The sequence below is a fragment of the Colias philodice genome, chromosome 15 (genome assembly GCF_061535455.1).
Source record: "Colias philodice isolate Cphi_HAF_F1 chromosome 15, ilColPhil1 Martin Lab GWU primary, whole genome shotgun sequence".
Lineage (NCBI taxonomy): Eukaryota > Metazoa > Arthropoda > Insecta > Lepidoptera > Pieridae > Colias > Colias philodice.
Window position 1 is genome coordinate 11,452,673 of NC_143100.1, and position 288,358 is coordinate 11,741,030.

General features: G+C 32.5%; 4 protein-coding genes across 4 annotated transcripts in view; 2 read left to right on the forward strand and 2 right to left on the reverse strand.

The window, feature by feature from the left end:
* Positions 1–50,318: 50,318 nt before the first annotated feature.
* Positions 50,319–55,567, reverse strand: LOC149482520 (uncharacterized). Its single transcript, XM_089704222.1, has one exon. The coding sequence runs from the start codon at positions 54,950–54,952 to the stop codon at positions 53,435–53,437; it is 1,518 nt and encodes a 505-aa protein (XP_089560348.1). The 5' UTR covers positions 54,953–55,567; the 3' UTR covers positions 50,319–53,434.
* Positions 55,568–79,221: 23,654 nt separating this feature from the next.
* On the forward strand, positions 79,222–215,222 carry LOC149482521 (protein O-mannosyl-transferase TMTC1-like). Its single transcript, XM_089704326.1, has 15 exons — positions 79,222–79,403; positions 136,023–136,363; positions 196,246–196,423; positions 197,213–197,286; positions 198,283–198,420; positions 201,034–201,210; positions 202,873–203,062; positions 205,499–205,620; positions 206,216–206,377; positions 207,406–207,519; positions 210,021–210,164; positions 211,477–211,676; positions 212,546–212,705; positions 214,290–214,410; positions 214,750–215,222. The coding sequence occupies exons 2-15, from the start codon at positions 136,032–136,034 to the stop codon at positions 215,044–215,046; spliced, it is 2,409 nt and encodes an 802-aa protein (XP_089560452.1). The 5' UTR covers positions 79,222–79,403; positions 136,023–136,031; the 3' UTR covers positions 215,047–215,222.
* A 56,744-nt stretch (positions 215,223–271,966) lies between these two features.
* On the forward strand, positions 271,967–275,825 carry LOC149482522 (solute carrier family 22 member 3-like). Its single transcript, XM_089703827.1, has 3 exons — positions 271,967–272,319; positions 274,499–274,906; positions 275,081–275,825. The coding sequence occupies exons 1-3, from the start codon at positions 271,967–271,969 to the stop codon at positions 275,823–275,825; spliced, it is 1,506 nt and encodes a 501-aa protein (XP_089559953.1).
* An 11,748-nt stretch (positions 275,826–287,573) lies between these two features.
* LOC149482523 (hepatocyte nuclear factor 3-beta-like) overlaps positions 287,574–288,358 on the reverse strand; it is a 5,680-nt gene continuing 4,895 nt past the window's right edge. Inside the window, exons 3-4 of the mRNA XM_089703710.1 lie at positions 287,999–288,074; positions 287,574–287,638 (exon numbers count right to left, since the gene is read on the reverse strand). Of these exons, the coding sequence (XP_089559836.1) occupies positions 287,574–287,638; positions 287,999–288,074 (141 nt within the window). The remainder of the gene's footprint in view (positions 287,639–287,998; positions 288,075–288,358) is intronic.

The window sequence follows — 288,358 nt, forward strand, 5'->3', positions numbered from 1 at the left end:
ACTCTTGGGCTTATTTAAAATTTGGTGATAATTTTTGTAACTTAAAAATTAAATCAAGTATTAAACTATCACAGAATGAATTTCAATGATATATAAGTTAATTATTAATACCTATGTTTTGATGGAATGTGTTTATGCCATATAGCCTTCACATAGTTTTAGTTGAGTTTAAGTTCGTATCTTTAAATAAAAATTCATTCATCAATCACTACGCAACGAGTTTTGGAGCAGTTTTATCAATATACTAGCGGTCCGCCCCGGCTTTGCCCGTGGTACATATTTTCGTTTTCTCTACATAAAAACCATCCTCGTACTTCAAGGAATATAATAAAAAAAGAATTATCGAAATCGGTTCAGCCGTTCTCGAGTTATGCGCTTACCAACACATTTTGCGATTCATTTTTATATATAAGAAGAAGAAGATAGAGTGATTCAAGAGAAAGGTTTTAATACATAATTTGCCAAGTTTTAGACAAAGTGGGACGGACGGTGGGCTAGTTTTGATAAGATGAAGATTGGTAACTGTTACGAACGAAACGAAACTACATAATAACTCTTAAAAATTATTTCATTATTACTTTATTTTTAGGTTGTTTTTATTCGCTTCATTTATTTCTAGAACGTTCTAGAAGTATTGGTAACTATGAAATAGTGTGAATTCCGCCTTGCTACGAACTTACCTCATAACACCATCATTGCTATTGTAACAACATCAGAGCATTGCGATATTTCATAACTTTTCTTTATTGGATTTTATTATTTTCTCTCAATAACCACGAGATTTTATCTTCAGACAAATTAGCTACGTAAAAATAAATTCACCATTTTAGTATTAATTTCTTTGAAGCTGTTTAACGTTCGTTCGGTGTGTAATATTTTCAATGCGATTTAAATATCACGTTTCCTTTTTGATGTTTCGTACAGTATTATATGAGAGGATTAATATTTTCAGGTATCTTTAGAAAGTAAAAGAAATGTGTATGTTTGTGTGGGTATAAAGTATACAGTATATAATGTGGCTCAGTTGTCACTCGTCCATTCAAATATGAAAGCAGCTCAAGAGATTTTAGAAAATACACGCGCTAATTATGCGTGTTTCTTCCGCTCTCAATCTAAAAATACGACAAAATAATTAAACATACAAAAACACCAATTATGCTCTGTATAACACAGAAACTAGCTGTGCTCCGCGGTTTTACCCGCGTGGCTCCCGTCCTGTTGCAGGTCTTAGCGTTATATATATATAGCCTTCCTCGATGAATGGGCTATCTAACACCGAAATAATTTTTCAAATCGGACCAGTCGTTCCTGAGATTAGCTCGTTCAAAGAAACAAACAAACTCTTCAGCTTTATAATATTATAGTATAGATTAACATCTATATAACATGGGTGTAGACAATGAGCAAACAAACACATTAATATAAAAGCATACACGCATTTCTAATTTCACCATAAACTCGCAACAAATATTGTTTACAAAGCGGCAATAGCGCAACGCGTGAAACGGCTTAAAGGTATAATAATTACACATTTAAATAAACAAGCCGAATTTCAACTCAGAGCTGGCTCTGATAAGGCACGAAGCACTTGAGTTCGGCACAACACTGCACTTACCTGCTACGGAACTACGAAGATAGGATACGGTATTATTTTATATTAGTTTTTCGTCTGCAGCTTCGCCCGCGTAGTACCCGCATAGTTTTCGTTACCATGGGATGTCATTTATAAAACCTATCCTATATCCTTTCTCAGGTTACAAACTATCTTCGTATCAAATTTCATTGAAATCTGTTCAGTGATTTAGGCATGAAAAAGAGGTATAGAGATAGACTGACAGACAAGAGTTACTTTCACAATTTTAGTAGGGATTTTTGAATAATTTTTTGAAACTTTTCAAAGCTATTCAGCCCATATTCGGTAGGTTTAATTAAGACGAAATATGAGGGTCTCATTTGGTATAAAGTCTAAAGTGACAGGCATGGATAACTTTTTGTTAACGTATGTAATTAAAAACAGAATTGTAATAATTATGTTCAAGATACTTTAGATAATGAAATATTCTCTTTCTCTACTCTTAAGTAATTAAATAATAATCATCATTTGACTATTGTCAGATTTGTGGGTAATAAATAATTTTTATATTATTTTTTCGATGTTAATAAAAGCACAATAAAAGTTTTATCACAATAAATGTTAATAAAAACCTTCAATCACATCGAATTCTACGTTATCTGCATATTAACATTTTTGTAATCATCACTCCAAAACCTTTTTTTTTACTTAATATATCACCTCCATAGATTATAGCTTCTGTGCATGTTATGAAGATGCGACCAAGAGGCATGTCCTAACAAAGGTGCTTCAGTCACTCGCCGACCAATTTGCTTCGCTACGGGGATCATTAATTATTTGTATGTTCGATGGAAACCCCTTATCACTGTAAATAAAGGTATTTTTTGCGCTATTTTAGGGCGAGTTTCTAAATAATATGTTAAGTAGTTATTTTTGGTTTACTCAGTAGGTATTTTAAAACATTAACGTAATTAAAATTTTATTACTTACAAATAAATTTAGTTTGTTTTTTATTCGCTTTCTCACATATTAAGTAGTGCTCCTTAACATGTCCAGCTATATTTCAAGTTTATTTTGCTAAAGTAATTTGTGTATGTCGTAATATAAAATGCATCAATACTTCCTACACAAAAAAAAATGTGTGCGTGTACTAGTGTACACATGTAAGAAGTGAAACTTCTTTATGACCTTATTTTTCAAAAAATAATTTACTATATGCAACTTTACAGAAATACGTCGAATCACGCGTGGTAGGGATAAGAAAAAGATGGCACGTAACGGAAAAATGTCACGCGTAACGAAAAAATGTTACACTAAATTTTTTTCCGACCCCGATAAGGAAGTTTCACTTCAACAAATGAATTAAATATTTAGAACAAATTTCCTCAAGTGTTTGAATCCAAATACAATTTATACAAAGTAATTATCACTGAAATGGAAACATTGATGACAAACAAATCAGCAGACATCTAGTTAAATCTTAATATCTAGATATTTCGACTAGCTAATCTAAAATCTAGATTTGAATTCAAAGCGCTTCATTGCATAGCGATTGTATCAAAATCTATTTGTATGCAAATTCTCTTATTTCGTACATGAGTGATTTTTTTAAACAACACTACATTCTTATTGTTCTGTAAGGGTATTTTAATTAACAGATGTAAAGTTCGGAAAATAGGGATCTGCGTTTTTCTTAAAATGTAAATTTTATAGGATTTGACTAAAGGCAACTGAAATTTGTCTGTAGAAATTTGTCTGAATATTCTATTTTTAATCTATACATATAATAAAATCGTAGGAAAGTCAAAACTGTACATTGAATATTTTTTTAAAAGAATACATAATCCATGATCTATAATCGATATAGAAGCCAAAAATATAGTTTTTAGAATTTTTGTCTGTTTGTCTGTTTGTCTGTTTGTCTGTTTGTCTGTTTGTCTGTATGTTTGTCCGAGCTAATCTCGAAAAGTACTGCATAGATTGACTTCAAATTTTGCATGAATATTACTAACAGGTCGTGTGAGGTTTTTTTAAACATATTATCATGCTATCACCTCCGGGGGAGGAGCTGTGAACCTTTACTTTTCTTACGTATTCCGTGTACTACGACAGCGTACAATCTAAAGACTCATGTTTAAATGTTGTTTTTGAGTAAGCCATGCTATTATCTAGCTTTACACTATAAAAACTACGTCATTTACGTAATTTGGGCAGAGAAACTGTTTAATGAATCTTAGTACTATAAAGACAAATTTGATTCAGCGCCATCTATGAGATTTCGTAAAAATCAAATCAATTTACATGTTAACACTACTGAACACAATGTTAAAAATTAATAATTTAAATATAATTATGTTATTTATTTATTTAACTCTTTAACCCATAATAAATCTTCCCTTCCCTATAAGGTGCGCTTATATAATTCGTGTGAATATACTACATTTTTAAAAGTGAGGGTAGATGTATATTATTTTAAGTCAAACTAGACACCATTACAGTTAATCTAATATTGATTGTGTTCATTGGTTACATTTTTAAAAATCTTCGTGTTTTAATAATTCGATCACGAGGCGGGACTCTAATACAAAAAGGTTAGTTCGTTGATAATTATTATTCCTTCATCATTTACATGTTGTTAGTAAAAATATACTTTGACTGTTAATACTTTTGTTCAGTATTTATCTGTATGATTATTGCTTGGTAATTAATATATTTTCATTTTTAGGTATACGACCTAATTATAAACATAAGTGTGATGTGAAACTAGCTGGATTTATTTTTACACACTCACAGTCTTATATTTTGTGTTAATGTTAAAATAGTATTAACCCATTGACCACCGTAAGCCCCGATCGGGGCGCGACACAATAGATTTTCTATTGTGTCTGTGATTCCGAGGACTGATGGATTAATAGTGTAAATCATAATATTTTTTCAAAGAAATTTTTTCATTATTTCCTTTTTTCTGATGGTGTTGCCATCGAATTAAACCGCGCTATCGTTTCGTTCACAAAAAGTCATGTTATTAGGACCGAATATGTAGCCGCCTCAACTTACGGAAACGAGAGTAACCTGCGTTGTCTGTTAGTTATTATATACTTAGTCGAATTTAACGTTACATGGAAATTGGAATCTAAATATATGTATACCTACTTATATTAAATCTGTAGAGGTCAATTCTGCACATGAAATATATTTCCTAAATAACTATCACGAGGTGATTAGAGATCGACATCGACGTCAAAAATGTTTGTCCGTCTGTCTGTCTGTATAACCGTTATAGAAACAAAAACTACTCGACGGTTTTAAACGAAACTTGGTACAATTATTTTTCATATTCGTGAGCAGAGCAGCAACTCCATTTTTAAGCTTTCGTCGCGTGTGCGTTCTTAATGCGTGTATCTTAATGGCTACACAGAAATCAAGTATGAAAGAAATGTTCTCCATATTATATAAAAAATATCTCCCGACATCATAAATGTCTATCTTTTATGGTTGAGCTTAGGAGTTCAAAGCTTTCTGATTATATTTGTCTACTAGCTGTCCCCGCGACTTCGTTCGCGTGGAATAGTGACTATGGGACCTATGACCATGGGCTCAGGGTGGGGCAACAATAAAAAATCATTTTTATTTTCATGCTCCCACTCCCGCGCCCACTCGCACTCCCACGCCATATGCCACGTTCAGTCCCAATCCCACGCCCACGCCCACTCCCCTTCACAATTAGTACCTACCAGATCAAAGCCAGGGTAAGCGCCCCACCCAGCCCCACCGTGGCTACGCCCATGCTGAATTACGACTTAACATACAATTATTGAGTAAATACGTACAACCATACTGTACTGTTGTACTACCATAAATAATTAAAAGAATTGTTATTAAAATTTCTTACTAAACTGAGCTAAAAAACTTACGTACCAAATTATTAAAGAAAATCAAGAAATGAAATGCCTAACCCATACCAAATAGTTACTACATATTGTAATTAAAAATTATGATTAGTATATAATATCGAAAATCAAAAAAGAAATGCCTAACTAATTCTACGTAAAATTTCTTTTAAATTATGTCATATTATTTTTTAGGAACCAGGGGGGAGAGGAGCAAATTCTATTTCCTTCCTTTCTTAAACGGATGTTTTTAATAATCTATGGTGTAGCCAGTAGCCACTGATCAGCTTAATCGATACTCAGTTTTTATCAAATCCAGAAACAAATCCAAATTAGATCTTTCCTGTCTCACGCACGTAACTAAAGGCTGAAGAGAGAGAGAGCACGTAACTAAACCGTTTAGACGAAGAAAAGTGTATAGAAAAAGGAATAAATAATTTCATAAACTTCCCGACGATCTTTAAAAATAAATTATAACTTTCATTTTTTTCATTCCCACTTTTACCCCTATGTAGGTATAATAAGTGGATGAACCAATTTTGATACACTTTATCTAAGAACCAGCGTCGGAAAATATTCTGCCTAACAAAAAAAACCGCATCTAATTCGGTTTACCTGTTAGCCAGCTACGGTGCCATAGACAGACACACACACACACACAGAAATACATAGCGGTCAAACACATAACACCAGTCTTTTTGCGTCGGGGGTTAAAAATATAATACGACATAATTTAAAGGACATTTTATGTGGAAAATTATTTACCTATACACCAGGGTAGATAATTTTTGAAACAAAAAAAAATCGCAGTAGGATGAAACCCATTAGAAAAGGATATGATAAAAATGTAAGGAAAAATAAATTACGGTCAATCGGAGTTCGGGAAGTGGGAGGGGGGGAGCTTTTAAGAGAAAAAAATGGTTTCTCTCGATTTCTCGATAATAATAACACCTGCTAATTTTTTTCTACATATTTTAATTGTACAGACATCACTTTTCCACAATTTTATTATATGTATTGATGATGATGATTGAGATTATAACACTCTTAGTCCGTTTTAATTTTTATTCACCCGCATCAGTGCCACCTAAAAAATCTTTATATATCGAAATTCGAGCAAAGTTAAGAAAATGAGAAATAAGAGTTCTCAAGGATCGTTAGAGATAAGAGGCTTACTATTGACCGAAAACAACATGTGTTATGCCGAACCTGAAACCGCTTCACAACGAGAATTGCGGCTCACAGCTGACCGCGAACGGCATGTACTATCCTGTGAGACCGAAACCTTCACTGAGGGTATATATAACGTCTCACAGCTGATCGCAAATGGCATATTGTACTATCCCGTGAGACCGAAACCCTCACTGAGAGGGAATTACGTCTCACAGCTGATCACGATCGTCATATTTTATCTCGAGAATTCTGAAACTTTTACTCAATATGAAGACCGTTTGACAAATAATAGGGTGCACCATAATATTATTCGATCTCTCGAAGATGAACATGAGCATAAGCAATGACTAGAGTAGGGACGCGAATATTACCATTATTTGAGACAAGAACGATTAATAAGTTTGTTTAATGAAAGATTAAGAATTGAAACTATTGGTCTCTTTAAACGGACGAATAGCGAGAGGCCCGTCTTATTGCAGACAAATTTCGACATAGTCTTAATGACTTAGAGGTAAACATAGAAGATCAATCTACAAATTGTTGGTGTGGTCCGACAAAATAATATAAAAGTGGGTTTGCTTATAACCTCACAATTGATTACAGATCATCTTCTGTATAGGCGATATTAACGTAGTATGTTCTTTTTGTAATGCTTTAAAGTGGAGTAAGGAGTCGGCTTTCGTTTGAAGATACGCCGGAACCTTTGAAATCACTACTTTTAAGTTTTAGAGGGACATGTGCAATCTAAACAGTTCTTAGACAATATTAGCTCTTATAGTATTGCGTTTTAAATGATCCTTTGGTGCTCAACAATTATCAGATGCTCCTTTCATTCTTACTTTTAAGATACAAGGTCAAGTTTATCATTTGATAGGATCCCTTTTGCCTGAAGGCCAACCTAAGTTTCTTTAAATATATTTTGTATTCGACTACGACGAATAATCGAATACAAGAAATCAATATTTCTCGAATTTAAAACTGAACTCATTTCACAATTTTAGAACATTTTAATTCATCAGGTTAATCCGTATATATGCGTTTTAAATCGACATTAGAAGCTTTTCCTCAAGATGGTGATATTAATATAAAATTGGTATAAATGCCGATAGACGGAAGTCTATCAGCACTCAGGAATTCCCTGAGCGTGTTATAACGCCCAGGCCGCAGTATTACAATTTTTCCTACAGTAGGGCGACGAATGTATTTTCGCATAGCAACGGAGGGGAACTCGTGGGGGGTAAAGTGACGCGGGCCACGTACCACAAACATGTTTAGTTTGTGGTACCGAGCGCGAAAGAAAGTCATCGTGTTTTTAGTAAAGTTACTATGTAAACTAACGTAATTTATTACTTAGGTACATATTCTATAATGGTACTCTCAAACTGTTAATCTACATTTAATTTAGATTATTATTTTAATTACTAAGAAATGTAGAATTTAAATCACATTCATTCATGTTTTCCTCAGATATTCGATGTCTATGATTTTCGATGATTTTAAGATTTTCTTATCAGAGTATTCAATTTTAATGTAGTTAAATTTTATAAGAGACAATTAAGAACATTCAAAAATAAAGTGTCACGTATTTTTTTTAAACGACGAATGACGAAAAACGACCGAATCGCGGACGAAGTCGCGGGCAACAGCTAGTTTTATATATATGAATTTTGATGAATTTTATTTCATTATATAAATTTGTCTTATCTTTAATCATTATATAAAAATATCGATGTTAAAAACAAAACGGGGGGTCTATTCTCTTAACATAATTATTATTATATTTAAAAATTTGTTAGAACATATTTCTTTTTTAAAAACATACCTTTCAGCCAAATCTGTTCAGCATGTTTTGAATGAAAGAGCAATAGACATCTTCATGATTTATCATATTTTGAAAAAGCATAACGTGTGTCACTATAAAAATTTATTATTAGATTTGAACGCAGATATTATACAAATTGGCCTTTTTCAATCACAAAGCATGTTATTGACAGGAAATTGGAAACGTCATAAATAAATGAACATCGACACATGAAAATAATATTTATTTTGAAAATTTATTATGTGTAACAGATTTTGAGTTGTTTGATTTATAAAAAACAATGTCGAATGCAAGTATTGTAGACGCTTGGGGGTTTAAAAATAAAACGCTACAAATTGAGAAAGTAAGATTTACTTTTGCATTATAACGCACAAACCTATATACAAAATATGTTCTGGAAAATCTAATTTTAAAGAAATTGCTCATAGCTCGATTACGACGGAAAAGGATAATCAATTTAACAAATAAAAACATTTACATTTAAGTATAATAACATCTCTTTCAAAACATATAAGATGACAAGTTTAAAAAACACAAGATTATCAACAAAAACATAAAACTGTTGCCTATATTCTGGCATTCTAAAAAAATACCAACCATAAAATCAACTAAACGATATCCCCAGATTGACACATATTCAATGTTCATCACACAGTGCGCTCACGTAAGGAAAAATGAAAAAAGATCATAATAGTTAGCGGTGCGGACCGTCATTAATCATTGTCGAGAGTCTCAGTTGCAGCGTCTGCCCGTCAACCCTTTTTTCTCGACCCAACTTAATTAATTCGTTTCAAAAACACGTACCTATTTAACGCAATTCATCTTACCTCGTGAGGACGTTTTAATTAGTTTAAACCTGCTTTGTGCTTGATAATGAAGAAATTAATTGGAGCATAAGTTTAAAAGAGGTTTTTCCCCGTGTTTAGGGATTTATGTTGGGATAAATAGATTGAGGATAGAATGACCGGTGAATGAGGCATTTTGAATGTATTTGATGCTCTGTTCAATAACAACTGACGAGGAGGAGGACTAGCGTAATTGATATTAGAGATTTAAGCAGGAAATTTTTCGAAAATATGTTTTTATGCAATAGGCGTGGATGCGGCGCCTAGATTTTTAAATGTTTCAATACAATTCACATTTGAATTATTTATTTATAATTATGAACTGTATTATATATGTTAAACATCTCTGTACTTAAAAAGGATATTTCCTATAAACATGGTACAAGCTTCGAACCGTTAAAAACATATTAACTTGAAATCTCCGTTTATCTAGAGATCGCATCAATTCCCCATAAAACGTAACATTATTTAAATATATGCAACCGGTAAGCGGTTATCCGAATACGTATCTAATTCTGTCAGTAAAATAAGTTTGGCAAAATTCAATATTCCCAAAACAATATCGTAACACCTGCGGGCTGATTTCCATCCTACCCTCGCTGTGCCTGTATAAATTTCCAATTTAGAAACCTTACAATGGACCCTTGTTTGACATAAATAGTAGCTTATAGTTACGGTCCATGTGAGCTCGAAGAGTCAGCTTTTTCGCAAGCCTAGTGAGATGGCTGATAGTGGAATTCATTTTTTGTATTATTTTTGGGCTTATTATAAGTCTTTACTTTTTATTCCTTATATTTTGGGACTAAAAGGGAAAGACCAATGTTCTATATCTCTCTATTTAAGTAATTATCTTTATAAAAAGTTATACCTAGTGCTATTTGCGATTGCTATTTTAACTTTACTTTTAAATTAAGTTTTATAATAACTATGTCTCGGTTCTAAGGATGTATCATTATAGATATCAATGCAATAAATTTTTCATTCATACTACAATGTAAAGAATTAAAAAAAAAACTCAATTCACATTGGCGCAGAATCGAATATTCCATCATCATTCATACAGCAAACAAAACTAAATATTTACCACTACCACATAATTTCATAGAACCGTAAACAATTATTCTAACTCGGTATAGTTTTTTGAAGTTGCCTAAAGAAAAGTTTCCACTCGCGCCGAGCTTGCGGTCGACCATTGGAACTTTGGAATATTCTGGAATTCCACTGTTCTATGCTTTCACGTCCGCTGTGGTTTGCGTTAAAGTTAAATAAGTGAACAATTCCAACGGGACCCTATGTGTAGGCTGGTTATACACGAGCGGCGTTTTGATCGCGACATTTTTTATTCTTTGAGTGAATTTCCAAATATGTAATTTAATCATCATGAGCATTTCTACAGTGCACTTCATCACACAATAAACAGTCATATAATACAGGCTAAAGTAATTTTTCAGTTTGTACTTTCAGAAATCCTTACTTATTGTGTCGTTGATACATTGTAATTTATGTGAATTATTCATGAATGTGTGCTATAATATGACATAACAATTCTGACAGTTGCTACCGCTGTATACATCTATTGTTGGTGAAAACATTAAAATAATTCCATTGTAAATGCATTGTATTTTTGTATAATTTTGAATTTAAATTATTTTTATGCTATTTTCTTTTTGTGAAATATAAAGGATAAATTCGTATTCGAAAATGGTAAGTCACGCTGCTGCTGGATGTTTGCTATGTGTGGACCCAGCTATTGAAATTCAAAACACAAACTTAAACTTAAAACAAATAGTGAATATAAACAAATAATGAATAATAATTCATAAGTCAATAAAATATGGTATGTAGGATAGGTTTAAATCAATCAAATTACACGCCTTGTATGTGAACCGCCTTATTTACAAATTGTGTATATTTGTGTAATTGTTAACTTAAATACGAGAAATGCAGATATTTAGCAACAGATGCAATGTATTCAGTTATTTAGTTTATCATCGTTTTCCTTTGAGATATAAAACTTTAGACAAATCATATTGAGTTACTTAGGTAGTGTTTTGAGCAAACATCTATGTTCATCACAAAAATATTTGCCCTGGGTGGGAATTGAACCCATGACTTGGAAGGCAGGGTCAGTCAAATTAAAAATATTAAAAAAAAAATTAAAACTAGTGAAGTAGTTTCAGAACTTATAGACACTAACAAACAAAATATATTTCTTCTTTATAACGTTAATAAAGAAATAGATATTTAAAACACTTCATTTAATAGTTCCGTTTTATTATTCTTCGTTAATTTAGAAGCAATTTCCTAGTGTAAACTTGTTACCTAACGTCTACTCAAGAGAGCCTCATTAAATCAATGGTATATATTTTATAACTTCAGCTTGTTTCATTTAACTATCTGTAACAGTCCCTTAATTAAATATATTGTGATATTAAACATATTTAATTAACGTACAAAATTAGCTTCTATAATCATTTGTAAAATCTAGGTATTGTTATTAAAAATGAGGATTATACAGTTATAAAGTGTTTCTAAAAAGTCTATGCCTAGATCAGTTTAAATTTATTTAACACTAGCGGTTCGCCCCGGCTTCGCCCGTGGTACATATTTCTATGATAAAATGTAGCCTATGTCCTTTCTTGGGTATCAAAATATCTCCATACCAAATTTCATCAAAATTGGTTCAGTAGTTTAGGCGTGATTGAGTAACAGACAGACAGACAGAGTTACTTTCGCATTTATAATATTAAGTATGGATAGCATATAGGAGAAACGGTATAAGACACATCCATCGAAACAAAAAAAGGAGCGGGTGTTCCGAGCACACGTGTCAGAAGTGAAACTTCTTTGGCAAGTTTCAAATATACCAAAATCGTCGCCTTACTCTATAACGTGACGGTATTTCCATGACGCGCCCTTTTATTAAATTTTACTGTCAAAGAGCTTAAAGAAGCTTCAAAATAAAGGATAACCAGATAGTGTTTTACTCCATCATTATAATTAATTGATTAATTTGACCAGTCAGACATTCATTTATTAAATTAAGCACTTCATTAATTAACCAATCCATTAATACATCCGAACATTTAACCGAACCATTTCCATTGTTTATACCAATCAATAAAGAAACACTAAAACTATCTTAAGCATCAAAAGAGAAAAAACAATATCTAACTCATTTACATATTAATGGTTGCAATGTAAAGGGTTGTATGTAAATTGTGTATAAATTGGAGCAACAGTTCGCCCAAAATTGGTTGCGTAGAAGTTAGATTATCACGGGCTAGTTAACCAGGATCAGCTGATCCCGGCTTGTCAACAACAACAAATGATAAATCAACTTCGAGGAAACAATACGGCGAATTTAGTTGCCCTGTGAGATCGTGAGCCAGTGCAAGTTTGGAGATAATTGTTTCATCTGTGTGTTTAGTAATGAACGGTGAAACCGTGAAAAGTATTTTTGGTTATGGACTGAGATTAATTTTATTCACTCGTTGACTGATTATTACGTAGTATCTACATACCACAAGACAGAAAAAAGATGAATCAAAATAACTTTACAAGGAGTAAGATAAAAGATTACTATCTTACCAGGAAAATGCACTATCTTATCGCAACATATCGTGAAGTAGGTAGAGTAAAAATTAAAACTTCGTCAATATTTATTTTACTAAACATAAAAGGTAACAGAAGTTTGAAATGAAATGACAGTTTGCTATCACAAATTTATTAATCAAACAAAACAAAAATACAGTTTACAAATTAATATTACTACTGCTACGACTAGACTTGACTTCACATAATCTCTAGATTCATCTAAGATTGTATGTTTCAAACACTTCTAAATAAACTCTTCCACTTCAGAACCCTAATTAAAGCTAGCTTTATGACCTACTAGCTGTGCTCCGCGGTTTCACCCGTCTAAGTGTGATTATATATAGCTATAGCCTTCCTCGATAAATGGACTATCTAACACCGAAAGAATTTTTCAAATCGGACCAGTAGTTCCTGAGATTAGCGCGTTCAAACAAACAAACACTTCAGCTTGATAATATTAGTATAGATTATAGCTCCCACTGTATCCCACCCTTATTCGCCATGAATTAATCAAATAGCGGAGTTATCACGCAGCTTGATTGATGCGCGGCTCCTTCGGACATTTTCACTGGTGATTGCTATTGTGATATTTCATTTAAATAGCCCACTTTGGTGTATCTAATTTGATTAATATCTGGATCAGTGCAGTGTTTATTAAGGAAGCTTGGGAAGGACATTATAACTATACCACATACTATACATATATTTAACCGACTTCAATTATATAATTTTGAAAAATTCTTTCGGTGTTAGATAGCCCATTTATCGAGGAAGGCTATAGGCTATATATATCATCACGCTAAGCCCAACAGGAGCGGAGCCACGCGTGTGAAACCGCGGGGCGCGGCTAGTAAAATATAACTTTGGCGTATAATTGGATAGATAATTTTATAGATGTCCATTCGCAGATTTGGCTAAGAGTCAGATTAAAACTTATAAATTTTTATCTCTATCATAAAAATAAATAAGTGTTATTTTTTTTGCATATATAAACACCACATTACCATAATTATTTAAAATTGTAAATCAAGTTAAAAATTTTCCTCAAAAAATAAGCGACATTTTGGCACGATTTTGCGAAAACTCTATCCCGGAGTTGTCAAAATGACACTTGCAATTTGCATGTTTATTGTTCCGCCATCTTTTTTATCCTCGTAAATTTTATTCCTTCTCTTATTATTTAATGTCTTAAAGTAAAATAAATTAAATTATTAGTTCAGATAATATTATGGTTAATAAAAATGAATTTAGCGTCGAACTTTCATTATTTTTACTTCTTCTTTATACTAGAATCAATTAACTATTATGTTTAAAAAAATGTGTGCGTGTACTAGTGTACACACGTAAGAAGTGAAACTTCTTTATGACCTTATTTTTCAAAAAATAATTTACTATATGCAACTTTACAGAAATACGTCGAATCACGCGTGGTAGGGATAAGAAAAAGATGGCGCGTAACGGAAAAATGTCACGCGTAACGAAAAAATGTTACACTAAATTTGTTTCCAACCCCGATAAAGAAGTTTCACTTCAAAAAAATAAAGCGTAAATAAATAAATACTATTCTGTTTGATTTAATGCATTCATATTATTCAACATAGCTTGCCTTTTCAATCGGATACTCGTAAGAGAATCAAAAGGTATCACGACATTTTTCGCAGACGTCATAAATCCAAAATCACGTGGTAAGCTCACCAATGTTCTAGTAACTTCCATGGAAGCATTTAGTTATGTTACATAGGGCATTCATCACATCCTACCACGCCTCTTCCGTGTCAGACGATGATGTAGTAATACGATGACAATATTTTTCTATTGCATCTGTATTTTGACGTCATAGAATATATTCCTCCATGCCGTAAAGAAAAAAAAATGACGTGAACTAAGGTCATTGAGTTTTAATTTTGATCGAGAATTGCGATTTACCAAAGAAGAAATAAGTAGGTATTTTAAAGAAGTATAATTTTCTAATGAAAAATTGAATAGTTTCATTATGAATATAATTAATAGATGAATACATTTGTAGATTTAGTTTATTAAAAGCTTGTTAATTCAATTAAACTACATTCAGCTTAATTTTATATCTTTTAACTTATGCAAGTAAACACTATCGCAGTTTTTTATGTTCAACTAATAAAAATGTTTATTAACACGTAAGATTGCCAAAAACGTTAAAACACCTTCACAATTACTTCCTTTATTGGCATAAAAACTGTCTAGTGTAAAGCCAAAAGGGCAAGTTGAAACAAACAAAACAAACGGGTCATTGTTAGCCGTTTAAAATTTGACGAAGCAAAATAAAGTCTGTAACGAGAGCAATTATGAAATGCGTTTCATTTTCAAGTACGTTTTGTAACAAAGCCTCTTGTCGTTGATATTTTCCGCCATGAATGTAGCACACTGGAAGTGCTTTGTTTTAATTTGTGGAATTAATTAAAAACATAAAGTAAAAGTTATTGAATCTTTGGTAGAGGTACTTATGTTATTTTTATACAGTACTACATTTCCGCTCGCGGTTTCGTCGGCGTTTTCAAAGGAAAACCCGCATAGTTCCCGTTCCCGTGAGATTTCGGGGATAAAACCTATGATAATCCAAGTTACCCTCTATATGTGTGCTAAACTTCATTGAAATCGGTTCAGTAGAATTTGCGTGAAAGAGTAACAAAAACACACACACACATCCTCACAAACTTTCGCATTTATAATATTAGTAGGATTGTATACAACTATACAAACCGCTCGACAGAAGCCCTGTTTAACTGGTATAAAAGAAATATAGTTTATTATAGTACTCGGTAAAGATGTAGCTTTCTGATGGTAAAAGTATTTTTTAAATTGGTAGAGCAGATTTGAGTTAAATCGTAAACAACTTAATCTTTCCTGTCTTCTTCTTTCAGATTTTAAGCTGATATTATTATTATTATTTTATTTTAAGCTTTAACAAATAAAATCTGCTATTATTTAACATCATATAATTTAAGAAAGAAAGATAGAAAATACATTGATTTATTAATTTGAATGTATAAATAAAAAATATTAGAGTTCGTTTTTCTAAATTGTTTTTGTCAGCTTGGGACTAAATACTATTGTGTAAACAAACAGACCTCTCCAATACATAGGATCGTGTACGTGACAGAGAGCAAGTTATAATTTTGTATATCTATATTGTTTTAAGCGCTATACGAAAATAAATGTTTGGAAACTGAATAGACCAATATAGTTAGATAATATTAAAAAAATATATACTTATACAAACGAATTCAAAATTCATATTTTAATAATATACCATAAGGGAACATAAAATAATTACCTAATTATTTTAAATGTACCAACAGTAAAGCCGTCCAGGGTCCATAACTCAATGGAATGTGTTTATTTTTCATCATTTGATGTCATTCAGCCGGAAACATTAAAGTGCCTTTTGTGTAAAATGAGATTTTTAATTGGAATTAAATGATTTTTAAACGAGTCACGTTAAATGAAATAGTACTCGTATTGCTGGCATCTAGTGGGCAAGTGTTTCTGTTTTTATTTGTGATATATATTATCTATGACCATTTGTTGTCTATGCTATACTTTATAGAACAACAACGCCTTTGAGCACAGGTAACCAATTTTTTTTTTGCTTTTCATGGCAAGAAGATGTGACTATTTGCCAGTGTCAAGGAAGTAGGTAACCAATTAAATTACTACCAACATGAAAATTCTATTTTTAAACTGTTTTTTTCTTCGTGGCCAGTAACTTTTTTCTTTTGTATTAAATGGTGATGTTAAAAATAAGCGCATTCGCTCAGTTTGAATTTGGAACGTGTGCATTTTTTTAAAATTTTTCAATGTTACTAGCCAGCCTGTAATCTTGAGAACTTTAAAAATAAAATAATATATAATAAATGAATAGGTTAGTTTTCAATACGATTATATTACACACGTACATAGATGTATCTGGGACATCGATCACGCGGCAATGTACCGTGTCTAACGGATAGCACGGACACAAATGTGGCTCTATATCAGACTATCCGATCGGCATGATAATATAGTTTAAATTGATGCCTTTGCTCCTAACACTATGTTATTTATTTAATTTTGTCTGGCTTTATTGAGACTTTTCTTTTATATTTGGACTCTCTTTTAGATAAAAAAGAGAAAAGGGAGAGTTGAATCTATTGAATTTAGCCATCCTGAAGAATTAACGTTTTACCGCGTATAAAATCTTGAAGGATTATTATGATTAGGGAGAGTATCTTGCTATAATAAACTTGCATTATGCATAAGCCTCGGTTGGAAATTTATAATAAATTGTCTGTATAAATGTATTTTTTAAATTTTATAAAATATATACCTACATTTAGTATAAATAAATTAGTTCTATACCTTTGAATTTAATTAAGCTGTTTACGTTATTTTCATTAAAAATAAATAAGCTTACAAATCGAAAAAAATAATGTCAAAAACGAAAGGAAAACATTAAATTCCTGTGACGCCTCCAATAAAGGACCTTTCGCGCCATTTGCATCCAATTTGCATAAAATGTGATAACAATTTACAAATTGAACTTCGAATTTTAACAGAATTTGAATTTAAAATAAGATAACAGTAACAAAATCATCATAATTCATTGAGAATTAAACGAAGTTAATCAAAATTTTGCGACAAACAGTTTCAGGGAAAATAAGACTGCTACTATAACTTCGGAATTCAAATATTTTTGCATTTAAAAATGGCGGTGTAAAATTCAGTTTAACGTCGTCGGCTGAACAATTATTTTCTGTTATTTTTCAAGAACGATTGTACTTAAGCCTACAATCTAGATATTTATAACAACTTCTCTTTAATATTTTTATATAAACATTTCATTTATTTCATAGTTCATTTTTCTGTTTTCGATTTTATTAAACTGTTTCTAGTCCAAAATTTGGGCGAGGATATTCTCAGTTTCTTGAATGAAATACCGACAGTATAAAATATAGAAAACCTTATTTTGCTACTAAACTTTTGAAGCATATTTAAAGTACCGAATCAATCTCTTTGCATGTGTTTTTATATATAGAATCTTTCAATGTATCTTGCAAGAAGTAACATTATATCTCTAACTTCGATACATATCTTAGTGAATTAAGTATACCTTTGGGATCAGGAACGACAGCGCAATTGGACCTCCAATTTATGCCCCTTGCCCTAATGACACCGTCTGGGAATATAAATATTAAATATATCAGTAATATTGGTATGTTTCAAGGGAATAGGTCAATAGGTTAATAGGTTTCAATAGGTCTTGTGTATAATCTCATGTGAAAATGGAATTAGAGTATACTAGATTTCCGCCCGCGGCTTCGCCCGCCTTTGTAAAGGAAAACCCGCATAGTTCCCGTTCCCGTGGGATTTCCGGGATAAAAACTATCCTATGTGTTAATCCAAGATACCCTCTATATGTGTGCTAAATTTCATTGTAATCGGTTCAGTAGTATTTACGTGAAAGAGTAACAAACATCCATACATCCATACATCCTTACAAACTTTCGCCTTTATAATAGATATTAGATATATTAGATTCTATTACCAAAGATAATATTATAATACTATACTATTACTATTACACTAATTATATTATAATATCTATGTTGATTTATCTAATATTGTATTTTAGAGTATATACCTGCCTTGAATAAAACGTTCTAACAGGTGTAAGTTAGCAACTTCTTAGTTGTTGCTATGCTAGCATTAATTACTGCTAGACTATTTTTATTGTATGTCTGTGTCATTTTAGTTTTTGAGCAGATGATATATTCATAACGTTGCCACGGTTAAAATTCTAAAAAATCGCTACTGGTTATTCATATGAAACAGAATGTAAATTGCCCATATATTTTCTCTAACATCTACATAGTGCTCTAAACCCTCCTTTTTACAAAAAATAAACGTTGTTTCTATTTTTCATCAAGAAAAACGAACCCACACACCCGATTCCCACAATTATTATTAACCACAGTACCACAGTATCGTGTCGACGTGCTTATCGCGTGTGTACCTAACTAACTACACCCTTGAGATTCAGCTCAATTCGACGCATTCATGGATGCATCAAATTTGTTCCCTAATCACTCTCTTTGGGGAAATGTAATGTATATCGTTTTAATTACCGGCTTATGACGAGTGGTTATTAATAAAGTACTAATTGAATGTTTTGTTTGTTGTAAGTTAGTGGAAATAAAAGAAATCTTTTCAGCTACCATTTTAAAAAATAACTTTATCAGAAAACAACATAAGAAAATATGACATGAATATTTTAAACACAAATATATTATGTATATATGTATTATATAATTTGTGGAACTACTTTTTTGCCTGACGTGACTTGTTTCATTATCTTTATGTATAAACTAGCTGCTCCCCGCGGTTTCACCCCCGTGGCTCCGCTCCTGTTGGTCGTAGCGAAGCCTGATGATATATAGCCTATAACCTTCCTCGATAAATGAGCTTTCTAACACTGAAAGAATTTTTTAAATCGGACCAGTAGTTCCCGAGATTAGAACGTTCAAACAAACAAACAAACTCTTCAGCTTTATAATATTAGTATAGATGAAGGTATAAATTGTCGTATAAATACTTTCTAGTAACAATCCAAAACTCGAATACAGTCTCAATTACAGCAGTATTTCCAGAGCTTGATCTGATATATTGGATTAATAAAACACATAAATCTATACATATAATAAAATCGTAGGAAAGTCAAAACTGTACATTGAATATTTTTTTAAAAGAATACATAATCCATGATCTATAATCGATATAGAAGCCAAAAATATAGTTTTTAGAATTTTTGTCTGTTTGTCTGTTTGTCTGTTTGTCTGTTTGTCTGTATGTTTGACCGAGCTAATCTCGAAAAGTACTGCATAGATTTACTTCAAATTTTGCATGAATATTCCTAAGAGGTCGGGTGAGGATAGTTTAAACATATTATCATGATATCACCTTCGGGGGAGGAGCTGTGAGCCTTTATTTTTCTTACATATTCCGTGTACTACGACAGCGTACAATCTAAAGACTCATATGTTTAAATGTTGGTTTCGAGTAAGCCATGCTATTATCTAGCTTTACAAAATAAAAACTATGTCATTTACGTAATTTGGGCAGAGAAACAGTTAAATGAATCTTAGCAGTATAAAGACAAATTTGAAACAGCGCCATCTATGAAGTGTTAGAAAAATCAAACACACGTTAACTATTGGAAATTAATAATCAAATGACGCATATATAATATGTTGTTTGACAATATCTAGATGGACACTATAAAAATTATGCCATTTAAGTAACTTGGGAAGAGAAACATAGTTTAAAGAATGTAAGTTGTATAATGTTAATTTTGTAACAGCGCCATCTATGAGATTTCGTAAAAATCAAATCAATTTAGATGTTAACACAGTTGGAAATTAATTAATAATTTAAATATAATTATGTTATTTATTTAACTCTTTAGCCCATATCTTCCCTTCCCTATAAGGTATATTTCGTGTAAATAATAAATATACTTACTACATTTTTTAAAGTGAGGGTAGATGTTTATTATTTTAAGTAAAACTAGACACCATTATCTACAGTTAATCTAATATTGATTGCGTTCATTAGTTACAATTTTAAAAATCTTCGTATTTTATAAATATACTAGCTTACCGCCCGCGGGTTCGTCCGCTTTGTCTAAAACCTAATAAATTATATACTAAAACCTTCCTCTTGAACCTTCCTCTATCTATTAAAAAAACCGCATCAAAATCCGTTGCGAAGTTTTAAAGATTTAAGCATACAAAGGGACATAGGGACAGAGAAAGCGACTTTTTTATACTATGTAGTGATATTTATAAAGCAATTGAATGCCATAAAACCAAAAATATCAAATGCAATCTTCGTGTTTTGTGAATTTTCACCATCATGCGTTCCCACAAAAAGTAAGTTGTTACTTATAAATAGGTATTTATTTTTTATAATGATAGCAATTCATGTTTTTTGTTGGTAGGTATTATATTACACTTTTAGAATGAAATAATAAAATGATGAATTCTTTTATTATTTTGAGGTGCATTGGGAACAGTAGTTTTTGATAAAATTTTATTTGTAAGTAGCTTTTTTTATAGATTTACAGTTAACTTTTGATTTTGTTATTTACTGATTCAATGCTCATAAAATTATATCGCCTTTGGAAGACGATTTCTGCTGATATTTTTACAACACCACTTGAAAATTGATGATTTGATGGTAAAGATAGTAGCAGCGAGGATTAAGTGGAAATTAGTAATCATCCGCTTCGTCAATTTTTGACTGAAGTTAATGTCCAACGTCCAATGGTTCAATCATTGGAAGTATCTCGGGAAATTTTGGAGGATATTTTTCAGGAAGGAGAGGAGGGGCAGCCAACCACATATCAAACGACTACGTTTTAGTACCGAAAAAAATGTTATTCCAAATGAAACGTAAATTTTGCACAAACAACTGTACAAGTAATGTTTTTATTTTGACTTTGCGGTTATCTGATTATAATATTTATCGTTATGGCTATTGAGGTACCGACCGTACTGGGATCAGAGTACATGATACAGTTCATCATCCAGGATTGCTAAGAGCATTTTAACACTGAAAAAGATGTTTTCTTTGAATCGTAGTTGCTTCATTTATTTATTTTTAATCATTTTACATAATATGTTTTATATTTTATAAATATAATATCATTTTCATTATTTAAGTAGATAAAATAAATTATGTAACGGTTTTATAAGAAAACACAGTATATTTATTAGGCGACGGTGATTTCTTCCAGGCAAAAGATATTCATCAGCTCAATAAAATTGAATAGTATGTTGTTAGTTATTCTTTAGATTCACAATTGTAATGAGCATTTCCGCAAGCAAGTTGTATCGTAGTTTAGATATATCATAGTTTTGACATATTAAAGTTCCAACAAAACCCTCAAATTTTTGAGCAGGGTTGATCAAGATAATTTGAAAAATGTGCCGTGTTAAGTATTATAGAAAAGGTTAGTTCGTTGGTAATTATTATTTCTTCTTCATTTACATGTTGTTAGTAAAAATAAACTTTGACTAACAGTCAAAGTATATTTTAACTAATACTACTTAATATCTATTATACCTACTTATGTTCAGTATTTATCTGTATTATTCATCATCATCAGCCCATATACGTTCCCACTGCTGGGACACGGGCCTCCTATGAGGGTACAGGCCATAATCCACCACGCTGGCCAAGTGCGTGTTGGCGGATGACACATGTCATCGAACTGTTTTAATTCTTCGACATGTCGGTTTCCTCACGATGTTTTCCTTCACCGTTCGAGCAGTGGTGATGTTACAACATGCGCAGATAAATTGAAAAATCAATTTATTTCCTGCGCGCTCGCCTGGTCTCGAACCCCGGACTTATCGATTCGAAGTCCGAGGTCTCACCACTGAGCCACCACTGCTTATCTGTATTATTATTGCTTGGTAATTAATATATTTTCATGTCGTATACCTAATTATAAACATAAGTTTGATGTGTAATTAGCTGGATTTATTTTTACACACTCACAGACTTATATTTCATGTTAAAAGAGTGTTAATAGTGTAAAGCGCGTCACACACGGTGAAGATACTATAATATTTTATCTTAAGATACTGTTATATTTTATATCACAGTATCTTAACGCATCCGGTATCAGCGTTCGGACCATCATTTTTCTTTTTGTCATTGCGTACTAAGACCCCTGTAGAACCGCCATCCTTTTACAAATGACGCGAAATTTTGTGGGTAATAAAATATAACAGTATCTTAAGATAAAATATTATAGTATCTTCACCGTGTGTGATGCGCTTAAATCATGATATTTTTTCACAATTAATAATAATCCTTTTTTCTAATGGTGTTGGCATTAAATTAAACCGCGCTGTCGTTTCGTTCACAAAAAGTGATGTTATGAGGAGCATATTCGGTCCTCATATCATAAAAAATCTGTGCGAAAACAATAAACACGTGTGAGGCCCTCACGGCAGATCGGGGCGGTCTGACGCGAAGTGGGGACAGCGTTGTCACTGTATCGCTCTTGCCACGCTGTTCAACAGACTTATTCGATAGTTCAGTTTTGTGTTAAGACCGCTGTGACAACCAACCCGTGAGACAACCAAACCCGGTCTCCCCTACTATCCCGTGAGACCGAAACCTTCACTGAGAGGGTATGACGTCTCACAGCTGATCGCAAACGGCATATTGTACTATCCCGTGAGACCGAAACCCTCACTGAGAGGGAATTACGTCTCACTACTGATCACGACAGTCATATTTTATCTCGAGAATCTGAAACTTTACTCAATATGAAGACCGTTTGACAAATAATAGGGTGCATCATAATATTATTCGATCTCTTGAAGATGAACAATTATATGAGACAAGAACGATTAATAAGTTTGTTTAATGAAAGATTAAGAATTGAAACTATTCGGTCTCTGGAAACGGACGAATAGCGAGAGGCCCGTCTTACTGCAGACAGATTTCGTCATAGTCTTAATGACTTGAGGTAAACAATCTACGAATTCGGTGGTGTGGTCTGACAAATATAAAAGTGGGTTTGCTTATAACCTCACAATTGATTACAGATCATCTTCTGTAAAGGCGTAGTATGTTCTTTTTGTAATGCTTTAAAGTGTAGTAAGGAGTCGGCTTTCATTTGAAGATACACCGGAACCTTTGAAATCACTACTTTTAGAGGAACATACTGTGCAGTGTGCAATGTAAACTGTTATTAGACAATATTCGCTCTTATAGTAGCGCGTTTCAAATGATCCTTTGGTGCTCAATAATTATCAGAAGGTCCGTTCATGCTTACTTTTAAGATACAAGGTCAATTTTACCATTTGATAGGATCCCTTTTGCCTGTAGGCCAACCTAAGTTTGTTTAAATAGGTATATTTTGTATTCGACTACAACGAATAGTGGAATACAAGAAATCAATATTTCTCAAATTTAAAACTGAACTCATTTCACAATTTTAGAACAGGTTAATTCGTATGTAGGCAGTTTTAAATCGACATTAGAAGCTTTTCCTCAAGATGGTGATATCGGCACTCAGGAACTCCCTGGACGTGTTATAACGCCCAGGCCACAGTATTGCAAATTTTTCCTAAAATAGAGCAACGAATGTATTTTCGCATAGCAACGGAGGGGAACTCGCAGGGGGTCAAGTGACGCGTCACGCGGGCCACTTACCACAAACATGCTTAGTTTGTGGTACCGAGCGCGAAAGATAGTCATCGAGTTTTTAGTAAAGTTACTATGTTAACTAACGTAATTTAATACTTAATAATGGTGTGCTCAAACTGTTAATCTACATTTAATTTAGATTATTATATTTTGATACTAAGTAATGTAGAATTTAAATCACATTCATTCATGTTTTCTTCAGATTTTAAGATTTTCTTATCAGAGTGTTCAATTTTAATGTAAGTAGTTAAATTTTATAAGAGACAATAATTAAGAACATTCAAAAATAAAGTGTCACGTATTTTTTTTAAACGACGAATGACGAAAAACGACCTAATCGCGGACGAAGTCGCGGGCAACAGCTAGTAATACATAAAAACAAGCTTTTAGGAACCCACCTAGGGTTCAAGATGAATCTAGGGAGCCGTAACTCAATTAGATTGTGACGTTATACAATATTATTTTTTTGATTCTTACTGATTTTGTCCCTAATGGATTTAAAATAAGTCCTCTATTTGTGGGGTAGATACAATATATCTGTAAAATATGGTTATAACCATAATAATACTTTTTATAATTTATCTTTTGAATATAATTATTGTGAGTTGGTGTGTTAAATAAATGGTTCTAGCACATGAGTAGAAAACTCATGTGGTTCTAGTTTCTTCCCTTACAATTTTTTTAAATTATTTCTACCTAGGTCAATGATTGATTTGTTTTACAGACAAGTGATTAACCCGCTGTTTTGTCAGATCGGGAATTTGTTTTGTTTCCCAATGGGAATTGAACCCAGGACCCTTCGGTTCTATGATCACGAGCTAATTGCACAAAGGAGGCAAACAGTATCTGAATTATGCTTTTTAAATATTGTTCTATTATATTATCATCTATTGTATCAGAAGCTTATTACCAACTGCGAGATTCACAAAATTTAATTCACAACACTTGTGTATCCATGTAAGAGTGTTTTTAATTAAGAATACTCTGTGTTTCGTGAGTTAAAATTCTTATAGGAAACTAATTAAACGTTTGAACAGTATAAGGAGAAAAAAACACATCCTTTTAATTTCATAAAGCGTCGATAGTGTTCAATAAAAGAATAAACAAACAGATTATAGCTTGTATTGGGAAAAATAAATTTACAGATATCATAACAATCTTATTAATTAGATTTTAATCAATCTTACTTGATGGGAACTCAAACGCTAAAAAATTTCACATGGCGAAATTTTGTGTAGGTACTTATTTTACGAAGCGATGTTATACTATGTTTCCTTCATCAAGATATGCATAAAAGCAAAATGTTAAGTGTCTACTACCGATTAAATATGTATAAGAATATACATTAAAATTAGACACCAACAGTAGTTTCTTTACAGAAGATATATCCAGCCGTAACTCTCGTAATAGTTCTACCCAGGGTTTAACTCCTTGTAATTAAGGAATACAATAGGTTATATGAGGGAAAAATGCAATTCAGAGGAAAATGCACCAATACGCTCAGTTTAAATAGCGTTAAATCTAAAATGCAAATGATACGCCCGCCGCGCTGCTCAATGCCCCTTTGTAAGTAACAAGAGTGCTACGTTGATGTTTATCTACTAGATAGCGTATTCTATAGATTAATAAATTACTGGATAGTGTTGTAATACAGTCAATTGATTAATACAAATATGAATGGCTGCTTTTTTGGTCTTTCACTTTAATCAAATAGTATCAAAAATCCATCCACATTTTATGGGACACAAAAATACGTAAAAAAATTACTATCAAAGTAGGTAGCAGACAGAACAGAATAGGGCGGCAGTGTTTTAATCTATCAATATTCAGGAATAAAAACATCTTCCAAACTACATGACGATAGATTTCATAAACATTTAAGAATTACATATTATATCGTATGTATGTGTATCTCTAAAACAGTCCTCTAAGAAAATTCAAAAGTAGGTGGAGTATCTACAAGCTAAAAATAGAGACTATTTCGATAAACTAACATGAGTACAAACATTCGATGTAGGTTGAAAAACATTATTTATTTCGTAGGTAATTATTGTTTAAAAATAATAAATATTTATTTTCAATTAGTGTTTTTTTTAGGTTAAGTATTAACGAAGAGAAAAAATAAATCAAAAATAGGTACAGTTTAATCTACATTTTCTAGGATATACATTTTTTTATAGAAAAAGTATAATATAACCACTTATCGTCTATACCAAACATCCCCAAAATTATTGCATTTAAAATCGTTATATTAAAAGCAGTCCACATGTGAAAAACGATAAGTAGGTACATCAAATTCCACATTCACCTTTTCAAGATCTCCAACTAATGTAATTTCAGTATTTATTCAATGCCTCTAATCTTACGTAACATCAGCGTCTTATTCAGTAACTTTAAATCTCTTGCAGATATTTTCTTCGTGCACGCGCCGCGCTAGAACTAATCTTCTAATGCATCTATATTTACTATGGATCGATTTCCGGAACATATATATGAGATCTGGATGTATATTCTTAGGAGATTCAGAATCATCTTGGAAATCTATAATATCATTCTGAAGAGTTTGTTTGATTGAACACGATTTCTTAGAAACTGATGGTACTATTTGCCTCAATGTGATAAGTTGCTTATCGAAGAAAATGACTCCGAAAGTACCATAGATGGATAAAAGTTAATAAATTAAGTATGTAAGCCTGTGAACGTTTTTTTTTCTCTTTCTGATTCAAATGGATTATTATTTGTGAAATTCCATACACAGATAAACATGTAAAGTCTGTCAACTTTGTATTCTTAGTTCCACGCGAGCATTGCTATAAGCAAAATTATTTTCTTTTTTCCAAAGCTTCGCATATTTAACATTTATAGAAATTGAAGATCAAAAGGAAAAATCATAAAATTGCATTTTGCAAATCAATTACATTTACCTCTAGATATGATAAAAACTCATTTTATGCAAGTTTAAGAATTTAACTAAAGAAAAATTTTCCGAAGGTTTCGATGCTCATTCACTGAGCAGGAATTTTAATATGAAAAGCATTTTAAAGTTGAAATAACTTTGATAGAAATGTTATGCTATGCTTTAATCAAGTCTCGAGTGGTAGGATGCATTTCATACCTGTTACACTTTATCGATTTAACTTTGTGGTAAGGAGATAAGTCTTTTCTGATCACCAAACAAACAATTTCATATGGCAAATCTTAATTTTGTAGAAAATCGGTATAAAGGTATAACTGACTTCGTAGTCGTTGTAATTAATTTTGTTTTTTTTTTAAAGAAAATATTCGTCCTTCCAGATAGAAAAATCTGTTAAAATTGGAAGTTCCTTGTGGATATAAATTAAAAATTAACTCTGTTTCCCATTACTCCTATCAATGTTACACCAACATAAACGTCTAAAGATTATACACTCCACGGATTTCCATACACCCTTGCCTCAAGATATGTTTCGAGGATTAATCATCTTCTCTTATTTAATATTTACTCAGCTACATTTGATAGTAATTTCAAGTCGAGATGTGTTTGCACAGTGGAATTATTTTATGCCTGATTACCTCTTTTGGGTAAGTAAATATGTTTGGAAAAGTATGATGGCAATTATATTTCCAAGAGTTCAGTAGGAGGCAAAACCAGTTATTTTGTTTTCCAATTAGAGTTCTTTACCATAAAATATGAAAACGGTACTTATATTGAACCTCTAGGTATTATCTATAGGTTTTTTTTCTTTGACCTTACAAGAGTAGAGTGAACGGGTACCTACTAGGGAAGCGCGTAGCATCTTAGGACACATGTTAGCTTTACATCAGGCGAGATTGTGGTCAAGCGCTTCCCTATCTACAATAAAAAAATCCTATTATAATGCAATTTTGATGACGCTTTGACATAAATGATATGAACAAATCCTGTTACCTTTTTTCTAATTATTATACAAAAACTGTCTGACCGGAGTTCGGTCGTTCGTGTTCGATAAATGTAGAAAACAGTTTTTCTTCCCAATAAGTTAAGATTGTCTTCTTCATCCAGTTTGTTTGAATCCTCGGCGCGTCTGGCTTTTTCTGAGTCGAACTTGAACGACTTTTTCTGTTTTTATATGATTCCTGATTATGTCGGATTTGGTACTTAGATTTCAAATACGTTATCCCTATAATGTCTTATGTGCGTTGTGCGAAAAATAAAGAATAGGATATTTTGTAAAATAATACATTTATAATTACCTAAATGTCCTGGAATCAAAAATTAAGAGGCTGTATATACAAAAATAGGTCAATGATGCCAAAAGTGTTAACATATCGACCCGTAATATATTTGTCTTTTTTAACAAACTTACTTAGCGAAAATGTGGATGCAAAGTTAGTCAATGTAAATAAAATATATTCTCTTTCTAAAATCACCAAAGATACATAACTGCATTACAAATAAATGTATAGAACAGACCGTTAATACCTAAGGTTTTCCATTAAGAGTCTGGTACATGTTCGAACTGTTTCGTTTTATCGTCGCAGCTAATTCTGTTTTTACAGCAAACGTCTAATCTCTAGAGCCTTTCCTTGTTCCGATCGATTCTTTAATGACCCACCGTATATCTTCGACTGTTTCAATTGTTAAGTTTTAAATTGTGTTTCCCTGTCCTAACCTCATGAGGCTGTTAATTGGATTACCTAATGAAGTGTGTCGAAGGCGATATTTTTTCTTTTGTCGTTATTTTTCAAACCCTTGGAGGTTTGTTTGGGTATTAAACATTGTATTTACTTTCTCGGGTGGTTCAAGTCTGTTTTTTGCGGACACCATGAACATTTTTGATTTATATTATTTTTTGTTAGGAATGTGACCAACAATTATTTTTCAATAAGACGAATGCAAACACGGTTTCTTGTACTTTAATTTGCTGGTGACATTTTCCATATAAATTACTTATGTATAATGATGAATATCAAAGAAAGGCCTAATCCATATTATATAAAACGCATATTATGATGTCATTTTACGGTTCTGTTTAACCACTGCTTAACCCTATTTTCTACATAAGTTATTGAAATTTTATAATTATTGGTAACGCGTGTTTAATGAAATAAACACTTTAATTAATTTATAGTCGGCACCCTATTTATTGATATCATTCTTTGAATAAAGCCTATTTGTAATTTTGGTTTAATTAATTATAAAATTCTTGGAAACAGTGTATCGAACACGTGATTAAAATTAATTAGTCAGGCAATTAATTTATATTGAACTATCGTACCTGTTTTTGAAATATCCAATCGAAAATACTATATTTCGTTTAAAAAGGATATAGAACTACTTTTACATAGTTGTTCATTGCACACAATGATATTATATATACAGACAAATTGCACAGCAATTAATTGTCAATGAAATATCAATCTATATTATTACTAAACTTAATATATTAGAAGTCTATGTGCTATAGGACACATGACCAAGTAATGATACATTTCATTTAGGTATGTACCTATTGAAAAACCTTCTTAGCTTAAAACGATCCTAATGAATTTGGTTTATCGTGATACAATCAATACAATATCTTACTAGATTAATTTATTCAACAAGTCACTCGAAAGAAAATGAAGTTACATTTGCATTTTAGTTATTGTGTCATCATCATTCAAATCGCATGCAAGGCACGCCGCGGGGCGAGCGAGTTATACAACAATAACAGAGACGGATAGCTCGAGGTACCAGGATATCATACGACAGTAGCAAGTTTAACAATTCACGGGTGATCCTACAGGCCTTTGTTCCCTGCTTGGTGTTTGCATTCAATTAGACAACGTTTGTGCTGTTGCATACTTATGTCTGCCTGGTACCGTACACTGTGCAGTCATAGGGTAATTGGTATTTGGTTGATGTTTAAAGGGAGTATTAATTGGCTCATTTAAAGCTGGTCTAGCTCATTATGAAGGTCAATATGCGATCAAATTTCGTGAAATGGATCACGTAGTTTAGAATTTATAGTTCGTGTTCACTTATTTGAAATGATGGATATATTTGAACTGCAATTTGTATTCGTTTATTATGGTGGTGTGGTGAGGAATATAATTAAACTTAGCAATTTAAGTCTGCCTATTTTTATTCGTTCAAATAAAGATATGTTAAAACAGTTCTTTTGCATCATTATTATAATATATGTTAAATTAAAATGTAAAATTAACATGAATTTTTTCTATACACAAAAACATAAAAGAAGTAGTATGCTAATAACAATGATTATAATATAGTCCTCCGGTACTAATTTTGGCCAATGCGGTCAACAGTGACTAATCTAGTGCTCAGAAGATATATAGTGCACTAGTTTACACAAACCTAAGTCTACACAACATCCATCAAAGTCTATTACAACGGAAAACCGCAAACAATGTCAAAATGTAAATTTAAAAGAAACACGAGCCTTTCAGCAACTTAATTAGACTCCACTTTTAATAAACAATCTGAAATTAATCGGTTATATCTATACTAATAAAATAAAGCTGAAGATTTTCTTTGAAGGCGCAAATCTCAGGAATTACTGGACCGATTTCAAAAATTCTTATACCCATTGCTTGTTACGTGATCTCTGAGTACTATATGTACCACGGCCACGGGTGAAGCCGGGGCAAACACAATATTATATAAAAAATTGTACGCAAACTATCACATAATTTCACCGCAAAAACAAACATCACAAAATCACGGCGGAAGAGAGTATTCGTCGATAGAAAATTTACATTTTTTTCATGTAAAGTGACGAAGATTCGCAATCAGCGAGCTGTCGGCTGACGCGAGACTTTCATTTCCCGCCATCAAATTGTTTGACACGAAACACTGGTTTGAAGACGCTTAATAAATATTTACGTTGTGTCAACCGTCAACTTCTTGTGTTTAGTAAACAGCCTCTAAAGATATCGTGACATGATGTTCCGTAACATTTTAACTAGGGAGAGAGTTTATTTTACGCACTTACTAATAAACATATCGATGTTTTCTTTTGAGGCTATCAACTTTAATTACATTGATACGTCTTTTTAAGTTTATGTTCGCTTTATTTTTATAGTAAAACATGAACAACAAGTAGATACAACAACTAACACCTAGAAAAGTAAAATATTCTGTAACTTTTCTATATCTTAGTGTACCACATTCAAACACTTCTTATTTACTCGCTTTTCTTCTAAACTTCTGAGTTTTCCATAGTTTGATTCTCTTAAAGTGCACAAAGTTCTCTACAAGTAGAAGGCACATCAAAACACAAACTTCTCAGTGTGCGTCCATAAATTTTGAAATTTGCCCATATGCAAGAAAATAAACATTAAAATTGTATCACAAGAGTAAATGTTATTATTGCAAGATGCAATAAAACAGGCCATTTTCATGACGAATGGCGCAGGGTTGCCAGCATAACTTGCAAACGTCAGCCGCTGATGAAAAACGTTTGGCCAGGGCTGCCAAGTCGGTGTGATTTATTTATTTTATTACATATCGCCTCATTACGGTAAGTGGTGGAGACACTTACCTTTGATATTTACAAGAAACGATATCTGAAAAAATATCGACTAGACGTGAATCGGCAATAATGTCACAGCAAAACAAAAATGGTTGTTTGTTCTCTATGCTAATGTTAAATGTGCTACACCAAGAAGGATAGCTATTTATTTATTTGGTCAGTCTATGCCTACCGCTTGCTGAATTTAACAAAATAGAATGGCCTTACAGGAAATAAAATATTTCTACGGCGACTGAGTATAGTTTTATACTTCACTTTCTTTCCTTCTATACATTGTATGCCTATATTATTGCTACTAAAATGCTACTAGACGCCCATTGAGTTACTAGAGAGGGCATCGTTACTACACTATTTGTAACATGAGTTAGAGCCAAGCGTCTCAAACATCGCTTATGTGGCTTATATCAATGACTAACTAGCCGCCCCACTCGCTCTCCTCACCGCCGCGATTGTCGCACAGATTTTGTTCGTGGCGTCCTCTCTATACGTTATTACTAAAGAATACCATAATAATTAACAGTTATAAGAATAACATTAGGAGAAAAGAGCAAACATCTTTATAATCAAACTATTCCCGATATCGACATAATCATACTAAAAGCACTTAATGTAATTTTAAGCGATGTTCGCACCCATAAAGTTGACGGTTATTTTATGAAGGCCACATCTCGGTTACTGAGACATTACCGAAGACTTAATAAAGTGAATTTTGTTTACATCGGCATTATGATGTGAACCTTATATTGGTTTTTGTACGATAAAAAATTTCCATTAATTTCGAATGTGGTAAGGGCGAATATTAAAAGAGATTTATAAACTTGTCTGCAGAATTGGACGTGCTTTAAGATGAAGGTAATTCTAGATTTTCATTCCTTTTAGCAATCGATCCCGTTTTAGAAACATGGTCAAAGAGCAAGATTTTTCTGGGAGCAAATACTTATAAAATTATAATCTCTTAACTCATAGGACTTAACTAATACGTAATATTATCTGCTTTAAAATTGTTATGAGTTGCAAGATTTCACCAAAACATACTTACATACATTGTAACGGTTCAACTTATTTTCCAAGCAACACATTATAATATGGAAGTAAATAATATCACTTTATATCCAAAGATAACGTAATACTTACTATACCTGAACCTATACGTAGATTAAACTAGCTGTGCTCCGCGGTTTTACCCGTATTGCTCCGCTCTTTCCGTTGGTCTTAGCGTGATGATATAATGTAGCCTATACTCTATTATAGCCTTCCTCGATAAATGGGCTATCTAACACCGAAATCATTTTTCAAATCGGACCAGAAGTTCCTGAGATTAGCGCGTTAACAAACAAACAAACTCTTCAGCTTCATAATATTAAGTATAGATAAGTTTATTATCCAGACATAAAAGCACTATGTTTGTCACTTAATATTTCGCACTAACATCCTCTTACTTTCCTAAGCACTTCGCTAATCGAATTTTATAATTAATTAACCTAGACAAGACTTTACTTAGGTCGTCTGCTTTTAGCCTAGCGCTGTTTATTATAATATAGTAAAATTATAACATTATAATTTTAAATGAAGTCGATTAATAAACAAGTCAGAGCAGTGGTGGCTCAGTGGTGAGGACCTCGGACTTCAAATCGATAGGTCGGGGCTTCGAAACCGGGCGAGCTTGATTTTTCAATTTATCTGAGCACGTAGTTAACAGCACCACTGCTCGAACAGTGAAGGAAAACATCGTGAGGAAACTGATATGTCGAAGAATCAAAAAGTTCGACGACATGTGACATCTCCAATCCGCACTTGGCCAGCGTGGTGGATTATGGCCTGTGGGAACATCCTACATATGGGCTGATGATGATGATGATTAATAAACATAAAACCATTATGATTATCCACTTTAAAAATTAATTATTAATTTAAAAATGTATAGGTATAACCACAAAGTTTGTAAAATGGTCATTCCACATTTTTATTTTTTATATTTATATATTTATATACTCTTTATTGCACACACAAAGTTTGACAACAACATTTTACAAACTTTGTGGCATTATAAACAACAATCATGAATCTACTCATTTATACATAAACTAAAACAACAATACATTAAAACAAAAGAAAGTACAACTTTTATTCGCCAATCAAACGCCCACACCGCACATAAAACGATATAAAGTTTGATTGATGACATTATTTCGGACGAAGATAAATGTATGCGAATCGAATTAAAAATCTAAAACAATACAATTATAATTGGGGTTATTCATCAATCCCTGGACTACAATTTGTCACGCATGCTGACAGACCGACGGACGATTTTCGTGATTTATTAAATGTCGATGACGTATTGCATCCTACGACGTCATTATTCTAGAAAGATCGATGCTATTAATTTGCAGCGGGAACTGTTTACATTATCGATCTGCCTTTGATACCACGTCGTCTGACGTTGATACATTTTAGTAGTAATGTTGAAATTATTCTGATATGTTGCAGTTTAATCCTTATCCTACTAATATTATAAATGCGAAAGTTTGTGAGGATGTGTGTGTATGTATGTGTGTTTGTTACTCTTTCACGCAAATACTACGGAACCGATTACAATGAAATTTAGCACACATATAGAGGGTAACTTGGATTAACACATAGGATAGGTTTTATCCCGGAAATCCCACGGGAACGGGAACTATGCAAGTTTAATCATAACTGCATCTTGTCTAGATTACTTATACTCAATGTCACATTAAACTTGCAGATCTCCCATTTACTACAATACATAATTAGTAACGTTAGCTATCTAATAGTTATTATTCTGTTGTATCGTGTTATTTTTTTTTTTTAAATATGTACTTATCAATCCAACAGGGCTCATTCACTGTAATGAAAGGGACGATCAGACAAAGTTTCTTCGTTGATTTCTTTTTACACGTCTATATTACTTCCATACACTTTAAAGTACAGCAAGTATATTCCTGATGATACCCATAAAATAACACAAAGTAAAACCACTTTAATATAATACACTGTATACGGTAAGATCGCCTCAAGATCCCTAAACACTTCATGACCAGGCAAACTTCTGACGGAGCATATCATAATAGTTTTCAATATAAGAGAAGTTGGTAAGCTTCCGCTGGGAATATTTCCTCACTGGAACAACATTAAGTTCTCATTACCTGCCGCAAGTTTAAAGAAAGGTTTTGATAAAAAATAAGGGCAGGCGCGAAGAGGTAGCGCGGTTTCGGGGTTCAGTATACTTTAAGTTTTTTTAGTTTTAAATCAAGTGTAGGTACAATACTTCCTTTCTAGTAATATAAATTCGAAAGTTTGTACTTATTAATTAATTTGAATCAAATGAGTATGTAGTAAGTTCGCGTAAATGAAAATGAAAATGGATGGCGTGGGCATGCGCGTGGGCGTGAGCCAGGGCGTGGACGTGGGCGTGCGCGTGGGCGTGAGCGTGAGCGTGAGCGTGGGAATGGGAATGGGCATGGGAATGTGTATGGGCATTGGCATGGGCATGGACATGGGCATGGGCATGGGCATGGGCATGGGCATGGGCATGGGCATGGGCATGGGCATGGGCATGGGCATGGGCATGGGCATGGGCATGGGCATGGGCATGGGCATGGGCATGGGCATGGGCATGGGCATGGGCATGGGCATGGGCATTTGAAATCATGTTTTTTATTATTATTGTTCGGCAAATGGAAAGGAATGAAATCCATAATATACACATGTTTGAAATAATGATATTAAACATTAACTAATCATTATTTATAATCCAATGACAAATAACCTAGCCTCAATATGTTAATTGTTTTAGAGAATTCCAGATAAAACAATACTGATTAAAGGCAATCCAACTCCGAAGTAACGTAAACTGAAATTATTCAATGCAACCTGAAACTGAAACTATTTGATCAATTAAACTAACCCGCAAGTAACAAAACGATCTCTCTTAATCACTCCAATCTAAACTGCGGAACTCTAAAACATAATTTAAACTCGTGTTCGCAGTTCAGTCTTATTAAAAGAAAATTAGAAGTAATGCTTTGTACTTAAGCTTGGAGGCGTATGACCATTTTAGCGCTACGTACATTATATTATACGCTCTTTATACATTTTAACTGTAAGTGGGTTTAATAGGTACTTAGTTTTTACGTGTTGTTCAGCGTTATATATTTTTAATTGCGGAACAATATTTAGAAATCGAGAAGTACAAATATAGAGTATATGAAAAAAATGCAATTAAAAATATATTCTTAACAACTTAACTGTCCAATGAGTCACATATGACTCATGGTGAACTTTTGGAATACGTTCGTGAGTCACAGGTGACTCTTTTTTTCAAGAATCTTTGGGGTATATTTTTGTTATGAACGTGGAGTGATATTCTAAATATAATTACGTGAACGTGTGGCGAAAACCCTAATCTTCAAGAAATTGAAATAAATTTTCGCAAAAGTTTTATACATTATCTGTGGTAGGTACTAAGGTAGGTAGGTGTGTGTATCCTATTTGTTCGAAATAAAACATAAAATACAGTGAAAAGGAAAACGTTTTATTATGAAAAATATGTTTGTAAGTATTATTAGGAGAACCAATCAACACATAATATTATGTTTTTCGTTGTAGCAATATAAACAAAATGCTTTTTTACATGTTTTGCACTCTGTGTGCACTTGTTTAGCTTTTCGAGCCAACTGCCCTTGAATTTTTAATTTTTCATAGCAACCGGTACATCTCTTTCGAACTAACTTATAGTTTGTAGTATTACACGGAATTTCTTGAAGACTATGGCCAGGGGATGAACTAGAAACTGGAGATCTGGGAGTCAGAGAAAGCGAAAGTCTTTGAGGCACGTTATTTTCTGTAGTTCTCGCTGCTGGCCCTAGAAAATGTCGAACTAAATGTTCTTGTACTTGCAAAACAGACAATTTAGGACATCCTGATGCCAAATCATTGTAAATGCACCTAGCATTTATTACAGAAACTTGAAATAAAATATCAACAGCGATTTTTTTGTACCAAGTTAGGCTTTTGCGTAAAAGAGAGTGAAAGGATGCTAGTTGGTCCGAAATATCTATACCTTTTGCTTCATTATAGTCTATTATAACGTCGGGTTCATCAAATTCGGTTCGTCGGGTCATCAATCAAGTTTTATTGTCTATACTTGATGTGTACACATATGACTCATTGAACTTGGAAAAAAAAATCTTTTATCCCACGCTCATGCTCATATATGAGGCATAAATATAAATTGAATAAAATAAATAAAAACAATAACTATTTTTATAAAATATAATTTATTAAGACAATGTGAATGTTTTTTACCCTAATAGAAAAAAAAAACTGATGGACGTGGGGTAGTGTTATTTTGTATTGTATGGGGACAGTTAAGTTGTTAAGCCGCCATTTTGAATTTAGTGCGACAAATATACACGCATGTACATAATAATAACAATCTCATTTATCAAATTATGAAAAGTAGAAATCATAACTCTGCGTTCGGCTTCGCTATACTTCAGAATCGATATCCTGCTAGTATATTTGCATATTTTTATTCATGTAGGTACTTTCAAACGTGATGTGGTGTGATTCGTCAAATAAAATGTGTATTATTTGACGAAAATATTTATTTATTTTATTTATTTACTCTTTATTGTACAACAGTCTTATAAAATAAAAGTACAACAAAACCATTCAAAATGTACAAATGGCGGCCTTATGGCTCTAAGCCATCTCTGCCAGGCATTTTACAGGTTTTTCTAGTTTTGGTATTATCTGTTATTAACTATATAAGTCCATACTAGATTGTGTGCAAAATACTTACGAATAACATTTGTTACATACATAAAAGCTTGTATTTTCAGCTCTCTCTTACGACTCATGAATCCTAAGACTCTCTACACCGGCTATGTACTGTTTGTTGCCATAATAACCAAGCAATAGATATTTGTCGTAAACCTTTCGGTTCTTCAAGATGCCAAATTCACAGATTGAAGACTCGATCTTGAAAAAGCTATTGATCTTATTTAAAGATTACCGATCCCCATCCGGGAGTTGTTTTGTACTTTTAACTAGTTACATAGAAAATCACATTAAACTGATCACTTCGTAAGCAGTCTACCAAACCATAACCTACACAAAATTGGCAATCAAGTACAGTATAAGTGTATCAATTTGGCAAACGCACGACAAATGAGCTGCCGGTGTTGCGTTGCTGAGTTATTGACCGATCGGCTCGATTTGCGTTAAAATATTTACAGCTATTACACTGGACGATGATAGACGGTGACGAATCGGGAAGCACGCGCATTGTGGGTATTATCGTTTGAAAGGTAATTCAATGCTTTATATGTATACTTCTAGCTTATCCTGGTTCGCATGAATTAAGATAAGATATATAGATAGTCTAAGAGACAAGAAAGATACAATAATTGATGTGGCTGCCTATTGGCAAAATAATTTTCAAATTCAGTTTAGAATATTCAGCGACCTCACATTTTCACATACGTTAAATCGATTACCTAGTTTCAATTTATCTGAATTGTAGTAAGAAACAAGAAGATTATAAGATGGAACGAGCTCTAACACGTTTAATGTACGATTGCCGAGTTTTTAAATCTCTATACTAATATTATAAAGCTGAAGAGTTTGTTTTTTTGTCTGAACGCGCTAATCTCAAGAACTACTGGTTCGATTTGAAAAATTCTTTCAGTGTTAGATAGCTCATTTATCGGGAAAGGCTATTATATAATATCATCACGCTAAGACTGACATGAACAGAGCAATGCGGGTAAAACCGCAGGGCACAGGTAGTAATTAATAAAATAATAAAAGAAAGAAGAGTGTGCAAAAATACCCCATCATGATCACATAGTGTTATAGTTAGACTTAGAAACTGAATAAAAGCCTGCTTTAAAAAGAATAGTCTCCTGTGAAGGCGGAAGCATTTCACATCTGTTACATTCATCGATTTTTACGGGCTAGTAGGCGGTCAGCCGTAAATCAAAACTGTACCTGGGTTCGAATCCTGAACACCTCGAATGCTACATTGTAAGAAGAGCTTAATTTGCGTGATTCCTTTAGTTCTTCTTTACGATTTAGAGAATTTTTACTGGACTTATGTAATAATTGGACATGCAGCTTTTCTTCTTGAGTATCTAGTAGATTATTTTCTATCAAGCTTCAAGTACTAAGATTTGTCGAATCTTTGTCTTTTAATTACATTTATGAAATATCGAGGCAACAAAAAAAAATATTACATAATGCATATTCATTACTTCAAGATTATGTTATTATGCAGTATTAATAAGAATGATAATTTCAATTAAACAAAAGGTTAATTTGAAACCCTTCCAGCTCGCTAATATTTTATAGGATTTGTTACAAGACTTAGTCATTTTTACAGAATGAAAGCACACCGCTGTGTTTTTAAACAACAAAAAGACAACTCGAATCTCTTGATTCTTTAACAATTCGAAAATTGTTTTTAGAGTGCATTCTATGCGCTTTGCTTTTAAACTTGTTACAGAAACAATCTTTAACTTGTTAGGAAAGGAGGTTGATTCATGCCTTTTGAAATGTAGGTACATTTTATTTAAAGATTTTGTATATTTTAGTACGTGGTGAACATTGGCTTATTTATTATGAAATGGACCTGGAAAGACCAATATTTTTTAAGTGTTGTGTTTTATTTCTATACTAATATTATAAAGCTGAAGAGTTTGTTTGTTTATTTGAACGCGCTAATCTCGGGAACTACTGGTCCGATTTGAAATATTCTTTCGGTGCTATATATCATCTCGCTAAGACCAACAGGAGCGGAGCACTGCGGGTAAAACCGCGGAGCACAGCTAGTATTAAATACTTAATAAAATAATTCTGTATATTTTATCCTTTTAAGGCCTGATTTTTCAATCCTCCGTTAAAACTTACTCTTCCAATAAAGCTTTACACGATATTATTAAAATGTCACCCTGTAAACTGCGGATAATTACAATACATTTTTGAAATGGTAGTTTAATACGTTATTCGACGAATAAGTTTAATGCATTTTACTCTATAGGTACCTACATAGGTAATTTAGGAAACTGTTATATCAAATAGTTTTTTAAGTACAAATGAAGATTTATATATTATATACTCTAAGGCAAACTTAGAGATAAATTAAAAAGAATATTAAGGAAGATTTGCTTTGTCATCACGAACAAACACATATATTTATACATAATTATATGTATCTCCAACACTAAGTATTCGTATAATTAGGGCAAACATAGTTCACATGATTATTACTACTTAAGATCACAGGCTGAACACAATACATATTGGAGTGTGATTAATTTGAATTATTTAGTGCATTCTAGCCATGAATTAGTAACACACGAGCGATGTTGGCATTAATTAATTTAACGCATTACCTAATTTTGATTTGCTAATTATTGTTTATTGATACTTCAGACTTAATCTCAAGGAAATCGAAAATTAGGGGAAGTGTTTTCGTGGAAGAAAGAAATTCTATTTTTATTTTTATATGGAACTAGCTATCCGCCCGCGATTTCGCCCGCTTTGTCTAAAACCTAATGAATTATATATTAAAACCTTTTTCTTGAATCACTCTATCTATTTAAAAAAACCACTTCAAAATCCGTAGCGTAGTTTTAAAGATTTAAGCATACAGAGCGACATAGGGACAGATAAAACGACTTTGTACTATGTTGTGATGTGAAATCTAATATTTGACAATAGTTATTTACAAGCATACATTGCTTATTGTATATTGAATTGAAATCAAAATTATATTCCCTTAGAATACCTGACTTTGCTTAGACGTAGGTATTTACAACGTTGATTGTACATAATATAAAATCTCGAAATATATAACACTCTCAAAACCAAACACAACATAACAAATAGCATCAACACACACATACATAATACCGCAAAACTAGCACCGCTTAAGGGGAACAAGAAAATGCCATCAAAAATCAAATGTAAGAGCATTTTGAATAAAATATAAAGGTCCGGGAGCGCAGAGATAACATTTTATGCGGTACACGAATCATGCTCACCTACAGTATTGTGTTATGTATATTTCATGATGCTGTCAGGCCTTTCAAATAGTAATAAGAAGGTTACTTCTATGCCTACTAGATAATGTATAGAAATATATTGTTATGTTATGGTGACGTCAGAAATCACAGTAAGAAACTAAATTTTAAATGTAAGACTTAGGAAAAATAATTGGTGATGGATCAGAGGCCAAGGCAGTATTCTACGTCTAAAGATTTGATTACAATTTTTAAATATTTAATAGCTCAAAAGTGCTTTTTCCTTTCTTCTTAGAATATAGAACAATCTGTACAAGTTTTTTTTGTTTTCGATTAGTATAACTGTAAGCGCATACAATAATCGAAAACATCTGCTTACGTAAAAAAATTATACTTATATGGGTAGCGATTAGAAAAGATTTCCTTTGTCACCCTGGGCAAATATTAAAAATCATCAGTAGAACATTCTCGACTAGCAGACTTTTTCTGCGAATCCGACTTTTTCTACTAGTCTATCTATATATTTTTATCAAGCACCCTGTATATCTAGGTAGAATAGGTACCACAGAATATAAAGCCTCGTCTACACGCGCAGTCCGTAACAGCCTGAGATGTCGTTAGGAAGACGATCCGATTCTTTATTCAGAGAAATTGTTATCCCTACGTGACTGCAGCATTCCTAATTTGGGATGTTTATTGGTTTGCTTGTAAATGTGGATGTAAGCAGTTATGATATTAATATTTCGATGGAATATGTAGTAGAAATAGGTGAGTTTGTGAGGTGTTTGAATTATTCTTTAGTTTAATCTTGCGATGTAGTCCGGTACATTTTTTTATTTCAATCTAATAGCTTAGTGGATCCTGGATGATGTTATTCCAATAAAGTTAATGAAATCGCTAGAGTTTGTAATAACTATCAAAGCAATTTTTTAAACATAAAATTTCGAATTTTGTTAAAAATATATTTAAATAATTATGTACAGATGTTGCTTCTTAACGAAAATATATCTCAAATTATGATCCTTTCAAAATCGGTCCTGTACTATTTCCTGAGGTTCGTTTCCATAAAAACAAATTCTTCAGCTTTATAATATTAGTATACATATATACTTTTAACAAAGGTTCCAAACAATCAAACCATCATACATACAACGCAGCTAATTCACAAAGAGCACAATATAAAACTCAGAATCTCGCCACAGCACGAAGCTTTCACAAGTCGATTAAAATGGCGACGCGTATCCATTGTTCATTACCATTGTATCAAAGTGTTGGAAGCAGTACAAAGTTTCCGTTTCATTAAAAAAACTTTCCCATCGCTTTTTGTGCGAATAAAAAGGTACGTAATTTCGCCCGCACAATTCTTTATGGAACACCCTGTAGGTTCTTTGTTGATCATGTACTTGAATCCAGTTAGGACTACTAGGAAATGTGCAAATGGACGTTTGGTACTTTGAATTAGCTTAGTGGGAAATTTTATTGTTTTTTAATTTGTGTAATAAAATAATTTTAAATTTTTTAGGGTTTCCTTATTAAGTATGCTTAGACATTTTTAAGCTGAGATTTTTATTAGCAAATATCTAAGGATAGATAACTCGATACTATGGCGTTATTTTGTATCTACAAATCGGAAAAAGGAAGATAAAAAAAAACCTAATAAACATGTTACTTACCGATTAAATACCACAAAATAAAAACCTCAATAAAACAGTATTAAAACAACTATAAGTAACTTCGAGTTAAATTAATTTAATATAATTTCATAAACCGAGAATTAGCCGGGTTTCATAAAGCGATCCATAGTTTAAAAAGAAATTCGTATTAATTATGGTAGTCGATGACTTACATCTCTGCGACCCTCTAAAGGCAATCGTTTTTTGATGAGTAATGCTCGCCAGTGAAAAGGGGAATTCTATTAATTTTTTTGGCCCTAATGGCTGTATTTCGCTCAGTAACTGTGACTCTAAATCTGTAAAATGGGAAGAAAAATATAATTGAGTGTAATTAATTTGGGAAAAATAACGTAGAATAGTCTTGTGTTTATTTTTCAACTAACAAGTAAATTTCTTATCATCTTCATCAATGACAATATTATTTTTTGAAGTGATACTTCTTTAGGCGCATTGAGAGTAAAATTTCAAGGTCGCGTCATGGCAATATTGTCATCTCATAGAGTAAGGCGACTATGTTGGTATCTTTGAATCTTGCCAAAGAAGTTTCCCTTCTGACATGTATGCTCGGCAAGAGTTATGCGGTATTTTACAGTTTATTTTTTTAAAGATTTTCTATTTTTCCAAGGAGTACCTACGTCATAGTTTACTACTTAAAAAAAACCCGTTCACTAAAAATAGTTGGTGGTAAACGAAAACAACAACAGAAATAATATAATCCACGGACACGACCCTACAATATGTAAACCCGCTCAAAATATTATGTTAGGACATAATCTAATAACAAAATATTGTATCGTAAACATAATACCACGGATTACTAAATAGTTACTGAGTACGTTGTATCTTTTATAAGCTCAAACCTAAGAGTAATTTTTAGGAAAATAAGTCTTCTATTTACTTTTTTATACTGCTATAGCAATATGTTTACCTTTCAACATTGAAAAGAAAACAGAGTTTACTATGATTGTATTAAATAGCATGAAAAGGACAAAAATATCTTTATTTAAGTTTGCACTACTACAAAGGTTATAAAAAATAATTGAGGTATAAGTAGTGCAAACTGTCTTTCAGAAGTCAATAGTTCGTAAAATTCATGGTAACTTCTCCAGACCTGACATCTTTTTTAATCATATTTTAAACCTATACAATGAGCCAAAACGCAAAACCTACACGCTCCTATTAATTCCTAATTCTTAAAGAAACATGTCATGTTTACATCTTCTTCGTACAAGATAATTACATTAACAAAAGTACAGTCTGAAAACAAAAAAACGCGTACACCGAATCGCTCTCCACCGCTTGTAACATAAGTACCAAAATTCCGTAACATAATTTTGGTTGTTTACAAAACTTTTAGGAGCGTGTTTCAATGTGCCTTCGAGCGTCCACTTTGACCCGAAATGCAATTAAAAGTTACCCCAAATACTTAGCGTATGAGTGGATATGAAAGTTGGTGAACTTCTATTTATTTCAGATAGGTTCGGAGAGCGCTATAATCTTGTTATGATACGTCTTTTCCTTCTTACTTTATCTAATCTAATATCTGCGTGGACGTTATACGCATTTTCTTTTGCTTTTTTATTGTATTGGTTCTTGTAATTGTAATTCTTAGAAATCTATACTAATATTATAAAAGCTGAAGAGTTTGTTTGTACGCGCTAATCTCGGGTACTGGTCCGATTTGAAAAATTCTTTCAATGTTAGATAGCCCATTCATTTCTATTTCAAGGTTATAGGCTATATATCATCTCTCTAAGACCAACTGGAGCGGAGCACTGCGGGTAAAACCGCGGAGCACAGCTAGTTATTGAACAAATTTGATAGCATTTGGAAGTCTCCTTTAAGAGTTATTTTATAAATGTTTTACATTTCTAAGCTATTAGCACTTTTCCTGTCGATAACAATCAGTGTTGCTCCGTTTAAATTGATGATAATAATTTCCTATCGTAAGAAGTTTAATGGACTCTGAGATATTTATGTAGCTTACAATGATGAGGTGACTTAACTTTACAGATATTCTTCTATTTTTGTTCCCATTAAATTATCCATAAGTTCCTTAAATGTTCAAAAAGTAGCTAGGTATAATGTAGAAGCGCAATATACAAGCAGTTATATCGCAAGGATACGAACGCCAGGGCTCCATCACCGGCGAGCGCACCTGTCGAGATATATCACTGTGGTTTGTAGAAGGGAGTGTGCACAAGAGTGGAAATTGACGCATTTTAAACTCGATTTTTTTAACTAATAGACCGATGTTTCAGTGTGGTCGTAACCGTGCAATTAATCAGGATTAAAATCAGTTCAAAAGTCTTCTATGACATTATTTATTCCTATTACTTTACATATAGTTTTCGCCTAAAATCACACACAAGAAAATAACGGTTGCTTTTCGCATACCAGATGTGGTATTAAAAAATATTTCACACTTTTGTATAAATGTTTTTAAAGTGAAACTTTTATTACATCGTCTCAAACTTTTTGGTCTGTGTAGCGCATGTCGCGTGTATCGCGGCTGCCGAGTACATGCGCTACACAAAGCAGTGTTCGGAACCGTTCGAACAGTTTCACTTTTACCGTGGTTTCATAAAACCACACAACATTTTTTTCTCATCTATGTTTTAAAGTGAAACTTTTATTACATCGTCTCAAACTTTTTGGTCTGTGTAGCGCATGTCGCGTGTATCGCGGCTGCCGAGTAGGTATACCTACTCGGCAGCCGACCGTCACGCGACATGCGCTACACAAAGCAGTGTTCGGAACCGTTCGAACAGTTTCACTTTTACCGTGGTTTCATAAAACCACACAACATTTTTTTACATTGTATCATAGGCCAAAGCAAAATATTTGTAACTAAACTTATTTCTTAATACATAATTTACTTAGATATTGTGTACCCAGCTGAACCCTACATTTCTACAGAGATATTTACCGTTCATTTGTTAGCTGGCCGCTTGTACTTCGTTATGACTAAAATGTGGTTATGATTCCCGTTGTTGAGTTTCTTAACTCTTTGGTGAGGTTAATATTAGGTATATTAACCTCACCAAAGAGTTAAGAAACGTACGTAACTATGGATACGTAACTACGTAAGTATGGATAAGTCAAGAGACACTTTGAATTGGTGGTAATTTCAAAAATTCCCTAGGAACCAATGCCATTATTTATTTATTATTTATTTATTTATTTATTTCTGATTCCTTACAGCTATTCTTACAATAATTACATAATAATTGAACAATACGCCAATAAAAAGGAATTCCATTAATAGAATTATTATAATAAACATGTGACAAAGAAAATTGAGTAAGAAAGTAGGAGGAAAAGATATACGTTAAAATAATAAACAAAATACTATTGTGATGAGTGTAGGTGTAGGTATGGTGTGTAGTCTGTTGTGAGTGAGTGTGTGAATGAGAGTATGTATGTATGTACTTTGAGTAACTAAAAATTAAGTACTGAAACCTATTTATATTATATAATAGTTATTATGAATTATTGGAAAAAGTGATTTCTTTTTTAAAATTTGAGCGAGATGTCTTAAATATGTCCACATTAGAAAATTTCTTATTATATATATCTGGCAAACGAAAAAGAGCTGAGTGTTGCAGATGCTTGGTTGATGCATGCGGTACTCTGAATAAGTGTGTGTGTCTAGTGCGGAGCGATGGCGCCTGAATAGATATATTGCTGAGAATATTCGGGCAGTCCAACTTATTGTTTACAATGTCATAAAAGAGCATCATATCAATAATATCCCTTCGCTGTTCTAAGGTATTTAATTTGTGGAGTGCACAAGATTCGAGATAGTCAGCTGGATTAGCCTGACATAAAAAATTTAACTTTTTTACAAAGATTTTTTGAATTTTTTCTAGCCGTTCAATATGACAACGATAGATTGGACGCCAAATAGAACTCGCAAATTCGAGCACACTTCGTACATACGCGAAATACAGTACCTTTAAACATAGAATGTCATTAAATGCATCACTAGTGCGAAGTATGAATCCTAGATTTTTATAAGCTTTTTGCATGACATACTCGACATGATCATTATGTGACAGTTTTGTGTCGTGGATAACACCCAAGTCCCTAATTTGATTTGTTCTTTGAAACATTTCATCATTTAATCTATTTTTTTTTTTTTTTTATAAGTAAAAAGTTATAGATAGGTTACCGACATAATATTCGATCTTTAAAAACGGCACACTTACGCACACACGTTCAGATGTTTTTACATCTAAGATGGCGTTTCAACTATCCTATTACTTGCAACAGCTAAAATTATTTAATTAAAATTGTTTTTTGATTGAATTTCAGTTTGAGTTAGAAATATTTTTTTAAAGTAATATTTCCAACTTATAGAAATGAAGCTTTTTTTTTATTGGTAATAGGGAAGCGCTTGACCACAATCTCGCCTGATGTTAAGCTGAGATGTGGTCTAAGATGGAACGCGCTTTCCTAGAAGGTACCTGTTCACTCTACGCTTGAAGACCCCCATATTATACTCCTCAGGGAACACAGATTCAGGAAGCATGTTCGTAAAAATTAAGACGTTTTAGCATAAACAAACGCTTGAAAGAATAAAAATACAAGATTGTTTTCTTTATTTAAAACTGTATTGAAAGTTCTTTCAGAAGAGTGAGCTAGCTAATGAATAGTTGTTTCTTCGCCTTACTTAAAAGGTTATTGATAAAAAGTAAAAAAGTTTAAACCATCTCGCCTAGAACAAAGCGGTAAGTTTCTAGAAAAATCTTCGGCTTATTATTTATGGTTTATGTTTAAGATTACTTACGAATGTTACGTTTCGATTTTAATGTTTTTGAATTTCCTTTGTATAATTTAATTGCAGTTTGCAATATTCGTAATTAAATGAGATATACTAATTATTATGGTACTAATGGTTCTTGGGGAAGGCGTAAGTATATAAATTGTTAAGTTTTTGATAATATTGTGGGCGAAGCGAAAACCTTTCAAATAAAGACGCTTAAAAAGTTCAACTTGTCACACATTTCAGCGAGCAACTCCGCGGGGCACACTAGTCAATATAAACAAAGAGACATGCGATCGTCAGACTGTCTTCAAGGAGAGGCTTCAGGTAAAACTTATTGTAGACCGATTCCTTTGGGCATTGAAGTCAAAATGTGAATATCAAAACTGCATTTCCTTATATAAGGATAGATGTATTCTGTTTTTGAGTGTTGAATAATTAAATGGGTTGAACAATATCTGTTTGACAAACCCAAGATTTAAATCACATAAATACACTACTAGGTTGTCTATTAACGCATCTTACTCACTTAGTTAAAGAAACATCTGAAAAACAAATATTCCATTGAAAAGTTACATTTGGGGTTGCATTTTTTAGAGGACGCAATTTTATTTTTTTGATGTGTAGGGGGGTTCAGTGTGAAGCTATCACCAAGTTTGTAGGGTCGCCACCCTTGTCCCACGGCCGCCATCTTGAAAATAGCGGTTGATATGGTTTTTACGATATATCTCTTTAACTATTTATTTGATAAAAAAAATTGTTAACATAGTTTGTTGCAAATTAAATTCTCTACAACTTTGGTCCAGTAACTTTTTGTTGTAGAACTATAAATAAAAAAGTTATAAGCGAAAATGTTCAGAAATTAGAGATATTTATATTTTTCAATAAAAATTTTTTTTATCATTTTACGAAGAAATGATATCAGACCATTATTGTAGATTGTTTTTTAAGGAACAACTTTTATGTACAACATTTTTTCATTAAGTAAATAGCTAAGATTTTACAGCGCTCTGAAGTGAGTACTATTTTTCAGTACTCTTAACTATACAGTATACATATATTATGTGTGTACTAATAATAATTTGTCATCAGTAATTGTTTTTAATATTTTTAATAATTAATAATTAATTTTGCAATATTATTAATAATTAATTATTGACTGAACGGACTTGAACGTAAAAAAAACGCGCTTTTTTTTACGTCGAAAAGCAGGGCTGAAATGTTCTGCAGTGTGCTTCCATTGTTCTGGAGTCTGGGAAAAGAGCCAATAGCCATTATATGTATAGTTAGGAGTACTGAAAAATAGTACTCACTTCAGAGCGCTGTAAAACCTTAGCTATTGACGTAATGAAAAAATGTTGTTTATAAAAGTTGTTCCTCGAAAAACAATCTACAAAAATGGTCTGATATCATTTCTTCGTAAAATGATAAAAAAAAGTTTTATTGAAAAATATAAAAAGCTCTAATTTCTGAACGTTTTCGCTTATAACTTTTTTATTTATAGTTCTACGACAAAAAGTTACTGGACAAAAGTTGTAGAAAATTTAATTTGCAACAAATAATGCTAACAATTTTTTTATCAGATACTTAAATAGTTAAAGAGATATATCGTAAAAACCATTTCAACAGCTATTTTCAAGATGGCGGCCGTGGTACAAGGGTGGCAACCCCACAAACTTGGTTTTAGCTACTCACTGACCCCCCTACACATCAAAAACATAAAATTGCGTCCTCTAAAAAATGCAAGGTTAGGCCTAAAAAATGTAACATTTCAATGGAGTAAAAGTATTTTTATACAGAATTCAATAATAGGTACTTAGGTATGTCAAAAACATCGAATGCAGGTGTGATGTATTAATACTTGTTTCTCTGAAGCATTTTTTTTAACATCTTATTACAGACCGAGCCAATTTGCTTATCCTACCTATATTAGTTTGTAATAAACATATCTCTGTTATCATATAAATACCTACTGACTATATGATTGCAATATGAAGATGGAATTCTATTTCGTAGAATTGTTGAAATTTACTGTCCACTTCTACTTTATCAAACATCACCGTTATGTTCCAAACTTCTCAATTCCCTTGATAAAGAACGTTCACTATTCCATTTAAACCTGCCCAAACAAATTATCAACAAATTTCATTTTCCCGAAACCTCGAAGGACCAAAACAAAAATCTGATTATTACTGCCCACATGCAAAGGGATTATAATATAAGATAATTATTGTATTATAATAAAAATCGTATCAAAGATAAAAAAAGTGGAAGTAGTTAATTAGGTAGGTACCTATGTGTCTGAACTATAAAGTGCAGTTCAATCAAGAGGTAACAATACAAAGTATAAAATACATAAGATAATATAACTACCGTAATAAGATCTTTATTATTAGTAAATATTTGATTGATAGCTTTTTAAAAGCTTCACGCGTGGTAGATAGCCTATATCACTTCTCTAGCTACCTATTTTCTGCCACAAAAATCATACAAACAATAACACACACTTTCGCAATTATTTAATAGTAAAATTATTCTAGGTAATTTATTTATTACTGTACATAAACCATTTATAGAGAAGAGGGGTTGCATTGGTACCTCAATTAATAACAAACATTACCCAAACAGCCGCTCTATCAAACACGTATTCAATCTTCCATGCCAAAGGCTATTTTAAAATAGCTAGAATCTTCCAAAACACTTGATCTTTGAGTTGGTAAATTCGTTTATGGCTTGACTAGCAGCAAACAACTCCAGGGACGTTTCGTACGTGACGAACAAATAAAAACTACTCTTCAACTTTGATAGCGCGAAATTGTTTTAAGTTCGCTAAAGGTGGGTGTACATTGTCTATTAGTTGGTGAATTAGTTACAAAGCCGGTCGGAAATAGGTTAGTATCTGTGTTTTAAATACGAGGAGTCAAGTTCTGATCTTCTTTACCCCTAATAATGAGTGATGTGCTAAATAATTAAAGAATCAGTTAATTTGAACCTTATTAATATTTTTAGTCGCACATATTACTACTTAATATTAAAAACATTCGTAAAATTTACAAATAAATACGACCTCACAGGTAAACAATAAAAAAATCGCTTTTACCAGTTTTTGACATACTATTAAGCAATAAATAAATATTATAGTACATTTAAATCAGTTTTATATGTAATATGACGTACAATATACGTCATACAAATATAAACTCAAACTCAAACTCAAACATTTATTTATTCAATTAGACTTCTTATAGAAGCACTTTTGAAACGTCATTACATATTTTAAAATTTACCACCGATTCGGAAAGCAGTATCTACGGAGAAGAACCGGCAAGAAACTCCATAGTTGCTCTTTTAAATCATGTCAGTTTTACAATTTTACAAAATACATATGTAACAACATATAAGTATTGTAATAACATGCCAAAGAACTGTCCTGTGGTTTTTACGCGACAACCCTCCATGGGTTTTTATCGTCCATATATTCCTGAATACTGTAGTACGCTCTCTGAACTAGTACATTTTTTATATAAGTTTTAAATTTAGAACTACTAAACTCTTTAATATTATGAGGAATTCTATTGTAAAAGCGTATACCTTGACCCATAAATGAATTTTTAACTTTAGCTAATCGGAAAAATGGCATTTCAATTCTATTTCTGTTCCTTGTGCCATAACAGTGTCTATCTCCTACTCTTGTGTGTAAGTCGGCGTTTTTGTGTACATGCAAAATATTATTAAATATATACTGTGATGGTACAGTAAGGATACCAGTATTCTTAAAGAGATCTCTTAGTGAGTCCCGAGCACGTAAATTATATATAGAACGAATGGCTCTTTTCTGTAAGATAAATATAGTTTCTATATCTGCTGCCCTGCCCCATAGTAGAATTCCATAGGACATAATACTATGAAAGTAGCTGAAATAAACCAATCTAGCTGTATCTTCATCGGTGAGATGCCTTACCTTTCGGACTGCATATGCTGCTGAACTGAGCTTACCTGCAGCGGTGTTGACATGGGCTCCCCACTGTAGTTTCTCGTCCAATGTTAACCCAAGAAATACAGTCGATTCTGTAGGGTGTAATACCTCCCCGTTCAAGGTAATATTTCTGCTTAACTTTTTAACGTTTGGTAGTAAAAATTCAACACAAGTTGTTTTTTTGGCATTTAATAATAAATTATTAGCAGTAAACCAGTCGGATATGTGTAAAAGAGCACTGTTCACTTCGTCAACATTTGGGTCATGCCTATCCACATTAAATATTAATGAGGTATCATCTGCAAACAGAACTATTTCACACCTATCCTGTAAATAATAAGGTAGATCATTGATATATACCAAGAACAAGAAGGGTCCTAAAATAGATCCCTGTGGAACACCAATGTTAATTGACGCACCGCTAGAACGTTCTCCATTAACAACTACAGTTTGTATCCTATCATGCAGGTATGAGGCTATGAGGTTCTGAGCTTGTCCTTTAATCCCATAGTGATTAAGTTTACGCAATAAGGTACAATGTTCAACGCAGTCAAATGCCTTGGAGAGGTCACAAAATATCCCCAAAGCATTTTTTGAGTTTTCCCATGCCTTATATATATGTGTTAGTAGTGCAACTCCAGCATCTGTGGTTGAGCGCCCCTTTGTGAAACCAAACTGTTTGGTGTGCAGCAAATTATTAGATGCAAAGTGACTAGTCAATTGGTTTAATATTAACTTTTCGAATACCTTACTTAATGTTGGTAAAATCGAGATAGGTCTATAGTTGTTACAGTCTTCTTGATCGCCTTTCTTAAATAGAGGTATAACTTTACTAAGCTTTAATAAATTAGGAAATGTACCATAGTCACAACACTTATTAAATATAAAAGCTAAATTGTTCGCAATATTTTCTATTATATTATTAACTAAATTTACGGACATTCCCCAAAGATCACAAGTATTTTTTAAATTTAGTGTCTTAAAGGCTGTAACAATATCATTAGCAGTTACGTGTCGCAATTCAAATAATGTGCTGCACCCCGCAACATGGTCCCTCAAAAAGGTCTCTGCAAGTGCTGAAGACGAATTTAAATTATTAGTAATGCTAGCAGGGACACTACTAAAGAAATCTTCAAATGCAAGCGCAACATCAGCATTTTTGTCAATAACCATGCCATTATTAACAAGTTTTATGGTATTACTTGATTTGCTTTTACCCATTTCACCATTAATAATAGACCAAACTGTTTTAACTTTATTATCGGAGTCGCGTATTTTATCTCTGATATACAAACGCTTCGCAGTAAAACAAACAATTTTAAAAGTTTTTGAGTAATTTCTAACATAACTAAGAAAAGATGGGTCTTTATTATATTGCTTCATACCATATAACTCATAAAGAACGATCCTACACCTATGTATGCTAGGTGTCGCCCATTTACTAAATGGTAAATCCTTGGTAATATTTAAAGATTTAACTTTAAATATTTTTTCAAATTCATTATGCACTAAATTAAAAAGATTTTTAAACATTTCACAAGGATTATTATGACAGGATTGATCATTCAGTACGGGCAGGCTTTTATTAATATTATCTCTAAATTTATTAATGCCTTTTTTAGTTATAGGCCTAACATTAATTCTTTTAAATTCAGGTAAACAATCCCATTCAAAAACTACTTTCTGGCCACAGTGATCCGAAGTGAGTGTATTGAGAATATTTTTCTCTAAACAGTTGCAGTCGCAGTATATATTATCAATACAGGTTGCAGAAGTAGGTGTAATTCGTGTGGGTTCATTAAAAAGTTTATACAGATTAAATGACTGAAACAAATTAACAATTCGTGTTGCCGTTTGTGTTTGTAAAAGTATATCAATATTAAAATCACCACATACTATAACTTTTTTTTTACTCCTACTTAAACGCTTTAATATTTCTTCCATGACTGTCTCAAACATATTATAGTCACTGGAAGGGGGTCTATAAACGCAAACAATAATATAACGCTCCAGCTCCACACAGGACAGTTCAATGGTCCGTTCTACAGAAAGGCTAACAATGTCAGTTCGTTCCTTGCATTTTAAACTATTGTGTACAAAAATAAGAGAACCTCCATGAATAGCGTTTGTTCTAAAGTATATACTTTTTAATTTATAATTATCAATATTTATTAACAACTGACATTGTTTAAGCCAATGTTCTGTTACACAAAATATTTTAATTCTATTATGATTTAAAAATAATTCTATTTCTAATAATTTGCTAGCCAAGCCTTGAATATTTTGATGCACAATAGAAAAAGACTGCTTAGCTGTTGTCTTATAAACTAGTTTAAATCTAGCTTAGGGCTAGATTGTCTGTCAACACTTAAACTAGGTTGATGTATATAATTACTACTACATAAAATTATAGTAGATCCAGGGTCTGATACTAAACATGTACCAGACTGGTTAATAATTTTATATGCTATTAACATAGCAAGTTCTCTCTTATATCTAAATGGCAGATACACTGTATTCTTTGTCAAACAAAAAGATTTAATACAAGAATTTATGTCAAAATATATAAATGCATCACTATGATGATTTGTTAAATTATATAATTTCAAGTTAATATTATAGATAAATTTATATTGATTTTGTGTCAAACCAGGCAAATATGGTAATGTACACAACATAAATTTGCATTTTGTCTCACTACTAATTTTTAACATTTTTTGAAATCCTATATCTATGTCATGTTTTTTTAATTTAAAACTATCTCCATATAATATAATAACAATACTATTTTCATTAAAAGTAAAACTATCTAATGAATTCATGATATATGTAAATGAACTATTAGGAGTACAAAAATTAGTTACTTTATGCCCCAAATTGTTAAGCAAAGCGCCAAATCCCTGACCAATATTGTCTGACAACACAATAATTTCCTGCGTGGAAAGATGTTTCGTTTTAGTAGATGGAATTGTTGCCGTTGATTGAATACTATGTATATCAGTGCAGTCAATTAGCTTAAGGGGCGACTGTTGCTTATTGTCACTTATTGAACACTTACATACATAGTTATTGGTTAGAGATTCGAAACGATCCATATTTTCATTGCTTAACTTAATTAGGTAATCTGCCTCTTTTATGTGTTCATTAATTTGTAACTGGGCAGCAGAATATTTTTGGTTGAGGTCAAGTAATGTATCATTTAATGAGTCTATTTTCTCCTTCAGTTCAGTAGTTTCCACTTCATATATCATTTTATAATGTTCTAAGTCCCTATGATATCTATCTAACTCTTTCACAAGACTGTTATTTTTATTTTGTAATTGTACTACATTTTTCCATGAAAATCTATTTCTAATAATTGATTTTGTACGTTTTATAAACTTACTTAATCTAAGATATTTTTTCAATTTGTTGTGTGAATTGAACTTAATGTTTCTACTGTTTTCAAAACCACTTAACTGTCCACATTCAAGCAGTTCATCAAAAAGACTGTTGGATGAATTGCATAGCCGCTTGGAGTTATCCTCCTGAACCTCCATTAAACTGCATTCCAGTTCAGCGATACGACTGAGAGCCTTCTCGTGGTCATTGGAACACTGTTGGAAGCTGTCGACAAGGTCTTGAAGGGCTGTGCATTTGTTTTGGCTGTCCATATATTGAGTGTGGAGTTCAGCTAGCTCGGCCTTCAGACTAGTATTCTTGTTTATTATTTGCTGGATTTCTACCTCATGTTCCTCTCTCTCCAGCAAGAGTTGTTCACACAGGGATTGAGAAGCCTTTAAATCCTGTAGTGTGGCCTTTAGTTTGTTTTCCATATCTTTGGCCACTGCCTTGCGGGTCAGCATGTTGTAATTTTAGTTGCTGAAACAGGTGAAATAGATGTTAAAAATTGTATATAATAATATGATACAATTAAAACAATTTTGCTTGTGTTAGATAGGCTTAATATGGTTTAATTATAAGAAAAGAGTAGATAGTGAATGGATAAGATATAGGTTTTGTATTAGAACTGAAGTATATTTTGTCTGGAGCTATTAGTTTTTGTCCTCTAAATTGCTTCCAACTTGTCAAGCAAAGTGAGACGATAACTATGCGCTCATGTATTTATTGTGACGTTACTCATAAAATATGAGCAGTGTTATTAGTTTAAACTTTAAATGAATGTGAATGTTGTGTGTATCTATAAATAAGATATATTAAAACTAGTACTCCCCTGGTTTTATCCAAGAAGAAATTCGAATTTGAATTTCCGTTGCCGTTGACATCCACGTTATACAAAACGCAGCTTCAGTCACGTAATTATACGTATTTCACATTAAATAACACTTGTACGTTGATAAGATAGTTAACTATTACTAATTTATACTGTTTTTACAAGTAATTATTGAATTTAATATGATTTTTGAATTTAAAACTAAGGAGCTGATATTCACTCAGCTGTTGACATCTGTCATTTATAATATTATAAACCCACGTTTGTACCTTAAAATAACATTACAGAACTTCGCATATAATTTATCTTGGAGCCATCTAACAGAGCTATTGTTACCACAATATTGATGGTGTATTTTGGGCAATTAATCGACTTCGGTTGACCACAAGTCCCCTTGTAGGCAACCTCTGTCTCTACACAAACTATAATCTATTACTGATTTCCACTTGGCCTTTATTATAGGCTGAATTGAATATATTGTGACTAGGTACACTTTTATCTGTTTGCATACTGATAGATTAAAATAACTTGCCTGTTTGCTTATTAACCGAAATTATATCACATTCCCAAGTTTTGTAAATATTTCCATGTCTACTAAATTTAATTAAAGTCTAATAAGACGTATAATGTGCTAATTAATAATATATAACCATAATATGAAAGAAGTAATTTTTACTACTTCATTTGCGTTTATTTCAAAAATTGTAAAAACTTTTGATACCTTACCTATGTAAAGTTTCTGATGTGGTAATTAATGATTTATGGCAAATAACGCATTGAATATTTGTAAAAAATCACTTCATGGATTGCCGAACAGTGTAAGTCATAGACTTTTTATCAATGTCGATGTATAAAATAATAAAAAAAAATCATCTCATCAGTTCCCGCCTTTACACGTAGTCCGCGAAGCAGTTCAAACCAGTGCAGGGTTTATTTCATTTATTGTTTCTAACTCGAAACAGCTGTCTTGAACCTATTACCTACAGTCTCTAGACTACATCACTATTAGTGGAATGGTTTCATTACTTTATATAAAATGAGAGGAAAATAAAGGTATTTACATTTGGTTGTATACTTCAAGAAGTTTAAGACAATGTAGCTTTTTTGGGAGAAGGAAGAAAGAAAAAACATTGCAAATATACAGACTAAATAATAGTACTAAAGTCATCAATTACATAATTATTTCCATTTACATAATATATACTTACCTATCCAGAAGGTTCCGAATTTATTCCGATCTTATTTTTCGTAAGTATATAAATGTAAGCCTAAACTTTTTAAACACAAGACTGGTAACTAGGAATACTCTATCATAGTCAAACTTACATAGTAACACAAAACGTAGAATTATTGTAAACTAGATTTCTGCCCGCGGCTTCGCCCGCGCAGTCAAGGAAAAACCCGCATTGTTCCCGTTCCTGTGGGATTTCCGGGATTGCGTCATTTTCCGGGATAAAAAGTAGCCTATGTCCTTTCTCGGGTATCAAAATATCTACATACCAAATTTCATGAAAATTGGTTCAGTAGTTTAGGCGTGATTGAGTAACAGACAGACAGAGTTACTTTCGCATTTATAATATTAGTATGGATACATAATATAAGAACAAAATAAAACTAGTCACGTGCACACAATAGCGTTTCTCACCTGCCATACAAGTAAATCCAATTTGTAGGACGTGAACGCTTTCTAATGTATCAATATTATTTTGATATGTTTTATACATAAGACTATATGATTATTTCAATACTGTGTATATTATATTGTGTTTGATAAGGCCCTCTTTATCTCTTAATTTTATGTAAATAAGAATTAATTGGATCAACAACCATGGGGTTAGTATTATATATATTATAGAACTTTCTTATATGAAAAATATGAATATCGGTGTCCACTTAAGGGCAATGGGGCAGATGTAAATCTTTTTAACTGGTTAATCATCTTTTATTTGCTAATAGGTGATCATCCTCCTTTACGAGACGAGACTCTCTTTTCTTAGCCTTCACCGGGGACTTAATGTCGTGAATTTTGCCTAGGCTCTATGCTTAAGTATTTTTAAAATACATAACGCATATACCATAAGGGAAATTATCTCTTTATATTCGTGGTATCTTTATATTAAACCTGACTCGTAACCTTTATTTACTAACTAGATTTCCGCCCGCGGCTTCGCCCGCGTTTGCAAAGGAAAACCCGCATAGTTCCCGTTCCCGTGGGATTTCCGGGATAAAACTATCCTATGTGTTAATCCAAGTTACCCTCTATATGTGTGCTAAATTTCATTGTAATCGGTTCAGTAGTTTTTACGTGAAAGAGTAACAAACATCCATACATCCATACATCCTTACAAAGTTTCGCCTTTATAATATATATTAGATTTTTAAAACCAATTATTGCGGACAGTATAATGTAAACGTTGCATGTTTTACGTATAAAAAATATCTCTGCTCCAGCTCTGTTTATTTCAACATTCAAATCAAAAAGCAATCGACATCTTCACCGCAGAAATCCCCGTGGCATTCGAAGTAAATTCCCAAAAAATTGTTTTCGCCACCTGCCTCAATTGAAATGTGATCGAAAAAATCGCGACTTCGCTTGAAATAGTGTCTTTATGCGCCACCGCTCGGAAAAATCCTTTATGGGAAACCGAATATCCAAGCATTTAGTCTGTAAACGACGTTACGAAATCAATTTTAAATTGTATTAGCTTAATTTTTTTGACGATCGTATTGTTTTTAAAGCAAATACATAAGAGTGAAGAATTTGGAATTTAAAATGTAATTCGTAGCTACATTTGTTTAAACATCGTTAAGGCAAATATCCAATTATCTAGTTAATATTATTGAATTAAGATATGAATGTATACAAACACAATAATTCGAGATCAAGTGAAATATTTACATTTTACATTTTTTTTATCAAAATTCTATGTATATATTTACCTAAATCCTCTATTAACCATACAGCTTTTTCATCACAAACAGTTGGCATGTAAACGGACATTATTCTAGGCATGCGCCTAAGTGCTAGGTCTTTGTCTAGCGGCTCACATTAACTGAGATTTCATCGTTACAACTTCTAAGCCGAGATAAGTTAAATTGGATACGCGATCATCTTTATGCTCGCCTGGTACTTTATGTGACTTCGCAACGTTTTCTTATTTTTGGCAGCGTTTTTACGAAATAATTTTTAGTTATTTATTTTTTTCTTAACTATTTTACCTATACGATGACATGTGAAGTTAAAAATTAATTAAAAGACAAGACAATTTGGTAACAAATCAATAATCGAACGACGATTTTAAATAAAAAAAAGATAACTAATTGCCAATCACATAACTTGGTAAGTTCTATTGAAACACAAATAGGCACAGCTCCTCTACTATAGTTACTAGCTATTTACTATATTGTAGAGACTTTCATTTAGTGAAAATCTTCTCTACCTAACCTCCCTAATTCTGAACACCCAAATCTGTTTATGATCATACTTCCTTACATAAGACACTTTTCGCCCACGTCATGCAACCACGTAATATATGAAGGCAATTGACGAACTCTATCTAACTTGAGCTTGATTAGAGGCGTGAGAGGACTGCGCTAATTGTACTCATTAGGTTAGGGCCAAAATATTTGGTAGTTCTAGCAAAGAAAATGATAAATTACGTTATGTTATGTAATACATTGGAATGACCGAAACAGGTAAGAAGTAATATTGTGCCAAAAAAATCACTGTTGAAAATGCCAATAAAATTAGAGGGTCTTACCAATACTATTATCTCCTGTGTATATTATGTCCCCCCCTTCCCCTAATGTTATAGTTATGTGAAATGTGACATAATTTTTCGTAAAGATAAATCATGAAAAATAGAGCACCATCAATTCTCTCTAATTATCTTACGGATATTCGCAGAACTGAAAAATCCGACCGTTTAAATGACGAGCTCCGTAATCATGATTGATCACAGTTTTTCAAACCCAGCTAGAAAAACTTACGCAAACTTGCCAACAAAAGCAATTAATAATATCAATTGCTAACTTTGTAAACATATCGGACATTAAAAAACCATTCCTTAGGTTTCCTATTATCTTTATAGCGGAAACTTTAACTATCATGTGAGTTACCGCATATTGCTACTAACGACCACTAGCAACTTAAACAGACTCGGTTCTAATAGGCACTATATTTTTCACGTAAATTGAAAATCGATGGAAGTAATAATATCATTAGTTAAACATTTTATTGCTGCTCTTTAGTCTTATCTGTGGAGTGCACGATTTGTCGTGCATTAGAGAATAGTTGTCTGTGGCTGTGCATGTTTGTGAATCTGTGGTGACAATTGGGCGGGAATTACGTCACTAAAATGTCAATAGGTACCTTAGCTCCACGTTCTATGAAATCTTCTTCTTATATATAAAAATGAATCGCAAAATGTGTTGGTAAGCGCATAACTCGAGAACGGCTGAACCGATTTCGATAATTCTTTTTTATTATATTTCTTGAAGTACGAGGATGGTTTTTACGTAGAGAAAACGTAAATATGTACCACGGGCGAAGCCGGGGCGGACTGCTAGTTATGTATAAAAGTTTTTGAAAAGCAGTTCCATCAAAAACTATCAATGTATGATAGCAATGTAAAGATATTATCCAGTTTGAACTCTATTCTCACTTATTTCATACTAGCTTACCGCCCGCGGCTTCGCCCGCTTTGTCTAAAACCTAATAAATTATATACTAAAACCTTCCTCTTGAATCATTTTATCTATTAAAAAAACCGCATCAAAATCCGTTGCGTAGTTTTAAAGATTTAAGCATACAAAGGGACATAGGGACAAAGAAAGCGACTTTGTTTTATACTATGTAGTGATGACACATGAAATAAGGAAAATAATATTTTTACAAACAAGTTTTAATATTCAACTTCTTATTAACACTGCATTTTATAAGCCGAATTGTGTCACAACATTCGAAAAACAAGACTATGACTCCATTACGCATAAATAAATAATTACAAATCATTAACATTTTTATGCCATTGATTATGCAAAAACCGGGAAATAAAAACAGAGCATCGGAATTTCTGTATAAAAAAAATATTGTTACAAATCAGAGCTCATCCCGTTATTCATATTTTCTCAATAAACCAAATAAATTTATGCGAAAATGATACGGTCTGACTTTTACGACTATTGCAAAATATGTTTCAATAAATAATAAACATGAAAAATAGGGAGACACGCCAATTAACCGCGACGTTAGTCAGAGTTTTTTCTGAGACAGATAGACACAAGAATCCGATATTTCTATGTAAGTAATTTATATTTTAATGAACTAGTTTCAGTTACATGTGGATATTCTTTGTTATTCCAGGAAATTCTCAGTTAGAAATGGTTAGAAGATACTTTTACGTATGCTTTATTTATAAATTAACGCATGAATAAGTTTGGGTCTGTATTTTTCATGTGGAAATATGAATGTCAGAATATTATGAAAACTCTTTCATTACTTCTCATCACCTTACTACTATCAGATAGCTTTTTATTGTATGGGTAAAATACTGATTCAAATCCGTATAATATACAAAAAGTAGGTTATTAGTTAGTATATTATTTTGGCAATTGTGAAAATATTGTTGAGGAAGTTTGGATTCGTCTAACTGTCTATAAATAAATACCGTCGTTCAGCATACAAGAAACAGTCATAAAGTTTCACTTGATGTTAGCGTTAAGAAAATCTTAGAAATAAGATAAAAAAGTGATTTAATACGTGAAAAGATGAGCATCACCTACAAGTTTTCCCTTACCTACACGCGCGTGCAAAATTATTTACCTACTACGTATATATAATATCTACCATCAATGTCGGATTATGAAAATCAGGGTTATAGCGGTGACCCGGGGACGTTACTCGAATTATAAAGAGATGCGGAGACGTTGGGCAACCTTCCAGAATGTTCGATTTACGACCTGCCTCCACATATCTATGTGAGGTTATGTTTACTTTGTTGGATTTTTTTTTAAATTTTGAGTCATAAAACATGGGTGTTGACGCTTGGCTGGTTATTCCTGTTTGATAATTTTGTTAAAATGAAGTTTTTTTTGCTGTTTATTTCAGCTAAAACTACTAGCTAAATTATAGTTATGCCATGCAAACGCCCCGAAAGAAGCAAAACTTGAGCGACATAATTAATTTTCATACATTTTAAATTACACACACACGCCTGGAGTAGCACTGCATGCGCTTCTCATGCAAAACCATCATCCGTTCAAAATATATCACATTTAATTACATGCATAAACGCTCCAAAATCCATAGTCTCCACATTCAGATAAAACTTTTGATTGATCAAATTACTTTCAAATTCAGCAGTTTCGTCACCGAACACAGCTTTAATTAAATAACTTCGAAAGTCAAACAGCGTGAGTCGACGTGAAAAACGATTTACTGAGCGCACTGCTTATCGACTGTAGCCGTGGAAGCTAAATCTAGGTTTTACTATGTTATATGGATTTTGTTTTAGATTTGTTTTTAATATGTTATTTTTATAATAAACATGTTTTTGAACAATGCTGCTCTTTGATTTTTGCATGAGAAATCCTACTTATATAAGGGATACGTAGTATTATCCTATCCTACTAATACTATAAATGCGAAAGTTTGTGAAGATGTGTGTGTGTGTTTATTACTCTTTCACGTAAATACTACTTAACAATGAAATTTAGCACACATATAGAGGGTAACTTGGATTAACAAATAGGAAAGGTTTTATCCCGGAAATCCCACGGGAACGGGAACTATGCGGGTTTTTCTTGTCGCGGGCGGAAAGCTAGTAGATCATATTTTTAGGTATCTGTTATCTCTAAAATTTACTTTACAAAATTTGTTCCCATATTTGTATACATACATATAGAGTAGCAACAAAATAAACAACAACATAATACTGTATTGCAATTAAGTATCTCCCAGAGTTCGCTGGAACACAAATAAAATTCAAGACATTTCTCACTTGAAATACAGTCTCACTTCGAAGTGCACTTTGCGGCCGGCTGTTAAAATAACCGACTCTAAGCCAATAAAGCACACACTTTCAAGAATACTAAGTGTATCGTATACGTTTTCAATATTATACAAGTGTTTACTGGCTTTCCCCCGCGACTTTGCTCGAGTGCTTTCTGAAAGTTGCCCAAAAGTCTTCATATAGAGCACTCCTCTATTTTACCAGATTATGAGTTTATATTATTTTTACCCGACTATAATAGAAGGAGGATTTTGTTTTTTAATATACACACACACACACATACATACACATATGCGTGTGTGTGTATATATTTCTTTTACCGGTATATTTACCGATGGACGGATTTTCAATTATAAGTGGTCGTTGTAATCATCAGAATTGTGGGAATGACAATAAATAGGCTATATAAATCAGCAGTCGGGAATTTTAAAGCAATAATTCATATTATTTTACCTTTTAATCGTAAAAACTGAGACATAAATTAATCACAACCGCTTATTTAATCGTAAAATGTAAAATATCTTTCTTATCTAAAAGTGAGTTATCATTAGCAACGCTACATTCATTCTGCAACGTTACTGCAGAATTTAAATATACCATATTCACAGCAATCCTAGCACGTGTCCCGTTACAGAATAAACAGATTTTACAAACATCGTATTTCTGAACGCGAATAAGTTTAATTTTATGAAGAGTCAAGTGAAGTTGCAAGTGCTTTGAATAAACAATTGTTTATTCTGTTTGTTCGACTGTTTCTTTGCTTTTAGTTTGTAAATGTGTTTTGTATTAAAATAACTGTGTTCAAAATTATAAAAGAAATCTTAAGGTTAGCATGTATGTCATAAATAGCAACTAAATGCAATTTATAAATAGGTATATTTTAAAAAGGGGAAAATATTATAAAATCCCGCTTCGTGATGAACCGTTTTAATTATAGTTTACAATTATTGCATTTAATATTTTATATTTTTTTAAATACTTAAAATAAGTATATCAGAGACTATTGAAAATACTTCAATTGACAAAACTATGATAAAATTAGAGTTGAAATAAGAGGATGAATAATGAATATAAACGATATTGATATGGAAAAAAAATTATTTAAAATAATGGATAGTTAATTGATGCAAGAGCTAACAAACATTATTTTTTAGGGTTTCGTAAGTATTTTTTAGGGTTCACACCGAAATGGTTAAACTGCAAAAAAAGTCTGTCTTTCTGTCCAAACCGTGTCCAAATTGTACCTATATTGCGATCAAAGCTTTAAATAAAAAATGTAATTATTTAACTTTTTATACTACTTACATATTTATATTTCTTTTAAATAGTGTAGGCGGTTTCTAGGGAGACTTTATCAAAATATACTATTTAATTTTTATGGTCTAGACTAGAGAGGATTTAAATGTAATATTTTCAACGTTTGAATAAGTTCAGAAGCATCTGTCGCTTAAAAAATGAACGATAAATAATTATTAAACTGTCTGAGTATCTTTTGGACTGTTCGTTTTATTTTTGAGATGAAAGTTACGGAGAAACATGAAAACTATTATATACAGTATATTTATTATTATTACTATATTTGGTGAAATGTTGTTATTTTAAATAAATAATTTGAACCAGGTGTCTTATTAGTTTATCATCTTAAACCAATCACAATCTTATTACATGATAACTAGAAAGCATGGCTGCAAGATCCACGAAAACACGAGTTTAAAAGTTACATAACACAGTAACATCTAAGCAACCTTAATCCAAAACTAGCAGTAACATCAACAAACCGAACTTAACCAATATTTACTTAAACGTGGTTTAAGAAATTGGCCCACTAATTCTACGCTGTAACACACTTTGAATAGCAACTAATTTAAAACTGCGTTTGTTAACGGGAGTTTAGTTGTGTTTATCTTGGTTGTAGATCATTCTTATTATAATAACGTTTTACTTTCGTTGTTAAAACAATAGAATGTGGAAAACCTGATGTTTGCTTCAAAGACCGAATGTGAAAATTCCGTAACGAAAAAACCTAACCCCCCACTCCAACCGGCGCGGCACATTGATGCGATGCTATGCAATAGCTTTACCGCGGCAGTCCTCGAGTGCCACACATATTTTTTTCTCTTTAAAATTTTCAATTGTTTGATTAATTAATGTAAAAAATATGTTCGATTTAGTTAAATACGTTAACAGTACGTCCTAGGTAAAAAAATCTTTGTGCCACACGTATTTTTATTACAAAATCGATGTTATTTTCTTAGAAATAGAAAATAAACAGCTATTAATATTAAGAAGGGTGGAAGACTATGGCCTTATAAAAACTTTTAATAAAGCATTAAGTTATTCATTGGCGAACTCTCATTAAAGGTCCTAAACAAAATAAAAACCTCATTAAGAATATCAAAAAGGATCTCTGGATACGAAATTTTATTTTGGGATTATTCTTCAAAATATATTTAAAGTTGTTTTAGGAAATCTCTTTAAACAATGTTAATGTAATGTTTATCAAAATAGGTTTGCGATAGAGATGTGAATAATTCAAATTAACGAAACGTTTCCTATAAACATCAATTAAAATAGAAGTTTATGTTTCTTAGCAATAACCTGCATCCATACTAATATTAAAAATGCGAAAGTAACTCTGTCTGTCTGTCTGTTACTCAATCACGCCTAAACTACTGAACCAATTTGCATGAAATTTGGTATGGAGATATTTTGATACCCGAGAAAGGACATAGGCTACTTTTTATCCCGGGAAAATGATGCAATCCCGGAAATCCTACGGGAACGGGAACTATGCGGGTTTATCTTTGACTGCGCGGGCGAAGCCGCGGGAGGAAACCTAGTACTATATATTTAAGATTTATAGAATTTCGAATTACATAATATGATATTGGATAAAAGTTTGAAAAAGCGTGTTTTTGGTTTTAGGTTTACTAGTCACAGAAGTAACTAACTAACCAAAATAACTATAACTGAATAGAAATAAATAATTACATTTTTAAATAACCGTAAAATACATTAGTTTTATTCATTCCATTCTACGAAGGCTATCAGACGAAACAAACTCCGCAGTCAGAAAATGATACAAGGGAAGCCATATATTTAAAATTTGGAAACTTTGTTAACAACAGTAATGTTACAATAGTACAGGAGTGGGTAATAATAATAAATTCGCTTTTATTCCTGTCTTTACTGAGATTGCGCGCTTCCATAGCGAAAGTTTTAAAATAGATAATCAAATAGCAGAGGAACTTTCATGACTCTGAAGGCCCGTGTACTTGTGTATTGGATGTACGAAATGTGGATGTGATTTTGTATATGTTTGTAATGAGGTTGTATGTAGGTGTTTGTATAGAATAAATGTGTGTTAAATACTTGAAGTTGTGTACAGAGTTGGTTACATGAAAGCTGTGGCATTTTTAAAAGAATTAATAAAGAGCTTGCTCGGGTAACAACAATATTTTAACATTGACTTTACCGCATTTCAAGTTATTGCATCTTTTGCCATTACATAACATTTTATATTCTTCCAAAAGACCCATATAAGATTATGAACTTTATTATTTTAGCTATATAAAGAAAAAACTTTCAATGAACAATATTAACTACATAATATTTACCTTCTCCAAATTTCTCGATCCACGCAAGCTGACATCTTGTTGAATTCACTTTGAATCTTTAAATAAATTGCCGAGGCATTTGAAATGTTCTAGTACATTCATTAGGTATGAACTTTTTATTTGTCCTCGAAATGTAAGTGCATTCGTTTTGGAAAATGCAATGTTGTTCCAAGTTTTAATTTTATGCACAGTTAATAATTTGTATTTTATGTTTGTATGCGTGAAGTTTGTTATAACATATTTTTATGATATAAGGAAGTATTTATGGACAAGTGGTGATTCGCTCTTTCGATGATTGCCTAACTTTTATTATTACATAGATAATAGACATGAACTCTGGACCTCTCAGTGCAACGCCATTCACAACTCACCATTGTACCTACGCAATCGTTTATCACGAGGTCAAGATAAAAGAACCCAATCTGGACAATCAATCCTTAATTTAACGAGCAATAAATAGGGAACTTATTGAGCTAGTAATAAATATAATAAATATTGTTTAACAGTCTGTAGGGATAACACCGAGCAATCTAATCATCATAAAAACGCAATAAAGCACACCATTCTATTATTTTGCTAAAATGTTATCTAAATTGATGTTCTCGTAAAGCGGATCGTGTTTAATAGTTTATGTTGTGAAAGATTTTCGAGTTGTTTCGTATATCTTCTTAATAAATAAACAGAAAAATACTAGGATTAGTAACTTGAATTCCTGCACCATGTTTTAGTTTCTTCTATAGGTAGAAATAATAATAAAAAAGAAAGAAGAAAAGAAGTTGTAAGGTTCTTTATCTTAATGCTGAAAGCGGTGGAGATGAAAAAATAAAATGACTCGGACTGGCAGGACACAGAAGGCTGATCACCTACTTTCTAAAGAAAACCGATCAGTGAAACATATGTATGCACAATACATCTACTCCTTACCCCACTAGGGGTCATGGGACTTCACTTTTTGAAGTGAAAACTTCTTTACCGGCGTTGAGCACTTTTTCTGTAATGGGTATAAAATCTTAAACTCGCGTCAGGACACGTGACCTGATCGAAAAAGCGTAAGACGTAATATCAAACATGCTCAACGTTAATAATCAAGTTTTCACTTCTGCCGGCACTCCCGGAGTGCAACCCGTCTTTTTTTTTAAATATGTATACGGATTTTGGTTCGGCCGGGAGTGAAAAAGCGCGGCACAGATAGCAATTGATAAAATTAATGAATAATGTTGATAAGTTCTGTAATTTTATTATCATTTTTCTTTTCATCTGAATTCGCTTCTACTTTCATAATAACTCTATATTTTTTCAACTCAATAGAGTTAGTGAATAGAGCGAAATGGAAATTAAAGCCACGATCAAAAACTCAGATTTACTATCATTGAACCTTAAAAATGGGATAAAAAGCTTGACCTCCAATATTTTTTCTTTTACAATCACAATTATCATTACCCTTGACTTCAAAAAACGATATTATTATAAAGAGATTCTGTGAAACGAATCACTTGCGTACAAAATCGACCGAACACAAAAACCAAAATAAATTCACCCATTGAAGTAATGTTAACTGAATAAAACTACAGCAACAGAATTAATATAAAATAAGGTCAATAGGCAAGGCAACAATGGAACAAAATCGCAATTGACCGGCTTTTTATTTCGGCTCATAAAATAAAATGAACTTTAAAATATTAAAAGGTAGTCAGGACGAGAGTACTTTGGGTGTGATTGTCTTTTATACGATGCGATATTTGTAACGTATTACAATATGTATTTCTCGTGTTTTTAATCATTTTTAATAAGGTTGGTTTATAATTCAATCGATACATATCACGTACAAGCCATCAATTTTTATTTAAGTTACAAGGTATTTCATTAAGTATCAAATTCGGTCGGAGTAAATTTTGTAGGTTTTATTTGAATGCGGTATACAAGTATAACAGTATATTTTATTTTCCATTTAGTAATCGCAAATAAAAAAGGTACTTTTAATTTTAAGTAATCAGTCGCCCAAAGGTTTAAGTAATTCCACAAAATAATTTTAAGTTTATTGATTACAATACAACGTAAAAATTATCGTTTTGAAATATCGCATAGTCGTGTCGTACGATCTAAAAAAACAGGGTCGCTGCGTCGGGATTCCCGGTAAATTATATGAATCGTACGGGACCCGGGTAATGATTGTTGATACACCCGGTTTTATTTGCCGGGCTATCCGCTATCCGGTATAAATATGGCCGGTGATAAGACACGCTCGAAACGTTAATTGTTTGTGGTGTGATGCCTGAGGGCAGATAGCACTCACTTTAAATATTTGTAGTTATGATTTTAAGTTTTATGGGTTAAGATTGGAATGACGTTTGTTTTATTGAGCTGTTCTGCTTTGCGAAATTAGGTATAATTATGCCCACCTATATAGTTATCTAATAAGAAGCTTTTTTCTGCTTTCTTAGACTTATTTGCTTTTTAATGAAGTTGTACATTTTTACTATGTATGTATTTTTAGCATTTTGATCATAGGAGAGGATTTGTTATTTCATTAAAGCTAGGTTATTAGGTATTATGGAATTCCTTTAGCATACAGGACTAGGTAAATTTGAGTAAGATGAAATCTAATTTCTAATATGTAAAATTCAAACAGTTTGTTTACGCTGTGGTTTGCAATTCGTGAACACGATGCACCGTATATTAAACTCTCTTTATTGTAATTTTGCTACAAAACGGAAGATAATTTTGAGGAACACTTTCTTGTTTGTTTGATCTCAATCGATTGCTGTGGTTTCATTAAATTTTAATACAAACACAACATTTAAAAAACAATTCCTGTGTATTTATTGGTAGGTAAATTTTTATATTTATCTGCTCTTTGTTTATCAATACTTCACTCCGAGCAAGAAAACATCGAGAGGAAACCAACATGTCAAAGTAAGAAAATTCTAAGACATGAGACACATTATATTATAGTTTTATGCTACCTATATGAAAATGTTCAGGACGTGGCAACAAATAAGAATTGATACTGATGATTATGATAAGCCATCACAACAAATGGATATTTTATATATACATAACTGTAAACATATTTATCAACCTGTGAAATTTCGTAACTTTACTTTGAAGTCACTAACAACATATTATGAAACGACAAACGACAATACACAATACGCTGTCTAAAAACAATGATAACAAGCTAGAAAATTCCCCCCGTTCACTCTTAAAGCGCTTTGCTGAGCTGGTGTTAGTCTAACGAGTGCTTATTTTAAACATCTAACAAGCGGGCAGGTGTGGGCAAACATTTGTTCAGAACTAGCCCCAGCGCTGTAAGCGCTTTACATTTTTGTTGGCACTTTTGCTCGCGTTAGTCGCTTTTGTTGGGATAATGAATATTCTTATGGTTCTGTTTGTTTTGATAGGAACTGTTAGTGCTAAACCTGTACATTTATGGTAAAGTGAGTCCACTATCAAGATTAGAAATTGATATAGGTATTTAATTTACGATTAATAGAGCATACAAATAATCAATTAAATAAGAAAGATACATTATCGATGAACCCAAATTTTTATTATCGTAGAGAGTTACACTGTTTTTAATGCCATTTGCGTTCAAAAACTTCATTCCTAAGATTCCACAGGCAATTAAAAGAATCTAATAAAGAGTAACGCAATAATCAAATGGCTATTAACATGAAAATGAGTTTAGTATGGCAGAGGCTGTACAATTTATCTCGTTGTGGCGCCGCGGTCGACATCTATTTTCATAATTGACACATGGCCAGCCTGTGTTTAGTATTTAGCGATGCGAAATGTATTGGGCATTTAGTCGCTTATTGTTAGGTAAAAGATTACATTGTTAAGGGGAATAATTAGGGATTCTTTCAAGCCCAAGTTTGATAAAAGTTGGTGTGTTGAGTAATACACCAATCGAGTTTTAGGAAAAATATATTTTCCTTTAATTTTTATGTTATAGGAAATCTATCGTCGTATTTTTTTTGTGAATAGGGAAGCGCTTGACCATAATCTCGCCTGTTGTTAAGATGAGATGTGGACTAAGTTGGTACGCGCTTCCCTAGAAGGTTTACTCTACGCTTGAATTTTTAGTAGATACTAGCGGTCCGCCCCGGCTTCGCCCGTGGTACATGTTTACGTTTTCTCTACATAAGAACCATCCTCGTACTTCAAGGAATATAATAAAAAAAGAATTATCGAAATCGGTTCAGCCGTTCTCGAGTTATGCGCTTACCAACACATTTTGCGATTCATTTTTATATATAAGATTATGACAATTTACATCACCTTGATGAAAATTAGCTATTGCATATAGAAAACTCGTATCATTATACTGTAACAAACGTTTTAGTAATTTTATTCTAATTTAGTAGCTAACGTCGCTATATATAGTTCAGAAACGCAAAATTTAGACCGCCAAAAGGCACTTAGGAAAGACATTACCAATGCAACGTTGCAATGTATCTTTGTGACCCTTTCGGGACCAAAAGACGTCTACAATTTAAATATTCCTTTCTCATTACACCTTATCCCGAAATTCTGCACGGCATGCACCAATAAAGCATCTGGAATGCCTCCCACGACTCATCTTATCGAGCCAGGATTTACCGTCTGTTCGCGCTACCACATAACTATAGTCTTATCTTCAGATGGTTCAATGACCTATGAATTACTAGCATGTAAGTTTTCTTATCGTATACAGGAGGGTTCTATGGTGTAAAGGTTAGAGTTGACGTTTCTTGAAGGTTAGGATCTCCCAATTTGTTGGAGGAATTTATTGATTACGTAGTAGATTATGTTCTGATACGATTTGAATGGTATTAAAGTTTTGTTGGACGTATAAAATTATATGTAATATTAATTATTAAGTCAATCAATTCCTCACGTATAGGGAAATGGTTACAAAAAGTTAATAATATTCTAACCTAAATCATCCATACTAATATTATAAATGCGAAAGTAACTCTGTCTGTCTGTCCGTTACTCAATCACGCCTTAACTACTAAACCAATTTGCATGAAATTTGGTATAGAGATATTTTGATACCCGAGAAAGGACATAGGATAGGTTTTATCCCGGAAATCCTACGGGAACGGGTTTTTATTTGAAAACGCGGGCGAAGCCGCGGGCGGAAAGCTAGTTAACTATAATATAAGGTTATAACCTTGACATTCCCAATCCAGAAACTAGTAGGTATGGCCGGTTAGTTTCATATAATTACATAATTAGCAGATTATCAGTTAATAGTTCAAGTAATTTAATCTCCTTTTAACTTCGCTTGGAATGAGACAATTTCCTACAATTTATCGCGTGTTCATTTCGTCCCGGATTAATTCCAACTATTGACACGTTCGAGATAAAAGAGATTATGGGACCTCTATTTTCTTTTGCTAATTGAATTTTTATCTGAATTTTATTTAATGCCACTTTACTTTGATTCCAGATCTTTTTTGTTATAACTCGATGAATGGCGTGGATACATTTTACGTTTTATATATTGGACGGATATTAATTTATTTTTGTCTTGATTTTTATATAGATAACTATCCACCCGCAGCTTCGCCCGCTTTGTCTAATATCTAATAAATTATATACTAAAACCTTCCTCTTGAATCACTCTATCTATTAAAAAACCGCATCAAAATCCGTTGCGTAGTTTTAAAGATTTAAGCATAGGTACATAAGGAGAGAGAAAGCGACTTTGTTTTATACAATGTAGTATATAGTAAGAGATATATTGTATGAGTAATGATTGACATCACGACATTTCGTTTTCTTGATACAAACTTACAACTAACAATAAGAATTTATTCACCCGTTTAGTAGCCCGTTTGGTAGCTTTCTGCTGGAAAAATACTTTACCTAGATGTAGTTATGATTTTTGTCGAATGAAAAACAAGTAAACCAACTATTTGTTCTTTAATCGTTTTGCAGGGCCTTATAAGTATCGAATAACTTATAAGCGAGTAAAGTCACGGTAATCAATTTGTACGCAAGTTTAACGTTTTAGGGTTCCGCATCTGCACCAAAGGTTTATTTCTAAAGTTGGGGAATTGAATCCATCTTCGTCTCAACCCTTGCCCGTTGTTACTGCTTTATTCATGTTTGTAACTGGAGTTTTAAGTGTCTGTTCTATTAAAATTTCTTGATCTAGTTTGCTAAAATGTATGTAATAATATTGAAATATTTAGTTAATATTTCGCTTACATTACTTATTTGATTTTCCACTATCCATGTAGGTATTGTAATCACTTTAGCTGGCTTTATAAATATAGTCTTAAGTTTAAATTTGAGGGCAAATAAACATTTCTAATATAACGATTTATGCGATCGCACATTTTTGAGTCTGTTTTCAGTTAAAGTATAGGCTAGATGCATGTTTCGATGATAGCTTAATTAAGCGGTCAAGAAAAATGTCCTTAGGTAATTGAGCATCTCAGTTTTAAACTTACATTAAGTTCAAAAATTTTAAAACTCCAAAATCTTCAACATAATAATGCAAATGCAATATTAGTTCACTTCTGTACACATAATTCAGTTTTTAACAATGTCTACAACTTAATTTTTTTCAATAGAGGTGCGCTAAATCAAACCGCGCAGACTTCACTAGTATAAAGCTACTCCTCCAGACAAAAAGTAGTCAAAACCAGTAAACAAAGCCAATTTCTCGGCCAAAGTAAGCCCACAGAACCATCATCACGTGCTAAATTCATCGACAATTTTACGGGGCCGATTACAGCGCTCTATCAACTTTCCACTCCATAAAGTTCCCGAGGGAGCCATTGATTGTCGCGCTGATTCAGTCGGATTTGCATTTTATAATTAAAGAATTAGATCCGCCCTTAAGGAGCTACGCGACTGGTTTATTTGACAAGTTCCACGTTTAATGCCCACGATTGTTTGGATGGCATTCTCTCTGTCATGAATTAATGCTAGTTTAACGGCCACTTGAGTTATGATACTGTCGGGCGATACACTGAATTTTAATGCTAGCGATTTGATGGACGGAATTGAGGAAAATGATGGGATACACAGAAGAATATTTATTGACTTCTTACGTCTTATAGATCTTCAAATAAGTTGAACCAGCTTCAGGTATACCTAATCTAGCTTTTGATAAATGAGAGTTTATGATATATATTATGTATGAAGTTAAAGTAAAATTAATCGAGAGTATAGAGCAATAAATAAAAACTATAAAATATAACAAAACATACAAGTGAATGACGAATGTACTTTATCATTTTACTAGATGCAAATACAATAAGACGAAATATATTTACTATTTATGTAAGTTCTCAAATAGGTACTTCAAAAAAACAACACCAATTCACAACATTTTCGTTCAGCTTTCAAACTTTCATAGGATCGTTTATAAACCTGGAAAGTGCGGTTTATTTACTAACACAATTTACACGGGAACTAACAACAGATTCCAAACATTACATCAACTTTAAGCGCCGTATGAAATGTCATATGAAATATTAAAGCGGAGGCAGGAACGCCCTCAACGGTCCCGGAGGGAGCGGACCATTCGTATGCACTTAGTTTTGAATAATATATCTTTATTCTCGTCTGGCGAATGAAATTTTTTGGGAGAAGCCATTGTGCGCCGCGTCTGTGATTTCATTTTGTTATGTCAATGGTTTCACCAATTACGGTGTTTTAGAGATCATTTTGTCTGGGTTTTTGTAAGCTAATATTTTGTTATGAGTTTGAATGAGAAATTGTAAATGTATTTATGAAAGAAAAAAAAATGTTGATACCATCATAATATAAGCATCCGTACGATGTTCAGAATCTATGCCAGGTGTTAAGGACTTCAATCTTTTTCCAGGTTCATAAATTTTTTACTTCAATCATAAACGACTAAGTTGGCATGGTTATCTGGATGTCTATGTAATAATGTATCCACTATGGAAAAAAAAACTGAACGGTTCGCGATGAAATTTAGCACAGCATATTATTTTCAAGCTTCATTTGTATCTTTTTGACTTTTGAGGATACCATGTAATTGACACGGACCTTACTTTTAGCCATTTGATTAAATTCCTAAATTGAAGTCCCATGTCCTCTAGTGGGGTAAGGGGCAGATGCATTATACATCATGCATCTGTTTCACTGATCAATTTTCTTTAGGGACAAGTAGGTGATCAGCCTTCTGTGTCCTGCCAGACTGAGACTGTTTTTTCTTCGTCTCTACCGGGAATCGAACCCAGGACCCCTCGGTGTTACGCTCACGCGCCGACCACTGTACCAAGGAGGCAGTCGACTAAATTCCTAGCACTGTCTTAAACATAAAGCATCTAGGCAATAAAATATCACGCAAGAGTTGACATGACAGGTTAACAGTTTAAGACGGAACAATACAGTATATAGCCGCTTATGATGTGCGTAAATCAGTTAAATTGCTCCATAACGCATAGCTCGGAGTAATTATGAGCTTGATTACATTATTGTTTGAAATAAACCAAGTATTCTTATAGTTATGTACCTAAGTAGATAGTCTGCTTTCGACCGCGGTTTACAAAAAATGATAAAAATGTTAGTAAGATAATTATTTAGTAATAAAATTGCACTAGGTACAATTTTTAATATAAACTGTGTTTATACTTTGTGTGTGTGTGAATACTTTTTGCTTTCATGTTAAATATATTATACATATTACAATCAACACGTTTCATTTGTAACTATGTAAAACTGTTGAACTGTAAAGCCTTTTTGCTATGCATAAACTTTTACACGTGATTATGTTTATCCAATGTTTTATTAAACAACGAATACTGATTGCCCTTCCAATTGAAAATAATTGGAATTCCTATGGATAGACAAGCTGTGCCCCGTGGCTTTACCCGCCTTGTTCCGCTGCTATGGACCTTAGCGTGATGATATTATAGCCTACAGCCATCCTCGATAAATGAGCAATCTAACACTGTAAAAAAATTTCAAATCGAATTCGTAGATCCTGAGATTAGCGCGTTTCACCAGACAAACCTTTTTTTAAAATGTTTTTTTTTCTTTCTTTCAAACTTTTCAGTTTTGTAATATTAGTGTAGATACGAGACCATTTCTGATAAACGATAGCTGTGTATTAATAGTAGAAAGTTACGTTTACTGTCCAAACACTATATAGAAAAGTTTAAGAAGTCAAGTACCCCTCGGGATGTGCATAAAATAAAAGAATTTAATTAAAATGGCCAAATACTAGCTGGAATGCAGAGCTACTAAATACTTAATCCTATTAATATTATAAAGGCGAAAGTTTGTAAGGATGTATGGATGTATGGATGTATGGATGTTTGTTACTCTTTCACGTAAAAACTACTGAACCGATTACAATGAAATTTAGCACACATATAGAGGGTAACTTGGATTAACACATAGGATAGGTTTTAACACGTAGGAACGGGAACTATGCGGGTTTTCCTTTGAAAACGCGGGCGAAGCCGCGGGCGGAAATCTAGTACTTAATATGTTTGGAATATCATCCGTTGGGGTGAGCGGGTTAGGCTGTTTTGCACGAGCGTATATTACTATTATATTGTAGTGCATTAACTATATATATTTATTCTGTATATATATTGCACCTTTTTTAGTATGAATATATATTAAAACGATATTATAAATGGATTTTGATTTTTGAAGTAAAAGTTTGGCATTCTATATTTATTTATTTATTTACATATTATAAAGATGAATAATCTTAGTGTTTCTTAAGGATTGTGTGTATTCCTCTTAGAATTCAAAAGAAAACATAATATAATATTATGTATTATGTAAATGTAACGTAGCTGCCTGTAGCTGTCTGTAGCTGTTGCTACGAAACTGAATTCTACACAACTACGACAAATTTATGGCTCTATTTTGTCTGTTTCTTCACTACATAGTATAAAACAAAGTCGCTTTCCCTGTCCCTATGTCCCTATGTCCCTTTGTACGCTTAAATCTTTGAAACTACGCAACGGATTTTGATGCGGTTTTTTTTAATAGATAGAGTGATTCAAGAGGAAGGTTTATATGTATAATAACATCCATTAAATAGTGGAGAAGTACTGTTATTTTTGAGGTTTCTAATGTGATGTCGTAAATAATTACATTTTTTCCGCTTACATTGCAAACGCAGGCTGAACCCTACGAGTTTTATCAAAATAATGTACTTAGTATTGTACACATTGAAAAGGTCAACAGAAAAGTCCGCGATGGTATATGTCTATCTCTTATGGATAACCCACAATAACTTTTTTTTGTCATTTACTTTTTACGACAAATAATGGCTCATTTTCGATGCGATTTTAACCAATACAGCATTAATCCTTAACAAATTAAATACCTTGAATACATCTATCATTTAATATAGATCTATATGGCCCTTTACACCGTATGATTTAAGTGAATATTTTCGAAGATATTACAGATTTAAAAATTGCGGGACGTAGCGTTTGCGGTGATACCGGCCGCCCGGCTATCTATACCCGTGCGAAGCCGGAGCGGGCCGCTATGTTTTTATCATAGAGATGTTTTTATATACAACGTTCACAGTTTTTCTGTAGTGTATTTAGTATCAGCATTGCACCCGTGCGAAGCCGGGGCGGGTCGCTAGTTCTTAATATTTTATGTTCCAAGTAACTAAGATGATAGAATTGATCTTTTGACGAAATACTAATGTTTTCGGTTTGTAAAAGTATGATTTTTTCATAATATCACTAAAAAGCAGATTGCGAACTCTAAGCAGAAAACGCTAGCGCATACCCACCCTTACTTTCCAAGCGATATCGCAACAGATCAACACAACGTTAGGGTAAAAATGTAGGGGTGTGAAGATGAATATCATTAGATTTATTGTGTGCGAAATATTCGAAATTTGTACCTTTGGAGATAAGGGCTCAAGATCTGGGGTGTTGGATGAACCGGGCCCTTTGTGCTCAACTTTATGACGCTGTTACTGAGCTTAAATAAATCTTTTTTATTCATATTATGGTCCTATTTATGGTAAACGCATTTGGTAAATAAATGAAGGTTTCATGTATAGAAAGTTTATTTAAGGGTTCCCATTTGAAGCTTGTTTGGCTTTTTATTAATATTTAATTCGTAATGTATAGAAGAAACATTTTGTGAAGGTGTTTAGATGTTACTGAAATATTAGAGGTATATCAATACAAGGTAAATTTCGTAATTTATTTTTTTAATTTACGTTTAGAACCAAAAAGAATGGAGATGTAAACTAGTCAAAAGTGATAAAATGCGAGAAGATACTATTTTTGCATATTTTACTTGAAATATTATTTGCAAGTCTTATATTAATGTTACATCTTGATATTAGTCTCTCTAGATTTAAAAAATACTAGATGATACATTCATGATAATAATTTGAATGCACTTGAACACTTGAACTCAAAAATGGATATGATAGCATTAATTTTTTTCTGGAAAATGTGGTTTTTAACAGGTGAGTATTAAAACCGAACGTGGCAGTTCAAGTTAGTTCACACCATATTCTAAATCGTGTGTCAATTTTATCACATGTTTTAAGGCTATCTTTTTTATGCGCTACTACAGAGATAGGTATCTACTACTAATGCTTTAAGAGTTTAATAAATATAACATATATTATTTACTATATTTATTTATATACTAGCGGTCCGCCCCGGCTTCGCCCGTGGTACATATTTACGTTTTCTCTACATAAGAACCATCCTCGTACTTCAAGGAATATAATAAAAAAAGAATTATCGAAATCGGTTCAGCCGTTCTCAAGTTATGCGCTTACCAACACATTTTGCGATTCATTTTTATATATAAGATTTCTAATTCTATGGTAATAAATATAAAATAGAAGTCAAATAGTATGTATTATAAATATAATATACGAGGGGCTCTATCATTTATTTTTTGCCGTTTACCCCAGGTAAATTATAAATAACTAGCTTCCGCCCGCGGGTTCGCCCACTTTGTCTGAATCACTCTATCCATTAAAAAAACCGCATCAAAATCTGTTATGTAGTTTTAAAGATTAAAGCATACATAGGGATATAGGGACATAGGGACAGAGAAAGCGACTTTGTTTTATACTATGTAGTGATAATAAAAATCCATGTGTAAGATCAACCATAATAAAATACTCCTCATTAAAATGAATGTAGAGGAAAAATAGAGAGCATCAGGTATATTCAAAAGGAAAATATAAATATAGGAACACAATATCAGTAAGCACACTTCAATAAGAAATAATTTAATAAAGGTTTAACTGCGAAAAACTGAACATAAAATGAAAGAAATTGAGGGAATTTTTTCATCGAATTCAGAGTTACTTAGTTTTTTCTCGCACTTGATTTAGTCTATCGATGAACTTGACCCGGATTTGCCTACTTTTCGAAACGCCTAGAAATCTCGACTGAAGAAATGCTTAAAGTTTGAATTGCTGTTTGAAAAAATAGCGTGAAGAGTGAAGTAAGTTTGCTGAACGTCTAAGAATATTATTTCCTTCAACTTTCCTTGTTTAAAACTAGCTAGGGTGATATTTTTTGTAAGTATAGTAACCTATTCATTTATATCATCACTCACATTAGCGAAAACAGAACATAAAAAAAAAGATGCAATATTTTTAAAAAGATCGTTTTACTTATATTATTTCAGATCATATTATAATATTTTCGGTGTTTGACGTCCGTGAAATAGTTATTTAACTACGCACTTATAATAAACTACGTGTCTATAGTTTTATTTACAGTTTTCGGTATTGAGAAGGCTTAATGATAGATTAAATTAGATATTCTATCTTTTGATAATCAAATAAGTTGTTTTTTTTTAAAAGAGAGTTTAGTAATCTCAAGTTAAATAAACATATAATTACACTAAAATAAATCGACGTGCTTATAAAAGTTTATAAAAAATCGCCACCAAAACAAAGTTGCACTGAAGACTCTACAAAAGCGAATACCATCCATACGTTAAAACGCTAAATTTACTCTGTATTATAAAGCGCGCAGCCAAAAGCTTAATAAAGCGATAAAAAGATAATCTAGCGGCTAATTCGCTTAACACAAACAAGTGAGTTTGAGGACATGTTCAAACTTTCTTACAAATAATAACCGATTTGCGAGCTACATAACTCACTCTTAAACGGTTGCATTACGGCCTATAATGGCGTGGCGGTGTGGTAAGTAAAATTTGTTGGTTCCGAGATGTTAAATTCTGGTTGCATCGCGCATGCGCCGTGGGTATTGCAGCTTGGCACTTCTGACCATGTGGATCTTTTATCAGTCGATAGGCAACCGCGATAGGGGATGGTCTTGCCGCCGGGTCGCCGCCGACCGTCGTAATCATAATATGACGAATGAACTGTCAAAATTGTGCTCTATAAAAAAGTTTAATTAAAGCAGTCTCAAATTGTACAAATTGTTGTAAATATAAATTGTGATATTAATTGAAGGGGTCTTTATGTGATTTTCGTGTCGCAGAGGTAAGTTAATAATTTTATTTAAGAGGAAAACGCGCGGCGAGGCTTTAGAATGCGTAGGGAAATTTGAAATCGTCAACATTGTATTGGAAAGAAAATTGTACAATTTTTTAATTATATATTAATATTGAGATGATTCAGAGATTTTAATTCATAGAAAAGAGAACTATTTATTTTCATGTCCTCATCTTTATCATATTAACAAGATCCTTGTACGAAAACGACGAAGAAAAAGAAGATAATATTCAAAATATCACATTCAATTTAAGAAAACTTTTTACGACAACATACATTCATAGTATACAAATATAATATCGTGTGTGTTACGTAATTCTAATATAATATGAATTCAATATAATATAGGTTAATAATATCTGAAGATTAACCATTGACAATATATAATCAATATTAACTATCAAACTAATTACTATAGCGTATACAATAATTTGTCTGTGTTCAATATCTGAGGGGTATAAGCTTATAAATGGGTCACATGTCGTAAAATAACTGTTGAAATCTCACTGAAAGTTTATTTTAGATATGTTCTATTTAATTACTTAACTGTAGCTCTCTCGCTAGAGCTCAAGGTCCCTTAGAAATAGTGTGAAAATTATTACTTGTAGTTACAATTTGGAAGCGAAGATTTTGATACTAAAATTGAAGTAAATAATATAAATAAATTAATGTCATATGTTACTTGTAGCTAATATTTTTAAGTTGGTTTTGGTACTAAAATTGACGTAAATATAGAATATAAATTTCAGTTCAGGTAATATCTTATGAATATAGTGTTAAAATAGTTAGCAATACAGGTTAGTTTTAAGGAGCGATACACAAATAGTAAAATTTAACGCACGACATGCTTAAACTAGATCCAAAGTTTTATTGTATAATATTAAGTCACAAAACTAATTTATTCTTATCACAAACTAAGGTTATTATAAATTGCTTAAGTTAACGTCATCACGTTATAATTCCATCGAAGTCTAAGTTAGCAATAAGTTGGTAGACTCGTTAAGTGAAAGTCGAAATAAAGTCGGATAATTTGGAACAATATTAAACTGTAACGTAATCATTAATTTTTTTGTTTAAATACTGTAACAGTACATTTAAATATATATAATGAGATTATTGAAATGTTTTCTCTGTTATAGCAAGTATTTTGCTCTATTTATCATCATCATCAGCCCATATACGTTCCCACTGCTGGGACTCGGGTCTCCTATGAGGGTATTATCACGTATTATGCTCTATTGCTCTATATTATGATCACGTATTGCAATGAAGTAAATACTCTCTGTAATCATCAAAATCTTGATTCAAAATGTTTCTCGATTCTTAATATATAATAATCTTGATAGAATTTTTATTAATATTTTCGATCTAATCGTGATACTTAGAAAAAAATATGCCATGCGGTGTTACTAAAAGCGTGCTAATGATAAACTTGTTTTAAGTGAAGTGCATATAGTTTTAGGGAAGTAGTTAGATTGATATAATTCCTTAATAATATTTTAGTTTGTTATTAATACGGTATTCACAGAATAGCAGAGTATGTATGTATGAGTCGAAGCACAACGAGTTCACGTTTAGAGATATTGGCTCTACAAGTGGCGATTGGCCTTTGTGATTAAATAATTTTAAAATCAATAGATTTCAAATAGAAATCACATTTAAAAAATGCGTACAGAGTTTCAGAGAAACATAACAATTAAAATATGTACAGGGCAGGATAGAGTACAAAGTAAATATTTTTTTATTATGAAATTGATACGTTTATATGTTGTTTCATGGAAAACAAATATCATCAAAAGCTTAACAATATTTTTGAGAACAATTCGTGGAAATATGATAGTATAATTTAATATAGCTAACACATACTCCATCTATGAAAGTGACGTTAAAATAATTATGTTATGTCCAAACAAAATTGCTTTAAACTAGTTTAAAGCGCTAAAAACTTAATAAATTACGCTTAAAATTAGCGACTATCTCAGTGAAAACATCTCTTCTCAAGATCTCATATAAGTCGCAGCGCTATAACGACTTTATTTCCGCGGATCAAACGATGCACCGCGTTAAGTTTTCTTTGACACTTCTATTTCCGTTCAAGCGACTTTGGTCTTTAGTGCACGGAAAAATACGACTTAGTGAGTTAGAAGAGTTCTTTAACTGGACCGAAAATTTTAGAATTGGACAAGACAGTTCTTGAGGGGTTTTGTAGAAGTAACTTTGTGGAAAAATTAAAAATGAAATATAGTAGTGTAATAGTTTATACAGGTATTGATATTTTTTTAAGCTTGTTGCATTAAATGTATTGAATAAAATGTATTATTTGTATTTGTATTTTTAAAACTAAGTAATATAAGTATTAGATTACTTTATTCATTATAATGTTCATTATTATTGATTCAAAATACTCATTGCCTGTTAAATTATAACAAATTTTAAAGTTATCCTACCACCGTGGGTAGGAGAAATAGGCTTGCAATAACAATTAATTATTGAATAGCAGTTAAAATATTAAAAATAATCCTATTATACAGGAAATTCATCAGGTGGTGTTACCCAGTCAGCTAATAAACAGATAATTTTAAATTATTATGAAGTCTCCAAAATGTACAATTTATTATTTAAATACGCACACATGTTAATTATACCTATTGATCATAAAATATAATATAATATAAGATATTCGAAGCTTAATAATAAAGGAAATATGTCTATGGAGTAATAAAATAGGTCAATCGAATGAGGCATGGAAAATAAGTGATTTGTCAATATGAAATCGTTTCCTTTGTTCCAAAGTAAGCTTATTTAAGGAGGAATATATTGTTTTTGTATCATTGTTTATTTGTAGTATGAAAACTTCCATTTTGAACATACTTAAATCAGTAGAAATTTACATTACATAATACATTATTATATAAATATAAACATTTTCGTGAATTACATGGATGCCGTATTAACACGACCGATGCACGGCGGCACGGCTTGTATATTATTTTATAGATACATACAGATAAAATAACGTTGGACACACTTAACATATTTTTGATATCCTACTACTATTTTAAATGCGATAGTTTGTGAGGATGAATGTTTGTAACTCTTCCAGGAATAAAGAACTGGATGGATTTGAATGAAACTTTAAAGTAATATAGATTACTAGCGGCCCGCCCCGGCTTCGCCCGTGGTACATATGAAAAATAGATGTTGGCCGATTCTCAGACTTACCCGATATGCACAGAAAATTTCATGAGAATCGGTCCACCCGTTTCGGAGGAGTATGCAGACTAACATTGTGACACGAGAATTTTATATATAAGATACATCAGAATAATACATGAGCTGTTGATATACTTTAGTCTGGGTGAAACCGTGTGACAAAGCTAGTTAACCATGTGGGTCAACAAAGGTTTGTTGGTAAGGTTGCGTTTCGCAAACACTCGTTTTAAGCTAGGTCAGTGTGAAATAGAAATGTTTAAATATTAACAAGGTCTTTGTAAATGTAATCCTGTCTGGTATTTAGGTAAATAAATAATTTGCTTTAAAGTAGTGTGCGAATATGTACATATATGTGTTAAATATAATTATGTGTTATAGTAAATTATTTATTAATGTTTGTAATCAACTTTCGTTTCAACAATGTAATTTTATAATAGTTATCATAATAGCGCTCCTGTTGGTCTTAGCGCGATGATATAATAGCCTATAGCCTCCTTCGATGAATGGGCTATCTAACACCGAAAGAATTTTTCAAATCGGACCAGTAGTTCCTGAGATTAGCGCAAATAACAAAAAAAAACTCTTCAGCTTTATAATATTAAGTAAAGAATAAGTAAATATTATCGAAACAAATTTACTATCAACAGTAATAATATAACTTCCAAAGTATAAGTCACATTGAACAGTATTCATGTTATCCATACTAATATTATAAATGCGAAAGTAACTCTGTCTGTCTGTCTCTTACTCAATCACGCCTTAACTACTGAACCAATTTGCATGAAATTTGGTATAGAGATATTTTGATACCCGAGAAAGGACAAAGGATAGGTTTTATCCCGGAAATCCTAAGGGAACAGATTTTTCTTTGAAAACGCGGGCGAAGCCGCGGGCGGAAAGTTAGTTTAAAATATGCGTTAAAAAGTACCGTCGTATCATCATCAAGTAGTATCAACAGTGTCTAATGTTAGATTATCCACGGCGCAATCACACCCACGCTTCTCCAACAAAAACCCACCAAACGACGTCAATCGAAATCCAAAGTGTACCGCATTAAAATCGGAATCCCTCCATAAATAAATAGTTAATTAAAGGAAACCGTGGCCTCGATCGAACGCCGGGATTACGGGGCGCCTTAAGCTCTGGATGCGCTAAACGCTCTCAAATACCTTTTCTTTCAACCAGCTTAGCCTCTAATGTTTGGATTTATTTATTAGCTGTGGAGTGTGGACGCTTTGACAGCTGTGAATGCGGAAAAATATAATAACAATTCTGTTTTATGAAGATTTGGTGTAGGGCAAGGGCACGATAATTTCGTATGGTGGCCACACTGTCTCAAATAGACAACATTTTTTATCTATACTAATATTATAAAGAGGAAAGGTTTGTATGTATAGTTTTCACGCATAAACTACTGGACCGATTTTGATGAAATTTGGCACAGATAATCTTTAGACCATGAGAAAGAACATAGGCTACCTTTTATTGCGAAATATGTACCACGGGCGAAGCCGGGGTGAACCGCTAGTGGCATATAAAGCACCTGGTGTGTCGCTTAATGTTAGGTAATCACCACCACCCATGAACTTTTACAAAGAAAATGCTATTATAACAATGACTCAAAGACATATAATAAAATCTCTATAATATAAACTATCACATCGCACAAAACGTATGTATTAACACCGAAGACTCTTGTCTAAGTTTCATAAACTTATCCAGAATCAACTCCATCCCGTAGAATATTAATTAAATTCTCACATACTTTAAAACATCAGAACACGATATATATTCCGGGAACATCTCATCAAGTTGTACATCTTAATATACGTTAACATAATATTTAACATTGAGTTACATGTACTACGTACTAGAGAGGACATCGCTACTACACTATTTGTAACACGAGTGAGAGTCAATCGTCTCAAACTCAATTTTTTTTGTTACCTTGATTGGTTTTAATTGATAAGTTTATTCGTATTTTTTAATAAGATAAACAATATTTATTTGTTATATTGATTGGTTTTAATTTATAAGTAACTAGCGGTCCGCCCCGGCTTCGCCCGTGGTACATATTTATGTTTTCTCTGCATAAGAACCATCCTGGTACTTCAAGGAATATAATAAAAAAAGAATTATCGAAATCGGTCCACCCGTTCTCGAGTTATGCGCTTACCAACACATTTTGCGATTCATTTTTATATTATAGAAGATAAGAGGCAGAATATCTACAAAGTGTATTACTCACTAGATTTTGTTCGTGGTGCCCTCTCTAGTAATAATACCTCAATGATATTTAACGCTTTGAATTCATATCAACTCCGACATGTAATACGATTGCCTAGTTTCGGAGTTATTAAATTTGAATATTGTACAAAACGTATGCGAGTGTTTCTGTTCATGTAATCAGCTTACTTCGGCTGTTGGATGGGTGTTGCGATGTTACGCAATTATTTGTGGAGCTATTTTAGAATTGACTTTTAGTGTGACTCTTTTGTGAATATGCATTTGCTATTTTAATTAATGTACTTCTTTTTTAATAGAGTAAGAGTATCTTCGTGTTCCTCATGTATATGTCGCAGGTTTTTCATAAAATTACTTTCAAAAAACCTGCGACATATACATGAGGAACCATATATTGTTCCATATATTTTTTTACATCTATATTAGTCTTATAGAAAAGGTAGTCATATTTTACTTAGCTCGATACCCAGGGGACAAAACCCAGAACGCTCATGAGAAATGTATGTGTATTTCAGTCATTCTTTTTATTTTACAGAATGTCACTATTAATACACTCTAAATTATAAAAATAAATCATTTATTGAGTACCAATACAGTGACATAAAATAATACAAACTCGACGATCGCCTCAACTAGGTATAAACCTGTGCTAGAGACGACCGACGCCTTCCACATTAGACTTAGCCATAGCCAGTATTGTACTATAGTCTATACAAATTCAAATTTCACTACACTATAAATAAATAAAAAATGCACAAAAACAAAAAATAATAAAGTACAAAGACCGGAATTAAAAACATTCAAATTTCAGCCATGCAATGTGTGTGTATGAGTATTTGAGTGTGAGTGCGAGTGCGAGTGTGTGCGTGTGTGTTTGTGTGTGTGTGTGTGTGTGTGTGTCTGTGTATGTGTGATTAATAAAATTATGATATGTGGTTCTTTTAAAGTGTTATACTTGCGCTTTCAGAAAATCTTCAGTTTCCCCGTAAGAGAGGGTAAGTAATAAGTTTGTTAGTTTGTTTTTCAGTTCAGTTAATGTCAAATTGCGAATGTTTAAGATTTTATTGATTTTGTTGTAAAGAAGTGGACCTAAGAAACCGTGGAAACGTTTAGCAGCTGCGGTGTGTACAAACCGCAAGTTAATAATTCTGTCCTTACGCCTCCTTACAATGCTTAATTCCTTCCAGTTCGTCTGCGTGTGAGTGGCAACAATACAGTTTAAGATGAAAAGCTTCCTAATGGAAAGAACTTTGCACTCGTTATAAAGAGTTGTAGTGGGATAATAGATAGGTTTTGACATCATTACTTTCAATACTGCTCTCTGTGCTCTTTCGACTTTCAGCATTTGTGTTTTAGATGCCCCACCCCACGATTGAATGCAATAAGAAAGTACCGATTGGCATATCGCAAAGTAAACTTTTTTTAAAACATCTTGATCAGCAATTGAGCGAAGCTTTTTAAATATGATCATAAGTTTTCGAATACGAGACGACAGTAGTTGAATATGGTGCTTCCAGTTGAGCTGATTGTCCAAATGTACACCTAGATATTTAACGGTGACAGTGCGTGATAAATGTCTGCATGTACATGCTTCATTACCGAAGGTGTTACACGTATGTGCTGTGATGGTGAGGTCCTTTGGCTGAGAAGACTTGTATAAAGAAAACGTTAAAAATTTGGTTTTATCTAAGTTTAATGTCAGAACATTTTCATTTAGCCATGCCATAACTCTTGAAAGGCCAGCTTCTGCTGATTGTTTAGCTGTCGTCCAGTCACTGCCACTAAAAACCAGGGCCGTATCATCAGCGAAAGTCACCACACGACCATTGGACAGAGATATATTACAGAGATCATTAATATACACTAAGAATAATGTAGGGCCTAGTACGCTACCCTGGGGCACACCATAGGTAATCGCACATTCAGAGCTAGTTAAATGTCCGATTTTGACAACCTGTTTTCTGTCCGTAAGATAACTTTTTAATAGTTGTAGTGCCAAACCTCTGACACCAGCTCTCTCCAGTTTCTTCAGGAGTATCGGTATGGACACGGTGTCAAAGGCTTTAGCCAAGTCCAAAAATATACCAATACAGTATTTTTTGCTATCAAGATTACTCATAATATGGTTGGTTAAGTCATTTACAGCGTCATTTGTGGACTTACCCCTAAGAAAACCATACTGGTGGTTGGAAAAGAATTTAGTTTTGTGAAGAAAACTGGAAAGCCGAGTATAAATAACTTTTTCTAAGATTTTTGACATTGTTGGTAAGATAGATATTGGGCGGTAATTATCAATTCGATCTGAGTCTCCAGCTTTATGAATCGGATGAATTAGGGCAATTTTGAATAATTCTGGAAACACTCCAGATCGCAAGGAGAGATTACATATGTGAACAAGGACTGGCATGAGAGATTCTTTACAAAGTTTGAAGATTTTAGAAGGTATGTTATCATAACCTGTAGCACATTCAGTTTTAATGCTATTTATTATATCACTTAATTCATATATATCAGTCTCTCTTAGACCCATAGAATCGCGGGGTGTTTGATAGTTATTACACTGTGGGTCGTTTACTTTTACGTTTACATCCTTTACGATATTTTCCGCCATGTTCTTACCTACGTTAACAAAAAAATTATTTATGTCATTAATATTTTGATTTTGCGTTAAGAGTTCTAAGTTGTCAGTTTTAGATGTTGTCATATTTGTGAATTCCTTTATCAGCTTCCAAGTTTGCTTGTCGTTCTTCTTACATTTACCTAATTCAGCTTTTTCATATGCATGCTTTACTTTTTTTAAAAGATTTCCACAGAAATTTCTGTAGCGACAATAGATTATTTGCAGAGATAGGTTACCAGGTTGTTTCTTAAGTTTCAAATGCATTCTATCTCTCGTTCTTATACAACGCAAAAGTCCCGGTGTAATCCATGGTTTTCTTGGTACAAAATTTCTGGAGATTACCTTGTATATCACATTGCTTTGGATTACATTTTGCAAAAATCTGGTGAGCGATTCGGAGGCAATGTTTACATCTGTTAACTGAAGGATATCAGTAAAGTTTTTTGATTTAATTTGATCTAATACATTATTATAATCTATCCTTTTGACAGTTACAGCCTTGGTTTTGTTAATTTTTAGTTTTTTCATCCACAATAAAACAGCAGCGTGATCTGTAACGGAAGAGTTAATAACTACCGTATTACATGGCAGGTCAGATTTTAGTAAGACATGATCGAGCGAGTTGTTAGCCCGAGTAGCATACCTATGAGCAGGTAACAGCCCATGGATAGCCAAGGTATTTAGGTAATCATCCATCCTGGGATCGGCGCTGGTTTCGGCTATATTAATATTTATGTCACCAATAACAACTATATTCCCAAAAGATGTTAGCGAAGACATCAGATTACTAAGTGATTCCAAAAATTTATCAATTAAACGGGTCGCTGGTGACCGGTATATGGCGATTATTGCAGTGCTTTTGTTCAATTTAACAACCAAACAGTTAGCGTCATGTAATGTGCTTTCGGAAACAGTGGCTCCAGCTAACGTATTACGTAAATAAACAACAACACCTTCATTTTGTGATGGACAATGTTTAGTGGCATAGGAATTATATCCATATAGCGCTGGTATGCTTGGCAGCTGTTTTAGCCAACATTCCGTGAGTACGATTATGTCTATATCAATATTAATTTGATCTAACAGTAATTCAAATTGAGGTAAATTTTTTGATATACTTCGAATATTTTGTGTCAAAATGGAGAGTTTGCATGTCTCCGTTTTGACAATATCACGAACGCTTTCGGTGTTACATATCGTTGCATTAGAGACAGTAAAGTTATCTAAATCTAGATTAAGTTCGTTTGTGTGAATGGCCATATTAATTTTTTAAAAGGAAAAGTATTCGTCGCACTAGCAAGGCTTGGTTATCTTTTATCGTGGTTTTTTGACCCAAAATCCTTGAAATAGACGCAGACTCAAAAAGGTAGTAAATATTTTTAACAAAGTATGATTTACTAAGGATAAGTGGCAATGAACGTGGCAATAATATATTTGATATAAAATTGACATTGAAACTTGGCATCAATAAAATCTTATTAATTGCAAAGTATATTGAAAGCAGACCACACTTTTGTGTTTGAATATTTGTTTGAGCTTTGACAATTGTGTAGTGTTTTAATGAGTAGTATAAAGTATAATAATAATTTGTGTAGGTTATAGTGTTGACGTTGAACATTTTACAGAAGAAACATATTACATTTAAATATATGTAAACAATATTCAGGTGTATAACCATCAAACATTCAATTAAATATAAATATTTTTTTTTATAAACATTAATACAGACAAAAAACGATTTATACAATTTAAATTTTAAGCTTATGCGTAGATTAAAGAGCAATAACAATACAATTCTAATGGATTTGCAGAATATACAAGTTAAGTCTGATTCAAAGTTATTTTTGTGAAATAGCCTTATGAAATTACGCATTCTATCTAAATATAGTCAATCTTTATTTATCTTAAGCAAATCTTCTTCAGTGTTTATTCGAATGAGGGGGCTACCATCATTTTTTCTTATGTAAATATATCCATGCGAGGTCCAACAATATTTAAAGCTTTTTTGTTTGGCTATATCCTTGGTTCTCATAAATAGCTTTTTTGTTTGCGGAATTAAACTTTCTGATATGTATACTTGTGTTTTAGGTCCCTTCAATCCAAGAAGTGATGAGTTTATCCTATCACTACTATTGTTCTTGTTGTATTTTTTCGCTGACATTAGAAATTGATCTCGGTTAAGTACAGTGGAGAACTCGAGGATAATTGGCTTCGTTCCAGATTTACTTTTTGAGCGATAGACATCGCGAATTTGACTTGAATCTATTTTACATTCAAGGTTAGTATTAAGACACTGCATCATATGGAGTAGGTCAGTTTTGTTCTCCTTTTCATTTGTCGGGACATTACGTATCTCTACGCAAGTTAAGCGGGTGTTACGCTGCAAACCTTCGATTTTAGATTCAAGTGATTTTATGTATGCGCGATCCGATTTATGTTCATTTTCTAAAGTTTTAATTTTAATGGTTAAGTCGTCGTATTGGCGTGATACAAATTCCAGAGAGGTTTTCAATTCAACGTTAGTTTTACGTATTTCAGAAATTTCAGCGAGAACTTGCGCAATCATAGACATCATTTCGTCTTGTTTATCGAGATGCTGCACAGGAGAATTACTAGGACGCTGTCGCTTAGATCGAGGAACAGACGTTGTGGTCGCAGCGCCCTCTGTTGTCTTAGGCGGAGTACGTTGCATGTTAACGATAATTTAGATAAATCGAAAACAAGTAATCTGAGCAGATGAGGTAAGTTAGATCACCGGTACTAGGCGCACAGGATTCAATGTAAGTTATTCGTGGATTCCACTCACCAGTGGGAAGGCGACAACCAGCGGGGCGGATGCGATTGGTTGAGTATCGTAGAGGGCGGCGCCATTATAATACATAAATATTAAAAATGATACGTTAATTAAAATACAAGATGATACGAACATTGAAAGTATTTCCTACATGAGTTTTAACTTAAAGTAAACATTGAATTTTAGAACATACGTCCATCTTTCTTGTGACCCATCTTTCTTGTGTCCCAACCTAAATACGGTTTCACAAGCTGAAATAATTCTAATATATTTGAAACACGAGACTGTATCTATCTATACTAATATTATAAAGAGGAAAGGTTTGTATGTATGTATGTATGGTTTTCACGCATAAACTACTGGACCAATTTTGATGAAATTTGGCACAGATAATCTTTAGACCCTGAGAAAGAACCCGCTACCTTTTATTGCGAAATATGTATCACGGGCGAAGCCGGGGCGGACCGCTAGTTTGTAATAAGCTTTTAAAGATCAATTCGAGATATATTTTAGACCGATAGGTAGGATATTACTAAAATTATAGATTTATTTCATTATGTTTATTTTGTTAGATACATTCCGTACCAATATATCGATAATTTCTATCGTTAATATTATAAAGCTGAAGAGTTTGTTTGTTTGTTTGAACGCGCTAATCTCAGGAACTACTGGTCCGATTTCATTCCGAAGAGCGGAGCAATGCGGGTGAAACCGCGGGGCACAGCTAGTTCTTAATGTGTGGTATGATATAACTGGAATTTGAAGGCTCGATAAATAAAACAAATTGCATAGGGAATATGTAAATAAAACAGCTATAATTTTATGATGATTCTATATCGACATAAGAACTCTAAAACCCATCTTTATTACCATTTATTAGAAGAAAAGACGGGGGCAGAGTCATTTGAAATAATTCTTTGTTTCATTCCGTTTTATTGTCAGTAATTTTTTTATAGTCAACGAAATTCCCGTAACATGTTTATTTTACGTCTTTGTATTATTGTTACATACATACATACATGTATTTCATTTCCGGGAACAATATTTGATGAACGGCGTTTTATTTATGGATATTGACTTCATCGTAATATAGACGCAAAGAAAAGTGTATGAAAATATCTTAAAAGTGAAGTCCCGTGTCCCCTAGTGGGGTAAGGGGCAGATGCTTTATGCGTACATCTTTTTAACTGATTTTCACAAGTAGGTAATCAGCCTTATATTATGTCCTGCCAGACCGAGACATATTTTTTCTTCGTCTCCACCGGGAATCGAACCCAGGACCACTCGGATCTACGCTCACGCGTCAACCACTGTACCACTGTAAAATCATGAGTATTAAAGACATTATAATTCATCCTAAAAACTTATGAATATTATATCATTGAACTTAGACAGCAGCTTTAGATGAGAATTTAATTATAGCATATTATAAATGAACTACATGTCTGTTTATTAATTAACGCTCTTCTCAACTACAAACTGGTGGCTTTAAAATATGTAATTACTTGGGTATTCAATAAAAATATGTTATTATTTCATATTATAATATCGTCTTATTATATGTAAACTAGCTGTGCCGCGCGGTTTCACCCGCGGACGATCCCGCGTGCAAAATCAGATCCCGATCAGATCCCGCATGTTAAAGTACCTATTTACACTGAATTGTACATCCTATATTCTTGTTAAGTTTCATCCAAATCCGTTCAGTGGTTTTTACGTGCAAGAGTAAAACCATCCATACTTACAAACTTTTGCGTTTATAATATTAGTATGATTGCAAACCTTATTTTTACGATCCCGTCCAGCAATTGCACAAACCATGTACAGGCGTATGATTTTATCACGAGTCATTAACCTTTACCATTCAAATATACAATTAACATACAAATTATAGTCTTGGTTTTATTTCGGTTAGAAGTAATTATTAGGTGCGTAGGCAAAGCGTAGGCGAAGCGTAGGTCTAAGTCCTACGACGCCGTAGACCAGCTACGACGCGCTACGGGTCGTAGAACCAGGATTATCTCAACTTGATCAAGATAATTTTTCATTGTAAGCGTGGAAAATGGGTATCAAGATTTTAGAGTGACCTAAATAAAACTTATTCGTGGTATTATTAATATTTTATTATTTGAATTTTTAAGAATTTGTTTTCAACGTAATATCCCTAAAAAGAGAATACGATTTCAATATCCCTAAAAAGTTTCCTTAAAAAAACGAGATAATTAATATATAACATGCCACATCAATGTCCTATTGTGAAAAGCTGTGATATCTAGGTTTTAATAACTACGGTCTAAATAATGTACTCTATATAAGTAAGCCTGAAATATTAAGGCGATATAATTATGAAAATGGAGCCTTCATTTTACCAAATAATAAGAGTTTTACGTTCGTTTATTGTAATTAAAGAGACATTTATTTTTAATTTCATTAATGTTTAGTTATATAACTTATAATATGAATTCATTTTCGTTTTATAAAATAGAATTAGCTGACATATTTGTATGTTGTAACTATGTTTATTAATAAAGTATTGTCTTTATACTTTACCAAGAAGTATAATAAACATATACTTAAAGAAGATATAGATAACTTATTTTAATGCTGACGTTTTCATAAAACATATCGTATTAACGGGCAATATATTATTGGTATATCTATGCATATATTTCATAACAATAACAACAATTATAAACTACCATCTTTCCGACCGCGGCTTCGACCACGTTTTCAAAGAAAAACCCGCATAGTTCCCGTACCCGTTAGATTTCCGGAATAAATCTATTATATGTGTTAATCCAAGTTACCCTCCATATGTGTGCTTAATTTCATTGTAATCGGTTCTGTAGTATTTGCGTGAAAGCGTAACAAATATACATACATACCCATACACATAAATCCATCCTCACAAACTTTAGCATTTATAATATTAAGTAGGAAGTAGGATTTATTTTTACAAATAAATAAGCAACGTCAAAAGTTCCAATTACTCATCAAAAGCACATACAAAAAATACAACGAATTGAACCTTCGAACAAGGAGAGCTAATTCACACAATTATTGCTCCGGAAAATTGCCACTCCCACTAATTCCCAGAAGCTAGTCGCTGGCGCTAGTTCCATTGATTGCTTTAAATTGTGTCTGCTATTATGGTCAGTGGAATTCCTCAGTTTTAACAAGTTCGTATTTATAACCTTTGTTTCTAAGAACCTGCAAATTATCGATTTCCATTCCAACTATTAGTAAAAGTATGTAATGTTGTTAAATTTTGTTATAGTCTCAGCTATCAAGGATTTTTTGTTGATACTGCATCAGAAAAAATACAATAATGGACATATTTTATGTTAGAATTAAGTTATTTTGATCTGAGTTTGATTTTATTTCTGAGATATAAGAAATAATACAAAAATTTTTAATAAAATATTTTTTTAAATTACTTTAATATAAATTCCTTCTATATTAATATAAAGTGCTTTGAGCGGTTTTATAAATAACTTAAAAATCAAACAAAATTTGCACATTATTCTAAGAAAATACCGTGGCATAAATAAATCTTAGCATCTAGTACGTTTCAATACTATTGAAAGGCGTTTTTAACAAGAAATACAGCGTATTACAGAATCATAATATCATCGTCCAACAAAGAACGTAACTAAATAAATGCTAATATATTTTAAAAATTTCAAAAGATGCATTATCCTAACAAAGGCGTCTTCGTAAATGGGATGAGTAACGGGAAGGTGTTTTTATTCCTTAATGGAATCTTTTCCAAGGTATTAATGATGATATTTTTTTCATTTTCAATATCGATTGGATGAATACAATTAGTCTATCCTATAGAAATCAATCTACGTTGTTTTTTTTCGACTATACATTAAAAGTGTGTTAGAAAGAATAAAATACTTATTTTGTTAGCGGCTCTACATTAGATAAATAAAAAATAGAAAGAGGAGGGATAAAACATAATTATCATATGAAACAGAAATCTGATCTTAACATTATAAAAACGTAAAAAGTGGAGCATTTCTATCTCCAATTAAATTAATTAAATATATTTTCATTAGTGAGAAACAACTATTTTAGGCAAGTATTATGTCATGCAATATTTTTCATTTAAACAGAAATATATTTAAACACGAATGAAGGTGAGAAAGTAAGGTCTTTCTTAAGTGGGATCTTACACCATAAAGAAAGATTGACAGCTGCCGAAGGTGACATTCCATGGTGTAAATTTAGCCGAAAGGTATATCGGAGTGAATTTTGATAACAGAAGTAGTCACGTCACGTGAGATGAGGGGCCTTCGTGAAACAGAAACAACTCAGCAAATGTTCATGTAAAAGGGTATTTTATGTGGGTCGGAAGTCGTACTACATGATATTGTAGAGAATGTATTTATTTATATATTCCAAAAAATATGAATGAAGTTGAAATTATCTTATATTTAACGTAAATATTGGATAAGACAATTAACTAAAACAAAAAAAAAAAAACAATTCACAAAATAGCATTTATTTTCTTAATATTATATTGAAGTTGGCTTATAAAAATACAAAACTTTAAACAAAATAATGTTAAAGAGTAAAATATTAATAAAATATACATAATACATTTTATTAATGCTCACGACAAAGTGTTTGTAAACAGGAATTAAATATATAATTATCTATTTACCAAAAAACAACGCATATTTACTCATTCATGAACCATCACATCCTCAAACACTTCGACAAACCCTAAAAGAAGAGCCACTAAACATTCGATTAACAAAATAAGTGCGAACGTCGTCCCATTTCAAAGCAAGATTCCAAAAATCCCGCTCCGAATATGATCAAGGGTTACGTAGGGTTAGCAAAGCGTTTCAATTGTAATCAAATATGTCGGCGGGTCGCCGTCTGACTAAACAAGATAAAGCTCAATGTTGGCGTGTAAACGTGTAATTCTTGCCTTTGACAACCCTGATCTTGGGCTGCGGTGTACGGCGTGAGCGGAAGCGTGTTGAATTTATTTTGTAAGGGTTTTATTTGTCGTGTAGAAGCAGCTATAGTGCCGTGTATTGAAGCAAGTATATAAATACATACAAAATTAGGCTGGCAGATGGGTTTCACCTAAAATATGTTAAGTATAAAATCGAATAAATGATAAATATTTAAATTTCTTATTTGAAATTATAAATATTATGTTTTACTACCTAAACCATGTATATAGATAATTTATATACTGGTACATAAGATTTTATAGATACGTGCATTAAATATATTTCTTCGATTCTCACATACAATAATGGCAGTGCATAATTCAATAAATTTGGTACAATCTAGAACACTTATAAAAGCAATAATAATACTTTTTACTTCCACACATTTTATTATTGTAACCAGCGATCAAAGTTGATCATATAAGACTATTTTGATGTCTCTAAAATAGTTAACACGCGCTCCGCTTGTGTTCAAACCAAGGTCTATATTAAGCAACGTCTTTCCAGATTCCAGGGTCCTCTTGTTAATAATATTACTGTACTCTATTACTTCACTAATGATTGTCATCCCGGCCCTCAGACTAGTATTCTATTAAATTACAGGAGTAATAAGTACGGCTACATTGTCGGGATTTATGCTATGGAAGATTCTCACGAAAATTATAAGGCTATAGTGAAATTATAACAAAGAACATTGTATTGTACGTTTTTATTATAAATACTCCGTTTAATTTCTGTCGAGAATTATTGTGAAATTCCGTGGCTTGACTATTAAATAATTGCTATCTAACGAGGACTATTAAATAGGAATTCTCGTGTATTTAATTGGTTTCTCGATCGCTTTAACGATTTTCATGTCAATTGGTAACTTTCATGTAATAAAAAGTATTACACGATAGTATTAAAATGTCACGTAAACTGTCAAATACGGGCAATTAGAATACGTTTTTAAAATGGTAGTTTTATACATTATTCGACGAATAAGTTTTAACCAAGGATTGAAAAATCGGCCCTAAATGAAAATAGGCGTCATATTAATTTGATGTATAGATTATCAAATCCGAGCTTTACAAAATTTTTCAGAATCACAATGCTTGAAATAAAACAGTGTTATATTATATACTAGCGGTCCGCCCCGGCTTCGCCCGTGGTACATAATATTTACGTTTTCTCTACATACCTAAGAACCATCCTCTTACTTCAAGGAATATAATAAAAAAAGAATTATCGAAATCGGTTCAGTCGTTCTCGAGTTATGCGCTTACCAACACATTTTGCGATTCATTTTTATATATAAGATTACTCAATGAAAAATACGTGTTTATTTATTAAATAATCCTTGAATTTTATATTTCAACAACGACTATTGACCATTTTAAATATTAATCAAATATCCAGCTTATCAATTACTATAATCTTCAAATAAATGTGTTTACAATAAATAGACCACTACTTGATCCCTAGACCAGACATATTAAACCAAATTAATAAACGATGTAACGAATATGAAAACGGGTCATCTTATCACGGCCATTAACAGAATCGGGGGTTAAAAGTAAATTTATGGGTTCATCTGTGAGCGCTTAACCCTCGGAATTAAATACCAAACTCGGTGCGACTGCGGTTTTTAAGGGGTTGTGTTGAATAAATTCATTTAATTACAAACGAACATTTGCTACTGCGGCTTATTTTGGCCTAATCTGTGTAATTGATTTGTATTGATAATCTCGATTTTGGTCTCAAAATGGTGTTTGGTTATTTGAAATTAATTTTAGTTTACACAATTATTTGATAGATAGTAACTAGCTATTTTCGTATTACATAAATGACGGCAAAACCCTAATGTGTTCTATTTCACTATTTGTCCCGCTTACGTCACGCTTGTAGCAGGTCGTAGCACATTCGTAGCGGAATTAGCTACGCGCTACGTACTCTTTGAATGCTACGGTTTTTTACGATGCATACAATCATGTCACAAAGTGAAACATAGCAAAGGGGAATAAAAATGATTATTCGTGTGTATCATTGATGTTAATGTTGCGTTTTCCTTTTATATTTGTTAAAAAGATTATTTAAAAAAAATGTTGTGTGGTTTTATGAAACCACGGTAAAAGTGAAACTGTTCGAACGGTTCCGAACACTGCTTTGTGTAGCGCATGTCGCGTGACGGTCGGCTGCCGAGTAGGTATACCTACTCGGCAGCCGCGATACACGCGACATGCGGTACACAGACCAAAAAGTTTGAGACGATGTAATAAAAGTTTCACTTTAAAAACTAATATAACATAATGTTTATTAATAAAAACATAAATCTTTGTAACAGGAAAGATGCCATATTTGCAATAAAGGGTATGAAATAGGGGTTTTGAAATTTGTATAGGGACGCTGTTACCATGGGGTGGGCGTGAGCGAAGCCGCGCGTGAAATTGTGTCAAAAATTACGTAAACAAATAAATATTTTATATGAATGTCGTGTTACTTACAGTAATATTTTTACCAGATTCTTTTCATCATTCAGTTTTATATATTTGTAGTGATTAGTCTCACCGCTTACTCATGTAGTCATATTTAAAAAAAATTGATATATAATTTCATCCATTGACATTTTACTGACAGATAAGTTAAACAGAACAAACATATCCAGAAGTTGTGACACAGGCCATAACTTTACCGATAAATATCCATCATATCTCATTTAATAAATTGACCTTTTGATGATTGATGATAGTTTCTAACTTTGACATTAACTTCATTGTATTTTAATTTCTTTAATAGCAATATGGTATTTATAGAACATTAGAGATATCAATATTTTTTTTATTTTAGTTGTTTCACGTAAAGTATTTGTGTCTGTTGTTTATCTTAAAACACTTTGTATACGATTCAAGAAAATACACCTAAATTATAAAATGTTCATTTTTATACTTTGATTAAATTGTGCAAACCACAGAATGGCTGCACTAATCCTCACAATGACAAAGGCATTATAAACTTAAATATACCACATCAAACAAGTTTTATTGTTAAATTATTTTTAAAATACGATACCCATTTAAATACAATATCATCTTTATTCATAGATCAGCAAGAAATCGAGCATCTGTCAAAATGTTTAATATTTTAAATTTGTAACCCTTAAATCGAGATCCAGAATTTGTGTCCGTAAATTATTCAAAAGTGTCTGATAGCTTTTTTCAGTCACTAATAACCATCGCTATGAACAGCGTTCGATATCCGCCATTCCTAAAAAACAAAAGAATTGTCAACCGATCATTTTAAATGCACCTCTTAATTGACGTATAAAATTTTTACACTTTGATCCTTATCGCCTAGCGCTAATGTCGAAAATAGCTTGTCGCTCTAATGGCCTAACCGCGTCAAAGAAAATAGGAATAACAATGAAATCGTTATCGTTAATAAGTCATCGTTAGCTAAATGGACTTCTTTTATTGTGCGATTTGAAAATGAATTGACTCTTGTTTCTATGCTAGAAAGAGTGATTTTCGTTTGTTATTATTCTCAGCACTTGGCCGTATAGTGCTTAGGGAAGTGTTTTTGTTCAGGTGTGACAAAGCAGAAATTATGGGAAAGTGTTCACTTATATGAATTCATACAATATTTTTGCGGTGAGGAAAATTTTGTGAATTCAGAGCTTCGTTGGGAAGCCAAGGAATGTAGCTAATATTGGAATTTAAAAGTATTTAATTCGTTGTTCTGTTGAAATAATTTTTTTAACATTCAAGTTCTAAAGTGCAATAAATAATGATTTGAAAATATTAATTTATATTATACTAGCGGTCCGCCCCGGCTTCGCCCGTGGTACATATGAAAAATAGATGTTGGCCGATTCTCAGACTTACCCGATATGCACAGAAAATTTCATGAGAATCGGTCCACCCGTTTCGGAGGAGTATGCAGACTAACATTGTGACACGAGAATTTTATATATAAGATAAAATTTTGGTCTCTCAAGAGTTATGGAAGACATCAAGCCTTTTTAACAGATCAACAAATTTTATTGAGTTAATTCAATAGAAGAGAATAATGTGTTTGGCCGTGATAAACTAAAAAAATAAATCAATAGTATTTTTAAGAGCGCATATTGTATTTAACGCAAGTCAAAAACTCCGCGATCTATTACGATAGATCGCGGCTTGCGCTATCCTTTTACTATGAAGAGCATAGGTCCACAGGAGAGCGCCGAGCAACATGTCCTCTCTCTGGAAAGGCTCGCTGCCGACTGATTTTAATCGGGTCGCGCGCAGTGTTTTATAGTACTTTAAAAAAAATTGTAGAAAAATAATAGAGGTACCTTAGTTGATTTTTTAAATTTTATCTTATAAGTAAGACATTCTTTTATTGCAATATGTATAAATTATATTCAATAAAGTCAAATATCTTGGTGAAAATAATCATTTTGTCGACTATAATTTCTAAAAAAAATCACATTGTTCGGATTTTAATTTCGTAAGTTAGGAGTCCAAAATAAAAAAATCTTTTAACTAACTATTTTAATAAGGATTTTTGCAGTTACTTAAAAATAATTGTGTGTTAGATCTGTCAGCAATTTCAGATATTTTTAGCTTCGAAATTGACACTAAAAGTGAAATCAAGTAATCATCGGCTAAGTTATCTTGATGGTATTCAGAAATACTGTATTAATTGAAAAAAACTCTTAACTAACTACATAGACAATAAAATTTCCTAAAATTATTAGTAATTCATATGTTTGTAAGATAAGTGGTTGATGGACAATCTGGTTTGAAAAATCACATATTTGAGCCAAACAGCGCACGGACCGCGTACACGGCCTTAATACTTTTCCATCATATTTCATTGAAGTCCAACAGACATTTGTGTAACCCTCAATTTACCTTTCTATACATATCGTTCATAAATGAAATGTATTACAGTAAGCTGAACCGTCTGTGTACCGATCGGCCGCTGTTCAATCGCGGGAACAAATATTTGTCTATTTGTCCGTCGATTACCACGAATCGGCCGCGCCTCTGTCAACGCTCTCGATACAGCTCATTTCCCTAATGGTGGTGTATGCATATTGGTGTTTCAACTTTTTGTTTGTTTTTTAATCATGGGTAAGTTTCCAATAAGGGCTTTTTATGTCAAGGTCAGTCGATGATAGTTGCTCGAAGTCTGTATGAGCAGTGTTGTTAGAAAAGCGTAGTTAAAGCAAATGAAATATTCTAACTCCTAAGCCTATTTAGTAGAGATGGATCTTTATAATCTGTATGTATAAAATTGGTGCAGTTTAACCATCCTATCTTTACCGGCTACATTCAAAGTCACACAGTACAACCTGCCCCTACGCCCCACGTATTTGCCTACATTGCTCCGTTCCCATTGGTCTTAGCATGATGATAATAAATGCATTTGCTTTCCATCAAGTAAACAAACTCTTCAGCTTAATAATATTAGTATAGATGAATAGTGATGCTTGAATTATTATACTAACATATCATATAACCACTTAGCCAATAATTTCCCGCGCTTCTAGCGCCTAAATTTAATCCTTAATGAGGTACTCAATACTAGCTGCATTCAATTAATTAATCTAGGGCTAAGCGGCTGAAATTGCGGTCACTCCATTGACGACCTTCTGAGTGCATTGAGGAGTAAAAGTTAATCTCAAATCTCTATTAAATCATTTTTATCCTTAGAAAATGCAGTTTTGAAAAACTTTAACGTAAAATTTTGTGTAATTTTGTAAAGATCAAGTTTAACAGAGTTTCTTATCTGTAGAACCTGTATTCCAAATCGTTGGTAAATGGTAAATTTATGTAACTACGATTTAAAAGTGCTTTATGTTTAATTTCTGTTTGATATGCCTATGCAAGGAATTCATCAGGCCCAACCACTTTATTCGCTCTGGTTAAAAATATTCTATGATTTTTTCACTGTCTATAAAAAATTTGGTTTCTCGCTCGATCGTGTCGATTTACAACTAAGTTACTAGTAAAACTGAGATGGTAAATCGTAAGTTAAGCAGTCCATACAATTTACAGTCAACTACATTTTCTCTTTCAGTCTCTTCTATATACTTTAATAACCGTAAATAATATAGCAAATGAACCTTATGGTAATTACGAGTTAACAAGACAGCGAGGTCTTAATTAAAACCCAGGTTGACACTTTTTGCCGAAAAAACGCGTTGCGAATGCAATACGGAAGTCTAGACTGGCTCTTTGTGTTTTTATTTAATTACTTACGTATTTCTACAGCAAGAGCGTCCCTTTTAAAAGGCAAAAAACACACTGCAATGGAGTTGCGATGAAAGGCATTTCGACAGTGACTTGTCAAATTGACTCGAATGAAAGCTAGGTGTAGATGTTTTATCCCCTCTCTAGGGATTGAAATGCCCTTTTCTTGTTAAGGGAATTTAAAGCATTGAATATATTTATGTGCAAGGGGTCGTTTGTAGTTATTTTAATGTATTTCTTTCGCGCATTGAGATGATTCATATCACGTTATTTTTATTACAATGCAGTACAATACAATGCAGTACAGTACAATATTATTTTTCAATATAAATGACAAAAAAAAAACTGAAATATTACAAACCATTAAAAAATGTTTTATTGTAATCTGGATGTTACATTCACATCAAAATGGCCAGAATTCTAACATTTTAGGCTCTCAAAAATCATTAGCCATCAAACTGAAATCAATTTTACAATGTCAGCGATGTTCGCGCCATCACGTATCTGTTTTACGTCCGCAACACATGTACCCAAAACAGACCGTTGTAAATTCAAACTTTACAATGTTAGGAATATTCGAGATTCTTCTACATAGTACGCGAGTCTGTAGCTATTTTGATAAACATAATTATCGTAGTAAATATATTTTATCTACATATTAACACATTTGGAAATTTTAGAGAAAGATCATAGTAAAATTAATATCGTACGTGTGGAAAAAATCTTCATTGTCGAAGTGGTTACACGCTTTTCAAAGAATTCTTAATATCATAAAAAAGTTCGCCAAAGCTGGAAAACTTCATCTGAATATTTTCAGTTATATTAAATTGTGAGTACATATATTTAATAATTTTACAATTAAGTTTATCGATTCTCTGTAACTTTTCAAAAAACATTTGAATAAAATATAATAAAATATTAGCATGAAACCAATCAAACATTATCATAAATGTTCAAACTGATTTATAGAATAAGCTTTTGGCGAACCAAAAAAGCTTTGTAATATTATTCTACATAGTTTCATTGTATTTGTGTTGTTTGACATGTGTGTAATTTGAAATTTAATCGTAATTAATATTTTGTTGACAGCTGTGATTGATTTATGAGACAATTACAATTGTATTTGGTTATTATATTATTATCCTAAACTTATTTAAATATATTATAACAACCATTTTCTGCTAAAATTAAAAAGACTATACAATTATATACAGGCTGTGTTTTGATTACAGTTTCATTTTATTTTATCTATACTTAATGTTTTGTATCGTTTCGAGATGAAGATTGTACAAAAAAAAAAACTACGAGTGCTATAAACTGTACAGCTAGAAAAAGTAAAAAATATTTCAAATATACACTTAATGATAAACTTATACTACCTACCTATTTCGTTCGAGGTGGAAATACAAAATAAATAATTTCATTTATAAATTTTTTCCCTGTTTCTGTGTAAAATACGATAATGTTCATGTATCCTTTGTGTTGTTTATTTATAGTTGATTCCCGATCTTTTTAATGGTTATAGCGCCAATAATATTATAAGTTTGTAAGCTATAGAGACATACCTTTAACATACAATTATTTATTTTATTTTACATTTGTTTTTTAAGAACAAAGAGTTTCAATTTATTGTATTGCTTGTTAAATCCTTAATGTGTATTGCTGTAATGTATGCTAAAGTGTGTTTATTAAATAGAGCAATAGAGCAATTTTATGATAGGATTTTGTTTCGAAAGATACGTTAGGAGGTTGGAGCATAATATAGGGTCCTTTTTACTGCGGTAAAACATCTAATTTCAATAGAAATCATATTGACCATGCTTCTGAAGCAACGAAACCTACTATTTATCATAAACATCGATAAGATTATAACAACCGTAATCCGATTTACAACACGTGTTCCATTAACATATGAAATATAATATTCCATTGGTAACAAAAGGCACATTATCGTACAAAAGAAACATCAAACATCCAGAGCGAAGTACTTCGCTTTGTCACCATTACCGAAACTTAAATCTTTGATAAGGGCTTATTAATGTCCTCGAGAATAATCCCAAAAGCCACAGTTGAAGACTGAGTTAAAATTACAGGCAATAATTGCTCAACTCAACGCGTCGCTAAATTTTCAAGTCATTCCAAACTTTTAAAACGCTATCAAATTTCTTCGGCTCTGTTCGCTTGTGGAACGATTTGTAATGCTCTTATTTACATCTGAATGGATGATATTGGAAGTTTAGATTTAAATGTAACAGTATCATTTATTAACTGTTTCTAAAATAAGTGTCTAAATCAATTTACCTTATGCAACTTGGGAATATTGTAATTAATACTAGTGATATACAATATTCATAGATTGGTTAAATAGTTTTTGAGCTACAGATCAAATGTTTCCTTTAGATGATAAAACTTTAAAATTGAATGTACCTAATTATTTAAAAGAGTCATATGAAAGTTTATTATTCAGATATTAAACGATGCACACTGAAATACTGAAAAGAATCAAGCCAATATTCTACATTGTTATTAAAACGACAATTTAAAATTGAACAAACGTGACGAAACATTGAATAGCTATTGGAAGTTTATAGAACCGTTTATTGCTCGTAAATTTTATAAACTGGACGATTGTATGAAAACTTTTTTTTAATAACCACAGATTCGTTATAATATAGGTACTATAATGTTTAAATTTAATTTTATTGTTGGTTGTATAAGACAAATAATACGGGGTACAATAAATAAATGTAGATAAAAATTCAATTTATATGAATGTTGACTTCATGACTTTATTTTCTCTGGGACTTAGTTCACTTAGGTTTTCGTATTTGAACGATACATATTATCATTCCAATTATATCTATGTAGTTTTTCATTCTGACATGAAACTCGATCAAAAATTCTGTTAGAAACTGCCTCCACCGCAAATTTTCTATACCAGCCTATCATAACGGATTCTATCATTCGTGTTCTGTGTACTTATCCTGGGTTAGGTTCAAACGGAATTTTACCTCATGTTACAATCTGGCAAACGGCATCTGTAAATAACTCTGTGGGCTATTGTGAGTTCTAACCACATATCTTTTGTGAACACTATGAAGGATTTGTGGCTTTGCTATACTAGTGTATAGGGAACAATTGGATTACAATTTACATACGAGTAGAGAGATTAAGAGTTTTTACCTTGAATTATAGCGCGATTTATTCAATAAATAACCATGCTGCGGAAAGGGGACAGACAGGTTTATTGAATTTAATTTTTTTGTGTAAAACAGAAATAAATATAACAAGATATATTTTATGAAGATACTAGTAAAATATGTACTTAACTCAAAGGTTATCGCATTTTTGTACGAATTAGTGTAAAAAAAGGCAATTATTTGCTTTGGCTACATTGGCAAACCTACGATCTTCATAGTAGCATGAGAAAAGTTGAATAGAAACGAATAAACAATTAGATCATAATCTTTTGTTGCACAGAAAATAAAATAAATTTAATAATTTGTAATAGCTAAATATTCTATAATACACAATTAGACAATCAAATAGCCAAGTTATTCTATTCTGTTACAATGAATACGAAAGGAATTTAATTTTGCATAAACGGAGTCTAGACATATCTTTTTGTCTGAGAAGCATTACATTCTTGTGAAACTTGCTTTAATAAATCTTTATTGTATTACCATATAGCGAATTGTTATTCGTGAATTCCGGGAGTATTGAACCGTCAGACATAAAAGAGACGTCCATCATACTAGCTGTGCTTCGCGGTTTTACCCGCAGTACTCCGCTCCTGTTGGTCTTAGCGAGATGATATATAGCCTATAGCCTTCCTCGATGAATGGGCTATCTAACCCAGAAAGAATTTTTCAAATCGGACCAGTAGTTTCCGAGATTAGCGCGTTCAAACAAACAAACTCTTCAGCTTTATAATATTAAGTAGGTACATATATTTAAATTTAGGCATATTAATTTATTTTTTGAAAAAAAGTTTTGTACTTCGTATACTTTAGTTAAAAGTGCATCAAAAGGCTTAGAAACTCTTTTTTTAATCACCAGACTATTTTTGTTCGCATTGCTGTCAATTTTTTGGTTGTTCGTTTAACTTCGAATCTTCGACGTAACTTAGGAATAAACAAAAGCGAGACCTTACCCACTGAGCCATTACTTTATAGGCAATAATGACCATCGCCTTATTATGTTCGAAACTTCGTCGCAGTCTGTGAACATTTTAAGAAAACTATTCTCTCTGCTGTTAACTATAATTGCCTATACAATTAAAACGACAGAATAAAGTCCAACGACTTCGCTTAATATAGAAGAGAAACTACAAAGAAATGTAATTAAAAGTCTCATGTTCACATTCGCTCGTTTCATAAAAAAAAACAGCAAATAAAAACGCAAACATCTTAACAGGATAAAATGTAATATTTTAAGCAAGTCACTCGGAAAAAATGAGAAATAACTCCATGAATATATTAAATCGGATTTGCGCGTGTTGTTTATACTATTACAAAATCTAGGTCACACTTGTCATAAAGCTGTGTAACTTGGGAAATATAAACACTAGATTTAAGTGACATTTATTTGACGCGCCATTAGGAGTAGTGACTGGTAGGGAGTGGATTTGATTTTCACATGTTTATAAGTTGTAATATCTATCTAATTTCTATTCAAAAGAGCAATATGGAGTTTCTTGCCGATTCTTCTCTATAGATACTGCTTTCCGAATCGGTGGTAAATGGTAAGTGACGATTCTAAAGTGCTTCTAGAAGAGTCTGATTGAATAAATTAATGTTTGAGATTGGATTTGAGACGGAGTTTGAAAGTATGGGACGCTACAATTTCGTAATTTTACCTAGATTACGTAGATTGTCACACATTTTATATTGCCCTACCTATTCCACAATTACGCATAAAATATTAATGGAAATTGGCCCGGTTTATCAAAATTATCGACCAATGACAGACTTGCAAAAAAAAAAAATTCTCTCCGTTTGGTATATTCGTATAATGTAAAATAACTATAAGCACTTACGAGAACATATTTACTGAAATAACAAATAAACACTTCAATTTTAATGATATGAACTGAAGTAGGGTCAATGTACCACTAGCTGACCAAGCGCCAATGCATGACCGAAATTCAAATATACGCGCCAATTAAGAAAATACGGCAGCCCCAGATGATAGTTTATTGTTTTTTCTATAAAGCAACATCATCTATAAAATAAAAACAAACCTTGCTGCCAATGGTCAGAAATATTGACATTTTTTCAACACGAAGATGTCATTAAGTAGGTGCCTCGTAAGTAATCACATTTTTTACTAAGAGTTTTTTATCGGGAGTTGATTGGGAAATCTTAATTTATCTTGAATCCAATCGATTACTCTTTATATGTCTTGTTATAGGCATAATGTTGAACCATTCTGTTATAGACTTTCGGCTTCATTTTTGGCATGAACAGTTTTTCATGATTTTTAGCGGCCTGGTTATCTTTTGGAGCAACAAAAACAATTTTTCGCCTATTGTTGACCAGTATGGTCAGCTCTTGGTTCTTTATATTTTGCTAAGAAATTTGTTTTGTTTTAAAAATGCTTTGTTTTGTGCTTATACCTACCTAATTTAACAAACCATTTAAGCCGTAGTTAAGTCATAGCTTTATGTTACATATTTCCAAAAGCTGACCACCGTAAGATTTTTATACCGAACTTAGTTGGTCAGGTTTCGGGGCCGAGAATATTATTAACCTTGAGTTGTCCACTTGATTTCCGTGACCAAGTGGTTTGATTTCATCAACCTATTTTTATTTATTAAATAATATATTTATTTATTAAACAAAACTAATGTTCGAAGAAGGACACTTTGTTCATTTTGAAAATGGTCAACTTTTAGAGCAATGATGGTCAGATATTGGTGATCAGTGGTCAAGTAATGGTGTTTTTAGCAGAAGTAACTTTCAGAGTAGTTTTCATAAAACCTTTAAAGGTTATCAAATTGATATTAAGAACAATAGTTGCAGTAAGTATTCAATTATCTGTGTCCCAAAAATAACATTGAACGTAAAACAAATAACCCGTTTTTTATATGTAGCTAAAGATAAAACCGCTTAAATGGTCAACTATTGGTACATCAACCCTATTTACATTACGCAACTGATACGTTCTGTAAACTTTCCTTATTTTGGGATAATAAAATGTGTTCAACGTTCAGGAATATTCATAAATATAAATGAAAACTACGTTAAATAAGCATATCTATTTTTACGGTTTTGCAAAAATAATGTATAGAAAATTAGGTTCCATACTTATACTTTAAATGCAGTTTATCTATCTATTACGTCTTTACGCCCAAACGAATGAAAAAAGTTGTAGAACCATAACCATGAACTACGTTCTCAGATAAATCACTCAAGGGTTGAAATATTTTATTTTGTGATTGAAGCCGCGAAGGCACATCGTGTAATATAACTTGAATTTTCCGGGAATAAAAAGATATTTTTAAACATATTTCCTTTGTCTACGGTGGCATAATTATAAACTAAATAAAGTCAGCCATCCGCCGTCACGTCACGTCAGACCTAATTGCCGTGACGTGCCGTGACATCTTTCCCCTTTTCCCTCATAAAACAAAGATATTACATTTTTATAGACAGAAATGAAAACATTATTTCGTTGTCTTCATTTCGTGTCGTGGCTCGTTTAAGGATTGCTATAAATAAATGTATATTGTACCCATTTGTAATTATTTCTTGTCAGTGAAATGTTCGTAATGTTTAGTAGAATTTGTATTTTCGTAACCTACTTTATAAAACGGTTGGGTAATACATATATTATATATATGATTGTAATTGGACTGTTTATTTCCGTTTGATACTGGTTGCTTGTTCTTTCCTCATGTCCACGTTATATCATCAATTATATTATCATCTTATTTTATTTTCACTGCAGCAACATGCATTTCAAAAGGTCCTTATAATATAATATTATGATTTGTTCTAAAATTCATTGATTTCAATACTTTTTAGTACAGATTAGTGGCACAAGAAATAGGCATAAAAATCGAAATCACTGAAATATGACGCTTTCGAACAAGTTCTAAATATTAAATTAAGATAATAAAAATGGCATTTAATCATAATAGTTCAAGTTATCATTATAGGTGCGTTCAATCTTCTTATTTAGTTATCATACCAACACATTCTTAGTGAGATACTCTTTCCCAGTATTGCGTGTTAAAAGAGATTGTACTTTCGTAACGGGAGATCTCTGAGAACTTTAAACCCGAAGATTTATGTAAAGCAATACGTGTCCCTATCTACGAATAAATTTCACTAGCGCGACACAACATTTTTGTTACTATAGAATACCATCAATCAGGGGGGCTACCATGATGTAGCAGTATTATATCCAGGGTGGGAAAGTGATGGCGCTATACGATTTCTGGAAATTATACTTCTTTAAGACGTCATGGTATGAGAGTAGGGTTCGAATGCTTCATTTTTTCAATCCTTATATTATAAAGTAAGACAAATATCTCTCTTTTTTTTGCTTTGAAATAATTAATTAGTTAATTAGTGGTACAAATTTAAACTCGTTGAAAATTCGTTTGAAATATCAGACCTCATTATAATAATATTGATGGTGAATATTATGAATGTATAATATACGTTCCACTCTCACTAATATTCCGAGCCTTGTTAACTAAATTTTGGTACCTTAATTAATTCGAAGCATAATATTGAAGTATAAGCCCACTATTAAATACTATTCGATAGTGTTTACTTTGACATGCTAAAATTATTCTATGTAATATTCCGTCACTGAATATAATACTGATTTGATATAACTTTGTGAATATTAAAGATGAGTTAGGTTATTATAGTTTAATTAATGTGGGTAAAAATTTGAGCTATATTTATAACTAGCTTTCCGCCCGCGGCTTCGCCCGCGTTTTCAAAGAAATACCCGCATAGTTCCCGTTCCCGTGGGATTTCCGGGATAAAACCTATCCTATGTGTTAATTCAAGTTACCCTCTATATGTGTGCTAAATTTCATTGTAATCGGTTCAGTAGTATTTTCGTGAAAGAGTAACAAACACACACACACATACACACATCCTCACAAACTTTTGCATTTATAATATTAGTAGGATGAGTTAGGTTGTTATATTTTAATTAATGTGGGTAAAAATTTGAGCTTTATTTATAACTGTATTTTCAATACTACTTAGTATGCAGACGGTCGGAGCTAGTTTTCGCAAAAAGGCCTCGATTATTATTTTCACGTGTTTATTCCCAAGATTAGTTTGTTACTAGGTAGAGATAGCAATGTATCATAGATTTTTATCACATCAACGATTTGATAGACAATGTAACTACTGCGTCAGATTGAAGGTTGTATACGAAATGGATGTGTGTTGAATGTAATATTTTTCCAGTATCATGTTTCTTTTGTGTCTGAAGTAGAAGCTTTGCTTTGATTATTTATGGGACTAGATATTTATATAGATGATATAAATAAATAAATAAAAATTTCTTTATTTCTTTCAAAAAATGTTTACATAAATTGTTACATTATGTTGCATTGAACCCCACACTAGGATCCCCTGTGTTGTGAGGCTCAATCTCTTTCATCATATTACATAACAGAACAACAAAAAAGAAATATATATATTTTAAACAAATAATTGCCATTTTAAGTATTGAGAGTGTGTGTGTGTGTGTGTATGCTTACGTGTATATGTGTGTGGGTGGATATGTATTTATATTATGTCAGTTAATAGAAGAAAATAATATTATTTTGTAAATATAATTGTATAAAAATACATCACTAGAAGCAAATTGTATAGGAAGATGATACTTTTATAACGCAAAACTAACATTGAGCCTCCAATAATAATTGATAAACTTGTACATCACTTAATTTCAGCACATCTCAACAAAATCCGTGATATACGACGTCTTTGATCATCGTGTAATTAACAAATACACTTCAAAAGTGTTACACATCCCCAATGATATAATATATACATAATAAAACATCAGCATTGCCGTCTGTGCCCTCTAATGAACGCACGAACACGTAAATATGATAAATTATTCAACGAAAACCACAAAAACGTTGTCATTACGGCTAAAAACGCTAATTCTTCATTTCCATAACAAAAGCAATTAGCAAAGCCTTCATTTATACGAAATTTGACTGGAATAGACCAAGTTTTTGTTGTAAAGACAGTGGATAATGGTTGTAGTAAAACCAAGCGAAAGGCCACAATTGGACAAACTTATTTTAGGCTGTATAATATTTTTTTACAGGTTCAAATATGTTACTCGGAATTGATAGAGTCAAAGAGACGGAAACAGAATATAAAGATATTCAGCTTTCTGGGTCAGCTTTAAAGTATGGAAAAAATAATAAATATATTAACATATAAATAGGGTGCTATCGTACATTATAATAAAGTAAATTGTATTGATGAATATTTTAGCGGGCCTTCTAGTTACATATATTATGGAAAAGGTGACCTTGAACACGTGATTTCGTCAAAACAAATCTTGTTGTGGAAATTAATATCCTACGTTTAAGAAAATGTCAGTGACCTCTACACAATCGCTTGAGTAAGATTTAAGACAAGCTTAAATTCCTACATCAGTCAGCCGTCATCCTAACGAGGCAGCTCATGTTAAGGCTCCAATTATCATTAGACAGATATCTCGCAAGCCACATCTAATTGTCACAAAGAAAAGGATATAGGTAGTTACCCCCTACCCCGTAATTTACTAGCACATAACGCCCGCAATCTAGCTCCCAACACGCTATTATGGGGCTCGAATTAAGTGGGTAACTGCTTTATCAACGCGGTAGGTGTTTAGATGTTAGTGAGATCACGTAGGGAGGACTGGGCTCAAATTAATGGGTGGTAAATTAAAAAATAAGGGCGCTGCAAGTCGCTAATGATGTCGGTGTGACTTCGCCTTTATGCATCGCAATGGTTAGAGTTTTATTCTTTATCGTGTGGAGGTATATCAGTTCTTTATAACTATGTAAATATGTATTTATATTGTTAAGGAGAAAGATTTGTTACATTAATTGTCTGTTTGCAATGACTTTATACGTATATAGGCTACTAGCTTTCCGCCCGCGGCTTCGCCCGCGTTTTCAAAGAAAAACCCGTTCCCGTAGGATTTCCGGGATAAAACCTATCCTATGTCCTTTCTCGGGTATCAAAATATCTCTATACCAAATTTCATGCAAATTGGTTCAGTTGTTAAGGCGTGATTGAGTAACAGACAGACAGACAGAGTTACTTTCGCATTTATAATATTAGTATGGATTTATTTTAATTTATCTTGCTTGATAGATGAAGCCGGGATATGCAGTAGTATTATATAATTTTAGCTCTTAGTTAAGGAAGCGAGATATACATTTTGGCAAAGTTGGCCGTATCGCTATTCAACACTGAAATGCCGGGAGCTGAGTACTCTTCACTTGAATTGGGAATCTTTGGTATCTATCTTATTTGGTTATGTATTCACTGTCAATTTATTGTTATTTATTGTACAAATATTTTGGTTACATTCACTTTCTCGTCGTAAAAAATATACTTCTTTATTTCAGGAGGTTTTTATTTGTAATATTTTTAAGGAATATTATTTTAACGAAACTTACTAGACATTATTTTTTCGTCAGTTAGTTACTTTCGTCAGTTACTTTCGCATTTATAATATTAAAATACTAGCTTTCCGCCCGCGGCTTCGCCAGCGTTTTCAAAGAAAGCTGTGTTGTCTGTAATTACCACATAACAAAAAGTCTCGAACAATTAATAAACGTGAATTAAGTATAACTTCATAACTATAAAGCACTTGTAATTAAAACTTCTATTTAAATATTAACATAAGATTCCGTTGTAGCTGCGCTTCTGACATGAAACTTGATAAAAAATTAATTGAATACTTTTAGGATCTTTTAAAACATAAAATTTATGGTTAAGAATATTATAGTTTCGTTTATTGAATAATATTTTATTAGATCACGAAGAGCGTAAAATTTAGAAGGTATTTCATATTTGATATTATGATATTGGAAAAGATACAGTTTTATACGCATATAAAACGGTATTTGTGTTAAACTAAAACATTTAGGTATTAGGTTAAAATATTTAATACTTTACTTTTATTTCTGTACTAACGGTCCGCCCCGGCTTCGCCCGTGGTACATATTTACGTTTTCTCTACATAAAAACCATCCTCGTACTTCAAGGAATATAATAAAAAAAGAATTATCGAAATCGGTTCAGCCGTTCTCGAGTTATGCGCTTACCAACACATTTTGCGATTCATTTTTATATATAAGATAAGAAGATTTACCTTTCTATGTGTATTGTGTAACTATCGTAAGCTTCCTTTTTCAGATAATAACACACAACATACATACTTTTCAAACATGCAATACATAGCGACAAATGTAATTAAATCCCATCCAATAAATTTTCAAGCTCTATTTTCTCCATAGATTATACCGTACCTTGAATTTAAACAACGCCTTCCAATACATAATGAAACGTTTACTTTCTGCATTGCGTTATCCATAAGATAAACACAAAAAATATCAAACATCCAGTATATTTCCAAGGAAATATGACATCCTCTCCATCAGTTAAATCGAGTTGTACGAGCCACCTTCTGAAAAGTCAATTTACTGCTCTTGCCTCTTTGACAGTTAATAAAAGCCTCGATAGGGTAATCTGAATTGCTAATGTTATTTTTCTTTAAATTACTTCCTTGGGATGGATTAAGTGTTGATTATGTCTGTTTGTTTGTTTTCTGAGACGTTGATAGAACGGATTCCAGTGGATTAATCAACGCAGAGCTTTTAACCGCTCCCAAAAGCTTTCAAAAGCGTTTTTTTTTAATGACAAACATACGGATTTTAACGATGTACGCCATTCATTGAGTACTAGATTTCCGCCCGCGGCTTCGCCCGCGTTTGCAAAGGAAAACCCGCATAGTTCCCGTTCCCGTGGGATTTTCGGGATAAAAACTATCCTATGTGTTAATCCAAGTTACCCTCTATATGCGTGCTAAATTTCAGTGTAATCGGTTCAGTAGTTTTTACGTGAAAGAGTAACAAACATCCATAAAAATGTTGTGTGGTTTTATGAAACCACGGTAAAAGTGAAACTGTTCGAACGGTTCCGAACACTGCTTTGTGTAGCGCATGTCGCGTGACCGTCGGCTGCCGAGTAGGTATACCTACTCGGCAGCCGCGATACACGCGACATGCGCTACACAGACCAAACAGTTTGAGACGATGTAATAAAAGTTTCACTTTAAAAACTTTCGCCTTTATAATATATATTAGATCTAGATTCTACATGATTATATCATAAATAAAATTTGTAATTGTTTTTCATTTTCGTTCATCCATTATTTATCTAAGCATTCATTTATATGTCTAAGCACTCAGATCTATATGAATATTTGTATACATAATATAAATATGTTATATATTATAGACCCTTAACAACTATGTACTTATTCAGTCTGTATAAATATGCAAGTGAAGCCGCCGGCTCCAGCTAGTTACCCAACATATTTCAAGACTAAAATCCACATTTCCATAACCCGAGTTCACAAGTACATTCCCACAAACTGACATTTGTTACATTATGACGTCACAGCTTCGGGAGTTTAATTCCATCCGTCTGAGAATTAGCATTTAATTTCGATCTAGGTATTCGGGTCAAGTGAAGTCTTTGTGCCTACCGCTTGACATTGTTCGGTGACTTTTTGCGTTTTATTTTCAAACTTCTATTTAATTTGCCGGCGATGTGACAGTTCTGTCACTTTTGGTTTGTTTAATAAGATTTCAAAGGGACTAGTGAACTTATGTAGCTATGTCTTACAAAAGAAAGTCGTGTGACTTACATCACTTACCTATAATTTAAGAACGGCTGAATGGTTTTTCGTCTTATATTGTTTTATAAATGTGTCTCTGCTTGGATTAGAATAAAAGGAATAATATATAAATAACTGTAAAGCATTTCAAAACTTTGAGAAAAATAGGTCTACCCGGTCCCAAAAGGGCAGCATGTAAATATATAAAACAAGGAATCGAAAAGTTATTGGTATTATTTAGAGGGCTTGATAAATAGGAACACGTGGATAATATATATATATATATATATTCGTTGATTATTCATACACGGATCAAAAGAAACTGTTTCTGATGCTAATTTTGTCTAGTGAAAGCCACGTGTATCTTTTAATATGATTTTATGATTAACATCGCTTTTTAAGTCCCTATCGCCAAGTATTATTATAAAATTTTATATTGTGAAAATATCTTACCATCGAAATTGAAAGATTATATCAGTTTATAGCGACTAAAAATCCACCGCGCGGCGTGATTATGTTTTGATGCAAAAAATTCAATCGTGAAAAATCGAGAATCCCAACTAATCCAGCAATTAATGTACGCTCATACAAAATCCTCTCATTTTTATTTAATCCCTTGAAAATTGTGAACAAATAGATAATATTGACACGTCGGAATTAATATCGTCGGATGTTTCGCTTAGTCTGCAGTCGATACAAAAAATACACGGTTTCAGATACGACCCTTGCTACGAGTGGGGGACTATTTTGAACGTCGTGCGATATGGTTTCGAAGGAATTGGGGGCAATTTGATTAAGAGATAACCAATGAGAGAATGTACACAAGTTAATAGTAAAATCTTCTTGATCTAAGGTATATCTTCACATAATTATCAGGCATTACTAAAATGAATTTCTGTACATACTACTACTGAATCTAATTCTAATTATATATTATAAAGGCGAAAGTTTGTAAGGATGTATGGAAGTATGGATGTATGGATGTTTGTTACTCTTTCACGTAAAAACTACTGAACCGATTACAATGAAATTTAGCACACATATAGAGGGTAACTTGGATTAACACATAGGATAGTTTTTATCACGGAAAACCCACGGGAACGGGAACTATGCGGGTTTTCCTTTGCAAACGCGGGCGAAGCCGCGGGCGGCAATCTAGTATACATATATGTTCAATTGCATTGCATAAGCATTAAGAAAAAAGCGCATGTATTGTGGTGTGCCATTGTCTCTTAATGTGAACGAATAAACAATTCTGAACTGTTTCCATGTGTGGCATTGTTAATAAGGTATTGTGTTTTAATTTGTTATTACAAAATAATATCTATACCTTATTATTAATTAAATACCTTGAATACATTGTTCATTAAATATAGATCTATATGACCTTTTACACCGTATGATTTACGTGAATATTTTCGAAGAAAGTTTGGAAAATCCAAAAGTGCACGACTCATAATACTCATTTAATTATGAATTATAAAAAAAAAAAACTTATTGTAGTTTTCGTTTCTTATTAATTGCAATTAAACGACACTGAATTAATTAATCATTCGCATTCAGTGACCTACAATCGTCGATTAGAATATTAAAAAAAAAAATGTAACTCAAATGATGGATTTTTTCACAAGTTATAGTGTTTTCAGGTTTCACACATGACGGACAGGAAAATTTTTTGACCTATTTCGGTGTTTTTTTCCAATTCTATTGAAGTAAATCAATTTTTAAAAAGTATGGGATTAATCTCCATTAAATTATCTCGACAATAGTATGCAAAATATTTTGATTCCGTGAACTAACAAGGCTATAATAATAAGAATAGCTGCAAAAATGAGGCAAAAAAAATTTTTCGATCGTAAAGCACTCTCTGATGCTTCGCATCATGAGTCGTGCAATATTACAGATTTAAAAATTGCGGGACGTAGCGTTTGCGGCGGTACCGGCCGGCCGCCATTGCACCCGTGCGAAGCCGGGGCGGGTCGCTAGTTGTTAATAAAGTATAGATATAATTTTGTAACTCACAAATTAAAACACAAAAATCTCACTCTACAATAACGATATTATAAAATTCACACAGCTGCAAGAATAAACCCCCGTTGATTTACGAGAAGCAGCGGAGTTATTAAGATATCCACGAGCTCAATAAATCACACTTGGATACAATTCGCGGCACCATCCTTGCAGTTAAGTTTTTGTCATCTAAGGGCGTATTCAGAAAGAAAGCTTGAAACTTATAAGCGCTTATCGGCGCTTGTCATGTTCATATATTTTCCTGTCAGTGCTGGTAACCCGCGCAGGAAAATATATGAACATGACAAGCGCCGATAAGCGCTTATAAGTTTCAAGCTTTCTTTCTGAATACGCCCTAACGTACATTATATCGATCTAGCGATTTATAGTGGAGAGATTTTTAGTTTTAAAGCGGAGGTTTTTAGTTTGAGAAGGGTAAAGTATATTTTTATCAACGTAGATGTTTAGTCTACTCTTTAAATATGTAGACTGTAGGTGTATGAATGTTTGTACAAAAAAATATTGATGAAAAGTTCACAAACAATACTGTGTTTTGTAAGGTACAGATTACATTATCAAATTTGTTGATTTAACTCTATGTTATTTTCGCTAAAACTGAGAATATTTCTCCAAAAATTCAGTATCTTTCATTGTGATATATTTAAATAAATAATAAATAAATAAATAATATACATATTTAAATATTTTCTGACAGTATCACATTCAATCAATCGATAGATAAATATTGTTCTTTACATAAATTCAATATGTATAATGTTCTCTATACCTAAATTAATTTTCCACACAACGCCAATCAATTTATTTCGCACACAAAGACCCACTCGAAATATCTTAAAAATTTCCATCAACATCAATAATTACGTTCAAAAGTAATTACTTCACTACCCACAGATAAGCTAAACACCTTTTTGGGGACAATGTATTCATAGTTTAATTTTTTCACCATGTGAATAGTTTACAACTAGAGATTTTACCGTTGACGCTACAAATTTATTTATTAATTTTTAGCGTCCGTCCGTCCGTCCGTGGCTTGTCTTTAATCATTCTATCTGTAAAAAACCATATCAAAATCCGTTGCGTAGTTTTAAATATTTAAACATACATAGGGAAAGAGAAAGCGACACAGTAGGTAGACAAATACAGAACGAACATTAAATAAATAATACATGTACAAATGACGGTCCTATCGCTATGTAGCGATCTCTACCAGAAAACCTTATGTAATAGTTTAGTTAAATAACCAGTTAATGTCTTTATTTGAATCATTAATTCTAGTAAATATCTCATAAATTAATATTTAAATCAATAACTTGATATAGCAATAGCTGTCTGTTCAAATTTTTATTTGGTTTTCACAATAGTTTACGACAAGAGGTTTTACGCTTAAGTTACAGTTTAGATAAAGAACCAATAACTTGATGTAATGCGTCTAGACTCAACTTTGATGTCGCTTATGGTGAAGCATTACAATCTGAATTATGAGAGCGTTCGAGTCAACGTAAAATATATTTGGATATAATATACAGATCCGAGTTTGTAACGTTTAAGAATCGATACGTCTTGGGTCTTTTAGTCCCGGAAAATTCGAAAGAAATATAGGTATTATATTGTGTAACGCAAGGTATAGCTTTAGGAGATAGGTTTTGTTGGGTAATAAAATCAAAAGATGGACCAGAGTGTTCTTAAATATATTTGAAAGAAAGAAAATAATAAAAGTAAGGTAAAATATAATGTGCTAATTAATCTTTTTACACACAAATAGGTTATTTACACCACTTTTATCCAACGTCTGGAGTAATTTTTATGATCGCAATTAGCTTTTACTACTAATAGCAGAACAACGACTATTAAAACGTCGGAATAAAAAAAGTATAAACAAAATTTGAGATGAAAAATATCGTCGGTTAACTTTGTAAGCAATAACATTTCTTTGTTTGCACATCTACTAAAATCTCTCACCCTGTAGAATAAAAACTATCAATTATTGAATGACAATTTTTAATATAAATTTTAAAGGTAAATAAGAATTCATACAGTTAATATGCACCTACCTATTTAGTAATTCTTTGCCAAAAACAAATTTTCGTTTTATCATGTGTTAGAGTTTTCATATTAATATTTAAAAACTTCCCCGAAAAGGGTTTGGTAGTTACCATAAAATATCTCCAGCCTATACCCCATTAACAAGCTAGCTATAGGGTATCCCCTATATTAGTTAATCCTACCCTCTAGTTAATGTCGAAAAGGCCAAGTTATCACGTTTTTATGGCTGATAAAATGAACCCGAAAGGGACCACAACTTCCTGAGAGAAAGCAAAAGTCATGGAGTGTTTTGTTCAATAGATAAGTGCGGGATGACACTGCATTTTCCGCCCTACAGGTAGGAATTGCGGTATTATGTGGGGTGAAATGTTTTTGGAGTGTATTTACATATGAAATAACCGCCCATTTCGTGCCTTTTAACGTAAAGTATAGGTTGGTAGGTGAGGTGAGCGTGGAAAAAGTATATTATACATTATTAATTGTACTGAATATTTTGTTTCCTCTTTAAGTTTTAAGAATATATGGATGTAATGGTATAAATTTTATAGACATTTCTGTTAGGTACTATGCATCAGCAATTTATGATGAAATAATATAACGATTCAATAGTAATAAATAGACACAGGTAGAGTTATAATATAGTAACACTTTATATTATTTAATGTGAATTCTGAAATCGGTAAATAAATTATTTCATGCTCATAAACATATTTTCAGCTTAAGAACTGCTAATGGTACAAAAAGTAAAAATTTACTACGCTCTACTTACTCGTAAATTCAACTAAGAAATGGTACAGGGAACAAAAAACAATTACGCGTGTAAATTCTAAAGACGTAGATCTTATCGAATCCCGTACAAACACTCAATAAGGAATCCCCGATCCCTACTACATTAAGGTAAGCAGGTTGGATAAGGGAGACACTACGGTAAGCGAGCGAGAAATTATGTTTGTAAATATAATAAACTAGCGGTCCGCCCCGGCTTCGCCTGTGGTACATGTTTACGTTTTCTCTACATAAGAACCATCCTCGTACTTCAAGGAATATAATAAAAAAAGAATTATCGAAATCGGTTCAGCCGTTCTCGAGTTATGCGCTTACCAACACATTTTGCGATTCATTTTTATATACATATAAGAGAAGATTAACTTATTTATTATTATATAAATGCTTTTAGTTATGAAGTATACCATTTGGGAAGGAATTATAATAATATTAAATTATATTTCACTAATATAGATGAATAATAGGGCAAATTATGTATATTTCTAGCAATCTTTGGCTTCTGTCAGGAAGAACTTATATATATACCTAATGGATTAATGTAAAATATTTGTGGCAAATTTGATCTTCAATAAACAAACAACAAAAAAAAATTATAACAGTAAGAACAGTTTTCGAATCTGTTAGTTGCCAATTTAATACCGCTCCCGCTACCGCTTATCCACATAGTCGTAGTCTAAGTCGACAAACAGTGGTGAATAAAAAGGAATCCTTTTAATCTTCGCAATACGACACTAAATAGAGGGAATGGCTGGAGATTACCTGCCTTTTAACAGCTACGGCAGCTAGTGGACAATTTGTGACTAGAAAAACAAAGTTGTTGTTACTGTTGATGATCGTTTATGTGAAATGTTTTTGTGATGGAATGGTTTGTTGTTTTATGCAGATGCCTTTGTTACTTTGTTAGTGAAGAGGTATATTCAATTTGAGGTGTGTAGGTTTTGGAGGTTAGGTTTAACTTACGTTTTGAAAATATATTGTTTTGGTTTAATTTGTGATTAAGTTTTTTGGATAATAATACTACTATTCAACTCAAAAGTTTATATGGATTTTAGTTACTCTTTCACAAAGCCTACTTCTCATATTCAAATTATCTTGAAAACCATTAAACCTTGTTTTCCTCATTTACAAATAAATATAAATTATTTCCTTATCGACCCCACCAGTCTATCAAAGCTTTAATATATTCATCAAAACATTAAAAAGGTGCCCTAAATATCGTGGCATTAATAAAAATTCAAGTAATGTTGTTCGACGACAATTTTGTTCCCATCTTATTGCTTCCACGTCCTTCTGAATATTAATGAGAGTGATACAGCCTTCAATATTCGCTATTTATACCAAATATCATTATATTGAAAATATCTTTATTTATACATCGTCAGATTTGCTCAGTTTTATTGATTCGTAGCGGTTTAATTTTGTTGTGTTTATTTATGTAGGAAGGAAATTGACGTTGATTTGAGTTTTCTTTTTGTGTTCTGTCGTATCGTATTGTGTATCCATACAAATAATATGTATGATAATACAATACATCTAATATTTAAAATACAAATAATCGTACATATTATGTTTGTATTTGAGTGAAGTAATTTAAATTGTCTATTACTTTTTGCAAAAGTTTGCCGTTGCGTTTTTGTTTACCGAATTTACTATTTATCCATTATTTAAATAAAAGTTAAAACTACATGCGTCCAAAACTTAATTATATTATGTGAGAAAGCACTTGTAAAATGAAAAAAAAAAGTTCATAGCAATTAATAATTCTAAAAGTACCTTTTATAATAAGTAATGCACAGATAACGTAAAACTGTCAAAAGTTCATCGACCTTGTACAGTCGCGATCACAAGTGTAATGAATAATTTTATTAGCGCGGGGAAAATTCAATACTTGCTGTTTACTCTTTGTTAAGCCCTATATACATTTGTACTTAATAAATAGCCGGGAACAGTTGTTTGCTTTGACTTTGTTTTTGTTTTCCTTAGCTTCATTTGTCACTGTGTTAACGAGTATTTCGGACCTACTTCGAAAAGGAAGTATTGTAATATTGACTGGCTGGTTGGCTTGGTTGGTAGGGACCCTGCCTTCCAAGCCACTCTACGTGGGTTCGATTGCCACCCGGGGTAAATATTTGTATGATGAACATATGTGTTTTCTCTGTGTCTGGGTGTTAATTATCTATATTGGTATTTATTTAAAATTATGTGTGTATGTCTGATAAGTGTGTGTATGTATGGCTGATAACATCTGGTTTCCATAATACAAGTGAAAGCTTAGTATGGTAAAATTGACCCCAATATATAAAAAAAAATTCTATTGATTGTGATTTTATTCTTAGTTGTTAAAATTAAAACAAACTAATACATTTTATTTTTTGTAAAAATGATCAATTTTGTGTGTGCTCATATAATATTTTTATACACCAAATTGATAATAAAAGAGGAAGGACTGAATTACATTTTCCCACGATGAATATGAAACAATTGATCATCATCATCATCATTAACAATTTAACAGCCCATGTTTGTCCACTGCTGGACATAGGCCTCAGTCATGGCACGCCATTGAGCCCGGTCATTTGCTCGTTGTCGCCAGTTTGATCAAATATCTCGAAATCCTGAAACATTTTTATAAATCAGTGATGTTAAAACGTACCATAGGACGCACTTTATTTTGTCCGTTTTCCTTAAAGTGTGGACATTTTATTAGTCCTATGTAATTGAGGGCAGGCTTACTCCCATAATCCGGGAAAAATACCAATATACATGCTTTTTCTCAGAAATTTAATATAAAAAGTCACATAGCCGATAGGCGATAGTAACAGTGAAAATAATAAAATGTTTATATACTCATTTGTATTACACAAAAGAACATAAAATATATACCAAGGATTAATCTAAGTTTCTAAACTACATAGTTTTTAATCTCACGGTAATTAGTTGACGTGAAAGAACTCAATTGAAACTCGGATTTTTCAGTCAAAGAACTAGTAAAAAAATGAATATAACGTTTTATTTGTTGTTGAAAGTAGATAGTTCGTAATTTGGTTATGATATGATAAATAATGGTAATGATTTTATTTTTCTTCCATTTATTTCTTCTGAATTAACTAGTTCTTTTTAATACGTAATAATTTGATATAAGATTTGCTCTAATCGACGAAGGAAAATATCTTAAGGACACATTCGACATCTGTCAACACACTCGGCCAGCGATTACGGATTAAACCCTCATAGGAGTATACTTGGAGTATACACTAGTGGAAACAAATATGATCATATAACATTGCATACGTAGGAATATACATACATATATCTGTTACCTATTCTAGATATAACATGAGCTGGTTGTAAAGAATAACTAAAACAGAAAAATATTGTAAACTGTCACCATTTGAGTATATTTCTATACAAAAGCAACAATTCGTCATTATTCCTATCATTTCACAGTAAATGAGCTCCCTAATAACAAAAGCTAGACATAAATAACTATTCAAATATACCGCACAAAGGCGCACGATTGTATCTAGTGTCTCAGTGGGACAAAAAGTATAAATGCTGTACATTGTGCGCTCACAATGCGAGCGTCGCATTGAAACATGGGTGTTACTGCTTTTCAATTATCTAGCGCGCAATGTATCGCCCACAATACAATGCGGTCGATCTATTTCTTTTGGGTTAGCTGTCGTTGTATTGGCGTTGATTGGTGCAATATTTAACGCCGCACAGAACAATCCAACCACATGTACCTCGGTACCCATGGCTTGATGAGATTGTATGCGATAGGAGGACGTTGACAACTATTTTAAGATTACGTTCGGGACATATTCCATCGAATAAGTTTGCACATTTAATGCAGAAAGCCGATTCTCCGTTGTGCAATGATTGTGGTATTGTAGAAGATGTGCAGCATATTCTCTTGGAGTGTGTTCGGAACGCACAATTTAGACAACAAAATAATGTCTTCCGCTGTATTAACAATGTCGGTTGTGTGAACAGCATTCTCACTTGTCCCTCGTCGGCAGAGGTGCGGGTGCTGGTCAGACTGACCGATGTTGGATTACAAAATTGATTGCATTGTTTACTGTAGTTTTTAATTATATTTTTTATATTTAAGTGTTGATTGTTAATGGAATTTACGGGACGACGTGGTCGCTAAGCGACAAAGTCCCTTGAAAAATAAAGAATAAAAAAAAAAAAAAAAAAAAAAAATTAGACCTGAAAAAGAAATAAACGATTTGTTGTTATTTATATTTTTGATGTTTGCAGTGCAGGGTTTGAGCGTCGATGATTTAAGTATTTTGTATCAGTGTAGTAAATTGATATCTAATTCATTAGCGTTTGTTAAATATTTGACGATTCATTTGTTTATTATGAATTATGCACATATTTGATAAATGTAAGCATTGCTATGAAACGCGGCGCTACAAATACTACGTTAGCAATTAATTATACTTTAGGAGGGTTAGTTTTATAAGTTTAGAAAATAACAATTTTCGAAAAAAATATCTCGCCTGATATGAATCGAAACTAGGAAAGAATACATCAGTGCAATGTCGAAATGTATGTATTGGGATTATGGATAGTGGTGTGATTAATTTTAGTAAATAATTCAAGCACTTTGTTGTAGGAAGATAGTCACTTTATTTATCTTCAAATAGAGTATCGAAGGTATGTCTTAACAGTCTGAAGGATACGAGTGAACTGCACACAAAGAGCTATATAACTCAACTGTTTTAGGGTCTATATAACACTCAAAATTATACCTTTATTTATGACCCTCTTCGAGTATTTCTTACCCGTACTTCTAGGAATCTATACAATAAATATTCACAAGGTTTAACATGTGTTACCAAGTGTTGAGTGTATACAGGACTCACAATAGGTTTACCAAATGTGCATGATAAGAAAAAAAGGTCGTTGCAATAAATCACACGTATAGTGTAAGAAACGTAATTGCTTTTTAAGAGAGAAACTTTTGTAAATGAAATCAATATTTCAACACGCCCCCTCAAAAGTTAATCTCTTTTCCAAGTTACAATTTTAATTGCAATTACATATTAATACATATACAATTATATTAATACATCATGATAACCAAAATTCTAAAGTTGAATACAATACTCTTAATACTGATCGACATACCTTCCGCTTACTCTTTGTCTGGGACGGTTGTTACTAACCGTATACATAGTGATCCGACATTTGTCTTCACGATAAGGGAAACCCAGGAAAACCTTATCAGATCATTAAAAATATATAAGTTTACATCAAGATACAACTTATTTACTAATCAATCTTCTGATGCCATTTTCGCTCTTAACTCCAGGAACCTCCCTGGTAGTGGCTTTGTCAGCATGTCTGCAATCTGAACACCTGTTGACATATGTTTAATAATTTTAGTATTATTTCTCATATTGATCCCAAAGGAATTAATATTTGATGTCAATATGTTTGGATCTAATAAGGCTTGTTGGATTGTTAGCTAGTACATCCATTTTACTATTCATATATTAAGATAGGTTCTTTAGTTTTCAGGTTTATACCTGCTGCTAAAGTTTTTTTTTTCAACCATATTGCATTTAACAGCTTCATACAGAGCCATATATTCAGCTTCTGTAGAAGAACCTGCCTTATTGTACTCCAACATATTGTACATCAATCATACAACTAGAAGAAGTAACCCGTTGTACTTTTCTTTTTAAATACTAACTCGAATCAATTATCTTATCAATTTGTCTAATTAGAATCAAGTATCTTATCAATTTGTTCTTATATGTTTCCTTTACATATTTAATTTTAATCTACTTGTTTTTTAAACATTACCGAGTTCTTGTTTATTTTCATTCACATGTCTGCTTATAGTTAAAGTCAGATCATTGTACATGAAATTAAATACATTAGATTTCCAATAAGAATTCGAAATGGAATACCGTCATTCTCATTGGATTCCATTGCCTCAAAATCTAAATTGAATTTTATGTAAGAAGATTTTGATCACCCATTGTACTAAGTTTATTTCATACGGTTTTAATATTTACTTATGTGCTTTGATCTAGTGTTACGACATTATTTTGTCTCGTGATTCTAAAGCTTAATAAGAATTTAACCTGTTTTTAAATCACCCATTTTAAATTAATTCATTAAATTCTGCATCGTTTTTCAACAATAGTCACTCACTACAATCACTAGATCGTCCACATTTAATTCAGTATAAATATTATTAGAGATATCTCATCTATTCAGTATGTACATGAATCGATCCTTAAAATCATTTGTAAAACCTTTTTCTAATAGTCTTTTCAAATATTTCAATCCAACATCTGGCAACTTTTTAAGCAATATGCTACCTAATGCTTTGTTTAATTTACAATCGGGGTTCACAAGTGTTTTCACTTTTCACACCCTCAAGTATTTTAATATACTGTACGATTAACTGACCACTTAAAATGCAGTTTAATCAATCTGGTAAACTAACAAGCCATGCTGCTGTTAAAAGACTTAAGTTCAAAATTGTTGCAACCGATATTTTTACTAATACCTCTAGCAACTAAACGGGCTTTACACTTTTATGGATTTCCGAACTCATCGTACTTTATAATATCCATTTTCATTATATACAATATTTGTACTACTTGGTTTTGATACTAAAGTCCAAGCTTTTTATTTACAAATAAAGAATATAGTTCATCATTAATTGCATTTTTCATTGTTTAGCATCATTCCTATTTTCAATTATCTCATGTGAATTAGGAGTAAATATACAATGTATTATGCGCACAGTAAATAATGAAACGGCTAATAATCATCTTCATTAGATGAAGTTTGGCTTTTAATATCTATCTGATATATCGGTTTCATTGTCAATACTAATTGTCTGTGTCATTAAATTTTAGGCACTGTATTGTTTGTATTTTCAATACTTCGATAGCCTTCTGCCTTATTATTTTATTGATGACTAGCTACTGAGTTTAACGCAAAGTTATTGACTACAGTTTTTCGTCTAGGTACTGAGTTTGACGTATAGCTGCTATTTACTTCCAGTTTTCACCAACTGAGCTTATCACATAGCTATTCATTCAGTTTTCACCAACTGAGCTTATCACATAGCTATTCATTCAGTTTTCACCAACTGAGCTTATCACATAGCTATTCATTCAGTTTTCACCAACTGAGATTAACACATAGCTATTCATTCAGTTTTCACTAACTGAGTTTAACATAATATAGCTATTCATTCAGTTTCAACCAACTGAGATTAACCCATATAGCTATTTTTAACTGAATATATAAGGTTGTCAACTGAGTTTAACGAATCGTTAGGGACTTCAGTATTTAAACCTGAATCAACCTCGTCTCCCTTTGCCTTTGATTTAAATTTACATCTCTTTCTACCACATATTTATTACTCTCCACTTTATACGCTCTATACCCATTTTACCTTTGATGACTTTTCATCAAATTTGTTTTACTGGTTTCAACATACGGCTGATTCGAAAACCTAAAGGTATTTTAAATATGGAGTTCGTGGCAATGTGAGATGATAACTGATACCTTTATCTACCTTTTAAGTAGTAAGATAAATTCTCTTTAACATGATCAGTAAATAGGTTTACAATACATCAGATTTATTTCTCATAAAATATGTTACACTCTTATGAGTGAATTCATCATTAAACATTACAAAATAATTTTATTATTATTTATTCATTTCTTTTAATCATGAGAACCATAAACATCTGATTTCAACATTATTTTATTAAATGACATTTACACTTGTTTATTGTTTATACAAGCTTCACACAAACAGGTAATCTACCTTTTCATTTAATGTCATCTATTAGCTACTAGATAATTTAACTTTATCAAACTTCTAATAGATAATTTAAAATTTATCTTTTCTTATTTGACCTCGTCACTGATGCTAATATTTTTATTCGGAATTAGAATCTTTATTTTAATAATTAATAAAGTTTAACTTACCGAAAATTCCAGAATAGATATATTGTATTTCGGCTTACCAGTCATTGCCGTCTTACCATTCCACCTCACTGTCAGCTGTCTTACTAACTGCTAAAAGGATATTTCACTTCCTTCATTTGTTAACTGAAAATTTCCAGCCATAAATGCAAAGCTGTCTTCAATCACTGGCTCAGCTTGAATGGTTTGAATTGTCCTTTGTCTTTCTGTACTTGGTTTGGACTTAAAGCGTTTCGAGAAGTTACGACATTCATTTTTATAATGTCCTCTTTTTCCACAATTGTGACACTTAATGTGCCCTTTATAATTTATACCATTTTGTTTCGGCTTGACGATTCCACGACGTATTTTCGATGATTTTCTAAGCTCCTTATTATTTCGTTTTCTTTCATTAGTTTTCTGTTCAACATGTAGAACCATTTTACTTGTGTCAAGACTTTCATTAACAAGTTTAACTTCATGATCAAATAATCTTGTTTTCACGAAACTTAACGTGATGTTGTCTTCTGACAAAGTCTCGATGGCTGTTATAACACCATTGTAAGAAGGTGGTAAAGTAAGCAATAGTTGAGTCACTTTATCAACCTCTGAGATAGTCGCACCGGCTGATGCTAACTCCGATATCAAAGAATCGAACATCATAAAATGTTTACACAAATCTGTGTCTTCTTCCAACTTCAAATTAAATAATTTCTTCCGAGCTCCAATTTGTTTTGCTACACTTTTTCTTTCGAAGATATTGTTTAGTACATCAAAAATTTGTTTTGTCGACGATTCTGGTTTCACGTAACTTAAATATGAATCGGACAAATATTCAATTAACACATTCTTTGCGGTTGACTCCGATTTCTTCCACTTGCTATCAGGATTCGCTGGTGCTGGTTTATCGATTACATGAATCACTTCAAGTTCATTTAAGAGACTGCGGATTCTGAACTTCCATATATTATAATTTTCACCGTTGAAAGGTTGGATGTTTCTTTTAGATTTTATAGTTTCCATATTGTTTATAAAATCTTTATCTTCACTCTGAATGTTTTACTTACGATACATTCACTAATTTTCAATTGCACTTTGAAATTTTAATTTTCTTCCTCTCAATAAAATTTGTATTTAAATTAATCAACAACGTAGCCTGGGCCCATAACCTATTGGGATTATGGATAGTGGTGTGATTAATTTTAGTAAATAATTCAAGCACTTTGTTGTAGGAAGATAGTCACTTTATTTATCTTCAAATAGAGTATCGAAGGTATGTCTTAACAGTCTGAAGGATACGAGTGAACTGCACACAAAGAGCTATATAACTCAACTGTTTTAGGGTCTATATAACACTCAAAATTATACCTTTATTTATGACCCTCTTCGAGTATTTCTTACCCGTACTTCTAGGAATCTATACAATAAATATTCACAAGGTTTAACATGTGTTACCAAGTGTTGAGTGTATACAGGACTCACAATAGGTTTACCAAATGTGCATGATAAGAAAAAAAGGTCGTTGCAATAAATCACACGTATAGTGTAAGAAACGTAATTGCTTTTTAAGAGAGAAACTTTTGTAAATGAAATCAATATTTCAACAGTATGACACACAAAAAAAAAATTAAAAATAATATTATAAAAAACACAGCAAATTAAAAAGACGCTTGCACAAACATTCCATTATTGAGTAAAACATTTCACCACTGAACTCAACGAAAGAACACAACCAAACTTTAACTCATATTTATGCTACGAAATATTTTCAATTTTGCCAGTAAATATATCAATTCAGTATATTATTGAATACGCTACGATGCAGTACCCACCGCAGGCTCGCATACCCCTCCCCTTCCCCCACACGTTAAACAAACAAGTGTTGCAAAAACACGCATGGCAGCTATGTAAACAATCAAATTAATTTGCTGACGGACAAATTTATACGGTATTATACGGCAATGTAATGTACGGTTGGCAAAAAAGTTTTAATGGTGTAATTGGCGCGCGTTTGAACTTTCGACTTGTGAACGATATGGTCTAGGTTATTAACCTGAGAAGTACCTTTTCAAACTTAAAAAAAATACATGGTTTGTCGATGGAAATAGGAAGTAGTGAAAATACGTTTTCCTGGTTTAGTTTTATATTTGTCTGCTATTTGTGTATGAAATCATATAAAAGAGTAGTACTTACCGCAAGGTTCTATTATGATCTCATGAGTCAGAAATAAATTTAATAAATAATCAATGTTAAAGGCAGTGGTGGCTCAGTGGTGAGACCTCGGACTTCGAATCGATAAGTCCTGGGTTCGAAACCAGGCGAGCGCGCAGAAAATAAATTGATTTTTCAATTTATCTGCGCATGTTGTAACATCACCACTGCTCGAACGGTGAAGGAAAAACATCGTGAGGAAACCGACATGTCGAAGAATTAAAAAGTTCGACGACATGTGTCATCCGCCAACACGCACTTGGCCAGCGTGGTGGATTATGGCCTGTACCCTCATAGGAGGCCCGTGTCCCAGCAGTGGGAACGTATATGGGCTGATGATGATGATGATGATGATGATGATGATTTATATTAAAACTTTCATTCGTTGTCGATTGAAATTTGGTTGTTAATGTTTACAGCAGTTTACAGGTAAATTAGCTTGGAGAAATTTTTGCGTTTGTAGTAGTGTGTGGTCAGCAAATAAAAAAAAACAACATTTTATTTTTAGTTTTTATTCAAGTATATAATATTAGTATTATTAATATTTTATTAGTTCCAAACATTACAAGCAGTGCCGATTTTTACTTCAGTGAAGACGTGTATGAATTAGGTGTTCTCCGGCCAAAAATGTAATCCACGGTAAAAGTGAAACTGTTCGAACGGTTCCGAACACTGCTTTGTGTAGCGCATGTCGCGTGACGGTCGGCTGCCGAGTAGGTATACCTACTCGGCAGCCGCGATACACGCGACATGCGCTACACAGACCAAAAAGTTTGAGACGATGTAATAAAAGTTTCACTTTAATAACAAACAATAACAACAATAACAACAATCAACAAATACAAAATTTAACAATTAAACTACGTAATAATTATAATTTTCGAATGAAATGTGTGCTTTATGTTCTAACGGTACCAAGCGACTGACGCCGGACTGCACGAGGCACCTGCGGACAGCGTAAACTGGTTTATTCTGGTTTTGTGCGTGTTTCCACTTTCCACTATCAAGTGACGATTTATTTATTTGTTTTGTTTCGTAATTATTATGGTCAAATATTAATTACGAAACAAATTATTATGAACAAGATATTTTATTGTTTCACGGTATTCGCCTTGTCATTGGCTCAAGGACGTAAAATTGAATGATATATTATTTTTTTTATAAAGTCAAAACCATTTTCTTTAAAACATAAATCAGAGTATTGCTAGGGATAAGTATAAAATTAAATAGTAATGTTAGGATATCGAAACATTTTTGTATAGGCTAGAACGATATAATGGAAACGCGCTCTAAGATCTGAGTAATATACACACCACTACATATGCAAAAATTTCTCGAGACTAATTTCACTGTAAGGTAGTGTTACATAAATCAATATTTCGTACTAATATGTATTCTATAAATATACCAGTTAGTTCTAACTTATCAGATACAAAATATAACTCCCACGTGCTCATATTTTCCTCTAATTCTTTACTCTTTTCGCGCTTAATTGGGCGTAATTTATTATTTTAGTCAGGTCTCGGTATGGCTTGTCAAATAATATTAGCGGAAAATATCTTCTCAGTAAATAAATGGATATTGTTCGAGACAAAATAGTCTCATATTTGTGTGACCTTCTTTATGAAGCAGTTTAGTTAAAAAGTATATTCTTAAAAGTTATGTCATGAAGATTTCAAAGAGATGAAACAGGATTTTTTTTATTTAAAGATTTTGAATTAAAAACTTAAATTTTCAGAACAAAAATGTTACGGAAATACACCCAGGCCTAGTTATTTAACAACATAACAATAAAAAAATTCCCATCTTCAACTGTCTATGGTTATTTTTGTTGAATGTAGAGCGTACATCCTTCAAATTAACCGACTACAGAACGAAGATATGCCATTTTAGCCTTTAGACTATTAAGTATAAAAAATACTTTCGCATGATCTTGGAATTATTAGTTTTCACTGCTGATAAACGAAGTACATCTTCAAGTACGATTTCATTAGTAAAACATTTTCTGAATAAACAAATATTTTGTGCAAAACAAATTTGTTAGCGATAAAACGATTTTAATAGAAATTCGAATGGCCATAACTCATGCAAGCATATTTGTGTGAAATGTATTGACAAAGGGCCGCTTTGTTAACTTTAGTACAAATATTTCGGCACATTTGTATGGGAAAGCGTTTTAAATATCAATTACCTACGTTGAATTATGTTTTTCGACGTTTGCTTTATGTTGTTCCAGAATACAATACGTTGTGTTATGTGTATTTCAATATAAAAGTGTTTGTGTAACGGCCACTTAAATGAAATTATGTGGAACAATAATTAAATAAAAAAAATATTGATATTATTGTAACAGGATAACAGCTATACGATTATAAAGAAAACTCTATCATTGTGAAAAGCATATGCTAAATCAGTTCGAAACCAGGTCCACTAACTTATCAGAAAATTGCAATCAGATTTTTATATACCAACAAAAGCCCAAATATGATTTACATTGAATCAATCATTGAGTAATAATAATTAATTTGATTAACTAAATACGAAATAAAATTCAATACATCAATTACAACGTGCACTTACTCAGTTCACACACGGAATGGGGAGGCAAAGAGAGAAGGGAGGGAGGAGGGGGGGATTAATATAAATTAATTACCGAAAATTTCCATGTCTGTGATGATATTACAACTCGCGCCATCCGAGCCTTCATTAATATTATGGCAATGAAATATCGCATGCGAATTAAATCGTAGTAATTAATTATTATGTGCTGTGTTCTTACTTTAATGTTTTATGCTTATAAAATCGGATCGTGGGTATGTGTTTTTAATTAACAGAGATGGAACGTTAATTTGTTTGTGTAAAAATTTATCCTTATATCAGTTGGTCACAGTTTTATGTGTGAACGGCTGGACAGATTTTGGTAATTCTTCCATTGTTGTATTTGTTTATTTTTTGATTTTTTTTTTATAAAAATGAAACAACAACATTTTTTTTACATGTACACAAGAACAACACACACAACACACCTCGTAGGTTAAGCTTAAAATTCGTTAGCTTTTTTTAACTTTTTCTTTTAAAATAACGCCAAAGAACGCATTAAATTCTAAAATAAATATTATTAAAGTCCACTCTATGAATTTTAATACATGAAAATTGTGACTAAATTATTCAATGGAGCGTAGTAGAGCTTATGATTCTATTAACATTTTACACAAGCAGTTTGCATTTATAATATGGGAACAATTTTATTGTAATATCTTTGCTCTGACCTTCCGTTTAAACAAAAGTAGGGAATGATGAAAGAAATGCAATCTTAAAGTCCGAGACTGTAAGGATGTTAACACATAATATCTTTAGATCCTCGGGCTAGTGCAGAAGCATACTTTTACACTTGAAACTGTACAATAAGTAATAATGACATTATTTCTAGTAGCTTTAGCACAACTAGTTCTAGTTTTATTTCATATGCTTTAGTTTTAAGTATGCAAGCATGGTATAATTTGTGTCGTAATCTTTACACTTTTAAACAGTATGTGCCATAGAATGCCTCTATTCCAGCAGTAATTCTAACTTCGAAAACATTAATTTTACAGCGTTTTTAATCGAAATTCGCTCTCGTAAAACTACTCTGTTTAATCTATAACTATTTTTCAATATAGTCTCGCAATATCGGTTATGAATTTCGTCTAGCTCACTCAGCGATGTACGTGCTCCAAATATATTATTTCGGGGGAAAAAATTGGAATCGAACGCACTAAATATAAATATCTTGAATTGTTGCGCAGAACGTGGTTCCTCCAGATATTACCGGCTGAATATTTGAGGATTAGCACGCTTTCTTACGTTATGACGTTTGCTATTGTTCGTTGATTTGATTTCGAAGTAGGTTATACAATAATACATTATGCGTGTCTTGATTTCAATGGTGTATAAGAATATAGATGACTCATTTATTAAGGCTGTACATAATAATACGTTTCTGTACTCAGATAGAGTTAGTAAGTTTGCAGACGGGAAAGTACTCTAGCACCATAAATTGAAATACTGTTTAAGATAATGATGTGAAGTTCTGTAAGCATATTTTTATGACTTTTTTATAGCCAAGCCACAAGTTATTTCTATTATGTTCAGTATTGGTTCTTAATATTTAAAATTGAGTATATTCTTCGAACTTGAGTTGAGCACGCGTCAAGGAGAAATAGGTTACGCTCGTCCTAGGTTATCTAACTTCACAGAAGATCACGTTCATAGAAGCATCAAATAATTTACTTTGTAAAGGCTCTGTGAACAATATTGTGAAGAATATATTTCAAAGGATTTTAGCATAAGTAATAATTATTATCTTTAAACTTTTAAAACTTTCTAGTTTTCTTTCGTGCGTGCTTAAAATATCTAAAGTTAAAAGTAATACAATAATATTACTTTTACAATATTGCTGAAAACAGACAAATATCGTATGTCCCATGTATTTTTATTGTTGAAGAATTGAAAAATGCAATTTATAAATTATTGAAAACAAAATTAAGACTCCAAAATATTTTATTACTGGCTGTGCTCCGCGGTTTTACCCGCATTGCTCCGCTCTTGTTAGTCGTAGCGTAATGTTATATAGCCTTTAGTCTTCCTCCATAAATGGGCTATCTAAAACAGAAATAATTTTTCAAATCGGACCAGTAGTTCCTGAGATTAGCGCGTTCAAACAAACAAACTCTTCTGCATTATAATATCAGTTTAGATAAGAAACCTTTAACTTACCTTTCAATAATATCCAATTGTTTCTACAAGCTTCAAATTCAATGCATTTGTTTGACATACCATTACACATGTCCCAAACATATCTGAGACGGGTATCACGAGGTCTAAGCACAAAGCCCTAATGCAAATAGCCTCGTCATTCGTTTAAGAGAATTTATTCATGAAATTGTATTGCAATGCATGATCCGTTTTTTTCTAGTGAATAAATTGAAGACAGACAGGTGGATAGTGAATTGTGGGATAGGTATTTAAATAATAATGTTTTTGATAAATATTTGGCAAATTAGAAATGTGTTAAGTTAATGCAGAATCATTTGTTGTGTTAGTGTATTCCTATTTCTGAAAAAAATATGATGTTATGTTTTTAGTGACCGGGTGTTCAAATATGATGAATGTATAAATATACTTAGTTTATTGGCTACACAGAAGTTTTTTTAGTTACGGACAAAATAACTACTAATTGTTAACCAAAATTTGGATAGTATGTGTTAAGTGTCCAAAAATGTTTATTTGTATGTACTTAGTTGTTTTGTTTAGTTTGTTTTCCAAATTAATTGTTGGATATTTTGAACTTTATAAACGGATTTTAAAGTCTCTACATACCGCGCTACATTTAACAAAAAATCATATTTCCCAATACCTAAAACAGAAACGTAATTAGCAACAGCAACTGATTTCTAAACTAAACCTGGATATGAATGCAATATTGATTGAGATTCCAAATATGTCGTGTAACGTGTTGCAGCACGTGGTATATTCGAGATTATCGACCAATTCGCATGATACTTGAGGCTTGACCAATTTGCATGTGCATAGATTTACATGACATGAGATGATCACATGTGTTTTATACACGGGTTAGTAGATTGCATATTATATAAGGCATGCAAGTTATTGTTGAAGAATTGTTTCCAAAGTATCTTCATTCTTTACGAAATTGTTTTAATAGTATTTTTAATATAGACATTGCGGTTTGTGTCTCATATAAATTATATCTTATAACGTTTGATGCAGATTTATATTATTATAAACATGTACTAGTGATGAAAACTGAAGAAAAATTTATGTGAAATTTCTTATGTTTGTTATAAAATCATGCCATAATATCTAAATAGGTCATAAATAATGAAACACATGACAGCTACATGGAATTTGGTAAAGTTATATATTTTTCTCGATTAAACTCAGACAAAGCCGGGGCGAGCGGTTGTCTATAGTTTTTCCGCACTGTTTCAAGCACTAGGCTTGAAACAGACGTGCCAATTGGAATGAACACGAATGTAGGTAAAAGGTACAGTGCAAAAAAGATTTATATAAGAGTCGTAGAGATTTTAAACAACATGATTTTATAGAATTTTTATAGACTTACCAAACACCAAAGTATTAAAAAAGTTTTAAATATACGTCGAAATCATTCAATTCGAAACAAATTAAAAGCAATTATAACATGCGTTACATTTATAACCTCATATTTTACATAAAATTATATAAACAATTTTAACCAGGCGTGCATTACAATTTACATTCGAATATAAAAAGAGGTAGAAGACATTGAGATAATATTAAATATTATCTCAATGGTAGAAGATAATATATTTTAGTCAACGACCAGTTTATCATTATTATATCATACAATGGAATGTAGAGTGAAGGAAACAAGCTTATTTTTATTATTTTTATGATTTACTTTAAGAGACATTCATAATATTACATCCTTAAGGTAAAGAACCGTGCTACCCGCTCAAGAGAAGCACGATCTACCAACTACTTAACTACTAATTACTAACTAAACCACTATAGAAAGAAAGAAAATACATTTATTAGCAACATATAATTAAACCACACGTATTATTGTTCCAGATCCCACCAATGTGCAAATGTAGGCACGTAGCACTGAGGTCAAAGTCCAGTCCCAAAATGAAGCGCCGCCTCCCCACAGTGCGCGAAGAGACCACCAAACGAAACATTTGCCATAGTGATTGGGCCATCTACACCATGGTGACGGCCACTGCTGTGATCAGTTACTGCAACAGTTTAAACGGAGATTTCGTTCATGATGATATACCAGCGATTGTGACGAATGGTGACGTCACAGGGGGGAATAGTTTGAAGCAGCTGTTCTTGGATGATTTTTGGGGCACGCCGATGGTGGACCCGAATAGCCATAAGTCGTATCGGCCGCTGACGACGCTGTCTTTTAGGTAAGTGATACATTATATCATGTGCGAATTGTTTATTAACTTGTCCGCATTTGGCCTTGTTGACCTGGGATTTATGGTTAGGGAGCCAGGTGCAAATTTGGTTAACTATTTCCTCTCAAGAGATAATTCGTCAGACGCATGAGAGTATAGTATTATAAAGCCTCGTGAACGTCAGCTGGCGCTCGGTTGGGGGGGTGAGCGGTTGTAGCCTCCCACGCACATAGGAAAAAAAATACATTCATTCATTCATTTCCTCTCAGCTAAAAATTTGTCAAATTGTAGCTAACCCAATATCTCAACGAAAAAAAATAGTCAGCTGGTTACAACATGGTGTATTATACGTCAGCTGGTGTCTCCCCCAACCGAGCTCCAGCTGACGTTCACGAGGTTTCATAATACTATACTTTGATGCATTTTACTAATTACCGCTTGAGAGGAACTTGGTCATAAAATCTGCTGCTGGCTCCCGGACCATTATCGAGTAAAACATAGTTTGTGCTTGGAAATAATGAAATAATGTTTTTGAGTTAAATAGTAACAAACAAACAATGAAATGTTTCCTCTCTATAATGATAATGCACCCTATGTGTGATTCCAAAATACATGAAAATGTTTTTTACTCTTCCGTTAAACAAAAGTAAAACATTTATGTTCTAATATGAAATAGGTCTTCTTTATCTGGGCTAAACAAATGTATTACGCTTATATTTATTTTACCAGCCCTAAAGAATGGCCCTAGAACGTATAAATTATTTACGGGTAGTTTCACAACGACACTTACGAATAGTTGAAGCTAGACTTGTGATACATTATTTATAATTTATAAATCATGTCTTATTTTTTATAATCTTTACATTATTCTATTTCCTTTGTATAGAATGCCACGTAGTTTTTCATATAGCGAGAACAACTAGAGTCAACTTAGCGTTGCGTGCAGAAAATCCGCCATTTGCCGTATCAAAATAAAGAGACAGCTTCAAAACGACGCCATTTACAATCAGAACAATTTTCATATGCACTTCCTTATTCAACAAGAGGGAACGGGACGGCAATACGTTTGTAACTAAAGCAAGAAAAAGACGAATACTCATAATGTCGTGTACCATTCATTCTTAGAGTCTAGAAGTCGGCAATAAATTTACCTGAGAATCCCCTATTTATCATGAGGCGTGTGGACTGAGAAGTTAATATATCAACACGTATATTATTCAACTATGTTTCGTATACGCAGCTTTTTGCTAATGAATATAACCTTTTTTGGGAATAGTATTTTTAGGTACTATCTAACATTTGAAAGAAGTGATATATTTTGAAACGCAAGGGTTGTAAATTGTAATGGGTGTATTACGTGGTATTACCCTTGCTTCAACCATAAAAAGGACTATTATCTCGCACGCTTTGACATACTAAATCCTTATAAGATTATACTTGATAGTGTAATAGATTAGATAATTTAAATGGAACCAGTAACAACATCTAAATTGACAATGATCTGTACTTTTGGATTGCTTCAATAATATAACATTCCTTTACAAACTTATTTGAAATACATTTATAGATCCTTATCAAAATTATAGTCAAAGCATACAAAATATATTTTCATTTGCAAACCGTTGACACAGTCAAAGAGTCCACATCCGTAATACATAATCCTATATGATATCCGATAAACGCGCTTGCAATTAACGTAAGCAAATGTTCCCAAACTGCAGTATTAATCAGTATTAGTTCCGGGAAGTTTCATGTTAACACAAATATGGAACTCAAGATCCTACTGGTAATAAACTTCTGCATTAGTTGCACGTAGGGCATGCAGAACCGGATCCGGTTCCAAGTTTCTGAAACCCGGTTCCAAATCGAGCTCAGAACCGGGTAGAACCGGGTTACCCGGTTCTTTTATAATACTTCGGAAAAAATACGAAATTAAACAAAAGTAACTGTAAAAGTACCTGATAGGCCTTTTATTTTACGCGGCTTGTGTCTTATTTTATTAAATTAATAAAGAAACAAAATTTCAATACTTTTCTTTTATTTATCAGTCTAGAGGTACCTTGGCCCTAGTCAAACGTCAGTATCGCCAAGGAATAGAAATTGCTAACGCTAATTATTGACATAAGCTCATGATATTTTGGTAATGGTTCGGTCACACTACCAACGACGATGACGACCACGACCAAAATTCAAATCTTGCCAAAATTTATTCAAAATAAAATATTAAAATCTCCCGTCATTACGGTACTCGGAAAAAAATTAATTCGAGGTCAATTAATAAAAAAATAGTTTTTTTTGCGATTTTCGCCGAGACGGTAAGTTTATCATACAATCACCTGGAACCAAAATTGTACATCATAAAATTATCTATAAAAAAGGTTAAATGGCTTTTTTCCTAGGAGCTACCGTTTCTACGAAAAACCTATTTTTTATCCATTGATCTCGAAAAAATTTTTTTAATTGTGTTTTGCACAATTTATTTAATTTCGACTGGATGAAAATTTTGTTCGTGGTCGTCGTCGTCGTTGGTAGTGTGACCGAATCCTTAGGCAAAACATCATACGCTTATGTCAATTTGTATCGATAGCGTATTCTATTCCTTAGCGTTTTATATATAAAAATGAATCGCAAAATGTGTTGGTAAGCGCATAACTCGAGAACGGCTGAGCCGATTTCGATAATTCTTTTTTTATTATATTCTTTGAAGTACGAGGATGGTTCTTATGTAGAGAAAACGTAAATATGTACCACGGGCGAAGCCGGGGCGGACCGCTAGTATCACATAAAAACATGACAAGTACCCAGCTGTAGGTTTTGAGTCCCATGCGAATGTCGAAATTTGCGAAAATTTTCAGCATTTACGGCTGTATCTTTTGATGCGTTGGCTTGTGAAGTTGTGAGTTCGACTTTTTCACATAAAAGGGACCGGAGACTTGAGTATTCGATATAAATTTCAGCTTGATACCAAAAACAAAAACATGACTGGATCATTATATGAATCAGTAAAATTAACAGCTTTTCAAATTCACGAGAAATCTAATAAAAATATTTCTGTAGCCTAATTTTTGTCATTTTCGAAGCTTAATTTTTTTTGGTAATACAACCGTAGGAAACTTATAGCATCCAACCAATCGGAGCCACGCTTGAGGCGTGGTACGAAAATTCGCGATGCACGTGTCTGACGTTGCCAGATACAATAAATTTGTTAAAATAATGCAGCAAAATATAAATAATACTTTATATTTTAATATTTTGGTCGGAACCGGGAGAACCGGGTTTCATACTATTCAGACCCGGTTCTCAAGATCATCAAAAAACCCGGGTTTACCCGGGTTTTTCAGAACCGGGTAAACCCGGGTGCATGCCCTAGTTGCACGAATTTGATCTGAATCATATTTGTTTTTCGGTGGTTTTGATTGTTGGACTGCAGTGTCCAAATTATGTAAAGCTAGTACTCTACATAGATCTCCATTGCCTCTTTTTAGATTTTTAAATGTTTAATAATAGTAAAGGCTTGTCCTTTGTTTTATATATATTGGAATTTTTTCAATACCAAAATGCATCGTGGTTGAACAGTCACGATACGAATTTGCTATGTAGTTTTTCTATAATGTCACAAGGCCTCGTGAGCGTTTAGAGCCATAACATGAATTTTGCGATGAGGATTCTTACCATGAACATGACGCGTTGTGAGCAAATTTTTCGCTCAAAAGCTTTTGAACGTAACCTGTATGTATGTATATCATTACTACTTAATATAGGTAGATCAAACTCGCTTTCTGTATGCTTAAATCTTTTAAAATACGCAACGGATTTTGAGGCGGTTTTGTTTAATAGATAGAGTGATTCAAGAGGAAGATTTTAGTATAAATTATTAGTTTTTAGACAACGCGGGCGAAGTCGCATGCGGACAGCTAGTCAGATAAAATATACATAATATACTGTTGTAGATATTGTACCAACTCTTATTGTACTGGAATTATCAACGTTCATTGTTCGTTACACGATCACACTACAGATGGCAATGCATTATTTGGATTTAAACTATGAATAGGAAGGATTATGAGAGCGAGTATACGCGTCCATATTGTATTCAAAAATATAGTATAGTATTCTTGAAATATTTAATGTTTATGTCTTATTATATATTTAAAGTAAAACCTTGACATTTTCTAGTTGATTTCTAATAGAGATGCAACAATAAATTACAGATGTATTAGAAAAATGTGTACTTTAAAAGAGTACTTTTACGTTTTGTATAAAATTTCGTTTAGTTCCTTATTATACAAGAACATCAAAAGTACCTATGCAAGAACCTTAAAGCTTTAGTTTCACCCACATATAAAATCAAATTTTAATACTTTCAGATTCCATATTAAACTTAAAATTAAAATATCTATATCCCACGTGAACTGCCGCTCAGTGGTGGCTATAAATAATGATAACTCGACAAGCGAGCACAAAGAGTCGCTTATCTGTGAATTTGCGCAAATGTGTATTTATGCTGTTTTAGTTTATTTCAAACCTCTATTTTATGTTTGTTTGTGTGACGCTTTTGGGCGGTTGCTTTTAGAGTAATCTATACATATAATAAAATCGTAGGAAAGTCAAAACTGTACATTGAATATTTTTTTAAAAGAATACATAATCCATGATCTATAATCGATATAGAAGCCAAAAATATAGTTTTTAGAATTTTTGTCTGTTTGTCTGTTTGTCTGTTTGTCTGTTTGTCTGTATGTTTGACCGAGCTAATCTCGAAAAGTACTGCATAGATTTACTTCAAATTTTGCATGAATATTCCTAAGAGGTCGGGTGAGGATAGTTTAAACATATTATCATGATATCACCTTCGGGGGAGGAGCTGTGAGCCTTTATTTTTCTTACATATTCCGTGTACTACGACAGCGTACAATCTAAAGACTCATGTTTAAATGTTGGTTTCGAGTAAGCCATGCTATTATCTAGCTTTACAAAATAAAAACTATGTCATTTACGTAATTTGGGCAGAGAAACAGTTAAATGAATCTTAGCAGTATAAAGACAAATTTGAAACAGCGCCATCTATGAAGTGTTAGAAAATCAAACACACGTTAACTATTGGAAATTAATAATCAAATGACGCATATATAAATGTTGTTTGACAATATCTAGATTGACACTATTAATTATGCCATTTAAGTAACTTGGGAAGAGAAACATAGTATGTAAGTTGTATAATGTTAATTTTGTAACAGCGCCATCTATGAGATTTCGTAAAAATCAAATCAATTTAGATGTTAACACTACTGAATACACAGTTGGAAATTAATAATTTAAATATAATTATGTTATTTATTTAACTCTTTAGCCCATATCTTCCCTTCCCTATAAGGTATATTTCGTGTAAATAATAAATATACTACATTTTTTTAAAGTGAGGGTAGATGTTTATTATTTTAAGTAAAACTAGACACCATTATCTACAGTTAATCTAATATTGATTGCGTTCATTAGTTACAATTTTAAAAATCTTCGTATTTTATAAATTTACTAGCTTACCGCCCGCGGGTTCGTCCGCTTTGTCTAAAACCTAATAAATTATATACTAAAACCTTCCTCTTGAATCAGTCTATCTATTAAAAAAAACCGCATCAAAATCCGTTGCGAAGTTTTAAAGATTTAAGCATACAAAGGGACATAGGGACAGAGAAAGCGACTTTTTTATACTATGTAGTGATATTTATAAAGCAATTGAATGCCATAAAACCAAAAATATCAAATGCAATCTTCGTGTTTTGTGAATTTTCACCATCATGCGTTCCCACAAAAAGTAAGTTGTTACTTATAGGTATTTATTTTTTATAATGATAGCAATTCATGTTTTTTGTTGGTAGGTATTATATTACACTTTTAGAATGAAATAATAAAATGATGAATTCTTTTATTATTTTGAGGTGCATTGGGAACAGTAGTTTTTGATAAAATTTTATTTGTAAGTAGCTTTTTTTATAGATTTACAGTTAACTTTTGATTTTGGTATTTACTGATTCAATGCTCATAAAATTATATCGCCTTTGGAAGACGATTTCTGCTGATATTTTTACAACACCACTTGAAAATTGATGATTTGATGGTAAAGATAGTAGCAGCGAGGATTAAGTGGAAATTAGTAATCATCCGCTTCGTCATTTTTTGACTGAAGTTAATGTCCAACGTCCAATGGTTCAATCATTGGATGTATCTCGGGAAATTTTGGAGGATATTTTTCAGGAAGGAGAGGAGGGGCAGCCTACCACATATCAAACGACTACGTTTTAGTACCGAAAAAAATGTTAATCCAAATGAAACGTAAATTTTGCACTCACAACTATACAAGTAATGTTTTTATATTTTTGACTTTGCGGTTATCTGATTAAAATATTTATCGTTATGGCTATCGAGGTACCGACCGTACTGGGATCAGAGTACATGATACAGTTCATCATCCAGGATTGCTAAGAGCATTTTAACACTGAAAAAGATGTTTTCTTTGAATCGTAGTTGCTTCATTTATTTATTTTTAATCATTTTACATAATATGTTTCTTATTTTATAAATATAATATCATTTTCATAATTTAAGTAGATAAAATAAATTATGTAACGGTTTTATAAGAAAACACAGTATATTTATTAGGCGACGGTGATTTCTTCCAGGCAAAAGATATTCATCAGCTCAATAAAATTGAATAGTATGTTGTTAGTTATTCTTTAGATTCACAATTGTAATGAGCATTTCCGCAAGCAAGTTGTATCGTAGTTTAGATATATCATAGTTTTGACATATTAAAGTTCCAACAAAACCCTCAAATTTTTGAGCAGGGTTGAGCAAGATAATTTGAAAAATGTGCCGTGTTAAGTATTATAGAAAAGGTTAGTTCAAAGTATATTTTAACTAATACTACTTAATATCTATTATACCTACTTATGTTCAGTATTTATCTGTATTATTCATCATCATCAGCCCATATACGTTCCCACTGCTGGGACACGGGCCTCCTATGAGGGTACAGGCCATAATCCACCACGCTGGCCAAGTGCGTGTTGGCGGATGACACATGTCATCGAACTTTTTAATTCTTCGACATGTCGGTTTCCTCACGATGTTTTCCTTCACCGTTCGAGCAGTGGGGATGTTACAACATGCGCAGATAAATTGAAAAATCAATTTATTTCCTGCGCGCTCGCCTGGTCTCGAACCCCGGACTTATCGATTCGAAGTCCGAGGTCTCACCACTGAGCCACCACTGCTTATCTGTATTATTATTGCTTGGTAATTAATATATTTTCATGTCGTATACCTAAATATAAACATAAGTTTGATGTGTAATTAGCTGGATTTATTTTTACACACTCACAGACTTATATTTTATGTTAAAAGAGTGTTAATAGTGTAAATCATGATATTTTTTCACAATTAATAATAATCCTTTTTTCTAATGGTGTTGGCATTAAATTAAACCGCGCTGTCATTTCGTTCACAAAAAGTGATGTTATGAGGAGCATATTCGGTCCTCATATCATAAAAAATCTGTGCGAAAACAATAAACACGTGTGAGGCCCTCACGGCAGATCGGGGCGGTCTGACGCGAAGTGGGGAAAGCGTTGTCACTGTATCGCTCTTGCCACGCTGTTCAACAGACTTATTCGATAGTTCAGTTTTGTGTTAAGACCGCTGTGACGACCAACCCGTGAGACAACCAAACCCGGTCTCCCCTACTATCCCGTGAGACCGAAACCTTCACTGAGAGGGTATGACGTCTCACAGCTGATCGCAAACGGCATATTGTACTATCCCGTGAGACCGAAACCCTCACTGAGAGGGAATTACGTCTCACTACTGATCACGACAGTCATATTTTATCTCGAGAATCTGAAACTTTACTCAATATGAAGACCGTTTGACAAATGATAGGGTGCATCATAATATTATTCGATCTCTTGAAGATGAACATGAGTATAAGCAATGACTAGAGTAGGGACGCGAATATTACAATAATTATATGAGACAAGAACGATTAATAAGTTTGTTTAATGAAAGATTAAGAATTGAAACTATTCGGTCTCTGGAAACGGACGAATAGCGAGAGGCCCGTCTTACTGCAGACAGATTTCGTCATAGTCTTAATGACTTGAGGTAAACAATCTACGAATTCGGTGGTGTGGTCTGACAAATATAGGTTTGCTTATAACCTCACAATTGATTACAGATCATCTTCTGTAAAGGCGTAGTATTTTCTTTTTGTAATGCTTTAAAGTGTAGTAAGGAGCCGGCTTTCATTTGAAGATACACCGGAACCTTTGAAATCACTACTTTTAGAGGAACATACTGTGCAATGTAAACTGTTATTAGACAATATTCGCTCTTATAGTAGCGCGTTTCAAATGATCCTTTGGTGCTCAATAATTATCAGAAGGTCCGTTCATGCTTTTTTTTAAGATACAAGGTCAAGTTTACCATTTGATAGGATCCCTTTTGCCTGTAGGCCAACCTAAGTTTGTTTAAATAGGGTAAAAGTGGGATAGATGCCCCAATTTTTGAAATAGCCTCATAATTTTAAAAACATGAATCTTATACGAACACTTTGTATGAATATAGCTAGGTTAATTATCTGTTTTGAATTACTATATATATTTTTTATCCTATCATTTATAGATAATGTGTAATAAACATTTTTGTAGAACACCTTTTTTGAGGATAGATGCCTGCAGAGTGGGATAGATGCCTTACATACTCTATAAACGCGAAATCTAATAAAATTTATATGATAAACCAGCAAATGTCATGTTAACATAGTTTTTCTGTTGTCCAAGAATATACTTGCGCTCGCACTCCTTCTTTTCTTTTGTATTTTCGTGGCGTGGTTCTCCTACAATCAGTATAAGGGCAGATCATTAATAAGTAAGTATACATAACAAAAAAAAGCAAATTAAACGAGTAAAATCGGTTAACATAGAGAAAACCTCTGGCGCAATCAGGTAAAAATATAAACGGTACCTGTGATTATCGATAATAACATATACATAATATGTATTGAGGGATAGCCCTTAGAGGCCCCTAAGGGCATCTATCCCTCGAAAAAAAAGGGGCAACTATACTTTTTGATAAGGATAGCTGCCCCAGTATTTTTTTTATTAAATAAAAACAAAAGAGCCACTATTTTCACTTAGATTTGTAATTAATGAACCAGTGTATAGACATAATAAGAAATATAGTGAAATTTATTAATGCTTATAAAGTTATGCAAAGGCAAATATCAACCTTTTTAAATTTTAACGTGTTCGTGAAGTTCGCCGCGGATATTACAACACGCACTAGCGAAACACGTCTTCACCAAACAACAGCTCATGCGTACCCGAGGTGCGGGGTGATAGGAGCTCCTATTTAAATCATTAATTCGTAGTCACGACTCTGGGAAGTGAGGTTTTTTGAAAATGAGGCATCTATCCCGGTGCGGCGTCTATCCCACTTTTACCCTATATTTTGTATTCGACTACAACGAATAGTGGAAAACAAGAAATCAATATTTCTCAAATTTAAAACTGAACTCATTTCACAATTTTAGAACAGGTTAATTCGTATGTATGCAGTTTTAAATCGACATTAGAAGCTTTTCCTCAAGATGGTGATATCGGCACTCAGGAACTCCCTGGACGTGTTATAACGCCCAGGCCACAGTATTACAAATTTTTCTTAAAATAGAGCAACGAATGTATTTTCGCATAGCAACGGAGGGGAACTCGCGGGGGGTCAAGTGACGCGTCACGCGGGCCACTTACCACAAACATGCTTAGTTTGTGGTACCGAGCGCGAAAAAGTCATCGTGTTTTTAGTAAAGTTACTATGTTAACTAACGTAATTTAATACTTAAGTACATATTCTATAATGGTGTGCTCAAACTGTTAATCTACATTTAATTTAGATTATTATATTTTGATACTAAGTAATTTATTTATTTATTTATTTATTCTTCACTGTATAGGAAATACAAGATTAAGACGACACAAAATAAAAGATACAATCGGCATACAGTGGGCGGCCTTATGGCTATAAGCCATTTCTTCCAGGCAACGATCAGTAATGTAGAATTTAAATCACATTCATTCATGTTTTCTTCAGATTTTAAGATTTTCTTATCAGAGTGTTCAATTTTAATGCAAGTAGTTAAATTTTATAAGAGACAATAATTAAGAACATTCAAAAATAAAGTGTCACGTATTTTTTTTAAACGACGAATGACGAAAAACGACCTAATCGCGGACGAAGTCGCGGGCAACAGCTAGTGAAGATAATATAAGGAAGAATGGTGTGAATTGTATATGGTCGAATTAATGGTAGGAATGAAAATATTAAGTTTTAACTAGATTTTTTTCTACAAGAAAAAGAAGAGAATACAGAAGATTCATCTGAAAATTTATACTGATCATAAAATTATTTTTTCGGTTATTTTTATTATCTGATTAAGTGCTTATCCAAAGTTATGATTAAGTGTACATCTTTCAAAGTATATTAATTAAAAAAAAATGTATACTATACAACAATGATACACGCATAAAAATACTGATGGAATCAAAACGCAAAGACACATTTTTGCATAATTCAACACAAAGCTTTCGCATTTCGCGTACGCTATCAGTTATTATTCAGATATTATCTACATTCGCACAATATTATGGGTTAAGTCCCATCAATTGTAGCATGTAATTACACAGGCCTTTGTTTGTGGGACAAAGGCACAAATCGGATTTGAAATAACGCCTCTGCTAATATCTGATGGAACAATGTTACATTCGATTCGGACAGTATGGTATTTTGGAAAGTTATGTGTGTGTGTTTTTAATTCAAACTCAAACGCAAACGCAAACATTTATTTATTCAATGAGACTTCTTCTAGAAGCACTTTTGAATCGTCATATTTTTAACATTTAACACCGATTGATAATTCAGTGTGAATTCTTCTGGGATATGGAGGATGTAATCTACATCTTTTTCACCGGTAATCGAACCAAGGATCGCTTGATTTAATGCTCGCACTCTTACCTCTGTACCAAGGAAAAGAAACTGTACAAGTAAAAATATTTTAAATTAAGATATTTAATTGGAAGATAGGGTAGAATAGGTAATAGGATAACACAGTCATTTAAACTTTTTTTTTATGTTACATAATATGAATGTTTTTGCTATCATAGCAAGTTTTGAACGTCAAGATGATTGAGAGCTATATTTCGGGTAAATTGAAGCAGTTGTCTTGGATTTATTCGGCTCTTATTGGAAAAATGACAAACTCCGCCAATGTTCTATCTGAGCGTTTCAAATGTTGGTAATATTTCAAGTTCTTTACAGGATTTCTTCACAATATTCTTTTTTTTTTAAATTCATACTTCATTTTGTAGGCCTATACATTTCCCTAGAATTGCTGGCTCTTCAAATTTATATCGGATTGTGGCGTAGAAAAAGCTTTTGTGTGTTACTTCAGTTACGGTTAAAAAGATCAGCTTCCCAATTTGCCGTAGGCCTAAATGTATTCAATCTATTGGTAAATCCACTTTCTTTTCACATACACTATGTATTCATATATTATCTTACTAGGAAAACCGCTCAGCCTTATGTAGACAACCTTTTACTAACTATAGAGTACGAACAAGAAGCTACTTTTCATTCACTTCTATTTCTTTCATCATCATGAAATTAAGCTTACGTTTATTTATTTATTTACTCTTTATTGTACAGCAGTTGTAAGCGATTGTATCACGGGGAGTGTTCTGAAGAGCTGTTTGAGCTTATTCCAGCCGCTCAATTCCATCATCGCACAGCCCGCCACAAAAGCCTATACCATCCTCACCACCTGGATGGTTGGCGCAGCACAACGGTGCGTTTCAACCGTAGCTTTCTTCCACGGACATGTAAGTTCTGGAATAATCTGCCATCGACTATCTTTCCGAGGAACTACGACTTGAGTTATTTCAAGAAAAAAGCATATGTGTTTCTTAAAGGCCAAAAGCACACCGCTACCTAATTCACGGTTAGCTCCACCTTTCTCCTTAAGACCGTTTTTATCCCATCCCATTCCCCTCTATGGCGCGGGTCAAACACAAGCGGTGCGGGCGCGGGCGTGCCATAAGCGCGCCTCTTCAATCTGTTTTGCACCACATCCTTCTTATACATTTTGTATGAAAGAATTTTGGACAGGCGTCGAGGCGGCACGCCACCGTTGCGCCGCGGGCGTACCGCAGGCGTACCGCAGGCGCGCTTCCCCCATCGCATCCAAATAGAGGTCAATTCACGGTCATACACAATCAAAAACAAATCGGGTGGTAGTAGACCGGGAGATACTGACACAAAATTTCGAGTTACAATTACAATTTTTACAAAAAAAAAATTTGCAGATTTTCGGCGGTATGGCGACCATTTGGAATCGTCCGAAAAGTATGGCATGGCGATTTTCGTAAATGGCTGCACGACGATGGTTACCTGTGCAAAAGTTAGCCTGGTACAAATGGTTGAATTGTTTTTTTTAAATCAACACATTCGCGTCGGTATGGCGGGCTGTAAGTCACACCGGAAAAGTATGGCATGACACTACCGCCTACTTCTTTTTTATGGGCTATCGGTAAATTCTAAAATTTTTGTGTTACAAATCGTTTGACTTCGCTATTTTTCCGACGAGTTCGACTAACGCCCACGCGACTAAGCCGCCGGTACCAGCGTTCACACCATCGTTTTTCTTTTTGTCATTGCGTACTAAGACCCCTGTAGAACCGCCATCCTGTTACAAATGACTCGAAATTTTGTGTCAGTATCTCCCGGTCTATAGGAGACGGTAGCCTGTCAGTCAAAAATGTGTTCTCTCTGTGTGGAATTATATAGAGCTGCTATTACATACCCTTCTTCGTTTTGTTTTTAAAGGTGAATTGAATTAATCGATGAAATGATTTACACAGGTGATGGCAGTAGGGAAAGTGAAAATGAAGAAGAGCATAATGAAAGTTCCCATGTATTTACAATGTCAGAAATAAAGATAATCCTGATTTTGATTGTGTTTTTTATTTATTTGTAATTGTAAGAATATTGTGGAATGATCAGTACTGTAAATACTTTTGAACTGAGATTTTAATGATAAGATTTATATGGTTTAAATGTAAACCTGTGTTTGAAAACCATATTTTATCTATACTAATATTATAAAGAGGAAAGGTTTGTATGTATGTATGTATGGTTTTCACGCATAAACTAGGTACTGGACCGATTTTGATGAAATTTGGCACAGATAATCTTTAGACCCTGAGAAAGAACATAGGCTACCTTTTATTTAGTGTCCGACCGAACTTTCGGTTTCGGTTTCGGTTTCGGCCGAGTTTCGGCCAAAAATCAAGTTTCGGCCGCAGTTTCGGTTTCGGCCAAAATCGGCCGAAACTTTTGCCGAAACCGAAACTTATTTCGCAAGTTCAGTGAACGTAGTTCACACACGTTCACGCTCGCCTAACTTCGTTTTCCTCGGCAACGCTTTGACGGACGCTGTCAAAGCGTTGGTTGACCCACGCTGGTGGAAACAATTTTTGATTATCTATGTTGAGATTGGAACTGGGTGTAATAGCAGGCCTCCGTCACTCGCTCAAGGTCGCGCTATAAGTGCCTACCACACAGTAGGTCGGTACCGACCCAAGCGGCAGTTGGTTGGCACACGCGAGACTGCGCACCCGCGTCACGTTTCCCGCGCTCGCTACCAAGATGCCCGGTTATTGCGATGTGGACGGGTGTCGGAGTTCAAGAGTGAATAACAAGGAATTGAACAAAGAAACTCACAAACCTACCAGGCTACTTTTTATCCAGGAGACACATATAGTGGGTCCAAGCGGGTGAAACCGAAGGAAACAACTACTATCAATAAGATTTCATTTTTTTTATTGTATAATGTAACAAATATAATTAACAATAAAAAATTAAGTGTTTCAGCAACTCTGTGTTTAATTTACGCGCTCGGTTCAACCCTAAAGTTTTCGTTTGATGACGCAATCACGCGGCGTGCGCGGGAAACTCGCTTCTCGGTGCCTGTTCGTAGAGTACATTTCTTACTGCAGCCGAGTTGCGGCGCATTTTGTAGGTAAATATAGCGTAGGTATTTTAGCTTTTGTATGGGAGTGATGTATCTGTTACGAAGTAACTATTCTCTAATCTGTGGTAATAGTAATTAATAATTATTATTTTTATATAAGAGGTACCTAAAAGAGATTATTCTTCTAAGTACAAATACCAATCCAAAGTATTAAAGACTCTATTAATAAAGAAAAAGATCTCAAAATACCAATACTTAGTATTTAAAGTAACAGTTACAATTACTGATTTGATTTAGATGACTGATTTTACTGAGAACTTAATTTGAAAAAATAATAAAAATTATAACGCGTTTCATTAAAGAAACGAATCTTCAATGGCGGCCAAAGCTGACACTGACATAAGGGTATTTTATTAATTATTTCAAATTGTTTATTGACAAACTTTTTTGTTATGGTATTTGTGTATTTATATGAATTATCATATTTACGTATACAGAATGCAACAAAATCCCCATAATACTTGTAATGAGCCCATAAAACTGAGCAACTTTTCCCAAAGAAAATATTTTGTAAAATTCCAAAAAAAACATTATTTTTTTAAGTACTATCGCAAATACATAATTGTCATTGTTAATTTATGATAAAAACTATTATAGGGAAAATCAAATACATTTTAGTGATTTTACTTTTCCCAATTTTTTTTGCATGCCGTACGGCCGTGTGTAAGCAAGAGGGAATGATAAGCGCCGCCATTTAAGATTCGTTTCTTTAATGACATGCGTTATAATTATTATAAAATTGTTATCTACACTAATATTATAAAGAGGAAAACTTTGTTTGTTTGTTTGTTTGATTGTAATGAATAGGCTCATAAACTACTGGACCGATTTTGATTAAATTTGGCACAGATAATCTTTAGACCCTGAGAAAGAACATAGGCTACCTTTTATTGCGAAATATGTACCACGGGCGAAGCCGGGGCGGACCGTTAGTTATTAATATTTTAAAAATATTATTTTTTTATCTTATATTAAATAAATGATTACAACAAATTTAATATACTGTGTTTTCATTTTATGCCCTAATTAAGGCAAAATAATAGGAAAAATCCCCCAAAGTTCAGTATTTTTAGAAATTTCATACTTGACCACGTGAGTTTCGGTTTCGGTTTCGGTTTCGGCCGAAACTGAAGCCACGGCCGAACATTCGGTTTCGGTTTCGGTTTCGGCCTGGAAACCAGTTTCGGTCGGACACTACTTTTATTGCGAAATATGTACCACGGGCGAAGCCGGGGCGGACCGCTAGTACAATATAAATTTTGTGTTATTTTAACCTTCTTTTCTTCCATCATTACACCAGTACTACTTTAAAATTACTTTAAAAGTACTATAAAATTTTCCAAGTAAATTCCAACATTTCCAACAAAGATATATTTGCAATCGTGGGGTTATCCTCGCTATTTACTTACAAGGAATTATCAAAACAAAATCGTTACTTTCAAATTAACGTTACTTTCAAATCTCTTTTAGCACAAAAAACATAATTTTACTAAATTATGCATGAAGAAAATGCATTTAACCACTCTATATAAATATCATTTTCGGACGCCAACAGCGCGCCCGAGGCGCGCCGGCAGCGCGCCCGAGGCGCGCCGGCTGGCGCGCCCGCGGCGCGCCGGCTGGCGCGCCCGCGGTGCGCCCGATGCGCGCCGCGCCGCTTGTATATGTCCCGCGCCTATGGTAGGCAACACCCATAACGTATGTTATGGACGTCTATGGGCGACGCACTTTGCCATCAACATCGGCCATTGCGTCTGCTCGTTTGCCTTCCAATGCTAAAAAAAAGCAGTATAAGCTTACATTGTAAAGATAGTGTTGATTGGGTGATAATTTAATAATATAGTGCAATCGATAAGTCATAATAGGCCAGAAATTACTAAGTATACTAGATGAAACTGCGTTATATTATGTAATAGTTGAACTATCGAGTTTGGGCTCGTTGTATGTGTATTTTGATTTTGAATACAGCGTAGGTACTAGGTAGGTATATAGAAACGTAACAATTGAATGTTTTATTGCAATAAAATATCCAATTCACACACGTATCAGCCACAAATAAATTGTAGGTATTAATGATGAATAATTGTGGGTAATTTCAGCAGTGATTAAAAATTCATTAGCCATTTGATGTATCGGTCATTCATTGTTATTTTATTAGACCGTGTGTTGAATATTGACGTTCCCTGTATACTGATTTCGGTCACGAATTTTATTGGTTTATATGTTTTAATTAATGTCCTAGTGGCTTCAATTTTATTACAGCTGTATGATAGTGGAATAAATTTTGTAGCTTTGTATAAATTTATCGGTTCTTCGTTTATTGGTAAGAGAAATTTCAAATTACAGAGACGACCTAGCGGAAATTAAGAGTCGCGGCTGATCACTATCAGTTATTTGCTTTATAACGACGCAAAAGAGATCAAAGATAAGTGTGAAATTAAGAGTTATATCTTGATATATTTTAAAGTGGCTATACAATCTATTATGTACACAGTGTTCGCTGATATACGATTTAATGTAGTGTAGTTGACTTAAAACTATGAATTTAAAAGTTTCCAAACTTTGACGAAAAAAAATACATATGCAAAAATACTCATAGGTACGTAGGTGCATCAAAAACTTAGTTCTGCAAGTTCAAAGTTCAAAGAAAAAAAGTTGCTGTCACATATTATATACAGGTGACAGAAGAAAGTTCCTATATTAATTGATTAATCCAAAATAAGTGAACTTATTTAATAATACTTAATGTTGAGCTTATTGATCTCATCGCAGTAAACCATGATCCGGGCGAAGCCCTATAAATGCTATTTATATTTATAATTATTCCATAAAAATATCACTGCTTCCTCAGAGAAAATAATATAGTTTCCTTCAAACCCGCCCTGAAAAGGTAATCTTATTGTTTTCATATTTCCAAGAAAACTTTGAGTTTATCAAGTGAACGGCGCTTTGCTATATTGAGTTTCAGCTGTTTGTTGTTATAATTCTTTTAGTTCATTTCTGAGTTTATTAGGTTTCAATTATAAACGTAATATTATGCATAGGTAACCTTTAATGGTTTTATTTATAAACACACACTCAATATGCAAACATGATAACCATATTACATAGGATAGTAGCAGTAGTAGTACATGTATATGTAAGGGAATAAATTATTTTAATATTATTCACAAAACTTTTAATTTCATTATAATGAATCATTTTTCATCACAGTGAATTTGAACAAATAAGTTACTGTAAAATAGTGTTCTAAGTGTTTAAACTAAACATTATTACTCAATAAAGCGATAAATAAAAATAATAAATTCATAATTACAGTGAAAACGAAGTGCAAATAAAAAAAAAACTGTGTTCTTTGTTCGTAATCAAAGGTCAATGACTCAGTAACTTCGATAATCATAACGTATTTTTATAAGCTACATATCATCAATAATTTCGCTGTTCCAACTAGCGCATCGGTGGCTGAGTCGGATAGACTTCGGTCATAAATCATCTGAACCATAGTTCAAACCTCGCATGGCCCTACTTGAAAATATATTTCAGAAATTGTTTATATTTATTTCCTCTTGAAAAGAGTGTATGTATGGTGATCAAAAGGTAGCAAAACAGCAAGGAAAAAAAAAAATTTTTTTTTTTTTTTCTCTTTTTTTTTATTATTATTGATAAAGTTCTTTTAAAAATGCAACGTACTCCACCAATGAGCAAAACCACACCGCATAACTCGGATACCGAGACAGCAAAATTTTATGATCCTACAGACAAAAAGAAGGGTGCAAATCCTAAACGCCAAAAACGTCGCAGGGGATCGCAAGAAGAAGATGTATATAAAACTAGAGAGGATCACCAACAATTTAAGGAAGATATATTTAACAAAATTGACGCTTGGAAAAAAGAACAAGAGCTAGTGCTAAAGAAACTGACTGATGATATTGCTGAAGTCAAGCAACAAAATATCAGCATTCAAAAAACTAACATTGAAATCAGAAACACAAATTCGGAAATAGAAAAATCCTTCCACTTCTTGTCAGAAAAGTATGAAGATCTTAAAAGTGCCGTGACACTGTTGCAGAAAGAGAGAAAAGAAACTTTAACTTATATAAAGTCTCTAGAGGATCAAATTGATATGATGCATAGGTCACAAAAATCCACCATGATTGAAATTCGAAACATCCCCCCCACTCCCGCTGCGACGGCTGACCTCTTATCGGTTGTCAACAAGACATGTGATTCTCTGGATGTGCCAATTCAATTATCTGATATAAAAGATGTTTCCAAAATAATTAATAAGTTCAATCAAAAGAAACCCTCAGCGACTGTTTTGGTGGACTTCACTACCATCTCTATTAAAAATAAAATTCTATCCAAGGTTAAAGAATTTAATAAAACTAATACTCACAATAAGTTTAATTCGCAACACATTGGCATCCCTGGACCCGTTGTTCCCATATACATAACGGAAAGCCTCACTGCCAAAACCAGAAAACTGTTTTACTTAGCTCGACAATTTGCAAACCTCCATGGATATAAGTTCTGTTGGACAACGAATGGCAGAGTGTATATGAGAAAAACGGACGGTGGACAACATATTCATATCAAGGAAGAAAATCAGCTGCGACAACTGAATGAAGCGACAGCATGACTTATATTATCCAAAACCATTCTCATATCCATACATTATGATAGTTATCGAAATAATTTATTGTTAACTCTATTTCTCCCTATATACCCTATTTATGATCTTTTACAAAGAACTGTGAAAATCCAACATACACATTACACACGTTATTATACAAAACACAATATCCATAATAACAAGGAATTTAATCTGTATTTACTTATATTACTTTGCAAATTGGCACGTGCTTATAATTCAGATGATCATTGTATATTTAACCAGTGCATGTCTAATATTCGGGTCCCTAATTTAGCGAAACTTTTAATATGCTTTCAAATTCGATGACGATAATAATATTTATACTGAGTTAGAAATAATTAGTGAAATCGATTGTACATATCTGCCGAGTCCTGCAGACTTTAGTAGCCCAGATAACCACAAATCGCTATTAATACTAACGGTAAATATCCGCAGTGTCCACAAAAATTTCGATCAACTTGCTCTATTTTTGGCATCCTTAAACTCAAATATAGATATTGTCGTTTTAACAGAGTGTTGGATAAACGGGGACAGTATAATACCAGGCTTGAACTCTTATACTGCCATAAAAACAAGTAAAAGTCTCAATCAGAATGATGGCGTTATTGTATATATTAAAAATCACCTCAAATATACTTTTTCGGAACCGGAAATGGAAGGTGGGAATTGTCTTCTTCTAACAATTGGGCGTAATCTTTCTCTTATCTGCTCCTATAGACCACCAAGCCTTCATCCTTCACTGTTTATAAATTCGCTGGACAAATTGTTAAGCACTATCTCAAATAATGAAATCATTCTGACTGGTGACATTAACTTGGATATTCTTCCCAGTAACACTACGGGTTACGCGTGTGACTATCTGAACATGATGTACTTCCATGGACTTAGACAAGGAGTAAATAAACCAACACGGATAAAATCTTGCATAGATCACTTCATGTTAAGAACAAAAAAAAGGTGTAAAACTGTTGTTTTTGATCCCTTGACAGATCATGCACCTATCCTTCTAGAAATCAGCACGTCAAAAGATAAGAACAATAATGAAACGCTGTATAAAACCATCTATGATCATAAGCTTCTCCCTGACTTAATAGACAATACAAATTGGTACGAATTCTATAAGATACAAGACCCAAATGAAGCTGTGACTTTCTTCATCGATAAAATTGAATCTGCATTAAATAATTGCAAAATAGTTAAAAAAGTTCCCAACCGAAAAAGACCCCTGAAACCTTGGATTACTTTCGGGCTTATTAAATGTTTAAGAAAAAGAGATAGATTACATAAAAGAACCAAAAGAAACCCCACAGATCTTGCTTTACTCGATGAATACAAGAAATATAGAAACACATGTAATAACATCATAAAAAATGTGAAAAAGTCATATTATAAAGACAAATTGGACAAAAATTATGGCAATCCAAAGGGCATGTGGAAGATAATAAAGGAGGCATGTAGTCTATCGAACAACAGAGCACCTAGCAATGAACTTTTAAATTTAAAGTATGATACGATTGACGCATTGAATGTAGTCAATAACTACTTTATTTCAATAGGTGGAACACTCGCAAAATCTACCCTTAATTCACTGAAGAAAACGGAGAAGGAATTAACACTAGATTTAAAAAACGATGAGTGTCCTAAAAATTCTCTTCTACTTAGTCCTACTGATCCTCAAGAAATATGTGGGCTCTTATCTAAGCTGAATTCCTGTAGTGCTTCTGGCTATGATAATATACCTACCCGCATATTTAAAGAATTCAGAGACCTCCTGTCACCCCACATATCCTATATATGCAATCTAAGTATTAAAACAGGAGTTTTTCCAAAGCCTCTTAAAAAAGCCATTGTTATCCCTATCCATAAATCAGGCGACAGATCATGCCCCTCTAATTATAGACCTATTTCTCTGCTATGTACTTTAGCTAAGATATTAGAAAAATGTGTAAGCAAGAGACTTACTCGCTTCTTAGAAAAAAATAAGCTCCTACATAGCAACCAATTTGGATTTAGAAGTGGAAGATCTACTGAGGATGCCACACTGCGGCTCACTACACAAGTGTCAACGCATCTGGATGAAGGATATAAGTGTCTAGGAATATTTCTAGACCTTCAAAAAGCCTTCGACACTGTGTCCATCCCAATTATGCTTGCTAAGCTGGAGCATGTGGGCGTAAGGGGCCTTCCCCTTGCCTGGTTTACAGATTACCTGTCTAACAGAACGCAATCTGTGCGTATAGAATCTAAACTGAGTAACGAGGGTGAGGTCTCTTATGGAGTGCCGCAGGGTAGCACTCTCGGTCCTATGCTGTTTCTGATATATGTGAATGAGCTGTGTAAACTAAATGTGGCTGACTGTGAGGTAACTATGTTTGCTGACGACACGGTTATATTATTTAAAGGTAAAACATGGAAAGAGGTATTTAAAAAATCTGAAAAGGGACTTCGAGCTGTGACCGGGTGGTTGGAGACTAATTTGTTAAAATTAAATGTATCTAAAACTAAATACCTATGTTTTTCAAAAACATCTGCAATTAGTCCAGCTGATCACCTGGACCTTACACTACATGTTTTTCCGTGCAACCGTGATTCCAGCAGTACTACAGGCTCATGCATGTGTCCGAAGATACAGAGAGTTCCCCAAATAAAATATCTTGGCATCATAATTGATGATAAGCTTAACTGGATTCCGCAAATTAGAAATGTCTCAACGCGGATCAGAAGATTAATATATGTATTTAAAACACTTAGAAACTTTGCAAGCAATGACTTAATAACTCTAATTTATAAAGCACTTGGGGAATGCCTCATAAGCTACTGTATAACATCGTGGGGAGGAGCAGCAAAAACCTATCTCTTAGAAATTGAAAGGTCTCAGCGTGCGCTTTTAAAAGTAGCTTTCAAGTTACCATTCGACCACCCAACTACCATGTTATACTCTAAAGTGAAGATTTTAAGTGTCCGAAAACTATTTGTGTATCAATGTATACGGCGTTATCATAGATTTAATAACAGCAATGAGTATAACAAAAATAGAAGAGTTGCTGTTCCAGTTCCGTGGACTAAATCCAAATTTGGACACAGGCACTATAAATATATTGCTCCAAAACTGTACAATAAAATGAATAAGTTTTATAATATTACTGCTCTGAACAATTACCAAATTAAGGCTAGAATTTTGAATTGGTTATCTAGACTTGACTACAATGACACAGAAAATCTATTATAAATTCCTTAAATGGATTAATTATTAATACAGGTATCCACAAACACAAAGACACACACACACACACACACACGCACCCACATACACACATACACACACACATGCACGCCTGCACACACGCACACTTACATAATCTTATTCTCCTAATTAATATAGTATTGATAATGGTTTTGGACTTATTGATTTTTTTTTTTTTTTCTTTTTATTAATTTTAATTTTTAAATTATTAATTTCCATTTCTTGATTTTTACATTTTAATATACTTATCATGAATCTTAATTTTACCTTTTAATTGTAATTTTAATTGATTGGAAATTGTAATTTGTAATATTTAGCTATAATAACTTAGGTACTACTAACTTACATTTTATTGTTATGTTGATTGTAACAACTTATAATAATAGTGTTGCATTGTTTCGATTTAATATTGATTTTTTGCTGATTTAATATATGTTGCTCAATTTATTTTATAATTACTAACTTATTTAATTTTAGATGAATTTATTTATGTGATGATATAATTTTCGAAATTTGTTTTGGACGTGCTTTATTTGTAATTAGATACCTAGACACATTTTGTTTTTTGTTTTGCTGTATGTACTTATTTGTTATTGATTTTTTTTTTAATAGTTTTAATTGCATGTAAATTTTTTAATTTATTTTTGATTTTATTTAATTTGTCTCTGATTTTTTTCGTGTCATGTAACTGTAAATGGAAGACACAGGCTCCTGAAAAACAGTTCTTACTATCTTAGGAGCCTGGGTCGCTCTTATTTGTAAAATGTTTTAAGTGGAATAAATGATTTATTTATTTATTTATTTATTATTTAAAATCAACACGCGACGCATCTTTACAAATTTAACAAAACTTTTCTAAAATATCAACTCGTATAACCGAGACAAAATAAGGTAGAAATTCAACAGTTAATATCTATTCATTCCGATCTATTCAGGTACTTGGAACTGCGCAAATATTTAGAATATCATCATAATGTTATAAATTATATACTTAAACAACACGTGGGTATACCACGTGGAGCTCTGCCTTCTAATTCTTGGAAAACGGTTCTAATATTACGTAAAAATCAGACTGAAACATTATTTATCAATTTGCAAATTAACTCAGTATGAACATTGAACATATAAAACACTATCCACATCTTGAATCGTCTTCGCTTGAATAGACTGACTCGACTCGTATCTCATTATAAAATTATTTTAAAATCGATCCAACAGTTTAAATCGTCACGAAGAAACATACCTTCTCTTTATAATGTTAGTATAGATACAAAATTATAAACCCAAACATTGAGCATGTATCATTGTCTAAATGAAAATTTATAAACACATTTTGGAGTAAGTCCAAATAGTTGCACAACGCTTTTAGCTACAGTAAAAGCCTTTCTTCCATAGATATTTGCAAGCTTAGTGGTGAGGTGTGATATAACAGTTACAAATCACTGTGACTTTTATCAGTCACAGTTGTGACGTTATAACGCACAGAATATAGTACTACGTGTTATAGTTCGTAACCATATCTTTTTGACTTAACAGTCGTTGAAAATATTAATTTGTGTATAAAGTTGTATAGATACCTTTTACTTTAGTAAGTGTTTAGTTGGTCTTAAAGCCCAGATATTATCCATGAGAGGTATTTGAAACGCGAAGGCAATACCGTCTGTCTGTATATTAGTATGTATGCTACTTTACGATGAAATTAATGCACATGGAAGCATAACCTAATTTTAGACTTTTGTAATAAAAAACAAAACTTCAATAGAGTGAATTAGGGACAAGGAAACGTGAAGCCAGCTCACAAAGTTTCATATTTTAACATTATAAAGAACAAGTTGATACAATTGAAATTGCACATGGAAGGATTAAAAGTTGCAAAATCGTGACAAAATTAATAACTGTTGTCTTGGGTTATTAGATAACTGTTATTAATTATTTGTAGTGATTTTTCACACATCCCTATTCCAATTAAATTTAATCTGGTTATTTCGCTCCTCGATTAAAATAGTGTATTTTGTTTTTTCCGTTCTATAAATATTTTTCCGGAAAAACATAGGATTTTCTAAACCACAAATTTGTATGCAATGCAAATTTTTTGTTATAGTTTTGCATTAAAGTAAACAGTGTATATAATATTTATTTGATGTGGTCTAGTTGAATAAATAAATCGAGTTTGTGTTAAAATTACATACGAAATACATATCGCAATATGATGATCTTCATTCAAAATCATTATTGAAAAAATCGCAGAACCTTAAAAAAATTGATCGACAATAATTTATTTATGAATATGAATTATTACGGGCTATTAGGGACGTTAAAATATCGAATATTTGTTTATATTGTCGAGACTTTCTCATTTTAAAATCCCACTCGTATTCCCTTGAATGTATCATAATTTTAAAGACACTCGGATAATATGCATTTTAATATTAAACAACGATAAATATATCTCTTGATAAGTAGAGTGACCCAACGCCTTTCTATACAAACATGTCACTTTCAATTTACTCTCCCTGTAGCAAGGAGCTTCCACATTCTAAAAACTACTTGAGCACTTTAATATTCGATACTTCAAAAATATTTATCACTACAGGCCACTTTACGAGGTCATAAAGCGGCTGATAGCGCCTCGTGAGATAAGGATGCATTTTATGGTTCGAACAACCTTTGGGAACATAATGAAGGTAATGTCCTGTTTCTCTATGCTTTATTTATTATGAAAATATCTATTATAAGGCGTAACTGTGTAAGGATGTGGCTGCAAGATATTCTTTTATGCAACATCGATCGGATAAATGAAATCTGATGTAACTAGAGTCTGGATGAGGAAATAAGGTACTTTTGTCCTGAGTACTACTTAAGAAGTATTCAATACATATTTGCTTTGCAGAACCCGGAATTAAAAAAAACTAACAGACTTTTTATTGTTTTTAAAACTACGAATAAAAATTCCTTCTTCCATTAACATATAGCACATAATACATATAATAAGCATATTACGGGACTTATCGCAGGAAATAAACATATGGTATTTATCCCTTATTTTACTTGACATTTAGAGAAATTAACGGTCTCGCTTTGCAAAAACATCGACAGATTTATATTAAAAGAATCTCATTTTAAAACAACTTTATTTACTATCCGTAATCATTAATCAATCACCATATACATAAATACATCTTTATTTATCTTTATTATTTATTTAAATACCCGCATTTCAATTATTAGCAATTCGTACCTATTACTATTACAGCATTAATATTGCATCTCTTTTAATTATATTCAGCCCATTTTCCTCTAATGAACGGCCAAATCTCAAACCTCTTTATTCTAACACTAGCTTTCCGCCTGCGGCTTCGCCCGCGTTTTCAAAGAAAAACCCGCATAGTTCCCGTTCCCGTGGGATTTCCGGGATAAAACCTAGCCTATGTTACTCGTGGATAATGTAGCTTTCGAATGGTGAAAGAATTTTTAAAATCGGTCCAGTAGTTTATGAGCCTATTCATTACAATCAAACAAACAAACAAAGTTTTCCTCTTTATAATATTAGTGTAGACTAGCAATGCCCTGCGGTTTTATTCAAACTAATTTCCTGTATTACTATAATTTATACTAATATTATAAAGCTGAAGAGTTTGTTTGTTTGAACGCGCTAATCTTGGGAACTACTGGTCCGATTTGAAAAATTCTTTCGGTGTTAGATAGCCCATTTATCGAGGCAGGCAGGCTATATATTATCATCATGCTAAGACCAACAGGAACGGAGCCACGCCGGTGAAACCGCGCGGTACAGCTAGTATTTATAATATCTGAAGCAACCAAATCCTACTAGCCTTACCATATTGTAACAAAGTTCACAATAATACAGGCATTCGTAAAGAATATTTTATTTAGTGGGTCCTTGGTTCCTAAGCGGGGTCGGGACTGCAATAAAAATATTATATACCTAAGTGCTTTGCGGTCCTGCTACTGGGAACGTGGTGTAAGTTATAAAATTAAGGATATAATTAACAAAAAGTTAAAAACCAAAAAAAAGTTGATAATGGCGAATTTCGAATTTAATTCGAATTCACAAAATGTAGGTACCTACACAAATTTATAATTAACTAGCGGTCCGCCCCGGCTTCGCCCGTGGTACATATTTCGCAATAAAAGGTAGCCTATGTTCTTTCTCAGGGTCTAAAGATTATCTGTGCCAAATTTCATCAAAATCGGTCCAGTAGTTTATGTGTGAAAACCATACATACATACATAATTACCAACCTTTCCTCTTTATAATCTTAATATATATAAATCTCGTGTCACAATGTTTGTCCTCAATGGACTCCTAAACCACATAACCGATTACAATAAAATTCGCACACCATGTGCAGTTCGATCCAACTTGAGAGATAGGATAGTTTAAACATGTAGGTACCACGGGCGAAGCCGGGGCGGACCACTAGTATTAGTATAGATATTCTATTGACTCTTGTAAACCAATGTTTGAGTAATTTGTTTTACGTTACTCCATAATACAATATCTGCATTCTGTACTAATACATTAGAAGTACTTACTAATACATTAAAAATGGCTGAAATTATTATGTATTTTATGAGTTGTTAAACATTCGAGGCGGGATTCGAACCCACGTCATTTGTTGCGGGCCAAAAATAAAATTTTCTGATTTATTGAATGCAATAAAACTAAATATTAAAATGTATTTTTTGCATAATAATTATATATGCACTTAGTTTCATAGCAAAAGAAGTAAGTCCCCATTCCAACGCTAAAATCGGTCAATGTAACAGATGTAAAATGCATTCGTCTCAAATGGGTCACGGTCTTACTAACAAGTGGGTCTCTGTTGCAAAATATTGTTTGCGTTTATTTGTGTATTTTTACACTTGCCTTTACAATGTAAGCGTTTGAAATATACTATTCAGAAAGGCTGCTTGCCTTCTTCTACAACTGTACTACCTACTTCTACTATGACAAATTAAATATTCTTAACTTTTAAACTTTAATGATGACTTGAAAAGTTATTAAGATTTTTTTACTTTCAGTCATGTATTATCCTGCAATTAAAAATGAACCGTAATTAAACAGCCATAAGCTTGTAATTTGTACCACTCATACGCTTAGAATTCCCCTTTATCCGTGACGCTTACAATCCGTGGCCTGTTTAAGTTTCGCCCGGTTTTATTACGAGAAGCTACCGATCCTAACGTAATTCTTATATAAAACACATCTGTTGGTTTATGTTTTCTATGTTATGGCGGAATCTTGGAATTTGGGATTTCAAGTACCTATAGGTACAAATTATATCAATACTGAGATAGTTTTCTTATTTCTTTTTAAATGTAGACGAACAGTGCACAGTTGGAGCTAAGTGTGTAAAAAGAGTGTGACGAGCACACGTGTAAGAAGTGAAACTTCTTAGGCAAGATTCAAAGATACCAAAATCGTCGCCTTACTCCATGACGTGACGGTATTGCCATGACGTGACCTTGAAATTTTACTCTCAAAGCGCCATAAGAAGATTCACTTCAAAAATGTTAAAATGTGTTTGAATTGTGATTTTGTATTAGGTTCAATTTCTGTTTCAGCAATATAAAAAGGCATAGTGATAGAGTTGTAACGTATTCTACGTTCACTTATGTTTTGATGTACCTACTTTTAATTCTGAAGAATGTGGACCATGCTTGTTGTATCTTAGACTTACCTTTTAAAGCAATTTACATTTGTATTCACTCGATGATATTCTATAAAATTTTATACTGATTATTGATCTCGAAAAGGTATAATTAAAAAATAAAATTTTAGCATTGAAATGTAATATATTTTCGTGTTCATATTTTTACTTATGTTGGTTTTACTGATTTCATTAATATATTGTGTAAGCTGTCTTTTGTGAATACATTCAGAAGCTCTCGTTTTTGGTACAGTTGTATTTTTTGCTTGTGCACGTAAAACAGTTTTATATAATATATAGAAAATATTTCAACGAAAACCTTAAAAGGTTTCCCAACGTACAGCTTTTTAAAGATTATTCATTCATTCGTGGATTCGAATATTTTTTTGTGATATTTTGTACATGCTCCTTGCAGATGCAATTCATGAGTTTAATCCAAGAGCGAATTCAAAGCATGTCCTATTTATAATACATACGTTGAATCGTCTGTATTGAAGTATGAAATAATAATGCTTTGATATAAAACGTAAAATAAAATCAGGGCGAAGGCGGTGTCTCTTTTACGATTGAGAATAAAACAAGTTTTATGGAATCCGTAACTTCGCTACGTGTTTGAACCTTTAATGTATCTTTTTATTATACGGTTAGGCTTTATAATATTTTCAAATTGCTCTATTTCATACGGGATTATCACTTTTGTCTTTACTGATCTTTTTATTTTTGCCATGTAATGTTTTGTGGGATGCCAGAGTAACATTTTATAAAATTGTCCTTTTATGACTGTCTGGCAGAATAGGTACGCGCAATATTATTTATTATACATATTTAAATAATGAATGAAAATTCTTTACAGCTTTTAGTGGTTAGTGTACACAATTTGTGATACGCTACTTTAATGTGTGCATTTAGTTTTGTGTATATTTTTTATTAATTCTTCTTCTCTTTCTCTATACCAAATTAAAATTTAATTAATATTTTACTAGCGTAAGGGCGCTTGTGCACTACAAGGAATTTTACTGTCCGGCATTCCGATTTTTTACGGTCCGGTGTGGCATGAAAAAACCGATGAATTGCTTGTGCACCTGTCCGTCTTTACTCGGACCAGTGCGGTACAGTTCAAGGAAGTTTGGCGGTATAATGCTATCATAAATGATTGTTTTTGTATTTTACAAGAAACGAGTAAAAAATATAGAATGTGAAATATTATATTACTTCGTTATAATAAAAAGTAAAGTTCCGTAAGAGATTTAAAATGCGTGTTTCACTTATTTATTTTAATTAATTATTAAGCTATTCCCACTTGAACTTTAACTTACCAACACTTACTTAGATAATAATTATAGGTCAATGCTTGGTCAATGTATATAAAATAACAATACCGACTTCTCAAATCTCATTGCCAACTAAAAGAAAGTAAAACAAGAGCTTGCTTTTAATTGGCATATGCAGTAAAAACAGTAAAATCCAAGCAAGTGGGCATTCGAAAACAATTATACCTACAGCGACTCGTAGATACAAAAAACCATCCGGAATAGGGAAAAGTAAAATGTCGGACAGTAAAATTACGTATAGTGCACAAGCTAGCATATAGATTAATGGCGTGCCATACCGGACCGTAAAAAATCGGAATGCCGGACCGTAAAATTCCTTGTAGTGGACAAACGCCCTAAGGGCGCTTGTGCACTACAAGGAATTTTACTGTCCGGCATTCCGATTTTTTACGGTCCGGTGTGGCATGAAAAAACCGATGAATTGCGTGTGCACCTGTCCGTCTTTACTCGGATCAGTGCGGTACAGTTCAACTTTTTAAGGAAGTATGGCGGTATAAAGCTATCATAAATGATTGTTTTCGCATTTTACAAGAAACGAGTAAAAATATAGAAGGTGAAATATTATATTACTTCGTTATAATAAAAAGTAAAGTTCCGTAAGAGATTTAAAATGCGTGTTTCACTTATTTATTAACCGACTTAAAAAAAAGGAGGAGGTTATCAATTCGGCCGGTATGTTTTTTTTTTTTTTATGTATGTAGGTACACTGATTACTCCGTGGTTTCTGAACCGATTTACGTGATTCTTTTTTTGTTCGATGCGGGATGGTGTCGAATTGGTCCCATAAAAATTTTATTCGGATAGGCCCAGTAGTTTTTATTTTATGAGCATTTTTGTCTGTATTTGTAAATGTTGCAAGTGCAAGTTTGAAGTCGGTTGTTTTTAACGCAGTTATTGACTTGTTTTAATCGGTGACGAGGAGCTAAATCTATTCCCACTTGAACTTTAACTTACCAACACTTACTTAGATAATAATTATAGGTCAATGTATATAAAATAACAATACCGACTTCTCAAATCTCATTGCCAGCTAAAAGAAAGTAAAACAAGAGCTTGCTTTCAATTGGCATATGTAATAAAAAGAGTAAAATCCAAGCAAGTGGGCACTCGAAAACAATTATACCTACTCTAATAATTATAGTGACTCGTAAACTCAAAAAACCATCTGGAATAGGGAAAAGTAAAATGTCGGACAGTAAAATTACGTATAGTGCACAAGCTAGTATTAAGAGTAATTGCGTGCCATACCGGACCGTAAAAAATCGGAATGCCGGACCGTAAAATTCCTTGTAGTGGACAAACGCCCTTAGCTACTATTAAGTATTCTGTGATTTTACATAAGATATTACATAATATATCGGATTCCAATGACATTATATAAGTACGTGACGTGACATTTAAGGCAAAGTCACAACAACTTAATCCATAGATTAATAAATGAAACTTTTAAATCAGTTGTAAATTGTTTAATTTCGAAGGTAAGATATATAGATAAAGTTTGTGAGTTTGTATGAATGTAAAAGCGGAATATTAATGAAAGGAGAACGGAATCGCGTGTCTGCGCGCAGTTACAATTCGAAGTACGCTGAAATTTTGGCAATCGTACCTAGATGTAGAGAACTGGATGTAACTATTTTTCTGTTTTCTCTAATATTATGTTAACAAATGTAGCCTTATCTAATTTGTAAGAGTGATCTGGGTAAAAAGTCAATAGTTTATAGAAAATTTGCGCTGTTGAAGTGTTGAAATAATTGTAATGATAAGAATTTATAGTACCTAATAGGTATCACAGGAGTATTAAATTGAGTAAGTATAATATATTGTCAAAATCAAATTTCTATCATTGTTTAAACCTTATATTAATGGATGTCAAAACACTATGTAGAAAAAAATATAAGCGATACCTCTGGAAATTCTTATATAAACGTTCTATTTAAAAATATCTAATCCAAGCACTTAAACCAACCTAATCATCTGTTAAATAATGGCATCCATTTATAAATAAAATTCTAAATTTAAATCCTGCAAAATGTCACGTGACGTTTTATAATACCGCTAGCAATTACTCATTCAAGCTAATAACTGAACAAAAGCCTAGAGTATCATTAAATTGTACCAAGCGAATGAAATAATAAGTACAATTTGCGATTACATCGACAATGATTGAACAATTAATTAAAATTCACATTGCAATTTTGTAAAAACTGCTTTATAATGAGGTTAGTTTCTAAGGTTCCGTAGACAAATGGCAAAATATTTTTTTTAGTTTCAAGTGCTTTTTTTAATCATTTCAAAAATTGAAATCTAAGGTCGATACGACATAATTCTTATTATTGAAATAGTTTCTCATACTGATTAAGATGTTCAAATTGATCCATTTTAATAATAAATACTTTAACTTTGAAAATTTACAAAAATGAATTTAGTTGTTATATTATAAAAAAAACTTACGTAACTTATAATGATTATCATCACTCGACACTACCACAATTGGCAAATACAAAATACTAACTATCTCAAAATCTCATCCAGATTTCTATATCCACGTTAATAACATTGGTACAAGTTGGTACGAGGCATGAGCCTCAATTATAATTGTTACGACTAGTGAATATAATACATTTTCGTGAACATCTGCTAATCAAGATTGTCGCAAATTTCATTTGTACTAAGGTTTATTTTTAGTAAAATAGAAAGACATTAGAAAATTTACTTACAAGCATTTAAATATATTAAGAGTAACTATTGCGTTAATGTTCGACTTAAATATTTTAAAGATTCTACAAAGAACCCAAATATAATAAATCTGAAAAGTTACACATCTATTTTTATAGAGGAGAAAATGCAGTATAAACTTTTCTATGGAAATTCGATTTTTAGATCGATTATAGAGTTAAAGCACCCAATTTTTCTTAAATCTCTTTCAATTATTATCAATCAAAACACGCAAAGTCGCGGGCAAAATCTAAAATAATGTCAAAACGTGCGTTCGCTCAGGCGGGATCTTGATAGGAGACTTTTCTTATGTTCCTCTTCCAACATTTTATCATGATACTAGATTTCCGCCCGCGGCTTCGCCCGCATTTTCAAAGGAAAACCCGCATAGTTCCCGTTCCCGTGGGATTTCCGGGATAAAACCTATCCTATGTGTTAATCCAAGTTACCCTCTATATGTGTGCTAAATTTCATTGTAATCGGTTCAGTAGTTTTTACGTGAAAGAGTAACAAACATCCATACATCCATACATCCATACAAACTTTCGCCTTTATAATAGTATTAAGATAAGATTATCTACCTAAGTATGCCAAAATCTGGTCAATATGTTACCACGAGAATAAACCACATTCAAATACAATTTCACATAGTAGGAACTTAACTACTTATAAGAAACAAAAATTATAATCGATTAAAATTAGATTGACAAAATATTAAAAATTGTCTCTAAAGACACGTATTTAAAATTTAAATTACAACGCTCTTAAAAACTAGGAAAGTTATTGAACTACATAATGTGCAAATGTAATGATATCTTGCCGCAATTAGACCTCGACTCCTTAACGTGGAATAAATCTACTTTGAATAAACATGCAATTGCTCTTGTAAATGCTTTGCTCTTTTCTCTATTTAAATGGATTATTCGTCTTTTTAATGAGTTTAGTACTAAATGTATTGCATGGTTGTTATTCTCGAGTGCAGCTGCATGTAATGTTATATTAACAGACCTTATAGGCTAATTTGTTTTTTTATTGCTTATAATTTATTTTGATCATAGTACACGTATAATTTCGTAAGGAGCTTTTGAAAAGGTGCTCATGAATAATTTCAAGCCATAAATACTAAGAGACGTTTTTTCTTGTCTTTAGGCCTGCTTTCTGTTTTGCTACGAAAATTTCTGGCTAAACATTAATTATTTTAGTTTTTAGGTTAACTGTAATTAACTATATAGTAATTAATTTCATAGAGTTAAGAAATCAACAAAATCATAAATCTCAAAAACAATTTATAAAACGACCTATAATTTATCGTCGAAGAAATAGAAAATGTTTACGAGAATTTGGTTTCATGCCTTTTAACGTTTTATCGAAGTTTCGGGGAAGGGAATCGTATCATATTAATTTTATGAGCGATGTGAGGAAAAGCCTCAATTTTAATATCTACCAATAACAAAGGAATAATTGCTTTACAACCAAATAAATGTTTAATGTCTCTATAAACGCTCGATTGGTTAAAACGCTCAAATGTTTTGGTATTTGTATCAGCAAATCATTAAATATTCTAAGAAATGTACTTTGAATTCACGCTGACTTGTTCCGAACACAAAAGAAAAGTTACTATTCGGTATACAGAATTCTCTTATAAATAAATATGAGTTATTGATTAAACGTCAAGCAAGGAACAACAATACAATGATTCCGAGATTTGGCACGTTCATAAACAATGAAGGGCGAAGGGAATTTAATTCAAAGGTATTTAAATGTGTCCCTTGTAGGCATACGTTTACATATCCACTGGTAAAATGTATTCGGCGTGTGTGGAATTTATAATAAGCTTCAAGTAAATCGCAACTCATAAATGTTTTGCGGCGAACCGTCTTGGGGTTTCGCAGGGTGACGTATTGGGACCATTTCTTTTGCTTACTTTTAAATGTGCGTGTTTTTTTCTGATTTTCCTTTATTGTATTCATCTGTTCTTTTGTTCTGTTTACAATTGTTATTTTTAGTGAAGTATTCAAATTAAAGTTTACTAAGCATTACGATGAATTTTTCAAATAACACTACCAGGGCAAGATACTATCATAGCTCGTGTATATTTTACAAAAATCAATCTAAACTGTGATCGATTCAAACAAATACGAAACAAGTAAAATCCGCAAAATAACATCGGAAGATTGATAAATGTATTTTATAAAAACTCTACGATAAGTTAAATATTTGAAGGGTTTATTTGTTAATTTGGAAATATCTCATAAAGCCATTGTTTTGTATATGGCACGTGCTCAAGATGGCGGTGCGTAACGCGCAATCTAATTTGAAATGGCATTATTTAAATACTACCCACGCTTCTGTATGAATATCGAGATACTTTTAACGAGGGTGTGAGAGGAATTTCTAATGTACTTGGTTGTGATACGATTTTTACTAGTCTAAACATTGCATTTTGTACGAATTCACTTTAGACCGATACCAATCCAAATTTTATACGAATTAGGGTACCGTCTTATGCAAAATTTAAAATCTTATTAGTAATATATTCCGTCATTAAGGATGTAAATGTAGTAGATGAAAACATAGTTTTGGAAGATATATCGAGTTCTAAGGCGAAACAAGAAAATGATCCTTCGGCCAGTGATGATGATATGCATGTACTCACTATCCCGCTAGAAAATAAAACATAACTTGTTAGTTAAAAAACCCAAAGCAACAAATTATGACGTCACTGATGCAGACAGTCTAACCGAATCCTTCTAAACCTTCACTAATTAGCACAATAGCGTTTACAAAGAAGCGAAATTCCAAATCTTACATCATTCGATGTAATTTCAAGCGGGAAACTCAGTAAGCTGAATACACAGGGAAACAGACAGGTGGCAGGCGGATTGCATCGTAGACTAATATTTGATACAATACGAAATAGGTTTAGGAACAGGGTTATAAGTGGATGGATGTTTTAGCTCGGTTGTAGATCCGACTTTTGTTGAACGTCTAGTACAACGTTTGGTTTAAATCCTTTGTTCTTATTATGATTAAGTTACAAATTATTCTTGTTGCTGTATTTTGGTATAACTGTATGTAAGTACATAATATAATGTTTGGAAACTAACATGTTCATTGGTTACTTTAATTATGTTTTACAAAACTACAAAAATAAGTGTACCTATAGTAAAATAAATATCTTATGAAGGTTAGACTTCTAAACCAATTTCTCATTGTATATTCATGTATCAATATTATTCTAACGTAAAATTACAATGGTATTCAGTTACTGGCTTGTTTTTATTTAATAAATATTTGATCCTCAAAATACATTCAATTCTACCCCAAAAACGTACGTTCAACTTCCTTGATCTCATAACTCATAGTATGGTATCCAGTTAAAAAGTAGCCTGTGTTCATCGAGATTAAAATCTCTAATATCTTAATCTCAATACCATCATACATATTCGATGAGCTGAAAGAGTAACAAAATTCCATACAACTATAAATTCGTACATACAATACTAAAAGGACAATTTCTACCTGCATTCCATTAGTTTTTTTTTTGGTAAAAGAGTAACAAAATTCCATACAAACATACATTCTTACATTACTTAAAGGGCACAATTTCTCCTTTATTTAGTTCCTAGGTAGCAAATTCAAAATTCGCGTCACATTTTTCAACCAAGGAGGTAATAATAAATGTGCGTGACCCCGAAGTTGGTTATAAAAGGAAGCTATTGAGGTACGAGCCATAATTCCCGCACTGAGGCCTATCCATTACTATCATTCACCGCAGGCTCGGTACAGTTCTTGGTTCTTTTCACGCAGTAAATTAATGTTGGGGCGCACGCGAGCTTTTTTATTTAATATGACGGTCGAAGCGACAAGCTTTAAGCTTTTGGATAGAAGATGTGATTTGGTAGAAGTGTGATTATTTCGTTAGTTACAATATTTTCTATATAATATTATCTTTATATTTGGTCTAATGTCTTAAGATTTTTTTGATGATGAAATTCTTTGATTAAACAGTTTAATTCGAGAATGGTTTTGCAGGCGAAGCTGCATGCAAATGCTAATAGTATTTTTTATTTAGACTATAGGTTTGGTCCTCGCTTGGTCTAACTAATATTAATTTAATCTTATTTTTCATGCGATATGAATCTACACTAATACATATTTTGTAGATTTGAATAATTGTATGAGGTGCACATAAATTTTTCCGATTTCATTATAACCGTAATTTAAAGTTAATAAAATAACAAAACAAAGCACACCAAAACTTGAATGCTAATAATATTAAATAGTATTATAAAAAAAAAACATCGTGTTACCACGAGTTTTTTTAATAAAAGGTGTAGTAAAAAATAGATTTTATCGTTCATACCTTGTACCACATAACTCGTGGTGATTTTGTCATGCTTACATTTACTGCTGTGCCAATCAGTGACAGTCGCAGAAATATTATTTTGAATAACTTGCGATGTCGCAATTAGTGCTCAAATTGTACTAACGCTAAACCTAGGTTTTATGCCTCATTTACATTTAAATTATATGAGGTCAATGAATGTTTTATTGCTTGAAATACTTTTTATTGAAATTAGGAAATAATTATGTGGAAATAGTAAGTAATTTATGATAGGTCAATGAACGTATTTAAAAGAAAAAAATTTAATTATGTTTACTTTATGCGGAAATCAGTATGAGTAAATAAAGTCCGTTGAAAAAGCCATATTCCCGCTTTTTAATCTACACTAATATTATAAAGAGGAAAACTTTGTTTGTTTGTTTGTTTGATTGTAATGAATAGGCTCATAAACTACTGGACCGATTTTAAAAATTCTTTCACCATTCGAAAGCTACATTATCCACGAGTAACATAGGCAAGGTTTTATCCCGGAAATCCCACGGGAACGGGAACTATGCGGGTTTATCTTTGAAAACGCGGGCGAAGCCGCAGGTGGAAAGCTAGTGTAATTATAAACATGAATGCTTGGATGTATGGATGTTGGTCGCTAAATCACACCGAACAGATTATCAAAATCCAATGCAAATCAACACGGAAATAGATTTTTAATATTGAACAGCAAGAATACTTTTTTAATTTCTCCACCATAAAATGGCAAGCTTAAACTATAATTTATTTATGGAGATTTTCAGAATTTTAATATAGTTAACTCACCCCTACTCATATCTTATTCCCTCAAAATTCCAACCCCATAAAGATTCAAATACACTTGGGATTACATTCAAACGAGTTTATACTACGAAGCATCTATTTAAATCAACATAATTTAATGCAACCTCGTTAAATATCTCTTAACCTAGTGAAACGCTTTGTAGAATATTAAAATAATTGCTTGATTCAAATTCAAAGAGAGTTTATAAATAAAAATAAATACTTGAAAAAACTGGACGTTGAAGAGTTCGTCAATTTATTTTTATACCTTTCCTAAAAGCAGTTAAAACCAGCACGCAGTATAATATTATTATGACCTTATATCTAGACTAGCTGTGCTCCGAGGTTTCACCCGCATTGCTCCGCTCCTGTTGGTCTTAGCGTGATGATATACAGGGTGTAATCGTTAAGTATGCACAAGCGATTATTCCGTAACTATTGCAGATATCAAAAAACTTTAAACTGATATCGAAAGTACTTAACCTAATGAGTAAAATGGCCACAATATATTGTTAAAAATAAATGTATCCTTATAATCTAACAGTGCATTTACATCAAACGAACATAGAGCGATAAGGCCGCCTTTTTAGCTTTATAACATATTGTCTGTTTCTTTTTTTACGTGTATTTACTTGGTGCTGAATAAAGTGTATTTGTTATTATTATTATTATAGAGCTAGAGCAAGAGCATTCTTTCGTGAGCTTGTTCTCTACGCCTGTGTACATTAAAATAATTTGACATAGTGGGGTTAGAATGAGCATCTGCTCGTTTGATGTAAAATGCACGAAGATCCCAAGAAGATTAATTTTAAATCTGCACGTTACCTAAATTCAATGCATAGCTTATTGTTAGATATTTATTCATAAGTAACATAATTGATAGACACAATATAACAACTATAATATAAAAAGCATAATTGATAGACAAATTCTAATCTCCTAATATACGTTGATCTAACTCAATATTTACAATATCATTTAAGCCTCTTCAGAAACATTAAATAATATTAGCGAGATATTGTTCAAACAATTACCCAGCACAATTACCAGCCATTAATTATTAACGTTCATTTATAATGTAACGACACGACCGATAAATAAATTATTATTGGCCAACATTTTATTGGGGATTCGCCAAATTAATTTGAACCCTAGCCCAATATAATAAGCCCCGTAATGGCTCGCCAAAGCCCCGTTCACCAACTTATACCATTCATTATGAAACCTTTGCGATAGAGGGCAAATATTCAGTACCTTTTCTATTATTACTTGAACTTGGAAAATAATCTAAATTGTTATCCAGGTTTATGATTATGTGGTACTAGCGGTCCGCCCCGGATTTGCCCGTGGTACATGTTTATGTGTTCTTTCCATAAGAACCATCCTCGTACTTCAAGGAATATTATAAAAAAAGAATTATTGAAATCGGTCCACCCGTTCACGCGTGATGCCGTGACCAAGGAAAACGGGTTTCATTTTTATATATATACTAGCGGTCCGCCCCGGCTTCGCCCGTGGTACATGTTTACGTTTTCTCTACATAAGAACCATCCTCGTTCTTCAAGGAATATAATAAAAAAAGAATTATCGAAATCGGTTCAGCCGTTCTCGAGTTATGTGCTTACCAACACATTTTGCGATTCATTTTCACTATCACTACATAGTATAAAATAAAGTCGCTTTCTCTGTCCCTATTTCCCTATGTCCCTTTGTACGCTTAAATCTTTAAAACTACGCAACGGATTTTGATGCGGTTTTTTTTAATAGATAGAGTGATTCAAGAGGAAGGTTTTAGTATATAATTTATTAGGTTTTAGACAAAGCGGGCGAAGCCGCGGGCGGTAAGCTAGTTATATATAAGATATAGATTGTAGACACGAAGGAGAAATTGCATCTCTAGATAGAGTAGGCTTTAGTACGTAAGCCATCTTAGTGCCTATAAAAATAACTTTCATAGTAAGCTCTAATATTAAATTTGGTGGATAGGTATCTTAATTAATAAAAGATCCTTTTATGGTCCAACAATGAGCCCGTATCATGTAACCTAAATTTGATAATTATAGCTGCTTAAAGGGTTGACCAGAGAAGGAATAAATATTTTAAAATAATTTGGGTTAAACGATGACATTATGGTTTTATGTAGACCATAAATCCTCATATGTATCCTTAACAGGGTCCTGAATTAAATGTTCTTTTATCCAAAAAAAAAACAAAATTTCTTAATTTGGTTCTTAAACTATAGTTCAGCCATTTGGTTTGATCTGTGTTTGTTTGTAATTTTCACAGAATAAAAAACTTCATTTGTTATAACATATTTCTGCACAATCTAGTTTCATAATATTCATAATATCAAAAGTCAATAAATCCACGTAAAATTATTCCTTCATTCGCTATCTGATACAAGTCAAAACAAAGAGTCGAAAAGAATGCAATAGCGTTTACTGATTGAAAAGCTTTAAAGGAAACAAAAACAAACCATTTAAAGTCAATCCGGAATCATAAATACGGCTATAAAGTTAAAAATAAAGGTATAAAGTTCGAAACACCGAACAATACGCGCACGATACGGCTTTTAAAATCATAATTTGAACGACAATTAGTTACTGGGTATCGGAAAGCTGAAAGTCATGTGATCCTTTATTCTATTGGAGAGTGGTACGTGGTATCACTTTTGTATGAAAGTGAAAGTTGGGAGAATATGTATCGATAATACATAACATTTTAGTGACAGAAATTGGATCACCTAAAAATATCACAAGCCTTTTTCGAAAAGGATCGCTCTTGTTTCTATTTTCTTGTACGTAGTCCCGAGGCCCGTTGTGTATGTAGCATATATTCATTCAATAACTATTTCTTACATTAATTTTCTTTAAGATTCCCGATATTTTTTGCTTGAATCCACCGAGATTCAAACTTCTCAGTTCTACGTACATGCATTACCGAACAAGCGGTCTCAAAATTTGGTATTTTACCTTCGCACATCGCTTACAAACTATTTATACCCGGCAAAGTATAATTATGTTAGAAGTAGAAGAAAGCATTACACATCCATCAAGCATAAATATTATTATTAAGGCGTGTACACATCAAAGCCCTGCATTACGGGTCGTAGGACGGTATAATTATGTCAATACAGAGAGTCAACAAGGCTGATCATTCAAATGAAGATTTATTTCGGGCCTGACGTAGAATTTATACTTTAGAGATCTGCAAATTTCTCCTCAAACATTCCACATTTCAAGATATTATTTAGGGACAGGGTAAGGTTGTATTTACGTACAGGATTTTAGATAAACGTAGCCTAGATATGTGTAATATCTAAACATAAATTATAGCTGCTAAACAAACTTAAACGAATACTGTGAGCTGTGCACATCTGAAATTGCCGAAGTATTTCTAACCATACCTTATATTATGTAGATATTAAGATTCCATAAAAAATACGAGGGTTACAAGTTACAACATTTAGGGCTGATTTTTCAATCCTTGGTTAATACTTATTCGTCGAATAAGGTATTAAACTGCTATTTCAAAAATGTATTCTTTGCCCGTCTTTGACAGTTTACGGGTGACATTTTAATATTATCGAGTAATACTTTATTGGGCGGATAAGTTTTAACCATGGATTCAAAAATCGGCCCTTAATTTAAAACACTTCTACAGTTTACCATAAATCTACATAAACAAAGTCAACCAATTCTAAACCAATCCGTGCCGCACTATGACAATTGACACTGTTTATCCATGATCAAACAACAATTTAGTGGATGCATTTTCAATCATTGAAGCTCGCACGGTATGCTTGCTATTACAGGCTTAGCCGAGCACTTATTGCATTGTTTCAGAGACACGCTTGCCAATTTCTCGCTAGAACAGTTCACGGTTTTTGCTTAGGACTTTTCCGATAGCTAGTTTTAAATTGAGGTTTGTTTGTTTCGGGTGTGGTTATAATTGATGTATAATATGTTAAATAATAGGTATATGTTTACATTAATTTTTATTTTCCATTCAAAAGTTTTGTTTCTGCTGATTAGAAATATGTAGGATACTTCAGAACATCGCTCAATAAAGTATAAGAAGATTTATGAGATAAGGAAGGGTCGTATATAATTCTTTTTTTCATTATAGATAATGCTTATTAAGCAATGGATTTATCACAAAATATCTAAATTACTGAGTACAAATTTTAGCAAAGTTGCAGTTAAAGTTTATAGGAACATTATCGATTAACCTAATACGTGGCTCATTCCCCATATCTTACCTACATTATGACGTCACAACCCGAGTTAAATCATCAGTAAGTATCCGCTCGAATAAGCGCTAGCCTGAAAATGATTCCATAGATGCCAAAGATTTTCAATATTTCAGCCTTCACTCTGGAAGCAAAAGTAGGTTGACACGTAGGCTATATCTCAGCTGTGACATTTAGTGAAGCGGAAAACTACGTTAGGTTTTATGTGCCCGACTCCGGGTTGTTTAAGTGTGATGTCTGAATTTGTGGCGGCAAAATGTCCGGAATTAGACGATCTTAGGTTTTGTGGAGCTTTCTTTATCATCGAGATAAGAGTTAAGATCCTAGTTACAGGTAATGCTTCGAATGATGTAAGATTTGGAATTTTTTTCGTAAATTACCTTCGTATTTGTAAGGATTTAGGAGCATTTCTTCAGTACCTTTTTATTTAATATAATATCTGTTTGGTTAATCCAAATTGTTATGTTATTCAAGACGGAAAATGTGTAATAATAAAATTCTATATTCCTGAAATAGAAGACAATTCTATTTTTAGTTGAGGAAATAACGTTTTCGTTAATTTCTTTCGTTAAACGCGATTTATTTCGAATTTTACTGACATATTTAGCAATGTAATACGTTCTACAATCTGTATTAATAATTTATACCTAACCATTTTGGAAGAGATTAAATTGTACGATGATTTCCAATATTGAAATCATGACTCGATACCATTATGCAAATCATAATATGTGCCTAAGGGAGATTAATATTAGTCGTATATCATTAAACGAAATGAAATTTGTTATTTATCGTTGGTGCGTTTTATGTTATATTATATTTTTTTTATTTTATACTTCGTAAGGTTTTAGGTAGGTATTTTTTCAAATTCCTACCAACCTTACCATTATAAGGTTAAAAATTATTGTGAATACTGAATAGGTATAGATTAATGTTTATCTTCAGGAAAGGGAAACCTTTTATCTACTCGTTGAAATTGTAACTACTAAACACTACTTATACCTTAAAATGTTTTTAATAGTAGCCAAAGTAGCTATAAGTAAAATTTGCACCATTTAAAAAGTTATGTCAGATAAATGTCGCTAGGTGCGGCTGAGAGACAAAACAATAATGAAGGAATCGCGTGTATTAAAACATAACAAAACTTCAAGGATACTTTGATAATGCTTTTTGTATTCATTTAAATACATTTTGCCTCAAAAAGTTCTTTATCAATGTGTTTATTAAATACTATCTCTACCCTATTAGGAAGATCTTAGATAGATAGTTCAGTATGTTCCAATCCTGCCTCATGATCAAATTATATTTTATTTAATACTTATAAGTTATCTGTCCTTTCTGCGTGATAAAATTATATTTCTATTGAATGGTATATACAACCCTACGATGTTTTTTTTTATAATTCGAATCAGTAGATAAACTGATGTAAGTCTCTTAATTGCATTTTTCGGGACAGATAAAAAAATATCATTATTATATTAGTTACCAAAGATTGACCACACCTGACTATGTTCATTACGGTCGAATGCTTCAAATTAGTGTAGCAATGTAATGCTTATAAATGAAAGCTTATAATCGTTTTGTTGCGGTTTCGCTGACTGAATCAGCAATGCTAAATTATTGTTACTGAATATGCCAATATTAGCTTTATATTAATGAAGCTGGATTATACACTAACGTTATGAAAAAGTTAATCTGATTTGTAGGGTTAATTATCTATTTACATTAGAATTTCTTGTTTTAATACTGAATGGTTTTGCATCTCTTTTTTGTTTTTCTTGTCTCTTAGAAAAAGTTACCTCTTTTTGTTCTCCTTTCCACAGCTGATTTGAAAATGTTATTTTTGAGTAAAAGCTTGACTTCTATCCTACTCTTTAAGAAAGCAGTAGTTATTAAAAATAAATACATATTTACATCATCACTGCAAAGCATAATAATCAAATTCTTATTCCAACAAGAAATACCAAATTCATTCATCTAACCTAAAGCACCATTTACACTATCGCAAAAAGTGGCGCTAAATCGCGAGGTGCCGTCACCAGAAGTATCTCGAAGCTCATTACGCGCGCTCCGGTCGCCCGTAAATTACTGACCCGTCATTTCGTCGGGATTTAGTAAACTAAACTACAGTAATGTCTATTGTACGTCCGCAGGTTTCAGTGCAATTTGTGGCGCATTTGCGGCTCCGGCGGTCAAATTTAAACACTTTTACGCTTGAAGTCATATTGTCCCTTTGTGTATATTTGCCTTTGTTAACTGAGTGACTTGAACATAATTTATGCAAGCTTTTCAAGTTTAGTCGGATGTGCCTTGCTTTGAAATTGGTACTTTTAAAGTAACGATTTTGGATTCTGTCTCTGTATATAAACCACTTAACTGATTTTAACGAAAGTTTAACTAAATAAAGTAAGGAAATCAAAGAGTTCGATACGCAGTAAAAACGAAAAATAACTGCTATGAATCTGGTGGTATCTACAGACCAAGCATACCCTGTAAAGAAAATCAATCAGTGTAACAGATGCATCTGCTCCATACACGCGGAACTTTCTTATGAGAGTCACTAGTGATACTAAATTTAGCTTTAAAAATTTTTACAGTATAGGTACCTTATATTTGTCTCAATTTTGCTTTTAAACCCTTCATACCAATAAGTAGTTCCAAACTTCCTCAGGACACGTCTCAAACTCTGTCAATATTTTACTTTGCAACAAAAAATAACTTGAGTAAAACTAGTATCGGGAAAAAAGCCTCTCCGAGATAAAATTAAGAGGTCCAGCTGCTGCCGGAATGTAGGGTTGTCAGCTATATAAAATGAATCACTGGAAATATTTTGTTCCATAAAGTTTATTTTGAAATTTATTTAAAGAATGTTTAAAATTCAACTTCTGATTCATATTATAATAACGAAACGAAACTAATTTCACTTGTTTTCGTTGAATACGATTTCATGCATTATTTCAAGGGATAAAAATATCACAGATTTTTTTGTTCGCTCTATATTTCTATTTATATTGGTGAGGCTATGGGAGGACAATATCCATGATCAAGTTTAAATATTTTTCTTTTAATAATTCAGCTGCCCACTATTAAAATAAACTGCAAAGGTGGTAACCCTAAATATACAAGCGTTATACATATTTTAAAAGTTTGCAGTGTCCACTGTCCATGATGTCACCAGATGGTACTGGAAGCTACATTTTAAGATTTCTTTTAGAATAATAATCAGGTTTTAAATTATTTTAGTTTGATAATTTATTTCATCCATTTTTGTAAAGCAATTCAAGATAAATCTAGCCGGCGCTTGAAGCGTTGAATATGATTCTGTAATAGAATATCGCCTAAATTATTGTAAAAGATCCAGTTTTTATTTGTTTTCACACTAGCTTTGGTGTGCGGGTAAAACGCATTGTTCCGCTCCTGTTGGTCTTAGCGTTATGATATATTATAGCCTTCCTTGATAAATGGGCTATCAAATACTGAAAGAATTTTTCAAATCGGACCTGAGATTAGTAGTAGTAGTTCCTGAGATTAGCGCATTCAAACAAACAAAAAAACTTTATAAAATTAGAATCCTGACTATAAACTATGCAATCACTAATGGAATTTAAATTAATAATAAATATAGTTTATCTAATAATTAAGATTATTTACTGACCTCTATTTAAGTTCAGAAACAGCTCAGAAGTATCTTACTTCAACCTTTTGACTTCCTCACTTTGAAAAACTTTTATATCGAACTTTCTGGAAGTGTCTTAACTAAATTAAAATAAAATTATTATGGTAGGTCCTCAAATTGCCGTAAGTATTTAGCTTCTAAATAAAACATTATAAAATATTTGAGGTTTGAAGATTTTTGGATTTCTCTTCATTAAACACTAGTCCATGCAGAAGAAACCAGAGGTGGTAACTAGTATAATGTTAAAAAGTAAAGTAAACAAATATTATCAATATACAATCTGTATACAAACTTTTCAACTCCGGTCCTTTTGGCGGGAAATTCGCAATGTTCCCGAACCTTCGCCATTATTCATCCGACGATCACGCGTCTTCTACGTGAAGGATAATATAGGTTCTATGAAAAATATGTACATTTTTTGTTGAGTGAAGTGAGATTGAGTTTTTACTTGTACTTAATATATAATGAAGATAGGTGTATAAAGTTGTTTTAAACAATAGAAATTAAAATTAAAATCGAGAGACATTGATACAACAACGATTATATATCGTCGCTATAACAACAACGATTAAAGTAAGTCAAAGAAAATACGAATGAAATATCTATAAGTAATTCACATAATTAATCCCCTCATAACAATTTTCTGTGGGTACAATCATAAAAAATCGATAGTTTCTAGGATTAAAAATCAAAAAATATTTCCCAATTTTCACAGTGTCAAAAAGTACAATACTCAAACAATCATCTCAATCAAACTTCCAATTTAACAAAAGCGCTATTGAAATTCACAATAAGCCGTTCGGAAAATATCTGTACTGTATTTTTTGGTGCAAGTACCTCACTATGAACATCTTTTAATTAAACAGGAGCACCCGCTAATTCCAATGACAAGCTGCGACACAAGCCACGAGCAAAAATCCACTGAGCAGCGCAAAATACGCCATTTGCTTCTAATTGGCCGAGAAACAGGCATCGCTTTTTAAAATTCACATCATGTCACCAACGGGGAAAACTGCAAGCGATTTTAGCCTCTATCCCCTTGGTATAAAAGTGGTTATACCGTAGCGACTTTCCTAAAAGGTCCCTTGTCTGTAAAACGGAACAAAACAGCACACTTGTCATAGCGAATGCTTACATTTGAACCGCGAAGTTGAGAAATAGTATTACTTAAAACTAAATTGAAGCTTGGAACTACGTAATTCACTGGGTTTTCCTGTGAAGGGTTTAAAGTGGACTTAGGAGCGCGTTTTTTTAAACTAGCAAGACCATTATCTCAAATGGTTTACAAAAATATTTGAATTGATGACTGGATCCTCTCTCTTTATAGAGATTGAAATATCAAATTTCAACTAACCAACCTTGAACGTTTTCTACTTCGTTACGTCTTATTTAAAACCTGATTTATAACGTATTTTACTTATACTAATTATAAGTAGGTATTATATTGTGACATCAACATATATAAATAGGGATTGTTTTATTCTCATGTTATGTATAATCAAAATAAACACTCCAATTACTTCAAAACATTTATTCATTCAATCCATTGTTTTGTAACTGAATAAAAGACATAAAACACATTATTTAGATATCGAATTACATTAAACAAATCGGTTTATTTATTTTAATGATAGAAACCCTATTCTAAGAAATCGGAATTAAATTCATCTGAATAGAGAAGACAATGATAAAATAACCAAACAAATACACTTAAACTCAATTAAAAACAGATTGTACTACAGTTTGTAATTGATATTATATTTATATTTAAGAAAATATATAATTATTATAGTTATTATTACTCCATGTACTTATACTTGGTTACTGAATGAAATTCCGATATTGTTTTATCGCTATATATTTTTATTCAAAACTTAACTATTTTTTGTACAAAGAAATTTGTAGTTTCCTATAATTCCTTCCATCAACACTGATTTTAGCGTGAACAATATTAGTAGCTGTACCAAAATCTTAAACTATATTAATTATGCCAAAATATTCTTGACATTCACATAACAATAAACAATATTAATTAAATAATTGTTTGGCTTCGAATAATGAGAATCTGTAGTGTTATTGACGTACACGTGTAAACAAGATTTCCATTTATAAGCACCATTAAACTTGACCAAGTTTTCAATATTATCTTCATTTAAAAATATTAAAAGCACTGCTTAATTACTCTTAAAATTTTGCGCTCAAAGCGAGTCGGTTTAAAAATAGACTGCTAGGTTTCATGACATTCACAACATCAATAAAAAATCGTCTTTAATTAATAAGAAGGGAAGAGGAATCACATTGTTCAACTATAAAATATAGAGAATATAAAACAATTCATGAAAAAATTACACTTCTCGTCGTAAAAAACAACAACTTTGCTCAGAATTAATTAATTATGTATCAAGAACTGATAAGCATATCAGTTACTAATTTGGAAATCGTGTAGATATTTAAGAGTTTATCTATTTTCTATACTAGAGCAACAGAAGCTTTGTAATTTTTATATCTACCTGTTTAATGTTTATAATTAAACGTAATGCAATAACTATCGCGTCCAATTTAATGCAGTTTTTATTGATTTGTTGTTCAATATCTAGCTCGAATATAGGCTCCTTAGACACATGAGATTTTAGGCATACAACAAAATAAGCATGATAATCTTTACCCCAGACGAAACGTGAATAGAAAATTGTTATCATGAAACTCAGCAAGCAGAACTAATGGTAATTTTCTTCAGTTCTTGCAAGATTTCTTAGCCAATTGAACGGGAAACTTTGGCAAGGCTTCGTTAGTTGGACGCGTGTTGGGAATCCTCTAATACAGCCTCCGATCGAATTTGCACTGCATTACGCTGCACATAGCGAAAAATTCGCTTGTAACTTACGAATGTACAATTTCTTTGAATTTTAACTAACACTCGATTTTGCAGTTGTAAAAAGAAGATTGGAAAGTATGTGCGCGGACTGTGTTGGTATTCATATTCTTATGTTGAGATTACCGGTTGCTTCTTTGGTCGGATATAATAATTCAATTGTATTATTAGAAATGTGAAGAAGTTGATATTGAGATCATTTTTTTTAATACTACGTATTACGTAATCGTTATAATATAGGACAAAGACATTGATGAACTGACACCAAAACCTAGAAAAATAATACATTCATAAGCTTCTTAAAATCCTTTAATAAACGTAAATCAAAAGCAGTTTCCATTCATCAAAACATTCCAGAAGCCTTTTCAATCTCATATCAACGGATTCCAATTGCGTGACGTCATCATTCATTCATCGATATAAAAGAAGTTAACCAACAAATCTCACAGTATTTAATTTAAACAATGAAACGATTTCAACAATAGCTCTCGTTCAATGCAAAAGTTTAATACATCATTTGTGACGTCAGCTGGTAAATGAATGAACGAATGAAGATCTGAATGGATTGATGGACGAATGAACTGAACTATTTGCAGTAGGATCTGCATAAGACCTTTCAATGGTTCTAAAATTCGTTGTGACTGTGGGTTTAAAATACGGAATGAACTGCTGTTGCTTCTTTTGTATGATCATTGTTGATGTTGGCTATTTAAATTGTGTGGTAACTTCGTTTATTTTGTATTTCATTTTGTGAATGACGAATGTTTTCTTTATTTTCAGAGTTTATTTTATTTGATCTATTTTTGAAGTGGAACTTCTTTATCGGGGTTGGAATAAATTTAGTGTAACATTTTTCCGTTACGCGTGACATTTTTCCGTTACGCACCATCTTTTTCTTATCCCTACCACGCGTGATTCGACGTATTTCTGTAAAGTTGCACATAGTAAGTAAATTATTTAAAAAAAATAAGGCCATAAAGAAGTTTCACTTCTTACGTGTGTACACTAGTACACGCACATTTTTTTATAATCTGTTGTGTTACTTATTGTTATAATATATATTCATTCTTTATGTCTCATATAATTTGTCCTAAATTGGTAAGCGTAAGTAAGCTCAAGGTAGTCGTGTAAAAGCTATGAAACAATGTTTTGCTTGGTTTACAGCCTCAATAATTATAGTCAGTTAAGTGTGCAAGTTATATTTAGATGAATTAATATAATTTGGTTTCATGTTTATAGTGTTACAATAAAAAAAAATATTAGTACAAAATTCACGATTTCAAATACATGGTTCAATTTTTCAACTAACATAATGGAGTACCTACCGTAAAAGCTAGTTTATTATATTTTTCGGGTAAGTTGCAATAAAAAGCCATTACCGATTTAAGGCAGGTGTTCCACTGCACTCGATTAGCGTAAAGCGAGCCACGTGCTGGAAGCAAGCGATAAATGACGAGCGGTTAGTCTTAGTGTGTATTTTAGCTTAGTCAGATTACAGAGTTTTAGGTTGATATCCATCACAATTTGAGATAAACTCCTTATTTGGTCGTAGTCCGTACGTAGGTGCACCAATTGCACATGACATCGACCGATCAACATAAAATTTAATACACAATGCCTTCATCATGCTTTCAATGATAATTAATATGAGGACAGGAAAACTGCATTCACGCAATTACTCAACATCAGATATCAATCCATATTATTTTAATCCCACGTCACATTCTGGAGTATAATATATTGAGTTAAATGCGTATAAATAAAAAAGAGTGTGTGTGCCGAGCACACGTGTCAGAAGTGAAACTTATTTGGCAAGATATTTGATTAAGACATGATAATATAAAATTTCAAGGTCGCGTCATGGCAATACCCATGACGCGACTTTGAAATTTTATTCTCAACGCGCCTACAGTACTTCACTTCAAAAAATCTTTAATTTGTGACAATTTTTTCCAAAAAATTCTGTGAAGCACATTACGCTATTCTCAGCCTAGGTCAAGCCATATCTGGCCATAACTTATTTCAAATCGTATCCACATAACGGCCCAGTCACACAGGCTGCCAATAAAATACAGCACAACAAACGTCCAGGTGCCGCAATAACTGTAAATCAGTATAAAAATACCGCTCCATTTGATCTTTATGTTCTGTTTTAAGGTATTAAAGTTGTGTTAGGTATTAGAAGCCATCTTATGGAGCTTATTTACAAGAGGAGGAAGAGGAATCCCTAACTAATCGAATGAATGGTGGTTAATCCCCAAACTTTGTATTACCACTTTACCTGATAGAGAAGGGGGTTGTCTACTCATCATGGTGAAAACAACTGGCTTCAATTCAATATATATTTATATAATAGATATTGTTCATAAATAAATAAATCAGTCTAAAAATACCGCTCCATTTGATCTCTATATTTTGTAGTTTGAAGGTATTTTAGGTAAGGTAGGTTCCGGTAATAAGTGTTATTACCGGAAATCAATCTTATTTGGCTTATTTACACATGGAAGTAAAGGACCAAGGATCTTATTTAGGTTACAATGCATGCAAATGAACTCGAAGAGTCTATCGATTAAGTTATGATTATAATTTGTATTACCTAATATTGAGTAGGTTAAAACAACAGATCAGCCCCTAGGCTAGCCCCTAATATATTTGTAGATAAATGACAATATAATGTGGAAAAGATAATTGCACAATTCAGCAATGCAGTTGCTACAACAGATGATAATATTATGACGTGTTTAGAAGACGGTAACATATCCAATATATTATTATAGTAGACGTGTGTATAGATCAGTCTTCTTTACTCGCAACTCGTAGAATCTTTATCAATCTTTACCGGGTGCCGAACCCAATTCCGCGCGGTTGTAACAAGCAACCACAGAACACCATATTGACCTTATTTGGAAAGAGTAGGCGAATATACAATATGAAACAAAAGAAGAATAAAAGTATCACACGTCACGTCTTTTCTTAAAGTTACCCAATCGTTATAAGGTAAATTACAATATGAATTTTTAAGATATCAAAAGTGTACCTTTAACAGAGTTATTGTTAAAGATAAATAATAACGTTTGTTTCAGTAAAGGACTTGTCAGCCTAAGGGTAGGTCTGAAGATAGAATATTAAGCCTCTTTTTAATATTTTTGAATACAGATGAAGGCTTAGGTCGATTCCAAAGTTATAATAGCTTTGTGAAATAGCTAAATTGTTGAGTAAAATTAATAAGCTTTATTCTTTTAACAGTCTGCTACAAACCTTTTTCGTGTAATTCAAATTGAGGTTTTTGGAATCTAAATACATGCCCAGACTTTGCTATGATTGAAATCTAAATAAATTCTTAGATTACATAGTATAATTAATATAATAATATGTATAAAGAACTGTCAATCGGTTAATTCGATTTCGATTTTATCTATCTAACATACAAACATACAAGCATACACACAATCATACTTGTCGTTAATTAAACTAAATCTAATAAACTAATATCAATTATTGATAACTAAACTAATATCAATTATTGATAACAAAAAATAATAACTTATATTTGTTACTCTTAAATGAAGTAGGAAATTTAAGAAAATTAATCTTTCAAAGCCGCTCTCTCACACCAACATAACTATAACGAACTATAACATAACTATAACGCAACTATAACGCAACTAGTTTTACACCAAAATCATTTGTCCTATTTCAAATCAATTTGAAACACGGAGGGCGTCACGCATGGAGAAGCCATCGTGTCACGTCACTCTGTGTCATTTGTCACGCGCAGGATAAAAAGTTTTTGGTCTGCTTACATCGTTACATTGCTTTTTATGTTTATTTGTATTACGTTGTCTGTGTACATTTGGTAAATATATGAAATTATTGCTACATAACTGATAATATCGATCTCGATTATAGAGTATAATTATGCAATTAAACGAACTTACCCGGAGTGATTATGATTATCTATAACTTCAGGCCCGAGACAATATTTATTACACGTCCGATAGAGTATAATTGGCTTTGTCTCCTGGCTTTTTACCACGTGATAATATGTGTTCACACAATTAATATCCTTAGCTATTTAACTACTTAGGCTTTTGTTTTTGCGATAACAGGTAAAGCTCTTTATTTTTTAACGATATGTATCTATTTAATGAAAGCCGCTATCAATTATGTACCGTAAAATGCTCTTTTGTTTTTCCATAACTTGTCATTATTAGAACATTTTTACAAAAAACAAAAGCACAATTATTTACTCAAGTACGTTATCTTTCGAGTGCCACATCCATTCGAATAATGGACAATGTTATTAATGAGTTCATGTGAATATTTTATAAACACCTTGAACCTATCGACTGACAATAGATTCAAGATAATTAACGAAATGCTATGGATTTGTATTTTTTGTCAGCAAATAAATATTTTATGAGCAAGCTCAGCGTGACATGTCATTAAGCAATGGAATTATTTATGTGAGATGGTATCTAATAAAATAAGGTAATTTTATGTATGGACGTTGGTAAATGTGAACACAAGAATTGCTGAACGGTTGTGGGTGAAATTTTGATTGCTGAAAATCGTTCTGCAATTTTTTTATATATATTTTGTTTGATATTTCATAGTTGTGTCCCCATGATGATTTGGTCTCAAGCGGGTTTATATAAATTATCGCAATAAAATGGGGATAAATTAAATCTCTGAAGTAATTCCTCAAAACAAGTAGTACCTACGTAAGTTTGTTCAAGGACAACCTCCAACGCTATTAATTTTGCCGAAGCTCGAAGTTAGTATTTGAATAAAATTTAAAGATATACATTATACAATTCCGGAAACCAGTTATTCATGCAAAAAGAAAAGGAACTACTACTCAAACAGAATAAAATTGACAATAGGTATAAGAAGAAAATACAATCCTATCTAAACATATAAAATACTAGCTTTCCGCCCGCGGCTTCGCCCGCGTTTTCAAAGAAAAACACGTTCCCGTAGGATTTCCGGGATAAAACCTATCCTATGTCCTTTCTCGGGTATCAAAATATCTCTATACCAAATTTCATGCAAATTGGTTCAGTAGTTAAGGCGTGATTGAGTAACAGACAGACAGACAGAGTTACTTTCGCATTTATAATATTAGTATGGATATAATATCTTAAGTCCTGTATTTCATAAAAACAATTTTCTTTAACTGCCACAGCGCATTATGCATGTAAAATAAACATAAGTTTGTATTTAGTCTGCATTTAACGGAAAATATGAGCACTTAATAATACAAAAGGAAATTGAAATAATTGCCTCGTACAGTCTTAGCGAACCATTCATTCTTATAATAGCTTTCTAATAATGAAAAATAGATAATAACGGTGTAGCTGCACTCAATGCTTCAATGTTGAAAGGTTTCAACTATTTTCTATTGTAGATATGTTTTGATTCTATTTTAAAGTTTCGTTTTGTTATTATTTACTATCGTGCCTTAGATCAGACTAAAGGTGTTATTGCAATTAAAATGTTCTAAATTTGAAATCTATACTAATATTATGGAGCTGAAGAGTTTGTTTGTTTGAACGCGCTAATTTCAGGAACTACTGGTCCGATTTGAAAAATTCTTTCAGTGTTAGATAGCCTATTCATCGAGGAAGGCTATAGGCTGTATATCATCACGCTAAGACCAACGGGAGCGGAGCAATGCGGGTGAAACCGCGCGGCACAGCTAGTATTAAAATAGTTATTAAACAGTATCACTCCGGTATAAACAAAATCGAACAGTGACACTTTTTCTATTTAAATATAGCTGCTATAACCATTTCCGATATCGAACCCAGAACATTGCAATTGTTGAAACAATGCATTTTGGACCACCTCCTTGGTACAGTGGTTACGAGACTAACAAAAAATGTATGTCTGTTAGGTCACAGAAGGGTGATCATAATGTACTTGTAAGTATAGAAAATCATATATCATGTACTACAGCGCCCATATAATACCTACTTGAAATAACTTTTTACGTATAGGCGCTTATGAATGCTTAAACATTTCGGTATTGTGTGAATAAAGCTCTATTTTGAGGTAAAATAATAAAATTTTATCTCTAAATAATATTTCAAAACTAGTTTTGTTTGCAAAATGAGAACAATATCAAATTCTAGCAATAATAATTATAGTAAATACTATTTTAAAATAAATCAGTGCTAGCCAAGCTATTTTTGAATACTGCTTCATGAATTATTTATTTCAGTATAAGGGCTTTTTGGTTACAAATAGATCGGGTAAAGTTTTATACATTATTTAGATTAAATGTTATAAATAGTTAGAGCAACTATTAATATGAGATACCCTATTTTATTACAAAAATATTCAATCTAATTTATGGATGTAAAATGTGTTTAAAATAACTTATATTCACGTATTTTTCATTAGATTGTGTATTTCTATAAGTATGTTACAAAACTCAAACTCAAATATTTATTTATTCAATTAAAAAATTTCTTCTTATAGAAGCACTTTTGAATCGGAAAGAAAAGTAAAATATAATTTTATAACTTGTATATTATATTATAACTACCTATCTACAACAGCACTTTAAAAAAAAAGTTAAACAGTACTCCACGGAACCCAAACAAATACAATTTTTCCTCATTACCCATACTACAGTTTCTATACAAGCTTAATACATCATTAGCAATTATCCGTTAATTAACAACACAATTGATACCGGAACAATGCAAACTAACGAGAAATAGATAATGACACTTTGTAATGAATGAACGAACGAACAAGAGTGTCATCGTGTTGGAGAGATCCATTTTTCAAACGTCATTCCATCGGTCTCATTCCTAGAGCATATTTCAGGACCAGCTGAATGCCTGTAAATAGTGACGTCATTGTTTCAATGAAAAATGCATTGTATTTTTTGTAATTAAATATTGTACAATGGCAAATGAAGTTTTGTAGAATGAGTTGATGAAAATAATATAATATAAGTACATGCTTGCTACAGTTTCGCCCGTTAGTTGAAAATTTTAATTTTCGTATGAGTTCTTTCGAGGATTACTGTCTCTCAACATAAGTTAGAAAGTTTACCTCTTTATGATATTAGTATTTATGACAAAATTCAACGATGATATAACCTTGTCTTTGTAGGTATTTATCTTGATAACTTAATGTTAATATGTTTTGCTTGAAAATAGATTTATAGCTAGATTTACAATTAATGCTACTATTTAACTAATCAACGAGTCTGGAATGAGTTTTTTTCACATTTTCAGTTAAGTGCTTATATTAGGTGTTACAGCCACTTCTAAAAAGGAACGTCGTGTTTGTCTATCTGTAACTTTATCACTTTTAAATCGTTCAACAGATATTTGCACATAATACAGATGGGATAGGATAAAAATGGATTCTAAAATTATTAACACTATGCATTGCAAATAGCCTTTGTCATTTTTTTTTGATCAATCAACTAAAACATCCCGCCTCGTGTTCAATTTCTATTATTTAAAAATTTAATCTTAAATACCTAATTTAACTTTATATTTTGAATATTCCTTAATCACGAGAAAAACTTAAAATTTAATCTTAACTATATATTTTGAATATTCCTTCATGCTGAGAAAATCTTCACTATTTTTCTTCTAACCTCAAATACGGGTGACGCTGCATAGCCCGTGTTCACGAACAAGTTAGGATAGACAGTATTACCAGCTATTCAAAGCTTGCGAACTCGAACATTGTTTCAAGACTACGGAACCACGTTTACGAACTTAAATTATATACCTCAGGCATTTCACCTTCATGTTAAGTTTTAAATTGGTTTCGTCGACCGCTGTCTTCGCTAATGAAACCGCGCTAGCGTGTTATATTTTGTGGATATGAATTTGTAATTTTATTGGTAGTTTAAATTTTTGACGTGACAACGTCTTAAACTGACATGACTCATGCGGCGTTACCTCGCTCAGAGGCGTTCCATGTAAAGCTTGAAGTGCAAGCGAGAGCGCGTAACGAGCGACAAAGAAGCACAATCGGACGTTGTCACGTTCAACTATCGTCAGTAAACCGACTTTACAGACAACCAATTTTTTTAATTATTGGTGGGAATAGCAGTTGGACTGGATTTGTAAAATTTAATGATACCTTTCGTCGTCTTGATTAATTGCATATATTTTTCGTATATCGAATTTAATTTGCTTTTGCATATTCGATTGAAGCTTTAGATTTAGCTAAGCTTTAGAGAAAAGCTACACGAAATATCGATTAGTGAATAAACGTAAAATAAATTCAGTGTAACTTTGAGTTCTGTTCACAGTTCTATTCATATAATATTAGAAGTAAGTATAATAGTGTGTTGCCGCAACAAAATCGAGTGGAACGGAACGTTACTACTGCGTCATCGCGGCATCACGTCACCGCACCGTACGATTGGCCGCGGATGACCCTATCACTACCACTTCTACTTGCCACACAACCACCGAGCAGTACACTCCCTCGTTCTAAAAATTCATTGTTCTAACGTACCCTGTAATTTTGAGTATTAAATTTTATACGCGCAAATTTACTTCGTCTTCTTTCGCCACCCAAAATCCAACGACCAGTATGCTACATAGTGAAAAAAGTATGTTTAAATGCAGGATCTACATTACTTTTTTTATTATTTCCCAGATTAACATTTACATAATATAAAAACACGTATCTACGTGATGTCCACACCGCATACTATAATGTAACAGGAATATAATATTCATGCTCAAAATAAGCTGTCGTTCATTGAATTCTGATGAAACAAATATTTGATTTGCATTTTAGTTATTATAATTCTATTATTTTCGGTTCGTGCAAACGAATTTAATCATGCACTCAGCCAAATCAATCGGAAAATGTAAATTCTAAATTAAATTTCACACGTAATTTTGTTTTAATGTGATTGTATCACATTCATCATTATTTTTTGTAATATCTTTTCGTATGATCGATTTTAATTTCACCTGCATTCCACTGCACTTGTCGCGATAAAACAAATTAAAAAAACTACATAAGTTGAAAAAAAAATACGTTCGTAAAGACTTCTAACTGCTTAGGAAAATAACACAATTTAGGTATATCAATAATTTTCATGTAAGTAGAGTGGCAAAATTATTGTGCCTTACAATTTTAAATGCATATTATTAGACTCAGTTGTAGAAAACACGTAGGTAACTAATAAAATTAATTCCCCTCATATCACCCGATGTCTCCAAACTGATATGAACGAAAATATAATCAATACTCATAAAATATGTAAGCGACAAAACTTTTAACAGACATAATAACATTACATCGAAGTGTGACGTCATTGGACAGTGTAATTAACCTTAAAATGCTTTCATGATGGTAACAAACACATTCATATAAAACTCAAGAATATTGTAAACTTAATTTTTGACTGACCGGTTGGCTTGGTTGGTAGAGGCCCTGCCTTCCAAGCCATAGGTCGTGGGTTCGATTCCCACCCGGGGCAAATATTTGTGTGATGAACATAGATATTATGTACTCTGTGTCTGGGTGTTAATCCTTACTAATATTATAAATGCGAAAGTAACTCTGTCTGTCTGTCTGTTACTCAATCACGCCTAAACTACTGAAACAATTTGCATGAAATTTGGTATGGAGATATTTTGATACCCGAGAAAGGACATAGGCTACCTTTTACTGCGAAATATGTACCACGGGCGAAGCCGGGGCGGACCACTAGTTATCTATATAAGTGTTTATTTAAAATTATATATGTATGTTTATCAGCCATCAGCTGGTGTCTATAACACAAGCGAAAGCTTAGTATGGGATCAGATCGTGCCGTGTGTGAAGTTTGTCCTGAAATTTAAAATTAATAAAGAAAGAAAATAAAGTGTATTTTTAATTTGTCTATGACAGAGTTAACCTTAAACCTACCATAGACAAGACATTTCCACAATACGCCCTGAAAAACTGATCTGACTGATTAAATTGACCAGTGCAGATCCCTACTAATATTATAAATGCGAAAGTAACTCTGTCCGTCTGTCTGTCTGTTACGTTTTCCCGCATAAACCTCTTAACCGATTTAGATGAAATTTGGCACAGACAATATTTAGACCCTGAGAAAGAATATAGGCTACCTTTTATCAAAACACCACGCGAGCGAAGCCGTGGGCGGAAGCTAGTTCATTATAAATTAACAATACAGACCATTATACTTTACAATGCCTCTCCGCCTATAAAACTTCTTCCATGGACAAATCAAATTCCATGATACGCCCAAAAACTTACATTAAGAAGTTATAATACTACGGCTATTCTACAAAGTATACGTATCATCTCAACCTACACAGTACATTCTAAATATGTTACAGTACTACAATTAATCTACAAAGTATACCATCTAAACCCACCTAACCATAGACAAATCTAATAAGTACTATACCTAGCACATAATATAATATTATGTATAACCTAACCACAGACATATCTAATACCTAACACGTATAAATATAATCAATGACCGGCTGAAGTTTCATCGAGGACAGTGGACACCGCTGGCTGATTGCTTTTTAATAGCTTCGTGCCAGATATCGTTGAACACCAATCAGCGCTCTTTTATCTTTTCTCACACTTTGATGACTTGTCTGGCTTGTGTTGATTTTATTAGTGTATCGTGTGAGTTTGTCATGGTATTTCTTCAGAGTTTGTATATTACTGTGGTTATGTTTAGGAATATTCAGTCGCGGTCTTTGGGCGGAGGAAGTTGGGCATTCATTGCATGGCATGCAATACAGTATTAATATAACAATGGCAAATTCATAAACATATAAGATAAAGCCTAATATGTATGGGCTTATCATTTTGATTATAGGAAATATCACCCGAATACAATTTTTCAGCTTCTTCTCTTTATATTACGTGAATAGTTAATTTGGGTTAAGTCGTAAAAACTTAAAAATTTTGCAATATTGAATGTCGTATGATTTGCATATAACTACGATAATACTATTCCGAAAACAGAAGCGATTTCCCACAAAATAATGATCCAATTTAATATTTCCGCGGAAGTCGCGTGATCCTCGTTCCTAAACTGTCAGTATTGCTATTAATATTGTAAAAAATAACGTGTCGCTGTCGTGTCGTGCCGTCTGCGCTTAGTTGCATGTCGGATTGTCGTGCGGTATAAATAATACATGGTATTCGAATGACATGTGCCAATCATGTTATCTTTACACGTATTTGCTTTTAATCGTTTGTTCCAATGGCCGTTTCGTGTTTGTTAATAGATTTGAATAAAAAAATTCGGGTTTTTTATTGCTGTTTAGAATATTGGAATAAATATTTTTATTTTAATAGGGCAATTAGAGGGGCAGATACAACCTATTTTAGTTTTACAAATCGATTTAATGTAATATAAATAAAAGCGTGTAAAATGAGATTTTTTTATTTTAACTAATGTTATCAAAATTAATTAAAGCAGATTTTTTTGTAGATAAATATTTATTTTAGCAATCCATTGCTGAAAAGTTTCAGCCTTAGTTTTATAAAAATATACCCTTTATACATATATAATACTGGACTACATTTGTTTGATGCCTGATTGCGTGATTGTTTTATAATGCTCATACAAATTTCCATTAATACAAACACCAATTTATATCCTATATAATTGTATTTACATTTCAAATATTTAAACCAACTTTTATACTAAGTTTCAAGTAAAACATATAAAGCATGAAACGCCTTACCATCTTACACGTACGAGCTGGTAAAAAGTACACTTCAAGGAAGGCAAAATGAAACGCGTTCACGGAGTTTTATAAAGAATTTTTCACGCACGGCGCGGTAAATTGCCGGGAAAAAGGTCTTAGTATGTAGTTTACTTACCCAGAATAACGTTAGAAATCTACGTAGGTAGGGTGCGCGTTCATTTAGCATGTTTGATAGCGTTCAAAGCGTGTTTTATGTGTGAGTTAGCTTGAATTAATATAACATTAAAAGATGTTCAGTTATAATTTTCGAATAAAATATAATGTAGACCATTAATCTATTTAAGATTTTTAAGATTATTTTCTTCCTCTATTTAAATAAGCAATTTGACATAGGTAGTGAAGCTTAAAAAGAATGTATAATCCCCTATCTCTAATTTCGTGGTGACGATTTCACCTGCAAAAATAAATACGTTTTTTCTTGTTACAGATTAAACTACGCACTCGCGGGTCTCCGGCCGTGGTGGTGGCACACATGCAACGTCGTTCTACACGCGGCGTGTTGCGCGCTCGTCGCCCGCGCGTGCGTCACCATCGCCCGGTTGCAACGCCCGTTTGCGGCGCTCGCTGCTCTGCTATTTGCTGTCCATCCTGTACATACTGAAGCGGTAATTATATAAATATCTGGAAGTGATTGTGGTACACATGTAAGGTCTTTCTACACGCGGCGTGTTGCGAGCTCGTCGCCCGGGCGTGCGTCACGATCGCGCGGTTGCGACGCCCGTTTACGGTGCTCGCTGCTCTGCTATTTGCTGTCCATCCTGTACATACTGAACAGGTAGTTAAAAAATAATATCTAATTATTATTAAATGGATTTATATAGGGCTAAGAAATTATCTTAAAATTTGCGCAACAATTTTTTTTTATAGAGACAACATGCCATGTCCATTAAAAGGTCGTCCTTATATTTTAATGCTTCATTTCATTCATTGTATAACTTTAAAAATATTAAGTCCTACACAGTTTCGACTGTAATTAATCGAATTTCTCACATAAATTTATTTTCAGGTCCCGTTATATTATTATAAGTTAGGAATTTTATAATAAATTTTCATGTCAGTACAAAATATATTGTCTGTGGCAGCTGTCATGCGAATGTTTATTTTTTTTAAATAACCGCGCGAAAAATATTATAACGTTCGCCTTGGCGGCAAATTATAATTTATTTTATTTTTCGTTACTCTTTTATTAAAATCTAAACATTTTCTCTCCTTAATAATATATTGTTTTTATTTACAGCAGATTTTAATATTAATTCACTATTATTGTGTAATTAAGAGCGATGATTTATTACCTTATTCACTTTTTATAGAATGTTTTAGGTACTTATCTAATTTTAAAGTATTTTTTTTGTTTTGTTTTTCTTGTTCTGAAGTTTATTGGTTTTTTTCTACAGGTAGCAGGAGTAGTGGGGCGAGCAGATGTGCTGGCGTGTATATTTTTTCTATCCTCATTATTGGTGTATCATAGGTAAGTTTATATGTGACTTTTTAGTCAGCAATAATTATTGATTGATGTAATTGAATCGTACTTTTATTATATTCTATAAAAAGAGCTCTTTAATTCCTTTAAAGCTATTCTTGAACTAAATTCGTAATGTCTAATTTTACGCGAGCAATAAATACGAATTCTGCTCCGTGACCAAGCTTACTATAACACTGCACTTTTATCGCGCGTTTAAAATACGTTTAAAAGTCCTTTAGGTACTTAATTACTCAATATTTTATTAATTATAAAATATTTTACGAAACAATGTAACCATGTATCATTTTCAACAGAACTATGAAAGCGTTTTTCAATTAATATTTAATGCATTGATCGGACTTTTAGCTCCACTTTCCGATAATAACCATAAATGGTAGCCTGAACTCCATTTACAATTTGCCTATATTCCAACGTGATTGAATGAAATAATAGCGGTCTAATTTTAAAATCGTAGGGAAAAATAATGGGTCCGAATTGTTCGAATGCGGAAAAATTGTAAGGCGGCGTTTTATTTATATTTTTGTAGATATTTTTTGCGATTTTTAATGTATGGTAAATTGTTTTATGATTCATTGCATTACTTTAATACGGATTTAGGAATTTTCCTATTATATTAGGGATATTTATCAACAGAATAAACACTACAAAAAAGACCAAAACAATTTGTTGATAAAAAAAAGAAGTGTTCACTGAAATATATCCACCAAGCAGTTAATTTGCACAATATTAATCAGTTGGCACGTTTAATAGAGCAAACCAATAATAAATATGAATATTAAAATTTACATTAAAATCGTAATATGTACTTACGCCATTAGTATTCGCATGCAACTTGGTGACATTTTTTAAATATTTTGATCTTAGTAAAGTTAAATATTTTTAGAGAGTGACTTTTAAAATAATAGACAATACAATTGGTATAGTAGACCTGCAGTATTTTTAATGTTCAAACTCAATCTCAAATTCAACCATTTCTTCTAGACCTACAAGTAATAAGAAGAGTGTATGGCTGAGTGTGGTTCTCGGAGGTCTCAGTATGCTGGCCAAGGAGACGGGCATCACTATCCTCGTACTGAACCTAGTTATTGACTTCTACCGATGTTGGCCTTTTGTTAAAAGGTATGTATTGTTTAATTTGTTTTATGTTTTACTAGATTTCCGCCCGCGGCTTCGCCCGCGTTTTCAAAGGAAAACCCGCATAGTTCCCGTTCCCGTGGGATTTCCGGGATAAAACCTATCCTATGTGTTAATCCAAGTTACCCTCTATATGTGTGCTAAATTTCATTGTAATCGGTTCAGTAGTTTTTACGTGAAAGAGTAACAAACATCCATACATCCATACATCCATACATCCATACATCCATACATCCATACATCCATACATCCTTACAAACTTTCGCCTTTATAATAGATATTAGATTAAGAATATTAAGATGTAAGTAAGTACCCTTTTAAATAGTAATGACGATGGTCTACTTATATTTTACATAATAACTACACGATTTTTTTAGAAACACAGTACAAATGAGTACGTCATGATTATCACCATAATATATAGCACCGCTTTTTAATGCTTCACTTTTAAGCAATTATTGTTATATTTAAGAAATATAATATAACTGCGAGTTATAATAATAAAAATAGTATCATGTCGCTATGATACAGTCGATATATACATTGAAATTCCATATTCAACAAATTACATACCTACGTAGATCAGGAGAAACCTGGGACCATAGCTACTACCCTGAGGCACACCGTACAAGATAATTACCCCCGAATATATTTAAAGAAAGTCTTAACTTGCTTAAGGTAGAGCTCAGTGAGATGAAAGGAAACCTATTTTAATATTTTAATGGAATATTATATAAATTACCTACTCACTACATCGTTTCAAGAAAATTTACATTTCACATGAAAGGCTGGCTTATTAATTATTTAATGGAAATTTCGCCGCCTTTTGCTCAATTCCTTTAATAAGATACAAGACGCTTCCCATGTCATGTTATAATTATTGATATTTTATTAAGAAATAATTACTTCTTTGAAGCTATTCATTTAGATTTTCGCAGAGATTTATTCTAGTACAAATCTGTTCCATGAAACTTACACACAAAACATAATTTTGATGTCTGCTTATTGATATAACATAAAGAGATTCGCAGAATTTCCCGCGAAGACTGAGTAATGTTTATTCTAACGTAAAAAAAATAGAAGCGAGAAAATATATTTGAAAAACATATTGTAAATAAAATGAATTGTACTGTAATTAATGATTATTAAGATATTATTTTCAAATTCCATTAGAAATTACAAAACCCTATTACTAAGCATTCTTTCGCTGGCGATATTATAAGCTTCGAAACGTCGATAATGAATCAATCACGTTTGAAATCTTTAATATCTAAATCATAAACTATTATTGTCCCAGAGCTTTTTGCGCTTCTCTAAAACTGTTTAACTAATTTGGTAACGTTTTTTAACATCCGAATTATAACATTATCACCAAAGATACAATTAATAGTCACTTAGTTACAATTAAACTAAAATAATAATAATTATATAACAGATATAGCAATAAATACCAGTGTTTTTACACCTCACGATATAAATTAAACTCATACGATTCGGCACGTAATTATTTATTGAATTCTGGTGATTTACAGTTTTAATGTGTATTTTGTGAGTGAGAGAATTTTGTACTGAAATAATGCTCATTATTGGTTGTTATGTATGAGATAATATTATGTGTTATGAGATAATGTGTAGGTATATTATGTGGATATTAATAATATTAACTAGCTGACGCCCGCGACGTTATCCGTGTTTATTTCTTTGGCTATTTCTTACATAAAACTAGACATTGTATTTTGTCATTCACACGACTGTCTGACTAGATAGAGAGGCATAAATTATTTTTACCATTTGGAATATTTAAATGTGAAAAGGTCTAGCGGAATCGCAGTCGCAGGTTCAAATCCTGCCTCACAATAAAAGGTTTAACATTCTTATTTTTTGACGTGACAACGTCTTAAATTAGGTTGCGACTGGGAGTCACTTATGAAAAAGTGTAGCGCTCGGTAACGTTACGATGAGTCACCGAACGAGAGAGAGGCCCGCCGAATGCCTTGCGTCTCTCTCCCACTCAACTATGATCGAGAAAAAGACGTTGTCACGTAAAATCTTCGCCCGTAAAACCGACTTTACAGGCAACCATTTTTTTTTTTCATAATTATGTCTATATCTCCTTGTGTTTTGCGTATTTATTTATGCAAAAATAAAAATTATGTTTAAAATAGAAGGTTTATTATTGTACTTTATTCTTAGTGTTTTGCTCCTGGAATTGAAATAATAAATATCTCAAGTTGCCTATGAAAGACGCCAACGTTGTTAGAAAATGCATTATAAGTTCTTATATTATATTATTATACAATATACATCTCAAGAACAAGTCTGTCTAAAAATAACTTGCATCAAAGAAATAAGATGAGGGTTATTTATTTTAATTTATGATCATGACCTTTCTTATTTTTGAACTGAAAATTCTTTAGGCGCGTTGAGAGTAAAATTTCAAGGTTGCGTCATGTGAATTCCATCACGTCATGGAGTAAGACGACGATTTTGGTATCTTTGAATCTCGCCAAAGAAGTTTCGCTTCTGACGCGTGTGCTCGGCACACACGCTTTTTTTACACAAAATAATATTACAAGTAATACTAATATCTTTACACAGATCAATATGTACATTGAAGATCGAGAAGAAATGTGCAGGGCTGTCAATCAGGACAATTAAGATAGTGGTGTCTCTAGCCCTATTGATAAGCGTTAGGTTGGCTCTTTTGCAAGGAACCTGGCCAGTTTTTTCACCACAAGACAACCCCGCTGCGTTCCATCCAAGTTTTTTTGTGAGGTAAGATTGTTGTATTGTTTTTGGCACTTAATATTTTAATTGATAAGTCGTATCCGTTTACTTCGTTGCCTATCAATAAAGATTACTGAGAATTGGTTTTAGGAATGTTTGCGAAATATCACTCTGCTGAGTAAAAATTACTGAAAATTATCAATTAGAAAATATAGCATTGCTTTTCATTCAGAACTTTTCAGTAGTATTGGCGGGAAAGAGTAACGTGAATCCTCACAGCTTGCATTTCATAGTAAACATACCTAATTAAACTAGCAGTACTAAATTGAAATTTTAACTAAAACTCCCAAAAATAAATGAATAAATGATGAACTTTAATGATAATCTCCCTTATCTGTTCAATGTGAAGTTTATACCCTTCTGTCGCAGTAAAAATCACAATTATATCCCATAATGACTAAATAATACATTTTCCATTGAAAACTTGCTTTACTTGGCACTAATTTAACCCCCATTGTATCGTTGCCAACTCCTAACTCGGTCCAAATTTGTTTTCTATTGTAAGATCCTGGATAAAGTTTGCGTTACCGTCAATGAGTTTGAATGAAATTTCAAATTTATTTGAGCGATTCCATTATTTTGGGAAATACGTCTTTAACCCAATACAATTTAGAAGTTTTGGAATAGCATGGAAGTCGAGGCACATTGACTTCCATGGCAATATTAATTTATTTTCCCTTGATTAGAAATTAATTTTATTGATGAAAAAAATAAATAGAATATACTATTTATTATCTATCTATGTATTGATAATCTAAATATATCTTTCGTTGTATTGTTTATCCAGAGTTTTCGAACATTATGCAGCGTATGTGGTCACAGGCACACTTTAAGGACACACATAATATGCAATATGCTCTAAACACACACACAAAACAATTATGTATGTTGGTAGTTATGAGAACATTGTTTTGTACTTATTCCACGCATTCTAGCGGATTCTTATTATGCATACAAAAACTCTAAATTGCAATTCCATTGGGGCAACAATACTAAGTAACTTACCTCATATTCTATAGAGAGGTTATTCAGTTCAAAGGCTTGCCCTCAGGTGCTTTTAGCATTGTAACTTTAGTATGCATTTCGACTAATATGAGCGTTACACTATAATATTATCATGTTACCTTTAATTGAAAGTTGTTACTGTTTAAATGTATTTCACTAAAATAACAATTGACCGCCTCCTTGGTACAGTGGTTGACGCGTGAGCGTAGAGCCGAGGGGTCCTGGGTTCGATTCCCGGTGGAGACGAAGAAAAAAAAATGTCTCGGTCTGGCAGGACACAGAAGGCTGATCACCTACTTGTCCCTAAAGAAAATCGATCAGTGAAACAGATGTATGAATAATGCATCTGCCCCTTACCCCACTACGGGGACACGGGACTTCACTTACTTACTTAAAATAACAATTGAAGAATCTCTTATTATTCGGCCTTCATCAACCCAATCCCTAAACAAGGAAAATTTATTAAAATAACCAGATAAACATGATATTTTTCATGTGTTATTACAGACTAGACCTTGGTATTGTAATTTAAATCTTAAAACATTGCACAATGAATACATTTTCAATTAAAATAACCTTATTGTCATAGTCTTTTATAAATAATAATAACCTTTTAACCCAGAGCCTAATAAGACTCATTTCCAGACTCATGACGTTCTGCTACCTGGCTGCTTTCAACTGGTGGCTGCTCCTCTGCCCCTGGACGCTCAGCCACGACTGGCAGATGGGGTCCGTGCCGCTCATCACGAGTGGCTGGGATCCGAGGAACCTTCTCACGTGTGCGGCGTTTGGGATCCTGCTGTTACTGGGATATAGGTGCTTGACGGATTTGGAGGTACGTATTTCGTTTTAGATGTGGTGATTTTTTTACAGGGATGAAAATTTTTAAAAGTTTATGTACATCTGACAAAGTAAACGAATTCTTAATAACAAACATCAGAATCTGCGTAAAAAATAATTTAGAAACTTTACAATAGCGTAAATTTGGAACTATGTACCTATATGAATTATTAAGAATCTTAACATTAGATTATTGTGTAATAACTGTTATAATATAATTAAATATACGACCATTGTTAATATATTTTTATGTTCTTTTCTCAGCGATATTAAACGTAACATAATATCTAAAGAAGAAATTGCTTTTTACTACAAATTGAATATAGTTCTTAGCTATCTAATTTGTCCGGCTTACGCTTTAGAAATTTTTTTTCCTTCACTATTAGATAAAAACTTTTTTACTGCCATTTAATTTCTTATGTTTCATGGTATAAATATATACTAATATTATTAAGTTGAAGATTCTATTTGTTTGCTTGAACACGCTAATCTCAGCAACAACTGGTCAGATTTGAAAAATTATTTTAGTGTTAGATAGCCTATTTATTGAGGATGGCTATAGGCTACCATAACATCACGCTGAGACGAAGCATAGAAATGCGGGTAAAACCGCGTGGCACAGATAGCAATAAATTTAAATAATTTGGAAAATCCAAAAGTGCACGCCTCATAATTTTTTTTTAATAAATATTTATTAATTATTATTTTTGTTTATTTAATAACAATTAAACCACATCGAATCAGACCCTGAAAAATGAAAGGGTTCTATTCCTGAGCATACTCAAGCGTAAGAGAAAAAAAAAGACTCGATTAGTAAAGTATTTCGGTCGCTATCGTGTTAACAAGAAAAAGGATCCGCACATACAGACACACGGACGTCCAAGACAGAACTTTTTTAAACTGTTTTTTAACTAGTTTAAATAACAAAAATGACATCAAAAATATCATGAACGTTAAAAATAGTGTTTTTTCTTAATATGTGTGTGTATGTATTATCTTACAAGTGCAATGTATGATACATAAAGACATTTTAAGTTTGAAAAATCAGGTGTTTTGCGCGAATTGACAGTAGTACCCACCTCAACGCTTCGCTTATGAGGCGTGCAATAGCATATGAAGGAATTTATATGAAACACAAATATTTATTTGGCCAAAAGTAATTGCCTGAATACGACCTCTGAAAGGGTACCCTTCATATTTGCTCGAATTAATAATGTTGATTGATGTTTAATCTTTTTTACGAGTATTCGGGGTTTTTATTTTAAGTCTTATGTGTATGACAACTCATTTATAACGCTAATGAGTTTTATTTTTAGGCTACGCTCATTCAAGCCTCTTAATGTCCATTTACTTTGATGTTTTTTAAGCTATTGCATAGCTTCTATCGCGGGCCTTGAGCGCGGGGACCGAATCCAGAAATTCCGTAACGAAAAAACCTCACGCTCCCCACTCCGACGGGCGTGGAGGTGTGGCTTGAAGGCATAGCATGAAATAGCTTTACCGCGGTAGTTCCGGAGTGCCACACGCCTTTTTTTTATGTGTCTATGTGTTACATTTATAATTGTTATCTATCTTTCTTATGTTTTCTAAATAAGTGATAAATTCATTGCAGTTATTATAAAAGTATATGACTTAACAAGCTTACGGTACTATTTATCGTAAATCCAAATGTATTGATTCAAGAAAAATGAATATACTAATATTACTGAAACTATGCCATTCATACTAATATTATAAATGCGAAAGTAACTCTGTCTGTCTGTCTGTTACTCAATCACGCCTTAACTACTGAATCAATTTTCATGAAATTTGGTATGGAGATATTTTGATACTCGAGAAAGGACATAGGATAGGTTTTATCCCGGAAATCCTACGGGAACGGGTTTTTCTTTGAAAACGCGGGCGAAGCCGCGGGCGGAAAGCTAGTATGACATAATTCTCAAATCCGATATATTCTATGTATTTGATAATAATACGTTTATACAATGTGTCTCGTTATGATAAACTATGCTTAAGGTGAATGAGGGTTAATGCAATAAAATTCCATTATACGGTAGAATAAATTGATGGATAATGTGTCAAATTTTAAATTAATGTTGCTTCTTTAACTGGAAATATCTGATACCTTATTTTAATCAAAATATTTTATTGAGTCTCTTTTAAATACGGTTGTTTGTAGGTTTATGTATATCTGCATGTGTCTATGATTCTCCGAAAGGAAAAATAAATTTTAGTTCTGGAAATAGTCTTTAAACAATTATTAGTGGAAACGGAATATATTGAGACGACATCCCTGTAATTAGAAAATGTGCTATATTTTTTGTAATATATAGTTAATTATATATTATGTTAAATTCTTAGTTAAATTTAAATAAACTTTCGAATGCCTGTGAATACCAATACCAAAGATAACCAATATTCTTGACCCCAGGTACAAAGGCACACGCCAGCCGTGGTGGGTCTTCTGTTGCTGGTCATACCGTTCGTACCAGCTAGCAACTTACTGGTCACCGTTGGTTTTGTGATCGCTGAACGAGTGCTGTATATACCTAGGTAAAGTTAATCAACTTATATTCATATATTTTAAAATTAGTTATCAGAGTAGGTACATACTAAACTGTCGAATAGATTTTGAGTTACGGTGCTTTTCACTGGCGGAAATGGATTCAGCCAATATACGTGTTTTTTATTTGGAAGAATGCGTGTCATGGGTGCGTGCTATGTGCAGAACGGAGTCTACTTACATCATAGATTTTCGCAGCAGAGCTACTTATCACATCTTTGGAGGAAAAGCGTACTTGTAGAGGTGTCAAAAGGGACTCGAAATAGTTCGTGTAAATATACGGCGCTGGTCGTCTCGATTTTATCTATACTAATATTATAAAGTTGAATAGTTTGTTTGTTTTAACGCGCTAATCTCGGGAACTAAGACCAACACGAGTGAAGCATTGCGGGTAAAACCGCGGAACACAGCTAGTTTCTGATATAATAACACGCAAAAACTATTGAAAGAAAGAAAGAAAACGTTTATTTAATGGCCTCACAAGTACATAATGAATTAATACAATACTTATATGCTACAATACTACTACAATACTTAAAAATACACAATAAGACTATATTTACTCATAAGAAAGTTTATCTACAGCGTGGGTAGCGTAATAATAACGGCGTACGGCGTCCAACTGATGTGGACGAAGGCGGGCTGGCGCGCGCTGCTCGTGGTGGGGCTGGCGGCGCTGGCGGCGAGCGGGGCCGCGCGCACGCTCCGCCGCAACGCCGACTGGCGCGACCGCCACACTCTGCTGCGGTAACACGTCATTGCGATAATCGTGTAATCAAACATAAGAAAAAATTAATGAATACAATAATGGGTCATGTAGAACATAGTCCACCGCCGGCGGGAGTTTAATCCGCACTCGGAATTTCGCTTAAATCATAGCATGATGATAATCAATGGACAGGATACTGAAAAGCCTTTAGTGCCATAAAAGAAGTAATAATAGATATAAAAAGTAATAAGAGAAAAGTAGGAAAATCTAACTGAAAGAACGTGCGAAATCACCACCTGTTATTGATCATATCAGATCACCAAATTGTCACCATGTTATATTTTTACCTGTAAGAACACATAAATCTTAAAATGTAAAATTTATAAAACTCAGTAGAGAACTCATCACAAGAAGAAATTCGAACTCAACAAATGATAAATGGGACATAATTTGAATATTATTTACCTTTGGATATTTAAATTTAGATTTCAGAAAAGTAAGTTTCGAGAAAGCTTCCAGTGTTTAAACCATTAGATGCTAAGTGACGAATTTTTAACACTTAAAATACTTGACAAATGTGACGTTCAAATTTTAACGATAAATCATTTATTCCAATATGCACTCTACCAGATAATGCAATGTTGATTCTAAATCAATTTAAGTAATACACAATACCCATAAAATTAACACTATAACTTTTAATATTACACGAGCTGCAATTCACGTAGTGGTATATTTTCATTAGAGCCACAACACGAATTTCGTCTCGTAGCTCTTTTACTGTGGCTACAACGTGTGTGAGCTAGTTTTTCGCTCGAATTATAAGTTCGACGTAATGGATTTTATTCCGATTACTCCGTTAAATAGACACACACAATGTTATATATTAACAAACTACTTACACATAATATATTATATTATTTACACGTTAATTTCAAAATTTAGACCAAAAATGATCCCTCATCCACGTCACCCATACGAAATCTTCTAGAAGTTTCCAGAACTATCGTGTGACGAGATTTGGCCGCTTCGAATGATAAATGCAACGTAATGCATTTTGTTGCAGCGCGGATTTAGCCAGCTTGCCGCAAAACGCCAAACTACACTACAACTTAGGCAACTTTCTTCGCGAAACCGAGCAACAAGAGTCCGCCATCAAACATTATAAAGAAGCTTTGAGGTCTGTAATGAGATATTTTAATGGGACCTGAGATACTTTGATAAGCTTTTGTGTGCTTGCTGTTTCCTTTATGTTATATTTGCATTCTAGTTTTTCTGCTGCTTCCACGTTAAAGGTCTAGGGAGTTGTTTTTATTGTTTTCGTGATTTTCCTTGTTAATGTAAACGATAAATCTATACTAATATTATAAAGCTGAAGAGTTTGTTTGTTTGAACGCGCTAATCACGCGAACTATTGTAGACCGGACTCTCAGTGGAGTTTCGTTTGCAAAAATCGCGGACCTAAATCTGACTTCTGATATATATTGTATAGATCCCAGACATCCTATAGACAGATGTTGCCAACCAGTTTTGTGGTCCCCCTGCCCGCACCCCGGTAATTAAATATGGCATACAAAGAAAAAAATAAAAATTTCCAAAACATGCCGTGTGGGGTATCAAATGAAAGAGCTTATTGAGTAGATCACGAATATATAGCATACTATATACATTTCTTACACTTTCTCTAAGATTTTTTAGAAAATTTACGAAAATGCTCCATTTTTGAGTTAACTTTAAACCACTATAGATTGAAAACTCATGAATATATTTTTTAAATTATTATTTTAAATAATTAACAATAGTCCATTGTTTACGATTCAATATTTCGTACAGTGAAATAGTTGCATGGGGGAGTGGGGGGAGCAATCAAAGATGGCGAGTATATTTTCAAGTTCATATAGTATATAGTTATTTTCATCAAATCCACCACATAGCTCACTTATATTATATTACGAACTATTGAATCATAAACAATGGACTATTGTTAATTATTTAAAATAATAATTTAAAAAATATATTCATGAGTTTTCAATCTATAGTGGTTTAAAGTTAACTCAAAAATGGAGCATTTTCGTAAATTTTCTAAAAAATCTTAGAGAAAGTGTAAGAAATGTATATAGTATGCTATATATTCGTGATCTACTCAATAAGCTCTTTCATTTGATACCCCACACGGCATGTTTTGGAAATTTTTATTTTTTTCTTTGTATGCCATATTTAATTACCGGGGTGCGGGCAGGGGGACCACAAAACTGGTTGGCAACATCTGTCTATAGGATGTCTGGGACCTATACAATATATATCAGAAGTCAGATTTAGGTCTGCTATTTTTGCAAACGAACATTTGGTCCGATTTGAAAAATTATTTCGCTGTTTGATAGCCCATTTATCGAGGAAGGCTATATGTCATCATGCTAAAACCAACAAGAGCGGAGCAATGCGGGTGAAACCGCGGAGAACAGCTAGTCTATAATAAACGTATATCTATATTAATGTTATAATAGCTTTGATATTACTACGCATAATTGTGTTATAATTGCTTAGTGATTGATATTAAGTACAATCATTATAATAAGCTTGATTCAATACTTACATCAATGAGAACGAATCGGTATTGTTCGAATATGCATGGATTCCCTTACAAATTGGTCGCCTAATTGTGGCATACATTTTGTGTTATTTAGTTTCCATGTAAATGACTGAGTGATGTAGATTGTAGATATTGTGTTCTAACTATACATCAGTTGTCTTTTATGTGATTTGGGTTACTATGTATAATGTAGAACATGTTTTATCAATACCCGATATAAATACAGTTGAATATACACAACTTTTATAATTGTGTATCCATCTGGGGTCATGTAGCTTACTAATGGATGAAAATATTTAAATGCTCTTGTTCAGTGAAATAAAGCTTCGATGGTTTCTAGCTTAGTTTTGTGGAAATAGAAGTATTAGTAATGTGTAGCAACTAAGTATTAAAAATGTTAATTCTATAACAAGCCTATGCTGCTGCTTTATTGGGAACGTGTTTATCGATCTAATATTTATAGTTTATTTAACAATAAAATAGACCACCAAAATTGTTGAATCATAACCAACAAAAAGCTGCAGACAATACAATAAAAATTTCATACGAAAATTCATACTAAGTACCTCAAAATTAAGTCAATTCAAATTCTTCAGTGGCTCAAGCTCAAACTAGACAGGTATTGCAATTCTGCTATGTTAAGATACGTGCTTGGCTTACAAAAGTACGCCTGGCGTATGAATTTCAAACAGAAATGTAATATGTTAAGATTAACATACGTACCTGCGGGATACAAGGAGTTTTCACAATGGGAGCGTAGATAATTGTGTTATGTGTAACTTTTTTTGATTATTGTTGTATATCTTGCATGGTTTTGCGTGTGATATGACATAGCTTGTGGTATTCTTCACTTTTAAACTGACAGTACTTCAAGATTTGAATGCTACGAATGTAGTTATATTAATATTATTAAACCTATGTTTTCATCCTCTAGTTGCACAAGTAAACAGCATTTACCCAGACTCTCATTCTACTCCAACATTTGCTTATCTCTATATTATATTATCCATTTCCCATAACGTTATGTTGTACAATGTATTTAGGTGATGCTTGAAGTATTTAGGTGACAAATAAAATTGGTTTCCATTTAGGTTATGGCCAACATACGCCAGCGCTCACAACAACATTGGAACATTGGTCACTGGTTCAGATAACGCAGAACACCACTTCTTGCAAGCGATCCGGTACAATAAGTATCATGTTAACGCACATTACAACCTTGGGAAGCTGTATAAGTGAGTATAGTTAATGTATATGAAATATATTCTAAGCAAATATACTTTATAGGTGTGTGTTTTTCCATGCTTTTTATTCGAAACCATTTATGAAAATGATAATAAATGAACGATTAATATAATATAATTAATTTTATTTTTATAATATAGTGCAATTCTTTTTCAGTTCAGCAGTTTAATATTAACCGTATAGGTATATTATTTTACAAAATATAAGGTATCCATACTTAATATTATAAATGCGAAAGTAACTCTGTCTGTCTGTCTGTTACTCAATCACGCCTAAACTACTGAACCAATTTTCATGAAATTTGGTATGGAGATATTTTGATACCCGAGAAAGGACATACCCGGGAACGGTACCTACTATGCGGGTTTTTCTTTAGCCACGTGCGGAAACCTAGTCAGAAATAAATGTTATTCAGTAAGAAGTTTGTATTTATGTATTTGTTATGTATGTAATCGACTTTTGTTTATTCTGAGAAATAAAATTATTGTGGTCTTCTGGGAAAGTGAAAAATAAGTAAAAAAGCTTTTCTCATTTTTCATTTCGTAGAAACGAAAAGTACGATTTCTGTTTGTAATAAATCAGATTTTCTTAAGAACTGCTGAATGATACATTTATTTTATTTATGTGAGAATTTTATAAAAACATAAATTAAATTACTAAATATTAAAATTATCTATATATTTTACCGTTATTTTTTATACTTTTCAGAGCTGAATAATACATATTCAACTTTTAAATATAATTTATGAAAGTTCTGATGATGACAAACGCTTTATCCGGACAATAGCATTTTTAATGCTTTAATAAAAATATAAAATTTTCTTTTTACAATTTACGATTGGAATGTAGTGTGAATTCTCGTGACCGCTGTCATAGCAAGCGATTCGATATAAAATTTATTCTGCGACGACAAAATTAAACATATTTTTCATTGGACTTCGTAAATTATTTTCAATTTTAAGTACAGTCATGCCTCTTTAATTTACAGCATTTACGTAATATTTTTAAATATTTCGCAAAGATATACTCAGAGCTTTAATTTTGTTTCATTAAATTTATCTGTTGCTCATCTCAATGAAAAGTGAGACCAAGTTCAATATAAAACACATTTTTATACTCTGACTTTGATGACGCGGGTCAACTAATAAGCCCAGTGACCTTTACTATACTTGTTTATTTTTGTTCATCATTAGAAGATTATTAGGGGACGATCTAAATGATCGGGTTATAATGACGTCATCCATTCTTATAAAATGACGTCATTATGGCTACAAGCTTTTGAATAGTCTCGAAATTTCTCAGGAAAACAGGACGTCCCGAGCAAGCTGTAAAAATGCTGGAGCGATGTATTTCCTTACATCCTCGCTTCGTACAAGCCCATGTAGAATTGTTGTCTTTGAAACCGGAGTTGGAGAAACTGGACATTTTGAAGACGTTGGTGGATCTGGAGCCGAATAACTGGGAACATTATATCTTGTACGGCAACTGGTGGCGGAGTAGAGGTAAGTGGTAGGCAAAAGATGTTTTGTGTTTATGATTGTGTTTCTTTACGTCGTGTAATTTCTCTTTTGGAGCTCTATTATGCAGCTCGTGAAAAATTTAACAAACTAATGAGTAAGTATCAAGCTATCTTTATTTTGTAAAAAGCAAGTTGTAAATTGACCACATCATTATCAATATTTAATATTCTATGTAGTCGAATATCTCTCTAGTAGAATATCTATGTATAGTCCGGGATACATCGCCCATTTTTGCAAGTGATTACTATCAAGCTAATTTTTCGTGAGTAGCTTTATTTTGATGAGATGCCCAATAATTTCATGTACGAAACTCTCGATTGTGGTAGCTTACAGAGGTAACAAGGATAAAAATTTTTGATTTGACGGTTCTCAAATATTTATTACGCAATTTGTAGGACAATATGTCTGTTGAATTATATAAGTATTAAATAAGTGAAAATAAAAAAAATCAGCTGGTTAGTAATCATTTATGATGACCTCGTTATCGATACACATTAGAAAGGGGGACTCTTTGATCAAACCATAGATTTTGTAGGACAAATATTTTTTCGAATAATTTAGATAATTATCTTGAGATTGAACAAAAAAAAACATTCAGTTAGTAATTAATATTTGAGAACCATCAAATCAAAATATTTTATCCTTGTTTCCTCTGTTAGCTACCGCAATCGAGAGTTTCGTACATGAAATTATTGGGCATCTCATCAAAATAAAGCTACTCACGAAAAATTAGCTTGATAGCACTTGCAAAAATGGGCGATGGATCCAGGACTAGTAGTTTTTAAATTATTTTCTATATGCATTTGTATGTGTTAAAATAAACGTTTCTACCACATAAACAACCTTGCCAGGTCTCCCCGCTGCAGCTTCCAAGTATTACCTAGAAGCAACACGACTGAGTTTCCAGTCGCGGCCGCACGCGCCTCGCGCTGACCTGCTCGCCTTCCGCGGCGCTGCGCTCACGTACCATGCACTCGGTCAGCGCTCGAGAGTGCTGCAGTTGTTAACTAGGTATGTTGTGGTTACAGCACTGCAGCTGCTGCCCGGTACAAAACGCTTACCTACCGCGCGCTCGGTCAGCGCTCGAGAGTGCTGCAGTTGTTAACAAGGTATATAGCATTCAGTGCTGCAGCTGCTGCCCGGTACAAAACGCTTACCTGCCGCGCGCTCGATAAGCACTCGAGAGTGCTGCAGTTATTAACAAGGTATATAGCATTCAGTGCTGCAGCTGCTGCCCGGTGCAAAACGCTTACCTATACCGCGCGCTTGGTCAGCGCTCGAGAGTGCTGCAATTGTTAACCAGGTACAAAGGGTTAAGTGCTGCAGCTGCTTAACGGGAGCATAGCACTCGCCTTCCGCGGCGCCGCGCTCACCTACCGCGCGCTTGGTCAGCGCTCGAGAGTGCTGCAGTTGTTAACCAGGTACAAAGGGTTAAGTGCTGCAGCTGCTTAACGGGAGCATAGCACTCGCCTTCCGCGGCGCCGCGCTCACCTACCGCGCGCTTGGTCAGCGCTCGAGAGTGCTGCAGTTGTTAACCAGGTACAAAGCGTTAAGTGCTGCAGCTGCTGACTGGGTAAAAACCAAACTTGTTCTAAATTCATAAAAAAACCAGTGCAAACGAAATAATCTAACGTTAATGAATTACTAGATTATTTCCACTAGAAGTCACATGAAATATACATATTATATGAATTATTAAGTGACGAAGTTAAAGACGAAGTTAAAGATCGAAAACCTTGATATTCATGCTATATTTTAACTTTATACTATTATTCTTTACACGTGTCTCTTTTGTCCAACATGCCTTTTGTCTATTTATATAGTTCTATAATAATTATATCATAAACCGCCATCAATAAATCCCTTTATAATCTATATTAAATCAAAATCAAATTAAGAGCCTCTTTGAATGCGCACAAACAGCTCATGTCCACTAAAATAGCCCAATAAAATATCCGTAAAACGCGATGGAAATTAATATTCACTACAAAGGAATTTATAAAACAATATGTTTTAACAAACGTGCTCGGCTGGAGCGCCATTGATTTTCAATTAGCTTTGTTTGTATTCTCCGCGGATCCTATCGCTGTATTGACAATATTTCAGCTACGACACTTCAACGTAAATAAAACTTGGTTTTCCATGCATTGGTATTATTGATGACAATTACGGTCGAGCTGGTCATGCGATTGTGGAGTCCAAAGACTAAATTGCTAGAATTATGCTTTGAAGTATTTATTTTCAGGAATCAGACGGAAATCAATAAAACGAGTATGATACTCATAATTGCTTTGCGTCATTGTCATGCCCATAGTAACAATCTTTGAAAAGTTTTCTTGTCAGCCATGCGTCTGATTTACGTGAATATAAACTTTTGTTATCGGTTTCTATCATCATTTCTACGCAAAATAGATCAGTGATGGGGTTTCCGTAGTCTATATTCCACGTTCAATATTCCTTTAAATTATTGATATAATTAGTTGTAATTATATCAGTGAGGTTTTCGTCCTTAGCAAATTCTTCACATTCGGTATTCATTTATATAAAAACTACTACCTTAGTTATAAATATATCTTCAACAAATCTTCTAAACAGATGGCACACGTGGCGCCGCGGTTGGCCCAGCGCAGCTTCGCACATGTACTGGAGAGACTGGTCGTTGAAGATGGAGCTAGAGGGTCGAGTCCAGATCTACACGAAAGCTGTTAATCCTACTGTAAGTTTGTAAAATTTAATTTAGTATCAAGTATAGAACAGATATTTTAGTAGGTACCTACATAAAGTACCTACATAATATTATAGAATTAAAATGTAATCAAATGATTTTCCTGTAAGTGTATTGAAAATATGAAAAATATATTTTGTGGTCCTTTCATAAGCTCATTGGAACATCAGAGATTTAAGGGTTAAGTTTAAAAGAAGCTCAATATTGGTTATTATTTAATAAAATATTTCACAACGATAACGCTTCAATTACTATTCTTTAAACTTCTAACAGAAATACTAAGATTCAATTATACTTTAAACGGAACTCTAACACAAAGTTTGCCCGCAGAAATCGACAACGTGCCTAGATCACAAACAACTAGTCGTCGAAGCGATAAAAGAAGAAATACCGAAAGTGAAAACGCGCGGCGAACATTTAAGTGAGAGTGCTAAAACTAAAGGAAGCTGTGAGTTCAAATCGTGTGTTAAAAAACGTAACGTTTCCATAGCAACGCAGTTAAAGACTACACATAACAAATCAGAAACAGGACTGAAAAAGAAGTGTACACATAGGGATAGGAAGAAAGATGATATTCTGCCGAAGCTCGGTCAATACGGGGAGCACATTTTGATGAAAACTTTTTAAAACAGTTATGAACTATTGAGTGATGCTAGATAAGTTATGCTGACAATATCGCAAGGTTATTATTAAGAGCTGGGTTTGGGTAATTCACGAATGGTTTCATGTTAATTGATGTTCAGGAATTGAAGGCTGGAATTGCTGTAATGTGTATGATATTTTCATTCTGTTTATTTCTATTTAATACCTTTTCTTTTGCTATTTATTTTATGAAGTGGATTGATAGAATGCAATAATATAAAGATTAATGCTTAAATCTAATTAATGAGTTTAAAAATAAACGATATGAAATGACAAACTTAAAGATATTACGTAAGGAATTGTCATTGGTTTCCTATTTTAATAATAAATTAAAACAAATTTAACATTTCACATTTATCTAGCCATTCGTGAATTATCGAAACTGCATTGAATTAGATAGTCAACTAATTTAGGTAAGGATTTTGTAGAGAAATGAGAAAGTATATTTTTGACAGACAAGTGGTGTTTAAGAATAGACCATGCACGGTTTCTACTTTAGTATAAGGATTTGATTGTTACATAGCTCGGCTTTTAACTGTGATTGTAAAGAAACTCCTATACCATGACGTCTTAGAGCAGTATTATTTCCAATGTGAAAAAGTGACAGCGCTATATAGATCGTCTATCGCCATCACTTTCCCACGCTGGAAATAAAACTGCTACTTATAAGACATCATGGTAACCCGGAGGAGGTAATTTTGTATAAACTTAAGATTTTATTAAGTAGTTTAGTTGTTGTATTTATTTATTCTGAAGTCATTCGATTTAGTACCTGTGTATTAACCAAAGAAAAATAATCGACAGCAAAATATATAAAAGCTTAATTATCTAGAAAAATATAATTTAAATAAAAATGTTTTAGGTCGTTGTCGTTCGTTAATTTTATATGTTTTCAACTAAGTACACTTAATTCATTTGCTGTTATTTTTATTACGTTTTGTATGTATTATATGAAAGTTTATATGCTTATGTAATAATTTAAAAATAATTTAATAAACATAGATGGTAATAAAAAGGGCTATGTAACAAAACATGGAAACATTAGTTTTAAGTAAGCCTTGACTTCACTATAGCCAAAGCTTATGAAATATATTCACTACGGGAATGTAACTCTGAATAAGTTGTACATAAATAATTTAGGAAGCACCTGATTATGCTTTCAGTGTACTGGAATAAAGTTTTGAAGATATCTGTTGTTTTTGTTACCTGAAACCCAAAATATATTTGACTGACCGGTTGGCGTAATAAGTGACCTTTCAAGCCAGAAGTCGTAGGTTCGATTCCCACCCAGTGCAAATATTTGTGTTGTGAACATAAATATTTGCTCTGTGTCTGGGTGTTAATTATCTATATAAGTATTTATATTGTATGTTTATCAGCCATCTGGTTTCCATAACACAAGCGAAAGTATGGGATCAGATCGTGCCGTGTGTGAAAATTGTCCAAGAATATATTTTATTTATTTACATAAGGTCTCCAAGAATGTTAAAAGAAGATGCATGAGGCTGGAGCCTGCCCTTGCACTTTTATAAAGTTGATATTATAATTGTAAACGAATCTATAGTCATATTATATCTAAGTATCACGTTAGTTTGTAATGTCAAAAAATGTCAGTAACATCCTAACGGGTTATATCTATTTTGAAAAATGGGTCGATTTAGTTGCACCCTAAAATTTTTGTTACAATAGCCGAAGTCATACACTTGAATGAGAATTTTTCTTGCTATGTTGAGCCCTATAAAGAAGATGGATTTTTAGGATAAAGAAAGGATCTACGACAGGAATAAGGGAGTCCATAAGAGGACTGATCTGCATATAGGTAAGGAAAGGATTAGAATTTTGAGTAAGTATTAGATAAAAAAAATTTTACCTTCTGTATAAATGACAAAGAATTCGATCAATCTATGTATCCTCGAATATACTTTAACTAAACTTTTACAAATTCTCTTTATTCGCATTTACGAAAAAGATACTATTAAAACTGTAGGAACAAAAATTAATTAATACTGATAGCGAATCATAACTTTAATAACTACTAAATCTGTGGTCAAATCCTAATCGGTTTTAATTGAAATTGAAAGAAAATCATTGGCTTGTTAACTCTACCCTAATTAACCTTTCACCATTTTGTCTGGCTTTCTTGGATAAGGGAATTTTAAATGTCATTACCCTTTACGATTTAATTAATATTGGTAAATCATCCAGAAAATAGTGGTTTTTTATGTATGAGTTAAATTTAGGCTTTATTTGAAGGGAAATGTTATTAATTAATTTTATTCGGCCTTTGCTACTTACACGTGGTTCGATTCAATGTTATAAAGAAAAAATAAGAGCCAATATAATTTGAGCTCTATTTGTAAAGCAGTGCGTATATAACAGGTACCAAGATATAATTAGCGATTTATAAAGTTCTAAGAATTTCTCTTAAAATAAATATGAAAACAAATAAAATAAGCTTTATAATACTCGATACGAATACATTCTCGAGCATTGTTTTGTTATTACATAACGCAAATTACCTACACAATTTGTAATTAGATATAAAATAAACATTTTAGGTACTTTATTTGTCACAGCGCAATTAATTCCAATTATTTATTAATGTAAACTTGCAAGTATATTTGGAATATACAGGGTGTTGGTATACTAAGCTCAATGAAGGTTATAGTTTTGCATACGCTGAGTACGTAAAAAATTCCAGACGCAGTTTTTTTTTCAAATAGATGAATTCTTAAAACTCTATGTGTACACCCATAACAAGCAACCTGCCCAGCTTTGCTAACATCACGTGACCTATCATTTAAGATTATGTTTTCATAGACAAAATGCTCACATTAGCGAAGCTTTATATGCCGGCTCCGCGAAGCTAGAGAAGAGAACATGGATTTTCAAGAAAAATTTAGCAACATTTTTTTGATGTAATTTTGTTGTTTAAGTATTTTTTCGTGATCAGTGTATGCAAAACTACAAGTCCCTTCGCGCTTAGTATACCAATAGTGGGACACCCTGTATAAACTAAAGTAACTACTCATAAGTGCATTTAAATTATAAGTAACGAATGTAATTAACAAACGTGTAGGTAAATAACGCATCATTCCTTACAAATACATTTTCCAAGAATCAAACTAGCTCCTGTTACAACATAGGTCCACTCTAACCAGATAAAACCGATGCAGTGACAAAACGACCCAAAACTTTTATACACTAGTATTCACTATTCACAGTGAATTGGATTGTCTAAATGTTAGCATATTCGCAGTATATATATCTCGGATAGTTTAATCGATGTGGGTGTATTGAAAACTTCTGATTCGAAAACACTACAACACAAATGTTCGCCATATTCACGGTCTCACGGACAAACAGTTTGTTCTGAATAGTTTTCGATTCCTATTTATATTCAAATATTCAATATTGGAAGCTCGTAGTTTAAATTGTTTGTAGATTGTTATAATTTCCGCAGCTCGGATGTGAAATGAAGAAATCGTAAATACTGAAATCTGTCGAATGTACATATTATATATCAATAACTAATATCATAAAGCTGAAGAGTTTGTTTGTTTGAACGCGTTTATTTCAGGAAGACCTTTTCAGATTTCAGAAATTATTTCGGTATTAGATAGCCCATTTATCGAGGAAGGCTTTAAGCTATCCTCAAGCTAAGACCAACAGGAGCGGAGCAATGCGGGTAAAATCGCGGGGCAGAGCTAGTATCAATGTATTATGCAAGGTTTGCAGAATAAATAAGTTTACCTGAGTCTATGTATGTGTCCCTGTTTTTTTCTAACTTTTATATAATTTTGTCAAGTGTCATCACTCTACTACATTAATAATGTTTATCAACAAGATTCACGATTTTATAAACCTTTAAAAGATTCACGATAAATACCGCTACATCAGCGCCGTAAAAAGGTAGTTTCCGAACCCATATAACACAGAATAGTTAAAATTTATTGCTAACTATTTAACAAACTTCATTGCTCATTTTACGACGAAATAGTAATTGAAATTTCGAAGCTCAAAACGGCTTGCATGTCAAGTAGCCATAACTGTAGCGGAACTGTCTTTGCCTTCTACGATACTCATTTGTCATTACAAAATACGCAGGTTTGTCTTTTGGTAGCGATTAACTGCCGACGACAGTTAAATTTTACTGTATTTAGTGAAATTGGTATTAATTATGCGGGATCACGCTACGTGGAGTTTATGTTGGTAAGTATGAAATAAATGGAGATGGCAAACAAGCGGTCATTTGGTAAGGAAATAAAAATTTTATGAATTTTGTTTCATTAAATTATTACATAATAGTTAGTGCACATGTGGCTTGCAGTTCTATTTCAAGGCATTCCTCTTTTATGAAAACTTCGTTCAAATTGTCAGACTTAAAAAACTGGGACAACGAGGAAGGCACCAACTTTATAAATAAAGAAGAATTATCAAAATCTAAAAGTTCTGAGGTAACAAAACAAAAAAATAAACAGTAAAATTGAGAAAGTCCTCCTTATTTGAAGTCTGTTAAAAACATTATTATCTAAAATCCGGTTACGATCCTACACCATTAACATTTACAAAACCCCACGATCTATTTTCGCACTCAATTAATTCGGTTTCAATATATTTATAGAACTCTATATTTTCCATTAAATTAACAATAAGGTTTAAAGCAGAACTATCCTTTCTTCAACAATTGTAAGGCTTTTGCAGAGTAATCAATCTATTCATTGTTACGGGGCAAGCAATTAGGTTCCATTGTGTTTCGTTACATGGTCCAAATAGTCTTCAGATGACAATTAGATGTGTTCCATGAACTTATCCGGACTAGTATTGTTTTCATAGACATGCCTTAGTTATACTTCGATGTAGGCTAGAGTATTGAGTAAAAATTTACATAGTTATTGTGATATTGTGTAGAATATCAACAGATGTTTATCTTAGAATAGAAGGCAGTTATGCCTTAAAATAAATACAGATATACTGAAAAAAATACGTGTGGCACTCGAGGACTGCCGCGGTAAAGCTATTGCATAGCATCGCATCGCAGTGCCGGTTAGAGTGGGGGGTGTTAGGTTTTTCGTTACGGAATTTTTACATTCGGTCGCCGCGCTCAGTCTTAGATAAAAGCTATGCAATAGCTTAAAAAGTTCTTATAAAATATGGATGTTAAACTTTTAAAATGTGATTCAATCATTATAAAAATCATCATACTTGTATAGTAAAATAAACTAACATAGTGAAATCAGGTCATTGCAATCAGGTTAAATAAATGACCTGATATTTATAACACTCATGAATCAGCGAACGCCGCTAGGAATAGAATCATTATTAAAACATGTCTCGATGATGATATAACGTAAAACCACAGACTAATAATAATATATCTACTAGGTAAAACTGATGTTAAGATCTATTTTTCTATGTAGTGGAAAGTCTGAGTTATGATTAAGATCACTATTTTCTCAATGAATTGAGCTTGAAAAAACGTAACAATTATAAATACTTACTAGGTACACTTTTTCAGTATTTTCTTAATAAATGTTATAATTTCTTACAACATTAAAAATCCTCGTCATGAATCAAAATTACAAAACAATCCGACAATCTCTTGTAAAAACCCTTTATCCGATCTTAACCCCAGACACCACAAAGAAAAGCAGTAAACCTAACAAGCGTCGCGAATTTAAATGAATACGTTTAAAGACAAATGCAATCACATTCAAATTTGAAAGAGATTGCAACCATGGGGAAGATGCACTTAATGCATACGTAATCAAATTATGATGCACTGACTTGCGCCTGCCGCCTGTTACACGAATGTGTAACAAAAGTGTAAATAAAAAAGACGTGTGGTTAGACGCGGGTAAAGCTATTGCATGCTATGCCTTCAAGCCACACCTCCGAGCCCGTCGGAGTGGGGAGCGTGAGGTTTTTCGTTACGGAATTTCTGGATTCAGTCTCCGCGCTCAAGGCCCGTGATAGAAGCTATGCAATAGCTTAATAAATTATAACACACTTAAATATATTAAATTATTGTATTGTCACCGATTTTCTATAAAAATACAAAGTTTGAATAAAATCTGTATGTTTTAAGTGGCTCAAAAACGAGTTTAAAGAAGTCTCTACGTACAAACATACAGTAGATGTTATTAAAAACGTGTTAAAACAGTGCATGAAGTTACTATTTTTCACAATACTTTTAGCTCTTCAGTCATTAATTTATCTTTCCCTATTGCATTTGAATGAATATTTACTCTGTAAAGCAAATAAAAAGAGCCGACAATTACTTGGCAGAGGAAAATAGTTCTCAATAATAATTCTATGTTACTAGTAAAGAAAATTATTTTCTATTACAAAGAGTAAAATGTTTCCACCATGCACTATTACTATTTTATAATCACCACTTGAAATAAATACCTCAGGAAATACATTTACAATATTAAAAATAAACATTAGAAACATAATATTAATGCGCGCAAAACTACGTGAAATTCGCGGACTCATCGTGTTTACGAAGAATTTAATATTTTATGTAAACTAAAACTACTTACAGCATGAATCTTGGAAAGTTATGATTTTATACAAGTTGTTGACGCCATAAAAAGGCAGAAGGCTAGAATTATTAGCCTTACAGAAGTGGAACATATTTTTAAAATGTCGTCTTTTAAAATAAATCAAATATTATATTTTATTGCATGGTTTGTTTTTACTCTTTATTTATATTTTTAACAGTGGATATTTATAAATAATGTTTAACTATCTGTATTATTTATTTATGTAATGTTTCTTGATCCAATAAATTGTTCAATAATTAAATAAACACATATTATCTACTTGCAGATATTATGGAGTATTTTTTGTTATAAATATTATGCCTAGTATTAATCTTAGTACCATAGGTTATTGACCTATGCACTGTAAAAAATAGGTATACCTATGTAAGCTGTAAGCAACTAGAGTTGCTGCCGGGCTATTGATATAAGCTCCTAGTATTTGAGATACATCAGCTCTTAGAGTACACACATACGTAATAATAATAACACAGTATTACCTAGGAAATAATATTGTAATACTGTGATAATAATATGTTGTCTTGTGTTGCATGAAGTAAGTTGTATTGAATCGTTTGTTTTGCATGTTTGTATAGAAGTAGTGAGGTTAGTTTCAATTCTAGATTTTTAAAGAAGTTTTTTTCAAAAAACACGAACAACAATTAAATCTAAAATTTCCTTGGGACAGTTTCATCACACCATCATAATCTCTTATATATAAAAATGAATCGCAAAATGTGTTGGTAAGCGCATAACTCGAGAACGGCTGAACCGATTTCGATAATTCTTTTTTTATTATATTCCTTGAAGTACGAGGATGGTTTTTATGTAGAGAAAACGTAAATATGTACCACGGGCGAAGCCGGGGCGGACCGCTAGTACATAATATTTTTATCATTATGATAATATGTTTTCTTGTGAAATAAATCAGAGATATAATTTAAATAAATATCACATCACATTTATTCAGATGTGGGATGTATCTATTCGTTACATCAACGATATTTCTAATTAAAAATAATGAAATATAATATTCAAAATTTGCACCAAAGGTAAAATTTAACTGTATTATTATTGAATCTCAATCATAATCTCACACCGATTTTACGTATAAATATCGCTCGATACATGTTACAATACGGTGTGACAGAGGACGCAGGCTCTACGTCATTTACCTACTAATGAGGGGTTGCCTACAATCCTACATCTTTAATGCATCCGCAAACACTTTTGTTTTCCTCGCATTAGCATGCTTTGAGATCCTTCCTCTATTAAACATTATGTTACCTATGTCTATTATTAGTACGCGAAAACAATTTCTATATTGGGATAGATTTTATCTTTTAACAATAATGACACAATCAGCTTTCATTAAAAAAATCGCATTAATATAATAAAAGTAAGCATAATACCATAACGTTTTTATATTAGGTTTTGGGTTAAATGTCTTTTTTTTTATTGTTTCATCAAACTACCTCAAGGACGCCCTAACTCTATTCAAAGTTTCAACACACAAATAAAATAACAATATAAAACAAAATATGGAAGTTTACACCTCCTTCACGAATCTAAAAATAATAGAAACAATGTAACCATATTTGTGACAGGGCTATTTAAATAAAACAGAGTTTCATATAGTACTAGCTGTGCTCCGCGATTTCACCCGCATTGCTCCGCTCCTGTTGGTCTTAGCGTGATGATATATTATAGCCTATAGCCTTTCTCGATAAATGGACTATCTAACACCGAAATAATTTTTCAAATCGGACCAGTAGTTCCTGAGATGAGCGCGTTCAAACAAACAAACAAACTCTTCAGCTTTATAATATTACTATAGATTATATTATTATGTGTGGTTTCCCAGTGTCAAGCAGTTGCATTCTATTGCAATAAAACAGTTAAAATTATTCAAGTAGACTTTCAAGTGGGCTGCGTTTAACGTTGCCTAAATTTCATAGGATTTATGTCACTATTTGGATGCACAAAATATTTTTGCAGCACTCGTAATATGATAGATTATTTGGCGGCAAAATGGTACGGAAATAGTTTTCAGTGTACATTTTCAGTGGATTCCGAGAAATCGGAATTGTAGGGTATGTACAAATTATAGCTTCTAATAAGAAGACAGAAAAGGAAACTTAATCGGCTACATACATCTGACCTTAAACCGAATATCAGACCGGAAATCAGAAGAATTTAGTGGGATTTTATTTCTTTAGTCTTACAAAAAGAGAGTTAAAAAAAGACAGAGTTAACAAACATTACTATAATGTGCTATGTAGGTACAATTTAGTTAAATACTGTTATAAATAGTTACCATTAAATTGTTCTATAATGTTACGTTCTACTTTAATAATTTTTATTTTTATTAAGAAACGTGACGTCACTTCCCGCAAACGGTGTCACATACGTACTAAAATTTACTTGCAAATATCATTTTTAATCCGAAGCCGTGCTCATTAATTTGTAAAATAAAATGATACTCATATTTTTTTTTAATAACAGCGATTTCTCCTATATATTTCAAAACTTATAATGTCCTATTTTTGATATTTTAAATATACTTTCATTAATTATTATCATTAAAATTATTCGTTGGGAAAGGACAGTGAAGGATCACTACTTCAAAAATATTGAAGTAAATTAATAATTAAAACTTTGTCACTATGATAACATTTTAAAAGTGTCTGTAAAGTTTTTACTTATTTAAATTTTAATCTCAATACAAATACTATGAATATCAAAGAATAAAAAATGCAGATATTCCTTATTTCAATGTATTTATTGTTCGTTTAAAACACTTTTATTTCAATCATATTACAATACATTTGGTATTTAATAAAGTTGTTGCTATAACGTTTAATCCAACAGTGAAGAGTTATTTAATTTCCATCTGTAAAAGCAATTTTATGTTTTTTCCGTTGCATTCTAGTGTAGAAATATTTTACGAATAGAAAATTGTATACCAATATTAAATTTTGTAATAAGCGTAGGTACTCTAATCTGTATTGTTGAACTAGCTGTACCCCGTGGTTTTACCGCAGTGCTCCGCTCCTGAGTCTTAGCGTGATGATATAATATCACAGTATTATTGTAATACTGTGATAATATTATGTATGCGATAAATAAGCTATCTAACACCGAAATATTTTTTTCAAAATCGGATAAGTAGTTGCTGAGATTAGCGCGTTCAAATAAACAAACTCTTCAGCTTCATAATATCAATCTATACAAATATTATAAAGCTGAAGAGTTTGTTTGTTTGTTTGTTTGTTTGAACGCGCTAATCTCGGGAACTACTGGTCCGATTTGAAAAATTCTTTCGGTGTTAGATAGCCCATTTATCGAGGAAGGCTATAGGCTATATATCATCATGCTAAGACCAACAGGAGCGGAGCAATGCGGGTGAAACCGCGGGGAACAGCTAGTGTATAATATGTTTAGTTGGAAAAAGAAATTCATGTACCTATTAGCCAATAATTTTGTTATTTTTGTATTACGCAAATGAACTCAAATTGCGATAAAATATTTTATAAACAAAACAATTTTTATCTATTATCATAACACATATTGTACTATTTCTGTAGGGACTTGAGACTTTCCTCGTGAAATGTTTTCAAAACACGATATATCAGCATTTAAAAAATATTATAACTCAATAGGTAGTGAAAAAATAATTAAATAACCTTATTAGGTAGGTTACTTACTTCACTCGATAAATATATATTATAGAGACAAAGATTTTTCTAAAATTAAAAATACATATTAATATGAACCACACACAACGTAGCACACATTTATATACCACGTCATAATTATTAATTTGTGTAATCAAATTAATAAACTTCTAATCCTCTTCAAATGTATTTGATGATAATATAAAATGCACATTAATCGGTATTGTTAATTATTGTCTCATGTACACATGTCACAGCAACGCCCATTCTGCTTCATTATAAAGTATTAAATGCTCGATGTAATCTTAAATCAATGTACAAAATAGTAGTCACCAATAGAGGCCAAATAAGACACTTTTAACGCTACTAAAATGTTCATTCAAAATTTCCTCTAATTTGTTCCCACGAGCACTGAAAACTAGCGACTGTCACGCGCATCTTTTTCCTTTTATTCATTACCGCAGCTTTGCATCGGATTAAGTATATTTGTTAACGTTTTCAGCGCTTAACTTCCAAACATAACTTAACCCTCCACATTTGTACGAAACACTGGACTCAAAAAGGTTTTAAAATCAACGATAATTCCATGAAACAGCAACGAACTTAAAAAAGAAAATGTAGTCGTCGAAAGAGCGGACTTGCAAATCAGTATAATTTTAACAGGAGATTTGCATTTTTGATTACAAAAATCGTAACGAGGGTCGACGGAATTTTAGCGAAATTTACGGACAAAATGCTCTCCATGAACTTTTGGTCTTGTATTTAAAAATATATATATATATTTTTAAATATACATATATATATGGAAATTGTGAACTGTTAAGCGTTCCGGCTAGAGCTTTGGGGATTCCAACTGATTTTTAAACGTACGAGTTGATATCACATATTTTGCGCCTCATGCTATCCTATTGGACTTCGTTCTACAATATTTATTTAACAACGGATAATTAAAGTATTTTTTGCGTATGCTATTATTAAAAGGCTAGCCGGTTTTCATACCTATTTTTATAGTTCAGTTAATATTTTAACATAGGTAATATATAAAAAAAGAGTTTTAATCGTATTTTTTATAAATTATGGAAATGTCGCTTCTGTTCTTTATATAGGTTATTTTATGTATTTTCCATCAATTGATTTTAAATATGCATCGATGGAAAATATGAAGATAAGTCGCTAATTGTTACAGTAACAATTATCCATAAACGAATACAACGTAAAAATTATTTTGGCCCAAAAATTTCCGTTTCAAAAAATAAAAGTAAGGGACTTAATATAATTGTTATTCATGTAACAAAATCACAACCTTTTCCCTTCTTTGTATTATTTAAAAATATTTATCTGCGACCCTTTCCGTAATCGTAAAATTTACAAAGCATGACGTTAGATTAACTTAACGAAAAAAGGCAAGGTTAACTTAAAATAATACGAAAATCCCTAGTTATTCTTAATCCTTGGTTAACTAGCTGTATGTCCCGGCTTTGCCTTTTAATATCTTTCTATTATAGGAGAAATACTAAGTAAAGATGTGTACTAGATACTAAGGAAAGACAGTCGACTAGTTAATTACTTATGGTAGATTTCAAATTTATTATTTCATCTTACTATATAACCTACATTTTTAGGCGAACTCTATTTGATTTAGGGTAACAATGTAGTTCCCTTTATCAAAAAACTTTATCAAAAAGTATTAAGAACATTGGTCGGACTTTATCAATAACTAGCTGTGCTCCGTGGTTTCGCTCGCATTGCTCCGCTCCTGTTGGTCTTAGCGTGATGATATATAGCCAATAGCCTTCCTCGATAAATGGGCTATCTAACACGGAAAGAATTTTTCAAATCTGACCAGTAGTTCCTGAGATTAGCGCGTTCAAACAAACAAACAAACTCTTCAGCTTTATAATATTAGTATAGATAAGCAGTATTTCCGTCTGCTACTTTTAAGTCTAAAAGTAATGTATTATTTCCTCAGCTATATTAAAACCCGTGGGCCGCAATCTGCAGCGCAGGCATTTTTTTGTAAACTCGACACCGATCCGCATACATTTTCATGAAGTTTTGCATTTTTGATGAACTAAAAAGACGATCACACTCTTCATTGCTACACTGTCGGTTTTTTGTGCGAGAGTTGCAAGCGTTAAAATAAATACGATAATTTTTAATGCATATAAATCATTTAGGAAAAGAGATGTTGATATCTTATCGTTTATAATTTTTATCGAGTGAGATTCTTAAGATGCAAGTGTTATTGTTGAGATAAGATATTTTGTTTAATATAAACGGATTATGTATGTTATTGTAGAGCAAAACTACTAATACTCTAATTTTTCACTCCTCAGTTCAATTACTAGATACACGTACGTTTTTTATTTATATGAATTCTTATGCTTACAAAATTAGAAAGGACAACATAAATTTGAAATCAAATTAATAAATGACTATGAAATTCCCAAAAGCGGAATTTTAAAACATGAAAAAATACAGAAACAGTCGTTAGATTTGACTGAAACTCGATTTATTTCTAAATACAGAGCATCGTTAATCGCAGTTTGAAACAAAATGGAAGGCGACGTGGAATTTGTAAATAGGCCTAATCATTTTCATTAGCGTTCCTTGGCCTTTGTTTTAGGGTTCCGTAGACTCCTTTGTGAAATGTAATTCTGTAATGAAGTTAAGAAAGTGAAGCCAATAGTAGATTTTCAATTAGTTGTGTTCTTTACTTGAAAGCGATTTTAATTTTCTATTTTGATGTTGTAGTGTTGTCTAGTAAGTACAAGTAGCTAAACCACATGTAATTTACGTGTCTTAATAAAGTTTCAGAAACATATTTTGTTACTTATAGTTTTTTTTTTAAATCTAGAAATAAATCATCCTAATTTTCCTACAAATCAGAGTGAATATTAAAGATATTAAATGCAATATTGTGTTTGATAAATGTGGAGATCAAAACTATATTGTGTTTGTGTATGTATTTAGTATGAGACGTAATTAATTAATCAAGGGGATTTTTTTTATTTATACTTAATCAAGACATGACAACAAATCTTTGAAAATAATTAAAATCATACAGAACCACTTACCAAAATACAAAAACACGCTTACCTAGACTACAATCTACTCTTGACAAAGCATAATATTCGTCTCATTTTGAAAAACGACGTTAATTATCCAGCTTGATCTCCGAGGATTGAATATTTCCCAGTATTCCGTATAAATCATCATTAAAACTTTGTTTTTACGTTGGATTATTTTAAGTTAGTCGCCTGAAAGGAATTAAGGATCTTGTATTTTTAGAAATAATTACGAAAGTGGAGTACAATCGACACGAATTAGTAGGTACACAGTTCTTTGATTGGAAATCCGTGTTTATTTCTGTATTTCAATGCTCTGTTAATAACAATAATATGCTGCTAATCTATATTTACCATCATATTTGCGTTGCTTTGGCATTGACCACGTCATAATATGATGATGAAGTGGCTCAAACATACTCTGATTTTCTTTAAAAGTGCTGTCTAATGGCTGGTTCACACTTTGATTAGTGCGAGTGCAGGTGATGAGTGCGAGTGCAGGTGTGTAGTGCGAGTAGTGTCCAATTGACTGCGAGTGCAGGTGATTAGTGCGAGTGCAGGTGTGTAGTGCGAGTAGTGTCCAATTGACTGCGAGTGCAGGTGATTAGTGCGAGTGCAGGCACACTGCGAGTGAGGGGGAAGGGAGGGCGCGCGGGACGTGGCTACTCGCAGTCCACTCGCAAAAAAATAGAACACGCTTCTATTCACTTTACTACACAGCCTACTAAACACTCGCACTAAACAGTCGCTGTCCACACGTAGTACTACTCATCACCTGCACTCGCACTAATCAAAGTGTGAACCAGCCATGACTAGCAGCGATTCTTATTTTACATTTCCTATAAATACACAATATCTAATAAACATTTAAATTATTGTTTCTTCACAAATATGCACTCAAAATATAAATGTTTAACTTGAACCATAAACGATGGTAGAAAACAATTCAATTTGAAAACATTTGAGGGGCCCTTCAATTACAATTGTACGTTCATTTATTTTCTCTTTGAGTTTTTGTCGCTTTCTTAAACGTAATCTAGACACTCAGTATAATTACTTAATTAGCGAAAATGAACTGTGAAGGGACGGAATGAGAAAAAATGGCAGAGAAATGTGTGGAGCTGTCGGATTTTTATTTAAATTAAATGATGAGATATGAGTCCGATTATATTGGATATTTTGTAAAAAAAATGCTTGAAACAATACAAAACTAACGAAGGACTTTAAAACAATCTGTAGTTTTTTTTATTCATAATTTCTTAACAAGTTAGTTATGCCAATGACTCTATTATACTAGAGTTATGCAACATTTTATATACTTATACTTATTCTATTAAACATTATAGTGGAGAAATTCACAGAATATTTATTCATTTTTGAAATTGAGTTTAGGTTTAACATATAAAAATCGGAAATATTTAGAATTTAGAATCCGTCACCACGAAATCACGAATGTATTTTACACCACGACACATTCATTTTTTTTCTAAAAAATACATAAAACTGCATGTCGTGCGAAGGATTTTCGCTAAAATACACAGATAAATGTATATGCAAGTGACATATAGCATCAAGCCCGCTTGAGTTATAGTCACGAGGGCTGTGTCGTAAATATTCCACATTTAAAAAAGCGGTTAAATTCTAACGCGGGAAACATAGGAATTCTGTGTTTTTTTGTTTTTAATTAAGTATATACATGGTAAAGTCTATCTACGTATCGCATTATAGAACTGATTCTAAAATAGGTATATAGTATAAATAAATAATATAGGTTTATTTAATTAAATTGCGTTATTTGTACGAAATTACCTAAGTAGTATTTGCGGTCCATAAATTCTACTATAATGTATCTCATGAATTCAGTTTACATTAAAAATAATAACAAAACGTTTGTTTTTCAATGAATTGATAAAAAAAGAAACGAGTAAGAGATATTTATTTCGTGGATTCTGTTTTAATATTTTATGTTAACACATCGGCATAAGCATTTTTTAAATCTAACAGCAGTTTATATAATATTATCATATCTTCAATTCGATCGTTTTTTGTAATAACTTCGGACTGAAGCGTATTATTTTTGGACATTCATTAGAATCCTTATATTTATACGAGGTTATAATAAGGTTTTGGACAGGGATATTAGCTATTTTGGGTCGAGAACATGCCAAAACTCAAAGGGATTAAAATAGGCTGAATCAATATGGTAGTTCATTGTATGATAAATGGAAATAGCATGAGTTTATTTTTAACAGATATATTTTTAACTAATATCTGCAGAATATAACTGGAACTGTTTTTATTTATAAATTGGATAACCTATTGACACGAACTAATTTTAATCAAATTTACGTCTAATTTCTCGTCGGTTGTAAAAATTATTGCACAATTTTTAGTTACAGTTTACCGAGTAGAATAGGCGTTTAGTATTTATAACAATATTTATTAGGTACAAAGTAAAGACAAACAAATATATTATCACCACCAACATCCGCCCATATTCGTTCAGGCCATAATCCACCGCGCCAAATGCGATTTGGCAGATGTCACATGTCGTCGAACTTTAGGTTCTTACACATGCATTTCCTGACGTTTTTCTTCACAGCCTGTATTTGTAGTGAATTTATATAAAGACTAGCGGGTCGCTCCGGCTTGTCATGTTTACGTTTTCTCTCCATAAGATGGTTCTTATGGAGAGAGTCCCTTGCACTTCAAGGAATAAAGAAAATCGGTTCAGCCTTTCTCGAGTTATGCGCTTATCAACACATTTTGAAATCCATTTATATATGTATTATAATACAATAATATAGAAAACTAGATGATCCAGCAAACTTGTTCAGCCTTTTTTTACTCGTATATTTTAGGGGGATGAAAACGTGATTTTGGCCGATTCTCAGATCTACCCAAAAGGCATACCTACTTACAAAATTTCATGAGAATAAATCTATACATAGGTATTTAATATAATAAACTATTATAGTTTCATTCATTGATTGTAGGATTAAGTACTAACAATAAATTAATTCCAAAATAAATTCTTACGCGTAGGTGGATTCGAGACACGTACTCGAATCACGAGTTCACAGTAAAAGTTAGGTTTTTTGTTGAACCTTTGTTTCAGTGTTTCGTATGCAAGTGCAGTAGGAGCTAATTGCGACTGGCGGCCGGCCAGTGAGGAAGACACTACGTCATCAACGAATTTAATACTTGGATAGACATTTTTGGATGTTGTTGTGTTAAGGAACCTACTGTATAGTGTATAGTATGCTTTGTGTTATAAGCTCTATATGTCCCTACGTACCTAATGTACAATCCTAGGTACTAAAACTATGTCTCTCTGTCTCTAGTTCACGCCTAAACCACTCAACCGATTTTGATGAGAATTTGGTCCAGAGAGAGAATTTGGTCGGATTTTTTCATTCACTAGTCGCGGGTGAAAATCTAGGTACTAAGCTCTATGTTATAGAAAATACTTCAAGGTCAACAAAATTGTCTTCAAGCTTGTAATAACGATATTTAGATGTAGATGTTCCTATATTATTTCAAAATTTAAATACATAAAATTTATTAAAATGCCAACCATGATTGTTTAATTGCCTAACTATTTACAACAACGCACATCCTAAATTTTGTTGATTATGTCCTTGAAATAAATGTTTATTCTTTCCTTCATTCTAAACACCACCTATAACTTCGATAAAGGTCAATCAGATTTTCTTCTGATTAAATAATAAATCAGCAACTGGAATATTGTAAAAACTCTGGCAAAGCGCCAGGATCTCCGGTTTTCTGTCGCGGATGATATTTCATCTCACTGAAAATGTACGACGGATTCTCTTTTAGTTTTTTAAGAAAAATGACAACGCCAATTAGGCATTACTTCACACTTTACTCTGTAAACCGATTTGCGTAACAGTTGAGTAAATAAGTTTTAAAAAAGGGTGTCCTGAATTTCAGTGACAGCTTTGTTGACAAAAGAGCAGCTTTTGTTTAAGGGCTTGGTCTAGTAGTGCAAACAAATGCATCCTGTCATCCTATATGTAAATAATACAAATGTACTAAGGGAAAGTTGCTCCACTTAATTTTTAAAAATTAAATCATTCGTATAATTTAATATTCGTAATAAGTACCAAAAATGACAATTTGAAACAATTTTCGTGAAAATTACACCGGGTGATTTTTTTTTATCAGTACACAAAATTTGCGAATACTTTCTATTGATATCTTCAACTTCATGTTTATATAACTGATCAACTTTTACAAAGAAATTTGGACGAAATATAAAAAAAATAAGCTTTCCATACAAAATGCATAACTCTATACATTTTTTTCGACCTAAGTTTCTTAGTGAAAGTTGTTCAGTTTAACTAATAAAACGGATAAACAAATTTTGTATTTAATAAAAAAAATGTAATGTTTGTGTTAAAAAATTATAAAATAGAAAAATACGCAAATGAAAACAAAAGATATTTATTTCTGACTAGCTTCCGCCCGCGACTCCGTCCGCGCGGATGTCAGTCTTCGCGTCTTCTACAGATTTATTATATTATGTATAATATATAGATTTATATTGATAAACCTAATAAATCTTTTGCTAGCATTCTGATGCTTTATCGGTTGCACTGGATTTATCTCTTTTTTTTCAATCGCTTGAATGATATAGGATGGGTCCTTGATGGGCATCGAATGCTGAAGTCTCGAATCAATCAATTCTGACAGTAGGCAATTTATGTAAAATCCAATAATGGTCCATCATTTTATTTTGCCTAAACGTTACATACTTTTTTATATATTCTAGTTTATATATTCTATTTTTAACGAATGATTCACTCCAGTCCAAACAGCAAATAAGCAGACTTCTGCTTCTGCAACGTTTAGTTGTCCCTGAATTTGGAAAAAATAGTCATGATTCTTATCTATGACAAAAGTGTTATTTTTTGCATTGTATTTCAAATATTAAATTTTTTTTTTAACCGCATCTTCCGCATTCATGTCTTTTGCCGGAATTAGACATTTAACTTCTACTAGTCCCATTTTCCCTTTTTGATATGGGAGTGTATAAAGTAAATTTTTTAGATATTTCTCGTTATACTTTTAAAAAGTTATTATTGTCATTTTGCTCATTAGGTAAAGTAATCTCGATATCAGTTTTAAGTTTTTTGATACCTGCAATAATAACGTCATAATCGCCTGCACATACTTATCGATTACACCCTGTATACAATCCACCATCCACATTCATAATGTTTTCCTGTCCTCCTCTCCTTTACGCTGTTCACCGATACATTTTAAATGAGTAAATCTGCTATCACTGAAGGATGTTTCATTGTGATCAGCAAATTTTCACCACTGTTGTCGATTATTTGTTTTTCATTTTTAATCAGCAATTGGGAATCATCAGTTTTGTTTTTTGCAGATTGGTGATGTACCCTAACAATACGTCGAAAAGGGAAAGCATCAACGAATTATCGTTTTCGTCCTCTTTTTTTATTCTTCGCGTCTCTGTTACTTCTGTTTGTTTAGTTCTCAACCCCACTGAATTTTGATGATGTGATGATAATCCATTCGTTTTAATATTGGTACTTAGAGTTTTTTGGTAGTTTTGTAGTTAGACTAAACTAGAAATGGTGGACTAAATTTGTCAGCGCGTCTGTAAGATCAGAATATAAAACCAACATCCTGTATTTAAGTTACAAAATTAATAATCAAACATCATGCCGCTACGTTGAAAATGACTAGAAGAAAAAATTAAAACACCTCGGATCAATTTTGGAGTAAACAAATCATTTTCCCCGTATGGGGATTTCCCCGGATGAACTTGGGAAGTTCAAGTTCTCAATACACGTTTATATTATATTTCGTATTTCTCAAACGAAAAATAAACATTTTTGGAACTTCAAAAAAATTATACATATTATAAGAAAATTTATGAGCTTACTTTAGTTTTAAAGAAATATACATCCCTTTACTGACACCCCGTAAAATAAAGAAATTGTTGCCAATCACCTTTGCAATCTATTTGGTTTCATTAACTTTATGTTCGAAGATAATTTTTTTTCTAGTAGTTACACGCGTATTTTATACGTTTATTTTCCATATCGAAATCAAATGTTTAAAAATACGAATATTTGCACAAAACTAAGATAAAAATAATCATATAATCAATAATCAATTAACAAAAATATTAAATTTAATGAAGTAGAGCAACTTTCACTTCGGTATGAAGGAAAATCGAGCGTAGAGCACACGTCAGAACGCTCCGGCCCAAGGAGCGCGACTAAAGAAATTCGCTAGGATTTTTCCTTATTATTTTAAATATTTTTTAAATATTTAAAGAATTATCAAAATTCAAAAAAAAAATTTATTTAAAGGATTAATACTCATTGGTCTTCAACCAACTCGAATAAATTAATGGAAAAAATAACTTTTAGCAGTATTTATCAATCGATTTTGTAAGGCAAAAAATGGGAAATTTAATGAATTTATAACGCTCTAATTAAGAAAATCATAAGTTTTTCGGCAATTGTATTCAGCAGTTTTTAATAACGACTATATAAGGATAATAATGCGCTGATCAGATTATGTAAATTGTAATCGGTTGCAACGTAGTGAGTGCACAAACTTAGCTCGAAATGATTTTGGGGGAAAGAGACTTATCTTGAAGGCCTGATTAAGGTAACAGAAAGTAACTTTATAAATGTGAAAAAATTCACGCGCATTGCGTATATAACACTTATTGATAAACAAGAAAAAAAAATCAGTTTATCATTTCATTAGCCGGGAAAAAATTGTCAAATAACTTGTTGAAAACGCAATTTTGCTAGACTGCAGCCTTAAGTATGTGGATAATACAGCTAGTTTTAAAGTTGGAAGTTAGTAATTTGAATCTTATACTTACATGCTCTTAAATGTGTGTATTATTTTGTTACTTGATATACCTATAACTACAACAATTATATATTTTAATTCATAATGGAAAATAGCAAATTTTATTTAATATCGCATTTGTTGGCAGTAATCAATTCTAAATATTATATTTTTATTTCCAACTATTCTCAAAGCCTTTCTACATTTGAATTGAATTGCGATTGCATAACAATTTTAAAACATACCTTCGTTATTCCAAATCACTCTAGCATAAATAAAACTTGTGTGAAACCGAATACAAGTTGATAATTGTTTAAAATATGTCCTTCATTACTGCGAAAGCTTACAACGATTTCATGGTAAAAATCCGCATCATACATTTACAGATGCCATTATGTCACATAAAAGTGAATCATACGTATTTACAATAGAGATGAGATCTGCTTGTCCCGTATCCAGCTCTGCCCCGTGAAGTATGACTCTCGGAAAACAATTTATGTGTTTGTCCAAGTCGAGACTTTTAGGGTCGTTACTTCGCTCAAGTTTTTTGAAGCGCTGGAGTACACTCGAATTCCGATACTTTGCTAACTTCTAGACAGGCAGTGCTTAAGGAATTTTATAGGCAGCTGGTGATTCGTTGTGATAATAAATGAATATTTTCTAAGTAGACTCAAAAGTATGTTTGGAAAGACTAGACTAATTTAATACCCACGATCAAATCCTATGATATGGATTCGATTATTATTCTGTTTAAGGCGATCTTCACACTGCCCCGCACCACGCTGCATGTTGCGTGACTGCGTGTTTAACGTTACTTGTAAGTATCTCCGTTTGTATAGAAAACACGCACAGTCCAACACACTGAAAATGCAACCACGCGCGTTCATGCGGGTCACGCGCACACACACACGGAGAAACATGCACCCCCGCGCTTAGGTGCGGGGCGAGACGCAAGGTATGGCACACCGAATCCCGCAGTGCCGCGCGTCGTGATGCTCAGTATTGCACGATCACCACAGAGAACGGCGAATAAATGAGAGCCGCCGTGCGTGAATCTACAAACGCACCTACGCGCGTGAATGCGCAAAAAACCCGCACGATGATGCAGATCTGCACTCCCGCAGGAACGCGCGTAGGTGCGTCGACACGCAATATGCAGCATGATGCGGGGCAGTGTGAAGATTGCCTTAAACAGTGTAAATTAATGAATACAATAATTGGCTATTTCCAAATAAATACTCTAATTATAAAGCTGAAGAGTTTGTTTGTTTATTTGAACGCACATTTATAGAGAAAGGCAAATTGTATCATTACGCTACGACCAACAGGAGTGGAGCCACGCGGGTGAAACCGTATAAATGAATATGATAAGCGTATTCATAAATTACATTTTTAAACGTTATTTAAATTACATACAATTAAAAATAATAAAATTTACACAACTATTTTTTAACAATTATCAACAGCTAACGAAGGCAAAGGTAAAACAATAACAGCTTCTATATTTTCACTAACATTAAAATTCTTTTCGCTCGTTATTGCAAAAACTCCGCTCCCGTATTATTTACAAACAAAACAAAAAGCTCCCATTACGTCAACCGATTCTTTGAAACATTACCGAAGACTATAAACGTCGTCATTTATCAAGTTACCAAAAACATCTGTTGTTTTTCCCGCCATTTTTCACTATTCAAAGTTGATTGACACAACACAGCGGGGGACTTTGCCGCCATTAAATTTGTGAAAAGAATTTAATTGCTGCGAAACGAATCAAAGGATTTATTTAATGGGCGTTTTAAGTGGGAAGGTTGCCTTGAACTAAACGTGTGTAAGTTGTTTTATATATTCTAGAATTATTTTATGGTTAGTTCTAAAATATTTATCGTAGCGGAGTAAGAAATTCTATAGAGAAGAGAAGAAGGAATGGGTGATTGTTTATTATTGTATGAAACATATTTTTGACGTGACAACGTCTTATAATTCGATAGAGCCGGCTGCACGCACGAAAAAACATGACTCATGCGGCGTTACCTCGCTCTGAGGCGTTCCATGTAAGGCTTGAAGTGCAAGCGAGAGCGCGGAACGAGCGACAAAGAAGCACAATCGGACGTTGTAACGTTCAACTATCGTCAGTAAACCGACTTTACAGACAACCAATTTTTTTTTACTCTAGTTACTATTACTACGTTAAGCCAAATTTTGAGTTGGGTTATTTCAATAGATTATCTTGTAATAGCATTATATTTGAGTGCTAAGATATTCAAGATTTAATATTTTGGTTAGTATTCGAGATACAGATCTGTGTTCCGCAATAAAGCGAACAATTTTAGCTTTTTTTTTCGTTTATATAATGTCGAAAATATAAACGAAAATAAAAAGCCAAGTCGCGCAATAATACCAATGTCATCCTAGGCATAAAATCGTACCAACATAGCCAAACTACGAAACAAAACTTTATTTCCAGATTTATGAAAACCAGAGTACAAGTTTCACACAATAGTCGTAAAGTTGGCCATATTGTCGAAGCCTTTTACGCCTTGCAGTAACCTAGAACAAAGTTAGACATTTAGCCCAGAATATGCTTCGGAAATTGAATCTTGGAACTCGCTTTTAGTGTCTAACTTCACGTGAATGCTTTACCGGTAATAGCCGATGCGTTTGGTACAATTTATTGGCGGGATATGTATTATCTTTTGTACGATTTTGTTCGCATGTATGAGAGATAAGAATAATACCATATAATATAGGAGTAAAGGAGTTTGAATATTCACTCTAGCACATAGAAAACTGTTCAATAATGTGAAGTTCTGTTATTTGCTTGGTTTGGGACAATACAATTCATAATATTATTATATTGTATGTTTCAGTTGTTGATTTTATTTTACGAGTACGAGTTTTTTTTAAACATTGTAAGAAGTAGAGAATATCTGTTTCACAGTGTAATAAATTTGGTGACCTTTAGATAATACAATTTACAAACATGTGGCTATTATATTTATTTTTAAACCGTAACAACGCGAAAACCAAGGCGAGATGGCTGAATAAATAATTAAAATTGTCCATGCAATTGATTGATTATCACGAAAATCCTTTACAAATTATGTCGTGAAATACTCTTCTCAGTAATTTCAATTAATTTCACAATCAGAATAAACTACGATAATTAAACGAATTATACAAGTTACCAATAAATTAATAAGCAATATTTCATACAAACAGTGGAAACATTATTTGTCAATTAACGAGACCAGTAGATGTTTACTGCTACTTGATTAAACCAATTTGCTGTGTTAATTGCATTACAACGTCATTATCGGGACAATTCGTATGTCAACAGTGGTGTATGAGGGGGTTGAGAACCGAGCGGGCGGAACGCGGCGTTCAAACGCTCTATGAGAGCTGCTCTAGGAATTTTGTGAATGTGCCCAAATTATTCTTCAAAAGAGGTTCATCGCAGAGCGAGCAGCCTCGCGAATGTCAATTGTCACCCTACAATAATTGTCATTGTAGACATGTCTCTGCCTAGGAAAACTGACGTGCGGTTACTTTCTTCGACCGAGCGACGTCCACTGCACGCTATGTGTTGACCCGCCCAATGGTAAAAATGTACAACTACAACTATAAAAAAGCACCCAAGCACTCTCTAGCAATATTATAGAATACGATAGATGTGTTAATGAAAATAAAAGTCTAATTAAATGTACATATTTTAGTTAACTGCTACCAAAGCCACAAATTAGCGCACACTAACACCAAAGACTAGTAAATTGTAACTACGTGAATACCGACATTAACCTAAAAATACTTTTAGCAAGAAATTATTATTATCTTTATAACTAAATAACCAATTAATGTTGAAACTGATTAATTTTTATCCGATCACACCTACGCAAAATTCACAAACAGAAACTAATATTCAATAAATTAATATTTGAAATCATAGAAATAAGACGTAATATTCGATATTAACTAGTCGTTTATAGTAAACATTTCAATATTTACTAGTCCTTCACGTTCATTAGTAAATATGATTAACAAAACATGACGTTATTCAAGTCTCTAGTTTTCTCTACCTCATTCCATTCTTGATTCTTAGTTACCTATAATTAATATTAAAAACATAAATATTTTTACAGGCAAGAACCCATAATCAGCTGTCGCTTGAGTTATGCTGATATACCTACGTATATAATTTTAGATAAATACTTATATAGATAATTAACACCCAGAGCCCTGCCCTGGGTAGGAATAAAAACCACGACCTCTGACTTGCAAGGCAGGGCCACTACCAACCAAGCCAACCGGTCAGTCATAAAACATGTAATTAATAGGTAATAAGATATCCTTATAATTAATAATATCAATCTCCAATTACTTTACTCCAACAATGATTTAAGCCCACAATTGTTCCAAAAATCTACGCCACAGACACTTAAATTTCAATAAAAACGATTTTAATCAAGTCTCAATGGCCAAATTTAAACGTTTAATGATTCATTAGTAGATATGGATGGATCTCGAAGCAAATTACATTGTGGACAGTCTACTGGAAGCTAATGGCTTTCCAATTGGAATTGCCTCACGCTTGTACTTTCTATCATTTGTGTACGAATTGTATTTCGGTTTATTATGTACGAATAGTACTCTTCGAATTTCTGCTCGCCTGGTATCTCGGAGAATAAGTGGAAGAAGGTAAGGCCTTGTTATTTTATATTTTCTGAATTATTTTCTCTATCTACCATACAAAAAATAACATTATCTATAAATATTATTTTATACAATTCTCCCAAGCAATTCTCCTATTATGGTATTTATTAGGAAAAAATTAGATTGCAAATGGAATCAATAATAGATATCGAATTTGATTGAACAATTTCCAATCAAGACGTGAAAAGTACAGTTTATTCATTCAAGAAGAGCAATAGCAAGTATTCCTCTTGAAAATAATAAAAACATACTTCACATTACAAAATACATTTATCATTTACTCACATATTAAAATAGACAGTCATTTTTCCAAGTATTGTAAAAGGAAAATATGCGATGCGAAATGTTTTCTCAATATTGTATTTAAAAGCGAATTCATACACGATTGATTGTACTTTTTATTAATAAAAAAACATTCTGAAGAATGATAAAATTCATATATTTTCGTTCAAAGAATTCTGTATCGAATACCAACAGAATACGTTGCCATTTTTTTGCCAATGTTGTTTTTCTTTTCTATTTCTTTACTGTATTGAAAATTCTTTTTGGACAAAGAAATCTGAAACAATTAATCGAATTATGATTATTTCATGGTTTGTATTTATTTGTATTTAACGTTAGTTTAATTATTCATTATTTGTATTTAACGTTTCAATTTTGTTGCACTAAGGTCAGTTTTATATATACAAAATAGATATTAATTCTGATGGTTGTTTTATTGTAGGTACTTTTGTATTCAATTCATAAAAATAAATATAATGACTCTACATACATAATCCGTATTTTTATAAAAAAGCTCAAATAATAAGATAATTATTATCCTGAATGCCTCTGGATCTAAAAATAACACAAAATTACAACGCGCTAGCAGCCCACGTATGGCTTTCAATACCATAACATATTATATTGAAATGTTACAAAAATAGACGAAAGACATATTGAATCCGAAAAACGGTTAGAAGTAATATCATTAACTATTGAACCAACGATTCATACAATCTGATTGCGATTCAATTTTATTGATATTCAATCGTCCCAACTTACAATGGCGGCTTCGTAAATAAGATATTATGTATTTTGAGAACTGCGATATTGCGATTAGATGCTTCTAGAAGGTTGTAGCAATTTTAAATATTTATAATTCAGTTTAATTACAGACTAAGTTCTTTGAGAATTAAACCGAATACACAATAATTGTGTTTTTCAGGAGATGAATTAATTGTTGGTTCCAATTGTTGCATGTTTTTTTTTTTGTTCTTACTGCTCGATTCTATATATCATTAATACCAACTTGAACCTACTTACCTAAATATCAAACGCACACATTGAAAAATCATGGAGAGAAGGAGAAAAAATCTCTACCTGTACTTTCGAATTCTTATCTGCACTCTGGGGGACAGCTTACAAGTGACAACATAGTGCTGAATCTTATTATTTTATGCTTTTATATCGTTCTAGATGGGTCACTTGGTGGTTCAAATAACCCATAAATGTTTCAACATGGGCCTGTAGTCTATATATGTATTATAATCCCATAGTTTATATAAAACTAGCTGCTCCGCGCGGTTTCACCCCCGTCACCCGTGGCTCCATTCCTGATGATCGTAACGTGATAATATATAGCCTATAGCCTTCCTCGATAAATGAGCTATCTAATACCGAAATAATTTTTCAACGGACCAACAAACAAACAAACTCTTCAGCTTTATAATATTTGTATAGATTATAAACGTCTACCCTGTTCTCTTGTACATGGTATTTCATTATTAAATTCATACCGTTTTACTCTTTGCAAAATTCCCTCCACACATAATACTTTAGAAATATTTTTAAAGCCATTTAATTCCTCGCAATTCCAACTGGAACTAAATCAACAATTAAGAACTTTAAACCGTAGCTTTAGCATGAAGTTCATACCTTACTTAACTCATACTTAAGCTTATGAAGATTTCTTGCCCTTAATATAATATGTCGGCTGGTCTGAAAATTATTGTTATTTAAAACAATGGCCGGAATATTTTTAGTCGTATTGTGTTTCGTTTGTGGGTTTAAGATAAAGGTTTTATTGTGTGAATGTTTTATATTGGAATAACAATATGTTAGGATTTTTTACACTTACATTGATGTACATATCTACGTTTGAACAAAAAAGAAAGATATTTCAAGAATTATTTTTACTATGGTATGAATTTTGTAATAGCAAAACTAATTCAGCATGCAAGACAAATCATATGGAATTTGGAAACTGCGAATATTTTTTTACTACAATTCGTATTACACCATACAATTGTATTGTGTTGATTTTAATTGTATTGTATGTGTTGTAATTGTGTTTATTGTAATATTGTGGAGTCCATTTTTTTTTCTTCTATGAATACTAAGTTAATTCTAAATAGGTACACCCCTACTTAGATTACAGATTACGTAAATTATAAACCTAGGAGTAAGGTTATCCATAAAACACCGTCAGCTCAGTTCGTCCTGGATAAATGGCTGATATGCAGGTACAAAGGGACGGACATATGAATTTATAATAGATTGAACGTAAGCCCGCAGCAGATTCATAAAATACATAAATGTACGGATTATTGGTTGCTGGAAGCACTTTACAGATTTTAAATTTCTTTTTATTGTATATTTGTATCTAGGAATATAATGCTGTTCGATTTATGTTCGTTTTATTGTTTAGATTATTCTGTTGTTGATCACAGCAAACACATTACGCTGTTAATCGTTCTGTAATTTGAGTGTGTTATAAAATAAAAGTAGGTAAGTATATAGCCTACGGCTTTAGACTAAAATTATAATATTTAACCCGAACATGTAGTTTATGTTACCTTCTTATTACCTAGAATTTGTAAGAACTAACTCAAAACTGAAACATTTATTTTTTCAATAAGACTTCTTATAGAAGCACTTTTCTATCGTCATTCGTCATTAATCATTATATATTTTTAACATTTACCTTGATTCGAAAAGCAGTGTCTATGGAGAAGAACCGACTAGAAACTCCAAACATCTATTTATTCAATTAGACTTCTAGAAGAACTTTATTACACCAAACTTTAAGTAGGTATAAATAGCGTTTATTATAGAGTAGAAATTACATTTAAAATACACCAAAATAATCTAGTAATCTATGTTCTACGTACAGAAACAATAGGGCATGGTCGGGTCCGTTGAAATTACTGCGCCACTTACCAGCCGTCTATTATCTTGGCAAAAAGTTTGAAGCTATGATAGCGTTTAGCTACTATGTATTATGTATTCTGTGGCTATGGATTATTTTAAGAGAAATGCGTGTGCGACTACCGTCATTAATATTACCGTCATGAAAACCTGACGCTTTTTACTTTATATAGTAAATTATAGGTATATCTATTATTCAGTAGCGCTTAACCTTAGTCTAAAGCCGAAGTCATACTTTTGTTAAAATGATTAAAAGTTTAAAGAAATAAGGCTTTTTATTTGGAGACCTCGGACTAAGAAGTGCCACTCAACAGCTATTATATTTTGTGATTATAAACAAACAATACAAACCTTATCTACCACAATGTCACTACACTTCCCTACATAATTAATCCAACAAGCCAGTCAACAGGACCACGGTTTCACTTACAGATTGATAGCTCATCATACAAGCACATACAAGACCGATATTCGATTAAATCCGCCATCTGTACCCGTCAATGTGTTGTGACGTCACTCCTCGATTGACGTGTGAAACAGGAACCCTAGGACCAAGTATGCGTCATCGCTAGGCTTCAATGCAATTTAAGTCTAGAAGTATAATATGATTGAAAATTTTACCCTTATAGACTACAGGCCCATGTTGAAAAATTTAGTTAAATCTATAGATCATCTGCATACAAAATTATAGCCAAAATGTTTCAGTAATTATATTAATTATTCATATAATTGACACTACTGCTATCTCTTGGCAATGACAACTTTTTAATGATACGTATTGCACGCCTCATAAGCGAAGCGTTGAGGTGGGTACTACTGTCACTTCGCGCAAAACATCTGATTTTTCAAACTTAAAATGTCTTTATGTATCATACATTGCACTTGTAAGATAATACATACACACACATATTAAGAAAAAACACTATTTTTAACGTTCATGATATTTTTGATGTCATTTTTGTTATTTAAACTAGTTAAAAAACAGTTTAAAAAAATTCTGTCTTGGACGTCCGTGTGTCTGTATGTGCGGATCCTTTTTCTTGTTAACACGATAGCGACCGAAATACTTTACTAATCGAGTCTTTTTTTTTCTCTTACGCTTGAGTATGCTCAGGAATAGAACCCTTTCATTTTTCAGGGTCTGATTCGATGTGGTTTAATTGTTATTAAATAAACAAAAATAATAATTAATAAATATTTATTAAAAAAAAATTATGAGGCGTGCACTTTTGGATTTTCCAAATTTTTTTAATAAATACAGTAATTTGTGAGTGAATTCTTAACAAGACAAAAAAAGAAAAGTTTCCTCTCTGTATTATAAATTGAGACTCCTCTTTACTAGACACTAGTTTTCCAACATCATCATAAGTAACATCATATTTACCCAACTAAGATTAACGTGACACAGGATCCCAATATGCCAGTATATTGTGGCAACCCTACAAACTCTGCCCAGGGCAGACTAAACTAAATTAGATACGTGGTAATAATAATTCAATACGCGGCCGCAATATTGTTCCCGCTAGTCTCATAAAATTATCATCGTGTGAAGTTTTAGCAGCGATTTACAAGGGAATCTGGCTTTACACTAAAACTAGTGTGGAATTAATTTTCATGAGTATTACTAGCTAGGGTTGGCAATTTGGCGATGCAGTTATAAACTGCATTTTGAAGATACCAAAATGAATACCTTAAGTGTCATAATATGTAGCTTGAGTTCTACAACTCTTGGTATTTTAAATTATTATTCAGAATTTAATGGAAACACACAACATCAATTATTTACTTCTACTTACAATAAACAAGTTACAATTAGAGAGTTAAAAAAATACGTGCGGCACTCGAGGACTGCCGCGGTAAAGCTATTGCATACCATCGCATCGCTGTGCCGGTCGGAGTTTTCGGTTTCGGTTTTTTCGTTACGGAATTTTTACATTCGGTCGCCGTGCTCAAAGTCTGAGATAAAAGCTATGCAATAGCTTTAAAGTATACGGACTATGATAGTCTTCAGATTGTGTAAATTTGATGTGTGTCTTTGGAGATCGAAATCAAATGAAAATGCACTGTTTAAATCTGAAATGATTAATAATTTTTTTCTCCATACTGATATGAAAATTTTTCAACTTTTCACAAGTGACAACCCTACTACATAGTCGCAGGCAGGATAAGTGGTTTTAACGCTTAATAATAAGCAAAGACATACGCCGGATTAAATTTCGGCGGCGCACTTAACAATGTTTGCAGGGTTGCTATATGGCTGTTAATTTAATATACTCTAAATATTATGCGCAGTATAAAACATAATATTTCGTTTCTAGCATTTGTGGTTTATGATACATTTTATAAAGTAGACGCAATATTCTGATTATATATAACGTGCATATCTCGTATTAAATCCATTTTCTATGCATGTAAGTTTCATGTTTGTATCCACGGTACTCCGAAACAGGCAGACTACTTTTTATACGTCATAAAATATAGGTAAGCTTTTAACTTTTCATTGTTCAATACTTTCTCTAGAAAATAATAAAACTAAATAAGACAACTAAAGAGTTAATTTTCTCCAAATCTTAGAGGTCTTATCCAAGGTCATTTCTATGCTCGTACTAAATTTCATTAATATCGGTAGGTATAAGACATAAAAGCGTAACTTATAGAAACAGTTAATTTCGCAATTACAACATAAATAGCGATTGAAACTTAAACCGAATCGGTGGTAAATGTTAAAATATGTAATGACGTTTCAAAAGTGCTTCTAGAAGAAGTCTAATTGAATAAATAAATGTTTGAGTTTGAGTTTGAGTTAAACAAACGTGACGTAATAAATTCCTCAAAAACAAACCACACATTCCGTTTATTTCGAGAAAAATCTAACATTAAATAATATGAAAAGTGTCAAGAATTCTTTTGTAAATTTGCCTTCCCGCAACCGGCCGCAGTCTAACGTTTAAGCATTTTTCACAAATATTCTTTGTACGTAAATGTTTTGCCTGCAATGCTCTTTTGTGAGCGCAAAGCGGATATAAAATGCAATATCGTATTGAAAATGCACGACATAGAAACGAATTATTTGTCTTCTCCGCGTACGAATGATGGAAACTATTTTCGTATTACATTTTTTATGGAACACCATTGCAATATTTGGATTTGTGTGTCAAATTCTATATAACAGGCTATCTTAATCTAATATATATTATAAAGGCGAAAGTTTGTAAGGATGTATGGATGTATGGATGTATGGATGTATGGATGTTTGTTACTCTTTCACGTAAAAACTACTGAACCGATTACAATGAAATTTAGCACACATATAGAGGGTAATTTGGATTAACACATAGGATAGGTTTTATCCCGGAAATCCCACGGGAACGGGAACTATGCGGGTTTTTCTTTAAAACGCGGGCGGAGCCGCGGGCGGAAAGCTAGTATAAAATAAAGCAGAGAGAGAGTGATATATAGACTTACAATCTTCATGAATTTTCTTTCCCCCAGAAATACAATAAATATAAATATTATAAATATAAAAATGTAACCCGTTTCGCGTTGTCACGGCATGACGTGTAAACGGCTGAACCGATTTCGATAATTCTTTTTTTGTTATATTCCTTGAAGTACGAGGATGGTTCTTATGTAGAGAAAACGTAAATATGTACCACGGGCGAAGCCGGAGCGGACCGCTAGTATTATATACAACACAAGTGATGAAGTGAAGCCACGGGCTCCAGACACAATAAATCATCAACATTCAAATTTAAGTAAACAGAATACATATTAAAATCAATCGGAACGAGAGCCTTTTGTCCGCTCAACAAAAGGCTTCTAATAAATAAGAGACAAAGATGAAAAACATATCAATATATTTTCGTCACATACGATCTTATTCTCAATGAATAATACATTAGAGCGATATCGAGATATCGGTGGGGAATGTTAATCAAAGCGTTCCGAGTTATTGCAAATATTTATTCACACGTAAAATATATTTTTAATTTTTTTGTAAAAGTAAAAGATGCATGGGAGATAATGCTATATTAGAAATTCTAGCAGGAGTTCCCTATTACGACAAAAATCAATCAATGTTTAAGTGAAATCATTCGTCACGACGATTGAATAATATACCTTCTGTATAATGTATAGTAAACTACGGATTAGTTGGCAATAATCCAACAGTTATAATAATATTAAACTAATACTTTACGTTCTTAAAAATTTAAATCTAATATGGTACCTATACAGGGTGTCCCAAAAAGTAGTGATATACTGAAGCTGGGAGGTAGAGGACTTAGAGGGCTATCCGAATCACCCCCATGTGTGTTATGCGATTTTTCGTATTTTCGGAGTTATTACATTTTTTTCAATTTTTCATCTATCGCCGAGTACGATGAGATTTTTATTTATGGTGACGTAAATTATTGCGCTAGATGCTTGATTTTTTTTGTGTGCTAAACTGAAAGATAGGCCAATTCAGTATGGTAACATTTACTATCGTTAGATCTTCGAATGGAATAAAAAAAAGAATTAAATGCCAAGAAAGATAAAATTACCCAGTATGTTCATAACTTCAAGGGCCCATAAAAAAATAAAATCACATAAAAAAGGTTTTCCATTTGGCTTTTAAAAACTTGCTCTATCGATCAGGTAGCTACCCTAAAAATTTCATTTTATTATTCTGAAGGCTTCAATCGAAAAATTGAAATCTAAATGTGGTAAGTGCAAAATTTTTAGTAACATGATGATCATTAAAACCTATAAATAGGTGTTTGTAATACTGAATTGGCCTATCTTTCAGCTTAGCACACAAAAAAAATCAAGCATCTAGCGCAATAATTCACGTCACCATAAATAAAAATCGTACTCGGCGATAGATGAAAAATTGAAAAAAAATGTAATAACTCCGAAAATACGAAAAATCGCATAACACACATGGGGGTGATTCGGATAGCCCTCTAAGTCCTCTACCTCCCAGCTTCCGTTCATCACTACTTTTTGGGACACCCTGTATATTGTGGCTCCTTTTATATTGAACGATTCGTATTAAATTATATGAATGCCTCAATCTCAAATATGTAAACCTACATCACAAATCATAATATTCAGCCCAAATAAAGTTAAATCCAGTGTATTTATATACACTCCACCCACACACCGTTATATTTCAAGTAAATCTAAGCGAAACAAAGTATCACTTTTAAACAGTTGGATCCGCATCTCACTGACACTGAAATATCTGGAACACTTTCAACCCTGGATTCTTGCTAAATGTGTGTTTAAGTTTTATACTTTTATACGTATGTGCATGCGCTTTCTGCAATTACATGGTAAGATGGTTTTATTTTGAAGTAGTGGATGCCATTGTTTCTAAAGAGTATTTAAGGTTAGACGTAGTAACCTTATATATACTCTTTATTTTTACTCAATAAAAGAGGCAAAAGTTTATACATATACTTGTTGTAATTATTTTAAAATAGCCGTTGTATCCTATCAATTTATCATTTTATCATGAAGAGATGATATTGTAATATTTGGTTTTTTAAATTTTTGAAACAAAAACCTGCATTGGTAAGAGTGCTTATAGACACACCAAATCCACCATCGGGTGGCATCGATCGAATAAACTGACGCAAGTCAATCGTAAAATTCGATACAAAAAAGAAACAGGCTTTCGAACATAAAAACTAACAGCTACACCCAATTGACATAACCGAGCCCATTTGCCTCGGTAACTGGCGAACAACGACTTCACGTTTAAAATTGAAATAAAAATGAAACAGCTCGCTACGACTTCGCGCTTTGCCCTACGGCTACATACTCTAAGAGTGTTTTTCCACTAGAGATGTGCGAGAATGCGTAGCGAGGTATGTGTTTGTAAAGAACCAATCATATCGCTTTATTTAACGTTTGAAGTGATGCTATTTGTTTTTTTAAACATCGAAAGATTTGCACCTTGTTCACGCGGCGTTCACGCATATCCACATTCACGGACCCGTGCCCATAGTAACCTGACTCATATAGTAATATAGTGATTTTGACAGCAGCTTCTACGTCCATTTCAGAGTTTCACGAACGATTGCGAGCATCAAACTAATGTAGGGGACAGGACTTATGCCACGAATTCACGGCACTAATGTGAAGCCACCCTAGGAATATTGTTCACGAAGCGGTGTAACTACATTTGAGATTTTCCAGGATTTTGTTCTTTTATACCATTATCTGTGGAGTGGAAAATTAGCGAAGACTAATCTGATTTATTAAAGCAAGATAAACTTTCCGGTTTTCTATATCGATCAGCTTATCATAGTTTCATGGTAACTGTCAGTATGATAAATATTCTAGGTGGCATAATATTTAGAATAGATAAAACTGAAAATTAAAACACAGCAAAATAAAACAGTACATGCATGCTGTATGCAGAATACTAAGAAACGCTTAAAAATTTATAAGATTATACAATGTACATCATCATTAAAATTGGCATGTGTTTAATTGTAGTTTTAAGCTACATAGGTACTACATACAGTCATACATGTACGTACATTTCTTGTACAAATATCCTCTGTCTTCTAGAAGCACAGGCTTGAAATAAGCAGATTTTAGAAGAGCATACTCAACCTTCTGCCAAAAAACATTCCCCAAAACATAGTCCCAGTACAACCTACACATAACACACGCAACGCATTTACAATTCTATTAACATACGCACAAAGCTCAAAGTGCAGTGCGGTAGTGCGATATGAATACTGGATGAAGTTATTCGTACCTACAGTTAATTTAACATTCCGTCTGTATCGCAATCCTGACGGACTTTAAGAGAGTGCACTTTTCTTGCTTTGAACTAAAAACTGGAGATTTAAAAAGGCAATTACTTTAAAAATCCTGTTTAGGGCGCGTAAAGAGTAAAATCCGAATTACTGTTTAAATAAAATTTACGCTTTGTTGATATTAAAACAGATTAAGTGATTCAATTTGGTACTTTTTATGAAGAAAAAAATTTAATTAGAAAAATTTGGAAGTATTTTAAAAGTACTCATAATAAAGAATATTTTACATTTTCGATCCGTGCATCATTCACGCCTTTTAATTGAGCGGATTCGGATAAAATTTGGCAAAAATTCATAATATGAATGCTTAAGAAAGCAATAACAAATTTAATCTGAAAATATGAGTTATGAATAATTACAAACATAACAGAATACAACTTCCAAACGAACCTGCAAAAGTAAAATTATTTATTATCATAATAATATTATAGCTATGTAACCATAAACCACCTATTTTTATAAAACTGTTCATGACTTGTTTTCAAAAAAATATTTAAGAAATTACTCACGCTTCTTTTAATTTAAACACATAAGTTTATTTAAAAAAAACTAATAATTAAATGCAAGCAAACTTGAGCGCGCTACTTAGTCTAATAACCAGACCGACACGACATATAAAGAATAACTAAATATAACAAATAGCTATAAATAACCGAAGAAAATGCAAACCTCAATAAAAGCTTAATTTAAGCCTTTGTAACTCGGGAGCAATATTTTTAATTAAATTTCGAGCCCCTGTTGTTAATAACTTTCAATTACTTTTATAACAAAAAGGACAAATACCTAAATATTCTTGGGAAATTCCTTTACAAGATGTAAATAAGTTTTAAAGTATTTGGCTATTATTCACTTTCGTTTATTTTTACCGATAACCTCATTCTTACAAATAATGTTTTTTAGGGATATCTTTTAAATATACATATTTTGATTGATGAAGCTGAAGTAATTGTTAATTGGTCGAAAACTTTTTCGTCTGGACCGAAAATGATTAATCCAGATTTAAAATCAGCCTAAATTTAAATTGATGTTACATTTAGGTTTCTCAAAAATATAACTAATATTTTAATTATATTGATTATTAAAAGGAAAATCGTGATAGTTACACAATAATATTACCTAGGTACCTATTACTCCAAATCAGCTAAACCGATTTGAAATAAGTTTCTATCTTCGCTCCAATTAGGATAATAACATTCAAAAGTTACAAACATAGAAAAACGGTCTAGCGGAGCCGAGTCATTAACTCCTTTTTTATATAAAAATAAAATACAAATGAAGCGCCATTCAAAAGTGAAATTACACGACAAAATCCCACAAACAGTATAATTAAAAAAGAAGATAAAGCATGCATACAATGGGATACAGACGTAAAACATAGGCAGAACTCATTTGGCGCAACTCTGTGAAAGGAATAAACCGGTAGGAGCGACTATTATAAGTTCACCACTTTTTTAACACGGTGCCTCGTTTGCTAGCCACTTAAATTCACTATTCTGGTGACAAATACGATACACAGTTTTAGTTTCCTTGTCTATCTGGTTACTAAGATGTTGTGTTGTTTGGTAGCGTTTGTCTTTAGATAAAAATGTTAATTAATACGGTATTAATAAGGGTCTATAATGTTAGCTAAGTCTTCCTGTGAAACTTGTTTACAAACAATATATCAGTGTGTTTAAGTTTTAAATATCCTCCTGGAAAATAGCAATCTTTATTCAAAATATTAAGAAACATGTAGATTGGCTCTATAATTACTATAATAATTACAAACATCTATTTGGAATTACCTAGAGACACCATTACAATGTTTGAGACGTAATAGAGCAATAATTTACTGATAATTGGTTGTCTATCATCTAAAATTTATGGTTATAGGAAACGCATTAATACGAATTAAACTTCTGTGATATATAAAAAAACCTGGCTTTAATGGTATTCTGTTCATTACAAAAATATTTTAAATATCTTGACGAACTTACTGGGTAGATTTATGCAATTTTTGTACATCGGCAGTTTCTTTTTAAATATAATATGAGAAAGAGTTTCTGCATAAAATAGCTGTAGTAACCTCCCTTGATTAACAAAGCACAGAAATGCGGGCGTTGCGTTTATATACCATCTCCTCTCCTTGCTGTGGTTGTTTCAACATAGGAGAAATAACAATAAATACAAACTAATCATGTTTACTCGATTGTTATGTACCTACATATAACACGCCTTAACTATTAGAGGATGCATGGGGCCACCCAAGAAGGACTTGCACCTGTTAGCAATTGCGACATCGCGCACACCTGCGATTCCAGAGAGTGTTGCGGCAATCATCGCCACCGCGACGCTGCAGCTGCTCCGCCGTGGACGACGAGCACTCTTTGTTTCAACATTGAACGGGAGGGACGTAGTTTAAGTTAGGAATAATTTATAATGTAATTTTTTTACAATAAATTATTAATAAGTAAATTTCGGTTTTTTTTGCGCCTTCGCGGGTCGGTCAATATAATTCGATAGCTCCAGTAACTCCCTAAATACAAACGAAGCATCGAGATGCGGGCGTTGCGTTTACATACTATTTCCTCTGCCGCCTTCGCTCCTTGCGATGCAGCATTTTCGTGTTTTGAATATACTATGTCTTTGTTGCTTTGGATTCACTATTTGTGATTTGTAAGCTCCTTTGAAATTGCGCCGGGGAATGAATGTCTATATGCTGTTACGTTTTAATCTTTGTGAGAGACAATTGCAGAATTTAAATAAACGTTTTCTGAGTAGAATGTATAAAAATTTGGATAAAGATGTCCTTGTTTAAGGAAATAATGGAAAATTATAGAGCATGGTGTTTAGCATGAAAAGCATGTACTTTTCTTCTTATACTTTTTAATTTTCATATGGAAATTAAAAAGAACTTTATTCATTTACTTTAAAAATTTATTGTCTCTCATCTTAGCAACCAATTACATATATTATAATATAAAATACATCATTTCATCACCAAAAGTTGTTGTAAACGGAAATTTTATTCAAGCAAGCAAACACTTTCAATAAGATTCATTGATAATTCAAGATATAATTAATATCATATTTTCCTCTCAGAACTATTAATTGAAAATTCTTATTTACCGAAGATGCAAAGAGCACAAAAATGTCATAATAAAAAATTGCTCGAGTGTTTTAATAATTGAATACTAAATGAAACGAAAGTATACAAATTAATTTAATATAAAATTTGTCGCAGTACTGTCATCGCAATTTAATTAAGTTAAGCAAGTAAACATAATATAAATCAAACTGAAGCATTTATAGCGCTTTAAATATAATAGAGCTTTCATGAGTGGTCATAAATTTATTACTCTCCAGTATCAGAGATATAAAGTAGGGGAAGGGATGTTGTTTTTCTTCTATTTATGATGTAATGACTTGGTCCTAAAATGTTAGTTTAACATCGACAAATACTAGGGTCAGTTTACAATCGGAAATGTTATGAAAGTGAGAAGTATTGTATATTTTGTATATAGAAATAAGATTACATGTGTAACTATTTTAAAATATATAGTGCATTATCATTTACTATAGTATAGTAGCTTTGATTAGTGATCTAACATTTAATAGTTACTAGTACGAAACACTAATGATGCAAAATAAAATACTGAATAACCAACTTTTTTCAATTCTCAGCTCTATTACACTTGTATTTGAAACACCTATATTTTTTCAATCTTTAGCTCTATAACAAATAATAAGTACATCTTATATATATAAAATTCTCGTGTCACAATGTTAGTCTGCATACTCCTCCGAAACGGGTGGACCGATTCTCATGAAATTTTCTGTGCATATCGGGTAAGTCTGAGAATCGGCCAACATCTATTTTCCATATGTACCACGGGCGAAGCCGGGGCGGACCGCTAGTATTATGATAAAATTGGTTTCCTATCTGCCATTTCTATCTAGTAGAGCTCTCTCTGCGTCGTGCAAGCGCATCCAAACGGTCGGTAATGGCCACTCGGCATATTTCGGTAACACTGGCTCACATTTATCACCCGCGACGTTCCACTATAAGGCTGCGTTTCCACCAGAGATGTGCGAGGATGTGTAGCGAGGAATAAGTTTGTAAATAACCAATAGTATCGCTTCAAACACTAAACGCTTCAACCTTCAAAATAAATGAAGCAATATGATTAAGCTCCCTTCCCTTAAGTTCCGTTTCCACCAGATACGATGATGATTGCGAAGCTGTGTCTTCTATTGCTTAAAATTAGAGAACTAATAAACATACATCGCAGGCATTTCTCGCACACTTTCCTCGCACACGCATCTTTCATTTGTTTTGTATGTGCAAAAAGATAGCACCACTGAGCCGTTTCCACCAGAGCTGTGCTGACCGAGGCGAGGTAAATGAAGCGATACTATTGGTTCTTTAAAAAGACATCCCTCGCTACGCATCCTCGCATATCTCTAGTGGAAACGCAACCTTAATGCTCTGAACTTGGATAATATCATTCCGATTTTTAATTCTCGGTATGAATTTATAGTGTTCAGGGAACTTCCTGATATCTTTGTAATTTATATTGGTGCTTGGATCTTAAAGTGAGCTAATGGATCAGGTACGTAAATGCATAGTTCTAGTATAATCTTACTTTTATTTATTTCGGATAAAACAGTTATATAATATTACTAACGATTTTGTCCGTTTTGTACTCAATAAACGATATACTAAAAGCTTCTTCTTCAATAACTGGGGATAGAGAAAGCGACTTTGTTTTATATTGATAGCGTTTTTGTGATTTCGTAGCTCAGACACTAATATTTTATTTATATTTTGGTTTAATGATGGTAGGTATTTCTTGTTATATTGAAAAATGTAAAAAGGATTTTACATTTCAAGAAAAAGGAATATTCGATGATGTTTTAATATTTCTCTTTTTTATAATTTATTTTTTATTTAAATCTAAAAGTGTAAATTATATCATTTTGCCATAGTTTTGCCACTAGTATTTTAACTCATTAAACTAGATAATATGTAGACAGTTAGTAATAGCACAGAATATATAATGGTAATAGTACAAGTGGTTGATGTAGACGAATAAACTTTCCCCAAGATAGTCGTCTATAATACCTATAAAATTACCCTATGTTATGATTCTTGCTTTCAACGTTTGATGTTTGAAATAAATTGAATGGATTCGTTACCTTTCAAGAATTTAGTCTGAGGAGTATTCAGTAACTTTATACCACACTCAAGATTAATTGATGTTATGGTTTGATTGTAGAAGATTCATCTCATTTCGTAAATGTATGAATAAATCCTAAATTTTTGGAAAGTTCAATGAACTACAATAAATCGGGGAATCAAAGCTAAGGGCTCGAGATATCTTTTTTCGAAGAGAGATAAATGTATGAAAAATACCTTAATTTTTGGAAAGTTCAATGAACTACAATACTTGTTTGTACATTACAAATGCTTTTGAGTAAATATTAGTGAAAACAAAGCTAAGGGCATGTGATATCTTATTTCGAAAAGTGATAAATGTTTAATGTATAAAGAAAAAGTTAATTTGCTAACGCAAAGTTCATTGAACTACAATTGTACTTACCTCCATTACAATAAATACGTATATAGGTAAATATTAGGGAAAGCAAAGCAAGGGGGTTTTATTGTACTTCTTCAGGTTTTATAGGGAGATTACAGTGAAGCTTTCAAAGAGTTTGATTCATACTTTAAAATGGCTTGATAGCCTATCGACTTAGCTGTATGATGTCGACTTAAATACAATCAGGGTGCAAAACCCTTCTCCAAAACTTCATAGCAATCCTGCCCTTGTCTTTGTATATACAAAGTACATGTCTATCCTATGTATATGCCTCCATGTTAGTAAAGGTCAATAATATTACATAATGTTTTCTATAATTCAAAGAATATACTGTAATGGCATAATAATATGAAATTAATGGGATAAATATAAAAAAGTCAGAAAAAGCTCTTAAATAGTATCTTCTGTTATATAACAGTTACTGCTAGGGACTTCAATAATTGGAATTTTCAACTGCATGGGTGATTTTAGAGAGCATTTGCATTTGTATAGAAGGCCTGTCCCTTCATGCAATGCATTTTGGTACAAAGATACAAAATCTAATGTTAGAAAAGAATAAAAAAAATAAGTTTATTTTCTACTAGCGGTCCGGTCCGGTAGCGGTGGTACCTACATGTTTTATAGCCCATGTTGCTCAGTGAAGATGCAGCTTTCTAATGGTGAAAGAATTTTTGAAATCGGTCCAGTAGTTTATGTGTGAAAACCATACATACATACGTACAAACCTTTCCTCTTTATAATATTAGTATAGATTAGTATCCAGTTTTGAATTTATCAAATTAGTAACGCTAAAACAAAGCAGTCCACTTAAAATTTAAGTAGTTCTATACAATAATAGCCAGTTAATAAAATCAATAACAATATCCCTTCATACTAATCTACTTGTGTTATTATACTTGTTTTTATTCACAGAATCCATCATTGTTTGGAGTAACTTGCAGCACAATATTGATAGTGAAGTATACTTTAAATAATTACGAGCTTTATAAACAATGTGGTTTCAGTTGTTTCAAGGAACTGTTGAAACGATCTCACGAATATTCAAGGAATTAACGAAGCTTACAATAATGGAAGGTAGAAATTGAGATGTGTAAAATAATTATTTCAGATAATAAAAACTTTGTATTAGTGTTTACATCTTGTAAATTATTTGTATGCGTGTATCAAGCATCAACTAGGTGTAGGATTGTTAAGTCGTTTTAAATACAATGAAGTGATGATGAATTATGAATACGTGGTAAGAACGTTATACATAGAATTAGTAGAAATTATAAATACACGTTCTTTTAAAATTACCAAATTATCACGGAAGGACGAAAATCCTGTAGTATTTCGTATTACTAAGTTGAATTACAATTCTAAGAAGGTCCTTTGAAATATATTTAAAAGTATATTATCATTAAAATACATTTTACACAGCCTCTTTGATAATGTCTGAAATTCCAAGAAACACAATAGCAGCACGATCTTGGCTTGACAATATGACGGAACCACGCCCACCCCGAAAATATATTTAAACATAAATTATCGAAGTTTGTCACTTACCAACAAATGCTACAAAAGCTCGCCAAGCCTTAAACAGTCCAATGAATCGTTGAAAAGAGTCCAAGACATACATTAAACGCAAACCGAGAATTACAAAACTTAGCCAATATCGTGTTGAGAAATTATCGCGATCCAAAACAAAGCCCACAAATTGTTGGAAAAAGTTAAGAAAAGCAACTCGTTACAATAACAAGAGCGTTAAGCCGCGGGACAATAAAATGTCCGCGACGGTTTAGCTTGGGGCCATGACACTAAAAGCGTATTTATTACGTTTCTATAAAATTGTTTCTAGAATTACACAATTGATGTCAGACACAATGAGAAATATCAGATTCTTTGGAATAGTTGGCAGTTAACAATTATTTCAGACGTTCATAATAAACAATCGTGAAATAACGGGACAAAAATTTTCTACTAGAGATATATTGTGAATAAATCATGCCATTTTAACTAATAGAAATGTTATAAACTTTACAAATTTAAACACGCTTCTATTTAAAACAAATTCAGATAAGTTGAATTGCAAAAACTCGATAAATATTGCTAAAGTTTTGACTTTTCCGCTGTATTAATGGCCACCTGAAAGTTGCGTATGTAATGAAAAAAGTGTAGTCGTTGAACGCGGTCGCGTGAAACGGCCAGTTTTGTTGCTATTTCACACTTATGTTCATGCTCCTGGCACCTACACACTTCACGATGTATTGACAAACTTTTTCGAGTATAATAAAAAAAAATGCCTGTCCGTATCCGTCCGTCCTATATCGTGAATGCATAATAATTATATTATATTCTTCTAGTTGTTGACGTATTGAGTAAGAATATTCGATACGTCAGAGATTAAATTATTTACTAAACTGTTATTTGTGTTTTTTTTTTATATTTGTTTTAAATCCATTATATATTTTGTTAACAAAAAGAAGATTCATGAAATACGATTCATCATTCAATCCAGGGAAATATCGAATACTCGGTCGTTATCGTGTCGGTGTTGTTTTTTTTGACAATTTTGGTACATACTGCGTATTTTTTCATTTTTATAAGCGTATCTATTTATGTATGTTGTGATGGTAAAAACATCCAACTTTTAATACGAATACGAATATAAAATTTTTAGTTACTGAAAAGCTGAATGTTTACTGAACGCTGTAGCAGTGTGTAGCGACATTAGTGTAGACGCAAGACACATGACATGGCCGACCCAAGAACTTAACTTATAGGGGCGGCGGAACAAAATAATGTGGCCCTTTTTCCAACCACTGAATCTTTTATTTCCTTATTTAGGCGGTAAAGGCTCTGTTTATTTCGCCACATAAAAAATTTAAGGTTATTATTGGTCGCTATTTCGTATACAATTGTTTTACGGTTCATTTACTGTTTTACGTAGAATATAATAGAAAGTAATTTGGAACTCATTTAAGCATTTAGTTTTCAATAAAACATTTTTTAATGTAGGTAAAAATATTTATTTCTCTAAATGATACAAACATTTTCATTTTAAAGCGGTCCGCCCCGGCTTCGCCCGTGGTACATATTTCGCAATAAAAGGTAGCCTATGTTCTTTCTCAGGGTCTAAAGATTGTCTGTGCCAAATTTCATCAAAATCGGTTGAGAGGTTTAAGCGGGAAAGCGTAACAGACAGACAGACAGAGATATAAACCAAATTTTCTGTCGACAGAAATATTACATTATTAAATATTAATTACACAATAAACTATTCGTTATTTTTTAATATTCTGCGTCTCTCAAAGAATAGTAGAGTTCGAAATGTGTTAAATAATAAAGAATCCATCAGTCTATCCGACTGTCCCGATCTAGCAAAGTCTGTCCATGAATATTGAATTCATGGGCTTTTTATAACAGTCCCATGTATACTGAATATACGAATGGAAAAGTATCCACTATTGGGATTGCTAAATATTTCAATTCAAGAAATTTAATGAATAAGCGTTCCAAATTACATCTAATTTTATAAAATTTTCATATTGTGTTGTTTGAAGTTACTGCTCCGAAACGGCTTGACCGATTCTGATGAAATTTTGTTTGCATATCGGGTAGGTAGGTCTAAGAATCAGAAAACATCAATTGATCATCTAAATGATAAAAGTAAGGCAGAACAACGTTTGCCGAGACAGCTAGTATTATCATAATAATTAATTTGAACACTCTTATATAGGAATCTTCATATTTCTTTTAATTTTTAAACAAGGTATACGTAATAAATATACGTAATAACTGCAACTGCTATTTATACAATACCAGTATCAACTGTAGTTTTTGCAGAAAATGTCTATCAATCGTAATGTTTACGTTATTTTTCTATTTACGACCACATGCCATTGCAGTAAACAAATACCGAAACGAATGCCAAACAAAACACGCAGCATTTTTTTGTCGGTCCCAACATTTCTAACTCAAACACAACTAATCCAATCCTAGATGGAGTTTCCCATTACACAATAGCAGACTACATTTGCTCTTAGCATGAATTAAATGTTCAGTCACAAAGCGGAGATGAAAATAAAATAAAAATTATATAGAATACACAGCATTCTATCTCACAATCGACAACCCGGAGAATGGAATGTAAACTGCATTTTTAGAGATCCGCAAAATTAACATTAAAACTTATACTAGATATAGTGAAAAAACATATTGTTCGAAAAACTTCGACACGGTTCTGTTTCTTATGGTTTTGGCGTAAACTAGTAAATTATTTTTTATGTAAAGTTATTTTTCTTTTAGAATGTACAGGTACCAGGAAAGGTTAGTAATAATTAACCAGAGAGATATAAAAAATAATGTTCAATCAGCTCAAAGTTTCACCATATTTTGATATAAATAAGTTGTACTTTATTTTCTTCTTATTTCTTAACACAAAACAAGTACCTAACCTAATACATTTCTTTTCGCACAACACGTAGGTGCTATTGTACACTTACCAAGATATTTTAATTTCTACATTATACGGAACCGTTTATGCTTTTCTCATCTCGCACCTGTCATATTTTTATTCTCCACATAAACTCCATAAATAAGACGTTTCAGAAATAGACTGAGCATATTGTTGGAATACCGCTTTACCAAGTATTAAGTAAATGGAATCTTAGCTTTAAGTTGGTATTTTCATTTATAATTTAGCTATTTGCAAGCTTTTCCTTATTTTCAATAAAATTTTCATAAGATTTTAAGACGGATGGTTTTATTTATGTATGTACCACCTACATGTTTTAAATCATTAATTTATTTTCTGAGAAACTAAAAGTTATTATTTACACTAAAACAAGCATGTTATTAAATAATAATAATTTTGGATATAAAATTATTAATAATACTGAAAAAATACCGATAATGTTACGGTGACATAATTATTTGTATCGGTATTTCAATAGAAACTAAGGTAAAAAAATCGTGTAATTGACTAATATCAAAGAATATAACATACTAATACTGAAAAAATATACCTTAAGAGTTGAGTATATATTGGCACATAAATTCAACTATCCGCTATCGCATACCATATCGAAATAAACATACTATAATACAAGTATTATCGAATCATCATCCGTGACAGGTATTCGCTCACACACGAGCATTTAACTGAAAGTATCTATATAAAAAAGCTATAAAACACAAGCCTACTTGTTTCCAATACTCAAAGGGAACGTAGCAAACATTGTACTCGTATCGTCAGCAAATATTTGCTGAAACTATTGTGTGTAAGCTGTAGGTTCGATCGAGTGTCGTGTTCGATCGATTTCATATGTTTGTTTTGCAAGTTTGTGTATATTATAAACGATTTGATGGAAGCAAACGTGATGCGTTTAACTTCTTCACGATTAGAAATTAAAGACTTTAGCGGATTTCAAGTGAGTTTTAACCATTATAATATAACTAGCTTTCCGCACGCGGCTTCGCCCGCTTTGTCTTAAACCTAATAAATAATATACTAAAATCTTCCTCTTGAATCACTCTATCTATTAAAAAAAACTTCATCAAAACCCGTTGCGTAGTTTTTAAGATTTAAGCATACGAAGGCGACTTGAAAGAAAGCGACTTTGTTTTGTACTATGTAGTGTGTAACTATGTAATGTGCATGTATTCAAACACTTTACATAGAGCGTGGTCAGACTTACTGAGTGACATAAATAATAGGTATTATTAATAAATTGTGTTTTAAATTCGTGAATCATTGTTTTTTTATCCAAAATTTATGTTTGGTTATTGAATAAATAATTATTTCCATAAAAGTAATGATAGAGTAACTAAAATTTGAATTTCCCAACAAAAGTTTGATGTATTTTGTACGTATCTGTTTACTAAAATAAACATTGTTTCATAGTAAAATATATCCTTCATAATTCCGTTAATCTGAAAAACTACACCTCTATCCATACTAATATTATAAATACGAAAGTAACTCTGTCTGTCTGTCTGTTACTCAATCACGCCTAAACTACTGAACCAATTTGCATGAAATTTGGTATGGAGATATTTTGATACCCGAGAAAGGACATAGGCTACCTTTTATTTCGAAATATGTACCACGGGCGAAGCCGGGGCGGACCTCTAGTTTCCTATACATCCAATTTAATTCGCAAACAATCCACAACAAAAACAAACACTCCCTCATATCTCCATTTAAAATTCCAATTCCCTTTACAAAGATGCATTGCTGAAACAATACAAAATAAATAAAATATAAATAAGGACGTCCTTGCTTCGTCCGGGGAGCGGAATACAATATAGCAGAAAGATATAAAAACATAGCTATCTCCGGTAAGAAAATGTTAGAATTGAATTGAAAACAGATAAAGTTCCGCTTTGATAAATTAGGTGTCGAATGCAGATGAAAACTAACGTGTACTTTGTACATGTTCTAGAAGCTTTTATTTGACGAACGGTAATTCAGCAAATGTCCTGTATTCATGAACATTAAATGAATGCGGACATTTCATAACGCTTTCTAACCGTAATATAAAGGTTCAGTTCAAAAAAATAAATAATAAAGACTTTAGTCTTCCCTCTGAAGAAACTGTAGTAAAAGTAATAATCGTAGTAATAGCATATAGGCATATAGATTTAGATTTTTATACGTTTCGTTATATTCAAAAATCTTTATATCTAGATCTGTCGAATGCAATAGCATATACACATGAAACGTAGGAGAGTCGTAAATATAGAGTTTTCTAGTATCTACATAATTAAATCCATCATTACAGTAATAGCCTACAATCATGTTCAAAATATATTATTTTTAATACCAGATTTTCCTAGATAATTAGTAACTACTTTACTCCAACATTAAACATGACCATATTCTCAATAACGAATGCGATCAAATTAAAAACGTTCAATAATGGTCCAGTAATTTGTTTGTTAATTGTCAACAATAGCCTGATTAGATCGTCCTAGTCCAGTTCAATCGGTTATATGCTCCATCATCCACAATGCCTCACAATCTCTAGTGGATATTAAGTTTCCGTACAACTATGGAATAATGAGCTTGAATTTGTACGTGAGAGAAGCGAGTTGAACAAATTATTACAATTATTTTTAACTAGCGGTCCGCCCCGGCTTCGCCCGTGGTACATATTTACGTTTTCTCTACATAAAAACCATCCTCGTACTTCAAGGAATATAATAAAAAAAGAATTATCGAAATCGGTTCTGCCGTTCTCGAGTTATGCGCTTACCAACACATTTTGCGATTCATTTTTATATATAAGAAGATTACCGTTTACCGTCAAGGAAATATTAACTTCAGTGTATCGAGAAAACACTTTTAAGATTTCTGGTGTAAGTTGTATTAACATATAAAAAATATGTTCAAACTTTTCTATATTTATAGGCATTTATAATGATTGAAACTAGCAAAAGCTGAAGAGTTTGTTTGTTTGAACGCGCTTATCTCATATTTGAACGCCGATTTGAAAAATTCTTTCGGTGTTAGATAGCCCATTTATCGAGGAAGTCAAGCTATATATTATTATCATCACGCTAAAACCAACACGAGCGGAGCAATATGGGTGAAACCGCAGGGCACAGCTTGTAGTTCATATAATTGACTACCGGATTTGTATACTTGTAAAATAACACTAAAATAATAACAACGAAATCTATGTGTTGAAATTTCTTTCACTGCTCACCTAAATTTCGCCAGAACAGTACACAATATATCAAATCTATTAAAAACAAATCAACACCACTCCGCTTAGCCTTTCAACAAATCCCCTGTACTAAGAACGCATATAATACGACTCCGGAAATCTTCATCAAGAGAATGTGATCACTTGCTAGCGATATCATCTGTCAAGGAAATTATGTATCGTGGTACCGGGGCATTAGGTTAGCAAATTTGTTACTGCAATTTCCACTGGATTTGCTGTTTCCTTCCTTTAACAATGGATGTTGTATTGCGTTAAATCAACATTTTTAACATCACAAATAAACAATTCTTGCTGAACTGGTTAGTTATGATATTCGAGGTGATAAATTTCTTAAAGGCTTAATACTAATTTTAAATAACATGGCTCTCCTCGTAGATTGAATATGTACATAATATGATTAACATCTACGCGTAGATTTTTTAGATTACTATGATTCAACCAAACAATAAATAAATTTTTTGAATCATTCGAGCAACAAAAAAAAACTGTAATGCAAAATAAACAATTTGCAGTAATTTGCAGAAATTTCCTGGGTATTAGAAATTAATTAACGTTGAAAATTAACTAATTGAAAACTGCAACAAATCTGCCAGAACTTTGAGATAATTTCTGACATCGCGGAGGTGAAATCCTTGTTACAGGGTTAAATTGATAATTCCGTCCATGATTGTAAGATATATTAAAATTTCATAGAAATAAGAAATCCATGAAAATAAATTAAATTATTCACCATTAACAACTAAATTACAATATCTCAAACGGTTTGATAGGTTTTATCATTGTTAAATCATTCAAAAACTATACGCCCCTTCTTACCCTAAAACATTGTTATGTTGAAGCAAAAAATTGTTGCTTGAAACCTTTTAGAAATATTACTTTCATTTATTGCGTATTCGTTGTGGTCTTCGTCATCGAATCAAAGAAGGATTACATCCACTATATACCTCGAATGTGATTCAATTCTGTTGGAAATTCCTCAAACCAATGTCCAAAGTTGCAGTATCCATTGAATCGTCAGTACAATAATGAAAGACTGTATCAAAAGCATCGAGGCTGTAACGTAATAATAGTTTCCTCACAGCCGACATTTAACGTGTGTACGGGATGTCGTTTAGCTGATGATGTTTAAGGGATAAGCGATTAGAAAAAAAGAAAGGCAAGATTTCCTTTCAATGGCTTTAAGTCATGCTCTCACTATATTTTATATTCTTTTCCACCCCATCATTTCATTTGATTTTTGTTGATTTTGATTTTTGTATCTGGAGATAGAGGCAATTGAATGATAGGTAAAGTTATTTTTATCGCAAGTAAACATCTCATTCCTACGAGAAGTTCTTATATTTGAATAACTCAGAAAATAAACGTCGATAGAGAGCGCTATATCAAAAATGTGACAGGACAACAACTTTTCATTTTCTTTGACGACGGGAGCGAAACTCTTGGCAACAGCTAATTTACCATAATCAGGTGATCATTTTATTAAAGAACGTGAATATAATATGTATATCTTATACCCGCTAATCACTTCTAACTTGCCTCCAATATCAAATAGCAGCGGAAGTCCGCACAAAGCTTAGAACTGCGGACAATACTGGCGCTTCCTCGATACCCGCACGTTCACAAAGGTGGCCTTGCTCAGTATGCACGCTGCTATACCCACCGATAGCTGTACTGATTTTTAGTGAGAGAGCATAAATTGGGTCACGCGAGAAATTGCTGGATTTTAGAGTTATGGCGGCAGTATTTATTGTTTTTATGTTCATGGAATATGTGGAAAGAGAAATGTAGAAGAAGACATTATCTTAAAACATTCAGTTACATGATGGATAGAACATGCTTATAAATTATAATTATTTATAGAACAAAGATGAAACAAACACATTCTATAAACAATACTGCTATAATACTGCAGTTTCTGCGTCCACAGAGTACGTCATTTCTACGTTCTTTACATTCAAATAGACAAGATTAATTTCCTTGTTATTCTTGGAGCTTTCCCTAACACGACACCATAGCAAAAAAAACATACCAGGTGCACACAAATAAATCTGACGAAATACCTAAAGCCAGGTGCACAAGAGCGTGAATTTTGCTCCGGATCCTCTTATCAGCCCCTTCCGTGTGCACTATGCATAAACCTCTCCATTGGAAAGCTATGGTCAAGCGGGTACTTGCCTGCTTTCGAAAATGATCTTTATTTTAGGATGAAGGATATGGAAAATTGAAATGTCGATGTTCGTTTTATTTCTTGTTATTTGGTAGAATTAAAAAAAATTGAAATCTGCTGTAGGAAATTATACAAGAGCTATAGATTGAAATTTATATAGGTACATAGAATAATAGCAAAACTATTCCCTGTAATCGCAAGCATTTCCTTATTATGATTTTCAAGATTTTATCCACTGAAATATCCAAGTTAAAAAAATTCCGCACACCACAAAACGTCCGACATTTAAAAAACCGCCAACAAAAGTAATTTCACCGAAACAACCACTCAAAATAGCCATCAATATTCAATAAAAGCCGCATGCCTAAACCATTTACGCATTCTATGAATTCTAAACCATTGTTTGTTGCATTCGTTATTAAAACCAATGTAGTAGAAGCCGTTAATTTGTTTAAAAGTGTTCATAAAATCTCGCAAAACTTTTAAAACTTTATGAGTTGCAGGTTGATTAATAATGTTTTAATTCAGTCTAGCACATCACTACATAGTAACAAAGTCGCTTTCCTGTCCCTATGTCCCTTTGTACACTTAAATCTTTAAAACTACGCAACGGATTTTGATGCGGTTTTTGGTAATAGATATAGAGTGATTCAAGAGGAAGGTTTTAGTATATAATTTATTCGGTTTTAGACAAAGCGGGCGAAGCCGCCGGCGGAAATCTAGTAATATTATAATTAAAAGCTAGGGTAAGAACAATAAAGTTTTAGTGTTATAATTTAAACAATTTTATAACCGTTTATTATATTTACTAATCCAAGCAGACACAACAAACTTAAAAAATAATTATCTACTAATATCCGTTCGTTTGTTCTTGAGATATACTTGATGTAACTAAAACTTTCTTTTATTTATATCATCATCAGCCTACATATGAAACGGTACTTGTTCCTCTAACCATAAATTTACTAACTTCAGTTAAATAGGTAATATATTGCTCGTGTAGTAACAGTATGAACTCCTTCAACTAATCATGCAGGGCAAAGTGGCAGGTAGACCTGGCCGCAGACGGATATCATGGCTCAGAAATCTTCGCCAATGGTTTGGGATGAGCACTAAATTATTGTTCAGAACAGCGGTTTCCAAAATTGAAATAGCCCTAATGATCGCCACCCTCCCAAAGGCGAAGGCACTTTAATGGAAGTAGTAACAGAATATTTGTCTATCTAGCCAATGTTGTACGTAATTTTTTGATATAAAAGTTTAGCAAACATCTCCAAATTCGTGCAAATATTTGGACATACATATAAAAAATAAGGATACGTTGTAACGATCAAAAGCGTTTCTAAGAAACCAAATTGAATGAATACAGTATGTTTAAATTTGAAAAGGAAATAAGGCAACAAAACTAGATCAAACAGATTTTATGTTATATTCGGTAAATTTTTATACAAATTACTTGATGGCTCGTGTCAATAACACCTTTGCTTTATAAAAATATACGTTTGTACTTAAGGTAAAATGTATATATTCATTTGCGATGTTTACTGTATAATAATTTTCAAGAAATACCTACAAATAAGTAGAGTCTTAGCAAATGCAAGATTATATTTTGTGATGAATAATATATTATAATGTAGGATTTTCTTTTAAATGGTCTTATATTTCATATTATAAAATAATCAATGGTTTCCTCTAACTAATAACCATAACAAAACACGCAATTTTTGCAGTTTTGTTCGAAACGCTTCTAATAAAAGTCTTCACGAAAGATATAATATATTAGAATTTGAATGTGTTTTTTTTTCATCTGTTTATAATGTGAGTTGGACCAACTTTTACTGACAAAACTTTTTTTATTCACGTTGGTTACTTCCATCTCAAGAAAGGTCAGTGTTGTATTGAACCAAATTCTTCGAATTAGGGTTGTCCAAAAATAACACGATGGAAAATGTCACGACTGGTAATCACACAGTAATAAATAAAAACATTACTTGAGTACCGTAAAAGTATATAAATAAACCATTTCTCTCCTAATTTTATTTTGGCAACAAACGTCAAACATCTTCGAAGTATGGTTTATTTTTTACTAGCTGATGGCAATCAGCTAGTAAAAAATAAAATTGAGTATAATAATCGTTAACATATCTGTACAACATGACAATAGATATCAATTTAAATTATAACTAAATAAATAATTTATTTGCACAAAGAAAATTACCAATATGAGTGACCCTAGGCTCCCAAGATAGTAAAAATTTAACTCCTCATTTTATATTCAATGACAAAATGAACTTGAATTATTAACACACTAATTTGTTTTGAAGTAAGCAAAGATCTCAACTACAAGAGAAGGTCGTGCGTAGGACGGCCATATGCATTATATTGTCATGTACAGCTACCCACATATCACCAAAGTACTATGTATTCACGTCTTTAACTCTCTTGGTATAGTGGTTAACTTGTGAAAATCAAAAGGTCCTAGGTTCGATGCCAATAAATGTAACAAATAATGTTCTTTGTAGCAAAGTAGAGCTATAATATTATACTACTAGCTGCTCCGCGCGGTTTCAACCCCGTGGCCCCATTCCTGTTGGTCGTAGCGTGATGATATATAGCCTATAACCTTCCTCGATAAATGAGCTATCTAACACCGAAAGAATTTTTCAAATCGGACCAGTAGTTCCCGAGATTAGCGCGTTCAAACAAACAAACAAACAAACTCTTCAGCTTTATAATATTATAGAATAGATCTGTGGTAGAGCTATATTTTTATACTTTTGAGGGTATTCAATATTTAAATGTTTTAGTTATCTTATGCAATATACTGTGAAAGATCAAGAATCAATATTAATCATACCATGTATATTAATGGAAAACTTAAAAACATTATAATTTATATTCATAATTGCCTTGCAACATTGCAAAATTGCCCCATCTTAGAAAAATCTATGATGTACAAATGTCTTGTACGTTCCTATCATCTGAATACCTATATGTTAAGCATACATGAACACAACCATTCAAGCCAAACCTACACATAATTATATGTAAATATGTAAATGTTGCCATATTTCTCAATACATCATTCGCGTTAGCAAAAGCATTTAAACAATTCCCGGCCACAGCCCGCAAAGCCGCAAATAGTAGAGACGCTAGAAATTCCATCAAACATTTGCTAACATAATATTCGTGCTTCGGACATCGAGACCGCAGCGATCCGGGGTAAGACGCTCCATTAGGCTCATTCCGAAAATTTCACTTATTTCGGTACTACCTGATGCCATGACGCTGCTTGTTGTAGGCATAATCAGAAAAGAAATGTTTATTTTAACACGAGCAGTCAGAGCTTAAATTATTAGCTTCTTGTTATAAGATGGAGTAGAACATAAGTCGCGAAATTTACAGCAGTAAACCTATACCTTTTAATAAATCTCTACGGAATATCATCATCGCATATTACGTTTGTACCAAAACTCAAACGCAAACAAATTCAAACATTTATTTATTCAATTAGACTTCTTTGAGAAGCACTTTTGAAACGTCATATTTTTACATATTTTTAACATTTACCACCGATTCGGAAAGCAGTATCTATGGAGAAGAACCGGCAAGAAACTCCATAGTTGCTCTTTTTAAAAAAAATTTTATTGATATGAATATTTTGATATAAGCTCGCTAGTAAAACGCAGCTTACTAACACTACCTTGTATTTTAGACTTTTTTATAATCCTGTAAATTTTTACGCTTTCAGGCAAGAACGGGTTCCTGCTTGAAGTTTGGCTGAGAGAATCTTACCACAAATAGTTTTTCCGAATAGCATGCAATTGAAGCCACCGTCTGAAGCTATTATCATATGTTTTATTCAATCATTGATTCCGGTTTTATTGTATTCTAAACAAAGAAAGTCCTACTTGTGCGAGAGCATTCACAAGCCATTGGTTATGACGTCAGAGCATCCATTAACCTATCACGCGTCTGGCGCACAGCCGGCACCGATCCCGATAGTGTCAAGGGAGTTCACGAAATCTAGCTCTTTTATGACTACCGAGTTTGAAAATTTTATTTACCCTATTGTTCTATAATTATATGCCATGTATTATATATTTTTGGAAAGAGGAAGAAACTAGTTATAGCATAAAAATGTAATCATGACGATATATTTTTTCTATAAAATTATAAAAAAATGATTTTCTTTTGTTTTAATTTTAATTGCTTACATACTAACACTTATATGATAATGCTGAGTCATCAAATGATCATATTCACGTTTTCATATCACTACACGATTGTCAAATACATTCACTTATATTTTCACACATTTAACACAACGTATTTCACTATGAATAATAACAAATCTCCATTATTCACAAACAAGAAAAAAAGCGCCATTTTGCGTCTTCCGCACTGAAAAGTTGAGACACTTTTTCACTGAGTATTCTTCAAATATCCCTAAAACCAATATCATAAACGTATTCTACGTAAAATTTCCAGTAATATACGTCTCAATTATCACTCATCTAATTATTCCTCTCGGCATAATTCCCAATCCAAATATTCGTTGAACAAGACAAATGTCACAAACTATGGCCGATGACGCAACTCAATCAATGATTCACTTTTTTTTTTATTTTGTGGTTTTGGTCTCTATTGCCTGTCTCGGAGTCGTGTCGATTCGAATTATAAATGTTTAAGGCATAGAGAAATATTTTTTATACTGGAAACATTCACTTGTAATTCACTACAGATGGCCTTCAATGTCACGGGCCGCGTTAGGCACAGAGTTTGTGCGCAGTACGCTACAGTACAATTTGCGTTACGACACAAATATTGTGCGTAGAACGTGTCACGGGTTAATAACCGTCTGAAAGTGCCGAAACGCATGTTTTGTGCTTCATACGAAATATTAAAAACATGTTAATATATTAAGAGGTTTTTACATTTGATTAATTTGTTGTGTATTATGAAATAATATCTTGCAAGGCTATAAATACAATATACAATTATAGGCAGGAAAAATTTGGATGCGTATATAAACATTCATAAAAACAAATAGGTAGGTATGCTTTAAAATATCGGACAGAAATAAATGAAGTGATTATCTTTATCATCTGTAAAAAATGACGCATCTGAATCATATAATTACCTTTTTAATTTTCGTTCTATATGACAAGAAAGACTTAAACCGTATTATCTTTACTCTTTAACACATTTTTAATTAATTGTTTGTTTCACTAAATCAAATGAGAAAACATTTCTACCTAAAGTTTCAACCTTGAATTTATTCACCTACAAGTAAATATCATATACATAAGTTTTATAGGTATCGTGACCGTTACCGTATTATAATACGCAAAATAAATAATTTAATTTCATTAAATGTAAAAGCCCCTTAACATTATGCGTTAGGTCGGAGAACACAAGATTGATAGCTGGGAACGCGAACGAATCATCGGCGTGATTTATCGATACCGCACTTAAATCACGAGTATTCCGTTATTTTATAACGATGTAGGTATTAACAGCTCTATATATTTCAACAAATAAGTATGCATATATTTTAAAGATATGATTGTGTGTTTGTCTTGCTTACATTATGCAACGGATATGTTTTTTAAAAGACTAAAGATAGTTAGGAAGATAGAAGGTTAGGCCAATATTTACCGCGGTTAAGCATCTAATTCATACGGGATAAATTTGTTATCCATATGGTTTAATTAATTATTAGGACAGAATAAAAATAAGCAATTTCTTACACATGGCTAATTTTAGTTAAATTATTTTTCTCTTTTCAGTAAAGTTATAAAGCAGCCGTATTCACTAATTTGCTTAATTTAGACTCAGAATCTACTCAAGAATAAATTGATAGAATCTCCTTTGTACAAAAGTACCTTCCAGGAAAATAAAAATAAACACAATATTAAAAGTTTCACAAAACAATAGACCTCTTGATCACTGAACGGTATTATCTCTTTAAAATTATAACCAACTTCGGAACCCTCAAGTTTTTACCGCACAAAGTTTAATTATTTAAAAGGTTACTTCAAGATGTTTTTGTTGACCACAATCCCGAATTATATCCATTAGAAGTTTGACATGTACTGGGTACTCAGTTGTTCATTAGTTGGAAACAATTTGAGGGGTTTAAAAGCATGTATTTTCAACTAAGTTGCGATTTCTATGGTTATATCCACAATATCATTTATTTATTCGTTTTTAGATATTAAATGGTTGAGATAACTTGCCTTATTGATATTAATGCCACAGACTACTAAATAATAACAAGCAATGCGACCACTATTTTGAAGATTGACTTATTTTAAGATCTTATGATTGTTATTAGAAGAAAAAAGCTAATTAGCTTCTTTCTTTGAAAGCTTATAAAGTATAAAGTTTTGAATCGTATTGAATCAAGTACTTAAATTTTATTTTTATTCTACCATTGAGATAAAGAAGGACATAAATAAGAATAAGTAATAAATAATTTTAAGTAGCTCCTTCATGAATTTCAATAGAAATTAAAATAGCAATCAAAATATACCGTCACAGCCACGACCAACTAGATTTCCATGAAACCAAATCATGGCCAAAATAAAGCATCCAAAGTTCCACAATCCCATAGAAAAACAGTTTAACGACATAACTAGATACCATTACTTCTTATTCATTCTTTTATTTTCGAGTAAAATACCGATATTCTGGCATGCGTTGAACCTTATATTTTTATCGCCGCCTATTGATTATTTTTGCAAAGGAAATTCAAGTAATTTGTGTCCGTGCGATGAGCCTGTATGGGATAGAGGCGTGTTTGAACAGACCATGCAGACAAAATTTGGGATATACTGCGAAAATTCCTGGCTGATAAGTTTCTCGCATAGCATGAATTTCGTCGGCTTACTGATTGGGGCCTTAATGTTCGGATTCCTGTCTGATAAGTATGATATTATTGAATAGATTAGATTTAAAACTTCTAGTACCTAGCTCATCCACCCCAATTATAATTATATACTATACGTTCAAATAAATAAAAAAGATTCCAGTTTTAATATAATACAATTTTGAATACTTTATTTTTATGTGTAAAATGATAAAGTTAAATTGAAAATTAATTTTTATTAACCTTTAATCCATACTAATATTATAAATGCGAAAGTAACTCTGTCTGTCTGTCTGTTACTCAATCACGCCTAAACTACTGAAACAATTTTCATGAAATTTGGTATGGAGATATTTTGATACCCGAGAAAGGACATAGGATAGGTTTTATCCTGGAAATCCTACGGGAACAGATTTTTCTTTGAAAACGCGGGCGAAGCCGCGGGCGGAAACCTAGTGTTAAATAATTTCATTGCTATTTCGTAATAAACTAGACATCAATTGCAATGCTTTATAAAATACCCACGTACGCAATCAACGTTAAACTTTATTTATAGACCGGGAGATACTGACACAAAATTTCGAGTCATTTGTAACAAGGATGGCGGTTCTACAGGGGTCTTAGTACGCAATGACAAAAAGAAAAATGATGGTGTGAACGCTGGTACCGGTGTCTTAGTCGCGTGGGCGTTTGTCGAACTCGTCGGAAAAATAGCGAAAGTCAAACGATTTGTAACACAAAAATTTTAGAATTTACCGATAGCCCATAAAAAAGTAGTAGGCGGTAGTGTCATGCCATACTTTTCCGGTGTGACTTACAGCCCGCCATACCGACGCGAATGTGTTGATTTAAATAAAACAATCATTCAACCATTTGTACCAGGCTAACTTTTGCACAGGTAACTATCGTCGTGCAGCCATTTACGAAAATCGCCATGCCATACTTTTCGGACGATTCCAAATGGTCGCCATACCGCCGAAAATCTGCAAAAAATTTTTATTTCGCCAAACTTTTTGTACCAGTTTTGCATTTGGATTTTTGGAGAGTATTTGATAAAATGTGACCATTATTATATTTGCCATACTTCTAGTAGGGGGAAAAAGTGCTGTTATACTTGAAAACTTAATTTATTATTAATTTATATAAGTGAGGATTTCCAACACTTAGATCTTTGAAATTTTGTATTTATATTTGTTGATCCTCACACTTACAGGAAAAATAAGTGCCATACTGTTACAAATCGTTTGACTTTCGCTATTTTCCGACGAGTTCGACTAACGCCCACGCGACTAAGCCGCCGGTACCAGCGTTCACGCCATCGTTTTTCTTTTTGTCATTGCGTACTAAGACCCCTGTAGAACCGCCATCCTGTTACAAATGACTCGAAATTTTGTGTCAGTATCTCCCGGTCTTTAGAAATCTGATTCAATTGGTTTTGAAAACTAAAGTAATTAAGTATTAACGTCACGAATAGCAGTCTTCTTCTCATTAAAATCTTACTTGTTTTAAAATAACAAAAAAAAAAAGTGAATCTATCAATTAAGTTATATTTAGAGGGTAGAATTAAAGCCAAAATAATAATATAACGATGGTATAACAACCAAATCTGGGTTCTGGCAGAATCAACAGCGTCATGAGTCCACTGACTCATGACATATGCTGAGCCAGAACCATTTTGCAGCCATAGCACATAATAACAACTATGTATTTATTGTTTTTTATTCTATTTTATTTTTTATTTCTCTCTCTTTTTTTTATTGCTTTATTTGTAATGTTCTGTGTTTTGTTATTATTTTTGTCAGTTGTTGTGTGTGTTATTGATTGTAAATAAATGTGTGTCTATGTCTATGTCTATGTCAAATCTATTTTCGAGAATTATAAACATTCTGTTTGCTTTCATAGATATTTCATCAAAATAGGTCTCATGATTATTGATTTGGTTAGTTAATGTTTAGTAATGTTAACCTTATTACATATTTTGTTCTTCCAATAATAATGGCTAGAAAATTACGAAAAGTATATTAGTAGTAAGATTGACTACATGTACTACTAGCTGCGCTCCGCGGTTTCACCCGCGTGGCTCCGCTCCTGTTGGTCTTAGCGTGATGATATATAGCCTATAGCCTTGCTCGATGAATGGGCTATCTAACACCGAAAGAATTTTTCAAATCGGACCAGTAGTTCCTAAACAAACTCTTCAGCTTTTTAATATTAGTATAGATTAACGATTGTTTCAGATTTGGTCGGCTCTCAATGTACGCAGTATGTTGTCTAATCCTTGCTGTATCGGGATGCCTCGTCAGCGCCATGCCTACAATAGCAGCATTCACATTAATGCGATGCCTTGAAGGAATTGGTTGTGGGGGCGCCATCATCACCGCTTTTGTCCTCTGCATAGAGTACTGCAACTTACGGCATAGAGAAGTCATTACTGCTTTATTCCACATACCTTCAAATATCAGTCATATAACGTTACCTGGTGTTTCGTATTTGTTTCGTCATTGTGATGAATTTCAGCTTGCGCTGTCCATTCCTGTTTTTATTTACTTGAGTTCCTGGTGGCTGGTGATGGAGTCACCTAAATGGTTGATGGATAATGACAAGGTTGATAAAGCAGTGGCTGTCATGCAACGGTTTGGTGAAATGTAAGTTATGGTTTATGTTTCATCTCTGTTTCGATAGAAATTTGATAAATATGGTAACCAGTTCAATACAGATTATGATTTTGTGATCCTGACTTTGATTCCTAGTAAATCAAAAAGCCTGATGATAATGATAAGATTTTGTGAACTGTAATTTAATTAAATCATTTATTGCAGAAATGGAAAACCTTGCGAGAACATAAAAGAAGACATCGAGCAGTATCTAGCCCATCAGAGCAACAAGTCACAAAGGAAAATGAAGTTCTGGCAAATATTCAAACATAAGAAACTGACAATCAATTTGGGATGCATGTCTGTGATATATTTTCTCTGTGGCATGGGTTATTACGGCGTTTCTCAATATATTGGCAAAATGAGTGGCGATATATACGTTAATGTAGCAGTGTCTGGCTTTTTGTTACTTCCAGGAACTTTATCTTCTATTTTTCTATTACAATGGCTAAGCCGTAGAACGTTTTTAATGTTGACGATATTTTTCTCTGGCTTTTTCATGATCTTAGTAGTTTGTATGCCGATAAAGCTACTGTGGTTGAGAGTCGTGTTGGCTTGTATATGCAACTGCTTTTTCTTCATGTCGTTTATCATTGTATTTCTGTATAGTGTGGAATTATTTCCGACTTCAGTGAGGAATTCTACATTAGGATTTTTATCAGTATTATCAAGGATTGGCCAAATAACTGCTCCGCTTATAAACTCTTTATCAGAAACTGCATCTGGTAGTGTTTTTGGTGCACTTGCTCTTTTAGGAACTATATTATGTTGTATTTTGCCTGAGACGAAGAATGCGGAATTGCCCTCGTCTTTAGATGATACTAGAACATTAACTAGACGAAAAACTCGCTTGGAAGAAGATGATTCGTTCAAAAACACTGGGAATGTACCACTTCCTGCTATAGAGTAAAAGAGACAATAAATTATGTTAAATTAATGAACTTTTATTATTCCTTTATTTTTCTCATTAATTTGCACAGTACAAAAATATTTATTAACCATTATGCTTTATTCACATAACTTGCATATGATACAAGAAGTTTCTATCATTTTATATAAGAATCTTCATTTTTACATAAATTTACCTATAATACTAAAAGTACTTTAAAAATTTAATCAGTCTATGGGTAATATCCATAAAATGCAGTCTTCTATACAAAAGTTTCAAAGTGCTTGTGACAAAAGAGTATACAAGCCGATGAAAAGCACGCTTTCGGTGGCACAGTTATTTTCAATAAGCTTCTTAACACCGGGATAATGAAAAAAGTTTTTATTACCACAATATCAGTGTTCCATTCCAAGTTAAAGTATTAAGTGGCTAAGAAATGGTTTAGGTTTTTCAAGTTTTGTAATTCGTGTTTAATGTTAACTGATGTACGTGATGTTGTGGATGAAGTTAAAACTTAAACTTATTCATTCGTGAGTTCTATCGAAGTTAAAATAGGATGTCACCTGTTTGCAAAGCAGTTACTGTGAAGTTGAGTGCGAGGTTCGAGTAAAAAGAAGTTTTCAGAAGGAAAGAGGTAGAGTTATAAATTAATTACTTTGTGAAATTTGTAGTACCTACCTACGTAGTAGGTAGAACAGAGATATTTGCTCTCATAAGATTGAAATAAATTATTTTGCGTGTTTGAGTTTAAAAAAATGTTTAACCAGTGTAATAAAATAAATAAAAATCTCAATTCGGCATAGATGGCTGATCAGTGATCACCATCGCATACTCGGTGCAATGACTAATATACCAAAGAATTACATCTTGCATTGAAATGTCTCTGCCCTAAAGAAGTACACACTTCACTTTTTATAGGCAACTAGCTAAATCGACAGATGACTTCTTGTTCGAGCGCAAACTCAGAGGGCGAAGTTTCAATATACGTTGAGTTTATGAATATTTCCTATTTCTTTACATTTAGATAAATCTACCATTAATGAGAAGCAATCTAAAAGATCAAAAGTTTTAAATTATAAATGAAATAGATAATAAATAGCAATGGTAGCGTGACCAAATAAATTAGAAATTCATCTTCACAAAACATAGAATACTTAAGAATTATCTTAAACCAGCCAGATTAATTAAAACCGAAGACTATTCTTAATAAAACACATTCTCGGTTAAACTATCTTCTAATATAAATCCATAGCAAGTAAATTAATTTCCGTTGTGATGAATAACGCTTGATAGGATCCTCCATAATCCTCTGGAGCCTGGAGGTAGACTGCAAGTGAACGTTGAATTAACTAAGTCAATATTATTTAACTTTTACACCGTCGCGTGCTAATTTAAAAAATATGAAAATTCTTGTATCTATCCATATTTATACATGTAATAAATAATGAAACAACGTTTTTAGCTTCAACAAGGAACTGAATTTATTGCACACATAACTACAGACCACAGACTAATAACTACAGACTAAACATATCAATGAAGTCTAGTAAGTATTAGTAACAACAGATGGTGCTACCAGTATCAAAATTTAGATTATTGAGATATATTTTCAACATAATATATGTCTGCTGGTAACTCTTTCGTACAGATCTGAAGATTTGCACGAATTTTCTTTCATATTGATTATTATTAAAAAGATCATGATTTTTTAGTGTTAAAGAGAATGATGGTTACTTATTGATATATTATGAGAAGATCGTTTAAATAGGTTCGACTGCCGGTAACATGAAGTGCGACCAAAGCTAGGGGCAGAATGCTACTAAAGCCACACACACCTTAGTAAAAGTCAATAAATAAATATATTTTAATAAATACTCCTTATTTATATATGTTTACATATAAAACAAACCTTTATATTATTCTTTTAAGAATCTGTTTACAACATGATACATTGGACTTTTTAAGTTTGTTTTCACAAATACACAAGATAATTCTCCACAATTTATAAATAGAGATTAATTTTAATTCTGATACTCAGAAGTTAATCGTGCAGAAATTCTTGTGATTAATAAAGCGACTGATATTCATATCCCACTTAATAATATTTAATTTTGCGTTGAGAAGAGAAAATTTCATTACTTTTCATTAACATCCCCGTTATAGGTCATTGCTCCTTATTTATTTCGAAATATTTTTACTTACGCATAATAATTTTATAATTTTTAATGACGAGATTTTTAACGAGTCTTATTTATTTTAAGGATTTATAAATTACTAGCTTTCCACCTGCAGCTTCGCCCGCGCAGTCAAAGAAAAACCCGCATAGTTCCCGTTCCCGTGGGATTTCCGGGATAAAACCTATCCTATTTCCCGGGATAAAAAGTAGCCTATGTCCTTTCTCGGATATCAAAATATCTCTATACCAAATTTCATTCAAATTGGTTCAGTAGTTCAGGCGTGATTGAGTAACAGACAGACAGACAGAGTTACTTTCGCATTTATAATATTAGTATGGATTATCAATGCATAATAATTATTAAAATGTTGATGATGCTTAATTGGCGCGTAGCCTGTAAACTTCTTGCTAGTCTGTAATGAGAAAATAACTAAAAAAAATCTAATGGATTTCTTATAAGGGTTCATTAAGTGTATTTAAATCTGTCCTTAATTAAAGAAAGTATTAAAATTCTGCTCATTGAATGTAATTTGGATTAATTTTGTCCTTAAGTACCTAAGCTACTTAAACTTGAAACGTGCTTGGACTTAAAAGACTAGATTAGCATTATTTTCGGACTTTTCATAGTAATGAGTGTTTATAAAGAAATATTGGAATTGATGGTCTTATTTTAGTACATCTAATAATAATAATAATTAGCTTTTCGCCCATGGCTTCGCCCGCGAGAGGGAAATTCCGTGGAAATGAGACTCACGGCGGTAAAAAGCCTATATCATTATCTAGCCCTACGCACATCTTCTTATATATAAAAATGAATCGCAAAATGTGTTGGTAAGCGCATAACTCGAGAACGGCTGAACCGATTTCGATAATTCTTTTTTTATTACATTCCTTGAAGTACGAGGATGGTTCTTATGTAGAGAAAACGTAAATATGTACCACGGGCGAAGCCGGGGCGGACCGCTAGTAAATCATATAATCACACGGTCACTTCGTGAAGGAAAACCAAATAAACTCTTTCGCATTTATAACAAAATTGTAATTTATTTTATCTTATCGATTAGCTTAAGTGACTAATATGTATAAAAATATGCGCCCAAAAGTGTCCCAAAAGTTGAAAAGTTATCTAATTATTTGTTAATCGAAAGTTGTCTTAATTGTTGTAACTTTTCTTCATGTCATGTTTAACTTAATTCCACCATTATATCTATGTTTAAAATTTCCAATCAAATCTCATTATTATGCATCAATCGTATAAAATAAAATGAAATTATTATATAAACTACTAGCGGTCCGCCCCGGCTTCGCCCGTGGTACCTACATGTTTTAACTATCCTATCTCTTAAGTTGGATTGAACTGCACATGGTGTGCGAATTGTATTATAATCGGTTAAGTGGTTTAGGAGTCCATTGAGGACAAACATTGTGACACGAGATTTATATATATTAAGATATTACGTCGATATGTAAATTAAAAAAAAAATACAAAAGGTTTGTTATCATTACCTACGTATCTGACTGCTGATGCGTTGTTTGGACGTTCAAAGAAAGGCCTGTTAGATATTCAGTTAAACGTAATAAATACAAAAGGAATGTCTGCTTATCTTTGTGCTTGCAAATGAACGAGTCTTCGCTGAACCTTTCAAATTTCATCCACGTGCCATATTTTGGTATTTGAGATTGTGAGCATTGGAGTTTTAGCAATGTAATGGTGGTGAAGTATGAGCAGTATGTTTTAGCAATTTTGTTGAAGGTTGGAAATATGGGGAAGAAAATACAAAAACAGTTAAATAAATTTTACATAGGTACATACATATTTGTTTTTATCATATACCTATTGGCGGTCCGCCCCCGCTTTGTCCACTGTACCTGTTTTCGTCTTCTGTCCATAAGATACATTCTCGTTCTTCAAGGAATATTATAAAAATATAATTTAAAGAAATCGGTTCGGCTGTTCTCGAGATTTGCTCTTAGCAAGAAATTACCATTTGATTTTTATATTATTATAGATTTTTTAATGTGTTAAAGCTTTCATCATGTGACGATATTTCATAATAACAAGTACTGGTGATTCTCATATTTATCGTGTATACGAACATTCCATTCAAAAACTGAAGTTTAATTTGTTATTATTCCTAATATTATCTCTACATTTCTGATTTTCCTAATATACATTATTTTTAAGCTTATATTTGTCTATTAAACTCTCTATTAAAATTATTAATATTATGTATTAATATTAAACATCTCCAATGCTCCTCCATAGTTTATACATAAGGTACATGTCTGGTATATCTGCAAGCAGAGGTGTCGGCTAACCGCTGCCCAGCGGTGACGGATTGTGTTTCTGGGATGTTCTCTTGTTCAAATATACATTGTACAAGCATAGTACATTTTTGGAATATCAGTTTGAACAATGGTAAATTTTGTGGAGGATTCATTTAGGATATAAATTAAGTAGTGACTTTTTATTTCATGAAAAATATCGAACTAAGCAAAGCAACTTGGAGCAAAGCAACTTGGAATATCATAAGTGACAAAGTAGATGAAATAAAAACATATAATTACTTAGAATATATTAACTCTGGTTCTATAAAGGTTACGAATCCGGAACATATTGCAAATTCATTTAACGAATACTATACTAAGCATGTCTCCTCTGATCCTGCAAGCTGCAAACTCGGCATTGAGACTAGAGAAACGACTATGTTTCTTTTCCCTTGTACGGAGACTGAAACTATACGGGCAGTCAATTCCTTAAAAAACACAAATTCAGTAGGATATGACGAGATATGTGTTTTCATTATTAAATTATGTATTAATTTTATTGCAAATGTTTTGACATATTTGATTAATCTATCATTTGATGAAGGTATTTTTCCGGATAGACTGAAATACTCAATTGTAAAACCGATTCACAAAAAGGGTGAAAAAACATGACATCCATAATTATAGACCTATTACACTGATTCCAATAATCTCTAAAATATTCGAAAAGATAATGCATAAAAGACTAACTGATTATTTATGTAAGTTCTCGATATTGAAGCATGAACAAAATGGTTTTCAAAAGGGAAAGTCTACAACACTAGCAGCATACCAACTTATACGGAGCATTTTAGAAAATATTGATAGTGGTACTAGCGCAACGGTCATATTCTTTGATATGAGTAGAGCCTTTGATTGTGTAAACCATAATATTCTTCTAAATAAGTGTGATATGTATGGAATAAGAGGACCATCATTCAATTGGATAAAATCCTACCTCGCCAATCGTGTGCAGTGTGTCGAGATTGCATATAGTGGTGATGGTTCTGACATAAAAACTGTACGATCAAACTCCAGGCTCAACAGTACAGGTGTTCCTCAGGGAAGCGTGCTTGGACCGCTTCTCTTCTTACTCTATATTCACGACTTACCAAACGTAACAAACTACAAATGCACACTTTATGCTGATGACATTTCTGTGACTATACCTAATGTGACTTCGGATTTGACATGTAATTATAATTTAAATTTGACATTGAATAGAATAATTGACTGGCTAAAAATAAACAACTTGACGGCTAACTTAGCAAAGACGAAAGTAATGCAGTTTCATAATTATAAACAAAGAAAGTATGACATTAATTTAATTTACAAAGACATTATATTGGAAGAAGTCGATGAAATAAAATTTTTAGGTATTATGTTAGACAGCAATTGCAATTGGAAATCCCATATAAATCATTTATGTTCGCGTATCAACAAATTTGTGTTCACCTTACGTCGTTTAAGGGCCATAAGTTCTGAAAAAATTGCCCTTACTGCATACCATGGTTATGTGTCATCTATTTTAAGATATGGACTAATATTATGGGGCAATTCGACAAGTGTTAACAGAGCATTCCTAGCTCAAAAAAAATGTATTAGAGCCATTTGCGGGGTTGGGCCGTTAGAAAGCTGTCGGCCACTATTTCGAAAATTAAACGTTCTGACTCTGACTTCCATGTACATACTGGAGAGCTGTATCTTCGTAAAAAAACACCCCCAATATTTTACAAGGGCGGCTAACGTGAGCATTATTCCCTCTAGAGACCCTGATAAACTTAGTATGCCACGTTGTAAAACTGCGCTTTACTCTAAAAGTGGGCCTATCATGCTCATAAAAATATTTAACCGTATTCCTAAATGTATACGAAACCAAACATTTAATGTATATAAAAATAATCTAAAGAAATGGTTGATCTTAAATTGTTTTTATAGCATAAAAGAATTTTTTGACCATAAATGTTAATTATTATAATTGAAAGATGTGGCACGTAAAATGTATATAATCAATAATAGTAGGGGAGGCCAGGATGCTAAATGTGGATTTACTCGAGCGTCACGGGAACCTATTAGAATTGGTAGATTAGACCATAGCGAGAAAAAAAGGTCCTATAATGTTTTCACTTTTAGCGGTGGGGAAGGGTTTTTTGATTTTTTTTAATTTAAAAAAGAAAAAAATTGGCTTGGAAATACTCAAGCGCGTTAGATATTGATATTTTGCATGCTCCAGGACGTCACTGAAAAAAAGTATACGTTAATCTGACGATTTAAGTGGCGATTTAATCGCTATGAAGAAAGGGTAAAAAATTTAAGTAATATTATTCGAGCGCGTCAGATTAATATATGGGGGGGTTAATTACAATATAAGAAGTCCCCATTTCGCTAATCTGACGATTCGAGCTCAACCTTAGGAAATTATGGATTATTCAAATTTTCCAGCGGGGCCCCTGAGCGCACCCACCAACCATAACTGCTCATATTGACTAGAGGTACTAATGAATAGCTAAGGTACCGTCCCTTATAGTAATCTGACGCGCTCGAGTAAATCCCAAAATCCCCTCTTGGGCTCCCCTACTATAATGTATTACTTTGCATGCCGTTGAATGACGGCTAAACATGCTGTAAATTGTAACATGCTGTAAATTGAACTTTATTTATACTCCTAAAGTTTCTTCCCTTTTTGTCTCGCTGAAGCAAATCTTTACCAAGATTACTAGAGACAAATAATGACAATAGCATCATAAATCACATGGTTTATTTCCGGATAGGTGGAAGGTAGCTGCCGTATCTCCTATACATAAAAGCGGTGATAAAAAAGATTTAAATAATTATAGACCTATCTCTCTTCTCAGTGCAATCTCGAAAGTCTTAGAAAAAATTATGAATAGCAGAATGGTTGATTTCCTGGAAAAAAACAATATCTTATCAAATCGTCAATATGGATTTCGTGCAGGAAGATCTACCGTTGATGCCGTATCTGAACTTATTCATATTGTGTCCTCTTCCCTAGATAAGGGCTTGGCCTGTGTCGGAGTATTTTTGGATTTAGCCAAGGCTTTTGACACAGTGTCAATACCAATTCTTTTGAAGAAATTGGAGAGGTATGGCATTAGAGGTATAGCTTTGGAGTGGTTCAGAAGTTATCTTTCGAACAGAAAACAATGTACCAAATATCGCAATACTTTTAGCTCTCTTTCACCAGTAATTTTCGGCGTGCCACAGGGGAGTATTTTAGGTCCTACCCTCTTCTTAGTATATCTTAATAATATCGCCAACGTTGGGTTGAGAAATGCTGATATTATCTGCTACGCGGATGATACAGCTATTATTTTTCAAGATACTTCTTGGGATAATGTCTTTGACGTAACAAAAGAGGGAATGTCAAAGATTGCTTACTGGTTAAACAACAATTTACTTACTCTCAATGCCGCTAAAACCAAATATATTTGTTTTCACAAAACTGCAGCCTCACAACCTTCATCACTTCCGGATCTGTCTTTTCATTCGTGCAATATTTCTTCCTTGTCTCATCCAGTTCCTCCATGCCATTGTAATAACACAATCAGTAACGCGCATTCCATTAAATATCTGGGCGTAATATTGGATGATAAGTTAAACTTTGAAGGCCACATACATGCAACAACTGCAAGAGTTCGTAGACTAATATACCCCATGAAACACCTACGCTCCGTCGCTAAATACGAGTTACTCAGGAGAATATATATAGCTTTATGTGAACCTATAATTAGTTATTGTATCTGTGTTTGGGGTGGTTGTGGATCCTCCAAATTATTGGTACTGGAAAGAGCACAAAGAGCTGTGTTAAAGGTTATGCTGCATCTCCCTATCCGCTACCCAACTGACTTGCTTTACAAGGAGACTGGATTGTTGAGCGTCAGAAAATTATTTATTCTTAATGTAGCATTACTAACCCATAAAAATATTCTCTCTTCAAGTGATCACGCTAACTTACTCAGCAATAGAATTTATAAAATTCCTTTACCTCAGGTTACTACCTCCTTTGCCAAACGATTTAGTCAATTCCTACACCCGCTTATATATAACCGCGTCAACCAGGCATTGCATTCTATTAGGCAGAGTGGTGTCGCAAAGGCCAAGAAAATTATTAAAAAATGGCTACTCTCTTTGTCTTTTCAACAAACGGAAAATTTGATACTTAAGGTCTTTAATCTAACGCTCTTACTCACAAGTTTTACCCCCAAGCATTTCTTATTCAGCACACATATAAAAAGTATCTATTTATTTATATTTTTTATTTTGATATTTATTTATTTTTTGTTCATTTAAGTTTCATCTAATAGTATAAATCATAAAGAATAATATATCAATTGCAATTTATTCCTAAAACATTAATAAATCGACATTTCATTTACATCCATGTCTAGTTTTGTTTGTTTCTTTATATTTTGTATTGATGCTCACAATACAGGCCACGAGTCTAGTGTGGGCATCTTGGTTCAAATGATGTATAGAGTATACTACATATTTACTGTGCTAACTGCTAACAGCTTTATTGTAATAAGTTCAACGAGATTGTATGCTTGATTTCTGAATAAATATTTTTTACTTTTACTTTTACTTTTAATTTTTCAGGTTCAAGAAAATTATTAGGTACAATAAAAACACACATAATTAATTCTTAATAAAATTTATTACAAAAACGTTTTATTTCTAATTAATGTTTAATTCTAGTAATGAGATCACAATAATATATTTGAAACAGTTTCCATTTGCAGTATTTTATCGCTAAAAAGCAACATTTCTCATTACACTAAAGTCATTTATGTAATTATTTTTTCACAAAACTTCGACTTCATTCAACTCTGTGGTGACTACAAATCAATTTCGTGAAAACTAAAGTCTACAATTTAAATTAAGTCATATATTATAAATAATCTAATTAAATTATTCGTATTTTACGACCTCCTCGTTCATGCAGTAGAAAATGAAGATGATATTAATATTATGTGGTTTTTGTTTTCTGTTCCATTTCAATATGTTTTATTATTTAAAGACTAATGATAGTCTGTGCTAATGACTAAATGTTATTTATTTTCTTTGAAATCAACCAAGACATAGAAAGAGAATAGAATACACCTTAATTCTTCAAGATTCGAGCAATGATACATTTGCCAAATTAGACAAAAAAATAACTCAATTTAAGAACATAAGCAGGACCTTGGTTTTTATTTTAACTTTTTGCGAGCTGATAAAACTCAGGTTTTCTGAATCCTAGGCGCTCTCACAATCCTATTTACCGTCTAAATTGCAAAGATCCACTAAAGCTAATTATTATAACAATAATACGAATTAAACAATCATATTGTGCGTTACAAAGTTTACACGACTCCGTTTACCCTGGGCCATGCTGGCACGGCTAGTTACTGTTAACAAAGTTCTGAAGCTCGGATACAACTTGATCTTCCTAGACAAAGGTGTAAGGCTAGACGGATCGGGCTAAGTCTTGTAAAGAAAGTTCTAGTATTCACGTTATATCAGGCAGTCGTTGATAGGGATAGCTCTTAATAGGGCTCACAAATTGGTTAGAAACAAGGCTGTTTAAGCGAAATTGACTAGTCTAAACGCATGTCAAATTATATTTTTTAAGGAGAGATGTTCGAACTTTTAAATATTGCCTACTAGCTTTCCGCCCGCGGCTTCGCCCGCGTTTTCAAAGAAAAACCCGTTCCCGTAGGATTTCCGGGATAATACCTATCCTATGTCCTTTCTCGGGTATCAAAATATCTCTATACCAAATTTCATGCAAATTGGTTCAGTAGTTAAGGCGTGATTGAGTAACAGACAGACAGACAGAGTTACTTTCGCATTTATAATATTAGTATGGATTTGTATTTATGTACTTAAGATCAATTATTATTGATATGTTTGTAAGTATGGATGTAATCTATATGTTTCTGTAGTCAGATATATTATTAGAGATTAATTCAGAATCATTAGGAATTTACATTTGGAATAAGTAATTGAGCCCTTATAGGTTAGAATTCATTTTTTAAGCTAAAGTATGAAGTCTTAACTGAGAGAAATGAATATGATTAACAAAATAAGCAATACGTAAATTACATGCGCCAGAACGAGTGTTTTGTCATACAATAACAATAGTGCAATAGTATTTTATTACACAACTCGTTATTTGTTAGAAAACTATCAGATTTTGTTTACATTTAATTGTTACAGTGCAATCGGATATTACCATTATATTTTTAACAGCTTGTATCTCACTTTTGTGAGAATATTATATTATTTTGAAATAGTAATATTTCTATATCAAGCAGTAGGTATTCGTTAAAAAATCTATGCAACCTATACAAAACTTAAACATATTTGTAGTGAAATAAATCCTGTGCGATCAGAATTCTTAATCTTTTGATACAAAGAGTTTGAGTATTCGAGCGTAACTATAAACATTTTCGTAGAGATGATGTTTTCTTTAGAAAAATTGTAGAATCAAACAAACTTCATTTAAAACTAGCTGCTCCGTGCGGTTTCACCCCCGTGGCTTCACTCCTGTTTGTCGTAGCGTGATGATATATAGCCTATAACCTTCCTCGATTAATGGGCTATCTAACACCGAAACAATTTTTCAAATCGGACCAGTAGTTCCCGAGATTAGCGCGTTCAAACAAACTCTTCAGCTTTATAATATTAGTATAGATTAAACAAATAATAACACATCATGATAATCACTTCATAATATAATTAATTACATATTACGAGCCTTATCAAAATAATTCATTTATTCTGTAAAAGATTGACCTACAGTTACAGACCGTCATTATCATTCGTCCATATTAATCGGTTTCCTCCCAAGGAAACAGGCTTCCTATAAGGATTTAGACCATTACCATAAACATTTATAGTTATTACTCGTTATCTAATTTGTCAAACACCAATTTTATGAATTACGTTCTTTTCATACTTCTGTGGCATTTATTTTCTACTCCATCATAATAAATGGACTTAGGAGAGTGTGAGGTTTGTCTATTAACAAAATTTAGTAATTCTAAACAAATTCTTCATGACATCATTCCAGTTTTAACATTTCAAAATCCATTTTTGCTAAAAGTTCCCTTGCTCAAGAGACATTTTGCATTTTGCATTGATTGCTGATCAGTCTCATATCTATAAACTGAGTCATAATGTACACAAAATGCAGTTATTTTTTGACGCTGATGTTTCATTTCCAAACCTCACACAATGACTAGGTATTATCATAAAATTGAAACATAAATCCCCTATTCTAGCTACAGGCTGGTGATCAGACCACACTCTCGAACCACCTGCTCCGCTGACACTGGGTTGAGGAACACTGAAATAAAAATATACCAATTTGAAACATATTATTTTTTTATGCTATGTTTTACCTTATTGTCATAACAATTAATTTAATTGAGAATTTTTTTTTGACGTGACAATGTCTTATAATTCGATAGAGCCGGCTGCACGCACGAAAAAACATGACTCATGCGGCGTTACCTCGCTCTGAGGCGTTCCATGTAAGGCTTGAAGTGCAAGCGAGAGCGCGGAACGAGCGACAAAGAAGCACAATCGGACGTTGTCACGTTCAACTATCGTCAGTAAACCGACTTTACAGACAACCAATTTTTAACTAATAAAGGAAAAGTATAAAGCTAATAATAATACGTTTAAAAGGTAATAAGGAACTCACTTGTACTTCCACTGAATATGTCTTGATCCGGAATGATGCTCGCCGCAGCGATTGCAGCTTCATCTAATACTATTACCTGAAATGATACATTACACTCTTGAATAAATCTCTTATCTAATGTTGTATCTTGTTATCTTCATAATACTATTAACGTGAAACTTTGTGAGAAGGGATTGATTTAACTTATGTATGTTTGTTCCTCTTTGAAGCGAAAACCATTGAACGGGATTTGATTATACTTAGCAGTAATGTAGCTTATGTACCATAATACCGCACAGGCACAAGTTATAAAATGCCCGCGGGTTCGGCCCACAGGTGAAACCGCGGCGGCAAATCTAGAATACGTTTTACAGTTACATA

Coding starts and splice junctions, on each gene's coding strand:
- LOC149482520 (XM_089704222.1), bottom strand. CDS start 54,952: ATGCTGACCCGCAAGGCAGTGGCCAAAGATATGGAAAACAAACTAAAG.
- LOC149482521 (XM_089704326.1), top strand. CDS start 136,032: ATGTGCAAATGTAGGCACGTAGCACTGAGGTCAAAGTCCAGTCCCAAA. Junction 201,211..202,872: donor CATCCAAGTTTTTTTGTGAG/GTAAGATTGTTG, acceptor ACTCATTTCCAG/ACTCATGACGTTCTGCTACC. Junction 212,706..214,289: donor GTGCTGCAGTTGTTAACTAG/GTATGTTGTGGT, acceptor TCTTCTAAACAG/ATGGCACACGTGGCGCCGCG.
- LOC149482522 (XM_089703827.1), top strand. CDS start 271,967: ATGGCCAAAATAAAGCATCCAAAGTTCCACAATCCCATAGAAAAACAG. Junction 272,320..274,498: donor TTCGGATTCCTGTCTGATAA/GTATGATATTAT, acceptor CGATTGTTTCAG/ATTTGGTCGGCTCTCAATGT. Junction 274,907..275,080: donor ATGCAACGGTTTGGTGAAAT/GTAAGTTATGGT, acceptor CATTTATTGCAG/AAATGGAAAACCTTGCGAGA.